The 261077-nt window shown below is 40.2% G+C and overlaps 4 protein-coding genes, 2 non-coding genes and 2 pseudogenes across 13 annotated transcripts; 4 read left to right on the plus strand and 4 right to left on the minus strand.

The window, feature by feature from the left end:
* Positions 1-11968: 11968 nt before the first annotated feature.
* On the minus strand, positions 11969-48529 carry SEC23IP (SEC23 interacting protein). 3 transcript variants are annotated; one of them, XM_045506545.2, is made up of 19 exons: positions 48276-48529; positions 43451-43983; positions 41322-41544; positions 40324-40517; positions 37708-37797; positions 33344-33464; positions 32104-32193; positions 31102-31243; positions 29669-29877; positions 29195-29313; positions 28631-28777; positions 27238-27333; positions 22792-22989; positions 18610-18765; positions 18117-18219; positions 16922-17107; positions 16088-16247; positions 15374-15474; positions 11969-13458 (listed from the first exon to the last, which is right to left on the minus strand). In XM_045506545.2, exons 1-18 carry the CDS (start codon positions 48436-48438, stop codon positions 15393-15395), a joined length of 3012 nt encoding a protein of 1003 aa, XP_045362501.1. In that variant the 5' UTR covers positions 48439-48529; the 3' UTR covers positions 11969-13458; positions 15374-15392. The 3 variants fall into 3 exon arrangements, with proteins under 3 accessions (XP_045362501.1, XP_010968182.1, XP_010968181.1); XM_010969880.3 differs by having other exon boundaries at positions 11969-13476; positions 16088-16250; positions 48276-48528; XM_010969879.3 differs by having other exon boundaries at positions 16088-16250; positions 48276-48527.
* Positions 48530-56468: 7939 nt separating this feature from the next.
* Positions 56469-102825, plus strand: MCMBP (minichromosome maintenance complex binding protein). 2 transcript variants are annotated; one of them, XM_074373537.1, is made up of 16 exons: positions 56469-56818; positions 75453-75538; positions 76172-76312; positions 76443-76484; positions 78718-78819; positions 82143-82287; positions 84642-84793; positions 86287-86387; positions 90562-90740; positions 91065-91188; positions 92391-92508; positions 95389-95554; positions 96332-96465; positions 97350-97514; positions 100469-100557; positions 100976-102825. In XM_074373537.1, exons 1-16 carry the CDS (start codon positions 56761-56763, stop codon positions 101100-101102), a joined length of 1929 nt encoding a protein of 642 aa, XP_074229638.1. In that variant the 5' UTR covers positions 56469-56760; the 3' UTR covers positions 101103-102825. The 2 variants fall into 2 exon arrangements, with proteins under 2 accessions (XP_074229638.1, XP_074229639.1); XM_074373538.1 differs by having other exon boundaries at positions 56470-56818; positions 90562-90734.
* Positions 71857-71931, plus strand: TRNAI-AAU (transfer RNA isoleucine (anticodon AAU)). The gene has a single exon. It is a non-coding gene; the product is annotated as a tRNA-Ile (tRNA).
* A 642-nt stretch (positions 102826-103467) lies between the features above and the next one.
* On the minus strand, positions 103468-180567 carry INPP5F (inositol polyphosphate-5-phosphatase F). 4 transcript variants are annotated; one of them, XM_074373533.1, is made up of 20 exons: positions 180334-180567; positions 162178-162258; positions 146767-146903; positions 137491-137619; positions 137101-137268; positions 136929-136985; positions 134506-134704; positions 133566-133745; positions 132422-132489; positions 127809-127933; positions 126750-126827; positions 125711-125831; positions 124392-124520; positions 119991-120108; positions 118280-118478; positions 110123-110194; positions 108875-108948; positions 108322-108450; positions 107648-107735; positions 103468-105767 (listed from the first exon to the last, which is right to left on the minus strand). In XM_074373533.1, the coding sequence occupies exons 1-20, from the start codon at positions 180428-180430 to the stop codon at positions 104612-104614; spliced, it is 3405 nt and encodes a 1134-aa protein (XP_074229634.1). In that variant the 5' UTR covers positions 180431-180567; the 3' UTR covers positions 103468-104611. The 4 variants fall into 4 exon arrangements, with proteins under 4 accessions (XP_074229634.1, XP_074229635.1, XP_074229636.1 ...); XM_074373534.1 differs by lacking the exon at positions 110123-110194; XM_074373535.1 differs by lacking the exons at positions 103468-105767; positions 107648-107735; positions 108322-108450; ... (2 more) ...; positions 118280-118478; positions 119991-120108 and adding an exon at positions 123012-123159.
* On the plus strand, positions 112690-115225 carry LOC141579221 (phosphatase and actin regulator 2-like; annotated as a pseudogene).
* On the plus strand, positions 115628-116255 carry LOC141579222 (phosphatase and actin regulator 2 pseudogene; annotated as a pseudogene).
* LOC123612791 (U6 spliceosomal RNA) lies at positions 134010-134116 on the minus strand. The gene has a single exon (XR_006720073.1). It is a non-coding gene; the product is annotated as a U6 spliceosomal RNA (small nuclear RNA).
* A 39712-nt stretch (positions 180568-220279) lies between the features above and the next one.
* Positions 220280-240823, minus strand: BAG3 (BAG cochaperone 3). Of its 2 annotated transcripts, none has more exons than XM_074373540.1 (4): positions 240272-240823; positions 224969-225295; positions 223261-223644; positions 220280-221654 (listed from the first exon to the last, which is right to left on the minus strand). In XM_074373540.1, exons 1-4 carry the CDS (start codon positions 240455-240457, stop codon positions 220839-220841), a joined length of 1713 nt encoding a protein of 570 aa, XP_074229641.1. In that variant the 5' UTR covers positions 240458-240823; the 3' UTR covers positions 220280-220838. The 2 variants fall into 2 exon arrangements, with proteins under 2 accessions (XP_074229641.1, XP_074229640.1); XM_074373539.1 differs by having other exon boundaries at positions 220280-221657.
* Positions 240824-261077: the final 20254 nt, after the last annotated feature.

A 261077-nucleotide genomic window follows, 5' to 3' on the forward strand; every position in this document is an offset into this window, starting at 1 on the left:
GAAATGTGTATGAATTTATATGACTACACAAAAAATGCATTAACCAAGACATTAACCGTAGTCAGAAGGCAGTTGCATTAGGAATACAGGAGTCAATTAACAGAATTATTATTAAAGAATTTTTTGATTGAGAAAATGGTGCATTTTATGCATCAATGTTTTTTAAAGGTCAGAAATAAGAACCCAGTTTAAACTGGGTCAAGGTAGTAAGAGTGGTAACCGTTACCATAAGGAGAAAAATCCTTTCACCAATCCAGGTGGTTTATTTGATCCTATCAGGATCTGATTTCTCTGGCTCTTGAGAAACTTTTCAAACTTTAATGTTCACTTCTTTCTTTGAAGGGTGAAGTTCACCGACTCTTGCACATACTTAAAGAGATCAATTTTTAAACCCTCTCCTCTGATGTAAAATGTACACCACCTCCTCTCCTTTCATGTTAGTCCCCGCTCGGGCAAGCCAGGCACAAAAATTTGAAGAAGCCTCAGCTGTTACTAAGGAAGAAACATGTGGCTGCCAATCAGGCTGAAGACATGCGTCAAGGAGGTTTAAAAAGAAACCCATTCATTAATTCCATTAATTCCTATAGGTCCAACAGTTTACATCCATGAGCTCATCTAATTCTCATAACAACCCTAAAAAGTGTAAGCAACTGTTATAATCCTTACTGTACATGTTAGAACCCTAAAGCTTCAAGAAGTAAGATTACACGAGGAGGAAGTGGTAGAGCAAACACAGGCAATCTGTTTCCAGAACCTGTGCTCTTGGCTGCTACCCTGCACCCCATCCAACCTCTTGGCGGCCGACCTGCCAGCGCAGACTGCCTGGGCGTCTGAGTGTTTCTCCCTTGGGATTATAGACAAAGGTGCACCCAGAGGAGAACACCAGCTCCAGGTGCACAGCGACCTTTCTAAGGGCAAAAGCTGGTCTTTGGAAAAAGTTCCTCCCAAAGAGAGTTGTGCCTGGTACAAATTCTAAAGGCAAAGCTGTGGAAGCAGTTGTGGAAATTCATAGCCATGGTGCTGCCCATTTAGGTGAAGACATTCTTGTTAAGTAGTGACTTAAGTAGTGATTTAAAGCCACTGAGCATTTTACTGTGATGTGCCTTAGTGTATGGGGTTTTTTTTGTATTTATCCAGCTGAGGGTTTATAGCGCTTCTTGAAACCATTCATCAGTTTTGGAAAATCCTCATATAATCTCTTCAAATATGCTTCTGCCCTATTCTCTGTCCTCTTTGCCTTTAAACTCCAATTACACATATTTAGGTCTTCCATCATATTCCATACACCCTTTCCTTACACTCTCCCCTGTATTTTCTATCCTTTTCCTCTCGGTGCTTCAGTCTATTTCTTTCTGACCTACACTCTAGTCCACTATTCCTCTCTTTGATTATGTCTTATCTATTGTGAAACCCACTACTGAATTCTCATCTTCTGTTATGACATTGTTCAGTTCTAGAATTTCCATTCAGTTTCTTTTTAATATCTCCAGCTCTCTAATAGAAAACTCCAAATTGTCATCTAATTTACGGATAATATTAATCACCATTATTTTAAAATGTGTGTCTAATAACTCCATTGTCTAGATCTACTACAGGTCTGTCTTTAGCACGTTTTTTCTTTTGGCTTTCAGTCATACAGATTGGACATTATGTATGAAAAATTATACAGAAAATTTGAAGCCCTGGGTGATGTTATCTTCCTCCAAAACAATGTGTTTTGCTTTTTGTAGGCAGTTCAGATATGGGTAGATCACCTTACAATCAAGGAGTCATTCAGCTGACTTAAACCTGTATGTACTTCTGTCTTTGTGAGGGCTGCTCTGCTTCTGGTTTATCCCTCTCTGAAGGAACAGACTATTAGAAGTCCCAGATGAAATCCTAGGGTATTTATCAGAATCCCTAGTCCTTGATGTGCCTTAAACTATCATTGATGTCCCCCAGGTCCCATAAGAATGACAGAAGCTCTCACCCTAGTAGCATCTCAGCTGCCACTTTCTGCTTTGGCAATTACCTCAAGGGGAGAAGTGGCACCAGATGCCAGCCTTACACTGTTTCACTTCCTTTCTCTCTGGGATTTTGGTCCCTCAGGTCTTTGCTTCTTTGGTAGGTCTTTGCTATCTGCAAATATTTTTTTCCATATATTGTATTTTCCAGTTGTTTTTGGTGGGAGGGCTGGTGCACAATAAGCTAGTCCACTGTTACTTTAAGTGAAAATCTCCCTCACAGTACTGCAACTGAAAAATGTGATGAGTTGGATGCTGAAAATTGGGTGAAGAAAAAAGCCACAATGGGACAATCTTGGAAGGTAAGATTGCTCGGCAAGAGGTAACACTGGATGGCCTATTCTGCTCCCCTTTCTTCCCTCTCTTACACGTAGTTTGGATTTAAGAGCCTCTGGAAGGTAAATCAGAGACTCTCAACAGGTTTGTGAGGAAACAATGCCCAAAGCCAATAACTGTATTTTCTGAAATTAAAGTTTTATGTTCAAGGGCAAATTTCACCTTTAAATAAATACATGAAATGCCAAACATACTACAAAAGTAATTTAAAGTACTGCCAACACTGGCTACAAGAATCAGAACAAGAACTAAAGTAAGACATATGCTTCTGAAGGAAAACGAATGAGTGTAATACAAATCATAGGCACAGCATAAACAAGGTAACTCGAAACTTACTGCACCACAGACCAGAGACTCAGAAAGGTTCAGAAACTGGGTATCTGCGATCCAGATGTGCAAGCCACATTTAAACGGCATCCTCTGGTCAAACCAGTTTGTGGATTTAGACACAAAATACCACCTTTTGGTAAACTCTTCCCTTGTAGGTGAATCAGACTTGAAAGCCCCGGTGGGTGTGTTAAATGGCCAGTGTGATCTAACAGAGGAATGCCTTATAGAATTCACATTTCCCATACCTGTCTGTTTCATTTTTTTTTATTTAGTTCTTTACTAGAATTAATTTTGGGCTGAAAAACAGAAAAATCATTTCATTTGCTAGATAAGCAGCTGAGGTTTCAATCTATGTTTAACCTACAGTTTTAGTGGATACCAACACTGCCGTTCAGGGAATAGAATCTTGTGATTTTGAGCCTTCAAAGAGGGTGTACTCTCAAGTAAAATCAAGTGAAGGAAGTCTTATTTCCTTGGCAACTTCCTATTTCTTTTGACCTCAGAGAAATCTTGCTTGTTCAGTGACTGAATTTAAAAATTCAAATATTCACAAGGCTTTCACTGAAAGGAGGTTCATCGAAAGGCTGATCAATCTAATGTATCTATTTTTCTACCCATACATACACACATATATACATATATATTTGGAAATTGGAAATAATCTAAAAATCAAACAATAGGTGATTGGTTGAGTAAAAATGGATTAGATTTTATAGATTTTTTAATAACAGAAAAAATTTAAGAAATAACAAATGAAAAAAGTTACTTCCAAACATTATAATGTGATCTCATTTTTATAAGGAGAAATGCAAAATGCTGAGGGTAGAATATGTGTGGTTGTTGTTTTCTCTTTTATGCTTCCCTGCATTTTCCAAATTTTCCAAGAGCCGTATCATATTTACATATTATAAGGCCTGTCAGAGTTACCTATATTAATAAATATATTTTTCCACACAGAAGCAAAACGGAGCCCCAGAAACAGGGCTGGGCTTAGAAGGGGAGACAATTTTGAGTCCCCGCTTCTCCATTCATCCCTCTGAGTCACTCTGGACAAGTCACATCACCTCTGGGAATCTCAGTTCTCTCATCTACAAAGTTGGATATGCTCATCCCTGTCCTGCTTCCTTAATGAGCACGAAGATCAAACACAAAAAGTTCATGAGAGCCTTCTGCCAAGAGGAAAGTGAGATTCAATCAAAGGAATAAGCAATAACTACCAAAGATGCTCTTAAAGTTCTTGTGGATCTGACTCAAGCTTATAAAGTTAAAGGCTATGTATTTTACATCAGAAAAAATATCCATCTTCACCTCGCACCTGTTCCCCCAAGTGGGACGAACATGGGACCCTGACAAAGCATCAAAGTAGGAATGTTGATCAGGTAGGCAGTATCCGCCCACAGAGGGAAAAACAAGATGTTTTCCAAAACCATAAGAGTGAAGAAACAATTGTCCCAAGACCCCTGTTGAGACAAGCACCTTATCAACAGTTACATGAGGCAGAAAAAGACAAGATAAGGATGTTGTGGGAGATATATCCACATAGGAAGGACAGGACAATTTTTTTTTAGATGGTAACACATCAATCTCCCTTCCAAATTCACTAAAAAAAGAACCTTGATCAACAAGCTGAAAGACTTTGTACAAACGGAGGAAAAGCTATAGGTAAAAGCTTTAATTTTCATCCCGTTTTTTAAATTTTGTTTTCTCTACTCTGACCACAATTCCACCACTTAATTATTCTGTGATCTCGGACAAGTCACTTCATGTTTCTTTCTAATCTTGGTTTCCTTATGTACAAAATGGGTCTGTGTCATTCCTATGCCACAAACGGCAAAGTGATATGTGAAGCTGTTCTTCCATTTGGGATTCAAGGTGGACACAAACAGACATGGACTCAGGAGACTGGGCCTCTCATCCTGGTTTTGTCATTGTCTGCAACCGTGAGGGAGCCCCCTCCCCTCTCTAACCTCCAGACTGGTGAGGAGCTTTCCTGAGCCCCCAGCTCCAGCCACAGTCCAAGCTATGCACATCCACTGTTCTCCCAGACTGGGCTGTTCACATACAAGTGACCTCCCTACCCTGCAGTGGCACTCAGTGCTAGGACACCACCTCTGTCTGACCAGCTGACCTTGTACAGACAGTGCTGCCAGCCTGCCACTGACAGCTATGCAACTGGGCTGTTTTCATAGTTACAGAAGCATACAGGTTTACATCGACCTGTCCACGGGCGCTTACTAGCCGATAAGACTCTTTGTGGTGAAATTTTTTAAATGTCATCTTCCTCCTCTTCTCCTCCAACTTCTTCCCAAACTGACCATCTAATTTCGAACTAAATGCAACATTTGTTTCCACATTTTCACACTATGTAACTCTTCCATGATGAGTAACCCAGTGTACATAAATCTTTGCCCTTTTTTAAAAAAAAAATTGGGGGGGGAGAAGTAGTTAGGTTTGTTTTATTTGTTTGTTTATTTTTAATGGAGGTACTGGGGATTGAACCCAGGACCTCGTGCATGCTAGGCACACACTCTTTTTTAAGACTCTCTTTCTCAAAATGAAATTCCTGGGTTAAGAGGTATGGACCATTTTAAGGTTCTTGATACATATTACACCAAACTGTCTTCTGGAAAAGAAATAACAATTGATATTCCTGCCAGCAATGTATGAAGTTTTGTGTCCATCCTTTTTTTTTTTTTTTTCCCTGCCAGGATGAACAGTTTTTTTTTTAAGAAGTCTGCTTATTACATTTTAACTTGTATTTTTGAGGTTAAGTAAAGAGGATGAAGATTTTATTTCAACTGTACTAGTTTGTTTTGTTTTGTTTTAGTGAATTATCCGTTCATGCCCTTTTCACATTTTGTACGTTGTTAAAAGTTCATTAAAGAAAATCTGAAGCAATTTCCGTCACAGCTAAAAAGGGTGGGAGACTTACTTCTAGACATAAAAAGTGAGCACCTGAAAGCTGGTTGGGATCTGCACTCTGCAGAACTAAACAACATCTATAAAATAAAAACTTCTTTAAATATTCATTTCCTTTGGGTCCTGGGAAATGTGAATTTAGTTCCAGTTATTGCACATAATCACTCTTGCAATTCAAGGAAGTTCTTTCCAGAACTTTAAGATACGCCAAGAGTAGAGTCGAAGTTCCTCTTTCAGCTCCAAAGAAAGTGGTAACAGACATGACTCTAAAATCCAGCCAGCAGACTGGATTTAATTCTCTGCAGATAAACAGCACATGTTCAACTAAAGATGCCCAAGGATTCAGAAACCTTAATCTTTACGTATTTTTTCTGGAGTAAACTGAGACTCAAACTCACTGATTCAAAACTCACCATGTTTGACAACAGTTGAGGTAAACTATCATTTTCAGTTGGCAAAACATTGTCATTTTTTAGAGAATAAAACTCCACAGGCCCCAGGCAATGAGAAGTGATGAGAGAGAGAGATAATCACATACAGTCATCCAAAGACCACAGCCATACTGGACTCAAGTGTTGACAAACCTGATTCGGGAAAGAGGAAAAAAAGGGGGCAATGAGGGCTTGATGTTGAAATTTGATGGAAAATGAAAAGTGGCATCAGAAAACTAATTTTGAAAGAAGTTAAATGAAAGGCATTTTAGCGAAAAGACATGAGACATAGTCTCAAAAAAAGGGCCAACTTTCTGTTACAACTGTATGTTTCAAATGTAAGACTGAAGAGTTACCTACTCCAGTGCTGAATTAAAATAACAAAATCTCTCCCGCTCACACACATGACCCAAACATAACCCAAAGGAAGTTCTAATGAGAATGTCATAAAAGGGACACTTCAAAACAGGCAAGTTAAGGATTTCTGGATGGTAACCAAAAAAGTAAAGAAGTAAAGCTATCATGGGTATTATTTACAGAAACTAAGTATTTTGACACATGATGATACTAGAGGGTGGGGAGGGGGTGCATTACATGAATATATCTTTCCACAAGGAAAGCCATGTAATAAAGTTTTTAATTCAGAGGAACAAAAAGCATTAAATTCAGATCCTTAGTGTGAGTGTGAACTTCCAGCCTGAAAAAGTACTCCTCACCAGGTAATTGCATGTTTAGAAACGGGCATCTCCTTCCCTCGCCAGCCTGAAAGCCACTCATGCTGGTCACAGGGTATCTTGGGCATCTTCCTGTTACCTCATGGATGTTCACGTGGGTTAAGAGGTAACTGTGAGAAACCTTAACGTTCCCGCTGTGTTTGGGGAGCGGTACAGGTTCAGAAGCGCGTGGCACGGGCTGCAGATGTCAGGGAAGAGGAGAGGAAAGGGCTTCTTGTTAGCGTTTCTGTGCCCTCTGAGTTTGCCTTCCTTTGAGAGCAGAAAACGGCATCCTGGTTAGTCGTTTTCCCCTGTTGAACGGTGCTTTTTGAGTTCAGACACCTGAGACCAAACCAGGGTAAAACGAATGTCAATTAAGTATCACTGAGAAGCACAGGGCTCAAGGGAAACAGCGCCCGTCAGGGTGTCTGTAGGGAGGAAGGAGGCTTTGTGGAGGTGGGAGCCCTGGACTCCGTCTCCTGCAGTAGCAGGAAAAGGATGACAAAGGAACAGTAAATTGGGAGAATGAATAACCAGCCTCGTTCACACACAGGGAGTATCAGGCAAGGCCAGAGAGAGGCTGGGGAAGAAGAGCAGGGAGTTCAGGAAAATTCCGAACCAGGGAAGGAAAGCGCCCCCGGAGGTACCGCAGAGCCGGCGTCCGCTTTGGAGGGCGAGCTGAGAGGGCAGAGGATTTAGGGTGCACTGTGGGGTCAGGACGCTGTCTATGCTGCCCAGTCTTAAGGAACATCAGGGTGAAGGAAGTGAGAATGGAGATCCAACCTGTACTGCATGTGCTCAAGGCCTGGCAGGTTCACGGATTCCGGCAGATCGAAGAACACTCCCGGAGCCGGAGCCGTGGGTATCTCTGACATGTCTTTATAGCAGAGGAATACAAAGGTTTTAATGGCGGCGGCGGCAAGTCCCGTCCGCCTTGTATATCAAGGCAAACAAGCCGGCGTCAGGCCAACGAGGCTAGGAGCTAACCAGTGCGCGTGCGTGGCGCAAGTCATGCTTATATAACACTATCCGGGTACCGCGCATGCGGGGTAGTACAGCTGAGTCACTGGGCTCTGGATGTCCAGTGAGGGAGCCTGAGTGACTCTATTCTCCCTACACAACCCAAGGGGGATAAAAGCTGGGGGTGGTCCCTGAGACAGTCAGGTGGACAGACAGGCTAGGACACTTCCACACTCTTCTTTAAGGACAAAAGACCATCTCACATTTATTCCTCCCTTTTCAGTTCCAAAGGTACTTAGGCAAACATCTAGGTCCTGGGAATATTTGGGAATCTTCATTAACATGAGGTTTTTACCCCCACATCCAAAAAAAAAAAAAAAAAGAAGTACTTCAGGCAAAAACAACAAGGCAAATATTATCCACATCTCCTAAAACGTATCCTTTTCTCAAAGGTGTCCTTTGAAAATGCTTTTGCTAGTGGGAAGAAAAAAAAAAGCGGGGGAAGGTTGTGACTGCCTCTGTGCTTCCAAAAAGCAGCAGGTAGTTGATTTGCAAGTATCTTTCTATAGTAGACTTCCCTTTAGTTTTATTTTGGAGGCTTAAGTGCACTTGATTCTGCCTTGCCATTAACTGTGAAATGGCTGGTTTCTGGGAGCCTCGGCTCTCTCATTTGTAAAATAAGGATAACCCCACCTCCTTGGGGATTCTGCAAAGGTTACATGAAAGTGTGCACAGTGACTGAAGCACCGCCGGCACCCAAAATACACAAGTTCCCCTCCCCAGTTCTATCTCAGAGAGGAACATTCAGAGAACTACAGCAGCCTCGTTCATCTCAAGTTTCTCCAGGAATCAGAAGTGCTCTTCAAAACAGCTTTGCAACTCCTGACTAATAAATATACCCCGGAAAGAGAAGCAAATGGGTCTCAGAGAAACAGCTGGGCACAGGCTTTGCGAGGCACGGGAAAGGAATGCATCTTGGCTGGTAACGAGCACTTTCCAATATTCCAAACCATGCTCCTTTCAACAAGAGTGAATGTTATTAAGTGGCTTACAAAACGGAAAAGCACCCCTAGAAATGTAGTCTTAAAACAATTTTAATGAAAACCATACTCAACACAAACAGCTCTTTTCGCATTTCATGCACAACTTAATCTTTCCTAGTTGCTGTAACGTGCGATGCTCTTTCCTACCTCATGTCTTTCCACGTCTTAAGTGCACTTTCCTTCCCCTCTTCTCCCTGGCTGCCTCTACTTACCTGCCTTTTAGGTTACAGAGAGGCCATCCCTGACATCACCACTGAGGCTAGGGGAGGGGAACGTACATGGGGATTCATTACACCACTCTCCACACTTTTTTGAGTATGTGAAAATTTCTAATAAAACCTTTTAAAAAGTCTCTTTAATATAAGAAACAAAAGAAAAACATAGTGGGTCATCCCACGTACACCAATTCCACATGTCCGTGAACCTGAATGAACCCTAGTGAGTATGCAGCACTGGACTACCTCACGGATGTGTCCTTGCTAATCCTTGGTCCGTTTTACATGCCCGTAGTTTCCTGTATTGAACATATATTGTGATAGTTTCCTGTCGTATTAAACGTGTATGCTGCCCAAACTCATGTCACTTGATCTGAGACGAAAGAAGGAAGCATTGATGCAGAGGCTGCATTATCTCACCAGTGCCCACTAGTGTTAACAGCAACATAAAGTCACTCTCAGAGTTTTTGTGGGGCCAGTAGGTTTGGGAGAAACTGCAATAGAGCTGGTGTTTTAAAGCAAGAACATAAAATACTAGAAAAGAAGGCAGAATTTACGAAGGAAAAACATGTTTTCTCGATTCATATCCCAAAATGAACTTAGAGAGTCAGGGCATGGGGAAGTTACTCAAAGGTGCTTTCTAAGAGTCCCACTGACCTGCGTGAAGACAAATAAGCGTCACCATCCCTGCCCCTACTCCCACCTCGGCTGGCCCTCCTGCTCGGGTCCTCTTTTCCAGTGACCTGCACCTCCTCCCGCTTCCACTTCCCACACGCCTGCAGATACCTGGGCTTCTGTGAAAGATGCTCAGACCCTCTCTGACAGCTCTCACCACCACCAACAAAAACCTGGCCAAGTACAACCCAGGGAGGACTGGAAGCGGCAGTGACCTGGCAACAAAGACCTGGGTCTTCCCTGAACCTGAGTGCTCATGAGAAAGTAACAGTAGTGACAGTTAGCCTGCCATGTGCCCAGCACTGCTGAATGCGCTTCACTCATATTTCCGTTTAAGCCTCACAACAGCTCTATGAGGGTGAGGAGTTTCATGAAAGAGGGAACTGACCAAAAGCCAAAAACACCTGACAGAGAGGTTAGGGGGGAAAAAATCTTGCATGGGACTCACAGCTCAGAGATGGAGGGCTTGGACCCAAAGGCAGATGGGTATTGTCAGCCGTGGAGGGCTGGAGAGGGAACCGAGGAGGTGAGCTGCCCCAACTGAAAGAAGGCGCAAGGAGCCGACATGGAGCTTGTTTGCAGTGTCAACGGGTTGCGCGCGCCCCAGGAGGCACTCAGGTGTACGCACTTGTCCTTGCATAATACCAGTGGCGCATGCGTAGTGTTCATAATGCGGAATCACGCACTGGCGCATGCGTGGTGTTCATAAGGCTGACTCATGCTACTAGCCCATGTGTGTAGTTACCCCTTACCAGGTGCAAGCTATTGTGAACTTTGGCCTGGGCCCCAGGGCCTACTCATTTAAGGCTGCCGACAGGTATCAGAGCTCTTTATTACGCTATCAAATTTTGGTAAGCTCACTTTAGAGGTGAAATACCAGAATGAGACTGACAACCTGTGGAAAGAATTGTAGAAATACCAAGGAGACAAGTCAACTGACAGTCCATCCAGTGCTCTGCAGGGAGATGGCCCACAGCAGGAATGCCGTGTCAGCACATAAAGGAACTGAACCCGATCAGCTCACCCCCTTACAGGATCCAGCGCAGCGTGACTGACTCAAAACTAACCAGTCCCAAATTAAGCTACAATGAAATCCATTAACTTGGAGGAAAACCAAAACACTCAGTGTCTGCAGATCAATTCGCCCTCTTCCTAGATTGCAAAATCTCCATGGGAAACGAGTCACCACCAGAATGTTGCCTGGTAAATTCTAAGGCTCAGCACTGAGGTACTTCAGATGCCTCAAGTCATAAAAACCTGAAACAAGGGTAATATAAATACCAAGACCAATCATTCTGGAATTTCTGGGACAATCCTGATCTCCAGTACTCTACGTATAATGTTGTGAGTTATAATTTCAAGTATATGATCACCCCTGCCAGGATAGTGGTACCTACCATCTAATGTCCTCACTTTCAAGGGTCTATGCAGATCACACCTTTCAATAACATACTTACCTCAAAAATCAGCATAATCTGTGAAGCTTCCTATTATTATAATCACACTCTGGTGTTGAGAAAAATCCTTATCTGGTGGATTCATGGAACGCACAGGCCCATCACACCTGGAAAGCAGCTTCCTCCCCTTATGTACCACATTAACAAACCAGGCCCAGGCAGATCTCAGCAGGTTTACGACGACTCTTTGCCCTTCAGTTTCAGACACTGACGCTTTTAAATTTTAGTCCCAAACTCTGCATATAAAACAATTTCAGAATAACTAGAGACTTGACTTTTCCCATCTGAGGAAAATGAGGGCATTAACCCAGGCCAGGGCTGGGGTCAGAGGTTCCCAGGAGGGGCCGAGCTACTGGGGACAAGGAGGAGGCCCAGCTTGACTCGGCAGCTATTCTCTCACCTAGTTTATACACTGAAATTTGACAAGGGTTCTGCTACTTTTTAAACCTTGGTAAACAACCCACTGATCTGAATGGCCTTTCTAAGGTCTCTAATTCTATTTTTAATTTTTAAAACTGTCTTATTCAATAAGTATTTGTCCCAACTTGTACCTTGTGGCGAGACTCTGTGCTGGGCATGGTGGTTACAACAGTGAACAATATGCTAATAAGTTAAACAGACTCCACCCTCAGACCTACTTACTGTTTGGGGTTTAGTTTTGTTTTTTTTTTTTAAGAAATTTTTTTAAGAGTGACGTAAATATATGTCCACAAAAAGAGTCATCCCCAAAGTGCTATTTTACGTTTCCTCGAGTGTTAAAATCACCAGATTCCTAAAACTAAGCTGGTACACATTCCTACTATGGACACTGGTTCAAGTGTTCCTTCCTTCCCCTCTGCCCAAAATTCCGAAGACACAGGCTGAAAAATACAGACAAAACCAGGTGTTAAGTTGAAAAATCAAACTGGATTTTATTAAAATATACATAAATAACCCTTTTCTTTATTTCATCAATTTGGGGAAGAGGAAATTAAGTGAAAATTAATAGCACTGGTGTAGAGAAATGAAGGCCAAGAAGAGTCAGTGAAACTGTATTCCAGCCCAGATCTGCCACCCAGCAGACCGAGAAAGGCATTTAGTGTCTTGTTCTCAGCTGCAGAATGAGGGGGTTGGAATACATGTTGTCTGGGGTCAACTGCAGCTCAAAAATTCTACCGTTTCCTAATTCCATTATTAGGAGCAAATGCTATAGTTGTGTATTAACTATAGAGCAGGTACTCACAATGAAAAGTAAATGAACACTGAGCTCGTAGGAATACTTTTAAGGAAGACAGGAAAAATATAGCAGTTTTCTGCTTTAAAAAAATGTGTTGATATTACTGTTTTATTCACCCTAATTAGAATATATACACAAAAAATGTGTATTGTATGTTGCTTTTAAAAAATTCTATGTTCCATGAGAACTATGTAATAAACAGTGTAAAATGTTTCTACTGCATAAAAGAAAATCAGCATTCCCATGTAGTATTAGGAAAATATTTAGATAATCTGAAGTTATAGTAAAACAAAATATTACAGAACAGTCTTTTCATGAAGTAGAGTTATAGTCTAGAAGCAATACATTTCATACTTTCAAACCCTTTGGTATAAGTGAAATTAACACAAAGCAAAAAAACCCAAAAACCAATCTACCTTGGCTCTCACTTAACTGGAACTTCAGCAGTGAGGTGATCACATAGCTACCTCAGCTTACAGCATGGACAACCTCTCATTGCTCCCCTCTTCTCCTGGTGGCAGTGTGCTGGGAGAGCACTTCCAGGATTCTGGTGAAGTAAGGAGCATCGCACCTCCTTCCACAACTCGCTGTCAGCAACAGCCTGAAAGGCTTCACAAAGACTTCAGATGCAACTTGGAATAGAAGCGATCTTGGTTACCTCCTCTTAACAAATACAAATGATCCCTCATTAAAGCAGCCCAGAACTACAATTCACATTTAAAGTAGAACATAAATTTTTAAAAAACCGTATTATGATAGTTTCTCAAGAAGTCCATAGTTGAAGAAAAGAACATACTACATTAACTTAAAAAAATGCAAGTTTAATAGCCCACTGACAATAGTTTTTAAAGAAACAACCATCTGCATGCTACAAATGTTTCTTTGTTGATATCACATATTACTTTGATAACTGTACAACTAAACTGATCTGAGGAGTTTCTAACTGCATCATTTTTATAATTTCACTTTCTCATCTCTACTGTCCAAATGTGGTGCTGATTTTTTTTTTTTTTTGTTCTGTATGTTTTCTTTTAAATGAACGCCTCATCTGAGAATTATAGCCGAGCAATTGTCAAGGAGTCACTTTTCTGTCATCCATCACAGGAGCAGACGGGGGATGTCCTGGGTTTTCTCAGTAATGTAATATATACTGCGACTTTCTGTAAAAACAAGAAAGTCTTTAAAAGAAAAAGAAAAAAATAAAGCTTGGTCAACCATACAAACTTACAGTAATAACAAAATAGCACATTGTTGCCCCTTCCTGAAGTAAAGAACACACTGTCAAGTGCTAAACAAACCCAGCAAACTGCTCGCAAAGAACACGATCTACGAGCACAAGTCCTCAGAGAGGCCTTCCCGGGGGACAAAAGGGCCTTGGGGAGAGTGCGGGGAGACTAACCAACCCGATGATCTTCATAAAAAAACGTGTATAGAAAATATACAGACAAAATGTGAAGTGAGTTATCTGTCAGGTTAATCTGTGGCTTTTTAAAGAACAATTCTAAAAAGGATTAAAGGACAGAAAAGAATTATTCAGCAGAACTGTCTACGCTTGAACAAACCATATGCAGAAGGACTGTTAATATTTTAAATTAACCATTTTATAGTATCAGTATAGTACTAGGAACTTAAGTTCTTGCCTAAATTTTACAACCAAATATAAGAATAAAACAGTTACGGTGAACAAATCATGTGTGAAATGAAAGGTTCTTAATTTTTCACATCAGATAACATCAAAATCCTCAGACTGCTATTGTTTGGGTTTTGTTTGTTTTGCTTTTTTTGTGTGTGCAGAGGGAAAGTTGGGGGAACTTAAATAATTTCAAAATTCATTTGGAGTAACAGCCAAGATGTTGGCACACTAACAACTTGCACTGCCAGATATTAAAAACTACAAAGTTACAACTACTAAAACACTATATTTCACTGAATCTAAGACATTTTAAGACGCAGCATTATTTTATGTACCATGCAAAGACAAGACGCCCAAGGCAGGAAATCTAATGGAGACAGAGATCTTCACAGAAGGTGAGGATACCAAATGCCAACAGCCTCAATTATGGGTAAAAAAAAAAATAAATAATACTTCCTCCAGAAAGGATGGCAAAGAAGTCTGCACACTATTTCCCTGACAACAGGAAGAAGGGGGAAAATTCCTTGATGTTTGAACTGGTACCTCCACCCCCGCCCTACCTCCAAATTTTGTCGTCTGAATTCACACTACCAGCACAGGCTAAGACAATCTCAAGCAGAGAAATTAGCTGAAGCAGACTCAGACTGGTAGTGCCACCCAGTGCCTGGCGAAGAAAACTCAAACCCTCTCGGGAAGAACTCAACTTCCATCCAGGCAACAGTTGATTTTAAGATGAATTCCAAATTTAAAGATGTTCAAATGTGGAAAATTTATAACTTGAAATCAGTGACATATGGTAGACAGATAAATAAGTCAATGGAAGAGATTTGCAAAAGCCTAGAAAACAAATATTGGGCATATGACTTAAAAAAAAAAATCAAACCACAGCATATGATAAAAACAGCAAACCAATGACAAAAGGGTACATTACTCAATATATGGCACCAGCCAAAAAGAATAACTATTTAAGAAAGCAGACATGATATCGAGAACTATGGGAGCCTTCTTGTAACTACCAGGCAACAGGAAGCAACAAACAGGTGAAAAGATGCAAACAATCTGGGTGTCAATGACATCAGTCAACAGATGAACCTTCCTGTCACGTCAGAAAAATAAACCTCCATTTGTTTACAATCTTGTGAGTTCAGTTCTGTTACCTAAAACCAGAGGAATTCCTAACTGATATTCCTGGGAATTTATTTTTAAAAGAAACTGAAAATAAAAGGACTAAAATTCTATGCAGAATTAGAAAGATTATAACAAGTCATAAATATAGACTGCAAACCAATTCCTTTCCTTAATGTCTCTATTCTGAATTTTAAAAAAAGAAAAGACAAAAGAAAAACACTCAAGAGGAAACAGAAGAGAAAATTATAGTCTCCAACTCAATGAAAAAGGCTTCAGAATGAAACATTCAGAATCAATACACATAATAAACTCACAAGCGAAACTGAAGTCCAATCAATGCTGGGGCTGTTCTGGACTAATGTTCATTGTTCGATAAATTTCTTTAAGTAGTAACAGTGCAGTATCTTCAGATTCCCTATCAAAGAGAAAAGCACATTTGCAGTGTATTGTATACTTACAATATATTGTATGTGTGCAGTCAAACTGTAACAATTCTACATAATAAAGCTGAAAAATGAAAAAAAAGAAAAAGAAAAAAAAAAGAAAAGCCCATTTACTTAAGAGGTAATTAGGAGAAATTAACCTCTACGCATAAAGGTGGAAAATGCAGCTTTGGTTCTATTCAGCTCTACTTCAGAAGGGCAAATGAAGATAAAATAGTGTTATCTCAGAGCTATCCTTAAAAATTGGATAGAAACCCATCGGCTCCAAAATAGCTGTGCTGCAGTTCTCCTCGGTGACGGGGGGTATACGGAAGGATGGCTTTCAAAGTCCCTACCATTCCCATTCTGTGAAAGGCATCCCTATGAAGACAGCGTGCAAGGACCGAAGGCCTTTGGTGGAAGGCGGTGACATGCTGCCATCTTGTGGAGAACTACACTAAAGGGGGAGAATACTGATTTTGAAGACGCAGGCATTCAAATTAATTTGTCGTATCAAAGAGTAAATCAGCAAGGGTCTCAGTAAAGCTGTTGTATGTGCTGGCACCTAAAGGCCACATAAATGTTAACAAAGATGAAAATACTTACCAATAGCATAAGTGACTCTGAAGAGCGAAAAGATATTCATTAAAACTCTCTATCGGCTTTTCTTGAAGAACATAGTCGATTCGGCGGCCTCCATTTAGCATTCCAACCTTTCCTAAGTAGTCCTCATCCTTGGAAAAATCTGGACTTTCAACAATCTTTTCTGCTAGAATTTAAACCATTTCAATATCAAAGTCAATCACTTAATCATTATCCTTTGACTTTAGCTGACTTTCTGGGCTCAAGAGAATATTGCTTGACACACGGAGCAACCTGGGGAGCTACCAGGCTCATTTCCCATCCCTCCAAGGAGCCAGGGGAAGAGGGGCTGGTTTCCCGAGAGAGAGGAGAAAGCCAGCGAGCTGACAGAGGTTTTGAAGAAAAGGAGTGAGAGAGCATTGTAGAAAGAAAGGAAATAGAATTAGAATCCGAAAGAATCAAAAACATCACGGCACAATGACCTGACATCGCATGTAAAGTCTACAGCGACACGGTTAGACACAGCACCAAGACAGCATTTCTCACAGGGCGTCTTTCAGATGACTGAACATCAACTTAGTTCTCACCTCTGACGTTTTACTCTGGCCTTATGAATCTCAACAACATTTTAAGATTGCAGAGTAAAAAGTTCAGCAACTATCAGGCCACAACCCAGTTTTAAAAAAAGGATGCCATGAATTTTGAAGTACAGGCTACCCTACTAGATTTTCCTTTATAGGAAGAACCTCTACATTTCAACAAAAAAAGACTACAATGGAAAAGCATCATCAAATAATCTATGTGTGCTGTGTTCAGAAATAGTATTTGTACTGGAAATGCCTGAAATGTCAAATTTACCTTCAACTACTTGCTTCTCCTCTTCCTCTTTGATTTGATTGGCTACCTTCTCCAGTTCTTCTTGCAGCTGAGTTGAAGAGGTGTGAGCACGGGCAAACTCATTTAATGTCTGCCAAGCACTTTTCAGGGAGCTGATGAAACCCTGCTTCAAATCAGATCCCATCCGAGAGAGACTTTCTTTCAACTCTAAAGAGATTAAGACGATACATCAAGTTATTAGTTACTGGATGAAATTCTGCACCACAAAAATAAAGATAAAAGTTACCCTGTTCTCAGACTGGACAGGACCTGTTAGTCTCCTCTTAAATGTCAAACATATGGAGTTTCTTAGCCAAGAACTCTCAATATGTCAAAATGTTCTGAAGAGTCTTATTCTTAAAAAGATAAGACTTGTTTTTCTAATCTGTAATGGTGAAATGGTTTTGAGAATTTGAGATTCTGATATAACAATTTAAACTTCTAATTTAAAAATGTAGAAACTTGCCCCTTCCCCTTTTCTACTTTTGTCTAATAAATCGTATTTGAATCCAAAGTCTTAGAGTATTAGATTTCTTACTTTAACTTCAAAAGTTAATTATTTTTAAAAAGCATGATGCAAGTAAAAAAAAAAAAAGAAAGAAAAAAATTTGTAAATGAGAGGGCATGATCATGTTTCCTGCCTTTAACACTACAGATAAGTATATACACTATTGATAGGCATAAAAGAAACCTAAACACTACCTGGAATTATTATCAATCCCTTTGTTTAATGAATTTTTTAATAGGGAAAGAATGTTAGTTAGCAAGGGAAAAACAGCTCACTTGACTTAGCATCAAATTTATTTCTTGATGGTCTGGTCATTAGTTCAAAAGTTACTCTGTTTCCCAATTCCAAAACCTATAATCAAATTCTATCAAAATCTATATATCTCATCACTTTACTACCAACTTATCCAATTCCTTATTATCTCAACAATTAGAATGTTATCAAGGAGAAGTCATTAAGGACAAGGAACTCATTCACAACTTTTCTTTTTTTAACTCCTCTAAACATTTAGTAAACAGGTTCTGAACATAACAGTCACTTAAATAAATATGAACTTACTGTTAAAAATTTTGTAATTCATTACAAATGCCAAGAAGGACGTAATTCACTACAAATGACAGATTATAAAATGACAGGACGGAAACAAGGTTTTACAGTATTTGCTTTTACCTAAATGAAGTCTTTTTCTGCCTTTGTGATGTGGAATGAGAACTGCTTTTAGGTCCAAATCTGGTACAATCATAGGTTCTAATCTATACGCCACTGGATCAAGCTATAAAGAGAAGAATTAAAAATTTATGAAAAGCTGTACTGAGTTATATATCTTAGCTGAGTGAGGAAACAGATTAACTGGCTAAACAAAGATTTTGATTTTTTTCCCCCCACATTTTATTCAAATACTGGTAATTATAAGAAGACTTTCAAGTTTGTGGGTAAAACTACTCTACCAGAAAAGCAAGAGAATTATTTCCTTGAACAAAGGCTTTTTGGTAGAAAAGTTTATTGCAAAGTATCAGACTCTGTTTTTCAGGTCAGAGAGCTGAGTTGTACAAAATCAAAATCAGGATTAATTCCTAAGAAGTAAGAATCTGAGAAACTATTAGGACAAAGAGGACTGGTGCTTCATTGTCTTCAAAATAGGAAGTAAATGCAGTTCACTCACTGGATGATAAATATTGAAGAATCCTTTACAGGTAGGAAGCCTGTAGTTCTCATCTATCCTATCCACTCCTCGAATAGTGAGAAACATAGCAATTGGAGATCCCAAGGCAAAGAAAACCTCTGGTTCAAAGTCTAAGGAGCTGTAAACAACAGAAACCTAGAAAGAATAAAAAAACAGAGAAGGATGGTCATTCCAGTGTCATATAATACACAATTCAAAAGTTCAAACTGGAACCGCACTTAACTAAAAGCATCTCAACGCAGCTGATGCCCCTCAGGGGTGGCTTATGACGCTGATAATCACTGCCATGGACATGTGCTGCTAGTTCGAAAGGATCAAAAATAATGTCAATGTCCTTGTGAAATCTTTATCACTATTACATCCTCTGACTATACTTTTACTGATTGTGTAAAGTATAAAGTACACAGTGTACAGAAGTATTATAATTATAGTTACAAATGTGGTTAAAACTGCAGACTCTAGAATCAACCTGCCTGGGTTTGAGTTCTGACTCCACTCCTTACTGCGTGACCTTGGGCAAGTTCCTTAACCTCTCTTGCCTCCATCTCAGTCCCCTCATCTATAACATGGGAATCATAACAACGCCGAAGTCATAATGTGGTTGAAAAATAAATCACCTCATCTACATAAAGTGCTTCGCACAGAGCTTCGCTTAGTTTAAGCATCCAGTGACTGCTCCTTCTATTATAACTACCGTCTTCATTTGTTAGGCATGTTTCTTTCCATTAGAAAGATGATTTATCCCAAAAGAGCTCCTGTTTGGGAGAAGCCTGCATGTAGCCTCTCAGCTCACTGAGAACTGCCTAGAGTAAGAGAAAGCACCCACATTTGGACAGCACTCTGTAGTTCACAAAGCTCTTTTGTTTGTTGCTCAGTGACAGGATATGTGTCTTCATCATGTTAGTATCCTGAGAGTGAAGAACAATGAACGACATAAGCCAAGGGCATGACAGAGGTCCACTGAAAGTGGAGGGCATGGCAAGAACCTGTGTCCACTTCTCAGATGAAGACAGTGAAGCTCACATAGGAGCTGTCACCTCCCAAGAGCACACAGCCAGTGAGGGGCAGAATGCGGACCTGCAATTCCAAACCCAACGTTCTTTCTACTAACTAGGCTGCCCTTCTAACAAAGTCTAGACTTCACATCCCATAGTTTGTCACATCCCTATATTTGTAAATTCAATACTTTCTGCTACTGATGAGAGTCACAAAGGAGATGTTCTCAAAATCATGCATTTTCCCCTAGCTCTAGAGAAAAAGGAAAAGGGGAAAAAGTCAAAAGAAAAATTATAAACTGGAAAAATACTTACAAGGGTCAATATCCCCAATATGTAAAGAATTCTTAAGTATCAGTAAAGGAAAAAAGAAACCCAATAGGAAAATAGGTAAAACTAGCACTTCACCCCCGCCAAAAAAGCCTAAAAAACAGGTGATAAAATAATCTCTCTAGTGCTCAAAGAAATGCAGTGAGATACAATTATGAGATATAAATGAAATACTAAAAAAAGAACAAAAATCTTTTTTTATGTAAAAATTATTTCTTTAGAAGAAAGTTATGAAAGTGAGAATACTACATATTTTTAAGGGAGAATGATAATATCAATACCAGTGAGGGAGAGGAGAGAGGGGAATCGTATAAACAGCCAGTGGGGAGTGCAAACTTGCACAACTTTTCTAGGGGCAAGTAGCAAGAAATATCAACATTTTCATGTGTACATTCTTGGCCCAGTTATAAATACTTCCAGGTATCTAACTGAAAGAAAGAGCAAAATATATACACAGAAAAGTCTTTTAAAACTGTTAATCACTGGACTGTTTAAAAGAGTGAAAATCTGCCCACGTGTCCAGCACATTGTGGGTTGAATTGTGTCCCTCCAAAAAAGAAAGGTACCAGTACCTCAGATCTTATTTGGAAATAGAGTCTTTACAGCATTAGGGTGGGCCCTAAATCCAATATGACTGGTGTTACTAAAAAAGGAGAAATTTGGGAACGGAGACAGACATGCACAGAGGGAAGGTGATGTGAAGGCAAAGGGAGGGCCACATTAAGAAATGAAGGATAGGAGTGATGCGTCTATAAGCCTCAGGATGCTAATAATTGCTGGCAAACCCTCAGAAGCCAGAAAGGGGCAAGGAAGAATTCTCCTGTAGGTTTTGGAGGGAGCAAGGCCCTGCTGACACCTCAGTCATGGACTTCAGTCTCCAGAACTGAGACACAATAAATTTCTGGTGTTTTAAGCCACCCCAAACGGTACTTCATTATGGCAGTCCTTGGAAAGAAACACATCCAATAAAAAAGTAAAAGAAAAAATCATTATCTTTCCAAACAGTGAAACATAGTAGTTATTGTAGAGAAATATTTTACTAACACGGGAATACATGTCATAACAAGCTGTTTGAAAACGGAAGTACAGACAGTTCCTAATGTAACAGTGGTTCGACTTAGGATTTTTCAACTTCACAGCGGTAGGGAAGTGGTGAATGTAGTTATCTTCAATAAGACCCCTCCCACCATGCTGGGCAGCGGCAGCGAGTGACAGCTCCCAGGCAGCCACAAGATCACGAAGGGAAACAACTGACAGGCTTACAACCGGTCTACGCAGGCAATCATGCTGCTGTTTGCTTTCAGTACCGTATTCAGTGAGTTACATGAGCTATGCCATATTTATTATAAAACAGGCTTTGCGTTAGGTGACTGCCCAACTGTAGGCTGATGTAGGTGTTCTGAGCACATTTAAGGTAGACTGTACTAAGCTATGATGTTAGGAAGGTTAGGTGCACTTTTGACTTGTATATTTTCAATTGATAATGGGTTCATGAAGCCATAATCCCATTGTTAGTCAAGGAAGATCTGTATGATGTTCTAGTAAAACGTTACGTATAGTATTTCCCATTTTTGTTTAAAAATATGTATATAAATATACACACAAATAAAAGTCTAGAAGGCTGTATTCCAACTGTTAATAGTGATTAGTTCTGATGAGATTATTAGATTATTTTTTCATTCATTATGATTATTTTTGCTTGATCAATATTTCTCGGCTCTCTGGCAATGAATGGTGCACACAGTGGATTACCATAACAACCCTCTGGGTAACAGATCCTTTCTTCCCACCTCAGCCCACTCACCATGGAGATGGCATTGACCTGCACTGGGTCAGTCAAACCACACCCTATTCCCCAGGACACAAGAACTGGTCCAGAATGGACTTCAGACTCAAACCAGGCCAAACAAAATCCCTCTTTAAAAGTTTCCTAACTGGACCTATTAGGGTAGATTCCTTTACCTCTTTGGTGACAAAGCTGTAAGCAGATGAGCCCAGAGCCACCAACACCCATGATTCCAGGGTCATGGAGAAGGTCAACTCCCAGGGAGAGGCAGGCAGCTAGAGTGTCCTCGTGGCATGGAGTCCCTGGTTCCACAAAACTTTTACATTCCCATCCATCACAGTCAGGTGAGGAAATATCTGCCTTTTATTTGCTAGAGTCTGTTCAAGTTTGCTCATGTTTAAAAAAAAAAGGTATTTTTAAATGCAATGTTTATGAATGAATTGGGCTTAAAAGCTTGAACAGGCTACAGCAAACATCCAGTACCATTTTCTGCCTTCTTTAAATCAGTCATGAACCCACTTAAGAGAACAGAACCATATAAACAACTATAAATGTACTGAAAGTAACACTGCTAAAAGATCTTAATACTTTTAAGCCATTGAGAAATAAGTCATCATTAAATGCATCATTATCAACTATGTGGTAGGTTTTTATAGTATCTCCCCAAGGGAAGAACTGTGTGTAAAAAAAAAACACAAGTTGAGAGAATGCAGCAAGTTTCTCTCACAGAAGTTTAAGTATATTCTGAAAACAATTTCTTAACTATCACCACTTCTATTACTAGTGGGTGTGAGAGACTAACACTATAAAATTATGAGTGGTGAAAAACTGAAATAAAGACAATTTCAAAAGCTAGATATGTTCAGAACACATTCAATCCCTTATTTTGAACTTTATAAAAGAAGCATACAATTTTTATTAAAAGAAAAATCAGTTTTCCCCACCACCCCTCAAAAAAACTGTTAAATAAATAATTTAAAGCCAACACAAATAATAAAGATATGGGATTCAAACATAAAATAGACACCCTGAGTCAATATGTAAACTTACCTGTCCAGTGCCAACTTCAAAAGACTCATAATCAACATGCACAGAAGAAACATAAGCTCCAAGTGGAAGTTTCCTCTTGGACTCCTTAGATTCTGAAGGGGAAGAAGCTGTTTCTGTAACTTTCTGAGCACTTTCCTCTTGTCCTTTTGTTGAAGCGGTCATCACTGCCTTTTTTTCTGATGCTGCTTTTTTCTGCTCCTGTGAAATACCAAAATTTTATAATATAACCTTGAGGGGAAAAAAGATATCACTATGAAATATTCTATCTCAGTGATTAGTAATTCCTTAGGCTTAACAATGACACTGTGGTTATTAGAGAAATGTCCTTTTAGAGATACATATGAAATATTTAGGGAAAAAAAATACCATGACATCTATAATCTACTTCCAAATTCCTAAGAAAAAGAAAATTAAGAAGCAAAGAAAAATGTGGCAAAACAGCTACAATTAAATCTAAATATTAGCTATCTTTATACTGTTTGTTCTATACTTTTCTATGTAAGTTGAAATTTTAATAGAAGGTTAAAATATGCCAACTTCTTCCTTTACGATCTCAACTTTATACAGATAATTTAGAAGCACTTTATATGATTGCAAATTATACACCTCCTATAAAGATATGTAACTTAAGAGAAATTTATTCATTCAGCATGTTTACACCATTATGTCTACATGGAGCCACTGACAACTTTTCCTCAAAAGCATTCTGGGAAGAATAGATATATACACACTGTGGAATACTCATACAATGGACTAACTACACAGAGATATAAAGGAGTAAACTGCAAATGAAGCAACAACAAGATGAATCTCAAAAACATTAAGTAAAAGAAGTCAGATACAAGAGAGTGTACAGTGTTGATTCCATGTACATAAACTTCTAGAACAGGCAACACTACTCTACACTGATCAGATTCAGAATAGTGGTTGCATGGTGGGAGGAGCTGACTAGAAAGAAGCATGAAGGAACTGTCTGAATGACAGAAATGTTCTATTCCTGTTTCAGCGGGTGATTACACAGGTGCAAAAACTGTCAAAACTTATTGCACTGAACACTCAAGATCTATACATTTCATAAATAAGTAAGTAAAAAAAATCTTTGGGAGCATCTACAGAACAGGTGTATCTCTGTGGTAACGAGATAAAATCTGCCTGTGCTGGTTTGTGATCACACCCCGATTTGGTAGCAACGATGGCAGGGGAATGAGAATGACTGTCACTGTGGATTCGTCCTCTCCCCACAAGCACAGGTTTCAGTGGCCCTCATTCTCCAAGCTGTGAATGACTGTGTTAAGTCTCTGTTTAAACAGCTATTGACAGAACTTAAACAAAACCAGCTGGCCTAAACAGTCTAGTCTATCAATGAATTCTCAACACTAGGAAACCTGGAAACGAGTCCAACTGGTAAATTCAAAAGGAAATATAGAAAAAAGAAAACTCTCTGCAGGCAGCTGGGAATAGATTCCACCATTAAAGTCCTGGAAGGCTTGGTCATCTCTGCCATTTGGAGGCACCACAAGATTGAACCGAAAAACCAAAATGAAGAACATGTTCAGGGTTCTTCAGTTTAAATCTGCTCTCTCACTTGAAGTACCTCCCTCTGCAGTCACATGACGTTTAACAACCTAAATTGCTAAGAAAGCTGTCTAGACAGATCCTAAATGGTCCTACTGCGAACTGTGGCTTTGTTTCCCCTCCTAGACACATGCAGTTACTTTAAAACAAGTGAGCCAACATATACATACTTGACTGTCGATATTCCTAGCACTCAAAACTATTCCTTTTCAAAGGAAAATGAATAAGGTGGGTTTACGAAGGGGAAAGAAAAGTTCAGGCCAGAAATATTTGATCTCCTTATTAAAATAATGGCTAATTTTGCTTCCAATTCCAGTTACAGTAAATCAATAGGATGCACAATATTATCTGATTATTGATAAGGCAGACCTTATTAACTGTGAACAACACAGAGCAATCAATGGCAAGACGGCTGAGAAGGTTTCACGGTTCATCCTGAATCAATTACTTTTGACTTTAAAAAGTAAGATGACTCTATAGATTTTTACTCCTCTCAAAACTTTCTTATAATGCCATAATTACATATCCAAGCTACTACAGGAGCTAAACCAGGCTCCTTCTAAAGATTTTTCAAGAACTACAGAATACTTTCTTACTCTTTCTTTCCTTTTAATTACAAAATAAAATCAAGGACAGATGTAGGACCTGGAAACATAGCTTCTCATCTGATGTTTCTGCTTTGTGTTTTTACGGGTCTGTGCTTCACTGATGTGCACACGGAGACAAACGTGCTTACACGTGGAGAACTCAGCCTGGCGGAAAGGAACACCACTAGTACACTTGTGTTCTGGTTTTGGCGTAACCACTGTGCTCACCAGAGATCAGCTACTTCTCAACTCTTAATCGTCATCGTCACCTTCAATCAACTATCAGAAACACTACCCAGTGTCTAAAATGTGTTCTGAGCTGCACCCTTCTTTTCCATTTCCTATTACACCCCTATCATTTCTCGCTGAGTCACTGCTTAACTTCTACTCCAATCGATTCCTAACAGCCTCGAGCTTCATCCCCTTCCAACTCCATCCCTACACTGTAACCAAGTGAACTCTCTAGAACACAAATCCAATCATGGAACTGCCCTCATTGCTCCACTGACCTACAGCAGTGGTTCTCAAACCACATACCCTTAGAAACTGAACCAAGAGGTTTACACTGCTGCTAAAATTAAATTGTGGCTCAGTTAACCAAAAAAAAAAATTTTTAATGTAAAAATTAAGTTGATAACAGAATTGCCTCAACTTTAAGATTTGGTCCAATTTTTTTTCCATTACTCCTCCCTATCAGCTAGTAGGCCCTAACCAATAGCAAAAGTAAGCAAATATTAATGGAAAAACTAGGAGGAAATTGACATGTTTTAAAACTCATTTATTACAAACACATTTGCTCATGGTTAAAATTTTGTAATGTGGTTTACAGCACATAGTTTTAAATTTTAACATTTCTGAAGTAAAACTTTTAATTTAGACTACAGAGGTATTTGGTGCTGAATCATAATTTGTGATAGAATTAATAAGCAAATGAGCATTTCATGATGTTTGTTTAAAAACACCATGACTTCCATGACAATAAGAACATGTTTGAGGACCACTCCCCTATAAGAGAAAACTGCCACATCTGAATGCAGGCCTTCAGGACCCTTCGCCCTACTTTGCTGTTTCCACTGCAGGAAAATACTGCCTACTCCTGGCAGGTCGTTCCCCCTGATCCTACCCCTCCTTCAAGCTCAGCCACCAACACCTTGGGAAAGTCTTCTCTCACTAACTCCAGCCCCTTCTCCCCAGGCCAGATCTGCCACCCCGCACCAGGCTCTGACAGCACAGACAGCACTGTCAGAGGACTGAAGCATTATCTGTGGTCCGATCTCTCCCCCTAACTAGACAATATACCCTCAGCTTCATCTCCAAATCTGGAGAATTCAGCATAGTGCCTGAACCAAGAGATATACTCATAATGTTGAACAACTCAACTGCTTATTATAACAAATCAACCCTATTACTTCATAGTCATACTACATATAAAGAAGTGGCACATGTTAAGTTCCAAAAAAGTAACACAAATTAAAGAACCACAGAGGTTCAAAAGATGGAAGGATCAAGGAAGACCACAGTAATACAATAAAAATAAAATAAAATAGCCACCCTAAGTGCTATCTAATTTTTCTAAGTATACAGAAAATCTCTGTAAAGTTAATGAAAATTAAGTAAAACAAGTGAGTTATTCCCAACTGTTCTATTTCTTTTTAAATGCTCTAGTTGTTGCTGTTATTGCTGTGTTTTAGATTGTTAAAAATTTTTGCTTTTTGGTTATTATTTAATGAGATATGTGTATGTGTTCATATCTCAAGATGGTGAGAAGGGCTGGGAAGAGAGAAAACGAGCGAACACTCACTGGGTGTTAAGCCTTACATGCATTACTTCATCCTCACTCCAACCCTGTAAGGAAGGTATTATCACTCCCACTTTAGAAATGAAGGAAACCAAAACCAGGAAAGTTACCATGAATATGTAGTTAATACGTGGTTGCTCTGGGAATCAGGGTGAACAACTCACCTATTTGTCCAGAACTTACCCAGTTTTTATATCAACTTTATACCAAATTTTATACCAAATACCAATTTTAAACCTGAAAGTCCTTCATCCTAGAATTTGCTCAGCCTCAGGAAAACCAGGATGTCAGTCACCCTAGCTGGAATTTAAATCCAGTTCCAGCTGACTCCCAAGTCTAGGCTTCCATTAACACCATTACTGTGCCCTTGGGCAGAGAGCACACTCACTGGCCTAACCATGATGATATTAACAAAAACTTCCAAAATATAAACAAACTAGTCACAGATGAATTTTATTTCCTTTTAGGGGCAGAGATGAACTTTACCAGTTTGACTGCTTTATGTTTTACGAAGTTTGCGATCTTCTTTCTGGGTCCAAGGGGTATCCCCATTTCCTTTAGGTCATCAACTGTACACATAAGCTTTAAAGGAAAACAAACAAGGACATTAATTAGTTAATTTAATTATAGATGAACTGAAATTGAAAAAAGATTAAAAAATAATCTTATCATTGAAGGCAACCTAATATCCAGTCAATTTTTTAAAGGTTAATTTTTTTTTTAAATCATGAATTAATTTAGGTTATAAAATCTTAGGCCTCCACATCTAAATCATTCTCCTGATTTTTAAGAGAAAATACAAGCATGTTGTACAAAATTCAAAAGCTGTATCAAGCATACAATGAAGTCTCTCCCCTCCACCTGTCCCAATCACCCAGTTCTCTCAGTAGCAACTGTGGGCAATTTGCTTTTTCAGAGATATTTGATGTATATACAGCATCCCGTGTTTTTCCATGTGTGTGGGTAACCTAGATGCAAACAGGACTGACCTCTGGTCTTTTCATGTACCTTAGAGATCAACACACCAGTACCTCTGATGCTGCCTCATTTACTTAACTGCAGGCTACACCATTGTATGGATACACCACAAATGAGTTCACTAGCGCCCTCTTAGTGGACACACAAGGTGTTTCTAAGGTTTTGCTGTTACAAACAAGGCTGCAGTGAGCATTCTTATGGATATTCTTCTGGCAGTGAAACTGCTGGGGCAAAGAGTTGTTGTTGGTTTTTTTTAATATTTTAAAAGACATTGCTGGACTGCCCTCCACAGAGGTTGTACCACTTTATTCTCTTACCAACAACATGTAACTGTGCCTATTTCCCCCCATCCTGGACACACAGTATATTACCAAACTCTTAATTTTCTTGCCAAACTCATAGGTTAAAAAAAAAGAAACTCACTGCACTTTTAATTTATATTTCTCTTATGAGTTTCCATATAATAATAAGTCATTTTTTACTTTCTTTTCTGTATATCACCTGTTCATATTCTTGGCCTATTCCTATTGTGTTGATGGTCTTTATATAAGTAATTTATAGAAGTTTTAAGTAGTAAGGAAATAAACCCTCTGTCTATAATATGTCTCCTAAATAATCTTCTTAACCTACCACTGGCCTTTAAATGTTTATGGTGTCCCATGCTATGCAATTTTTTTTTCTTTTATGGCTTCTGGGTTTTATGTCGTACTTAGAAAAGCCTTCCCAGATTATTTTTTAAAAAAATAGTTCTCTGGTTTTTTTCAATTTTTTAAACATTTAAGTTTCTGCCTTATCTGGAATGTATTGTGATATAAAAGTGTCTAAAACTTATTTGTAATTTTCAATCTTATACACAGGAAAAATAATTTTAAACAAAAATGAATCAAACTATCATCAATACCAGAGATTCCATATCAATCTTCTCCTTTTCAAAAGTGCTAACATATTCTGAGAGGCTAAGTGCTTCCAGAGTTTCTTGCAAAGTTAGGACTTCTTCATTCTCAACATCAAGGTCACAAGACTCATCCAGCTTTGGCTCTTCAGGCATCTTAAAAAAAAAAAAGTTGGGAGAACATTACAAAGCTCAGAAAAACTCCCATAAAATATTTTCTGATCTATGGAAAAATCTTAATTCTGTTGTATACACAAATCATAATTTTTGGCAGTTTGTTATGCAAAGTTTGAGTACTTTGAAAAAGTATATAAACTTAATAAATCATTCATGTCCCATTCCTACAACAGTTTACATTTTTTTAAATCATAAATTTTCTTTTACATTTAAATTTATAAACCGTAAGGAAGAAGACAGAGAAACTCAAATAATGAGCTTTATGATTCCATTATATTTGTAAATCTTTATTTCTATATTTATCCTATATTCTATATTTTATATTTATATAGAAACAGTTCAGATTTTGGAAAACTGCAGATCCAATTCTAAGTCTAAATGTTAACTGGGCCATACCTGCTTTTCCTGAAAATGTGGCTGCTTCACAACTCCATTAGCAATAGCAAAAGGCCCAGGAGACTTTGATAAATTCAAATCTTTTTGATTAGACAGGATGTCAAACAATATTAAAGAGCCTTAAAAAAAAAAAAAAAAAGCATTTTGCTTTATAACGTACTGAATAAATTCTCCTACTTTTCTTGCTCAAAGTCCCAAGCAGAAGTCATATAAAAGTTAAGTGTTAATCAAGTTTTGATAATAAATAATCTTGTTTTACCAAATAGCAGAATAAATTAAAATACAAAACATTCCTAGGTAACATGAAAGATAAATGGTAAAGACAGACTTTAAACTCAAAGCATGCATTTCTAACCTTTATAAAACTTAAAATCTATAATTCTAAATCTTGAACTAACAATGTCACCCACATTGAAAGCAGTGATAACTCAACAAAAATTATATTTAAAATGTGGATATTTGAAAAAGTTTTACCTAAACTGTGACCAGCAACAGAGACCCCTCCTTTGAAGTCTGGGTTCCGACTCATAAAAAGTGCATGCAGACGATTTATCTCCAATCCTACTTTTTCCACAATTGTCTGACAGTAGGTGGGGCTATTGTAAAATAAAATATCCAGCAAGGTTTCATTGGTAAAATGACGAAACCGACCAATACTTGGTAAAGTGATTTTCTTAATATTCCTGTTTAGAAAGAAAAAAAAGTAAATTCAGTCAGTAACCACCTTAAATCTATGGGTTTTTAGAAGTTTAGATTTGCAATCCTAAAAATACACTGAATAAAAAAATCACAGACTAATTATAAGTTGATTTTGTTGACAGTTATTATAAATAAATCAACATAAACCAAAAAAGTTGTTATTTGTACCTATAACTATACCATGAATTTTGGAATTTTCTGAAACCATCATACAAAATAAGGCCTATGCAAAGATTTGTATTTCATTTTTAAAGAGGAAAGCCTACTCTTCCACTTTTCTTCCAATTTGTTGGAAATCAGTATACTCGACAAAAATTGTGCGTGAAAAGGACAACACAGAACGTAGCAACAAGTAAGAAAGGAGCTTAATGGAATGAAAATCTTTCCTGATTTGAGAATGGAAATAGTTCAGGAACATCCACAGAGCAAAAAACACCCTCATAACAGGGCCTAACATGGATAGAATAGAATGTTGGTAGGATCAGTTTTATTAAACCATGTGCCCTGAAACCCTATGACATTCACTAAAATCCAAGTATGTTATTAGCCCTGTTTTCCCAGCATAAACATTACCAACTGGAAGTATTCAAAATAGCGAGAAGGCATTTTTAGTTGTCACAGTGTGGTGAATGCTGCTGGCATTTAGCAGCATTTAGATTAAGGATACTAAATGGCCTACAATACACACAACAGTCTTACATGACAAAGAACTGTCCTACTGAAAGAGTCTCCATTAAGAAACAATAATCTACATCAGTGGTTCTCAACAGAGGTGATTTTACCCCCAGGAGACACGTGCCGAAGACTGGAGACATTTTTGGTTGTTCCACTGTGGGTGGGGTCGTGCTTTCTACTGTTACCGACAGGACAGAGGCCAGGGATGCTGTTAAATACCCTACAATGTACAGGACAGCCCCATGTCTAAACCACTGTAGATGAGTATTTTAAAACCAGCTTGAGTTTCTTAGATCCTCTTAAATATTTACAATAGGAATACATACACACGCACATACATACGCAGGCGCATGCACGCACGCACACACAGTAGCATATAAACTTAACAGTATTTAATCAAATGTTAGAGCAAATATATAATTAAAGTTTTAAACTGTATTTGTTAAAGTCGTAATAACCTACTTTATATGATAGTTTAAAATCTGAATCTAAGTTTGACTAATCTGAAAACCAAGTTATCAAAATCCACAAACCTGTCAACACCTGTGGCATCCCCACCCAAGGAACTATGCCAATGAACTGGAAGGAACTCCACTCTGCTTACTTTCCGATCATCTAAAGATTTCTTGAAATGTGTCTGCAGCAATTTGAGAGAAACCACCCTAAAATCATCCACTTAAAAAAAAAATCAGAGAAGACATATTAACTTGATTTAATTTTCCCAGCTTGATAAGTCGTTAGCAATTACCTCAATTATGCCATTTTTTTTAATAACGCAAACTTCCCAAGGAAAAACAGATGCCAAAATTAGCCCAGAAAGAAAAAACCCAACTTTTAGGAAGTTCCTATTTAATGTTTCATTATTTTAGTGGAATATATACATAACTGAAAAACAGCAGCTCAACTACCATTACTGGGAAGCAGAAATGCACTGTGGGTAGACTCTGGAATCAAATTACCTTCTCCAGAACCTATAGACCGTGACACGGGAGAGGTTAACTTATCCTCTGGGCCTCAGTTCCTCACCTAATAGTAAAGATAACAGTAATAGCACCTATACCCCAAAGGTTTGTCGAGAGGGTTAAATGATACAACACATGCAAGATACTTGGCACATACCAAGTACTCAGTCAATATGAACTATCATTACAGACATAAAAATAAAACTTCAAAAATTTAAGCAAACCAGGCAGATTCACAGTTCCTTTAAACAACTTCTCACAACTAATTCATCATAAATCAGTTCAATACACAGGTATTGCTAGCGGCTGGAAATTGCTCAGGCAGCAGCTGTCAGAAAGGCTAAATTACTTCCAAGATCCCTTCTAATTTCTTCAAAGTCTAGGATTTTATGAGTTATAAATGTCCTAAGAGCAAATCAAGTACAAATGAGTATTTTCCAGTGATCCTTTAAATCTCCTCTTATAATCCCTCAGCCAATAGTATATAGCTGGAAACTATCTTAAAAATGAAGGTTTAAAAGTTCTTCTATTAGTTTTCCAGTCATTTTATGAAATAATATGACTAACACTTACCACATTCAATAATGCTTCTAAAGCGCAAGTCACACACAGGTCCAATGCCATGTACCATGAACACTAAATGGTCAACCTGAGGCATTTCCCCTACAAAAGACAGACAGACATGCATACATACATACATACATAAAAGCTGAGGATTTGTTTAAGTTTCTTAATTGGATAGCAATATTCTAGACATCATCACAATCTTGCCAAAGAAATTCACGACCATTCCAAGCTAATAAGCCTCACTACCCTCTACCAAATTAGAGGAACAAAGCTCAAAGTCTATCTTGGCAAGTAACAGTGGACTAGACCACGGAGTGGAGGAAGCAGGCCATCTCTGATCCCAGAGGCTATCAACAAATGATGAGCAGCAGTTTTGTACCCATAGAGGCTCCGTAAGCTTGCAATTTCTTCAGAAGCCCCCAGAGCACAAAGCTTCACATGGAGAAGCAATTTGCCAACATAAAACTTCAAAATCTTTTCCCAAAAATCCTTCTCTTTGTTAATTTCATACATACTGTACATGAACATTTCCAAGTTAAATCTACTATTTTACTCTGGTTATTTCATTCAGATTCATAATATCAGTACACTTATTCTGCAATTTCATGAAACAATGAAACAAATATGAAGTATGTAATTGTCAAAATAAAATCTATACTTTACATGGTGTAATAGGAGAAACCAAAGCACAAACACTGGAGCAGGAGTTGGCAAACAACGGCCCAGAGGCCAAATCCTGCTCACTGCCTATTTTTATAAATAAAGCTTTATTGCAACACAGCCATACCCATTTGTTTACAGACTGTCTATAAATGCTTTCACACCACAAAGGCAGATTTGAGTAGATACAGCAGAGTCCACATGGCCTGCAAAGCCTAAAATATTTACTACTTGGCCCTTTGCAAAAAAAAATTTGCCACTCCTACACTAGAATAATACAAACTAGTTGAGGCATGACAAAACAAGCCCCCAAATATTGTCAAAGGCCTAGCTGCAACCAGCAAAGTGCTTCCTCACAATAATTTATATTTAAGAATCTATATTATATGGTTTGTACATTTTCAACAGAATTCTAAATTTAAAAATGAACAGATAAAAAAGTAATAAAATTAAAAGGAAAGATATGTGCCAACCTGGCTGATTTCTGCATGTTATGGCAGGTAATCCTAATAATTGTTTCCTTTCTTCATCATTCTAAAATAGAAAAGTCTAAAAATGACCTTGGTCATAAACAAATTACACATACCATCAGGAATTTCATCAAGATTATCATCAATCCCGCGCTTTACAACCCTGGGCCTTGTCTGTCCATCTTGTGTGGTTCCCCATTCATCTGGCACTGATGAAGGCTGGAACTGAACAATAACCTTCAAGATACAAGAGAAGGGTTATGACAGAGCTCACTACCAATTCATTTCCACCATAAGTTAAACAATGTACTTCAATACATAATAAACTACTTCACAATACAATTTATAAATCAAGTACTAGTAGTATTGTTCCTCCAAAACCAATTTTGTAATAGTCCTGCTAGTGCTCAGTAATCATCAAAACTAAGCAAATCAATACCACTATTTCCAATGCTTATACTGGAAAATAATCAACTACATGCGAAGTGGTATGCCTTGATTTAAAAATGTAACAGACATCTAGGTTTACACATGAGAAACTGAGGAAAAGTTACTTGCAACAGAGGAATCTCTGTTTTATAAATGCATATAAGGCAAAATCCTTTAAATAATAATTTGCAAATTCAATTTCAATGCCAAAAAGAGATTTACCTACCACTTCTCAGGAAGACATATACTATTCTGTTAAATCAACCGTATTAAATTGAGCCTGAGGTGATATGGAAAAATCTCAAACAAACAACCTAACATACCAACTAAAGGAATTAGAAAAAGGAAAACTAACAAAACCCAAAGTCAGTAGGAGGAAGTAAATAATAAAGATCAGAGAGAAAATAAGAGACCAAAAAAAAAAAATAGGAAAGAACAATGAAACCAAAAGCTGCTTTTTAGAAAAGATAAACAGAACTGATAAACCTTCAGCCAGTCTCATCTAGAAGAAAAGAGCATCCATAAACAAAATAAGAAATGAAACAGGAGAAATAACAACCAATATCAGAGACACAAAAAAAATCATAAGAAAATACCATGAACAGTTATATACCAACAAATTGGACAAATTAGAAGAAATGGACAAATTTCTAGAGCCATACATTTGCCAAGACTACATCAAGAAGAAAAAGACAATTTGAACAGACCAATCACTAGTAGTGAAATTGAATTTGTAATTTAAAAAAATTCCCAGCAAACAAAAGTCAAGGACCAGACAGCTTCACAGGGGAATTCTACCAAACATATAAAGAAGATCTAATACCTATCCTTCTGAAACTATTCCAAAAAGTTGAAGAGGAGGGAACACTCCCAAATTCATTCTATGATGCTACCATTACCCTGACACCAAAACCAAAGACACTGCAGAAAAAGAAAATTAGAGGCCAATATCTTTAATGAATATAGATGCAAAAGTTATCAATAACATATTAGCAAACTGAATCCAACAATATACAAAAAGGATCATACACCATGGGCATGTGGGATTTATTCTAAAGATGCAAGGATGGTTCAATATTTCTAAATCAATCAATGTAATACACCACATTAACAAAAGGAAGGATAAAAATCACATGATTATCTCAATAGATGCAGAAAAAGCATTTGACAAAATTCAGCATCCATTCACAATAAAAACTCTCATCAGACTTGGTAGAGAGGGAACATATTGTCACATAATAAAGGCCATTTATGACAAACCCACAGCTAACATCATACTCAATAGTGAAAAGCTGACAGTATTTCCTCTAAATTTAGAAATAAAACAAGGATGCCCACTCATGACACCTCTTTTTAACACAGAGTTGGAAATCCTAGCTGCAGTAATCAGACAAGAAAAAGAAATAAAAGGTATCCAAATTGGAAGGGAAAAAGTAAAACTGTCACTATTTGCAATGACATGACACTATACATAGAAAACCCTAAAGTCTCCACCAAAAAACTATTAGAACTGATGAATGAATTTAGTAAAGTTGCAGGATACAAGACTAATATACAGAAATCTGTTGCTCTTCTATACAGTAATAATGATCAGAAAGAGAAAGACAAAAAGAAAAAAAATCCTATGATCCAGCAATCCCATTCCTGGGCATATATCCAGAGGGAACCTTAATTCAAAAAGACACATGCACCCAATGTTCACAGCAGTGCTATTTACAATAGCCAAGACACGAAAACAACCTAAATGTACATCGACAGATAAAGAAGTTGTGGTGTATTTATACAATGGAATACTACTCAGCCATAAAAAATAAAATAATGCTATTTGCAGCAACATGGATGAACCGAGAATGTCATTCTAAGTGAAGTAAATCACAAAGAGAAAGAAAAATACCACATGTTATCACTTATATGTGGAATCTAAAAAAAAATAAAGACAAATGAACTTATTTACAAAACAGAAACAGATTCAGACATAGAAAACAAACTTATGGTTACCAGGGGTGGGGAGGAAGTGGGAAGGGATAAATTGGGCGTTTGAGATTTGTAGATATTAATATATATAAAATAGAAAAACAACCAAGCTTATACTGTAAAGCACAGGAAACAACATTCAGTATCTTGTACTAACCTATGGTGAAGAATATGAGAACGAATGTATGTATGTTCCTATGTGACTGAAGTATTGTGCTATACACCAGAAAGTGACACATTGTAAACTGACTGTACTTCAATAAAAATATATTTTAAAAAATAAAGTCCTGCTTAATAAGCAAAAAAAAAAAAAAAAATCCTGTTTAAAATGACATTGAACAGAATAAAATATCTAGGAACAAACTTAACCAAGGAGATGAAAAACCATGCACCCTAATGTTCACAGCAACACTATTTACAATAGCCAAGATATGGAAGCAATCTAAGTGCCCGTCAATAGACGAATGGATAAAGAAGATGTGGTACCTGTACACACACACACACACACACACACACACACACACACACACACACACACACACATGGGGGGGAATATTACTCAGCCATAAAAAAGAATAAAATTCTGCCACCTGCAGCAACACGGACCTAGGGAATACTAGGCATAGTAAAGTATGTCAAAGAAAGACAAACACTGTATGTTACCACTATTTGTGCAATCTAAAAAACAAAACAAATGAGGGTATACAGCAAAACAGAAAAAGATTCACAGATTAAAAAAAAACAAAAACAAAACAAAACAAAAAACCTAGTGGTTACCAGTGGAGAGAGAGGAGTGGAGAGGGCAAGACAGGAGCATGGGATTAAGAGATACAAACTACTCTGCATAAAATAGATAAGCAACAAGGATATATTGTATAGCACAGGGAATTCTAGCCATTATTTTGTAATAACTTTTAATGGAGCGTAATCTGTAAAAGTATTGAATTGCAATGTTGTACACCTTAAACTAACATAATATTGTATATCAACTAAACTACACTTCAATAAAAAAAAAAAAAAGTTTAACATCAAACTTCCCCCTCAAAAAGTGAATGCATGCAAGATGGTATGCAACTCTTTTTGTGTTTATGTAAAAAACAAAAGTTAAAAAAAAAACAAAAGGATAAGAGTGGTTGCCATTAAGAGGCAAAACTAGGAAAATGCAGGGGTAGGAGGCTTTATTTTTCATTTGATACCTTTCTATACTGTTTAAATTTTGATGGCATATGAATATGTTTTTATTTTAACTTACTTTAATATCAGAAAGGACTACAGCAGTGGTTAAAATATAGGTTATCTTTGCTTTTCTTTTATATGTTTTTGTAATAAATAACGTATGTTCTGAGAAACTACTGTATGCCAAGCACTATGCTAGATGATTTGGCATAAATTATCTCACTACATCTAAAATATGACCCTGGGAGATAAATCTTATTATAGGTGATAAACTGGAGCTCAGAGAGATTAAGGATGGTAAATGGAAGAATCTGAACACCACACCCAATATCTTAAAAAAAGAAAAAGAAAAAAAAAGGAAAGCTTCTTGAAGACAATACAAATAAACTGAGGAAGAACATTTTTTACTTTAAAGGTTTAAATAAACCATCATCAAGGGCACGGTAGGCAAACTATGGCCTGCAGGTCAAATCTGGCCCACCACTTGTTTTTATAAATAAAATTTTATTGAAAATAGCCATGCCTATTGGTTTATATATTGCTGTCGCTGCCTTCAGAGACTACATGGCTGATAAAGCCTTAAATATTTACTCTCCAGCCCTTCACAAAAAAAGTCTGCTGATCCCAACCAAGTAAAACTTATATCAAGCTTAACTTCAATGATGTATACTTAGCTTCAGCTACTATGTTACCATAAACAGAAACTTCATGAAAGAAATTTAAATTTACATTTCATTTTTCATTTTTGTTTCTATCAACAATGTGAACTACAGTAAACTTAAAAGCAATGCACTTGTTATAAATATATCCCTACTACAGAATAAAAATGAACATTTATCAAACATATTCAGCAAAGTAATTATTTTTAAATACCTAAACATTTTAATATCTTAAGCAATACCTTTGGATTGTGCATAACAATTGTTTCTCCACTTGGAAACTCTAATCTGCGGTGCCACTGATTTGTGGTTACAGCTTTTTTATATTCAGCCTACAACGGAAACAACATATAATCCAGTATGACAAATCTATATCACATTAAGAGAAAGTGGAAGAAAATTATAATCATGATGGTAATTAAAAATAACAGTAATAGCAGCTCTCATGCACTAACTGGTTACCATACTTACCATCACTTTACATACAGAACCTCACTTAACTACTTGCAATCGTTTCTAAATAATATTATCCCTATTACATAGAGGTAAAAACCAAGGTTTAGACAGTCTATGAATTTCTTAGGGCTGCCATAACAAAGTATCACAAACCGAGTGGCTTATAATAACAGAAACGTATTGCCTTACAGTTCTGGAGGCCAGAAGTCTGAAATCAAGGTGTCAACAGGGCCACATTCCCTCTGAAACCTACAGGGAACTCCTTCCTCTCCTCACTAGCTCCTGGTGGTCTCTTGGCAATCTTCACTGTTCCTTGGCTTACAGACCCATCACTCCAATCCTCTACTTTCACATGGCCTTCTCCTTCTGTATCTGTCTTACCACTGCTGTCTTCTTATAAGGACACCGCTCATATTGAATCAGCGACCCACATGACTCCCATAGGATCTCATCTTAATTAATTACATATGCAATGACCCTATTTCCAAAATAAAGTCACATTCTAAGGTACTAGCGGTTAGGACTTCAACCTATCTTTTTTGGAGGGACACAATTCAACTGCTGGCAGGCATTTTTAACTCACAGTTGCACAAGACCGCACAGTGATCACAGTGGTAGGGAGCAAAAGCAGAAGTGTCACTCACTCCCACCCACAACTTTCTGACTCCAAAGACTTGACTGTGCACCCATTCTCCTACTCTTCCTCCAGAGACACTATTCTGTTTTCTGTGCCTGCTTTCAGGGACAACATGGCTGATAGAGCCTTAAATATTTACTCCCCAGCCCTTCACAAAAACATCTGCTGATCCCAATCAAGTAAAAATTGTATCAAGCTTAACTTGAAAACTTTTAAAAAGCAGTGAGGAAAAAGGTCAAACTGTGGGTCATGACCAGTAATAAACTGTAAAATCAATGTTTTAAAGGAAATATAAAGTATCTAAATGAATGATATCTAGATTCATTCTAGATATGAATGTCCCATGGATCTTTGTTTTTAGTGGTGTGTTAGAGCTAATCACACACACCTCTTCCCAACTGTGTCCAGTTACATCATGTTGGTAGCTTAAAATTGGCCACGGTGGGAGTATTTACACCATGGAAATCAGCAAACACTAAATCAGGAGCTTTCTTCCCTGGAGAGCCAGTTTATCAAACACTACTGTTTCTGATAAATAAATACACACAAATATGTGTGTGTGTGTGTGTATACAAAATGCGTGTACTAAATCTCAGTGTAAAATCTACCTTACTATTGGTTGAAGTTAAAAAAAATTTGAAGCCTCTGTTCTCAACAAGCTTTTTTCCCAATTTACTTAACCCCAACTAACATTGTCTTACTTTAGGCCAATACTCACCTTTTCATACTGATTTGGTTATAGAATAGTATTTCATAGTCACTACTATAGAGATTAATATTCCTGGGGCAGGCACAATTGACAACGCCTAAGAATTGCATTTACAAATTTTCTTTTGAAAAAGCAAATTACTCCACAAAATATATGTACTATTTTAACTGTTAGGAAAAAATATATATGAATAGATAAAGAACAGTCTAAGAAAATATTTTTAAATGTAAAATTTGACTTGAAAGGATGATAAGATTGTGATTTTTTTCTCTTATTTCTATTATTATTATGTTCTTCAAGGATAAAAAAATTTAGTAATTAATAGTTGTTAGACTTGACTGTCAGCTCCTAAACAGAACATAAGGCCCCGTCCTTGCTTGAAGCTTTCAAAATATGAATCTAGGTAAGATTAACATTTTAGAGGCTCCTTTTAACATCAATATTAGTACTGTTTTAATGTTTAATGTTACTGTTGGTTATATAAGTTTTAGTAACTAACACATTAAAAAATAGTAACTAAACCGTTTCATTCTTCATTTCCCATGTATACAGATGAATTCATTTAACTTATCTCAAATACTTAATACTCAATAACTAAGTAGAACTGTAACAAGAAATTAACACAATTATGTAAAACAACATTAACCATCAGTTTTAAGGTGGCTAAAAAGTCACAACATTTGTTCCTATTATATTTATTTTCATAAACAAAGCCTTTTACTAAATAATAATTTGAAAAGCATCCATATGCTTGACATGTGTTGTCAACAGCAGATTCCAGCAGCCTAAGTTCTTCTGAAGGTTTGATACAAGTACCCTATTAGATTAGATTTGTGATGTGCCCCTGAATAACATTCTGTCTTTAGACCTCGAGGCCATGAGTAGCACCTCGTGAATGATGGCACCACCTAGAAAGCAATCTTCTTTGTGAACAGGATCAAGATAGGCTCCCTTTTACATAAAGTCTGCCCACTGTGAGCGGTGTTACATGAGGTGCCAATGTATACAGAATCTATGTGTCTTAAAGAAAAGCATAAAGGAATAAAGCCCACTTACCTCTAGTTTTTCACTGAAGTCCTCTGTATAGGGAATAAATCTGCTATCTGTGTCCCCTTTGTAAAACCAAGTACAGCGTCTCACTTCAGCTGGCTCCTCCTCCCAGTACACAGCTTTCCTCATTCGGTCATAGAGGTAAACATCATAGCGCCCTCCATCCGTGCCTAGCACCACACTCTCTGGGTCTGGCTGGACTGGAGCACAAAGTCCACAGTTTAACTCAACAGTTACCAGGTATATTTAAAAGTAATAAATAATGAATATAGTGACTCATCTACCCTTAAAGACAAAGAACTAAGCTCATTTTTGTTCAAAAATAGAAATGTAAGATTAATTTGTGCCCCTCAAAATGATGACTCTTTTAAGTGGGGAAGAAATAACCAGGGCAAAATATAAATACATGATCATGAAATAATTCAAATAACTGGTAGATTTCTTCTTTATCAAGTCAAAGCAGCAATGCTCCATGAAGCAAGCTTTTAAAGAATAAGTGATATTTAAGTCCCAAGATGAAATATCATCAGGATAAAGAAAGAAACTTATTTCTACACTGCAAGACTTCTCAGCGTCTTAACACAGTCCTGCACTATCTCAAGAGATAGATGTAGTTACAGCTCTTCGAAAAACTCATCTAACCACAGAACACTTTTTTTACAGCATCTTCAAGAACAAGAGTGCCATAAAAAAAAATTTATGAATGCCCTATAGCTACAAACAAGGAAGGGAAATAAGAAAACTGACACCTGGGTTATATGAACTACTCTATTTCTTGGACTTAAAACACCTTTAAACAAAAAAGAAAACTACTAAAACATTTCTTCAAATATCTTGCTCAAATAACTCAGAATGTATACTAATATCATCTTAAGGTACAGGGGCTGGTGGACTCTACAAGGACCAAAGAATCTGACATTCATAAAAAGCAGGCCATGGATAAATGGGCTCTTCATTCCTCTCTTCCTAAAATCAGATACAAATGATGCAGGATCCATGCTTACCTGAATTATAGATTTCTTCAAGATTCAAAGAGTCAAACACACTGAAAGGCATCCATAGTTGTTTGTATTCTACCTCCTTGCAGTAAAACCAGTGGGGCTGGACAGGTTCATATTGGTTCTGAAGTAGAAAAGGTGGCGGCGCTTGCACAGGGGGACCCACAGGTTTAGCAGGTGCCTGCTGCTGGATTGGTGGGGACAACCCTGGTTGCACTGGAGGAGGAACCTGGAGGGACAAAAGTTAGGACCATCAGGTCTGTCCAAAGGAACAATTTTGTATATGCTTCAGACCCAAACTAACATTAGTAATAATTATCCTAATTATTTCTCTACACAAACAATTAATAACTAGGCTCCAAAGCGATTAAAAATTTTTTAAAATCTAGCAAAACCCAAAATCAGTTGCAAAGTGAACAGGACTTTCTCACACTGATGACAAAGTAAATTAATACCTTTATAAAAATCAATCTAACAATATGCCTCCTATGATTTATTTAATCTTTAAAATGTGCATATTCCTTGACCTAGCCATTCCATTTGTAAGAATTCATCCTAAAGATGTAATTGTAAAAATTCACCCATAAGCATGTATACCAAAAGGTTACTTATAATAGGCAATCACTGGATACAATCTAAATGTCTAACAGAAACCTGATTAAATCAATCATATTTTATTCAAATGCTGGAATTCTCTAGAACCACTAAGAATGTTTAAGAAAAAAATATTTATAACATCTAAAATATGTTCACAAAAAACATGTTTGTCTGGAAAAAAACTACCTGTCTAGAAAAAAAGATAAGAAAGACATAAAACAAAATAAAAACAGTTTTCTAGCAGCAATTTTTATTCATTTGGCTATTCTGCATTTTTCAAATTTTCTGCATTGAAAATACTTTTTTTAATGAAAATAGTTTTAAATCAGAATACATCAAAAAATCATTTCAGAACATTCTATCAAGGTTAAGTGTACTGAGGTTGATAACTGTATTGTGGTTATGGAAAAGAATATCCTTAGTCTTGGGAAATACATACTACGGTATTTAGGAGTAAAGAATCACAATGTATTTAACTGACTCTCAAATGTTTTCCCCCAAAACTGCACATGTACAGAGTAAGAAAGGAAGGAAGGGAGGGAGAAGGAAAGAGAATGCCTGAATGTGTCACTGTGCGTGTTCACAAATGACAGAACAAATAGGGCAAAATGTTCACGACAGGTAGATCTGGGTTAGGGTATTGCGGCGTTCTTTGTCCTATTTTTATTTTTGTAATTTTTCTTTAAATTTTAAATTATCATTTTTAAAATTCTTAATCAGAAATCTTTTCAAAATCTCACCAGCAAAGTATACTAACTCATATTACATACCACAAATCTACTTTCCAATACACTGAAATCCAACATTACCAAGAGGTTGTGTATTGGTATGATTTAGATTACATGATAAATGGAGCCCAGTCTCTATCCCTAAGAGGGAAGTCAGGTTACGTTCTGACTGCAATACTACTATCTCTGCCACACTGAGTTGGGTTCTTAATTCTTCCTTTCAATCCTTCCCCTTTTTTTGATTCAGTTCATTTCCCTTTGGAAGTCAGCTGAATAATTAGTGGGGAAAAATCATAAGGGAATTTCATAAAATCTACCCAATGCAAAAGTGATTCCATCACTCCCCTGAGACAGTTTGTCTGTCTAGACCCACACTTCATAAATATAAATAAAGGAAATTATTGGAGTAATCAATTTTAGTCCCAGTAATTGTTTTGATTAAATAGTATAATTAAAAAATGAGAAGCTGGTAGTCTGCTATAATTGCGTTGACTCTCACACGTCCCTAGATGGCATTTGTTATTGGTATCTTACACTAAACTCTAGAAAATACTGGCATGTGGTTAACTCATTAAAATCAATTACTACTTCCATAAATAGATACTACAAACTAAAATATAAACCAATCAATGAGCTACCTTTACAAGATCGTTTATTTCAAAGTATGTAGCTTATAAAAAACACCCTCTGAAAATAATCTGTCATCATATTGGTTATTAAAAGCACAGTGTTTTTAAAAACATAGGTTAAGATGAGAGAGAGATTAAAAATTAAAGTTCATAATTAGGACATTAAAACATGAGTCCATACCGGTGGCAAAGATCCTGGAGGCATCTGATACATCTGAACGGGGGATCCCGTGGGTGGAGGATGGGTAGGGTGGGCTGGTGTCTGGCACTGCTGCAGCTGCGGTGGTGCAATGTAAGGGTTAGCCCTGCTGCTTACAGCCGTGTGGCGATACGGATTATATCCTTGTTGCGGTGTTCCTTGGGGTGGGCTCCCAAAATTTGAAGGAGGGAGACTGCTAGGTTGAGAAGGCAGGTAAGTATTTATTCCCATCTGCGAAGAAGGTGGAGCACCGTATTGAGCCTTTGGAATGGATGGTGAAAATGCATTCGACACATCCTGGGATCCAGTTGTAAAAGGGAGAGCAGTTGGGGGCTTGGAGAATGCGGACTGGCCAGCCGATGTCACTGCTGTTGTTAACGGTGACTGTCCAATGTTCCCAAAAGGATCACTACTGCTTGATACCTGAGAGAAGTAACTAAATGTCTGTGGGGTAGACGTGTGAGCTGAAGTCTGACCAAGGAAGCTGTCCTCCTCACCAACATCTGTGGAATCCTCTGAAAATGAACAGAAGGATACATGGTTTAAAGATATGCTATCTCTGTAGGTAAGATTCCATACAGCAGATCGAGTAATTATACCTCTTATTTTGTTGTTCAAAGTTACATTTCTGCATCAAAGAAAATAATGAAAAACTCTGTTTTTCTTTTTTCTTTGAAAACTTTTCTTTGAAATGATAAACTAGAAAATATGAGTAAGAAACAACAAAAGGAGGAAAAATTATAACTCATTCATAATCACTGCTAACACTGCAAATACTTTGGTACATACCTTTCCATATCTTTTAAATAGACATAAATAGTTACATATTATTTATTTTGAAAAATAGGTATAAATTATGTATACATATTTGTATATAGGAGCTTTTTAAAATAGAAACAAAATGTATACCTACTATTTTTACATGTTATTTTGAATGCTTTTTCCTGGTAAGAAATAATTCAAATATTATTCCATTACCCAAATAAATGTAACTTTGTTTCTACAGGAATGACAAGAAACTACAGATATTAACTCTGTTGACAAGAAGGGGTGTGTCAGGGCTCTTACCTACAAAGCACTCATTGTACAAATGAACATGTGGTATTTGTATTCCCAAGGCAAAGTAGGTCAACCATTAATTACCATCCCTAAAACCACACAGTACCACAACCAGATAACTAGTCTGGTTAGAGAATGCCGAATGAGTAGTCATTTTCCAACCAAGAAAAGTTCTCCTCGCTTCCCCTTGCCCAACTTGATCTTCACTGGAGGTATTACGAATATAAACTGTTTATCTTCTCTTCCACTACCAAATTATAAAATCAAAATGTTTTCCTTCTATATGGCCTCAATGTGCTCAGTAAACTTTTATGCGCTCTCAGCTTGTAACTCTGTCTTCCTCATCTTTTCATTCTCCTGTCTCATTCCCTCTTATCTCCAACCCCTGGAGGCATGGAGCAGGTCAAAGGGGTGGACTCTCTCCCAGCACACAGGCACGCTATGGTCCCTGCCCTTGGGACCTGTCACAGGGTGGCCTTTCAAGCTCTGAGCTCCCTCTTGACCTCCACTGAAGGAGGCCACTGGGCTCGTGGAGATTCTGGCTTCAGCTCTTAGGATGCTCCCACTATATTCCACACACACTAACTTGACTGAGATCCTCCACTATTCAAAATACTCCTCTGTGCTGTTTCTTTGTACCTAAAAATACCACTTCCTGCACAAGGCCCTAGGTCTGCTTGTTTCATTCTACTTTTTTCATACAGTTCCGGCTCCTACCTCTCTTTTCAGTCACATGAACCTCACTTGGACCCATATTTCTTAGTTCATATCTCAACATCTAAAAGAATGGAAAAAAACACTGTGGTATCTTTCATCCTTTAAGACAACTTGGGATCAACCTGATTCGAGAAACTTTTTTCTGATTAGCATCAATTACAAACGAAGCATCGATCTCTAAAAGCTGCCAGCAGCCTCACCTCAGGGACACTTTCTAATTACATGTGGACACACTTGGCATCAAGACCCATTACTTTAATGAGCACTTGTGTACCTGTGACACTCCCAACTCTGTCTCAAATCGAGATTGATTCATGCGTCCCAGAACCTATTTTCCAACTGCTTCCTCAATACTTTTGACAGGTTCAGCCACATAGTAAGCCTAAACTGAATTCGTCATCTAAACTGTCCCCCTCCGTGTGCTCCTTTCACAGATCTATTGCAATAGAAGTCTGCCAACATCCATCCAGACGCTCAAACCAGAACCTCTCTGACTCCTTCCTGTCTCTCATGCCCTTCCTTTAATCATTCAGATCCTCGTTAAAGAAATACATACACAGTATCCATTATATGCCAGGTGGAGATGGGTCTTGGGGTTAAAACTGAACCGAGAGAAGAGGCCTTTGCATTGACAGTGAGTCACTAAGTCCCAACAATCTGATGGTCTAAAAATCTCTCACATCTGCTCACTGTTCTTCTGTGTGGCTAGGCTAGAGGGCCACCCACTCCTGCCTCACAATGGCCTCCAGACTGACAGCTCTTGCTACAGTCAGCTTTACTCCCATGTAATCTCAGAAAATTCCAGTCTTTCTGAAACAACTCTAATTTCAATGCCTTGCTTAAAACCGTTTAAGGGCACACCCCCACCCCACAGGAGGAACTACAAACTCCTCAGTATGGTATATGAGGCCCTTCGTGATCTGGTCCCCACTGACCGCTTGAGCCACTCCCCTGTACTTGCTTTAGCCACGCTGATCTGGGATAAGGCAAGGAATGGGGCAAGAGAGAAGGAGCAGAGGAAGGAGAGAGAGAAAAAGTGAACACCTACCACCAAATCCCACCAAATCTGCAGGTTTTCTCACACCTCCAGACTCTTACACACGCCTATCTGCCCAGACTCCCTAACTGCTTTGTACCCTTCAACACCCAGCTCACAAATCACCTCCTCTGTGAAGCCCTGAAGGCCTATGAGATGTCCTCTCCCTGGTCAGCCAGCCTGACACCCACAGCTCTCACAGCAGCATATCGATCCCTCTTTCAAGCCATCAAAAACCTGCATCACAATAACTTACACAGCTGGGTACAGTGTGTCTGTACATACTACGCAGTCACCAAGGGCAATGCTGTCTGCTCTTCTGTGTCTCCCTGACATCTGGAACAGAGCCTGGCAAACAGAAGCTGCCCAATCCATGTTTGCTGAATGAATGAAAACTGCTTCCTATGTGTCTCTTTCACTAATGTGTGTCCAATTGCTTCCAATGTGACAGGTCCTTTTGTCTTTGGAAATTCTCTAAACAGGTTTCTAATGATCAAATCTTTTTCAGAGGTGGGAAAATATTTGATCCAGAATTTTAGCCCTAAAAACTATTAATTTTCTTATTAAATAACCTATCTCTAAGAAACCTGTCTCCAAGGCAAATTATCCTGTACTTGAACATGAAAATGTTTAGCATTAATTGATAGTGACACACACAAACAAAATACTATTCAGCAAGGAAGATGGGCATGAGCCAAACATTTGTGAAACAGAGGATGATATGAAAATCCCATGTACGGCTTTATTTATTCCTGCACCCTCCCAGAACATTCTGCTCCAGCCATGCTAGTCCTCCACCAAAATGGCAATGCCTCACCTTTCAGACACACTCTCAAAACAAGACATACATATTCCTGACTCCCATCCTTTTATCTGTTCAACAAGTCTCTACTGAAAAACTGGTCTACAGCATACTAAGCACTGTTCTACATATAAGTTCCTGCTCTAAGGGAGCTTACATTCTAATGGGAAAAAATGTGCACATGTCAGATGGTGAAAAGCACCAAGAAGAAACATAACACTAACGAGGGGGAACTTTCATGTATAGCTGCCTTCTGCTTGTCCTTCTTCACTTTCTGAAACTTTCCTTAGTCCTCCAAGCTAGAATAATTATTCAATGGAAAAATATTCAGCATTTACTGAGGATCTATGTGTTAGACACTAAACAAGATCCTAGAAATAAAAAAGTAAATAAGTCATACGTCAAGTTGCCCACAGTTGCAAACGTCAAGAAGCCCACGGTCCAAAGAAGCAGATATGTTTATTTCACAAACATTTATATCCAGACCCTATATTCAGTGCTTTACAAGAATCAATTGTCTTCTCATTACAGCCCGATGAGGCTGTATATATATATATATGGAAAATGAAGCACAGAGAGGTAAAGTAACATGCTTGAAGTCGCACAGTAACTTATTTGCTGGGCTAAGGCTGGAAAAAGTTCTGCGCTCCTAAACACCAGCCAGGTTATGCCACATAATCTTTAAAATGCAATCTCCCTAGACTGTAATAAAGATATGAACAAAGAGCTAGGGTGCACATAGGAGTCGGGTCCTAAGAACAAGCAAGAGCTCCTTAGAGAAATGATGCACTGCCTTGAAAGATGAGGACCGTATTCTGTACTTAACTCTTGCAACTGTTACGTGTCTATCCTAGGAGATACCCTACTGTATCCTAGGAGAGGCAGCACTAATTTATTTGCATCCCCTGAAAGCACCTGGCACACCTGTAGGTGTTAAACAAAAATTTGTGAAATGCCAATACAGGAGTGGCCAGCAATCGGAACAGAGTTCCTTCGACGAAGAGCCTGGCCCCTGCCCCCAAGATCCCAAAGTCCCCAGGCCACTCAAACTTGGCCACTGATGGCCCTAGCAAGCTACCAAGAGGGTCGGATCCAGGCAGAAGACAGGCCTCCCGTCCGACCCTCATCACCCCACGCCCCCCGCCCGCCTCCCTGCACACACTTGCCCCACCGGACTCCCCTCTCTTTACTACCTCCGGGCAAGAGCAGGGAGGTCGAGGCAGCGGCGGCTTGGGTGACCGGAATAAAGGGCACGTTGAAACTGAGCTCCGTGGCCGAGGACGAGAACAGTAAGTTAGTGCCCGAAGAGGAGGTGGAGGCGGCGCCGCCGCCACCGTTAGGCTTCCTCTCAGCCATGGCTGCGTCCCACCGTCCGTTACACGTCTCCGGCTGGCCGGAGAGGCACCACTGGCCGGAAGCCGATCACATTCGGGGCCAACACACTTCCGCACTTGCGCACAAGGGCCGGAACTCCGGGTGGCTGGTCAGCAGCCCAATCCTTTCCCCTAGGGGGCCGCCAGAAATCAAAATGGCGGCGCAGGCTTCACTCCCGGGTCCTAGCACGTGACAGCCTCCGCCAATGCTCGGGCGCGGCTGGAAGCGGAGGCCGAGGCTGGGGTTGGAGAGCAGGAGAGGAAACGCTGCGGGTTGTGTGAATCAAGTATGAATTGACGCTGAAAGTCTCGGATTGCTCAGGGCGTTCCGGGCTTCTGAAAGTACCAACAGGAACGTTTAACTGGATAAGATTTTGGAGAAATAGCGGAAGCCCGCAGGCGTAGGTAGCAGAGTGCTGTGCGCAGAGGGGAGAAATGTGAGGGCCATTTGTAGCCAAGGTCTAGCCAAACTCACTCCAGCAACCACTTTTAACCCGCCCACGTGTCTTTCTGGACTGAACTGAACTCTTGTCATTGGCCCAGAAATAGAAATGGTAAAACTTTTTAAATTTTTAAGCCAAAGGAAAGGGAAAAAATTTTACGAGAGAAACCAGAGAATTGACATTTAGGTGTGTGACCTTTTTAGATAGCTTTCTATACTTGTCTACAATAATCTGATTTAATCCCAAAATGCACTGTGGATAATTTGGATGTAATTGGCATCTTTCATATAGTTAAAAATTACGAAAGAAAATAAGTAACTTCTTGGAGGGTAGGAGAGGGGGGATAGAAGAAACCCTAAAAGAAGCTTTGAAACAATGAAACTACCCTCTCTCCCAGCTGTTCACACCTATATAGTACCTGTTTATTAACTAATTCAATGACTAGTGTGCTTACTGTCAAAGAAAATGAAAGCCAGGCACTAGTTTAAAGCAGTAAGGATAGATTTTATTCAGTAATAACTATTGCATTAAGGAAGTGGGTACATCATGAACTGCACTAAACTGAACTTCCCCGAAAGGCTGGAGACTTTAAAGACGGGTGTGCTAAGGCAAAGGCACTGAAGGGTGCAAAGGGGTATTGGTCCATGTGACTAGGCCACCCAGGTTTGTTAATTTTGTTAACTGGCACTTATATGTAGGAGAAATAGACTTCTCACATCTTTATGGCAGGCAGTGGTACAACTTAGAGCAAGGTACCCACCAGGCTGGGAGGATACAATTCTCAGGTCCTTGAGAAGACAGTTTTGGGTGACAGAAGACTTATATCTCAAAGTGGCAGAGAAAGGATTTATAATTGCAAGATTTCTAAAGTAACTGCTTTAAAGGAGGTTCAGCAGCCTGTATGCCTATACCTGTTTTGGGTTGGAACAAACAGTAAATTCCTGGCAGTGTTGAGCTTTCTCAGGCAGGCATTTTAAGGGAGACAGGGTTCATCCTGGGGACATGGCCTTAAGCTACTAGTAGCCATGCTACAGTCTGGTTAAGAAGTCTTTGTCATTATTATGGGTGGTCAAGGCAGTATACAAAACACTAGGGGTACCGTGGTATATGAAATAGACACAGGACCCTTCCTTCTTGAGTTTACACTCTGGTCAGGAGGACAGACAACTAAACATATAATAACAATAAACTAAAGTGTGTTGAAAGTTATAATGTAGAATATCCCGAAGTGTGTTATGTGGAATATTGACACTATTAGGAGAGGGAGGTATAACACATCTAGGGGAGGGATAGCAAGTACTTAGAATGATCAGACCATCAACCAAGGACCTACCAAGTCTGGAGTAACATGAAAGACTTTCCTGAAGAAGAAAAGTAAAAGTTGAGACCTGAAAGCCAGTAAGTAGAAGTTAACTGGAAAAACTTGGCAGAAAGGGGGTTGGAGGAAGTGGTGAGAGACAGTTACAGATAAGTTTACTACAGTATGTAGGGAAACCTTAAGATGTGACTTTTGGGCATTAAAAGAAACAGGTTACAACATGGCTGGAGCCCAGGGAGCAACTGGGAGAAAGTTGGGAGATAAGAATGGAAATTAGACCAAGGCCAGATGATGCAGGGTCCTTACAAATTAAGAGCAAAAGGGACTCAAAGAAGGGTCTAAAGGAGGGTAGAGGAATAATAACGTTGTTCTGTAGAAACGCTCACTCCGACTTCAGTGTAATAAAATAGATAAGGAAAGAGCAAGCCTTGGAAGTGGAAAGAACAGTTGGCAAGCTGCTGCAGTGGACCAGCTGAGCAATGATGGTGGCTCAAATTAGAGCAACTGCAGTAGGAATGAACAGAAATAGGAATAATTACCAGGGAAAGATGTCAGATTGAACAGCTGTATCTTCATTTTCTTCTTCCTGAAACTCCGTTGAAAACACAAATGGGTTTGTTTGATATTTTTAGGCATAGATTCATGAGGATGAGGAGAAGGGGAGAAGATTTGACAGCAATAAGATATTGCAAGGCACCAAAAAATAGACAATCAGTAGATGATTTAGCAAACCAGTAATGGGGAAAGCTCAAATGCAGCATTATTTGCACCAGAGTATCACCAAAAGGTCTAGGACCTGATAATCTTAGACACCTCTGGAAATGGTGGCAAAGCTGAAGAAAGAGGTCCTATAATTAGGAGGATTGGTTAAAACTCTTTAAGTCAGGTTCCCTCCCCCACTCTCAGTAAGTAGACTACTGATCATCCCCCTTCAAGGAAAAAGACTTAAGTTTTCCCTTCTGGAGAAGGTAAAACAGAAGGAAAATTAAGCAAGTATGTATATACTGAGTAATCAAACAATTTCTCCACTTAGCTCCAAAACACTAACTGCCAGTTCTTCTACCTCTAGGTAGGCAATTATAAGAATCTTCTTCAGGTCATGGGAACAGAAGATCTCAAGATAATGAAATCAGGGTTCCCCAATAAGACACCCCAGCCACATCACTCCCTTATTGATCTCACAATCAACAAACCCCAAAACACACCTTGCACTAGCCCTAGTACCTCTTCTTTGCCGCTGTTTTGGACCTCCAGCCTCAACTCAGCTTAAAAAGAACCTCAAATGCTCCTGCTCCACTGGTGGCTCCTGCACCTGCTGTAGCTCCTGCAAATGCACCTCCCGCAAGAAGAGCTGCTGCCCCTGCTGTCATGAGGGCTGTGCCAAATGTGCCCGGGGCTGTCTGCAAAGGGGCATCGGACAAGGGCAGCTGCTGAGGCTGATGTCAGGAAAGCCTGCACCCAGATGTAAATAGAGTAACACGTACAAACCTGCATTTAAATTTTTTCCCTTCTACCCTGACCTGCTTGCTACATTCCTGTTGCCATGAAATACTTGTATGAAAATAAACTCATCTAGCCAAAAAAAAAAAAAGCCTCTTTATATGCTCTGAGCTCCCAGGTACATTTTTAGTCCCCACCCTTTTTTTTCAGGCATTCTTTCAGCAAATATTTATTATTATGTGAACCCACCTCCATGCCAGACACAGGGGATACCAGAGAGGACAGACGGGCAGAGACGTTGTAGTTCACACTCTAGGGTACAGTGATCTTCTCTTGTCTTCCATACTCACCTCCACCTGTCAAGGCAGGTGAATGGGGAGGACCCCACACAGGTGACTAGAGGGAAAGTGTGCTAATTTCTGATTTAGGGAACGCAGAGGAACAGGAGGACAAAGTGGAACATAAAAATGGAGATGCCCAGCAGTTAGATGTATGGCTCTGAAACTGAAGAAAGAAGTCCGGGCTTAAAATGAGATGTAGGAGGCATCAGCTCACATTTAAGCCATTTGGAAATTGTGGGGAAAGAGCCGTGTGCTCTTGTCGCTGTCAGAAATGGCCATTCTTTGGGAGGAAGGTTTGTCTCGCTTTCTGTACAAGGTGACGTGCTGAGCACTAAGTCAGGCTGATGATGGGTGTGGTCAGAAGAAGCACAGCTTGAGAAGATTCTTTAACCTGAAAGATCATGATCCAAATAAGACCCACAAAAGGAATAGGAAATGGCATTTTGAAGAAATAACCCACACAGGAAGGGAAAAACTTTAAAAAACTCTATCAATCATTACTTCATAGGGATGAGAGGATCTGCATCCAAGAAACAGATCAGGGCACTATTTAAAAATTTTTTTTTAATTTTATTTTTTTAAATGGAGGTACTGGGGATTGAATCCAGGACATTGTGCATGCTAAGCACACTATCACTGAGCTATACCCTCCCCACTCAGGGTGCTATTTAAGAAAGAAAAGAAAAGAAATATTGAGAGAACAAAAAAGAAAGTCAGTAGAAAGAAGAAAAATATGGGGAAATTTCTCAAAAAGTAAAGCAAAAGGACAAACAGATGGAAGCTAGGAGAGAAACCTAAGAAAATTAGAGCTCCAGGCAAGAAAATTCAGTACCAATATTAAGATCTCTGCCAAGAGAGACAGAAAACGCAAGGGAGGAAATCATCAAAAAAAAATAATTTTTTTTATTCCCCAAAATGAAGGATACAGGTTTCCAAATTTAAAGAGTTTAGTACCCAGCACAATAGTTGAAAACACACATACCAGAGCACTGGAGACAAAGATCCCTAAAGGTTTCAGAGAGAGAAAGACAGGTCAAATGCAAAAGAATTCAGCAAACTTTCTAAGAAAGAAAGCATATAGAGGAGGTGCTCCACCAAAAATAAAGGATTAAGGTTAAGAAAGTCTTCCTATGTGGGATGTAAGAAACATGACATCCAACACAGGTGTACAGGGGAATTCAAGCCACTCCTCGACATATATCTGGAGGGAACTCTAATTTGAAAAGATATATGCACCCCAACATTCATAGCAGCACTATTTACAATAGCCAAGACACGGAAACAACCTAAATATCCATCAACAGATGACTGGATAAGGAAGCTATGGTATATTTACACAATGGAATACTGCTCAGCCATAAAAAATAATAAAATAATGCCATTTGCAGCAGCATCGATCAACCTGGAGAATGTCATTCTAAGTGAAGTGAGCCAGAAATAGAAAGAAAAATACCATATGATATCACTTACATGTGGAATCTGGAAAAAAAAAACAAACTTATTTACAAAACAAACAGACTCACAGACATAGAAAACAAACTTATGGTTACCAGGGGGAGAAAGGGGTGGGAAGGGATAAATTGGGAGTTTGAGGTTTGCAGATACTAACTACTATATATAAAATAGATAAACGAGTTTATTCTGTATAGCACAGGGAACTATATTCAATCTCTTATAGTAACTTATGATGAAAAAGAATATGAAAATGAACATATGTATGTTCATGTATGACTGAAGCATTATGCTGTATACCATAAATTGACACAACATTGTAAACTGACTATACTTCAATAAAAATATATATATTTAAAAAAAAGAATATCTGATATGTCTAAATATCTAGAGAGAAGATTTAGGAGACTGATGGAAAGTGTACATTATCCATTCAGCAAGTATTTACTGAGCATCTAGTATGTCATTGTCCTAGGTGCTAGGGAACAAAACAGCATACAAATACCAAAACCATTGCTTCAAAGATCTTATGACTAGTGGAAATTCTACTTCAGCTGAAGTTAACTAGTGATAAGTACGTTGAAAACAGGCAAATGTTTAAAAGAAACATTTACCCCACCCAGGAAGCAACTACATTCAACTCTTTGTTCTGATTCTTTCAGTATTTCTATATTTTTAAATTAACATGATTACACTGTCACTTCTGATTTTTCCTTTTTTTCTCCTTTGCATTATGTGTTGACTTCCCAGATGAAAGGTGAGGATTTTGCTCTTTTTGATCTTCTTTGTTCTTATCACACATATAGATCCTCCTCATTCCTCTAGCCTCCCAATAAATTATGTTGATTAGGTGAATATTCATGAACATTATTAACATTATTGTAATGACTATGTAAATAGTATTAATAGTCAAGTCCTGTAATAAATTGTGATTATCTTAATTTTTTTATACAAGTTTTTGTTTTCCTAGTCTTAAGTCTTGTAACACTTTTCCCTCACACTTTTCACCTAGCTAACTCTTATTTATCTTTCAAGTCTTAGTGTAAATGTCACATTTTCAGGAAATCCCTGAAGGATCCTTCCCCCTTTACCCACAACCTTCCCTCACTAGATGGAATGGTGCTGTTCATTCTTCTTTTTCTTGGCTGGCACCTATCGTGATTGTAAATGAATATTTATTTAGTAATAAGTCTTTCACCGACCTATACATTCCATGAAGGCAGGGATAGTAGCTCCCTTTTTCACCCCAGTATTTCCAATGCATTCAGTAGTTACTTGCAGACAGGGTTTCTTAACGCCCTCCTCAAAAAAACAGACTTGGGGTGGGGGCAAAAGTGTGATTACCAGTGGAGGAAAAAAATCTTGCCACAGACTTGCACCCTCATGGACCTTCTCCTGGCTTTTCAAATTTTCATAACTACTTATTAATAGTATCATAACATCTTACTGCCGGAAAATCAGAGGGTGAAATTACTCACATTATAAAGGAATTACATTTCAGGAAGATCACAGTGTCTCTAAAAGTAAAATCGGAGCAACTGTTTACAAATCACTAAATACAGAGGAAGAAACCAAAAGCTGAAGCGTTCCTAGCCACCGCTGAATTGGTATCCAGCTGCAATTTCATATAAAGCAAATCTGAAATTATTATGACTTAAAAGCAGATATGTTCATGACATACATTTAATTTGCACACTACTGGCCCTGAAGCTAAAATAATGGATTCCTCCACTCAATACCAGGGACTTGGCAGCCCTGTCTGCTAAGGAATGAATGAAAGAAGTGGTGATAATGCCCTGGATTTGAAACTGTTTTCTCAGCTCACTCAAACTCACAAAAGCCAGATGTATAACACAGTATGCCAATTACAGTCATCCCCTATCCTTTATCAGTTGGGGGAAAATTGGTTGTAGGTCCCTACTTATTTCTGAGGATGCTCAAGTTCCTTATATAAAACAGCCTAGTACAGTGGGCCCTCGGTATCCCGCCCTCTATACCTGCAGATTCTGCAACCGAGGATTCAACCAACCTTGATCCCTGGATACAGAAAGTGGAATATAATCAGTTCACGATGACAAATACAAGATACCTCCTTTTCCTCTAAGGAGGGCTTGAGGTCTGAGTTCAGTTCTTCAGCTTCCCACTTTCTAAGACTGTTCATTCTTGTTAATACTACCTATTTTCAGCTGATGAGACTGGGGTTTTCGCAGATATATTCCAGGCCTAGGGGAAAAGTGCTGACTGGAAACGTGCTGTTTCATTACAGAACTTGGATATTTTCCGAATTTCCTCATTCAGTATTTACTCTTGACTTGCTCCTTCATGTGTGGATGCCACGTCTTCATTCTGAGGGTGTCCTGACATGTTTTGCAGGAAACTCGCCAGAGCTTCTTGGCTGTTTCCAGCTCCTAGATAGACACAGGCCAGGGTATGTTTTCAGTTACGAGCTTGCCTCTCAGTTAGGAACGAGTCCCTCTACAATGAGATGACAGCAAAGGGAGCTTGGGGGATCTTTCAAAGCCCCCCTTATCTAATGCACACCTCCCTCAGTGGGGTAAGACTTCATCCAGCTGAGGGAAAGTCACTACATAGGGTTTCAACCAGACACACACACAAATAAGAGAAAAGAAAACAAAAGAAAATAAAGGAAAAAAAACCCCAAGAGGAAGGAGGAGGTGACGGGCAGACACCAGCCTGCTTTACCCTCTGTGCCCAGAGATAACTTTGAGGTGTCTTTGGCCTTGTGCTTCTGGGTTGTTACGGCCTCTGACCTGTGCAAGGCCTCGCACTATGAATGAATAACCGAACTTCGGGAGTTTCCCCCTTCGAGCCTGCACAGAGGCACAAACAGCACACGCTGCTCTCGGCCTGCGAAGCAGGGATGCGCGATCCCGGAGCCGCGCCTGCCTCTCCTTTCGCCTGTCTCCAAGATGGCGGCCGCGCCGCCGCCGCCGCGGCCCCGCCCCCCCCACTGGCCCGCCCCTCCCCCCGCCGCGGGGCCGCGCAGCGCGCTCCCGCCGCCCCTCCCCGCGCGAGCTCCACCCAGGTCGCAGGCAGCGCGGTCGGCGGCGCCTATTTCCCGCCATTGTGCGAAGTGGAGGTTGGGGTCCCGCACGCGCCGCCTGCCCGTCGCCGGCAGCTCCTCGGCTGCCGCCGCCACAGCCGCGGTTCTCTGAGGCTCGGGGAGGCCGGGCGGCCCGTGCCGCGAGGCTCACCCTGCGTGGGAGGGTGCGGACGAGGAGCGGCCGAGCCCCAGCGGAGGAGCCGCGGCGCCGGACGCCGGGCCGCGCCGGCCCCGGCCCGTCGGCGAGATGCCCTGTGGAGAGGATTGGCTGAGCCACCCGCTGGGGATCGTGCAGGGCTTCTTCGGTGAGTGGCGGCGCCGGGGGCGGGCCGGGCGGGTTGCCGAGTTGACCGAGCCCCGGGCCCTGCCCCGCCGCGCGGCCCCACGCGGGGCCACCTCGAGGGCTCGCGCGGCCGAGACGGTCGGCCGGGCCTGCGCCGGCCGGCGCTGGACACCCCAGACCCCGGGCCGCGGCTTGCCGGGCCCGGCCGCAGGTGCCTCCCACCTGCCCGATTCGTGATTCGCGAGCGGCCAAGGTTACGCCGCGAGGAGCAGGCGGCTGGCCGTGATTGATGGCCTGGCGTCCCTTCGTGGCTGTGCTGGGGGCCCGAGCCCCGCGTGCGGCAAAACTCGGAGGGTCCCTGAATCTTCGGGAGGGCCCGCAGAGATGGGGTAAAGGAATAGCACTTTGCCTATGGGAAGCCTGCAGGATATTTCAAAACTTCCGGTGTGTCGGGGGAGTGCTCGCTCGCTCGCTTGCAGCAGAAGTTGGCTCTAACTCCTGTACCACACACATCCTCTCTTTTCGAGATAAGATTTAGTGGAATAGCTTTATTTTTCTTTCAGGATGCCTTTTAAAACATGCCTAGTCTCCATCTCCTCTTGTGCCAGAGCTAGCAAGAAATGTTAAACTACTCAAATGCGTTCCTTCATGGAGTGTTACAAACAAGCTTAGTAAATTTTAGTTGCAGTTATTATTAATGCCACTTTGCTGCTAGGGTACACTACGCAAAATTTAGGTTTGTTTGAGGTTAGCTGGGCATTTTGCGCCCCTCTCCATGTCTTTTGCATTTAGGAAGGGTGGAGGCAAACCCAGCCAGAAATCACTATGTTAGATCGTAGCACCTGACTTGTCAGGAGTTAAAGTTGTACAGTGGCTTTCGCTCACTTAAAACATCATGGATTAGTGAGAACGCCTATTAAGACGCTAAATAGTCCCCAGCAGCCAAAACCAGTGGCATAAAATGTATGTATTTCTTGTAGGAAAGACTCACTCACCGACTCTATTAATTTTTCCTTATAATTTGAACTAGTTTAGTTATCTGGTTTCGCAGGCTGAAACTAGAGGCAGCAAATTAGAAGGCTTGGGTAGGCATCCAGATTGTAGCCAGTCAACACTGACAACCTGATAAAGAAAAAATTATAAATTATATATTTTTTAAGAAATTAAAATCACTCTATATCCATGAAGGGTGCTTTTGAAGGGGCACATACCTCTACAGTAAATCCTAGTAATTGATATTCATAATGAATACTGGAACCCATAGTTGATTTTCAAAATAATGGCGCCAAAATGTGGAGTGAAGATTAAATTGCACAGTTGATTTAAGAAGGTACAGACACATAAATACTTTTTCAGGAAGAATCTTTCAAAAGGTAGTTTTGGTGCTTAAAGGGTGAAATTCCAGTATTAATTGTTAAAAAATTTGTTTATGAAAAGTACCTCTACCCTAATCTTGCTGGATAAATGAGATGATTTTATATTTGGTATTGATTTGAATGTATTTGTGTCAGATTTTGTCTCCTAAGTGTATAATCCTAAGGGACATGTCTCATCATAGTACAAAAAGGGTGTAATTTGGAAACAAAATACTGACTTTATAGTATTTTGTAGAGTTTGTGGATTGTTGTGGCAACCTGGACCTTGATGTGTTTTCCTCCAGAATATTTTATTCTCATACAGGTTGTGTCTTACAGAGAAGAAACTAATACTGTCTTATAGTCCTGATGTTTTTGTAGAAGCTGTACTGACGTGCAGTATATATTTTTGCTATATTTTCCTATCGCTGTGAATATATTGAATAGCTTTATAATAACAGCATTACAGGTATGTTTGTGTGAAAAGTGAGTGAGGTGTTACACTTGTAGACTCTTTTTGGTTTAGTAGATTGTTTTAAATCCATTTTCTCCCCAAATAGAGAAGTAATGCTCATCTGTTGTGGTCTTTGAGGACTTCTTGGTCCACCTCTGCCCAGCTCTCAGACCTCATCACTGTATTCCTCTTCATATTGAACTTTCTTTCAGTTCTTTGATTTTGAACCTTGCCTCTGGGCCTTCTGCATAGGCTGTTTCCTTTGCCTGGTCCCCCTTTTCTATCCCACTTCCACTTTCCTGGCTAAATCTTACTCTTCCTTTGGGAACCTAAGTTAAGTACCTCCTGATCCATGTAATTATAGGATCCTGTGAGGCCTGAAAATTAGCTTGCAAAGCATGTCGTTGAAATTACTTGTTTCTTGGGCTCCTTGAGTTTATTTTAACCCTGGGAATTCAGACGTGCCCATTTTGTTCACCTAGAATACACCTGTACATCAGAAGTACTCTGTGAACATTTGTTGAGCAGAGGCAGTGGAAAGAAAGATTAATCAATCAGAAATGGTGTAAATTGTGGTGATTACTGTGACCACAAATCAAGACTAAGGACAGTCCTGGTCGACTTTATGTTGGTTCAGAGAATGTGATCATACTAGGTATGAGTTACTTTTCATATGCAAATCCTAATTCTTTCTTCTTGGTTCAGATAAGAAACTTTGAAATTCTGTTAGTGGCCAATCATAACTGTATGCATCATAGTTTATCTTTGTGAACCAATCTATGTTTTGAATTTGTATCTGCCACATTGCAATTGCTCATATGTAGATTTTTTTCCTATAAGCCTTCATAAAATGCCTTTAATGTTTCTGTTCCAGTTTCTAAAAGATTTTATATACAGAATATTGAGGTCCAAAGGCTTAAGATTTAGGAATACTTTATTGGGCTCTATTATGTGCATAACACCAATGGCTCAGTCCCCACAGTGATTAAGTTAGTGACCCATATCAGATTGTTTCCCTTAAACAAAAGCAGGAAACTTAAGTAAGAAAAAACGTGTGTGTACTTCTTTATCTTTTAATCATTTTTTATTTTAAAAAAGGAAATCTTCACTTGAGTTAATTAATAACTTGAATTAATAACTGCTGCTAATTTCAGAAGAAGTAGGATGCTTATCAACTGTGATTTATTTGTTTTCTCTTCAGGTTGTTGGTTGGCTCGAGATCATTAATTTTGGGTATATTCAAGGCACTTTGGTCATTTCCAATAGAACTAGACTAGCTCATGAAAAAAAGAGCAGTGGTGTGTGGAGGGGGGCAGAGAGTAGTAGTTTTTTTTTTTTTTTTTCACTAACATTTTAGAGAATTTAAAGCAATAATAAAATCAACTAAAAGTTTGTCTGCTTTTTTATTGTCACCATGATTCTAAACAGACAGTTCACCACCTTTTGTCTGTATCCACTTTGGATCTCTCCTACCACCCTTGTTAGGCCACTGAAAAAAAGGAATTTGTTATAAAGCTATAGAACCCAAAGGCAGGGAGGGTGGCCTGGTATCGAAAGAGACTACTGAGTGCATTCAGGAATTGGAAAGCTAGTGGGAATCCAACCAAGCACCTTTTCTCAGTTTTTCTCCCTTTAGGCTGTATTCATCTCTGCACACAAACTTCTGTCTTTCTCTGCTCCACAGCTCCCGGTTTCACTTGTCAGTTGCAACTCACTTGAGCTAGCATCTTTATCTTATTCCCAAATTCCAGGGTTAGAGAATCTGACTGGCCCAGCATGAAGTCAGGGGTCCACCTCTGGAGCACCTCTGGACCTGTCAACTATGCCCAGGGCACAGAGTTATATAGGATAGTCGTAACTATTGAGGCCCACAGCTCAACAGTGAGGGGAGTTCTCAGAGAAGAAGAATGGATTGGGCAGCTGGGGCAAAAGACGTGAATATATATATAGCTATACTTATATATATATGTATGATTTTAAAATTATTGAATAAAAACTTGCACATGGTTAAAAAATAGCATGATGTTATTAAAAATGAAGAGTAAAAATATGCTGCTTTTATTCCACTGAGGTTACCACTTTTTACTATTTCTGATTATGGTTTTTTTTATTGAGATAGAACATAAAATTCATTTTAAAATGTAAAATGCAGTTGTTTTTAGTATGTTCACTGTGGTGTGCAACCATCACCACTATCATTTCCATCATTTCATCAAAAAGAAGCCCCATATCTGTTAGCAGTCACTTCCAATTGCCCCCTCCTCCATTCTCTTGCAACCACTGATTTACTTCTGTCTACGGTTTACCAAGTCTGGACATTTCATATAAGTGGAATCATACAACATTAAGACCTTTTGTGTCTGGCTTCTTTAACTTAACATATTATCAAGATTCATTCATATTGTAGCACACAGCAGTACTGCATTCCTTTTTATGATGGAAAATAATATTCTATTGTATGGGTATACCATATTTTGTTTATCCATTTATCACTTGTTGGCTGCTGTGAATAATGCTGTTATAAACATTCATGTGCAAGTTTTTATGAGAACATGTTTTCAATTCTCTTGGGAGTATGCCTCAGAGTGGGATTGCTAGGCCTTATGGTCATTTTATGTTGGAACTGCTTTCAAACGTGTTTGTACCATTTTACATTTCCACCAGCAGTGAATGAGGGTTTCAGTTTCTTCAGTCCACTTCAACACTTGTTATGATCTGTTTTATTGGTTATAGCCATCCTACTGGGAGTGAAGTGATATCTCATTGTGGTTTCAATTTGCATTTCCCAGTAACTGATAATAATAATATGTTTTCATATGCATATTGGCCATTTGTATATCTTATTTGGAGAAATGTCTTCAGATTATTTGCAGATTTTTTAATTTGAGTTTTGTCTTTTTATTGTTGAGTTATCAAGTTCTTTACATATTCTGCATACTAGATCATTATCAGATACATGATTCATAAATATTTTCTCCCATACTATAAATTGTCTTTTCACTTTCTTGATAGTGTCTTCTGGTACAAATTTTTAATTTTGATGAAGTCCACTTTATCTGTTTTCCTTTAATTGCTTATGCTTTTGGTGCCATATTTGAGAAGCTTTTGTCTGATGCAAGATCACAAAGATTTACACCTGTATTCCTTCTAAGAATTTTATAGTTTTATCTCCTTTAAGTCTTCGATCCATTTTGAGTTAATTTTTGTGTGTGGTATGAGGTATGGATCCAAGTTTATTCTTTTGCATGTGGATATCTAGTTCTCCCAGCATCATTTGTGTGTGTGTGTGTTTTAAGATTTACCAGTTTATTTTTAAGAATATCATAAAACATACAAATGAACAGCCAAGTGAAGGAGGTACATAGGGCAAGGTCTGGAAGGGTCCCTTGTGGAAGAGCTTCTGTCTCCGTGAAACTTGCATGTGCTAGCCTTTCAGCATGTGGTTGTGTTTACCAGTCTGGAAGCTCCCTAGCACTGTTTGTTGAAAAGACTATTCTTTCCTGGCAACTTTGTTTAAAAAAAAAAAAGAAAAGAAAACAGATACACACACACACATACCAGATGACCATAGATGGATAGCTTTATTTCTGAACTCTCAATTCCATTCCATTGATCTATGTATTTATCCTTCTGCCAGTACTATGTTGTTTTGATTACTGTAGGTTTGTAGTAAGTTTTGAAATGAAGTGTGACTCCGCCAACTTTGGCTTTTTTTTTTTTTTTAAAGATTATTTTGGCTCTTCAGAATCCCTTGTATTCCCATATGAGTTTAGAATAAGCCTGTTTATTGCTGCAAAAAAGGCAGTTGGCATTTTGATAGGGGTTGCATTGAATCTGCAGTGTATTTACTTCTTTTGATAATAGAGAATAGTAAAGATTACAGCTTCTGGAGCCAGACTGTTTCTTAACTACAGGGCCAAACTCAGGGTATGTAGCTCTTCAAGTGGATCATTTTTTAATGTCTCCCATCTTTATGCTACAGAATTCTTTTCAGTAATAATCATGAAATGAAGCTATACGCAATGTTCAAAGTAATTACATATTTCAAAATAGATCTAGACATTGCTTCTGTCAACTCCACCACCACCGTGCCCATTTTAGAATTTCTTGTTGTTCAGTTCTACTATGTTGATGTTGTTTCATGTTGATATGGGTATCACTCTTCAGATTTGAATACTTTTGTGTTAATCATATCATTAATGAATTCTTTGTATTAAGAATAACTTGCTAAGTTTTTGCAGGACAAAATGTCTCAATTATTTACTCAGTAGTATTTATACCTATCTAGTAGTTTGAATTTGTCCTTTTAGTTATAGTTTGAGATAATAATATTTTATATAAACAATTGCCTGTTAACTAATAAATGAGTTTTAGTAAAACTGAAACATCTACAAAAGATACATATTAGCTACCAAATCTTTCCAGTGATGTTACTAACATCTTTTTGATTCATTTTTAGTTTTTAAAAAATAGCAGTTTAAGAAGAATACATTTCAATATTGAAGATATGATTCAAATTCAGCAACACTTTCATGAGCAAAATTTGCAACTACTACACCTCTCACTTCAGACTGTTTCACTGTTTTGAATATTAAACACAAATAAAGACTCCAGTAAGTTGTCCCATAGAAGATAGAATTGAAATAACTCAAGTTCTCCTTCCTCTTTACAGTCATTGTGTTGTTTACTTAAAATCTTTTGTATACATGTCAGACCTTAGAGTTCCATGGGACTTGGGGCATACTTAACTGTGCTTTAACCAAGTTTGGACTGTTCTGTACCATTTAGAAATTTACTGTCCAAACAAGTGCATGTAGCTGAGTCTGTTGGGAGCCAAGTATGTAACTAGGGATTCTTCAAATTCACTTCTGTGTAGAATGTTATGTTTATTAAAGGGTAAGTAGTAAAAATGTGCTAATTTGATATTTCCACATATCTTATTAAAACTTAGCAGTAACCACAATTGTTTAGGATTTATACCAACAAAAGATTTTCCAAGGAAGAATATTTTATCGCTGATGTTGTTTAGAATTGCTATTGCATGGTAGAAGCAGAATTTTAGTTGGTTTTTTTTTTTTTTTTTTAATTTTCTGTGGGAAATGTATCTCCTATTGCTAGCATCTAGGGCACACCACTCCGACCACTTCTTTAGTAGGTCGCTGCTTGGCCCCTCTTAACTTCCTAACTTTGAGTAACTTTTTTACTTCAGTTTTATCATCTGTAAAGTGGGGATGAAAAGAGAATCCATTTCATAGGCCTGTTGTAAGGCCTATGAGATACTGCATATAAAGTGCTTAGAATAGTGCCTGGCGCAGTCTTAAGAGTTCATTAAACATTAGCTACTGTACTTCAGTAAAATTTACAGTTTACAACCATTATTCTAATCAACATATATTTTACCTTCATTTGAGTCTCTGTGTGTGCTTTCCCCTCATCCTGGTTTTTGAAGACCTCTCAGAGCCCTTTTAGATTCACAGCAAAATTGAGTAGCAGATGTAGAGATTTCCCAAATACCCCCTGTCCTCACACTTACGTAGCCTCCCCCATTATCAACTTCCCCCACCAGGGTGGTACATTCATTAGAATTGTTGAACCTACACTGACACATCATGATCACTCAAAGTCCATAGTTTACATTAGGGATCATTCTTGGTGGTGTACGTTCTGTGGCTTTGGACAAATGCATAATAACATGTATTCATCATCATAGTATCACACAGGATAGTTTCGCTGCCCTAAGATCCTCTGTGCTCTGCCTATTCATCCCCCTCTCCTCGCTAACCCCTGATAACCACTGATCTCTTTTTACTGTCTCCATAGCTTTACCTTTTCCAGAATGTCATATAGTTGGAATCATACAGTATGTAGACTTTTCAGATTGGATCCTTTCACTTGTAATATGTGTTTGTTTCCTCCATGTCTTTTCCTGGCTTGACACTGCATTTCTTTTCAGTTCTGTGTTCCATTGTCTAGGTATACCACAGTTTACTTATCCAGTCACCTACTAAAGGACATCTTGGTTGCTTCTAAGTTTTGGTAGTTACAAATAAAAACTGCTAAGGGGAGGGGATAGCTCAGTGGTAGAGTATGTGCTTAGCATGCACAAGGTCCTGGGTTCAATCCCCAGTACCTCCATTAAAAATAAATAAGAAAATACTGATTGCCCCCCCCCAAATTAAAAAAAAACTGCTATAAACATCCATATACAGGGTTTTTTGTATATGTAAATTTTCAACTCCTTTGGGTAAGTACCAAGGAGTGTGGTTGGTAAGGTTAAGAGTATGTTTAGCTTTGTATGAAACTGCCAAACTGTCTTCCAGAATGGTTGTACTATTTTGCATTCCCCCCAGCAGTGAATGAGAGTTCCTATTGTTCCACATCCTGTCTAGCATTTGATGTTATTAGTGTTCTGGATTTTGAAGTGTAGAGGTTCTAGATTTTGGAATATAGAGGTATCTCATTGTTGTTTTAATTTGTATTACCCTAATGATATGTAATGTGGAGCAGCTTTTCATTTAGTTATTTGCCACCTGTATGTATTCTTTGGTGAGGTGTCTGTTCAGGTCTTTGGCCTATTTTTCAATTGGGTGTTCATTTTCTTATTGAGTTTAAGGATTCTTTGTCCTCCAACTTTGTTCTTCTTCAATGTTGTGTTGGCTATTCTGGGTCTCTTGCCTCTTGATATAAACTTTAGATTCAGTTTGTCAATATGCACAAAATAACTTGTTGGGATTTGATTGGGATTGTGTTTAATCTATAGATCAAGTTGGGAAGAACCAGCATCTTGATAATACTGAGTCTTTCTATCCATGAACATGGAATTTCCATTTACTTAATTCTTCTTTTATTTCTTTCAAGTTTTGTATCTTGTACATATTTTGTTAGATTTATACCCAAGAACTTCATTTTGGGGGATGCTACTATAAATGATACTGTGTTTTTTATTTCAAATTCTCCTTGTGTATTGGTAGTTCATAGGAAAGTGATTGACTTTTATATATTAACCTTGCATCCTGCAGCCTTGCTCTAACAGCTTAGTAGTGCCAGGAAGATTTCTTTGTTGATTCTTTTGGATTTTCTACATAGAAAATCTTGTCTTCTGCAAGCAAAGACAGTTTTTTATTTTTTATTCTATCAGTATACTTCTTATTTCCTTTGCTTGTCTTATTGCATTAGCTAGGACTCCAGTACCATGTTGAAAAGGAGTGATGAGAGGAGGCATCCTTACCTTGTTCCTAATTTTAGTGGTTTCTCCTAATTTTAGTGGAAAGCTTTGGGTTTCTCACTTACATTATTTTTAATTCTTCTGTTGCTTTCCTTTTAGATTTAAAGGCATATTCTTTTTTTCTCCATCAATTTTAGATACTAATTCAGGTCTTTCACTGAGGAAATTAGTGTCTCTATTCTGCCCTCCATTGCTTCTACCCAATTTGTGCCATTCATTATATATTACCAAAGTTTATAATATTTATATTCTGTATGTAACTATAATTTGTGTTTCATCTGATCATGTTGTAAAGGTTAAAAATCAGTGACTAAACAAACTAGTGAATATAACAAAAAAGAAACATACAGATATGGAGAGCAAACTAGTGGTTACCAGTGGGAAGAGGGAGGTAGGGAGGGACAAGATAGGGCTATGAGACTAAGAGGTGGAAACTATTGTGTATAAAAAAAAATCTACAAGGATATTTTGTACAGCACAGGGAACATAGCCAATATTTTATGATAGTTATAAATGGAGTAAAAGCTTTAAAAATTGTGAATGACTGTGTTGTGCATTGAAACTTACATAATATTGTACATCAACAGTACCTCAATTTAAAAAATTAGTGAATAACATTTGTGAGTTATGATTGTATAGTTGTTTTCCCTGTAAGATCTACTAGGGTGTTTGTACCAGTGGGAAAGAAAGTATAATCTTGTCATTAAATTATTTTGCTTTAAGGATAGTCTTTTAAGAATCAAGGTCAAATCATTTCTCTTATACTTCAAAGTTTAATATCAAACCATAATTTATAATTTTTCATCATGAAATAGGCCTTAGACATCATCAAGTGCTTGGTTCTGTATCCCCTGAGAAGGTCATTTTTTTTTCTTTTACTCTTTTAGTGTGGTATATTATGCTAATAGATTTTTCTAATAATAAACTATTATTGCATTATTGGGATAAGTGCTACTCAAACGTGATTTTTTAAAAATATTCTATTGGATTCAGTTAATAGTTTATATAGGAGTTTTGCTTCTTTATCTTCTGTGAAATTGTCCTGAAACTGCAAAATTTTCTGGACATGGGCCTTCATGGGTTCGGGAGGAAGGATTAGCTACTGTTTCTTTTGTTTCTCTTACATGGATTTTGAACGTACAATGTTTTTTGACCAAATTGTTAAAAAAATAAGAATTCAGTCTTCTTATTTTGTGCCAGTTTTGGCAATTTATATTTTCTCAGAAATTTATGCATTTTATCTGAATTTTTTCAAATTATTCATAGTTCGTGATAATTTTACATAGCTTTAAGTATTTCTTTTATCTATAGCATTTCTCTTTTAAAAATTTTATTTTTCCTATTACCTACAGTTGCTTTTTCCTTTTAGTTTTGTGTCTTGTTTCTTTCTCTTCTTTTGTTTTTATTTATTTGTAAATTTTATTGTTTCTTTGTATCCTTTTTGTTTTTCTCCTGTACAGTCTTGCTAGAAAATTTGTCTGTCTTAATATAATTCTTTCTAAACACCACTTTAGTATCCCACAAATATTAACCTGTACAGCTTTCTTTGTCATCTATCTGCGAGTATTTCATAATTATCACTCCAAATTCCTCTCTAAACTAAGAACTAATTAATAGTACGGGTCTGCTTGGTTTTTCTTAAGTCGTCACAGAGACAAGGATGCTGTTGTTTTAAACTTTCCTTTGTTACTGAGTTCTTATCTTGTCACGTTTTGGTCAGAGAATGTATTGTACATTTGATATCTATTGAGATTTCCTTTGTGGCTAGTGCATAGAACTTTTTGTGAATATCACATGTACCAAAAATTATATGTTTGGGTATTTATATATATTAACAGAGAACTTATTATCTTATTCGTATTTGCTGTATTTTTGTGTTTTGTGTTTAATTTGTTTCTGAGAGGGCTGTGGAAAGGTCTCTGATTGCTGTTTGATTATTTTTTTCCTCTTTAGTTCTGAAAGTTGTTGCTTTATGTATTTTTAAGGTTATATTGTTAGGTGCCTATGTATCTTATTTTCTTAAGCAATAGTATGTTAAAATTTAATTTACTTATGTTTGCTTGTATTATTGCATTACTTTTCCTGTTGAACAGAAATTTGACATTTTCACTAAGTTTCTTCAACATTTTATTCATAACACTTATTTACTCAAAACTGTTGTCTTTTTGTGAATGTTCTTCAATGAGCCGACTGAATCATTCCTCTAATTTGTGCAGTTGATTTTTAGGTTTGTTCCTTAGTTTTCATACTGGCGTTTTTTGTTTTTTTGTTTTTTTTTTCCCTGTTGCATTCATGAGTTAATCCTGCTGTTTCTTGGGTCCTGTGTCTTTGTCTTTATTGAATTCATCTTTTTAAATTTTAAATCATTTTAAGAAAGGTTGTGTGAGAAGCGAACAAGAGGCACGTTGCATAATGATAAGGCAGTCAATTCACCAGGAAGATGTAAATGTAAGTGCACCCAACAACAGAGTTTCAAAATACAAGCAAAAACTGACAAAACTGAAAGGAGAAATAGACAAGTCTGCAATTATAGTTGGAGACGTAACTATTCCTCTGAGTACTGCAGCAGAACTAGTGGGCAGAAAATCAACAAGGATATAGAACCATACAACACCATGAGTGAAGTAGATTGAGTTGACATTTGTAGAACACTCTGCTTAACAACAGTACAATACACATTCTTTTCAAGTGCACGTGAAATAGTCACCAAGGTAAACCATGTCCTGCATCATAAAACAAATATTTAACAAACCTGAAAGAACTGTAATCATCAAAGTATATTCTTTGACCATAATGAAATTAGAAGTCAGTAACAGGTAACAAGAAATTCAAACTTGTGGAAATAACACTTCTGAACAATCTGTGGATCAAAAATAAGTCACAAGGGAAATTTTAAAATATTTTGAACTAAATGAAAATGAAAATACAGCATATCAAAATTTGTGTGATAAGCCAAAGATGTGCTAAGAGGCTTTAGGGCATTTACTAGAAGAGAAGAAAGGTCTCAAATCAATAATTTAAGCTTCTTCCTTATGAAATGAAATGAAGAGCAAAATAAACCCAAATCACACAGAACAAAGGAAATAATAAAGACCAAGCCAGAAATGAATGAAATTGGAAACAGAAGAAAAAGGAAATCAAACCCAGAGTTTGTTGGATTTTGTTTTGTTTTGTTTTTTTACTGAAAAAGACCTTTACAGTTCATAAGCATCTAGCCAGACTGGCAAAGAAAAAAAAAGAAGACAAAGATTATTGATATCAGGAATGAAAGGGGAGATACTATTAGAGGCATGTAAAAGAATAATACAGTCTTGAAAAGAATAATGCAAATAGTTCTATGGAAGTAAATTCAACAACCTGGATGAAATGGACCACTTCCTTAAAAAACATTTTATTCATTTCCTGTTTCTGCTATAACAAATTATCACAGGTTTAGTAGCTTGAAACAACATGAATTTATTATTTTAGAGTTCTGGGGTCCAGAAGTCTGATGTGGGTCTCACTGGGATAAAATCAGGTGTCTGCAAAACTGCATTCCTTTCTGGAAGCTCTATGGGAGAATCTGTTTCCTTGTCTTTTTCCAGCTCCTTGAGTTTGCCAATATTTGTTGGGTTGTGGTCCCCTTCTATCTTCAAAGCCAGCAACAGCAGGTCAAGTTCTTACATCTCACTGAGACTTCCTCTTCTGCCTCCTACCACATTTGAGAACCCTTGTGATTACCTCGGACCCACTCATATATTCTCTCTGTTTTAAGGTCAGCTGGTTATCAGTTTTAATTCCATCTTCCACCTAAATTCCCTTTTACCATCTAAAGTAATATATTCACCAGTTCTGGGATTTAGGATGTGGACATCTTTGGGGGGCCATTATTCTGCCCACCACAACCACATACTATCTAAACTCACTCAAGATAAAAAGGATTTCCCTTCCCTCAGGTCCACCCTCCCTCAGGGATCCTCCCTTCAGTGTCCCCCCAGAGCCTCTGTTTTACTTTTGCCTCTGTGAATTTGCTTATTCTAGGTACCTTATATAGGTAGATACAACATTTTTCCTTTTTTGTATTATTTCACTTTAGCATAATGTTTTTAAGATTCATTCCTGTCGCCCTAATTGTCTTTTGACAAATGTACAAAAGCCAATTCAGTGGACAAAGAATATTCTTTTCAACAAAGATGTTGAAACAATTAGATATTTATATGCAGAAATATTAATCGCAACCTAAATCTCATACTTTATAAAAAGTCAAAATGGGTCATAGATAAACAAGATTATACTGTATAGCACAGGGAAATATATACAAGATCTTGTGGTAGCTCACAGTGAAAAAGAATGCAGCAATGAATATATGTATGTTCATGTATAACTGAAAAATTGTGCTCTACACTGGAAATTGACACAACATTGTAAACTGACTATAACTCAGTAAGAAGAACAAAAGGGTCATAGAGCTAAGTAGAAACCCTAAAACATAGAACTTTTAGAAGTAAACCCAAGATTTGGCAGTGGGTTCTTAGACATAATTCCCAAGATACTACATAAAATGAAAGTTTGATAAATTGGGCTCCATCAAAATTAAAAACTTTTGTTCTGCAAGACATTATTAGGCAAAAGTAAGGACAAGCTATAGGTTGAGAGGATATGTTTGAAAATCATAGGTCAAATAAATGAGTTGTAGCTAGAATATATAAAGAAAATGCAATAGTAATTAACCCAATTTAAAAAGGAGCAAAAGATTTAAGTAGCTCTAAATGGACACTTCATCAGAGAGGATATAAGGATGGCAGATAACCCCGTGAAAAGAGTTCAGTATCGCTAGTCACTAGGGAAATGCAAATTTAAACTGTGGTGGGATATCACAACTATTAGAATAGCTAAGAGTTTTTTTTTTTAATGACAATAACAAGTACTGGAAAGAATGCAGACAGCTGGATCTTATGCATTGCTGATAAGAATGCAAAATGATATAGCAACTCTGGGAAGCAGGAGAAATCTTAAAGTTAATGATGTATTTACCATACATGTATACTCAACTGTTCCATTAGGTTGTTACCCTAGAGAAATGAGAGCTTATGTTCACACAAAAACTTGTATACAAATGCTTATAATTTTTTTATAGTTATCAAAACCTGGAGACAGTCTAAATGTCCTTCAGCAGGTGAATGGAGAAACAAATTGTGGTTCAGCTAAACAGTGGAATATTACTCAGCAATAAAAAGAAATGAGCTATTAATACATTAATATGTTGGGGATTCCAAGACCACCCCTATGTTTGGAGATTCACTAAAATGACATATATGACTCAGTATGTAGTTGTACTCCTGGCTAAGATTTATTATAGCAGCATGGTAAAGATATACAGCCAGATCCTAAGCGGGAGAAGACACAGATGGAGTCTATAAGAATCTGTATATAGGTTTCCTTATGCTGTCTCCCATGGAAAAGTTAATAGATTGGAAGACTTGATATTGTTAAGATGTAAATTCTCCTCAAATCTGTATTCAATATAACCCTAATTGAAATTTTAGAAGACTACATAGAAGTTGACAAGTTGTTCCTCAAAATTATATAGAAATGTTGAGGATCTAGAATAATCAGACAAACTTGAAAAACAAAATTGGAGAACATTACCTGATTTTAAGACTTACTATCAAGCTATAGTGATTAAGACGATTTGGTATTGGGTATTGTAGGGCGAGTATTTTCTCCTCATCTGTAGCTTTCTTTTTGACATTCTTAATGGTGTCTAGGAGTTGAGTTTCACATTAGTGCCAAGGCAGTTTACTGCTAGAAAGGCTTTTAATTAATGCTGTGACAAATGGATATCTTTTTGGAAGAAATGAGCCTTGACCCGTACATCATGCTATAAACAAAAACATTAACCTGATATGGATTATAGACTTAAATGTGAAAAGTAAAAAATAGGAGAATATCTTCATGAACTTGGGGTCAGTAGCCATAAAAGAGAAAAAAATGGAAAAATTGGACTTCATCAAAATTGAAAATTTATCAAAAGATACCATTAAGGTGGGGGTGGTATAGCTCAGTGGTAGAGTGCATGCTTAATTTGCAAGAGGTCCTGGGTTCAATTCCCAGCACCTCCATCAAAAGAAAAAAAAAAAGACATCGTAAAGAATGTTAAAAAGAAAACTAGATTAGGAGAAAATACTTGCCCTACTACATATGTCTGACAAAAGACTTGCATCCAGAATACCCCAAATTTGTACAAATCATGGAGGCCACAACAAAGTCATTTTTTAATGGAAAAAATTGTGAGCAGGCGCTTTACAAAAGGATTTATTGAGACGGTCAATAAACACATGGAAAGGTGTACATCACTAGTCATCAGGGAAATGCATATTAAAACCACAGTGAAGTACCACTGCATACCCAGCACAGTGACTCGCAGTGATTAAAAAGATGGACAAGTGTTGGTGGAGGAGAACACCTAGATCCCTCATACACTGATGGTGAAAGTGTAAAAGCGTGTATGGTTTTTTGTTCCTTAGTTCCCTGACCGCTTGAACGAGGGCAGGATTGAGTGTAGTGGTGCTCACATTCAGAAGGCCAGGGATTCATGGGAAGTATGGTAGAGTGATATGTGTATGCTCAGCAGGACTCTTGGTTGCAAATGGCCCAACTCGATTCTATTTAAACCAAAGAAGATGAATATGTTGTCTCAGGTAACAGTTCCTGAGTGTGTTAATGTCAGGCTCAATTACAGCCAAGTGCTTCAGACTGTCTACAGAAATCAGTCTCTCTGCACTTTCCTCTGGGATGGCTTAGTCTTCAGTCAGACCTTGGTCACAGTGGCCGCCTGCAGCTTCAGGATTATAACCTATGATGTCAAACACAGTTCCTAAACCTTATTCTCAGGATTGTCCTTGGTTGATGAACCCTTAAACCAATCATCAGAACCACTGTGAGGCCTAGGTCAGGTCCACCCTTGGACTAAGAGTGAGTGTGCAGTGGTTCCTCCCCTAAAAAGAGGCACTTGCGTCACTGGAAAAAGAGGACATGGATGCTTGTTTTGCAGAACAACCTATTTTCTCTACATTGTACTTACTTAATTTTACTTATCTAACTCAAGTAGCTATGTCCTAGGCCCTTGCTGGGGCCTGAGAATGTAAAGGTTAGTTATCTGTGAATAGAGAGCGAGTCTGTAGCCTGGCACTGAAAACTCTCTGTGATTTGTGTGGCCTCATCTTCCTTTTGCTCATTGGCTTTATTCTCTCCCAGGCACTTAGTGCTCCATGTACTTGAATTTCTGTAGTGTCCATCCTTTTCCTCGGTTTACCTTTGCTGTTTCTTCCCTCAGAGTGCCCTGCATCTGGAATATGCCCATTCCTTATACCTCAACATGTTTCATTTCTACCCCTCTTTCCAGGCCTGGATCAAACACTTTCGGAAGCTGCCTCTGAGATTTCTTTGACCTGCATTAGTTTCTCCTCTTTGCTTTTGCCTCTTGTCTTATCCATAGCTTATCTTAGCTCTAAGTATCCTGATAGCACCTGGTGGAGTGCTGGATGTGCAGTGGAATTAATTAATAATGGACAGTTATTGTACTCTTGTTAATTTTGGAATTATCTATTAGAGTCCTTTTAATTGTCCAGCAGTACTAGGTATTTGTAAGCTGGCTTTATGTAAAAATATTTTGTATACATGTAAGTTATTGAGAAGTAACATAGCTTCCCAACCACTCTTTGATGTAGCTTCATCCCCTGTGATGTGGCAGTTCAAGTTTCTTACACAGATACAGTCAGAATAGTAGTGTTGGTGTGGCAATCGTGGCTGCATCTAAGTCTTTCTTTAAATGTCTGTTTTGACTAGAAGCAAAAATACCCATTCTGTCCCCCCCACCCCAGTTCAATAATTTTTAGTGGTGTGTATCTAGTAGAGCTGTGGTCCTGACTTCCGTGTGCTTCAGAATCACCTAGAGGGTATTTTAAAACACGAATTGCTAGGCCTCACTTCCAGAGTTTCTGTCAGTAGGTCTGGAATGGGCTGAAGAATTTGCCTTTTTAACAGCTACTCAGGTGGTGCTGATGCTGCTGGTCTGGGACCCACGCTTTGAGAACCAGTTTACTAGTAGAGTTAACTGACCCTTATTGCACATCAGAATCACTGAAGTAGTTTTCCCCTCCGTGAGTGTTTTTTAAGAACTGGCCTTTGCTCAGTTAAGTAAAAGCATTTGGAATCTCTGCTAAAGCATGGTATGAGCTGGATTTTGTGAATATTTTTGACTGAATCAACTCCATAACAAATATAGACAAAATTCCTTTACTCCACATCTCCATAGCCCCTGTGTGATGAATATGGTACCTGTGTGATAGGGGAAGTATTGGCCAGGCTATGGTTAAGTGGGGCTAGTTCACGAAATCATGTTTTCCTTTTTCTGTTGATAATTCACTCTTTGGTCTTGGCCAATTCCCATAATTCTTCAAAATCTTGGTTTTCTTGTTGTTAACGTGACGTTAAAAACACCTTTCTCTCATTTTGCAATCATCACTGCAGGAGGCATAAATGGATGCTAAATCTTGTGGTCAGGACAAGTTTCATGAACATTATTTGCATCGTCTTGAGGTATCTCCTGTAGATTGCTCATTAGTTGTAAAAGCGGAAAAGTAACTACAATGGAGAAACTATCACTTTGGGTGATGAAAATGAACATCATTAGTGAGGAGAAGATGGACATCTGGTCTCTAGATGATGCATTTACAAGAACACAGCATCACTTACGTAGCACTGTGACTGGTAACACGTAACTGCAGTCTAATAATAAGGAAACATCAGACAGACCCAAAGTGAGGAGCATTCTGGTTTCTTACAAAGGGTTTACGTTCTTCAGTATCAATGTCATAAAAGAGAAAGATTGAGGAGCTGTTCCAAAATAAAGGAGTTTTTTTTTTTTAAAGATAGCTAAAAGGAGTATGTGATCCTAGACTGGGTCCTGTACTGAAGGGGAAAAAGTACAATACAGGATAGTGTTGGGTCAAATAACAAGTTGGAATATAGATGGTAGATTAGATAAAACATACTGTATCAATTTTAAATTTCCTGAGATTGACAACAGGTACTGTGGTTATATAAAATAATCACCCTACTCTTAGGAAGCACATTAAATTGTTTAAAGGTAAAAATAAATGATGTGTGTAACTTAAGTGAGTTAAGGGTGAGAGAGAGAGCAGATGATAAAGCAAATGGAGCAGCCTGTAGGTACCTTGTACTTTTCATGCAACTTTTTTGAAGGTTTGAAATTATCCCCCCCCCCCAAAAAAACCCACCTCTGCTCTACATTTCAGCATAGTTGTAAAGATTTTAAAAATCTATATAAAAATGTTTTCAAAGAGCAGTGTGCTTTTCAAATGATGGTTCCTGATGCTGCTTTGCCAAGGAAACCTCATATCTCATTCTGTGTGTGTTCTCAGGAGGTGGTTAGCTCCTGAGGGCCCGCCAGTGGTCAGCCTCGCCCTGATTGTCCTGACAACCTCACAACAGGGCAGCTTCTGGAGTGTCTTGCCCAGTGCTTCCGATAAGGCACACTAAACAAATGTGTGACTCACCTGAACATAGTCTATTACTATATATTGTCCCTTCAGCTTTGAAAAGTATATTTTTCTTCCAGCTCAAAATGGAGTTAATCCTGACTGGGAGAAGAAAGTAATTGAATATTTTAAGGAAAAGCTGAAGGAAAATAATGCTCCTAAATGGGTAAGTTTATTGCTGTTGTGGTAGGGCGGGGGTGGGGGTGCGGGGCAAAGGTGGGCAAACTTCCAGTTTCTCTCAGTAGTGATCTACATATAATTTAACAATATATAAATTACTGTGGATGGCCCTCTTTAAGTGCATATGTATTAAAAGATTTTGGTCTCTTTTGCAACTTAAACTTAAATTCAAGCAATTAAATCCTTCTATATTGGCACCTCTAGGTGGCAGTAATTGACCATGATATTTCAAAAGACAGAAAAAAGTAGGTAGTTATGAGAGCTTTCATCATCTTTTGTTTTATTATCTTCATTTTAAAAGAACTGGCATGCGTGAGTTTTAAGAGCTCAACAAAGCAAGTGCCTTTCTGCTAACTGGAAAGTGTTCTGAAGGAAAAGCATCCTTTTCATTATAGTCAAATGTCGTCATACAAACTTGCAAGATCTTACAAGTGCTTTTGTCCACCAATTGTGTTATGTTGACCGTTGAGATCAATTGACTCCCTGATAGGGCTTGATTTTTTTGTTTGTGGGGATTGTAATTTGAATTTAGATAGATGGATGGATAGATAGGCTATGTATATGTGCTTAATGTTTTGTAGACAGAATATTTTGACTTGACTGATTGTTTTTCTTTAAGGTACCGTCATTGAATGAAGTTCCCCTTCATTATTTGAAACCTAACAGTTTTGTGAAGTTCCGTTGCATGATTCAGGATATGTTTGACCCTGAATTTTACATGGGAGTTTATGAAACTGTTAACCGAAACACAAAAGCACGTGTATGTATTGGTTTTTTCATGAAACTTACTGTTTACAATTAGTAGTATTAATTTTGCCCTTGTATTGTTTATGGTAGTTTTGATTCTGATATACTCATGTAATACTGTTATTCTTTGTTTTGTGTCATAGGTTCTTCATTTTGGAAAATATAGAGATGTAGCAGAGTGTGGGGTATGTATACTTAAAATATATTTAAAAAAAAACTTTTTAAGGAGAATTTTTTTCCTAAGCAGAGAATGTATTACTTTTCTTTGGTTGATGTCTTGTGTGTAAGTTAATTCTAAGAAGTTATGTGAAATGTTTTCTTTATTTGCCTTTTACTTGAGTTTCTCTGATATGATTTTTTTGATCTTCTAAAATCTCTTAGAATGTGGAATATTGTAAATGACAAAACTAATTGCTTTCTTTTCCCAATATCTATATACTTTTAAAAATTATAGGTTACGATGAATTCTTTTAAAATGAAAAGTTAAAAGATTAATTTAGGGCTTAACACCTGCTTACGTAAATTTGATTAAATCCTGCTCTTTCCCTAGGAGGAAAAGCGTAAACTTAAGCTTTCTTCAATAAAACAGAGTGATAGAAACTCTCTTACTTACCAGTAATGGAGGAGGGAAAGAACACAGAATCCTGGATATAATTATAGTTGTGAAAGAGGTAGTCCTGAGATGGAAACTTACTAGGAAAGCCGTTATAGAGGAACACAGTGTATCTGCATTTTCGGGGGTATACTTTTCTGATAATAGGTGGAAAACATGCAGAATTAAACTTAATTTCATTTAGACACCTGTCCAACATGCCTGATACTGTAACTGGGGAAAGTTTAAAATTTATTTTTAGTTTAACAGTAGAAGAAGATTATCAACATGTCAAAATATATTAACTAAAAATGTCTCTTACATTTTACTTTTTGCGTTTTTCGTATGGTTTCTATTGAAACATGGTTGGTAATTGTCAATTGTTGGCATTATCACAGATAAAGATTGACCAGACAGGTGCTTAGGCAAGACCTCAGTAGAAAGGTAGGCCTCAGTGGAGTTACCTCCATTCTGGATCTAGAGTTCTGCTTTGCAAATCCAGAATCTTGGTTTAATCAGACTATCTAGGGCTTTTTACATTCTGGGAGTCTGACTCCTTACCCAAACCTCAGTTTTAATTTATAAACTCTAATACCAGCCTGTTAATTCACCATAGATATTGTTCTTGATTTAATAAATGTTCCTGTTCAATGGGCCGATCTGTTTGGAAGAAAAGCCCTAGTTTGAAAGGTTGCCATAAAGATTATATTAAACACAAATATAAGAAATACAACTTCCTAAACTTATTTAGAGTAATGGACTCATGAAAGATGGATTCGCTTAATCTTACATACGATAACCTTCAGGTCTCCCAATGTCTTTTTTTCTTGTAGGATGTTTCCATAGTGTACATTGTTGTGCCAAGTCTAATGAAACAACTTTATAAATGTTTCCTGCATCTCTTGTTTAAGGAGCCCTAAGTCATATTAGGCTAATATATTAATACACAACTTTTTTTTTTCTAGTACATAACAATGCAGTGTCAGTATATAGCTCAATAATCTCGGAATCTAGAAATGGGAAAATAAAATAGATGAGACTGTCCATCTGTAACACTTCGAAAGGCAGAGAGTTTGTACTATGTTGGTAAAGAGTCACAAGTAAAAGCACCACACCAGGAAAAGGGGACTTTGGGCCTGGCAAGAAAGAAACAAAAACCCTAGCTTATGTATTATCACAGGCGCAATAGATGTGTCTTGGGTTCTTTTTTTTTTTTTTCTTTTTCTCTTCCTTCTTTTCTTTTTTTCCTCCTACAAAATACAGATTTTATTGACTTTTAGGGGATTTTTTTTTGTATTGTAAAAGTAATGTGTTTTTTGAAATAATTTTTTTTTTCAGCATTAAACATCTTGAGTCCTCTCTACTTCTTAGGATTTTCTACGTATATTTGAATATGTCTTTTAAGGAATAGTATCTGACTTTAAAATCGCATCTAAGAGCTACCTTGTAATGAGTATTTCATAGGCTGATTCTGATTGCTTTCTATGAGAGAGACAGTTGGATTACCATGTGCTTTGTCTTTGGAAAAAAATAGTAAAATGTCCTGTTTATTTTAAGGGATTTAATTTTGTAACCTAGAGTACTGTGTATTTTGTATTTCAGGAAGGTACTAGATTGGTTATTGCAGTTGAAGCAATTTTATGTCTGTTTTCTTTTAAAAAATAGTTGGGATTTAGTAGTTGCTTGTTGATTAGATTCAGTCTTAAATATGAAATATTTACTGTGATTTTAAGATAACATGAAAATGTGGTTGCTAATTTTTAAAGTTTTAAAAAATAAAATTAAATAAATAATAAAATTTTAAAAATGTTTTGTGTACATCACAGCCTCAGCAAGAAGTTGATTTAAACTCTCCACGAACTACCACTTTGGAAAGACAGACTTTCTATTGTGTTCCAGTGCCTGGAGAATCTATGTGGGTAAAAGAAATATCCTTTATCTGAATCTTCTTATGTGTTGAGTGGTTCCTAATTGATTTTCTTAATTAAAAAGACCACCATTTACATTTTGATTTTTAAAAAAAAAAAACAACAGTCTTTTTACCTGAGTGAAGTTAGCTGGGGAAAAAAATTATTCATTTACAGAGCTTGGCTTTACTTTGATAAAATCTTGTCTTAAGAAAATTTATAAAAACAACCTTAAGTATCCATCACTACGAAATGATAAAATTATGGTACATTTCTCTAATGAAATACTGTTTAAAAGACTGAGGTAGATTTAAAGAGACTGAAAAAGAGAGTACCACAATAATTAAGTTAAAAAATAGTTTTAAATTAGAACTCATTCTAATTTTCTTACAGGAAAACATGTTTGTTCTATTGAGAGATTATGGAAACATCTCAGTCTCCTTTCTATTTTTTTTTCAGTTAGTCATTTTTTTCGGCCTAGTTCACATATACTGAAATGCACAGATTTTAAAGGTACACTTTGATGGTTTGGATAAATGCATACACCCATGTAATTAGCATGCCTATCCAAGTAAAGAACTCTACCTTTTTATAGTCACCACCTCCTCCCTTACAACCGACCACTACTCTGATTTCTTTCACTATAAAGCTTTGTTTTATCTATTCTTGAATGTCATACAAATGGGATCATATAATGTATAGTTTTAATGTGTCTGATTTCTTTTGTTCAGCTTAATTAAGATTCATCCGTGTGTGTATCCATAGTTCATTCCTTTTTATTGCTGATGGCATTTGCTTATATAATTTCCAATTGATGAGCATTTGGGTTGTTTCCAGTTTGGGGCCTGGCATTTTTTGGGTGAGATTTTAAAATACTAATTCAATTTTTTAACAGATATTTGGTGTCAGTTGTGATAAATTTTATCTTTTAAGGAATGTTCCAAAATCATTTAATCTCAGTTCTTGAATTTATTGACATAAAGTTTCATAGTATTTACTTATTTTTCTTGTAACATCTAAGGGATATCTAGCAATGATTTCCTTTCATTTCTAAAATGTTAATTTATTTTTCTGTTTTATGCTTGATGAGTACTGCTAAGGGTTTGTAAGAGAACTAACTTAAAATTTTCTGTTTTCTGTTTCATTGACTTCTGCTTTTATTATTTCCTTCCTTTTTTTGGTTTTAATTTTTTTTCCTACCTTCTCAAAGCTCACATTCATTTCAAATCTTTCTTTTCTAATATTAGCATTTAAGGCTATAAAATTCTCTCTAGTCTCTGCTTTAATTGGATCCCACAAACTTCGACTTATTTTTAACTCTAATTCAGTTCAAAGTATTTTCTAATTTCCATGTGATTTCTCCTTTGATCCTTGATCCTTATCTTCTGTTGATTTCATTCTCATCCTTTGTGCTCTTGTCATACATTTCACTTGTGCTTGTAGAACCTACAGTGTATTATTATTTTTGCTTTAAACATTTGTCTCCTACATAAATTAAGAAATGAGGGGAAAAGTTACATCTTTTATATTTGTGGACAGTTACCGTTTCCAGATCTTTTTACCTTTGTTTTCTGTCTAGAATCGTTTCACTAAACCTTTTTTTTTTTTCAAAGTACAGATCTGTTGGTGATGAACTTTCTCAGCTTTTGTTCAACTGAAAATGTCTTTATTTCACCTTTATTTTTGAAGGATATTTTCAGTGGATATAGAATTCTTGATTGATGGGTATCTCCTATCTTTGACACTTTAGTGATACTTTTCCACTGTCTTCTGGCTTGTTTTTTGATAAAAGGCTAGCTGTAACTTGTATCATTGTCCCCGGTATGTACTGTGTCTTTGATTTTCCTCTGGTTGCTTCTAATACTCTTTGGTTTTCAGCAGCCTGACTATTATGAACCAGGTGTGGGGTTTTTTGTGTATTTATTTTGCTTGGGTTTTGTTGAGCTTGAATCTGTGGGTTGATATTTTTCAGAAGATTTCAGTCATTATTTCTCCAAATATTTTTTCTGTCCCAGTCTCTCATCATTTTCTCATTTTCTGAGACTCCAGTCATATAATTGTTAAACTAATTGTTGTTGCCCTCCAGGTGATTCAGGGTGTTTTTTAAATCTTATTTTTCAATTACAGATTTTTTTGTTTGGTTCTTTTTCTTTGTTTCCACATTTCTGATAATACTTCTCATATGCTGACTCACATCCATGTTTTCTTTTAAAATTATAAATTTTACAATTGCTTTTTAATGCCCTTGTCTGCTAATTCCAATATCCTGGTCATCTCTTTCTCTCTTTTTTTTCTTTTGAATGTTTTAATCCCACTTAGCCATGTTTTTCTGCTCCTTCACATAACTAAGGATGTGTTATGATTAATTATGCTAATAGACAACACTGTAGAAAGTTTAGTTTTATTTTCATTTCAGAAGTGTTGAATTTTGTTCTGGCAGGCAGGTAATTAGAGTGGATCACTTTGATCTTGTCAAGGTGTGGTTCTGGGATTTGTTAAGGTAGATAAAGAGTAGCACTTACAGTGCAGGATGTCGTTCTTACTTGTGAGATGTGCTATTTCTGGGCCTCACCTAACTGTCCAGGATGATCAGCAGGATCCTATTCTAGTTCTGTACAATCTCCAGAAACTCTGTATAGCTCCCAGCCGAGCAGCAGCTGCTCTCTGCTAGGCCTGTGTTTGCAACTCCTTCCTCTAACCGTTCTGCACATTCCAGGTACTTCAATAGCCCTGAACTAGGTGCTCTGTTTTCTCTATGAGGGAGCTCAGCCTCCCCTTCCTTTTGTTGCAGTTCGGAAAATTGCAAGAAAAGAGCTCCCTCAAGAAAGAGCTGGGGAGAATGTGGAGTTTACTTGCTGTGTTTCTTCTCATTTAAAGATCATAACTTATGCTCCGTGTTGTCCAGAGACTGAAAACAGTTGCTTCGTGTCTTTTGTCCGATTTTACAATTCTTTACAGCACAGTAGGGGGCATAAGTTTGAGCTGTTAACTCTTATGACCAAAACTAGAGGTACAGCCTTCTTCTTTTTTTTTTTTTAATTTTAAAAATTCTTTTTTTATAATTGAAGTATAGTTGATTTACAATATTAGTTTCAGATATACAACAGTGATACAAATTTTTTAATAGATTATACTCCATTTGTAGTTATTATAAAATATTGGCTATATTCCCTGTGCTGTATAATATGTCCTTGTAGCTTACTTACTTTATACAGCAGCCTTCTTTGAAAAATATATTTTTATTTTAACCAAACTGCCAAAGTAGTAGTCTTTTATTAGTCATATAATTAGCACTAAGGATATTCCCTGGTTCATGGTAATCTTTTCTTAACCTTTCATTTAACGCCTATGTTAATGCAAACCAAGCTCGAGTCAGTCCTTCAACATCCTACACTCCCAGTCGCCACAAGAGGAGTTATGAAGATGATGAAGATATGGACCTACAGCCCAACAAACAGAAAGATCAACATGCAGGTGCCAGACAAGCAGGTAGTCTGTGCCAGCAGGCTTTCTGTAGACTTTTGCTCTCTTGCAGTAGAATTGTTTTCAAAATTAATTGTTGTATAATGTAGCTCTAGATTTAGAAGCTGGCAGTGATTTGTCAACCTTGCTTTCAAGTTTATCAGAATTACAGGCAGTTTGGAGTTTTAACAGTTACTCTTTGGTCAGACTGTGCTTCATAATCGAGCAGTTAGGCATCACTTAGTGAGAAGTGGCCATTCTACTGTCAGTGTTTAAGGGTCTCAGGTTGGTTAGCTGAAAAAGCCTTTTATCTTTTTTCATGTTTATTTTTTTAATCTCAGCTCTTAAGTAATGAAGGCATAGTACTCCCTCAAAATGATGTATTTGTATCTGAAAATATCCTTTCTTATTTTCTTTTTGGAATAGTGGTACTTTAATTTAATGAGACTAAAAATATCAGAGGAAAAACATGAAATTGTGGTTTACTGGATTACTTATTCCTAAACATTAAAGCAAATAACCCTTAGAATAGTCACAGTTCTATTTATTCTATTTACATAAGTTCATAGTGGTTTATTTATTGAAATGTACTTAAAACAATTAATTCTGATTAAAACAAGGAGGGCAAAAGTTGAAATTTTCTAAGAGAATGAGAGAATTTCAGAATTGGTATATATCATTATTGTTTTCATCAATCACAGTTTTTATGAGCAGTGAATTCCTTCATGTGGCAGGTAGGTAAGTGTGTCTTTATTTCTCCTTTCATGTCCAGTCACTTCTTTTTAGCACCTTTAATCTGAGGGCAAGTTAAAGGCAGAGGAGGTAAAACAAAACAGCCTAGTCGATTTGAATCTGTAAGATTGGGTTGAGAGGGCAGATGTAAGTGGTAAGCAAAGATTTACTAATGAATTTCATTAACTGTATATTATTCTACTTTATAAGTTCATATAGTATTTAATGCTAAGGCATATTTTAATGATTTTAAAATTGGAATGTTTTCTAGTAAATATATACAAATGTGACAATATTCTTTCTTTTTCTCTACCCACCCCCAATTGTTTATTAAAATTAATGATGTATCAAACAGCAAATAACATACTAGAATCCAGGATATATGGTAATTTTTTTTTCTTTCTTACCACTAAGCAGTTGATGCTCCTTTTTATTTCTTGCCCCTTTGTTTTGAATGTCATACTACAGGGTTTTTTAATACATTTGTGTGCATTATTTATGAAAAGTCTGCCTTATTTGTTGGTTTCTAGGCAATCTATCAGGCCATATATATATATGTATATGAGCTGTTTTGGAGATAAGTGTAGATTCACATGCAATTCTAAAAAATAATACAGAGAAAGCCTGTATACCCATGACCCAGTTTCCCCCAGTGGTAGCATCTTGCATAATTATAGTAGAATATCATAACTAGGAAATGGATATTGATATAATCCACAAACCTTTTTCAGAATTCACATTTTTACATGCACTTATTTGTGTGTGTTTATTTTATAAAAGTTCGTCACATCTTTGGATTCATGTGACCACTACCGTAGTCAAGATAGAGAACAGTTTATTACCCAGATCTCTCATGTTACCCTTTTATAATCACACTCACCTCTCCTGACTCTCCTAACCCCAAGTTCCTGATCCCTGGCAACCACTAATTTGTTCTCCATCCCTATGATTTTGTCATTTTAAGAATGTTGTAAAATGGAGTCATATCATTGTAAAGTTTGTGGATTGGCTTTTTTCACTCAGCAGAATTGCCTTGAGATCCATCCAAGTTGCTTCTATCAGTAGGTTATTCCTTTTTATTGCTGAGCGATACCATGTGGACGGCAGGCTCTATTTTGATTCCAACTAGTTTTCAGCCCTAGTAACTATTTTGGGGATAGAGGCCATTTTTAAATGATCTTTGTATCCCAAACAACTAGTCTGATTCCTGGTACCTAGTGGGTGTTAATAGATGTTTGGTAAATGAATTAATTGCATATGGTTTTATTCTGCTTAATAAGTAGAAAGAAATATATTCTACCAAGGTTGTTTTGTTGTATGTAGACTATGTATTTCTTGGGTCAAATATGTCAGATAACCATATTAAATATTAACTTAAAATTATTTACATGAGATTTGGTGCAGGGAATTTGTTGTCATTTTATTTCAGGAGGAAATTTATTACACTTTCGGATCTTCATAATAACCTTTGTTCTCTTTGTAGGTCAAAGGGCTTTTTATATATTACTTCCTTAAAAAACTGTAACAACTTGAAGTCTGCAAGCCCAGAAGTATCATTTCTGTCAAACTCAAAAGGCTCTTTAGGAATGTTCTTTATCTCCAGGAAGCCTTAGAAATGACGATGTGCAATGCTGTCCCTTTGAATTTAGGGGGTGTTGGTGGTCTTCAGTGGTGTGGAGAGCCAAAGCGTTTAGAAACTGAAGCTTCTACTGGGCAGCAGCTGAACTCCCTGAACCTCTCTTCTCCCTTTGATCTGAATTTTCCACTGCCAGGAGAGAAGGGTCCTGCCTGCCTCGTGAAGGTAGTAAAATCTTTACAGACCTGGCACTGACAAAGATGTGTGAAGTGTCTCAGAAATTAAACAAAACTTTTACCGTTTGTATTTGTATTAGTTTTCTCTTGCTGCTGTAACAAATCACCACAAACTTAGTGGCTTAAAACAACAAAAATTAACATCTTGCAGGCTTTAGGCCAGAAATCATGGATCTCACTGCGGGTAAAATTAAGATGACAGCAGGATTGGTTCCTTTCTGGAGGCTCTAGAGGAGAATCTTTTCTTGCCTTTTCCATCTTCTAGAGACCATCAGCATCCCTTGGCTTGTAGCCTCTTCCTCCATCTTCAAACCCAGCAGTAATGCAGCCCTCTGACCATTTTTTCATGGTCACATATCCCTCTGACCATAGGTAGGAAAGATTCTCCAATCTAAAGGACATGTATGATTAGATAGAGCCCACTTGTGCAGCCCATGATAATCTCCCTAACTTAAGGTCCTTAATTTATACAGGTCCCTTTTACATGTAAGGTAACATATTCAAAGATTCCAGTGATTAAGACATAGACATTAGTGGGGATGGGGGTAGCATCTTCTGCCTACCACATGTTGTTTAAAAAAAATGAATATTTCAAACAGATATGGAGCAACTTTTAAATTAACATCTATTTCCTCTTTATATCATTTCTGACTTACTAATATTTACTTCATTTTCACCATTCTTCCTTTTCTTACCAAAAGCCATTTCTCACTTAGATTTAAAATAAAGTAGAAGGAAAAAAAATCTGTTAATACTTTATTCTTCTATCTTGCTTATTCTGTTTTTTATTCATTAGAGGTGAACAAGTGATACAAGTTTCTGAAATGATCATTGAGAATTTCTGTTCTTATATGTTGTGGTTTTAACTTAAATGGCATTTCACTCATGTAGCACAGGAGCCATAATTAGCATGTTTTTCCTTCCATGCCTCTCTTAGGTTTCACCAGTAGGAGGCTTTGACAGTTTCTAATGTCCATCATGACAGACAACTTTGAAAGCTCTTTATTGTGAGAAACCTCAAGGCCATTTGAAGTTTGTGTTAATCCTCCTAATGCTGCATAGCTTGTGAATAAGGCCAGTTAATAATCCTGAGTTTCTCCTTTCTTTTGGTGTAGTTAACAGATTTGAGATGATGCATGTTTCTGATTTTAGTTGACTGTCATCCTTTGGGGAAAGCCTTTTCTCTGAAATAGTGTGGGAAAACAGACATTGGCCAGGAGTCAGGAGTCCCATGTTTTAGTTGTTTAATTATTTGTTAGCTAGCAGGATGACTTCAGGCAAGTACTTTACCTCTATTGGTTCCAATTTGTCAAGTAAAGGAATTGCTTTAAGGTTCATGTTCTGATTTTAAATGCGAAGATGATGATAATATTATTATTACTACTACTGCTACTACTACTGCATTAACTTTAAGACGAATTTCACGTGCTCTTTTGGTGTTACTTAGTCCTAACAATATGATTTTGTATGGTCTCTTGTTAGGTCTATGAAGACTGGGAGTGTTTTAAAGTAAATGATGTTCTCGAGTTATATGGCATACTATCTGTGGATCCTGTGCTAAGTATACTGAATAATGATGAAAGGTGAGTCTATCTGCTCTTTTTCAGTATCTTTTAATTATGAAATAATTTCAAACTTTCAGAAAAGTTGGAGTATAGTTACAAAGAACTTTCTTTTCCCTTCACCCAAGTTTATGAGTTGTTAACACTTATGCTCCGTTTGCTTTGTCATTCATTTGTGCCTGTTTTTATATGCACGCATTTTTATGCATATGTACATGTTTTGGAAATGCTTGAGAGTAAGTTTTGTACGTCATACCCTAAATACTTGAATCCTTATTTCCTTAGAACAAAGATCTTCTCATATGTAATCAGAATATAGCTACAAAACTTGGAGATTTGCCATGAATACACAATACGCTAGCCACAATCCATATTTAATTCCACTGATTGTCTCAGTCCTGTTCTTTCTGGCAGTCTTTTTCTTGGTCCAGGATCCATAGAATTGATCACTCGTTGCATTAACCTGGAGCAATGTTTAGCTCCTTTTTGTTCTTCATGGTCTTGACACTTTTCAACTTGTACAACAGAAATTCACTTCTCACAGTTATGAAGGCTAGGAAGTCCAAGACCGAGGTGCCAGCAGACCCAGTGTCTAGTGAGGGCCTGTTTCATGGTGTGCAGATGGCTGTCTTCTCACTGTGTCCTCTCGTGCGGAGCAAAGCCTTGACACTTTTGAAGAATACAAGCCAGTTATTTTGTAGGGTGTCTCTCAGTTTGGACCTGTCTGATGTTTCCTCATGATTAGATTCCAGTTAACGCATTTTGGGCAGGAAACCACATGAGTGATGTATCCTCCGTGCATCACAACAGGAGGCACAATATCCCATTACTGGGGATGTTCATCTTGATCATTTGGTTAAGGTGGTGTTCACCAGCTTTCTCTCCTATAAGGTTACTGTTTTTAACTTTGTAGTTAGCAAGTATTTTAGAGGGAGATACTTTGAGACTATAAAATTTCTATTTTCTCTTTTAACTTTCACCCACTTATTTTAGCATCCATTGATTCTTGCTTAGATCATTTGTTACTGTGATGATGATTTTCTATCTCAATCATTCTTCCTACATTTATTGATTGATATTCTACTGTAAGCTTTCTCTTCTCTCCTTTTACTTGTTCAAGTGATTTGTTTTTATCAGTGTTGGTGTTAATCTGTTATTTATTTTGAGACTTAAATTTTCCCATATTTGGCTAATGGGAGCCACTGCAAGCAGGCTCTGGGTCCTTTTTGACATGACCTTATCAGTTTTGAATATATATTTTCTGACACATAAGATGTTTCAGCTTCATCTTGTGCTTCACGTGCTTCAGCCCCAATATCAACCATTTTTCCAAGGACCACCAATTTCTTTTAGTTGAGGAATAGTGTTTAAAAATCAGGATCTGAGTGCTGGGTTGGTACTGGGTTGGCATTGCTTCTATGTCCTTTTAGCAGACAGAGCTAGGAGAGAGATACATACATACACACATGTATACACATTTACATACATACATATACATTTATCTTTATATCATTTCCAAGTCTATGTGTCAAAAACCAAGAGTTCACACTGTCTTTTTGGTTTCAGTTCAGTTCACCTCCACAGCTAGATGTCATTCTAGTCTTCTGCCTTTCCATATTTGTGATTCCCTTTTCTGACAGAAAGAAATCTGACTTCCAGTAGTATCCTCAATATATTCATTTGCTCAGATCTACCATACGGTAGGTTCCCCCATGTCTTGGTTTTGCTTTCCAAGATTTTAGTTACCGAGAGTCAACTGTAGTTTGAAAATATTAAATAAATTCCAGAAATAAACAGTTCATAAGTTTTAAATTACATGCCATTTTTTTAACTGAAGTATAGTCAGTTTACAATGTTATGTTAACCATGCCGTTCTTAATAGCTTGATTTAATCTCGCGCTATCCAGCTCCATCTCACCTGGGACATGAGTCATCCCTTTGTCCAGTGTATCCCATCTGTCAGTCACTTAGTAGCCAGGTCAGTTATCAGATCGACTGTGAGGGATCTCAGTGCTTATAGTCAAGTTAACCCTTATGTTACTTAATACTGGCCCCCAAGCACAAGAGTAGTGATGCCAGCGATTCGGATATGACAAAGAGAAGCTGTAAGGTGCGGTTTTTCTAAGTGAAAGGGTAAAAGTTCTCGACTTAATAAGGAAAGAAAAAAAGTGTATCTGAAGGTTGCTAAGATCTACAGTAAGAACAATAGAAGATTCAGTGAAATTGTCAAAAGGAAAAAGAAATTCATGCTAGTTTTGCCTTTGCATCTCAACCAGCAAAAGTTACAGCCATATTACATGATAAGTGCTTAGCTAAGATGGAAAAAGCATTACATTTGTACAGTAAGATGTTTTGAGAGACTACATTCACATAACTTTTATTCCAGTATATCATTATAATTGTTTTATTTTTATTATTATTGTGGTTAATCTCTTACTGTACCTAATTTGTGAATTAAACTTTACCATAGGTATGTATTTATAGGAAAAGACATGGTGTATATGGGGCTCAGTGCTGCCTACAGTTTCAGGCATGCACTAGGGGTCTTAGAATGTGTTTCATGCAGATAAGGGAGGACTGCTATACAGAGAAGGTAATTTCAAGGGGTAGTCCATACTGCTACAAAAACAAACCTGCTAACCTGAGTTCAATATTTGTTTCTGGTTCTTTTTATTTCAGAATGAGAGTGTATAGTCAGGGTGCTATGTTCCAGTTACTTGGGTGACTCCCTCCTCCTTCAGTGCAATACTGTTATTCATTACTCATTTTACATAGTTAAGTTCATTTGTTTCCATTGTGTTTCACTTCAGAGTTTTTCCTCCGCCCTTTTTGTTTCTATACTTAAGAGTGAATACAGAAAACATGAACATTGTTACCAAAATCAAAACTATACAAAAAGAATGTAGGAGTGTCCTTCCCCGCTACCTTCATCTCTTCTACCCTGCTCCCACCCATCCTCTGTAGCAAAGCAGCCTTAGTTTCTGTTTTTATCCTTCCTGTGTCTTTTTTTGCAAAAATAGATAGATGCATGTCTATTTCCCCCACTTAACAGTCTATCCTGAAAATCCGGATCATCCTTATTTTTTTTGTTTTGTTTTGAGGTTGGCAACAGAAAGGAAATATATTCTACCCCCGTGATAAGAGTTTTCTTACTAAATATTGGGCATTCAGCCTTGGTTTCCCCATAGGAAGAACTTGGTTTTTTTCACACACACAAAAAAAAATGATGCAAAACAAAAATTTTAAATGACTTAAACTTACATAACAGTTCCTTAATAATAGTATACAAAATTGCCTGTCTTGGCTGTTTCTGGTTATGAGTCTCCTGCTTGGGTAACTTCACTTATGGAGGCATTTTAGTGCACCGACTGAGACACGTGGCCTGGGTTGGGATCCTGGTCTGGCCACTGACTGGCTGCGAGACCTTCAACTTAACTTCTGCAGTGGCTTGGTTTCATCCTTGTAAATGAGGGCGGTTGTGAGGTTTTAATGAAGTTGTGTGTGCAAAGCGAAGAGCATTGCCCAGCACAGGATACACACTATATAAAGACTGTTGGCATCATTCCTGTATTTAAGGAGGATGGTAGTATGAATTGATAACTCTGTAGAGTCAGCCTGTAAAGTGATGATCTAAAAACATTTTAGTCACTTATTTCAATCATCTCACAATAAATTTATCATCTAATTTATTTGGCAAATCTGAGAAACTCATTTTCTTTTCACAGCTTGTCTATTCATTATTCAAGGGAGGTATCATGTAAGAATAAAATTAGGAAGCATAATTAGTAAGGTAGAGATGAATGGATTCTCCACACTGAGTAATAGACACCTGCTGGCTTTTGAGGGCAGGACCCCCATTTTTGAGACATGCTATGAAGTATTTGGTGTCCTAGCTGATAGCTTAAGAAAGGGTATCTGCGTTTTGAAGTAACTTTATGGGTGACATGCTGTGTCCCATTTATCGCAGTTACAGCGTGCTGAGCAAAAATGTTATTGTCTTGAAGAACAGAACAAATACGTGATATCTTATATGACCTAAGTAGCCTGAAATCTGTGTGATGTAACAGTGTTCAACAAGGAGACATACAGGTGTAGCTGTTCTTGGCTTGAGTACTCATTTTGTTTTCAGAGAGAGATTATTTTTGCATCTCTACAGCTGATGTCTCTGTGCACTGACACTGTCATCTCTCTGCAGGGACGCCTCTTCACTGCTGGATCCAATGGAATGCACGGACACGGCCGAAGAACAGCGGGTGCACAGCCCTCCTGCCTCCCTGGTGCCGAGAATCCACGTGGTCTTAGCCCAGAAGCTGCAGCACATCAATCCGTTACTGCCTGCTTGCCTTAACAAGGAGGAGAGCAAAACCTGTAAGTGTAAGTGCTGAAGCCTCGGGGCCGCGAGACTTTCCCAGTGTGGCGGGCGCTGTCAGGTCCTCAGTCGTCAGAATGTTTCTCCAGCAGTCGCCGTTGCTTTGCCCCATTTTTCCTTTAAGTTAATTCTCTTAAGATGAGGCCCCCCCCCCAAAAAAAGGTATACACGCTGCCTTATTTTGACAATTGGCATCACTTCCTGACCAATATTTTAAGTCTGTACTAGTCATCTCTTGATGTGTGTGTTTGTTCCGTGGTTATTTTCTAACCTGAGACACCCAGTGGAGCTGCTGTGTATTCTGAATCTGGTCTCACTTCTCTCCCCAGTTGTTTCCAGTTTCATGTCTGAATTGTCTCCAGTCAGAGCAGAACTGCTGGGGTTCCTCACTCACGCCCTTCTGGGAGACAGTTTGGCTGCTGAATACCTTATATTACATCTCATCTCTACAGTGTAAGTGCTGTGACCCTGGTGGGAATTCAGGGAGTTTGGCAGAAAAGAACAGGAAAGGTTCTGAGGTAATTAGCCTGTTTCCAGCACTTAGGCTTCATCGCCAGATGGTATTTATTTGTTCAGTGTAACAGGTATTATGTCAAATCCACAGACATTCCTTTTTTCAACTTTTCTTAGTGTCATATGTAGCATTTTGATTATGTCTCTTAAATTAAGAGCCAAAATAAGGTGAAGAATCTGGCTAATGAGCAAAACGAGCTGTTTCATTCTCTGCTTCCTAGATTCTCTATTAATCCATCACAAGGCCCTGTGTCCGCAGGCAGCGGGCTCTGTGGGTGCGCGTCTCACTTGTGTGTGCACATGAGCTGCTCTCCCTCTCACTCCACTGTAGCTCTCTGTTTTCTGATTTCAAAATAACATGTGTGCCTTCAACAAGTTCCAAGAACATCAGAAAGAAAATAGAAATCGTCTGTAATCTCACCACTTAGTGATGATCTCAGTTAACACATGTTGGCACCTGTTCATGTCATCTTTTTTTGTTCACATATGTATACACCCTCCGTAGATCTCAGTTATACTCTAAACACAGATCAGTACCTTGCTTTTATCATTTAATATATATCAAATATTCTCCCATCATAATTCTTAAACTTTTTAATGGATGCACGTATTTCATTATAGACAGTTGTACAAGTTCCGTAAATGTTAGGTTTTCCTAGTATTTCCTCTTTTTAAATAACCCTGCAGTAAACATCTTTGTACTAAAAATCTTTTCTCAGATAGGATTTGAGACAGGATTTGACACAGTAGTACATAGTAGTTGAGAGCATAGCGTACAGAACCAAACTACCTGGGTTCAAATCCAGCTCTGCCTCGTCCTGGCTGTGTGAACTGGGGCATATTATGTAAAATTTCTTGGTCTCAGACTTCTCATGTATGAAATAGAGATGATAATACCTACCTCAGAGTGTTTGAGAATTAAGTGAGAAAGCATGGAAGCACTCAGAACAGTACCTGGAACATGACCAGCACTTAAGTATTGGCTATGATTTTTATTGCTATTATCCTGATTAAAAAAAAAAACTGATCACATAATCTGGTTTATTTTTAATGACAGCATTAAGCTAATTTTTCTTTGTTTGCTTTTTGATGGAAATCATCTGAGTATCTTATTGGTTGATAATCTTTTTTTTTTTCCCTAGATATACAAGAAGAGATGTTCTTCCACTGGGAAAATTTACTGTTAACTTGAGTGGTTGCCCACGGAATAGTACCTTCACAGAACACCTGTATCGAATTATTCAACATCTAGTTCCAGCAGTAAGATCAATATAAATGTATATTGTAAACCTAAGTACACTTTAAAAATCCATCTGATTGTCTTCCATTGAACCCAAATATTTAACTGTCAGATTTTAATAGATCTCATTAAAGGGAGACAAAGCCTGCTTAGTTCCTTAATTTAAAATGTATTCATCCCTAAACAATTCACTTTTCGTTTATTGCCTTAGCACAAATTTCTGTAAGTAACAACACAATTGTAGTTTCTCCCTTAAAATTGTACTCTGGGTTGATGCCAGTTGGTTTGTATAATTTGGTATTCTTTGTGTGCTTTAAAATCGTCAATCTAAGTAAACTCTGAATTATAGGAGCATAAATCTTTTAGTTGAGGTATAGCTTTGTCTCTTCTGCCCCAATTTTAATTCTTGTTTGGAAAGTTGGACTACTTTTATTTGTCAGGACATCTGGAATGCAGTGTTTATGTGGCGGTAAGATCTTAGGAATGGGGACTAGCTTCTGATTAGTTGTGTGACTGGCATTGCTGATCAGTTCTTACTTTGGAAATTTAAGAGATTGAAATAGATCATTTAACCAGTGGTTACTGAGTGTTTTCTAGGCCCTTAAGAAACGACAGTGGACTAAATATACCAACATTTCTCACACTCCTTGACTCACTTTATACTCTTAGGCACATTACTGAGGCCTCAGAGAGTTGTTGTTTGTATGGGTTTTACCCTATTAGAATTTACCATATTAGAAATTAAAGCTAAAAAATACTGAAGTATTAATTCATCGAAAATAACAAATCAATTATATATGAACATAAATAAAATACTTTTGTAAAAAATAGCTATTTTTCCAAACAAAAAATATTAGTGATAAGTGACACGGTGTTAAATTTTTGCCAATCTCTGAAATGTCTGGATTAAGAGAAGACAACTGGGAAAACGAAAAAAAAGAGAGAAGACAGCTGGATTGTCCTGTGTTTCTGCATTCAGTCTATTGTAACATGATGTTTTGGCTGAAGTGTATGAGGGAAAGCTGGCCTCACACGGATAGGGGAGTCACTGGCAAAGGAAGGACTATTTTAATGGCCTTTTCAGATAACTGTAGATTTTCTTCTGACACTAGATCAAAATTGTCCATGTGGCATTTTCGTTCATGATAGTTGCAAGTGTGAAATCTGAAATCTCATCAGTGAGCTTTTTATACTCCGCTGTAGTAGATTCATTGGTCTGTCTTGCACACTGAATGGATCTTTTATCCGTGCATGATTTTGACCTCATGGACCCCATCAAAGGGTTTCAGCAGCTCCCTGGGAGTTCCCTGGACCACATTCTGAGAATTACTGAAAAAGAGTTTTTAAATGATTGTGGTGGAAAACGCACAACTAACAGGTACATACACAGTGTATCACTGAAGCGCCACGGAGAACAGTGAAGGCCTGGGAGAAGGGGAGGGGTGCCTGGTGGCGGGCCAGGGCGGAGCTGCTGCCAGCAGCTGCGTGGTCAGGGAAGGCCCCGCGAGGGCGGAGCTTAGGGAGAGACGCACCCGTGGGAGCCCCACGCACAGCTGGGCGGGGGCGGGTCCGCCCCGCGCGTAGAGCAAGCCCAGGCCTCAGGCAAGCCGGGCCTGTTGGAGGGGCGCCCGCAGAGGGGCTGGTGGGGCTGGTGCGGCTGGTGCGGCTGGTGCGGCGCGAGGACTAGGGAGAGGGGCGGGACGTCGGGTCTGAGCGGCAGCCTCTCAGAGCTGTGAGGCCAGGTTTAAGTAGCCTGTACGTGGGACATGAATTATATTTTTAAGTGTGAAAGTTACTAGGGAAGGTGCTCAGGGTTCTTGCGTGGTAAGGGATTTCCTTTCTGTTCTTTTTATTCTACATCACTTTGTAGTGCATTTGTTTACTCTTTCACTTTAACCGTACCTCACTCCCTTACATTACTCTCGTGTTTGTGTCTAGCCAGCACTGAACTTTTTCTAAACACTTGCTTCTTTAATGTCTTATTTAGTTTGCACAACAGATTAAGTGTGAGTGAGCTGCTTTTGCTTATATGGAGCTAGACCCTGCCCTGTGCCACCTTTCGTTTTAACAGACTCTGTTTCCTTAGGGATTATTTGTTTGTATTTATTATGTGACCCACCCCCATTCCCCTGCTACCCACTGCTTTCTTTGATTACTGAGCCAAACTACAAAAATCCTCTACATTTTGAAAATACATCTTGTCTCTTCTTCAACATCCTTCCCCACCCCAGTCTCCACCTCTACCACGCATACTTCTTTTTGGGCCAGAGTGATAGTAGATTGGAGTACCAAGCAGGGTAAGGAGGAGCATGGTGTGCTCAGTGGCTGGAGGAGGAGGTGCGTGTGGGTTTAATAGACTGTCTGCTAAGACTCGGTGAGGAGGCAACTTGCAGCCTGGGTGGAGCGGGTGCTGAGACCCACAGCACTGTATCCTCCACGCCTTGCATCTTCAGAACAGTTTGTTCAGAAGTCTGCAGTAGTCTGTGATGAATGAATATGGTTTTAATTCAGGGAACACAGAGGAAAATTAGCTTTCTCTCCCCCTCTTGATGAGTAAATAAATGTATTGTGTTAGACTGTGGTGGGTTAAAGGAGTTAAGCATCTGGATATTTCTGTTTCTCAGTCGTTTATCATTTGTTTCTGGTTCACTTGTAAAATAAAAATTATTTTTCAAGAATACTGAACAAGGCAGTTGAAAATAAAGCAGCTTATAGAGCCAGTGAAATTCTTATTTAGGATGTAGATATTTTTTCTAAGAGCTTAAGAAACCATGAGATTACTTCCTTAGAATTGGTAAGAGCTTTCTTTCCATATAAAATCCAGTCTTTAACCCTAAATATATACTTTCTTAAAAGGGGGAAACTTAGTTCCTGGCTCATTAAGAAATTTCTCTTTGCAGTCTTTTCGTCTGCAGATGACTATAGAAAACATGAACCGCTTGAAATTCATTCCCCACAAAGACTATACAGCCAATCGTTTGGTCAGTGGGCTCCTTCAGCTGCCCAGCAATACTTCTCTCATCATTGACGAGACTCTCCTGGAGCAGGGGCAGCTCGACACGCCAGGTGTGTGCACAGATGAGTCCCTCCTTTAACTCCCAGCAAAGCGAGGTCTGGTAATGAAGATCTAAAAGAATAAGTGAACTAAGACAGATTCACACTTCACAAGTGTTTAAGACAAAGTCTTGACCTATGAATTCGGTTAAAGCATGTATCATAAACAAAACTGTGTACATCAACTAGGTTGTATGTGTATGTAAGTATGAAAATAGTACAGCGACACAACAGGTAAGTAGCAGGAAGCTTTTTAAAGGCTGAAAAGAAAGGAGATTTTGCCTTTAGTCCTATATTACCTCAAAAGGAAAATTGCAGAAAAGATCTAATGAAAGTTTTTTTTATCAGCGAACGTGATTTAAAATTTTTTTTTCAAAGAATCTCTGAAAAAAAATTTAGTAGATCACATGGCTTGAACTAATCTCATTGATGGAGCATGACACAAAATTACAAGAAAGCAGATTGCTTTATCTGTGCTCAAATGAGAATTAAGAAGACACTGCTGGTGATAAGCTCAAGGCGTAAAGATAGAGAAAATAGTGTAGACTGGGTACAACTAGGTGGAAGTATAAAATCAGTGAAATTCAATAACCTTATCTAATACCTAATAACCTAGGTGTTAGATTTGGGGGCGTGGCTGTCTGGGCTCCAGAAATGTAATTGTCTAGCTTAAAAAAACTTTTTTAAAAGCAGTAGAAACCTCATGTCTTGTTATCAGTGTCAGCAAAACTAATCTGATTAGGTGATTAAAACCAAATGACTGAAAAGTTATTTTCTGGCTTTTGTTAGGTGTTCATAATGTGACTGCCTTGAGCAATCTAATAACTTGGCAGAAGGTGGATTACGACTTCAGCTACCACCAGATGGAATTCCCTTGTAATATCAACGTTCTTATTACTTCAGAGGGGAGATCACTCCTGCCGGTACGAAGGGTCATTTCAAAATTGAAGGGGTCGTTTCAAATTTGTTTCAAAATTGTGGCTGCTGATGATTAATGACGGAATTGATTACTTTTGTTCTTTGGGGTGAAAACTTCGTATCTATCAAGTATCAGCTAATCACAAGACAAGCCAAGAAAGCTGTTGGCAGCAGAAACTCCCACATCTGGGCAGAGAAAGTAGAAGCTGTCTGTAAACTGCCTGATTAACATCTAGACCTTTGTTCTTGCTGCCTCTGTTCCATTGTTTTCTGCCAATCTTGTGAGAAATATTTTAGACTTCCTTTCAAAATGTTCTTAATCACCTGGTAATTATTTCTGTGATTTATGGTAAAATGTTCTGGTAAATCGTCAGAGTGACTGATGAGAGCTTTTACTTCTAAGTCTTTTAGTGATGAGAAATGCACCCACTTGTTTAAAAGGCATAAAGTTTCTCTGTATAACGGTGTTCATCTATGGTATATGCCTATGAATGAGAATGAAATGGCCCGTTGGTAAGTTTTCTGAGTGCAAGTGTGATTTGCTCTATGTGGTTTCTAGAAATGCAGTTCAGTAAGATATAGAGTACGTACTTCTTGATTAAGGAAACATCTGAAACATTTTAATTAGCTGCCTTTTGGTGGTTCACTACCTTTTTCTGTGTTTACTGATACCGTTGAGAGACACTGTGAGTAACCAAGGAAGGGCTAACTTTTGTAATTATTCCTGAGGTAGTTATAGTGCATATAAATGAATATGAAAAGTGGCCTCATCCTAATAATGAATAGTGTTTCCTAGTTCCCTTACGGGCTGATAGAGATGATGCATTCTCCTGGAATTTTGGGTTAATTTAGGAACTTGGAAAATATTGTTCACTGCTTCTCTTTTTAGGCAGACTGCCAGATCCACTTACAGCCACAGCTGATTCCTCCCAACATGGAGGAATACATGAATAGCCTCCTCTCAGCGGTGCTGCCTTCTGTGCTGAATAAATTCCGCATTTATCTGACCCTTTTGAGGTTCCTGGATTATAGTATATCTGATGAAATAACCAAGGTATGTTTGGGTTAAACCAAGGATTTCCCTGTGTTGAATTGGCATATTTAACCAATTTACATTACTATAATTACTGATAAGGTAATTGTGCTATTTTGTTTTCTGTGTCATATGTCTTTTTTGTTCCTCTGTTCATCCATTATTGTCTTCTTTTGTTTGAAATAGATAGTTTTAGTGTACAGTTTTAATTTCCATGTCTTTTCTTTTATGATATTTTTTTCTTTAGTAGTTGCCCTGGGAGCTACAGTTAACATCTTGACTGTGATCATTTGTTTAGGATTGTAGCAGTTCGATCGCAGTGGTGTGCAGAGGCTTTGCTCACACTTTATCATTCCATGCCTTCTCTCCTCCTCTGAACTTAATCGTCATACAGGTGACATCTCTGTACCTTGTATGTCTATCGACACGCTTGTCATTACTGCTTTATGCAGCAGTTGTCTTTAAATCAGAGGAAAAGAGTTACAAAGAAAGACATTTACACTGCCTTTTATATTTACCTGTGTGGTTACCTTTACCAGTGACCTTTATGTGGATCCAGGTTAGTGTACAATCCTTTCACTTCAGCCCGAAGAACTCTTACATGTGTTTCTCAGTACTTTTTGTAGGACAGATCTGCTTGTGACATACTCTCTTTTAAAGTTTTTGCTTATCTGGGAATGTCTTAATTTCTCCTTAATTTTTGAAGACTGATTTTGCTTGGTGTAGAATTCTTGGTTTATAAGCTTATCCTTTCAGTAGTTTGAGTAAGTCCTCCAGCCGCCTTCTGGCCTTTCTGATAGAAGTCAGTTTCCAGTGAGAGGACCTTCTGTACAGTGAGTCATTCTTCTCTTGTCCTTTCAGGATTCTCTTTAGCTTTTGACAGTTTAGCTGTGATGTGTCTAGGTGTGGATCTCTTTGATTTTATCCTACTTGAAACTTAGGAGCTTCTTGGATGTGCAGATTGATGCACATTTGGGGGAAGTTTTCAAGATGTAAGTTTTTGATCATTACTTTTCTTTCTGTTGCTTTCTCTCTCCTCTCTGGCCCTCTCATACCTGTTTGTTGGTACACTTGATGGTGTCTTTGAGGCTCTGTTCATTTTTTCTCATTCTTTTTGTTTTCTGTTCCACATACTGGCTAGTCTTGGTCAGCCCATCTGCAAATTTGCTGAATCTTTCTTCTGCCTGCTAGAATCTGCTTTCAAGTGAATTTTAATTTCACTTGTATTCAACTTCAGAATTTGTTTGCTTTTTAAATAATTTGTCTCTTTATTGGTATTTTCTATTTGGTGAGACGTTCTCATACTTTTAGTTCTTAATTCATGGCTTAGTTCTTTGAATATTTAAAATAGCTGATTTGAAGTCTTTCTCTAGTGACTCCAATACTTGGATTTCATCAAGGACAGTTTCTGTTGAGTTCTTACTTTCTAGTGAAGGGGGCCACACACTCTTGTTTCTTTGTATGTCTCCTAAGTTCTGTGTTGAAAACCAGGCGTTTTAAATAGTATAACATGGCCAGTCTGCTCTGGCAGATTCTCCCCGCTCCCTGTGGTTTGTTGTTATTGCTGTTTGTTGTTTAGCAACTTTCTGGATTAATTTTTTTTAAGTCTGTTCTTCGTTGTATGTGGGCACTAAAATCTCTGCTCAGTTAGCTTAGTGCTCAGTCAGTGATTGGATAGAAATTTAATTTCCTTAGATGCCTGGAAGCAGCCACCCAGTCTAAGCCAAGGGGCTCTGTATCCATGTTGGGGCCAGCCTTCAAGGCCCAGCCGTGCAGTTTACAACTCTGCCCTAACTTTGGCCTTCTGCTTGCACAGAGCCTCAAGGTTATCCAGAGGTGAGAGCTTAGGGCCTGCTCAGATCTTCTAAGCATGAGCACAGCCTGTGCATGCAAGTGGCCTTCTGAACTCTTGGCAGGGGAATATGTGTATTTTATTTTCATTTTTTTAAAAAAAAATTTTCCCCAGAGCCTCCTATCAACATCTTACTCCCCAGATTTTATTTTTACTAGTTTTGTTAGCCTGCTGTTTCAGCCCCAACTATTATCCAGTACCTGGGGCAGTCAAGATGATCAGTAATTGCTTCTGATTGTTTTTGATAAATGCTCTGGGGGAATGGGCTGTTCGCACTGGGCAAGTTCCAAGTCCGGTTAAATAAAGACAGCCTTGCAGATGGGTTCTTCCAGGGAACCACCAGTCAGATGACAGTTCTCTGGGAATGATACTTTGGAAGAGCTCCAGCCCCACTATCCTCTCCCCTGGTTGCCAGGCTGTCTGTTTTCAGGGCTGCTCGGGGGTGGGGTGAGAAGGGGAATGGGCCGAATTAAAATGCCTCAGTCAAAGCTCATGTTCTTCCTGTCTTTTGTGAAAAAGGCTCTGCAGATTGTTTCAAGCATCTGGTTAATTTCCAGAGTTTTGAAGAAGCTGATTTTGATCCTTTTTTTTTTTTTCAATTTATTTTATCATTTTAAAAATTTTGTTGAGGGGTAATTATATTTATTTTTTAACGGAGGTAGTGGGGATTGATCCAGGACTTCATACATGCTAGGCATGCACTCTGCCACTGAGCTCTGCCCTCCCCCTGGTTTTGGTCATTTTTGCCAGTGTTCTTCTCCCTTTAATCGTGGTGAGAATTTTCAGAGGTCCTTTACTTGGCCATTTTTGCTGACGTCTCTCTTCCCTGTGTGTAAAGGCATAGTGTTTGCTGTGCAGGTTGCTGGCTTATATGTGTTTGCCTGACCTTCTCAAATGAATCTTGAGTTTTGTCACTTTGTTTAGAGTACTTTCCCCAGTAGTAGTACTTATTGTAAAGTTTGGTTTTCAGCCTTTTTACCCATGTTATCTCATTTTCTAAGAGGCAGGGCTGACTTGCTCATTTTTACATTAGGCAGGGGACCATCTTTCCTTTTCCCTACAAAATGCAAACATCGTTTTCTCATAAGGAATAACCTTCAAGTTCATTACTTTTTTGATAAAGGCAGTTGAAGATGACTTCGTGGAAATGCGCAAGAATGATCCTCAGAGCATTACTGCTGACGACCTGCACCAGTTGCTCATTGTAGCTCGGTGAGTGGACATGTTCATGGCTGCCTTTTCAGTGAGCCGTAGGTAAATCTCCTACTTTATTTAGGGTAACTGAGGCAGATTTATAAAAGTGAAAATGAACTTTTTCCTACTAAAAACCCGTTGTGAAATGGCTCATTGAGCAGGAATGATGTTTGGCCAAGGATCACTTCAGTGGACTAGGCATGCTCCTTGATCTCTGCACTTCAAAGAAGGGGCAGTCGCCACCCAAAGTTGACTCTTAAAGGATTCCTTTGTAGAAGTCTGACTTGGCCCTTGATTTATGTGTAGTTACCAGATGGTTTTGTCTCCCAACCCAGTATTAAGAAAAAAACCTACAACACAATAGGACTTAAAAAAAAAAAAAAAAAAAGCATTACCCTAGACCTAGACTTAAATTTGTTTCTATATTTCAAACCAGGTTTCTGTCTCTCAGTGCTGGTCAGACAACGTTGTCAAGAGAACGATGGCTAAGAGCAAAGCAGCTAGAGTCCTTAAGAAGAACCAGACTTCAACAGCAGAAATGTGTGAATGGAAATGAACTTTAAAGATCTGACACCTATGAAAAAGTAATGGGCAGATTATAGCCACATTATTGTAAAATTCAAGTATCATTTATACCATTTTTTTGTAGATAATTTGTATCAAAAACCAATGACTTTTCCTGAAATCAAGCCTGGTAACATCTAAAGTTTATATAATATTCAGTAAGGGCTTTTACCTTACTGATTTTATGGAGCTTTTGAAGTTTGTTTTATAATTATAAAAATTAGTAACGATGTACAAAAATGTATTTGATATTAAAAGTTTAATATTGATAATGTTGCTGATTATACCATTTCCTTAGCTTCAGCTAAGTCATAGGACAGACTGTTGAAATGCTAACATCAACTTCATCTGACGAAAATTGTTGCAATTCCAAAGTGAAGGGAATTGTTCACTTCAGATTTTTGTCTTTCCAGTGAACAGTGAGTCTGATGTGTTTAGTGGTCCAAGTTTGGGGGATGGATTATACTTGCCATTAATTCACATGATGATGTGAAATTCTGTAGTATCATTTCCCAAACATCTGACCACAGCTTTTTTCCATTTAACAGTTGTTAACATGCAAAACAAGTCTTTTACATGGCAGTGGTTCCCACACTTTTGGGTTTCATGGACCAGTAATATTTCCAAAAATTGTGGGGATTGACAGGGTTGCCAATTTATTTTGCCAAGTAATCTGAAAAGTCACTGTATTATCACCATTTTTTTTCATAAAAGGACAATCTCAGAACAAGAGATAGTTCTTTAAATGGAATAAATGTAGCTTTTTGAAAAAAAAAAAAAACACTACATTGTCCTTATTTTTCTCACTTTACTCCAGTGCATTTGGGAACCACTGTTTTATGGGACTCACCTAAGGGAATGCTTCCTGCCCTATGACGTTGTTCTGCCCAAATATGAAGAGCGCAAATTAATTACCTTTTAAAAAAATGCCTTCTTTAGGGAAAAAATGGTTTTTAATTCTTTTCCTAATAAATGTCATTTAGTTGCTTTGATGATTACTTTGCATTTTGAGCTTTTTATATATAAGTTTATCAACAAGTTCCAGATGCGTCAGATCAGCTAACACTATCTGCTGGCCCAGGAACGCCCTGACAAAAGCTGTAGGCAGGCTTTCCCCAGACCAGCTAACAGCTGCGAGCTTTTACAGGAACGAAAATACTACCCATGGCTAGAAAGGAAATTCTTACAGCGCAGTAGTTGTAACTGTGGCATCAGGAATCTCTGGAGGGGGCAGAACATTAAGCTATCACTGGCTATATCTAAAGATTAGTTTCTTTTAGTCAGTAACTTAGTTGGAAACATAAAATTCTGCACTCGCACACACACACACCCCTAGGCCTAAACTGACACTGCTAACCAAGAAAACAGGGTCAGCTTTGAAAAAGGAGAAATTTATTATGCCTGATGAACTGAAGTGAAAATTACTAGTTGTTTAACTTTTCCTAAATTCAAATCTATTTTTATAAACTAATGTAAATAATCTGTTTATATTTAGAATTCTAACTAGTTTTCATTTTTGTAACTGGTAGACTAGACCTTCCTTAAACTGTTAGAAATAAAGGCTCAGCCAGATTTGTGAGAATAAAATTCAACAGAGTAGATTAGTTACCATGTGTTTATTGTGCCAATGGGAATTGTAATTTACCAAAGAGAAATACATAATTTGCTTGGTCTTAAAGAAAAGGAAAACCCTCTTGCAAATAAAAAAAACTTCCCAAATTACTAGTACTTCGGGCTGTTTTTCATGAATTTTAAGACTCACCCCGGTGTGGGAAAAGATCCTGGGTGCTTTGGTAGAAACCCATTACCAGAGGTAAACTTAGGTACAGCAGGTGGTGCAGCATGGTGTCCTCCTTCTGAAGTCCCACTCAGGTAGGAGTCTGGTCCTCTGGGCTTCAGAAGCCCTTTTCTCCGCTGACAACGAAGTTTGCTGATTTAATGCAATGTGAATCCTATTTGAATCACCAGGAAACCAGACAGACATCTGTATTACCCTGATTGGAATTAAAACATCACCTTAACTTTAGTTTTCAAAAATCTCTGAAACTATTTTCTTTGGAGCTTAAAAATGCATTTTTTCACATGAGCTCATTTTCTTTCATGTTGTAGGATACTTAATAATTTCAAGACAAGGTGGTAAGAGAAGGCATTCAGTTTCAGTGTCTGGGTTTTAAAATGGGATGGCTTGTAATCCACTTCATCATTTTAAAAGTCTTGAAAACACTTCAGATAAGTACTTGGAAAGGCTGGGACCAAGTGTTCAGTTATAGCAAACTTAGCTTGCTTCTGGTCTTTAATCTGATTTTTAAAATCAAACCCTTATCTTTGAACTGTTATTCAAGGAATTCTCATTCACATTGTCACTTTAAATTATAATGATACTTTATTTTAAATAGTCACGAGATCTGACACTTCAAAAAAAAGATTCCAGTAATAAATAACAAAAGTGAAAATACTTATCAAAGTCACAACAGACGTAAAGTTTAGCTGAGAATCACTGCAACAGAGTAAGGCTCTAAAGATACCAGACGAACCAATACTTAGCTGGAATAAGTTGCACAACTTTCTCACTGTATGGGCTTACAGATGAGGCCCTGGCTCCACGTGGTCGAGGTTGCAGTCATAAAACCGGTTTTAGCACAATCGTGCTTCAGACTAAAGTTTTCAGTAGTTGTGATAGTCTGTACAAGATGTTATGGACTGACCCCTGCAAAAAAGTGTAACTTGAAGACTTCTTTCCGACATTACCAGTGTCCAATAAATGTACATTCCTAACATTTCTGAAAACAGAAGATAATTAAATTTAATAGGTGCTGGTATTCACATCTGATCTCTCAGGTTTTATGACTGGTAAGTCTCAATGCTCCTAGTCTCCAGGGTGTGTATAAGGTGGCAGTATTTTAAGCTTGTTAAGTAAATATGGGGAAATTAGGATCAAAGGGGCATCCATGTCTTGACTATAGCGCCATTAACCCTCATAACTTTATATGGAATGGTTACGCCATCAAAACTAAACCAACAGTTTTTATATTAAAATGCTTCTCCATACTAGTAACACTTTATTTAAAGTCACTAAAAACTACCTTGTAGAGGTAACACACAGAAACGGACAAACAATAAAAAATATGAAAAAAGCTCATCACCTAAATGGATCCATGTCCATCCTTTATGTGTCTACTTCATAATCCACCCACCCACCCCATTCCAAAAAAGCTTCAGGTTATTACGTCCCAAAGTCATCTATTCCTGAATTGCTTCCAAAGAAACAAACTGCCCTGTAGTGTATAAGCTACTTAAGGTCTGCACATTCTAGGATGCTGCACTTCTGTTGTCCTAGCCATCAAATTTGGAAATCTGCTCAAGTTCAGACTCCTTTTAAAACCTTCAGAAATAAACATAATTAGAATTTGCGATCCCTAGATTCAAAGTACAGGTTAAAATAGCCTAATATGTAACACCTCCCTTTCTTGGATTAAATAAAAGCCACAGGATTCTTAGCAGCTAAAAACTAAATCTGAATTATTCGTGTCTGGCATTGTGTAAACATATTTTTAAGTTCATTTTGCTGGACTTCATTAACTACTTCAGGCTCTGCAGGGCTCTTCTGAACCTTGGCCACTGCATAGTTTATCCCCTGGGTTAATCCAGCTTGGGTAATATTAGCAACCTGGACCATGGAACTTCGAATCTTTGCAAAGGGAGAGACTGCTCTGCTGCTACAGCTCTCTGAAGGAGAAGGAGTTACATGCGGCCCTCTCTCAAGTTCAAGTATGCTGGGTTCAGAGCCGGGGGTCTTTTGAGATACCACTGAATGCACTGGTTCAACTGATAAGAACTGTGGGCCTGTTGCAGAAAAAGACACATCTAATTGAGATGGTCGAGAAGGTATCTGTTCCGTTGATTCAGACTGAGTTTCTTCATTAGAAACTTGATTGGTCATTTGATTTCCTTCCTTGCTAGCCTGCTGAGGAGCAGACCTAGTTTCTGTTAGCTGGGTCATTTTGTTTTGTGCATCTTGTACAAATCTGTGGCAGTAAATATCCACAGGCTTGGCAAAGCCAGTCAGTGTGTGTATGCTGTCAGCAGAAGGACTTTTCTTCAAAGGAGACTCACGGCCTTTCCCAAGCCCACTTCCGTGAGCAACAGTAACCTCTGAAGGAACATGAATACTAATATCAGTGCTGCTAACAGACTGGGATCGGCTGCCTAATCGAGGTGCTGAAGCAATAATACCACAACTAGGAAGGACGTAGTCTCCTGGCCCTACATTCTCTAAAGAGTTAGCTAGCTGCCTGTCTTCATCAGACTTGGAATTCGTAAGGAACTCATCAGAGTGGTATGAGTCATTATCTGAAGACATTTCCCCATCTGACTCTGCCTCTGCTTTGTTTTCCATCACACCTAGGTTTTCCATGGTTTCAAGACTACTATCTGATTTCCAAAGATTTACTTTTAAGTTTGGTTTTAGAAAGTTAACTTTCATTTCAGGCTTTGTAAAGTTTCCTAGCTTTCGTAGATTGCCAATATTTACATTGGATTTGGTCTGTTTCACTTTCTGATTTAGAGATGAAAATTTGCTCATTAAAAATTTTTTTCCCTGGGCCAAAGAGCCTTGGTTTTGAGATCTGATGCCAATGATGTCTTCATGAGGTTTACTGCTCTTCCTACAAATCAGAAAAGAGAAAAGTTAATTTCCCGTGGAATCCAGTATCAATTCCAATGATTAATATAAGTAAAAACTCTATTAAATTGGCCCCAATTTCTTAAAACAGCACATTGCTAAATGATAAACCCAGATGACTGCTCCAACTTGATGCTAGAACATTAATGCCCCATAGAAATATGTAAGCCATGTATATATTTTACATTTTCTAGCAGCCAAATTAAAAACATGAAATTTTAATAGTATTAACCCCATATATACAAAATATTGTCATTTCAATGTATAATCAGTATTAAGAGATGATTATTCAGGGGTGGTATAGCTTAGTGGTAGAGCACATGCTTAGCATGCACAGGTCCTGGGTTCAATCCCCAGTACCACTCATTTGAAAAAAAAAAGTTCAAACAAATAAACAAACTAGGTTTTAAAAAACAGGGTATCTTAATCTTTTTCAAACTAAGTCTTTGAAACAGCCAGTGCATAGTATTTTATATTTTACAACAGGGCAGCAGAAGCCTTTGTCAACGACAGTGACAAACAGACCCCAGGCACTGAGTGGGAACAGGTAGTCTGGCTGTGTGACTTTCACTCCAAGTTCAGCAAGCAAGCCACAGACGTCTCCCAAAAGTGCTTTGTCATCCTTCTCAAGCAGGCCACCTGGTGCACTCAAGAACCACCCTGCGGAAACACTACATCTGCTATATCTTAATCCTACTTAGTGAAGCCCTTCACAAGAATGAGATGAATTACGGAGTTCTTTTGGACCAAAGCTCTTGCCCTTAGAGCTGATCATAGTTTGCTATTGCATGTTTCCTTCAGCTGTGTTCTCCCCTACATTCAGAGAGGAGGGGGAGGCAGTGGAGAAGGAAGCCTGCTAACGGTAGCTTCAACCTGCATTATTCTGAGAACAAATGTTTCCAAACCCCCCGAGAAACCCCACACCTGAAATTCAACTGGTTACATTTCAAGGGTTCTACAGCCCCGTGTGACCGGCTGCAATCTGGGGCAGCACAGGTTTACCACATTCACCATTTAAAGCACCAGCAAAGGCAACACTGACTATAAATGGAAATCTACAGCATCTTAAGCTGTCTACACACATTGCAATTTGGCCGAATTCAGGTATGGGGAGGGGAAAGAACTCTGTTTCCTTATGTTTCCTGTGGGTTACCTGAATTTATTTTAAAAGCCTTGGGACATTTAATATAACTAAACTTAGTGTTTTCCTTTGGCATCCCTCATGGATGCTACAAATAAGAAAAATGTCAGCGATATTTGCCACTTGTCTCAGTACACAGGTTTGACACTTGTTGGTCATACAGGATTACTGATCATAAAAATATTTCATTAAAATGATGATGTTAAAGAGCTACTGATAAAGTACTACAGAATTTAAAGAATCACTCAATTTGAAAACTAAAGAGCCACTGAAATAATTATTTCTAACAGAAGACTGAACAATTTTTCTCTAGATGACAAATGGCTCTCTCTTTTAATGGTATGTGGACCTTATAAAACCTGCTCATTAGACGGACAATCCAAAAATTATAAAATGCAAAATCATCTGTTTACAGGCATTCTTTTCCCCAAATTCAAAAACCTAGTGTTTAAAACATACTAGCCGGTTATTTTCTCTAAAAAGTTACTTAAATGTGAATGCTCCCTCTCTTGAGAGTATTTTTAAGAGTTTTAAAATATATCATTTATGGCCATAATTTAAACAAAATTATAACTTTTTGATCCACAGAGATATACTTCCCTCTCTAAATACCAACACATTACCATCATGTGATTTCTCTTCTCCTTGCAAATACTTTGAAAGAAGTAAAACTTTGGATAGTAATGTCTATTTTTGAGAGAAAATCAAAGTGGTAAGCTCACCTCTCAAGTTTTTTCTCTATTATAGGTACATCTAATCCCATGGCTTGCTTGGTGATCTGCAGCATCTCTGCAATGCACTGAAGGGTATCTGAAATCCAAATATAACTGCTTGCCAGTTTCTCCAAAAATATATATATAAACAGCAGCTCTAACTCAGAACTCCAAATGAAATTTGTAATCTTATAATTAAATACAAGTTTACTTGTTATAATTTACAGAAAACTCCAACTTATTCATCACTCCCCCCACTAATTCAAAATGTTCCAGAATTTTAACAGAAGAGTAAATAAAGAACCAAATCAACTGGAATTAAAGGTTTGTGCTGAAACTCTTGTTTGTCCAAACACTGTGCTAGATGCTGAGGCAACGGCTGTGAAAAAGACAGGCGACCCCTGATTACTACCTATGAGAGGCATGCGCTGGGAAGAGTCCCAGCACCTCTATGGCCAAACACACTAAGAAATCCCATTCTCAGTCCCCTTGCCCCAAACTACATCATCAGTTCAAATAATGACCCTGCACTGCTGGGAACAAAGTTGCTATTTCAAGATCTTGAATCACAAAGCTATTTTCCCAGATCATTCGGTTGGTAACAGTATGTACTGTCCCCAGTTCCACTTGGGCTTATAAGAGCAGATAAAGAGTTATCACTGAACACTTTCATCTCTCATTACCTTTTCCATCCTCTTCCGGATTGCGCATTACAGCTCTCAGTGTGTGGAAATAGCCACTCGCTTCTTTGTATCTGTAGTGCAATCGCATGCAGGAGAACTTTGGCTTCCCAAAAAGAGTGGGTTCAGGACCTAAAGACCCAAATGAGTATATGTAAATCTCTCATGTAACACTTTCTTCTATGTCTTCGAAAGACCAACAAACGTTCATCAATTATTACTTAGCACTGTTTTCTTCATAACCTAAATGAAAGCACACGCTTATTGTGATAGTTTGGTATGACAAGACTATAAATAAAAAGACTCTTCTTCAGTCTCAAATATTTAAACTTTCGATCCCTGGGTTAATCTTCCCAGGGTAAGTAATGAAGGAGGTACAGTTATTTCACTACATCCATCACTAATCTCTAAAAGAGAAGGGAATCCTAAGAAATGGACCACTTGGAATATCCCTTTCTCAGTCCAGTGAGATGTTACACCAGCTGCATAAATAAGGATCCACTCTTGGAAGAACAGTATTTGCTTTCTATGACTTGGTTAGTATGTTAAAATTTACCTATTTCTATTTTTTCCAGGTCTTCTAGACTTAGTCGCTGATACTGGTTTACTTTGTCAACTTCATCATCATAACTAGACAAAGAGAAGAGAGTAATTGAGGATTAACATAAAAAAGCATATTTGGCTTGGCAGTGAGGTGGGACAGCAGCAACTACTATGCAGTTAAAGTCTTCCACAGCACAATACATTCCGGGGCAAAGAGTTAAACATAAATATTTTTAAAACTAGATGAAATGAGATGAACATATACATAATTCAACAGCTAAAGGAAAATCAGTTTATAGACCTTACACTAAAAGAAACCAATTACAAAGCAAAATTAAATTCAGTTTCATAAAAACTTTTGCAAAACTAAAACCTAAACCAACCTAAAAGGAAAGCAAAACAAATTTACATGCTGAAGCTTTGTATTTGTGAATAAAGCAGATAAACTGATTTCCAAAATCAAGAACAACAAAAAAAAATCCATATGATCAACCTAGGCCAATGACTGAAAAAAACGACAGTTCACATGAGGCCAAAAAGATAGTAAGTACTTGAAAAAAGTAAAACTCAATTCTGCTAAGAATGTGAGTAAGTACTTGAATTTTTACTAGTGACACTGTTAATTTGGTAGTCTTTCTTTCTGGAGATTAATCTTTCAATAAGGCACAAAAGGATATAATTCATCATATCCTTATAACCAGAGAAGTGCGTTTGCACACACACAAAATTATTTGCACAAAGACTGTTGTGTCACTCATAATAGCAAAAAGATGGAAGTATTTTAATGCCTAACAATTGGGAAGCATTTAACTATGGTATAATAATAAAAACAATGATATATAGTCACTAACAATAAAAATACATGGAGAAGGGAGAGTATAGTTCAGTGGTACAGTGTGCGCTTAGCATGCACGAGGTCCTGGGTTCAATCCCCAGTACCTCCATTGAAATAAATAAATAAACCTAATCACGCACCCTCCCAAAAAATGTGGAAAACTTGAGAGATGTATAGGAAATACTAAATACTAAAAGAACACTATTATATGAACATACTGATTACAAATAACTCTAAAGTCACATTTTCAAATTGATAAAAGGAAGTCAGAGTGATGTAAAAATTATGTTAAGCTGAAGAGGTTCAATGAAATTTCTTAAAATACACAACAAAACCAGATTCTTGATTTTTTTTGTTACGAATTCTAAAAAGGAAATTTACGCACATTAAACAAAATTAAAAGCTTTAAATCAATAAGCAACTTACTAGGCCACGTAGTAGGCAGAGTTAGAAAGCAGTAACAGCACATCCACATCTCTGTGAGTAGCATCAATGAGGCTAAACAAACATGACACAGGAAATTAAATATTTTTGTTTTCATCTACATTTTTCTACAGCAGAGAGCCACTTATGATAAAAGATTGGCAGAGGCTGGGGGCGGGAAGAAAATCAATTAATCAATGAGTTCTACTTCTGAAGTTAAATGTGTACAATCTCCCCATTTGGAAATTAAAAAAAGAAAAAGGAACCCAGTTTAGGAAGGCAGGGTAGATAGGTGGAATGAAGAACTAGAGCTGAGGACAAGTCTGTTCTCAGAGAGGTAGACAAGGAGGAGGGAAGACTCAGTGGAAATGGGATAATAGGGATGGAGGGCAGATTGGATGATGGCAGAGAGGGTAAGGATTAGAAAGAAAGGAAAACATGAGGCTGATAAGGGAGAAATTGTCTAGATCATCTCATATAACCTAACCTTCAAAATGACATTGTACATTTAGGATATTTTTACACTCATGTAGAATGCATCCTATGAAAGAATCTTACGTAAAAATAACACTTATTTGTAAAATGGAACCAAGCCCAAACTACTTTGCATTTTTCTTACTACAGATTAATTCACTCCACTTTTAAGGAACAAGTAAACATTTCCTTATTCTAAGTCCGTTTAGTCATATTTTACCTCCACTCCAAAATCAAATATCAGAATAAGGGTTAGAAACTAGATGAATGTTGATGAACCATTAAATCAAGTACTAATTTAAAAAAAGGTAAACATATAAAATCTACAAATAATCAACAGATAACTCAAAAAGAATCTGAGCTGAAGCAAAACTTTTAATCTAATGGTCATTTACTACTGAAACAGCCTTTCCAATCAAAAGGTGAAAATTAATCTGCGTTCTTACACTGGTTCTCAAAATTCCACTGTAGGACTAGATTATTTCTGCCTTAGAATTTCGTATCTATTTGCAAAGACTTATCAAAATGCTACTGAAAAACAAATGGGAGAACTGTAGGGAAAAAAATCACTTGTAGATGGAATTTAAGTCACGTACATAATCTGCGTAAGAATGAGGTCACTGTTTTAACAGATACTGCAGAGAAAAATTTACCAAGATCTCAAACTGCAGTATTTTATATCAGCAGCACCTTGGCAGCATAACTTTGAGTCTTAATTTAAAATAACAAAATAGACCTCAATGTTCACCAAAAACATGCCAAAAAATACAACTAATGAGATAAGAAGCCAGAACCCAATTAATGAGGATTAATCCAAATTATGAGCACTAACTAACCAACCAATGGGAAACAGAAAATCATAAATCCAATGATCTTGGCAGCCTCACTAAGAATAACGTAGAGTAACACTGAAGATGGAATTTACTTTTGCGCATTGGTACTTACGTGCGCTCTTAAAATTGTCGCTTGAGCCAAGCCATAAAAAGTACGTCACTACACATATGTTAATATGAAATAAATTCTACACCTACGAATTAGTGTTACTTCATCCTAGCTTCTATTTTGACGTTAATATTTACATCGGTAAAACACGATCTCAGTCAAAAGCATCATGTCCACAAGAAAAGCATTTGGCACGTTAACAGGCAGTCGGAAAAAAGTCAGCCCTCCCCCCACCCGCATTTTTACCTAAGTATAAGCTGCAGTAAATACTTAATTTCCCTCCCCACACCCCAAATCCCACTTAAATAGGAAAAAAAATTTTTTTTAACACGGACAATAAAAGAAAGAAACCCCCTCCCCGTAGGTAGGTCACTGCCCCCACGCCTGCAGCTAGGAAGGAAGGGCCGCGCTACTCGGTCTTCTCTTCCCGCCAGTCAGGCATGCCCTCCTTCCACACGATGAAGACAAACACCGCCAGCACCACATGCAGCCCAACCACCGCGACAATGGTCGCGTAAAAGCCACTGTCATCGGGGGACATTAACAGGAGGCTTTGGAAAAGCAGTAATTTGCAGGAAAAATACAACCCCACAGGAACTTTAACCATAAGTCCTGCAAAAAGGAGAAAAATCTTGAAAGTCGTCGCCAGGCTGCCCGCTTCGGGCTTGGGCTCGGCGGCACTGCCAGCGGCGTTGCCCGTGGTGTTAGCCTGCCGCTGGGCGGTCGGAGGAGGCCGGTGGGAGCGCGGCATCTCGTCCGTCAGTCAGTCCGTCCGTCCGTCCGTCGATGAGCGGCAGCTCAGTCAGACGGGCCCGAACCAGACCCGGCGACTGCGGCGACTGCGGCGACTGCGGCGACTGCGGCGACTGCGGCGACTGCGGCAACTGCGGCGCTGCCGCGCCAAGCCCCGCCCAGAAACACGTCTCGCTTCCGGCCGCCCACTCCCACCGCGGCACGCGCCCAGTGCGCAAGCGCGGCCGGGCCTGCGCCGCCGGAGCCGCAAGGGGGCACCGACCCCAGCCCGCGGGGACGCTGTGCGCCGCCTCCCGGGAGGGTCCACGCACGGCTTTGCAAAGGGCCGTCCCTGCTACTGGCGGGGACGCCGGCGGACGGGCTGCGGCACTGTGACTAACTGTCCCTGCACTGACTGCCGAATGCCCAAGAGCGTGGCTTCTACACGCCTCGCCGTTCCACTAAAACCAGAGACGTCATCGACTCTCGATATCAGAAAAGCGAGTCAGAGTTGGACAGAACCAAGACTGGGCTTGTGGAGATGCCGAAGGGCACATGGACGGTAGCCCGGTTTCCTTTCACCTGAAGAGCCCCCCTCCGGCCCGCAGTGCACCGCCAGGCGTTTATCTGCTGTCATTCGAGGCCGCTTCTCCCGCGGCATCCGGCCGCGCAGAAGGGAAAGGACCCGGCCTGAGAGTCTGATCTGTGCGCCCCACGGGCCGCCCCCGGCAAGAAACTGAGCTGTGTCGCCGATTAACAGGAAAACGGCCGGGGCCAGAGGTGCGCACGGGTAAGCACGGAGGAGGGCACAAACCAAGCAACCAGTGCAAAGCCGTGCTGGACAGTTCCAGCTGCAGTGCTGGGAGGATAAGAAAAAGGGCCCTTTTTGCCGCCCTGGGCAGGACCGAGGATTTGTAAACAGCTTGCCATGACTGTTTTTCTGCCAGATTCTTAAACAGGGACAGGACTACAGTTGAGGTGAGTGAGGCACTGATCTCCAGCCCCAAATTTAAGAGGGCGCCAAAAAACTCAGCCGTTAAAATTTTTAGTACAGTATTTTCAAAAATCAAAATTAATGCAAAACATCATGATAAAACAAACATTTTGAATAAAGATTGAATCCAAGCTTGCACCTCTAGAACCCTGTCTCATTTGCCTCACCCTAATTCCAGCCCTGGTTCCTGTAAAATTTTAAGGACAATAACATGTGACCCAGCTCAACAGAAAGACATACAACCCGATTTTTTAAATGGGCAAAGAATTTGAATAGACGTTTTTCTAAGGAAGACATACCAGTGCCCAATAACAACAACAAATGCCCAACAAGCACAAGAAAAAGACCCACAATATCATTTGTCACTAGGGCAATGCAAATCAAAACCAAAAGGTGATACTACGTCACAGCCACTAGGATTACTACAATTAAAACAGAAAACAAGTGTTGTTGAGGACATAGAAAAAATGGAATCCTCTTATATTGCTGGTGGGAATGTAAAATGGTGCCGTATGGAGAATAGTTTGGTGGCTTCTCAAAAGTTAAGCATAGAATAACACATGGTCTAGCAATTTCCACTCCTAGGTATATACCCAAAAGAAAAAGAGGTGTTCAAACAAAAACTTGTCCATGAGTATTCACTGCATCATTATTTACAATAGTCAGAAGGTGGAAACAATGAAAATGCCCAAAGGAAGAATGGATAAAAAGATGGCCTATCCATACAATGAAATACTACTCAGCTATAAAAAGGAATGAGGTTTTAACACATGCCACTACATGCACGAACCATGAAAACATTATGCTAAGTGCGTGAAGTCAGTCACAGAGGTGATATATGATTCCATCTATATGAAGTATCCACAATACAAAAATCCAGAGAGGCATAAGTGGGTTAGTGGTTGCTTATGGGGTGGGAGTGGGAATATAGTATGGGGCTTCTCTTTGTGGTGATAAAAATGTTCTAAAACTGACCAAACTGATGGTTGTACAACTCTTTAAATATCCTAAAAACCACTGAATTGTATGCTTTAAATGGGTGAATTGAATGATATATGAATTATCTCAATAAAGGTGTTTTTAAAAACCACACACAACCCAGGAATGGATGGCTGAGGCAGACAGGTGCCAACTGCTGAAGGCCCTGAGCAAGGGGCTGAACCCATTGCTGGCTGCCTGGGGGCCTGAGCCCCCAAAGTCATTCCCAAAGCTCCCTCCTGCTGTTTTCCAGCAGGGGCCACCTGCTCCAGGTCCACATCTCTAGCTCAGTAGACAGACTGTACAAAGCTCTACAGCAAACTCAGCCCAAGGGCAGGTTTCCAAACTTCTCCTTTCAAGAGAAAGGAAAACTATCCACTATCTGGAAAGTCTTTAAGCCTTGCAAATGAAGACAAATACCAGTGGCATATTCAAATAAGTCTTAGCAGTATTAGAAAGGGTGATAACCACAAGACAAAGTACTTCTAAGAAGAAGGAGCATTCCTAAAGAACTGTCTAATCAAGATGGAGACATAATTAACTTTGGAAATTCAAATGGGCACATGATACCCATCAGAGAACAATCTATCAGAAAGGAAAATGCAGTGAAATCTGAAGATAGTAACAGTTCTGTACCTGAAAAAGCGCTGCCTCTGGAAGAAAAGGCAGAAGAGAAGACTGAAGAGCTCTCTGAAATACTGATGGCTTTTGGTCCAGCTCCTTCAAAGCCCAAACCTACACCCCAAGTCACCCGTGCCTCCTGAGGGGGCCCAGGCTGGGACCAGCCACAAGGTGGTGAACACTGCCTCCTATTAAAACAAAGATACCAAGACTCCTGGCAGGCAGGCCCCAGCCCTCTACCCAAGCCAACAAGCCAAAACATGTCCTGCAAAGTCATCCCTTCCAAAGCATCAGCTTCATTATCTACTCCATCCACAACATCCTGTCCCAAATCTTCAAACAAGGCAGTTTCTAGTAAAATGTAACAGTGGGAAGCACAAAAAAGGAAGAAAAAAACTAGCAAGCAGTTAATGCCTCAGTTGTTGTCAGACACTTTGGTGTGGGCAACCTTAGTGAGATCCTTACGAGCGCTCCAGTGTACAGTCTCAAACATAAACAATCTATCTCTGTCACTGAGGAGCAGACCACAGACAAATTCCACAAGACTGTGCCCCACCCCCTTCACCTTCCTTTTCTTGAGAATTCCCTCAGACACTCCTGTTGTCTTGGTGAGCAATGGAGCTCCCTGCTCATCTCTCCTCAGACCTGGGTCAGTGCTCCTTCACTGAAGAGCTGACACACAGAACCATTCTCCATCAGGCACTGGCTTACGTGTTAGCACTAACAAGACAGGGAAGGCAGCACCTCAGCCAATGAGACGTGGGCTGATGGGACAATCTTCAGAATCTCTCAGTATCCTATAGATGGAGGTCAAAGGCTATCATTAGGCCCATGACTCTAACTCTGATGGGCCTATTTTGTTCACCAATGACCACAAATAAGAAGGTGAGGATGAGGATGGCAGTGGTGAACGTGCTCTGGCAAGTAAAACTGGCAAAGGGATATTCTCACAATTAAACTTAGCAATACACTATCTAAGAAAGAATTAGAAGATAAAAAACTCTTGCAGTGACACCCAAAGAAGAGAGGCAGGGAATCCAAGAACAAGCTGGAAATTAGGAGACTTTGCCAGAGGCCCACAAATGAAGAATTGGAGCCAAAAAATATCCTATAACAAAAGAATGAAGTCGTAGAACAAGAAGCAAAAATGGAATTACAGGGCAAACTCAGCAGAAAGCTTGGGCTGAGGCCCACAGTGGCAGAACTACAACCACAAAGAATCTTGGCACTTATCGAGTATGTAGAGTCATTAATTCCCCAACCAGGACCACCAGGCACACAAGCCCTGGGCCAGGAAGACCTACAGATAGGGCAGCAAGAAGTACAGAATTAAATAAACTTAAAAGCACAGATATGGAAGCACACAAAGGCTTTGTCATCCATCATGAAATGTGAGACTATTTGGAAACAGACACAAATAATCTTTGGGTGTAGCACCACTTACTGAAAACCTGATAATGCACTGGAATTTGAAAGCTTAACTCACGAAGGAAGAGTGGACTCTGCTTTTTTGGAAAGTGCTCCTCACTTGTACAGCCCAAAAGGGGCCAACGAGCAAAGGGAAGGATGCAGTGGCACCTGCTGTCCAGCATAAATTACTGATGTAAGTTAATTCTTCATCAGTCAGGAGCTTTAGCCAATGAAGATGAACAGAAGACAATCACTGGTTCCCTGTCACCAGAAGGCCAGATTTTACAGGGCAAAATTAAAGAAAAATGAGGAGTACAATTGCAGGCCACTGAAGAGGGGTGGGAGTCAAAAGTCAGAAAAAAAAAAGTATTTTATCATGTTAATGAAGAAAAGAGAAAACTGAAGCACAATTTTATTTCTGAAGTAGGCATTTGGGTAGCTGAGAACTTACTATGAAATTTGGAAAATCTAACTATCCAACAAATATTTGTTAAAGACCTGACCCTAGAAGACTAGTCTTGTTTCAGTGCTATTTTGGTACAATACAGTACAACTTGTGTTATGCCAGCTGGTCCAATTGCCAGAAAGGAGTCTGAGTGTCTTCATGCATCATTTTCCCGAATTCAGGAGACTTCTACTGACTCTTAACAAGCATGCTTACCCAAATTTTGTTGCAAGCTTTAAATAGCATGGCTAAATCGACTTTATAATTTTTTATACTCCTAATCCAGATTCCAACTTTACACAAGAATTACATACAGGACTGGAAAATCAAATCAGATGTAATGTGACCTTACTAAATGGTAGTCAGTTTTAGAAATAAACCTTTAGGTCTTTCCCTATTTCAATTATCTCCAACGTAGAAATAAAAATACTCGATCTAAGGATAATGTTCTTTAAACTGACTATACTTCAGTTAGAAAAAACAAAACAAAACTCAAGCCAAATGCAGATGTGACACCTGCAGTTACTTCTGAATGGGAATTAGAAGTAGTACCTTTTGGGGGTTTTTATTTGTTTCCTACTGCATTAAGTTGGACCACTATTTAAAAAACAACTTATGTACAAGAATAAAACATTTTTTACCAAATGGCTTGTAAGAGCACAGAAATTTTCTAAGTTATATGTGAAGAAAACCTCATTTCTTAGGAGTCCAAAAATGGCATTCACACTTATAGTACAGACTCAAAAAGCAGAAATAATACATGAAATTACAGTCATGGAAGGTTTCCCTATGAACCTACAGTCAACATTGTTTTTAATCATTTTAATATATGTAAGTAACTACCTTATATTCAATTATCCTTTCAAGCTTGTTTTATGCCCATTTTATTAAAAAACATGAAATGTAAAATAAGACAAAATCTAAATAGAGCTTTTTATTCTTAGAGCTTGGTCTAGAATTTTCTGAAGTGTTTCTGATTCATAATATTGAAAATCATAATTTTAAATTTCAGCCTGAAAGGAAGCATTCAATCTGGTGGATAAATTTGGAAACTGCCATTCAATTGTTATTTTGAAGAACCTCTGGAAACTAGATGGTTTTTGTTTAAAAAAGAAATGTTAAGTATTAGTTGGCCTATTTATTTTATGAAAGGCCAGGACCACTTCACAACCCATTAAAATAACGAGCATCATTTAACCTCTTCGTACACTCAGTTTTGTGCATTAATACAATAAAACCTAGATTCTGGGGCATAGGACAGGGTTGTGGGGCAGGGGAGAACAAGCTCTGAACTACAGTTTTACAATTTGAGTTTTTTTTAAATCAAATATTGCATTAAAGTATTATTCTTCATAACTGAGTTTTTTAGTGCTCCCTTAATTTTACAGCCTAGTTGAGTACCTCAGTCAGCTTGCCTCAGTACCGGCCGTGTATTTGAAAATTGCCATGCACTGTGCATCCATGCCCACAGCTTGATGGACAACTGCTAGCACTAATTAGGACAATTTAACAACATCAGAAATCGAAGCACGTTAGTAGTTATCAGGACACCACTCCAACTTACCTGGGGTCACAGTCGATGAGGGCCCAGCCCCCATGGAACTTTTCATCATCAGGAAGCAATAATTTCATGTAACTTTGTAAGAGCTGGCTAATTAGTTCCTGGTGGCTTCTCTGACTTTCCTTATGCAAAGCTTCATGCTCTTTCTCCTTGGTAAATATGGAATAGAGATCTTCTGTCACTGGAATGCCTTGCATCAAATCTAGAGTAGAAAGTGTTAATATCTATCATCTTCTTAGTGTATGAATACATTTTTAAAAAGCAAAAGAGAATACAAGACCTAAAATGATCAAACTCTTCTTAAAAAAATGACATAAATCTTTGTGACCTTGGATTAGACTTTAAGATACGAAACTAAAATCACAAGCAACAAAAGAAAAGAGCAGACAAACTGGACATCATAAAATTAAAAACTTGTGTTTCAAAGGGCAATGTCATAAAAGTTAAAAGACAGCACATAGAATAGGAGAGAATATTAACAAATCATCTATCTGATAAGGGCCTTGTATCCAACAGCATATAAAGAATTCCTACAACTCAATAATCAAAAGACAAATAAGCTAATTTTAAAATAGGCAAAGGAACTGAACAGACAAGCTAACTTCTTCCTGGTGTAGCATGCAGCTCAAGGCTTAACAAAGCCATTGTAATCCCACTCCCTATACTTGTTTGGGACAGTGAAACCGGAGGAGGCTTCTGGGATAGATCTGCCAACCACTGGCCCTTCACGGAGAAGCAGTAAGCCCAGACTCTCAACCTGGAAGAGATCCAGCTTCAGGGTTCGGCTGAAGCTGAGGCTATGGATAGTCAAAATAAGAGAGGAACAGAACCTAGTTCCTCAATGACATAACTGAGCTGACAGATCAACCAGTGGAAGAAAAGTATCTTATTTTTCCTTGAATAAACAGCCAAAATCCAAGTTTCCAGTCAGCATATACCCTATCTATGGCAAATGAACCAAACTTTTTTACTGCAGAGTTCTCAAATTCCTCCCTGGCTTGTGCCTAGGCTCTGCTAATTCCATGTATGATAAATAATCAGGCTAAAAATAGGATTTTAAAAATATTCTCACAGATCATAGGACAAGCTGTTACATTTGGTTCTAATCCAGGACACTCTACATTTACTTTAATCCTAAAAGGTAATACTTTCATGAAAATTAAATTTAAAACATGCCAAGACATGAATCCCACCGGGCAATATACCTTCCATTTCCTCTTTTAAATAAGAATCAGGATAAACTGTAAATCTTATACCCTAACATCCTGTTAAATTGAGCTTAAAAGAAAGGATGGTGCATTTATCCACAGCAAGAACACATGATAAACATCATATGAAGAAAGAAAATCATCTCATTACCTCTCTCAGCCCTGAGTAACGGGAAAACAAATAGAATATGAAAATTTCAGTTGATGAGGTTTTAGGGCAACTTATTCCACACTCCAGGAGCCTCAACCCTAACTTCTGTTACGTGAGTAAGAAATTGACAAATATGTGTGGAAATGAGTGGTTTCTTTTGTTGCTCCAGCCTAAAAAAATTATTAAGTTCTAATCTCATAAAAACTTGAATTTGTTTACTGGGTAAGATGCTCAATACAGAGACACAAGTATATTATAAAACATATGAATTACATTAACAAAGTTGGTTTCTATAAAATGTTAGTCACAGAAAAATAATAAATTTTAAAGCTAGAAAGGCTTTTATGTTCCTTACCTATAACAGCTTGCCTATAAGCATCCTTAAATCGATTCAGGTAGTACCTATTTGCCGAGTTAACACCATCTTTCATAACTCCTGCTAACTTCCTTTCTCCTGTCCTTGTAAAGTCACCCTGTCAAGAAAAAAGTCATTTTGAAATTTATTCAAACTCAAAAATGTTCCCAAGGTTAATGAGGGCTTTTGATTCAAGACTGGAGTTCTATAGGCTTTATAATTTCAAGACAATGTAATTAAATTAAAGTATCTACTAGTATTTGACTCTGACCCAAGCATGTCAAATAATTAAATGTTTTTGGTGGCATCAAGTCTTCACCGTTTCGGCAATCTAGAATTTCTAGAATTTAAAGGTCAACACTTCTTATATAATAAACAACAGAACAACAAAAAGATTTTCAAGCTTCCAATTGGTATGATATTCAAAACCTATGAATTTCTGATGTGGGAAAATGCAGACAGTTTCCTACGGGTTATTTAATGGGATTTAGCCTGTGTATGCAGATACGTAGGTACAGAGAGCAGAGGTTTCAATATCTTGCTGCATATTACAATCACTGTAGAATGCTCCAGTGAAGATTTAATTATTTTGTTTCTTTTGGTTTTCACAACAAAGGTGTCAGAGCAAGTCCCTACAGAGGTAGTGACTTAAGGCAAGGAAATAGCACAGTCTTTTTTCCCATCCCAATCCCACTATTTCTGTCCAAGGCAATTTCAGAAACAGGCCTTGTCCTGAAACTGACAATTTAGGAAGAGCATGTTGCCCATTAGTTAGGTCATTCACCAGAAATATTAATTTAGCAACAAGAATCTATTACAAGAGAGACATAAATGCTGCATCCAAAGAAGTTTACTAACAAGGGGAAAAAATTTTTTTTCCCCAGCTTTATATAATTGACAAGTAGCATTGTATAAGTTTAAGTTTACAATGTAATGTTTAAGGTGTACAATGTAAAGATTTGATATATGTATATATTGCAAAATAATTACATTAAGGTTAGTTAACACATCCATCACCTCATGTAATTCCCATTGGTATTTGGTGGGGAAAATAAGAGCATTTAAGATTTACTTTCTTAGCAAATTTCAAGTATACAATATAGTATTGTTAACGACAATCTCCATGCTGGACGTTAGATCCCCAGAGCTTACCTCACGACTGAAAGTTCACGCTCTTTCACCAACATCTCCCATTTTCCCTGTCCTCTGGTAACTACCAATCCACTTATGTTCCTTTGAGTTTGGCTTTTTAAAACTCCACGTGTAAGTGAGATCATGCAGTATTTGCCTTTCTCTGTTTGGCTTATTTCACCTGACATAATGCCCTCAAGGTTCCCCCAAGTTGCTGCAAGTGTCAGGGTTTTCTTTTCCTTCATGGCTGAATATTCCACTATATATAAAATTTTGTACACACACATACACACACATACACACACACTTTCTTTAGCCACTCATCCACTGTTAGACACTCAGGTTGTTTCCATGTCTTAACTATTGTGAATAGTGCTACAGTGAACACAGGAGTACAGGAATTTCTTCAAGACATGGATTTCATTTTTTTTGGATATACTCTAAAAATAGGATTGCTGGATTATATGGTAGTTCTACTTTTATTTTTCTGAGGAACTTTCATACTGTTTTCCGTAGTGGCTATGCCAATTTACATTCATACTAACAATGTGCAAGAGCCACCTTTTCTCCCATTTGTTACCTCTTGTCTCCTAGATAACAGCCATTTCAACAGGTGGGAGGTGATAGCTCAATGTGGTTTTGATTTGCATTTCCCTGGTGGTTACTGATGTTGAATACCTTTTAATGTACCTGTTGGCCATTTGTATATCTTCTTTGGAAAAATGTCTGTTCATTTTTAAATGCCTATTTTTAAATCAGATTATTTGTTTTTTGCTATTGAGTTGCATTACTTCTTTACATATTTTGGGTATTAACCCCTTATCAGACATATGGTTTGCAAGTATTTTTTCCCATTCCATGGGCTGTCTTTTCATTTTGTTGATTATTTTGCTATGCAAAAGCTTTTTTTGTTTGATATAGTACCACTTGCTTGTTTTTATTTTTCTTCTTGTGCTTTTGGTGTCAGGTCCAAAAAAATCATTGCTAAGACCAATGTCATGGAACCTATGCTTTCTTGTAGGAGTAAACTAAAGTTTCAGGTCTTACATTTAAGCCTTCAATCCATTTGAAGTTAATTTTTGTGACTGGTGTAAGACGGGGGTCCAATTTAATTATTTTGCGTGTGAATATCCCAATTTCCCAACACCATTTAGTGAAGAGACTATCATTTCCCCATTGAGTATTCTTGGCTCTCTTGTTATTAGTTGACTGTATATGCCTGGGCTTATTTCTGTGCTCTCGGTTCTATTCCATTGGTCTGTGCCCCTGTTTTTATGCCAGTTTTGATTACTACGGCTTTGTAATACAGTTTGAAATCAGGAAGTGAGATAGCTTTGTTCTTTCTCAGGATTGCTTGGATACTAGGGGCCTCTTGTGGTTCCACATGAATTATAGGATTGTTTTTTCTATTGTTGTGGGAAATGCCAAATGAATTTTGATAGATTGCATTGAATCTGTAGGAGGCTTTGAGTAAGTGGTAGTAACATTTTAATATTAATTTTCCCAAGCCAAGAACATGGGCTATCGTCCATTTACTCGTGTCTTCCTCAATTTCTTTCATCAACATCTTACAGTTTTCAGCATACAGATCTTTTACCTTATTGGTTAAATCTATTCCTTAGTATTTTATTATTTTTGATGGTATTATAAATAAGATTTCTTTCTTTCTTTTCCAGATATCTCCGTTGTGTACAGAAACAACTGATTTTCACAGGCTGATTCTGTATCCTGCAATTTTACTGAATTCATTTATTCTAGTAATTTTGTGGTGGAGTCTTTAAGATTTTCTATATAAGGTTGACCCTTTAACAATGTGGGGGTTAATCTTTGTATAACTTATAGTCAGCTTTCTGTATCCATGGTTCCTCCATATCCAGGGATTCAACCAACCTCAGACTGTGTAGTACTGTAGCATTTACAACTGAAAAATATTTGTGCCTCAGCAGACCTGTGCAGTTCAGTGGGCCCATGCAGCTCAGTGGACCCGTGCAGTTCAAATTCTTGTTGTTCAAAGGTCAACTGGGTAAGATCACACCATCTGCAAATCGAGACAATGTTATGTCTTCCCTTTCAATTTAGATGCCTTTTTTTCCTTCTCTTGCCTGCTTTCTCTGGCTAGGACTTCCAGTACTATGAGGAAACGGAGTGGGGGAAGTGGGACCCCTTGTCTTGTTCTGATCTTAGAGGAAAGCTTTTAGTTTTGCACTACTGGGTATGATGTTAGCTATGAGTCTGTCATATATGGCCTTTATCATGTGAGTACATTCTTTCTACAACCAATTTTTTGAGTTTTTATCATGAAAAGATGCTGAATTTTGTCAAATTTTTTTTACATCTATTAAGACAATCATATGATTTTTATCTTTCATTCTATTGATGTGGTATTAACATATTTATTGATTTTTGAATTTTGAACTAGGGGTAAGTCCACCCTTTATCATGGTATGTGATTCTTTTAATGTGCTGTTGAATTTGGTTTGTTAGTATTTTGCTGAGAACTTTTGCATATATATGAACCAGGGACATGGGCCCATTCTTGCTGTGTCCTCTTCTGGCTTATGTATCAGGGCTTCATAAAATTAGTTTGAAAGTTCCCTCTTCTAACCATCATAGAAAAATAATAAAACTTTTCTTTAGCACTCACTGTGTGTCAGGGAACGGCCTAAACTCTCACATGTGTTAACTCATATAATCCCATGACAATTTTCTGAAGTGGGCCTAGTATTATTCCTGTTTTACAAATGAGGAGACAGACACAGAGAAGTTAAGTGACTTGCTCACAGCCACAGAGCTAGTAAGAGGCAGGGTTGGGATTCAAATTCAGAGGAGGCAAATTATACTAAGGACCCAAATCCCACCAACACAGACATGTTTTGTTTTGTCTGTGTAAAGTTTAAAAAACCAACTATTACACATAAAATTTTCAATTTCCAAACTTCCTTGAAAACTGGGAGATCTAGCAACACTGAGCCTCCATCCCCATTAGGAAGTAGCAGAACAGCACCTTCCTGAGACAACATATGCTCTTCCTCAGGTCCCCACAGCCCATTTCTCCCTTTAATTTAATGGGTGGCCTGTTTAAGTCACATTACCTGGCACCTGTAGGAATCTCAATGTGTGACCTCTGCCTTACCCAAACATTCCAGAAAGGAGTCAACTGCATAGATCTACCACCTGTAACCCACATACTTTTCTCTCAAAAACCAAGTTGGCTAAATCAAATTCTATGTCCCACAGAATAATCCAGAGATGCTGGCTGCAGGTGCTTACCTTCAGAGCAGCTGTCCCAGCATACTGTCTGCTAATGGAGTCACCATTGTTGGCCCACATTATCTGGTAGATCCGATTGCATTTCACTGGTAGTGGCTGCTCCGGGGGCATCACACCTAATTTTTTCAGCTAAAATTAATATATTGGTGGATTAACTGCATATAAGCCAGGAAACTACAGCATAAAATGTATACTGCAGAAAAAAAGGAAGCATGTACACATACAACCTAGGACCCTTAAATAAATGATTTCAGACCCTTTCAAAATAAAGCACCACTTGAGAGACAAATTTCTGAATTGCTACAGCTGAATAAATAAAAAATTTACACTCTTTTGGCGTAATTTTAATGCGTAGGCTCACACTATTATATTCTGTCTGGTTTTAGATTTGCCTATGAAGTGAAACTAAGTATCAAAAAATCATACAGAAACAACAATAATATTAACAGTAGCAGAACAGGAAGCCCCCCGTAAATGCTAACTCTGGTGCCACCGCTGGGGTTCTAAGGGTTTTTTGACATAAATTATTCATTTACTCCTCATAAGAACCCTATGCAATCAATACTCTTAAAGACGAGGAGACAGAAGTTTGGAAAGGTTGAGTTCTTCGCATGGGGTCAACACCTAGTATGTGGTAGAGCCAGGGCTTGATCTCCAAACGTGACACTAGAAGGCATCCTCAAAGAATAGTCACAGCCTTTATCAGAAAAAAACAGAAACCATGCTAGGAATGTCAACCTTAGGAATTCATTACCCAGGTGTCAGAGGACTAAAAGATCTAAAAGAGATACAATAACTGCAGGAAACAGCTGCCACCAGCCAGGGTTGGGGCACAAAGGGAAGAGGCTGGTTCTGTGCTGTCAAAGGAACCACAGCCCCAGAGAGGGCACTGATGATGGGAATATAACACAGATGAAGAAGTTTGTCCCCTTTTCCTCTTCTAGCCTCATGGTCTTCCCTTAACACCCTTTATTGGCAGAGCCTGACATGGAACCAGCTGGTTGGGCAGAAAGGTGGCATGCAGACCCCATACCCCAAACACAGAAGGGAGGGTTTAGAGCTGAGAGAAAAAGGTAAATGACTACACAGTACCACACAGTAGAATTTTAAATGTTGAGCCTCACATTTTTTAAATGAGTACTTAAGAAAATGCCATTTGATTCAACTGATTTCTAGTGAAGGCTAGACTTTCCATGTTTCAAAGCAACAAGTATGTTCGCATGCTATGAATGTTCTATGGAACAAAGATTTTAGTTACTTGCTTACATGTGAAAAAAAATTAAAAACAAATATTTACAATCTAGCAGACTCCAAATTACCTGCTGTTCCATGACCACTCGTGCGATGGCAGCTTGGACCACGTTAGTACGATCCAGGCAATCCATGCAATTAACTCGAAAAATTCCTTCTTGTTTACATATTACCCCAGCTTGATCAACCCTTTTCAAAAACAGTGTGGAATTATTTTACAATATAAAATACTTCAAGTTTTTCAAAAACCACAATTCTTTAAAGTATAACAATAATAACAGCAGCACTGGTTATCAATTTCCTGGGAATATTATGATATGGCAGGTGTTACTGAGATCTTTGTAGACATTATTATTAATTTACACAAGAACTTGACAAGAAAGATATTATCTCCACTTCGAAAAAAAACCTGAGGTGCGGAAAGAGTGACTTCCCTGAGTCACACTACTAGTAGGCAGAGCTGACACAACCCCTAGTCAGGCTCTTCTACACATTTAAGACCAGAAGGCACTTTAAAACACCATCCTTTAAAATACCATCCTTTTTGACTCCAAGTAGAAATGCATCTAAACTAGCTTGAACAGACTAATTCACTTTACCACCCAGCGAGGAGTCATGCAGCATGCCTCACTTATCTAATTTCTCTGGCCACCAATGGCTTTAAAGTCTAACCACATGTTCTGCCTGTCCTTTAAGCCAATTGCCTCTTCCTACATCTCCCTCCCACAGTCTGAGAATCACGTTTCCTTTTCTGACAATTTTTAAATGCCCCCAAACTAAGACCAAATACCCCTAAGCCTTCCCTCCCATGTTAGGGACCAAGAGGAAATGTAGACTACGGAGCATTAGAAGGGATTAAAGAACAGTCACAGAGCACTTCACTCCATTTTGCCTGACTGTCTGACACCTTTTCCCTGTTCAAAGCTAACACTGCCTAAATGATTAACATTCTCTTGAAAGGAGAATAGAAATTGGGAAGCAAAACAAGAAAAGCAAAAATCCTTTCTCAGCTTGCTGCTATTATTTTAATGCTCAGTGGTACTAGACGAACACATATGATTTCACAGACCAAGAGTTTGTCAAATAGATTTCTAATGAAATACCTACCAACACCACTTCATGTCAAGAATAATGTCATAAATGGCATCTGTCAGTGTTTGAACATTCTCAAACTTCATTCCTCGGCTAACATACATGCCAAGAGAAAGAAAAGAATCTTTAACAATAATTTTTTTTTAACTTAAGATACTTAAGGCTGCTTAGAAAATTTCTTTTAAATTATTACTTTAAGTATATGAGATTAACACTACTATAAATTATATAAGCAATTGTATAAATGTTTATAACTAATCTGCATTATGAAAGGAAATATACTTAAGAATACACTGAAACATATCACAGATATTAGAAGCTTCTTTCCCCACTAAATTTTCAATACCTAAGTAAATGAACCCACATTAGAACCAGGATTATGATAAAACAAACTTGCTTTCAGAATATACACAAGTTATAGTTACCATCAAAATGACTTATTTTTCCAGAGCAAACTCTAGTGAAGTTTATCCAGAGGCAGGAAAAGTATTACTAACAGAGTATGAAGACGAGCCAGCAGGATTTTTTTTTAAATTTTTTTTACATTTTCTTTCTTTTTCTTTTTCTTTCCTTTTTTTTTTTTTTTTTTTTTTGGTGAAGTGGGGAGGCAATTAGGTTTATTTATTTATTATTGTTATTTTAATGGAGGTACTGAGGATTGAACCCAGAACCTTGTGCATGCAAAGCACTCTACCACTCAGCTATACCCTACTGGCAAGGATGATTTTTAAGTAAGGGAACTCTTACTTCTGCCAGGCTCAAACTCAAGAAGAAAGGAAAAAGCTCCAGAAGTTCTTTAACTGAACAATAAAAGGAAAAATGGAACTCTAAGCCCAAGTCATTTGGAATAGAAAGACTACAAATATTTCAGGAACAATTAACCTAAGTTTTTAGCCAAAATAAAACTCATATGAAAATGGAACTAAGTAAACAAATGATACTCCTTCTGTTTCCAACAATAAGGAGAAGAAGAAATGTTTCTTCCCAATAAAGAGAAAACAAACTAGGTCCCTTTGGCAGCATCTACTACAAACACTAAAACTGATCAAAACTCATCTCAGGAAGTCATCTTACCAGTGCTCGTGGAAGTCAAACGAAACGTAAGTGAGGTGTGAGTTGTTAAAGAGTAACACTTGCTTCAAGTAAGCATCACCGATAATTTTCTCTCTTCCTGCCTGGTCTACCAAATTAATAATAACCTGTGAGAGTGAAGAAAAGGGAAAAATTCAGTTTAATCAGACATTAGATGCATAATATGATTTTTTACTGAATTTATTTAGAAGTATGTTTTAGAAATATTATATAGCTATGCTTAGAAATCAATCCACTCAAGCATCAGTTTTTTTTCCTATAAAATTAGATTTTCATTTGTTATATCTAGGTTTATAAGAATTGTTTACATCAATGGCATGAATAACTTTTTTATACATAATACATTTGCAATAACCTATTAGAACACATAATGAAAACAAGGTCCTTTATAATAGCAGGTATTTTGAATACCTAGAGTAAGTTTTAAATAAATGTACAAGACCTACATACTAGGCACTGAAATTTTGCTGAAATACAGAAAAGATAAACTAAATAAATGGAGACACACACCATGGTGCTAGATGGCAAGATTCAATATTGTAAATGTGTCAAGTCTCCTTAGGTTAATCTTAACATCTTAACAATCCCCATCAAAATTCCATCAGGATCTTTCTATGGACTTGACAAGTTAATTTTAAAGTTTTTCTGGAAGAGTGAATAACATGGGAAAAATTTTTGAAAACTAGTAACAACAAACTTTCCCACTGGAGAGCAAAACACACTGCAAACCTATAGCAATTAAAACAGTGGTAAGAGTGCAGAGAAATGAATCACTCAACAGAACAGGACAGATGGCCCAGAGACAGACCTATGTACACTGAGGAATCTAAGATATGGTAATATCATTCTGGGATAAAGATGGACTACTATATAAATGGTATTGGGATAACTCTATCTATGAGGGGAGGGGGAACTTAAGTTAGCCCCCTGCATCTCATTATTCACAAAGTAAATTCTAGATGCATTAATGATCTAAATACTTTTTCTTCAAGTTATAAAAAAAAGCTAGAAGAAAATTTGGAATGATTTTTCCCTAATTGTAGGATGGCACATACCTTTTTAAGCATAACAAAAAACAGAAAGCATAAAGAAGATAAGTGACAACACGAAAATTTAAAACCTCTGTACCAAATGACAGTATAAGCAAAGATTTAAAAAAAAAAAAAAAAGGACTACCTAGGGGAATATATCTGTAACACAAAAACCATTAATATATAAAGAGTGCTATAAATTCAGTAAGAAAAAATGGGTAAAGGATACAGAAGATATTCACAAGAGAAAATGTACAAATAGCCAATAAACATGAGACTACAACTTTGTTAATTAAGAAATGCAAATTTTAAAACAGAAAACCAGTTTTCACCCATAGGCAGGCAAAAACTGAACACTAAACATAGACAGCATTATACAGTGTGGGAATATATCGGGATGGGGAATGGGCACTAGCTCCCATTGTGGCTGAGAGTTTAAACTGGTGTAATCTTGGGGAGCAACTGAGCAGTAGGTATCAACCTAAATATACTGTTTGATCCAGTCATTTCACTTCCAGAATTTTACTCTATAGTGCACACAGTATTCCAAGATGTTTCCTGGAGAATTGGTTATGTTAAATAACCACCATGAGATATTAAGTGAAAACAGTTGCAGAACAGTGTGTATGGTATAGTCCTCTTTTGATTTAAATTTTGAATGTATACATATACATGTGTCAAGATGTTTTTGCTGCAAAGGACAAATCATTGACTCAAATCTCAGAACAGAAGCCTGTTCTGAACCTCAGAAGTCTGGAGGTTGCATGGCTCCAGAATTGCTTTATTCAGTGGTTACCAAAACCAGTTCTTTCCACCTTTTTGTTCTACCATCCTCAGCATATTGGTCAGTTCTCAGGCTAATGAACTAGCCTTGACATAGCTGCAGCAGCACCAATCAAATTCAGACACAACCACCACCAAGGGATTGCTGGCTCTTGTATTTCTTCTGATTAGAACAGGAAATCTTTCCCAGAAGCCTCCTAGCAGACTTCCCCTCACATCAGACTTCACTGGCCAAACTGCCAATTAACTGAACATAGGCCTACACCTAAGTCAGCTGCAGGCAAGAGCAGTAGCAATGACACCACGACTGAGTCAGACCGACCGTAGGCCCACCTCCCAGAGGGCAATTACCCAGGGTGGACAAAACAGTACTCCTGGTACTGTTAGAAAGGAGCAAGGGTCTGCTCAGTACATACAGCTATAAAATTGATGTGTACAAACAGGTCTTGAGAGTCAACAGGGAGCAGGAAGGAGGGTGACTGCCTTTACACACCTTAGTATTGCTTCAATTTTCACAATGATTATGTGTTACATTTAAATTGTGGTCAACTCCCTACAATGTTACTTACAATTACACATATTGCCAGTACATGAAATTTATTCACATCATAAAAAATGCAAACATGGATAAATGTCACATCCTTTCCGACCACAACCCAGTCTGCAGCCTTCCCTGAAGGTAATTCCTGTTACAAGTTTGATGTGTGCCTTTCAGCCCACCTGAGTGCATTCCTATATAAGTATGCATGCCATATATGAGTAAGCACACACACACAAATGTGGAAGAGAATTACATATGTATAAATGACATGGTTTTGTGGGATTTTTAAAATGGCAACATGCCATATGCTGTTAGTCCTTCCCTCACTCCACTGTATGATTTTAAGATCTTTCCATGTTAGTAAACACAGAAAAGATCAACATCGTCATTTTTAAGCATTTGTATTCAACACTTCAGACTTGCTGTACTTTAGTTACCCAGTGACCTCCTGATGAACAATTAGGGTTTTTTTTTAATGCTGCAATTAATGTTCTTATAGATGCCTCCCTGATTGAACATATGCTTCTCTCAGGGAGATTAAAAAAAATTTTTTTTGTATTAGAGTTCCAGCTGCTCCACAATCTTGACAAAACTTGTACTTCCCATCTTTTTTATTTTAGTCATTCTGGTGTGTAAGTGGTGGTTTGAGTTTGCATTGCCCATCTGACTTATGGAGTAGAGCTCCTTCTCATGTTTATCAGACTTTTAAATACCCTTTTTTATGAAGAGTCTGCTCAAGTCTTTTGTTCAGTTTTCTTCTGGGCTGTATATCTTTTTTTTATGGATTTATAGTTTTTAAAATACTCTAGATATGAGTCCTTTATCATATATATATATTCTCCCACTTTGTGAATTGCTTTTTCATCCTCTTAATGGTGCCTTTTAATAGTCAGAAGTTCTTTATTTTAGTGAAGTCAAATTTACCAATTTTTTCATTATGGTTGGTGCTTTTTAAGTCCTATTTCATTTTAATATAACATTTTAATAAATATAACATTTATAGTAGTATCTTATACTCAAAATATTTGATAATTCAATAAAGCTTCAATAAATAAATGATAAAGTTATAAGATTAAAAATTTAGTAAAGTCCATTTAATCAGTTTTTTTCATTATGGTTTAAAGCCCTGCTTAAGACTAAAGGTCAAAAGATGTTCTTTCTGTATTTTCGTCTCAAAGGCTTATTGTTTATAAACTTTTCACATTTAGATCCACATCCATCTGGAACTGGTTTTTGTATATGGTATGTAGGATAGCTATCAAAAAGCAAATTACTGCATTAACAATATAAGAATACGTTATTTTGATTGATAATACCATTCAAAATGGCTACAGCAACTTGTGCTCCCTCTAGTGACGTGTGAAAGTTCTCATTTCTCCAATTACCCGCCTTTATCTCTTACTATCAACTTTACATTTTTTTCAGCCTGAGGGTTTGCTTTTTGCTTCCCTGCTGGGACCTTCTTTGGGACTGCACAAAATGTGTATTATAATTTTGGAAGAACTGAAATCTATTCAATATTGAGTATTTCCTTCCAGGAACATGGTATTTTCTCTCCATTTACTCAAGTTTTCTTTTGTGTTCTTCAGTAATTTCCCCATCCCAACCACCCCACCACCACCACCACTTCAATACATTTGATATCTTTTTTGTATGTTTAGTAGATTTCAGGCTATTTCTTCCTATTTTGTTTTTGTTGCTGTTAGGAAAATGCATCCCATAGCATTATATCTTCAGACTGGTCATTGCTAATGGATAAGAGAATTAGATTCTTATAGTCTTGTATAGGAAATTTGGTCATTTTATTGAACTTGTATTTCACCTAACAGTTCTCCACTGATTTTGGTTTCTATGTTCACATACCTACATATGAGTGTATGAATACACGGGAAAGGTGGGCAGAGGGAAAAAAAGATACTGAAGGATACATATCAAACTGTTATCTCAAAGAGGTAGAGCTGTAGGTGTTACTGAGATATGTTATTCATACCTTACTCGAGATACTTCTCAGACTGTAATAACTGACAGCAGACTAACCTCATCTAAAAACAGTCTAAAGAAGCTGACTCAGTGATAATTCTTTAAGAATATTCTTTATATGTGTTCTTTAACTTCATGACAAATGCCATTTTTCTTAATTATGAATTGTACATTGTTATTTCATGAAACTTAAAGAAACAGATACACAACCATTTCTAAAAATATGAAGGAACATTTTATTACTACAGATCAAATCCCACCTGTTTTTTGTAAATTTTCAGTTGTTCTTCAAAATGGGCAGAGAAATAGGCAACAGTGTCCTTTTCACCTACAAAGAAGTGATACAAAATCTATTTTTCCTTCCCAAGTTTAAGACAGAAATTAGTGTCTATTCCAGCTTCACTCTTACTTTTAAATAATTTATTGACGGCCCAAATGTAACTAAGATCGTCTAAAACCAGTATTTTAAAATGAAATGCTAAGCCGAAGATCTAATTTCTTTCTTCTCCCCCAAGTGGACTTAACTGAAACATACTGAATGTGGCAACCATGAAACCATGACATTTATTATTTATATATCCTGCCTACTTGTCAGAAAGCATTTCATGTCATGTATAATAAATGAATAAAACCCCCTTTAAAACAAGGATATTAAAAACTCAAGTTTTACTGAATTCTCACAAATATAAATTAAGTTTCGAGAGAAAAATATTCTGAACAATTTTTAAAATCAGCCTCATTCAATAATCTAATTAGTGGGCATGACTTAGCTATTCCAGTGCTAAAGTTAAAATACTGGAAGAAATTAAATCCTTAATATTTAAAACAACAAACCTTTCCCAGTGAAACATTTGATTTAAAGGCATTTTATCTACTTTTTGTAGATGCTGCCTCGTTAAGAAATTTCCTGTGGGGAGGGTCTAGCTCAGTGGTAAAGTACATGCTTAGCATGCACGAGGTCCTGGGTTCAATCCCCAGTACTTCCATTAAAAATAATAATAAATGAATAAATAAATGAACCTAATTATCTCCTCTCCCAAAAAACCCAAACAAATAAATAAATAAAAATTTAAAAAAATTTTTTAAAAAGTTCCTGCTTCTACAAATACTGGCTATATTTACTCTTTACCAAAATTAATCATGTAATAAAGTATTCTTCAAAGAAACAAATTAAAATCTGTGAAATAAGCTATGTTTTGCTGTATTTTGGATTTTTTTTTACTGTTAATTACTTAAACTGTCAACAACCATTATTATTTTTGTGATTATTACATCACTATTAAATTTCACCTTATGAGATACTGCTTTAAATAATGTATCTGGCAAAATGAACCCAAACCTATAAAGTATTTTTAAAACATCCCCTCTGAAATCGTTTGCAAACCAAATAATTGACAGGCTTACTTCTGTCCAGCCGAGGCCTTGGATTATATCGATATCCAACCTGGCTCCAAAAGACAGGCACAGAGCCTCGTGTTTGAATAAATGACAAGGTATGATTATGCACATGAATTAATTGCTCAGTTTCTACATAATTTGCAACATTTCCATTTTTATCCACTCCTCTTCGTTTATAACGCATTCCTAAAAGAAAATTAAAACAGAAAACAGGAACATTAAAAAAAATTATTTAATCTGACTAGATATGCTTCTCAACCAAATCTGTGTCTTTTAGAATAGCCTTGGGGATCTAACGTGCAACTGCCAGGCAGAACAGTATCAACTTACCCAAAATCATGCCTGTATTCATCATTGTTTTTTTTTTTTTTTTTACTGAGTTATAGTCAGTTTATAATGTTGTGTCAATTTCCAGTATAGAGCACAAACTTTCAATTATACACGAACATAAAAAATATGGAATTCTTCACGAATTTGCGTGTCATCCTTGCGCAGGGGCCATGCTAATCTTCTCTGTATCATTCCAATTTTAGTATATGTGCTGCCGAAGTGAAAACTCACCATTGTTTTTAAAAAGCTGAAGCTGAGATAGTTCCTGTGAACTGAAAGAGAATGGTTTTCCCAAAGGTACTAGCACTCAGGAAGGATTTATTACTGTGATACATGCTATCAGTAGGAACAATGGTGTTTCGAAGCACATCCCAAGTGACTTTCTTCTCTTTTCCAAATATATACATTTCCTTTTCTTTCTCCTTTTGTTAACTCTCCCCCATTCACTTCTCTCCAAAAAATTGGTCCCCTATTACATGACACTATTAGAGTCACTGAGCACTTTGAAGCCAACTGTGTCTCCAAATCCATTATTGTCATTAGCATTTCAATACATCTGCAGATGTTCCATTTTCACCTGGATTTGATTTGCACACTATAATAGGCCTCCACTCACCTGCTCTGTGCCTACTTCGGCGTGAAATGAGAGCCACTAGAAATCGTGGGTGAATGTCATCTACACAGGTAGACTCCTGAGGGGGGGTCTCTGGGCTGCTTTTTTCATCATCAGATGATTCATTATAATTAACCACAAGTTCTTCAATCTGCACAAAACCTTGGATAATGGGAATAATCCAAAAGTCCACATCCGGTGTCTGAAAATAATATGAACATCATGTTGTTTCTATTCTGTACAGCACTGCTACTTCCTTAAACCCTAACAGTAGCTATCACATACTTGTCAGCTTATTAGAAGCAGAAACCTTCCATCCTTTAACCATATCTTCTGCTTATTGGAGAACATATTTTCTGTTTATTGGAGAACATTAAGGAATGGAGGAAGAGGAGTGAAGGGAAAGTCTCTCCTTTACTTTTATGGTGGTCACTGAAAAGGAGCTGCCTGAGAGGGACCACAGCATAGAAGCCAGACTGCAGAGTGCACATCCAAGCTCTACCACTCACTCCCTCACTGAGGTGAATCACTTAACCATACCATGCCTCTCGATGTCCTGCTTCGTGAAAGAAGAAAAACTACCTCATAAGGTTGTTGTGAAGATGAAACACATAAAATCTAAAAGGATTTATTAGCACAGTGCCTGCCTTATAGTAAAGATTTAACAAATGTAGCTATTATGTATTTTTGTTGGCCTAGAAAAAAACAAAGCTTAAAGGTCGATTTTCAATTCCCAACTGTATTAAGCCTTTAATAAAATACAACCAACTCTGATCACTTTATTATGAAATACAGAGGCCTATTCTATTTCCTACTTTAGGAAAAAATCTTGGATTTTCCAGGCTAAAATCCAAATAGTAAGTGAACCATCCCCCTCACCGCCAAAAAAAAAATCATCTCCACAAATATCTTACTTTAAAAAACCATCCAACATAATTAGGAGAGAAGTAATTAAAGTCAGAGATTTCCCCTTCTGTGTCTCTCAGATTAGGAATACTCAGATTTCTCAACTGACTACACGCAGAGACAGTACAGGATGAAAAGAGCTCTTAGTCCCCCTTCCCCCCTGTCTCTGCAGTTCTATCTAGCCTTAATCTCAGTATTAACTTCAAATCCACCTCTTCTTCCACAACCATATACCCCAGGTCCTAGTTCATGGTTTTATCCTATGGAGCCTGCAGAGAGGATCTTAGTAAGATGGTTAGAGTTGAAAACAGTGAAGGCTTTATCTGCATTCATTATTCTTATCATCATTCTCATCTTCATATTTTTGTTCTAGCAATAACTGTAAGACTCTTGAAAGAAACAAAAATGTATAGTGCCAAATGCTACCTTTACAGTAAGTCATCAGTTTTAAATGGTATTGCTAAGTGCCTGACAAAAACTCTACAAAACATAGTAGAGCTCAAGACATCAGCAAACAGAACAAATACTCATTATAAGCACCCTTATTTTTCCTCCCCTGTCATTGAGATTTGGTGGTCATGGTTTGATCAGCATCATTAAGAGGTGAGAACATTTTCATGCCTCATTCTCAGGAGCATGTTAGATACTTAGTTTTAGACACCACTAGATAAAGAAGTCAAAATGGGGGTGAGGGGCAGGGTGCAGCTCAAGTGGTAGAGGGCATGTTTAGCATGCATGAGATCCTAGGCTTAATCTCTAGCACCTCCTCTAAAAATAAATAAGTAAACCTAATTACCTATCCCCACCAAAAAAAGTCAAAATCATTTATACTAACCACCAACAAGGAGAAACACAAAGGAAAAAAGTTTCAACTTTCTGAAAGGTTAAGAAAAGATAATTTGTGACTTTATTCAGCTTCTTGCTCAATTTGTGTCCAAAACAGTAACTGGTACATAGCCAGCTTTCCATAAGTATTGGTTGATTGACTGAATAAATGAATTGTCCTTAGACAGTCACAATTCTCCGACATACAGGGCAGAGTAAAGGGGGAAGGTAAATATTAAACTAGAAGGAACTTCAAGCAATAATCTCATCATATTCCTTGTCTTCTCTGATTTAAATACTGGCAGTACTGGAATGTTCTTAGAGATCTGTCTGCACCAATTTCTAGATGAGGAAACAGGACAGTTAAATGACTGATATCATTAAAGGAAAACTGGGCTTCAACATTTCCAATGGGTACAAACAAAATATCTCTTTTACAGGAACTCTTATGGACATTAGTTCCACAGCCTTAAATTAGGACTATCCTATGAGAAGCTGCTAAAAACATAGGCCTGTGGCCAAACTGTCGAATTGTGAAATACCTTAAAACAGTGACTTGGTTTTCCCTAGCTAAATGATTCCCATTCTATAGGGGAAAACATTAATGTAACATTTTAATTTTATTTTAGTACTATTTAAAAATATTTGCTTAACAACTACAACTAGCTTAGAATATTTTAGCAACAACTACTCACACCAATCTCAGTGAGATCCTGTATCATGTATTTATTCCAAAAAAATCGGTCATCAACCTGGAAAAGACAGAATAAACAGTTCAGAAACATGTTGTTTTAGTTTTCCTACAGAAGCCAAACAGGTCCATAAATTGTTCTGGGGGCAAACCCTGCTCTGAGCTATGAGAGGTACCTTTTGCCAGAGGGGACGGCAATCCCTCTCCCCAGCGCTTTGCCTCTGCACTGAATTGGTCAGGTCATAGGTCAAGCTATAGTAAAAGGATTCCGAGTCCATGAACATCTTCAGCAACTCTTCAAGTAATCTTCTCTCTAACTTCTCCTTTTCCTTACTTTCCTTAACCTGTAAGAAATGAATCTACTGTTACCGCAGGAATTAAATGGAAAGCATTATGTGGATAATACACAACTCCTTAGGAGAAAAATGAAAATTATCCCAAGGACATGCAGAGACAGTGCTTTAATATAACAAGTAGTTGGAAAATAAGTTTACTAGTAGAAAAATCACTCCTTAATTTAAAACTAATCAAAGGTGAATTCAAGCCCATATCAACTAAACTCTTACTTTCTTTTTATTAGGAGCAGACACATTGGATTTAATATGCGTAAAGGTCTTCAGTAGAAACTTTGAGTCATCAGGAGATGATATAATCTTCTCTGGCTTGTTAATTCCAAAATGATGCTTCTTACAGAGCTAAATAATTAGGAAGAGAAAGAGAATTCATTATGAGTAATATCTCGTTAAACATTCGAGTATGAGTGCAGAATCGCCGCTAATGCTCATGCACTGTGGGTAAAACCTCACGAGCAGGCAAAATAATCAAGTAGACAATTGATACTAGAAAACAGAGCTGAGGTTTCAAGGATTAAAAAGCTACAGTAGAGGATTAGCAAAGAATACAGGGCAGGATATATTTAGGATTTCGGGGTAGAAACTTCAGGTTAGAACCGTAATTATAATAAGTTCTTATCTAATATAATTGAAGAATAAAATGCTCTGGCTGAGGTTTATTAGTGCTTTAAAAATTAGCATCTAAGATTTAAAATACTGCAAAATATACATCTGCTGTTTTAGGCACACTTCTTTACAATAATCTGTGCTAAACATTCATGCTAGTTAATTGCATGTTTTGAGTGAGAAGATGTCAACAGTCTGCTCTATGGGGAATCTAAAAAGCTGGGCATTTCCACCACTTTCTCTCCTAGCCTCACACATACTAATGAAATCAGAATAAAAACATACTCTCTGGGTTCAGAGATTAAATTTGAAGAAGCAGTAAGTAGGGGCTGCAGGAAATGTGTATTGTAGTCCAACTGACAAAGGTGAGGAAGAGGACAAGAATGTGTTAAGAGGATCTAGAGATGACTATCTGGTTAGAGGCAAGCATTTTACACATAATTTCGTGTGGCTCAACACACAAGAATTCTATTGACCATGTGCAGGCTAATCTCATTGTTCAATACACTGGTTTTATTGCTACGCTAAGGGGTAGATTCCTGTTAAGAGCTAACAATTACTAAATGCTTATTACTAGTAGTGTTTTACTTACAAAGTAACTATTACCAGATGATAAACCAGATGAAAAATTTTAGTGAGAACAAATGCTAGTTCAAGCTTTGACTATAATTCTTTTTTTAAAAAAAAAGAAGGAGGCCCTTTCTATTTTATCAAATTCAGAAGTAGACAATTTCGTCAATTATACTTCAGTAAAGCTGGGGAAAAAACTGGAAGTGAAGACTGATAATTGGACTAGGCAATCAAATGTAATGCAATCTTAATGATTTTATGCCTTTTCAAAGTTATGGCTATCACTCTGTTCACATGGGTTTCACAGCACAATTACAACTTTACATTGCCCCAGCCCTACCAGTGAAGGCAAGGGAACTAAAGGTGAAGTGAAAAAGATTTACAGTCATCCTGCCAAGACTAAGCTAACTTAATTTGCCTTCCAATAAGCAAAACTAACCAGATTTGAGATGAAGGGAAGGAGAAAGAACCAAGCATGTGGACACTACTCCAGCAATTCTCTCCTCTCCCCTCTTTCTGCCAGATCATTCCCACCAACACAGAAACACTGATCTTTCCTCTAGCACCTTCACTTACATACTTCCTCCGCCAGCTAGGGTCCTAGGTCTTTGTACTCCTCACTGCCTCCAAACCCTCTCCGCCCGTTCTCCCCCTAGCCCGCTCCAACTTGGCTTTGGCCCCCACCACTCCACCTAAACCTATCTTCAGCGTGAACAATGACCTCCACTTCACTAAATGCAGTGGTGGATTCTTGGTCCTTATCTTAACCACTCAGTAGCATTTGACACAGTTCATCTCTCCCCCATCCTTTCTGATACACTGTCTTACTTGGCTTCCATTGGTCACTGTGTACCTTTTTTACTGGTTCCTTCCCAACCATTTGACTTCTTAATGTCTTGACACCTCAGGGTTCAGTCCTTGACCCCTTTCTCTATCTTCATTCACTCCCTCAAAGATGCCATCCAGTCTCACAGCTTCAAATACTATCTACATGCCAAATTTCTCTCCCAGCTGTGTATTTCCAGCCCCACTCCTTCCCAAAATTCTAGACTCAGAAATCTCAACATTTCCACTTGGATTTCCATCAAGCACGTCACACTCAACATGTGCAAAACTAGACCCTCATCCTCCCTTCACTGCCTTCATCTCCTATGCCTTTCCTCCCCTTGCTTACTCCACTCCACCCACATCGGCCTCTTCACATGTCGGGACTACTTCTACCCCAGGACCTTTGTTCTAGCTGTTCTCTCTGCCCAGATACCCTATCCCCAGGTACCTTACCATGACCTCCACCCTTCAGCACTTCACCCACCACCCTTACTATGCTCAACTTTTATTTCCCATAGCATTTATTGCTTTCCAACATACAACAGAGCATAATTATGTTGATGTTTATCACTTGGCCCCCTCCACTATAATGTAAATTCTAAAATGGCAGAAATCTTTTACTGACACACAGATCTCCAGGGTCTTAGAAGTACTTGTTATAGGAGGTCTCAAAAAAAATACTTGTTAAGCAAATGAATGGGTTCTGACGCTACAAATGTAAGTGGTAACCTCCAGATTCACACATGGGGCATAAAAGTACTCCTGGGAAACCATCACTCCCCTTCTTCCATGAATACACCTCACACACCCTCACCTACGTTAGTGTACAGTCACTGGGGCAGTAGAGAAGCTCTCGTTAGTTCCCTGCTACTGCTTCTGCTTGTAGCACCGAGCAATTGTTGGTTAGCGATTTTTCATATAGAATGTTAATAATTATCGTCATATTCATAATGCTTTTTTAAAAAAACTGAAAACATGCCTCAAACCTCGTTATAGATTGTTGCAATTTTAATATTCAAAACAGGATATTATGCATTTGTCAGACACAGTTATTCCTTAAGAACATTCAAGCCAGCAAAAATTTCCCCTAGGAATCTATCAAAGATGATTCTAAATACCCAGCTATTGGAAAGCAATCTTGGAGCAGCACGTCGAGTCTGCACCCACACTCTCCTGACTCTCAGGATGGGGGTCGTTTTTCTCTGTAGGGCTAGTTTCCTGCTGTGTCTCCTCTAGGATCAGGACCTTGCCCCATCATTCATCTCCTCTCTCCTCTGTTCCAACCTCTCTCTCCCTCACAGCCCCTTTCCTACCACCTTTTAACACTGTCCAAGTTTACCAGAATTTTTTTAAAAATCCATTCCTCAAACCCAGATCTCCTCTGTGAGTTAGCAGGGTACAGTGTCACAGTCACTGCAACTGTGAGGACTACAGTCTGACTGGGGTAGGTCAACGAGTGAAGGCCCGGTGAAACTGCTCAGGCAGAGTGAAACAGGGATCCCCTCACTCTGAAAAGGACAAACCTTCTATCTGTCTAAGAATGTGACACTAATGATTACACCCTGATGTCTCTTCCTCTGGTCCCTTGATACCTGTCTCTCTGGGTTCTTCCCCAACCTCTGACTGTTCCTTTTCTGTCTTCTTTGCTGGCATTCCTATCTCTAAACATGATAGTGGTTCCCAGTGTTCTGTCCTTAGCTCTCTTCCCATCCTTAATGCTCCGCCTAGAAAATTTCAGCCTCTTTCCTCATTTTAACTACTACTATGTTTAACATCATATTTCTAACTCCACTCTTTTGCTCTGAGCTCATGACCCAAAAATATAACATCTCCCCACTACTGACACACTAGTCCCTCAAATTCAGCATCTCCAAAACTGACCTGTCTGTTTCCCAAATCTTGCTCCTTCTCTGGTACATGCGCTCTCAGGCAATGATTACAATACCCACCCAATCACTTAAGAAACCTTGGAGGCATCTTCCATTATTCTCCTTGCTAAAGTCTCTCCTATCAACCCAACTACATCATGCTGATTTTTATTGTATTAATTCAGATCCTTATCTTTTGCCCAGACCAGTGTTTCTCAGGGAGATTCTACTGGCTTAACAGACAGGAAAATTATTTTATGCACAATTATCCCACTTAGAGCAGACAACCTAATAGCCTCCTTCCATGAACTGGAGAATCCCACTCCAGCATCAGGCTTAACACACTGAACACGGCTCCAGGCCCCCATCTCCAACGTAGCCCTTTGTGTTCCCTTCACTGTGCAGGGGCCAAATCTCCACCTGCCACTGCCTGCTTCTGGATCCAGAATCCAGGAGGCCTATGGCCTCAGTTTGACCCACAATCCCATTTATGGTGATAAGATGCTGCTTCTGTCTAGGCCTGGCAATGACTTGTTTGTTTTTCTTTTGCTTTCTCTTTGTACCTCTATCCTCTTTTCTGGGCTTGGAACAGAGCTGATGCAGGCCTAATATCCCTTAACTACCTAATCAACAGCTCTAAAAAAAAAAAACAAAAAAACCCCCTGAAACCTGTTTTTAAAAGTTTGTTACAAGTCCATTTACTGATAAAATAAACCCTGAACTGATAATGAAGTGATTTATAGTCATCGTTTACCTTCTTTGGCATGAATATTCACGATTCTTTAAGAAGTATGAACGTGTTGTATTGAGGGTAACGTCCCAGACTCACTGGGCATATATAGAATACGTGGAATAACCTTCTGAAAATTCCCCAAAACCGGAGTTCTAAAACAAATATGGCCCCAAAGTTTCCAAATAAGGATTGTGATCTGGATCTGTGAGCAAAGCACAAATTCACTACAACATCTTATCTAGAAATCTCTGTCTCTTAAAACTGATTTTTCTAAATAGAAATTTAAAATTACTTTAAACATAAACATTTTCAAGTAATATTTTAGAATCTTCCGTATACACAGTTAACTTTAAAAAAAAAAAAAAAGAAAGAAAGCACAGACCACTACCTTTTTAAAAGGTAAATTTAAAATCAGTCCTACCAAAAAACAGGGATGGAGAAAATTACTTCTTAGGCTCGATCCCTTCCAGTCCTAAAATGCTTTGTTTAGACAGAGCTCTTGGGATTAGAACATTGTGTCGACAGTGGGATCATCTTCCCTTTTCCAGAAGCCCAGCCAGCCCTGTGTAATGTGTGCTTAGGCCCTTATCACACACTGATACACACAGTCTCAAAAAGAAAACCACCACCACAAGCACCATGGTGTTCCCCTGGTTTTTCTACTATTCTAGCAACTTACGTTTCACAACCAAGATTAAAAACTGATGTTGCCACTGTCGTTTAAGGAAAATAAATGATTTTACTTTAAAAGTTGGTATCTATCTATGTCCATCTGGAGCTAAAATTTTAAACAGATGTCTACTGGGAAACCAAATATGGAAAATGATGCAGTTATCTATTAAAGGTAATAAGATACAGCAAATAAGATACACAGACATGAAACATAAGCATATAAAACTTTAAAGGATATTTTTTTCAAAAGAAAGAACATCTACGTTCTCATTTATTTGAACTCCACAGATTCTTCATCCCCTTGTACAGATTTTTTTTTAATGGCACACTGCTTTGAAAAATAGTCTGGCAGTTTCTTAAAAGGTTAAACACAGAGTTACTATATGACCCCACAATTCCTTCCTATGTATGGAATTTCTCTTTCTTCCAAGAGAAACGAAAACAAATGCCCACCAGAAACTTGTACACAGATGTTCACAGCAGTATTATTCATAACAGCCCCAAAGTGAAAACTACCCAAATGTCCATCAACGGAGGAATGGATAAATAAAATGTGGTATATCCATACAAAGGAATAAAAAGGAATTCAGTACTGACACGCTACAACAGCATGAACCTTGAAAACATTGTGCCAAATAAAAGAAGCCAGTCACAAAAGGTCACATATTGTATGATTCCATTTATAAGAAATGTTCAGAATAGGCAAACTTACAGAGACAGAAAGCAGATTAGTGTTTGCCTAGGATTTGCCTGGGGTTTGGAGGGAAATGAGGACTGACTGCTAATGAGCACAGTGTTTTTTTTTTTTTTAGAATGATAAAAATGTTCCAAAACTGATTGTGGTGATGGTTACAAAACTCTGAATATACTAAAAACCACTGAATTATGTGCTTTAAGTGGGTGAACTGTATAGTATGAGAATTATTTTTAAAACTGGCAAGCAAATAAGCCATATATCAGAACTAAAAAGTCAACCGAGGTAGAAAACTAGAAATTCTATTAATTCCAAACTCAAACAAAAGTGCTTCTGCTCCAGTGACAGAAGACAGCTGAGGCCCTAGAAAGTCTGACAACAGTGACCACACTAAAGAGCCCGAGGGTCCTGCTGGGAAAGAATAAGAGCAGTGGGTATTCAAACCGGTAACACAGACGTCCAAATTACAAAGACATACTAAGAAGACATAAGAACCAGTTATGCTTAAAAAAGTCTTATGAGCATAATACGTGTATGGCCATGAAAAATAATAGGAGTTAAGTAGGAAAAAAATACACAAAGATGCAAAAAGTAAGAACTGTTATGAAAATTTGAAAGTAATTTTGCTCCTCCAAAGAGCTGAGGGCAAATGGAAACAACCATTAAAACTCACCAGAATACTGACAGTGATTATTTCTAAGTAGGGGTATTTTTTTCTCCTCCTCAGTTACAATTTACTGTATAATCAAAAAACAAAACAAAACAAAACAAAACAAAACAAAAAGGAAAAAACCAAAATTATCATGCTTCTAAAAGCGCCTTTTAGATGGAGTTATATGAAATTGAAATAAGGATATCAAAAATTTCAATTAACATGTCAGAAAATAAGCAAGCAGTCGTAATTTTCCACATAGCTGTACTCTGCCCTCCCCCTTATTGTTCACTGTTGTAAAGCCGCATTACCATAAATAGGATTAAAGGAAGGGGAAAAAAGGCTTAAATACAAACTTCTAAAATCATCTTCTTGAGAGAGAAAAGCATGCCAAACTACTCCCTAAACTGGGATCTGGCAAATTTTTTCTTTATAATCACGCTTACCCCTAATTAGTAAGGGTCATTACATATTTCCAATTCTTAACATACTTTTAGTACTCCTGGCAAATGCTGCAGCTCATACCATTTAACAGTGCTGTAAAATTACTCAGCTACGTCACGTGGGGGAATATATCATTTTCACTTTGATTTGCAGATAATCTCTTTCATTTGAGAGTATCAAGAGAGAAAAGGAAAAGTCTTCAGAATACAGACATTTGTAAAGCTCTCATCATATTCACATTTTAAAATTCCACTAAATGTCATTTCCTAATCTTCCCCTCCACCACCCCATTTATACAGTAGTCAGCTACTAATTTCAAATCCTAGATTGGTGGCCACAAAGGGCATCAGGAAAGTCCAGCAAGAGTCCCGACCATCTCTGGATGAGGACAGTTCATTTCACCAGGGTTGGGGTTGCCAGATGCGCAAACTGATGACTGACAGGTGACCAAGGTGCTGGACGAGCTGGTCCCTGATCTAAGTCTAACTATCAGGGTCCTCAGGATTAATACTCAAACCAGAATGCTGCCCAAGGCGTGCTCACCCTCAAGGCAAAGGTTGGTGACAGGAAGCCACATTGACCTTGTCAGCAATCATCCAAAAGACACCAATGACGAGTTTATTGGTTTAGTAAACTGATACAATTTTTGTTAGTCTGGCTGCTCTTTGCTAAATAAAATGCAAACAAAACTGCAAACACCTGCTTTTAATAGGCCCAATGCCACCTAAGTCATCTAAGGATCAGCAATCGTGGGCAGTATTCTATCTCTAGTACCAATTAAAGGACAACATGAAGTTCTCTGATCTTCTTTTGATTCCTGTAACAAATAATAGGAGCCTCCTAGGTTCACTGTAATGTTTCCTAATGCTGAATTGTCAAACTTACAATAAAATGTGAAGCATAAAAATAACTTTTACAGGCACATCCCCATTTTATTGCACTTCACAGATATTGCTTTTTTGCTTTTTTTAAACAAAAAGGTTTGTGGCAACTCTGGTGCCATTTTTTTCAGCAGCATTTGCTCACTTCAGGTCTCTGTCACGTTTTGGTAACTCTCACAAGATTTCAAACTTTTTCATTATTATTATATTTGTTATGGTGATCTGTGATAGGTGATCTTTTAATGTTACTGTAAGATTATGACTCACTGAAAACTCAGATGATGGTTAGCAGTTTTTAGCAATATATTTTTAAAGTATGTACATTATTTTTTTAAGCATATTGCTCTTGCACACTTAACAGACTACAATATACGATGAACATAACTTTTATATGCACTGGGTAATCAAAAAATTCGTGTGACTCATGTTATTGTGATATTTGCTTCACTGTAGTGGTCTGGAACTGAACCCACAGTATCTTTGAGGTATGCCTGTATTTAGTTTTTTAAACAATTTAACCCTGTCCCAAACTTCCTTCCCAAGAACTCAGCCTAGAAAGACACATATTGAGTTATGGGTCAGTGGGCCCTCTGCTGTTCAGGTAACAGGGAGGCAAGCTCAGTTTAGTGATACGGACCGGACGGCCTGAGTCCCTGTCTGGACGTGCCAGCTGTAAAGTAAATCCTCCGCCAAGCCTTCTTTCTTCGCCTGCACAATACGGATTGTAACTGTGCCTACTTTAATACAGTAGTCCAAGGGATTAAATATGATAATCCATTTAACCATGAGGGCCTGCCTGGCACATCACACAGTGATCAAAATAGGTTAGGACTATGGCAGAGTGATGACATCCCTGCAAAGAGTGGTGCCACGTCCCCACACTGATTGCAGAGAGGATACAAATGCTTTCATGGGTTACTTCTACCAGGCGGTGGCAGCTCCTGGTGTGGAGACAAACACTGGCCCTGGGCAATCTCATTATCTTGGCCTTAAGTCACTCTACTTGTGGGCCTGGTTTCCTCTTGGAAAATGAAAAAGTCTCACTAGATCAGTGGTTTTCTTTTTTTAAAAAACAAAAATACTTTGTTTAAAAAAAATTACGAAAAAATATAGCCTTAGAAAAATGTCAAGAAATACAGGTAAAAGAGGATATAGTAAAAGTTAAATCTCACCTTCTTGACTCTCTCCCCTCCCCCAAATCAGCTTTCAAACTGCTGTGCAAAGTCCTAGGGATCCCTACAAGCAGAAGGTGGCTTTCCAGGAGAGGCCAGGCAGGCAGGGCCCCCAAGGAACCCTTCTTCCCCCATCACCACCTCAACCAAAGCAGCTCTAATGTTATGCATCTATTTATATACTGGATTTCACAGATTTTAAAACAAAAGATCCACTACTAAAGTGAAGTTTGAAAATCACAAGATTAAATTACTCTAAAGAGTACTCAGCTCTAAAATCATATGATTCTGGTCTATTAAAGCAAATCCTCATACTTGCTATTAAATCTATACCAAGTTTCCCTAAACTTTCCTGAGACTTCATCTTACCTCTAGTTCAAGATCCTGAGGTTCCATTTCAGAAAGTGATAGCACAGCAATTTTGGTAACTTTACAGACCTCATGGTCTCCTGGAAGTTTGCCCACCAAAGCTTTCTGCCGAATTAAAATAAGCCACCACGGAAGACCTGAAAGAGAAAAGCCATATTTAATGTCTGTTTCTATAAAGTGCTACTGTCCTGGCAAACTGTAGGTGAATAATCTAACAAAATGTGCAAAAGATAGAATCCTTTAAAGCAAAGCGCACAACAAAGATACACAAATGGCCCTTGAATGTATGAAAAGATGTTCAGTGGAGATGTACATTAAACTGTTGCAATACCTGGAGATAATAAAAAAGTATGACAGCACATTTGCTGGCAAGGCTGTGGGAACCAGGTACTCTCATAGTGCTGGTGGGAACACAGATACTACTTTTCTGGAGGGAAATGTTGTGACAACTAACAATAATACATATGTACTTACCTTTTAACCTAGCAATCCCACTCTTGTGAATTTACCCTGATGATATACCTCAACAACACAAAAGTATATACACTAAAATCTATTCATTGCAGCAGTCCCTAACTGCAAAATACTGGGAAAAAATTTGAATGGCTAGACACAGGAAAATGGTTGAATAAACTATGGCACATCTATGCAGTGGGGTACTATGCACCTGTGAAAAAGTTAGAACCATTCTATGAACTGGTAAGAAGTGATTCCTGGATATATTAAGGGAATAAACTTGATATATTATTAATATATAAGGGTATAATATAATAGGGTAAAGTATTAAATCACAGCACAAAAGAGTACCTAGAGCATGGCTACCCTTTCTGTAAGAAAGGTAAGAGAAAATATGCATGTATCTGCTCATCCGTACAAAAAGAAAGAGAAAGAAATTAGAAATTAATGAGACTGGTTACCTAACAAGGAGTAGGTGGAAATGAGCTAGTAGGAGGAAACAGCAATGGGATAAAAGGGACTAGCTTTCTGAGAATACCCTTTCACATAGTTCTGACTCTTAGAACCATGGTAATGTTTAAAATCTCCTCAAAAATAAAAAGTTCTAATCAACCAGAATGTGGAGGGAACCCAAAACAAAATGCTAAGAGTAACCCAACTCTGTTACAGATAAAAAATGTAGCCACACTGTAGGAGAGGAGAAAAAAAAAAACTAAATAACTTTGGAAAACAGTATTTTGCAAGGATAAAGACAAAAAGAATTGTATACAATATTGTACTCTAGTTAATGAATTTATTCTTCAAAAGGGTATGTGTTAGCAATTCCAAAACTACTTTATGTATACACTAGGACTGAGCAAATAAGCAAACATGTTGAAGAAAGTGGAGGAGAGGGGTGTAAAGCAAGTGAAAGAAATATTTAATAAATACAAGAGAGAAAGGAAAGAAAACACTTAGAGGCCCAATAGTTATCTTTTCAATCCAAAGTTCTAGTTCCCATAAAATATTTTTATTTAAATGAGAAATAGTCTATGAAAGACAGTATGCAAAAGCAATTTTTCATATCACAAGGCTAACACCCTTTAAAAAAACTACCTAATCGATAACAAAAATAAAAGTAATTGAAACAGTGTTTCAGGAGTTCTTTATTAAAGAAAAATGGCATAACGGATATATATCCTCCTTATGAAAAAAGATTTTAAAAAGGGATATATAGTATTTTAGTTTCCCCCATTTTTCCCCCTAAATATTAATAAGCTTTCATTTTAGGGACAGTGTTTTGGAGATGTGCTTTAAACATTTCATAAATCCAAGAGTTTGAAAACATTTCATAATTTATAAAGTAGGGTGCAAATCTATTCCAAAGTTTCAAGGCTTTTATAAGTCATTTCATTATTCATTATCATTAAACTCTAACTGAGGACCTATAATATGCTGGGAAGAATGTCAGGCATGGATTAAGGTTACCAAGCACCTAACACACAAAAAACATAACCCATAATAAATAAGGTGAATGTCAATACAGTCTGTTGAATAAAAATAAATCCTTACCATAAGTCTCTTAACCTTACAAGAATAATTTCTGTTTTACACTGAACGATTTAGAGTGTTGGTAGCTGATCAGACAAGCCAATATTAGGAAGCCCTCTTCCTTGTTTATGTCTTCTTGTCTTCCTATTGACACGGGGAATTGCAATTTAAAGAAATCACAGCAATGACAAAAACACAATGTGCATAATCAAATGTAATAAATGTCTTCCCAATAAGCCATCTAATGGTATAGTACCAAAAATAGAAAAATATTAAATTACAAACAGAAGTTTTACCCCACACATAGACTAACTTGGGAAACCAAAAGGTATGCTTTTTTCCAAAAAAAAATTGGTATTGCAATACTGAAATTCAACGTATGAACTCAAATACATTTAAAAATAAAATATGCGTATTTTTAAAGTTATTTATCTACTCATACACAGAAAATGAAAAACTGAGGTGCTTCTGTAAAAAACATTACAGACTGAATTCAGTATACCTAGCGGGTTATAATGAAGATTAAATCTGAGAAAATATAATGTAAATGATCTTGAAAAAAGAAAAAAATTTTTTAACATTTTTTATTGATTTATAATCATTTTACAATGTTTTGGAGAAAAATATTTTTTAAATAGTAGCTTTCCCTTTTCAGAGAAGCCTCAATATTTTGAACTTTGAGGCCAGAACTCAACTTCAAATTTCAGCTCAATTATTTATTTGCCACGTACTGCAGCATAATACTTAACTGCTTAAATCTCAGTTTTCTCATCTGTAGATTGGGATAAAACTGCCTATTTCAGAGAGGAGCTATGAGGATTAAATAACTTTTATAATTCATGTTATTACTACTAAGAGCTAATGTTTACCAGGTAGCAAAACATATTATAAAGCTACAGTAAATAAAACAATGTGATGCCCGTATAGGAACGGATAAATGAATACTAGAAAAGGACAGAGAAGACAGACACAGGTACCCATGAAAATATGGTCTGTAATCTAGTACATGATGACGAAGAGGGGAAAGTATGGTGTTGAAAAACATACTGAAGTATTTGCAGATAAATATATATCTGGAATCTGCTTTGAAATAATTTATTGAATAACCACAAATAAAAATGTACTTTTATAGTTGACTTCCACCCAGATCTACAAATTTCATTAGGTTACTATCTCATAAGTCTTTTAATATATAGTTTCCTGTCTTTCTGTTTTCAATCTCACACGTTGCTCAAAATGAAAAAAGTAAGAGTAAGATAGAAAACTGATATTTACTAGTTATAATCTAAGTAAGTTGGGATGACGAAAATGTCCTGGAATTAGATAGTGGTGATGGTTGTACAACCTTATGAAGATACTAAAAAACCACTGAATGGATACTTTAAAGTAGTGAATTTTATGGTTTGTGAGCTATGTCTCAATTTAAAAAAAAAAAAAAGCTCCTTCTAGGAACCCTACTTCAAAATGACACCTGCACCCCAATGTTCATAGCAGCACTGTTTACAACAGCTGAGACATAGAAACAGCCTAAATGTCCAAAAACAATGACTGGATAAAGACGATGTGGTATATTTATACAATGGAATACTACTCAGCCATAAAAAATGACAACATAATGCCATTTGCAGCAACATAGATGTTCCTGGAGAATGTCCTTCTAAGTGAAGTAAGCCAGAAAGAGAAAGAAAAATACCATATGAGATCACTCATATGTGGAATCTAAGGAAAAAAAAAAAACAAATACAAAACAGAAATAGACTCATAGACATAGAATACAAACTGACAGTTGCCAAGGGGGCGGGGGTGGGAAGGGACAGACTGGGATTTCAAAACATAGAACAGATAAATAAGATTATACTGTATAGCACAGGGAAATATATACAAGATCTTGTGGTAGCTCACAGCAAAAACAATGTGACAATGAATATATATATGTTCGTGTATAACTGAAAAATTGTGCTCTACACTGGAATTTGACACAACATTGTAAAATGACTATAATTCAATAAAAAAATGTTAAAAAAAAAAAAAAGCTCCTTCTAAAGTACAAAAGATTTTCCTAGGAGTCTTACCTATCAGAGTAGAGAATAAAAAACTAACAATATATTTCCTGCCAAACACAAAGATATAGGTATTTGAAATAGTGTTCAAAGGAACAATTAAAATGATCACAATGGAAAAAAGACAAAATTTTGAATTGGACACTGAGACATTTCCAGGCAAAATCACTGACTCTAGAAAACAAAGCAAAACAAACAAAAAACCTCATGGGAAATAACAGCAATCGGTATTCCTGTAATTATTTTGCCTTAGCTGAAACAAAACACAACAATAACATGTAGAAGCTTGGAAGTCTGGCAAAAATGAGCATGTTAGTTACAAGGTTAAATGATCCAAATATATTTTCTCTAGTTTGAGTTTTAAGGCAAGAAAAACATAGATGTACAGCATCACTATTATTTAGCAATCTGAGTATCCATCAGGCATAATTGTCATAAAGTTTTTAAAAGCACCAACGCAGGTTATTCCATTAATTTATATCACCCACCAGAAAAGAAACTTGGCTTGATTAAAGCTGCCACACTGAGATCTGGATATGTAGTGTAATCAACCAAGTATCAAAGGTAACTTAGTCTAGCAAGGTCTTTTGGCATATATTTTCTCAACTTTTTAACTATATTACAATGGGGGGGGGGGTGTTGGGAAGCCAATTTTGTAACCCTGGCTCTTTCAGGAAAAGACAGACAAGAAAATCTGATTTCCCCAGCAAGTTAAGAAAACTGGTTAGGAAGTGATTACCTTGAAAAGTATGACAGTTAGGGTAAGCTCAAACAATAGTCCTGGAAAAGATTCAATTGCTTGCCCTATACTATAACAGACTCACTTAAAAGAGGATAAGCAATAGTAGGATAAAGATTTTCTTCAAAAAAAATTTTTTTTCCCCTAAAATCAGATGAAAATCTTTTCTTCCTACTCATGACTTCACCTCTGGGAAGTACTACCTCTACATTATTTCTCAACATGGCTATCCATCCTCCCAACACACAGAAAAGATAAGCATCTGATCCAACAACGAGTGTCTAGCAATCCTTTTTATTTCTGTTAATGTTAATTACATAGGAAATATAAAAATACATCCCATTTGTTTAAAAATGTAAACATTACAGATAAAACTAATATTCCTTTTGACCACTGTTCCCCACTCCATGGAAATTCTTTAAATCTAATCTACAGTCCACTTTGTGAATTCTTTCATACAAAGAGACTAGTAGAGATGGAGAGCAACTGGTCACCATTCTTGACATTAGTCCTTTTAATCTTACTTGACAGCTTAAGAATGACTTTTTAAACATACATAATTTATTCTTCATATGAAACATTCAAATGTACACTGACTTACTGAGAATTTTTGAGAAAGAGCACTAATGAGTATTTGGTGTTGTAATTTACTCTTTTAAAAATTTTTTAATGCAACACAGCTTTATCTAGTTTTTCCAAAGCACTTAATTTAGCTTTTATAGAAATAGGAAGTCTTTCTTTTGTGTACTCGTAGTTGATGGGCTTATTTAATATTTGATTATGTAATTACAACATCGAGTAAGACAGGTATAAACAGGTTTGGAAATAAACAGAAACCTTGAGCCACCAGAAGAGAGAAGGCTTCCTACCCAGTCTCCCACCAGCCTTCAGAGCATCCAGTACATCCACCAGTAAGACTTTGCAGAGGCAGTGAGGCATGTTGGCAAACGGGTTAAATGAGATTCAATGAAATGCGCTCCTACTGATAGAAATACATACACAGTACATATTCTATGTGCCAGACACGTGAAGTGAATGAAATACTTCTGTGGAAATGATTTTGCTTTTTTGTTTTTTTTCTTCTGGCTCAACTTTTCTAAAGACTGGTTCTGATGTGAAGTGCTTCTGTGGGTTTTTTTAAAGACTTTTTTTCTAAGAGAAAAAACTTATTTACTTACTTTTGTAACATATAACCACAATTTATTTTGTAGGTTCTGTTTCACTGCTTTTTGGGGCACTTTCCAGTTTCCCTACATCTCTCTATAAACATTCATGTTATGACCAAAAATAAAAAGAGAAAGCAAGTCTTATCACGACTCTCATGCCTTTTCTTTCTTTAGCCTGCCCCAATCCTGCAGGCTGTATTCCTGAGAACAAAGCACTCCCTTCCCCTCTCCTAGGTCCACCTCTCCTGCACTATCCATGGAGGAGACGCCCGGAAATGACAAAGTAGACAGTACCCTGCCCACTTAACACTGCAAGTCAGTTACGAGCAGAAGAGCCAGCACAATAGGATTTATAATTATAAATACCAATAAATACTAACCCAGGTGGTTACTATATACTCCGAAGTCCTTTGTAACATAATATTCAAATAACAAGTATTTCAATTCTTGAAGAGCTTCTGCAGATTATGCTTCTGAAAGCTCGAAGGAGTCTGTATTTGTACCAGATGAATCAGAGGATGGAGATGTGTTGGTATGAAGGAAAAAAAATGAGGAAAGGGGATTATAGTCAGCTCACCTTTCCTTTCTTCTGTGTCAAGCTGACAATAACAATACTTATGTATTTTTCTGTTGTTTCAAGTTGACAGTCTAAAATTTAAGCCAAATGACTCAGTGCTGTTTTTATATTTTGAGGTTTAGGGCCTTACAAATTTAAAATTGCTATGTCTTTCTGGTGACTTGAACCTTTTGCTATTTTTGAAATGTGTATCTCTCTACACTTCTTGCCAACTGCTTTGATACTGGTATAGCCATGTCAGCTTTTAGCAGGTTAGCATTTGCTTGGTTTTTCTTTTTTTCTATCCTTTTACTTTTGATTGTTCTGTATACATATACCTAACGTGTCTGTGTTAAAAGCAGCTTGCAGATAAACGTTATCGTTTCTCCAGTATGAAAAGCTTTGTTTTTTAACTGAGTACTAAGTCCATTCATATGTAATGTAATTGTTGATATATTTAAGAATCAATCTACCATCTTATCATTTGTCCCACCTATTCTATATACTTTCTTTTCTTGCCTTCTTTTGGATTAAGTTTTTAAGTTCTATTCCTTCCTCTATTATTCTATTTGCCCCTTTTATTAACTTTTTACAATCTTACTGTTCTTTCTTAAACACAATTAGACCTGATAATAATTTGATCATAATCACTTCAAAATATTCACTAAGATAAGAAGCTCAGTAAGAATATAAAGGAGATAAATATAGAAAACAATTTTACAGGTGGTCTATACATACAGTCACTCTTACATTAACAAGCTTCTTCTCTTTATGGTGCTAAAAACTTATTATCACTGCCATAGGAATCACTGAGGAAAACAATTAGCATTTAAGAACAAATTCGTTTATAACTAGACAATGGAATGATCATGAAATAGAAGAGGCAAGCTGGCCTGCCTCTAAAGTGCCTCTCTGCCTGAGGATATAAGCATCTGCCAGTTAAGAGATAAGCTCAGAAATAAGCAGCATGTTTGTCTAATGAGTCCTTGGGGGAGTTCAAAACTGTGGGTCACCTTCATGTGTCCAGTTCAAGCACTGCTCCTACCAGGGAGGTGGAATCATCTCCACCAAGGAGACTGGAGCTCAGTTCAGGGACAAGGGAGGTGATGGAAAATTCTGAAGTATAAGTGATGGAGCAGGCCAAGGGGAGCAAAGAGAGGAGGGAAGGGTCATTCAGCACCTAAGTACCCGGGGAGAGAGTAAAGGGAACAGGGAAGCAAAAAAGGGTGGTGAGAAGATGCCAAAGAAAGGAACCTCTCGCACCACTTAGCTGCCTGCTTCCAAAACCCAAAGCTATTAACAGAACAGGTCAGCTAAACGACAATTAAAGAATCTTTTAAGGATTCACCAGGAATCTAGTCACCAATGAAAATCTTACCTCAAAATACTTCTGAGACCCTCATGAATAAAAAGTGAATATAAAATGACTTTTTAAATTATATTTTGGATTATTTCTATTTTGGCAGAAATGTTATGTCACAAATACTGTTTCTTTAGAATACTCCCCTCAAAGCAACTTTAGTACATGAAAAAAATCCCATTTACATTACCAAAAAGCAGATGTATTTAATTTTTTTATTTAAGATAAAATTAGCAGTAATGACAACAAGATACAACAAAAGCTATCTTCTGGCTTAAATATTTTTAATGGCTTCATTGAGATATAATTTATGTACCATAAAATTCACCCATTGTAAGTATACAAGTCAATGATTTTAATGGATTCATAGAGTTGTGCAACCATCATCACAATCCTTACATGTTTTTACAATGTGAGCTGTCAGTAGACACTAAAACAATCTACTTCTCTCACAATGCAAGTGTACACAGACAATTAAATTCGTATTTAAACAGAAGCACTATCTAAAGCCCATGCCTGGGTCACTCTCTTCTCTCTTGCCTTCTGAGACAGCCCACATTCTACCTATGGGGTAAGTATCTCCTAAGCCACCTTCCCTTCTGAGTGAGACAGACCCCACTCTGTCTATGGAGTGTGTGTCTAAATAAACTTGCTTTCCCTTTTAAATGAATGAATGAATGAGTGCCACGCTGGATAACCAGGCCTCCAGCAGAGGCGCAGAGCTCTGCAGAGACCTTGCCAGGCTTCTCTTTTTCGCCAGTGCCCTTGAAGAGTGGGGTTTTCTAATGGCTTTTTAGGATAAATACTAAAGCAATGCTAGTGGCACTCCATTCATTCGTCACTAAAGCATAAAAATATTTCATGTCATTAATGTCATAGCAAAGTCTCTAGAGACAGCAGAGGACTAAAAGTCGCAGTTTAAAATCGTATGCATAGTACACTTTCCCATTTTAATGTCTGATATACCTTCACTTCAAAAGTGGAGAAACAGCAGGTGGTGAGCACTATGTTAATGAATGGGAGCTACCTGAGTGAACTGTGTAGCTATTCAATACTATGAGTAGTAATTCACTTAATTACTCAACTAAGAGCCTCTCCTGCCAAATTAATCAAGATTCCTAAGAATCTGCTCTTGAAACTATTTCTGAATATATCTTGGAAAAGAAACTTGGGCCTTCCATGTTCAGATATTTCTTATCATAACGAGCTTATCCTTCTCCAGCCTCAAGTAATCTTTTCGTGGATATCTGTGTGATGACATCACACAAAAAGCAAATAGAGGAAACACCAGTCATGGAGGTCTTTTTGCACAGCTGCTAATTCTGCCAACCACCATTTCTCTCTCCTCACTCCCCACCCCTCATCCTGGTCCCATCCAGATTATCTTAGTGATATTTCAGGCCTCAACTCAGACATCACTTCCTCAGAGATGCTTTCCATCCAGGATCCACACCCCACCAGTCAGGCCCCTCTGCCACATGCTTCACAACATCCCACATTTTTCTTCTTCATCAGCTCAAGTCCAACTATAAACCTAATTGGGTAATTAAAGTCCATCTTTAGGATTCAATTCTACGCTCCTGGAAGCTTTGAGCTTCACTCACCCTGCAGCCCCCAGAACACAATAGGCACTCCGTAAATCTTTGTTAAATATTTGCTGAATATTTTTAAATAGACACTGCAAAGGAGGGCACAGCAGTGAGCGAAATAGACATAGCCCCTGTCTTGGGGCTTATTCTCCAGAGGTGGGGAAGGAGGACAAACAAGAAAGAAGAAAACCAAAAATTAATGTGTAATTACAAATATGGTAAGAATTTGACTATCATTCTTACTTCCTCCCAGACACTACAAGGAATAGAAGACAATGATTTTCCGTGGAACTTCACTCTTCTTTCATCTATTTAGCACACTGCATGTCCCTTCTACTTCCTATTCCTCATCTTAATAAATCTCAACCGATCAAACCAAAGTCAGACACCTTCAGGTTGTTGGAGACAGACTTCCATTAGATGTTGACTGAAAGTCCACTTGCCTGCAAATGTCTAGGGGAAGAGACCTTCCAAACCAAAGAAAGGCTAATTGTTCTAAACGGTTGTTTTCTAGGCACCTGGGCTAATAGAACAATTTTGGGGACAGAGCTTGCTAAAAGGAAAGGCAATTATCAGCAGAGGATTATCATAAACAAATAATACTTTTAAATTCTTCCACCACACATTTTTCTAAAGGGGCACATGGATTATGAAATACAACCTTCACTAATGCTACTAATATTTCACTTCTAAAAACATTACTTTGTTTAATTCCCACCATGTAGCCTTTTAGTGACATGTTAGTATCATTATAGTTTCAGTAAACATTAATATTACTGGAAAAAACAGTCCAACTTTAAAATTTGTTCACAATTGTTTACCTAGAACTTTAGTGGTTTTCTAGTGAAATATCTGACACCTCTAAGTTAGTTACCTTTAAAACTAAGGGAAAAAAAATAGCCAGCATCTACTGAATGCTTACTACTATCAGGAGCCATGCTAAGCAGTTCATGTGAGTTTTATTAAATCTTATAATAGCTGTTTCTAGGAGGTGTTATCATCGTTGTCTTACAGTCGGCAACTGAGGCTTGGATGATGGAACGTGATCCAAGGCAATCATGTGATCTCAGCTTCAGTTCACCCCTGGGGCCCGTGTGGAGTCAGTGATACTTGGAAAATGCCCTATCCCACTGTAAAATAAAGTATCAGAAGCAACAGGGGGAATTCTCTTTGACATGCTTTTGTAACGAGCATCCCAGTGATATTAGGTTCCTATTAGGACATTAGGTTCCTATTATGGGCTGAACTATGTCTCCTCAAAATTTGTATGTTGGAATCCTAGCCCAGTGCCTCAGAATGTGACCCTATTTTAACAAAAGGGACCTTTAAAGATATAAGTAAGTTAAAATGAGCTCATTAGGGTGGACTCTAATCCCATATGACTGGGGTCCTTATCAAAGAAATTTGGACAGATGTACACAGAAGACAATGTGAAGATGCAAAGACACGGGGAGAAGACAGCCATCTAAAAGCCAACAAGAAAGGACTCAGAAGAAACCAACCCTGCTGACACCTTGCTCTTGGGCTTCAAGCCTCCAGAATTGCAAGAAAATAAATTTCTGTTTAAGCCCTCCCGTCTGTGGAACTTTGCTGCGGCAGCCCTAGCACGCTAATACAGATTCTAAGTCATGACTGCTTACACCCCATTAGCTTGATGACAGTCATGGCTCACCCACGCCGTGTTCAGACTGTCAATGACAACTGTTCAAGTAAACTAATGTTCCCATCTCACTATGCAAGAACAAAAATTCGTCATTAATATGTAGAGAATAAGTAGGAGGGAAACAGGAGTGAGAAAGAGTTTAAGTACAGACATTTCATTCCCCTCATCTTCTACCCCCAGAAGGAGAGATGCTCCCATGGGAAAATCACATGGAGAGACTGTCTCAGGTCCGACACATACCAGGAGCACACTGCCCATCAGCCAAGCTGGTGGTGTGGCCAGAGCAAGAGCTTCAATGGGGCACAGGGAGGGGAGGAGACGAGGTGTGCCCAGGACAGAGGATGAAGAAAGGCAAGGGGAGAAGAGTAAGATGGATGCTCACAGGGCGAGGAGCCGGGGGTGGAGTGACACACAGGGTGGGGCTGCAGTTCTCCCGTGGGTGAGGGAAAGAAGAACAGCAAGGAGCTCAGAAAAGATTTTCCTTTGCTTCTTCCCCACTCCCTTTCTTAATAGCCAAACCTCAGAAGTGATGTGACAAGAGAAAAAAAAAAAGGTACAGAGGTTAGGAGAGTGAAAAACAGACTTTCCCTGCCTCTCTTTACTTTTTAAAAATGTTATTTTTCTAGTTCACTGTATTCCCCGCCTCTCCCTCCTCCAAAATACCCTATATAACAGGTTTCTACACTGCCTACCAACTTCCCATTTTTGGTTCAAAGAAAGGCACGTGGTGCAAGGAGGGGAAGTGCATGTGAACAGGGGCTGACCACAGGGAATGCCCATACCTTCACCACCTCCTAATGACCACACTTTCACTGCATGAAACTCATCAACCAGTAACATACTTGGACATTCCTTGTAAGAAATGACTTTTGAGTTGTCTACCAAGTGCAGACCCTTCTGCCCTGACTGCCCATCCTGCTTAGAGGTGTGGACATGTTTGAACTTTGTGACCAGGGAAGGCCCCTGAATCAGGCTGAGCCAAAAATGAGTCCACTAGGCGTCTGAACTAGACAGTCGGTCCCAGAGGTTGTAGGGAACATCAGATGTTGGTTGGCTTGAGGGCTGAGGTTGGTTTGAATACCAGATGAGGGTAGAAATGTTGTCTCCCCCCACCCACAGAAACAGAGAAAGCCAAAAGAAGAATGAATACATGGGGAGAAGTGGTCAGAGACTACCTGCTGCAAAATGTAATCTCAGATCCTGCACAAAGCCACTTCTTGGTTTTGTTCCCTTGAATTCCTAATAAAAATTAGTTTGTCTGCATAAGCTGATAGGTTTGTACTTGCAACCAAAGGAGCCTTGATAAAATATTGATAATTTACTAAGCACCTTCAGGTACATTATCTCACTTGAGACTTACAAGACCCTACGGAAAAAAAGTGGGCAGTTATTTTTACTCATTTTACAGTTTACAAAGTAAACTCAGGGCTCCGGGGCATTGTGGCCCACAATGACCCAGCCTTCTGGGATACAAACCCTTGTGAAGCCCCTTCCTACACTGGCTCTGGGCTCGGCAACATGACCTTGACCAATGGGATATTAGCAAGCTTAGTGACACAAGCAGGGGCTTAATAAGCCCTTGTACATTGGAACCTGTCTTCTTGGCACCCTGAAAGGATGTCCAGTATCCAGGAGAGAGAAGGGACCCAAGGAGAGGCCTTGTGAGATCAGATACATGGACATATACGCCACATGAAGGAAAACTGAGACACCCAGGCAAATCTCCAGCTGAATGCTGCCACACAAATGACCCCAGCCAACAGAAGAACAGGGCAGAAGGGCCACATGGTCAATCCATGGAATTGTGAGATATTATACATTTTTGTCGTCTAAAGGCATTAACTTTTTGGGTGACTTGTTACACAGCAATAGATGAAACATGTTATATAACTTCTCTATCTCAAAGCTAATAAATAAAACTTGAGGTTTCTTGACTGATGTCAGTGATTTATTCACTGTTCCCAGATATAACTGAAATTGAAGAAAAATAACTCAGAAGTTTCATATGCTTCACTTAAACAAAAGAAAATGAATTTTAGCTCAGAACACTCAACTGTGAAATTATCCTGTCAGCATATAAATGAATTAAAAATATACGTATGTAAATGTGGACAGGTAGGAGAGTGTGACTAAAATACTTAGTATGTTACACAATGTCTGAATGCTTTTCAAATACTTTTCTCCTTTGTACTGAAAGAATTTAAAAACTACCAAAGACAGAATATACAACACTCACAGTAGTATTATTTCTAAGAGCAAAAAAACAACAATTACCCAAAGAAAAAAGGACAAATTATGATATATTCATACAATAGTGAAAATAAGGGACTAAAGTTTTATACATCAACATGGATAAATCTCAAAAGGATTAAGTTGGGGCAGGGGGAGAAGTCAAAGAATACAAATAGCTTAATATCATTTACACAAAATCTCTAAAATACAGACTTTAGCAACATACTGTTTAGGGATACATATGTAATAAAAGCAATAACGAAGATCAATGGACTAATAAGTACAACAATCAAAATATCACGTTCTCTTGAAGGGAAGGAGACAGGAGGATACAACTGGAGAAAGGCAGTGAGGGCTCCAAAGACATTGGTCATATTTCATTTCTTAATCTGGGTGGGGGGTAACTGTTTTCGTTTTCAGCAAGCTATACTGCATATCTGTGATAAATGGCTTTTTGTGTCTATAAAGCATTTCATAATAAAAACAAATTTTAAAAAATAACCAAAGAATCTAGCAAAAAGAAAATTAGACTGTTTTACAGCAAACTATACTGCGTATTTGTGATAAATAGCTTTTTGTGTCTATAAAACATTACCTAATAAAAAATTCTAAAAAATAACAAAGAATCTAGCAAAAAGAAAATTAGACTGTCTCTGACCATTTGTGCTTTATAATATCCAGAAATCTACCTAGCTTCCAAATGCTCAATAATTTTATTTTAAAAGAATTTTTAAAAGCACACTACAGAGGTAGCTACACTCCCAATTACACAGCAGTAACAGCAAAGCTTCCTACAGCTCATAACTCATATTAAAATTGATACCAAAGGAAGACTAGATACTTCAACTTAGTGCTTAAAATATTTCATTTAATCCTTTTCATGACTTTTTGGCACCTACCCGTATAATATCTACTTTCTCAAAAACAAAATTCCCTCTGAATCCAGGGCACAGGTGCCTGTCCTTCCAAGGGAGGGCCTGGTGAATAACCTAGACCTTCCATCAATTTGCTTGACCTTGATAGGGCTCCCAGAGAGGACTGCACTGTGTATGCACAGATCCATGCTCTTTCCTGGCCAGAGGTGACTCTATCAGGAATGGACAGCTGGCCCAAAGTCAACCAGTCCCAATCTGCCACCTGTCTACTTCTCCAGCCTTATTCCTACTATCCTCTCCCTCAAAATCAGTATAGTTGGTATATCTTTCTGTCAGACCACCTAGCACAATTAACAAATAACTATACATTTATTTTAGTGATTACTCACTAATGTCTGTCTTCTCTCCTAAACCGTAAACTCTGTGAGTATGGGATTGGGTCAGCTTTTGCTCACTGTTGTGTTCAACTGACTAGCATAATTCCTGACACATAGTAGGCATTTAATAAGTTGTTGGGGTTTTTTTAAGACAAAGAAAGGATTGCAATATTATGCCTCCCTCTGCCTAAAGCTTTTCAGGTATATCTCAGAGATACTGTGGGTTCAGTGCAGACCACTGCAATAAAGTGAATATTGCAATAAAATGAGTCACTCAAATTTTTTGGTTTCCCAGTGCACATAAAATTTGTTTACACTAAACTGTAGTCTATTAAGTGTGCAATAGCATTATGTTTGAAATAAATGTATACATCTTTATTAAAAATACTTTCTTGCTAAAAAATGTTAACCATCATCTGAGCCTTCAGGGAATCATAGTAGTAACATCAAAGATCACTGATCACAGATTACCATAATAAATATACAGTTTAAAATACTGCAATAATTATCAAAATGTAGGCACAGAGACATGAAGTAAGCAAATGTTGTTGGAAAAATGGCACCAACAGATTTGCTTGACACAGGGTTGCCATAAAATTTAAATTTGTAAAAAAATGCACTATCTGCAAAGGGCAATAAAATGAGGTATTTTTGTTTCACTTGTATGGAAATATATCCACTCTGGGCAGATCCAAAATTAAGGCAAAGGAATCAAAGCCATTAAAGAATCTACATGTATCCTCAAAGGAAAAAATGTCATAGAATGCCACATTAAATTTGACAAGTTTAAAGAGTTAATAAAACATACCTGAATGTAGCTGAATTTTCCCAATTACACCTTCTACCAACCCCAAACAAATGGGATTCCAGGCAAGAAGTAGATCAGTAGCTAAAATAAAATAAGAAGCAGTCATGAGAAAATACTCATCAAAAAACATATTAAAACAGTATCTTTATAGAGAACAAACTAGTGGTTACCAGTGGGAAGAGGATGAAGTAGGGGTGAGCAAGTGGAAGGTAACAAACTATTCGGTGTAAGATAGGCTTAATGATGTACTGTACAACAGAGGAATATCAGCCAACATTTTGTAATAACTGTAAATGGAAAGTAGCCTTTAAAAACTGTATGAAACTTCAAAGAAATTTTTAAAGAAATGTCACAAGACAATTTAAAAAACCAGTATCTTTAGTAGTTTAGTAAAAAATGATCAGCATCCCAAAAGAGCAGTTATCAGCACCCAGAACTGAATACATTACTATCAAGCAATTTGTGAAAAAGTATTAAACCCGAGAGCTGAATATGGTTTCATTAGGACAGTTATGGGGAGATAACTGGCATTCTGCAACTCTACTTGAATGGGAGGCAGTACTTTGGCGCCCTGCAGTGGAGGAAGGAGGCTGGTACACCCCAAGAGGGTAAATGAAAGGAGTTATCCAAGGTCCTATCGCCATAGCCAGTCCAAAATCCAAAGACAGGGCCTGAGAACCACTACAGAGATCCACTTACTGGATCACACTCTGGAAGATACCCTTTCCCAAAAAGGCTACCACCCCTTTTCCCAAAGAAGCTAATACCAAGCAAAGAAATCCAGAAAGCCAGTGCTCTTTTATGTGACTTCTACGGCACAAGCTTCCATTTATACTGAGTGCCTGCCATGTGCCAGGCATCCCAATCAGGGTTCCTTGTCCAAACCACAGAACAGACAGTGATTTAGATGACTGTTTTCTTAGTTCTCCCAGGGATAGCACAGAATTTGTACCATTCCAGACATATAGAAGAGAAGCTAATTCATTATACACAACAGATGCCTGAGGACACTTGGGCTTAATTCTCTTGTGGAACCCAGGCGACGAAAGGTTGTTACATTCATGGAGAGAAAGGTAACATTAGTGGTGCTTCAACAGCAGGAAAAGATAAGCAAGAATGAAAACAGTATTTCTGATAGCAAAAAACTAAAATTACATTTTAATTATTACCATTTAAATTCTATTTTAATGAAATTTATCATCAATCTGTAATTCATGGAGGTAATTACAAAAGACTTAATAGTTTCGTCTCCAAATTCACTTGAGTTTTGACTACTGTATCTTGAACATCTTTGCTGTTAATGATATATTCATGGGAGGCAAAAAAAAAAGTTGACTTCTCTTTTTTATTCCAAGAATTAAAGTAAAATAAGGGATTAATTTTGTTTAAGGCTGTTATACATATTATCATTTCTAATCCTGACAACACTATGAGTTACATATTAGGAGCCCCATTTCACAAAGGAGGAAACGGAGCCTTAGAAAAGTAAGGTGGCCACGTCACGTAACAGATCAAGGGCAGAGCTGCAATTCAAAGCCAGGTCTGCCTGACTCAGCCTGTGCTCTTAACCAACCAACTACAGTGCTTCCCTCAGAACCTATATATGGAACTAATCAGCAAGACAGTATTTACATTTTAAGTATATGTATTCTTATTATAAAAATAATACTGTATAAAATTAGAAAAAAATATTTTATCACTACCATCCCACCACCCAGAGATAACATATTTGCTACATTTCAGGTCATATATTTGTGTGCATATCCAAATGTATTACTACAAATACAGCATTATGCGCTAACTTTTTTCTTATATTTCATAAGTGTTTTCTTATGTTTTTAAAATACTCTTTAAAATTATAACTTCACAGCTGTCTAATTTTCCACTTAAGGAAGCACTTCCTCACTCTTGGACATTTAAGTGATTTCGTTTTCCCCTATTATAAAAAATACTATGATAAATGATAAACATTTACAAATATTTATTTACCTCCCAAATTAACAGCTTTAGGACAGATTCCTAGGAATAAAATTAGTGAATAAAAAAAATTAAAGCTTTCAAGTATTACCAAATTGCTTTCTACAAAGGTTATATACCAAGTTAGATTTCTGCCACAAGCATATGAAAATGTTTCTTATGCTTGCCATCATTTAGAATTTCTCTTTTAATTTTGCTAAATTGGTGGCATCCATTGCCTAAATGATATTTATTTTCTTTTCATTGCTGGTAATAGTAAACAACTATGAAATTGGTTGCTTATGTTTCTTCTATGATTTTCTTACTCGTATCTTCTAACCTTTTTTCTTTAGGTTCCTTATTGATTTATGAATTATTTTCTGTTAAAGACATCAGCTTTTTGGTATGTTTGCATATTTTGTTTTAAATGTTTACACAAATCATTTTTTCCATTATCTATCATTTTTTATTTATCATTGTTATCTAAGTTCTTCCTTACCCATTATCAATTGTTTAATTTTATCTCTCTTTTAATTTATAAAATCATTATCAATTACGCATTTACTAATTTTATCTCTGTTAATTTATAAAAATCTATCTCTGACTCCACTGGAATTCCTGTTGGTATACAGACTAAAAGTACCCTGATTTCTTCTCAAATAGTAGTCCAGAATCCCTGTTAGGAAAACCAGTTCTCAACATCTGCCAACACAGATCGCTCCTGCTAAGGAAAGAGCTCCAGCTACCAGTAACTGCACCTTGACCTCAGATGAACAACCAAAGTAGTAAGACTCTACCCCTTGAGCACCAAATGAGCTCTAGGAATATGGAGGAGGATGAAAAAGAGCTAAAGCTGTCAAGGACAGTTACATAAAGGAAATGGAACTTCAAGCACAAGGAAATCAGAAAGAAAAACAATGCAAGGGAAAGAAAGTACAAGGCTTATTCTGGAATCGGTCCCTTCACTGAGGAAACACTTATCAAGTACCTGCCAGGAACCAGGCACTGTTATCAGGCTAAGAAGTCATAAAAATAAATGAGCAAACAGTCTAGATCAAAAGACCAATGAGTATAGTGGAGATATGAATTGATAAGACTGGAAAAAGTAAACTGAGGCCAATGGTAGAGAGACTTGAATAAAAGACTAGTAAGCCTCACTTTCTGGAGAATTGAGCAGGCAGATAATGACATGAGTAAAACAAGACTTCGGCCAAAGATTAGCTGACAGCACTGAGAGGAAGACAGAACAGGGACAGGGCCCAGAAGGTTATTACAAGAATACTGGCTTGAAAGGACATGGTAGCTTGGGGAGCAGGGTGGGTAATAGGTAAAGAATGTACAGGAGATTAACATGAAACACCTCAAAGGAAGCTATACAAAGGACAGGAAGAGAGTAAATTAAAAAATAACACTGAAACATCTATTCTCTCCTGGAAGGGAGAAGAAGAGGACACAGATGAGTAAGAGAGAGCAAGGGAGGAAAAGCAGGGTGTGCAGCAGCTGGGAGAAAAGGTGGGTGAGACTTCTTACCTCAATAATACCTTTTTGCATCCTTAGCACTTTGAACCATGTAAATACATCAGCCATTCAAGAAAACTAAAATTTCACTGGAAAAAAAATATAGAAAGATGACCGAGTTTTGTGGTCTAATGACTAAAAATAACAGTCACTGATAGTCTTTGAGTTCCAGAGAGAGAACCAGTTAAGCCCATTGAGACTGAGTTCATAATGGGATGGTCAAGGAGAACTGTCTATGTATAAGAACTAGAGGAGACATTACAGGAGGGGGAAAAAATAAAAGATGATGAAATCGAAAGTACAGGTGTAAAACTTAACCTTGGAAAGGAAAGATACTACTTTTTTCTAAATCTAGAAGAGAAGATGAAAAAGGCTAAATATAGAAATGGAGAAGAGAAGCAGATGGATGTATCAAATGGCCTTGACTCAGGAAAAATAGGAGTCAAAGTCATCTTTGCTTTAGCAGGATGGAGGATAGAGGGAGAACAAGAAAAGTACCAGATGCTTGGCATGGTGACGGGAATCCAGAAAGTCAGTCTGTAAATGTTCTGTGTATGCTTGAAAAGCATGTACATTTTCTTAGTGTTTTCAAGAAAAGGGGTGTCAATCCATCAGCGGGTCATAAGATCAATTTTGTATAATGAGATCAGCATTAACAGCAATGAAACAGAATAGAAAAGAGGAAAATTACACCACGTAAGGGGGAACATTTCATGAAACTTTTATTTCTGGTACATATGTATATATGTGTCTGTTCAACAAGTCATGATGTTAAAACATATGAACACACTATTTAACTTTGGCGTGAGGGCTTGTTATATCAACTTTGTTAATTATGTTGTTCAACTGCTCTATGTACTTGCTAACTTTTTTTGATGGCTTAACAGTTTGAGAGGGCTTTTTAAAAAAAAAACTCATACTTTGTTCATTTTTCCTTCTTAATTTTTGCTTCATATTTTTTGAGATGATGTTGTCAGGCACATACAGATTTAGGATTATTATATCTTCCTGGTGAATTGCTCTGTTTATCAGGATGTAGCAACTACCTTTATTTCAAACAATGCTCTCTGCCCTAAAGTCTTGTTTAACACTGTCTAATATTATGAGAGAAATACATTAGGCATTAAAAAATACATACAAATACATACAACATACAACGTTGTTTATATGATATTACTTCTCCTACTCCCCACAGCCTTAGAAACAAAGTCCAAATTCTTTGGAAAGGTTCGTAAGGCCCTGCCTGGGCTGCTCCTGTCCACCCACCCACTGTCTCCCCACCCCCAGCATCCTGGTCTTCCTTCAGTCATCTGGAAGTGTGCGCAGGCTGGGCCTGGAATGCTGCTCCCCACCCACTTTGGCCTGCTGTTCATTCCAGACTCAGAACAAGGGTCACTGGTGTTCTCTGACACATTCCCCACTCCACCCACCCAGCAGAACTGATCAGGCTCCCTTTTGTGGCCCCTCTGAACTCTGCTCATATTCCTATCATGCCATCTCATTTTGGTTTAATGCATCTAATTCTTGACTTGCCTGTCTTCCGGACTGAACAGGAAACTCATCAAGAACAGGAAACTCATTGAAACTTAGTCTCATTTAGCTTTACGTTCCCAGTGCATAACACACAGCAGGCTCAAAAATGCTGAACAGACAAACGAACATATGACACAGAATGGAGAGGAAAGTTGGAGTCATAATTTGCACTGAATCACGTTAAAAGGGTTCAGACTCAAAGTGGCAAAGATAAAGATTATGGCTGGTAGAGGTTAAGTGTCCAATACTAACTACACAGCTTGTTAAAATCAAAACTGCATTTCCCACTCTCAGTCCAGAGCTCTGTCATACCTCTAACACCATAAGCTTCCCTACCAGGTGTAATTACTCAGAAGCAATACTCTCGTTTTTAATCTGTATGGGGCTTTCAGCTTACTACTATCATTCCAGCTACACAAGCCAGAACCTAGGAGACATCCAAAATGCTTTCTTCTTCCCCAAGTCCCGTTGATTCTACCTCCACATATCTGATGAATGCTTCACTTCTCTCCATTCTCACTGCTGCTCTCCTTTTCCAGGCCCAAGCCCTCCCCAGTCTGGATCATGAAAAGAGCCCTTGGTGGCCCTACATCAAGCAGGCTGTGTAACACATAACATGCACTCAAATATTTATCAAATGCAATGAGGACTCTACAGTTTCATACTGTTAACAAAGGTCCTAAGGTAAAAGGCAGGATGCTGTAAGAATGAGGCTGTAAACCCAAACAGGGACCTATTCAGGAGCCATTTCCTCCAGAGAGGGCAGATCTGCATTTGAGATTAAACATTATGGCCAATGTGTAGAGGATAGATATGAAAGGGCAAGCCTGAAGCTGGAGATCCAGGTAACAAACAGGACTGTGCACAAGGGCGGCGTGGGGCTGAGTCTGGAAGTGGAAGGCTGGACAGAGTCAAGAGACTGACATGTGGGCACAGCCTGCGTCTCATGACCTGAGGGAAAAGTCCTAGCTCTACTGCAGTCTCAAAACCCCTCTCAACTTCGAGTTCCTCTTTCATAAATGGGAATACCATCTAACTTCGAGTTTTTATGAGGATTAGTGAATTATATTAAAGTAACAGCACAATGTCTGGCACATAAATGTTCAACAACTTTTAGCTCAAGTTGGGAAAAGTATATGCATTTAAAATTCCAGGTTCCTACCACCCAATCAGTCTCTCCATAGATTTTCATTTCAAGGGTTTACGTATGGCTTCAAAAAAATAAAGGAAAGGATGAAAAAGAAAAAAATCCAACTCCGACAGTGTTTTTTTATATTAAATCTTACAGTAAGGCTATAATTCCTTAAAGCCTTCTCAGAGTAATACATGTTTTATGAAAATATCTCAATGCTTAGATATGCCCTCAGAACTTTGTTTCTTCAGAATGTGAAACAGATCTCAAAACTAGGTATCCAGTCTCAGGCCTAGCAACCAGTTCAGCTCCAAATGGCAAATCTGGCATGACATCCAGTTTCCTCTCCTCCCGTAAACCCCTTACACGAGAGAGAGGGAAAATCTAATAGAGTATAAATGCAGGTTAAACTATGCTTGGGAAAAAGACACAGACATTGGTAGACTTCAGCCATACATGTGAAAATAAGTATGGGTCCTAAGTTTTGTGAAACCCCTGAAGAACAAAAAAATAGAATAGGTAACTTTTAATTAGCAACAGAAAGGCATCTGACAAAACTCAAACTATCCGAAAGGAGACAGTAAAAGGTGGTAGGGAAAAAAAAACCAACCCTGAGAAGCAGCCCAATAAATGGAAAATATGACTAAAAGGTAGAAAAAACTCATACTGAATATTATAATATATGTACAGTTTCAACTAACCAATTAAAAGACAGACTATTAAGTCTCAACCCTTCTATCAGTTTATTTAATTCTAGGCCTATTTTGTTTACCACTGTAGGCCTGCCACCCAGCACCGTGTTTGACGCACGACAGGCATTCATTCAATAGTTATTGAACCAAATGAATAGATGACCAGAAGCAAGCAAGGAAGAGTGAATTGGAAAATGATGTCTCCTACCAATTGCTTATTTTGTTTGACTTTTAATAAGACTAATATCAAGTTTTTATTTTTTTTAAGTCCCAAAACACAAATATTTGCTATAACAAGCACTTCTAATAATGAAAGCATTTCTCTTTCCATAAATACAAAAAATGATGACCGTGTGATTTCTCAGAATGAAAGACAACTAAAAATTCTGGGAAACTTTAAATTATCTTAAAATCTCTAGCAGGTACCCATAGCTTCTGACACCAACATAGAGACAAGAGACAAGACAATGGAGGATGGCCTGAGGCAGGCTGCATGACTAGCCCAAAAAGGGAGTTCAGCGTGTCTTTGTCTTTTTGAGTTGCTATGATTTTGCTGTCTCAGACACTTCAAAATGTATGTGTGTGTATTTTTTAATGTTACTCTTCACTAAGGAAACAAAAATAAACAAAAGCATTAGCAGAGCAGAGTCTGTTTGTACAGGGGACATGTATAGACCACATTAGTCTAAGCACATGTAGCAACAATGCTTAGTAATGGACACCCTGTCACCATTATTAACGGCTACTCTTGGGGCAGAAGGTGTTGGAGTGGCAGAGAAAATGGCCAGGGGGCTTATACCACCCGTCCCTAAAGAACAGCCATGTAACTGATCTGCACCAACGAATATATTGCTTTTAATCCTCCCTCGAAAGGTATATTGCCATGTGGTGCAAAAATTCAGAAGAGAAACATCTGAAGTCTGCAAACAGGTTTTAAATTTTAGGATTATCATAGTTATCTATTAAAGAGTAGAGTTGCTTGCAAACTACAGAAACGTAGCATTTTAGAAATAATGCCAGATTTTAATTAGTGAAATCATTAGAGTAACATACACCCAAAGACATAAGTGTTTTGTCATCAGCTCAATTGTTTGACCCATTAGGTCAACATTTCCACTCTTTTTCAGATCCATTTGGCAGTATGTGGCTTCTATTTTCATATGCCCTCCTCTTCCTGGTACACAGAAAACAAGTGATTAAGTACTGTGTGTCTGCAGACAGCATGAGTCACTCATTCCAAGAGCCCAGAGAGATTGTGCTCCCTCAGTCCAAGAGCAAGCCTGGGTTTTGCACAGCTGCTGAAGTTTACAGGCAGTTTCACTTGTGTCCAAAAAAAAAAAGGTGTCGGGGTATGCATAAATAAACAAACCCAAGTTTCATTTCCTGCAGAAGACAAAAGGATATTATTGCTCTGAAAAGACAATTACCAATACCAGGTCAAACAGATGAGGAAAAGGGTTCTACAATGAGGACTTAAAAGTCCAATGGTTAGCTCATCTGTATTTGAGTTCTCAAATTTTAATTAGGCTAGGGGGAAAAAAGGGGGCTAAGAAATCATTTGATTCAGGTGCCAACTTATAAATGCAAAGTTTAACACACATTTCTTTGAACTCTCTAACAGTAATTATTTTCCAGCATTCAGCAAGCTAAAGAGCTAATCCAATTTAGACCTTTTAGCAGCTGCTGCTTTCCCAGTGTGAACTCAAGCTCAATGGCCCTGGATCCTTGTTGTTCATTCTCACCATCTTTATAAATACAGATATAAGTACAGATATACATATATATATCTCACCATCTTTATAAAAACAGCTTTATAAATACAGATGCCTGGGCCCCAACCCTCAGAGATTCTGATTCTGTTGGTTAGGGTGGGGCCCAGGCATAGGTATTTTGTAACTCTCCCCCAGGTGATTCTAATATACATCCAGTTCTCGGTGATTACAGCTTACTAGTTGGAATCTGCATTAGTAGCTTAGTTTTATCCTACCAGCTGATTCAAAGATGATGCCTATGCCATGTACAACTTTAAACCGTTCACCTAATCAATTACTATAAAATGCGTAAGGAGCTCATAATATAGTCAGTTGGCAAAAAGCTGATGTAAGCTGGTATAAAAAGATACATTTCAAAAACCCAAAGAATAGTTAAAAGATGAGATATACTACCTAGGAAAAGGATCTTAAGAATTTCTAGACTTTTCTATTAAAACAGGGATCTAAGAGTCACAAAGTTTTGATCATGATCATGAAGGGTATTAGAAATTGTTTTTTAAACTCTAAACCATCCAAACTAAAAATTGTTATGATTCTTTATCTGAAGCATAAAGTACTAATTGTCACAACTCAAGAAAGATCCAGTGCAACTCAAAGGACAGAGGGCAAGTAAAGAAAAAGACTTTCATGAAAGGTCAGACAATGTAATTGGGTCCTGGGAGGGTCTGATGACAATATAGAAAATTATGAAAGATGTGGACTTTACAGCATATTCAGAATTCTGGATTGGGGACATAGATTTAAAAAACATGGCTTGGGAATAAATGAAAAGAAGTACAGCTTAAATTAGAATTTCCCAAACTCATTACCTTAAGAAGTTGAAATATAATCATTTCAAAGAAGGATTAGATAAATCTTTGGGTAACAAAGTCATAATGCATCATCACCTAAGAAACAATGTGTTGGAATGTACTACTCTTCACCTTCTGCTCTCCCCAAAACTGTCCTTCAATATCTTTCAGAAATAGTACTCTGAGAGCTAAATAAGAGCACAGAGGAGCTAATAATTGGTATTTTCCTTAACTCATTTTAGAGCTCATAACTGGGATGCATAAAATTAGCACTTCAATCATAAAATAGATGCAACTTTTGTCCCCATTGAAGTTTAAATAATTTCCTAGTTTATCCTGAAAACTCTGTCCAAAACTTATTCTGTTCTTTCTATAACTGTCTGTATAGGCACTCCGCCACCGTAGGTCTTATCAACAAAAAGTTCTCCCTTCAAACCCACTATCATGTCTAGGATCTGCCATTTTAATTGGCCTCAAAGGAAGAACTGCTTCTAGATCAAACAAGGGCCATAGCAGAGTGTCCTGTTGGGTGGGAGGTACAGGGGAGAACCCGTTCTGTTTCAGTCTGGCAAGTTAGGCACTATTTATTCTCATAAACTTTTTTTTTTTTTTTGAGTACCCAATTAGAACAAAGGCATTGTGCATACAGAGTTATTTCTGGTAAAACAAACAAAAAGTCCGTTAAAAGTCCACTAGTCATACAGCCTGTTTCTTCCAGGGTTTTCCACTCTTCAGTGAGAGAGAAACGGTCACAGACTATAGCTGGAAAAAACTTCAGAGAATCAAATAAAAGAGCACCTTTCTTCCCATTTTCTTTACTAGGAAGAAAAATAGATTTTTACCATCTTGGAAGAACACACTGAGACCTCGAACTTCAAGACCCAGCTCAAATCTCCCATGGAACTCAGTCTTACAGTGCTATTACAATCTCTGTCACTCCAAAATCCTGTGTACGCCTGTGCCTTGTTGGACCACAACCTCAGCTAGGGTAGAAACAGTGTTTTATTTATCTTTTTACCTTGGCACAATGCCCAGTAAACAGGTCTCCAGTAAATGTTGGTTGAAAGAATAAATAAATGACATCACAGAATTTCAGACTTGACATAATTTGGAGGGAGAAAGAAACAGAATACTAAATTAGTTGCGAAGGTGGGAGGTGGCTGTTTCTTTGAGAAAAGGGAGTATTTGAAAGGTGCAAAGGGGCAGAAATGCAATAGCTACTAGAGCTCAAACCTGAAAGTCAAGAAGCACAATTGCCTAGAGAAAGACTAGCAAACTAGAAACTGCCAAACTCTTTGGTTTGCCCACCACAGCTGTTCCCTGAGGAAGGGGAGTGTTATTATGCCAGAAACAAGGCGAAGAACGTTTATATCACACATAAAAACAATGTACAATGATACTGTAAAGCATCATTAATATTATACGTGCAAGAACTAAAATGAAAAAGCATTGAAGCATGTTTAAAATGTCCAAATATTTCAGTTAGATGTTAGGACTATTTCAAATTATGTATGTTGATCATTGCAGAAACTGAAATTTGAAGTTCAGTATAAAAAGCTGTTTCAAAGAATAAGATTCATTGATTTTCATAAAGAAAAATTAATGTACTTTAAATGCTTTTAGATATCCCACTATGAAGTTAAAGAAATTCAAGGTTAAACTTGAAAGAATCTGCAATTAAAATGAGGTAGCTGAAAAGAAAAAACAAGGAACACTGACCTAAAATCAACCTGTACTTCACTCAACCAGCCTTACCAAAGAAAGTAGGCAGAAGTGGTGCTTTTTTTGTGAATGAGAACAGTTCCTTTAAGGGTCTCATGGCAACCAGAAAATGAGTCATCCTAACAGAGCACAGTATTTAATTAAGATACTACCAGTATGTGTTGTGATAGTACTGTAACTATGTGTTCTATATTCATCCTCACTTTTAAAATACTACATATACGTTACTTAACGTATTATCAACAGCTACTGACAAAATAATGTATTATTTCTCTATTTTATTCAACATACCCTAATTCAAATATTCTTCTCAAGCTCAATTATGGTCGGCTGACACATAGTGATTATGACTTAGCCCAGCTAATGAGTAATTTGTTAGAGGTTCTATGACATTGCTGTTACTTCGCAGACTTGTGTCTGCAAGACTAGATTTTTAAAGGTTAAATTTTAAAACATGTTTGAACAGGATTAGAACAGTTTACAAAAAGATTCACAAAGAGATAGTAGTACAGCTTATAAAGATCTAGCACATTTAAATCCCCATAAAACCACACCAAGGTTAGACTGTAGCTCTGAGAATGCACTGAATCAATAGCAAACCAAACTAGTTTGATTTTCAATAGTCTAGTTTCCACCTGCAAATATATCAGTTAATTTTGTCATAAATCATAAAAACCAAAATCAGCAACAAGCAATTTTTTTTTTGGCATAAGGGTTAGTTAGAGAAAAATTTAAATGTCTTTGGGTCTCATTTATTTTCATTCAAAAAGAACAGATTTTCTAATCCCACAGACTTTAAAGTTAGACTCTACTGAATAAAAGGGCAATGAGAAATTAGTACTTTTTTAAGTTGGCAAGAAAGGCAGCACTCTAGTCTTCACTTTTATGTTCTCCATTTAATCCTCCCAACAACCTCTTTGCCTGCCAAAGGTACACAGGTCAAGCAGGAACTAGAATTACTTCAATTTCTTCAATACAATTTTTACAAAAGACCTGCAGTGGGCCAGGTGCTAGGGATACAGCAGTGAATCTACATTTCCTTCTCCTTGCTCGGGCTGAGGTAGGCTGGGCAGGTAGGACAAGGGGAAGCCGTGCTGCTGGGCATCCTGGAGCAGCACCAATGTAACCATGATCCCGAAAGATCAAGCTGTCAGGGCATCTGGGTTCTGGCACCTGCATGCTCTACCCTAAAGGCCTGGATACTGTCTCTCTGAAGCCAGCCTTTGGCAAGTTCTGGCCTCTGCTGGCATGGTCTGGTCAGAATATAAGCATCTAAGAACCAGTGATTCTACAAAGGTCCCTCCCCTTTTCATGGTGGTTGCCCTAAAGACTTTTCCCCCTCCATTCCCTCTCTGCTCTATGTGCTCTGAAAGGATACCTGTGAAATTGGATCTGGAACTCTTACAAAGCTAGACTGGGAAGGCTTCAGGTTGCTCACCGCTGGCTGAAATAGTTCCCATCCAGTACATATCAATGTTTCTGCTCCAAGATCTACCCTCTATCCATTCCCCACCCCCTCAACCTGCAGATGTTCTAAAAACTTAAGAAGAGAAACCTGAAAAACTGACCATAACTGGAAAGACTAGTCAATCTATTATATAACAATATTCTCTGTAACTATATAAACTAGTTTTGCAAGAAAGGAGTCAGGACAGGTGAAAGGTCAAAGAACAAATAGTCCCATCGGCCTTTCCTCCTACATAGACCCTTCCTCAATGTGCATGCTTTGACATTTCAGAGGCTACTTTATTCTCTACATAGGCTTCACTATAATGAGTATGATAAAGATACATTTCAGATATTACCCATAAAAATATAAGTCCTATAACTTTGTGGTCAAGAAGGTAGAATGGTTTATAAAATATTTTTTGTCAATATGGAGAAAAACTTGGTGAGGTTAGAAGTCTGGCTCTCCCTCTTATTCTTTGAACTTGGACAAATTACTTCTCTGTGCCTCAGTTACTTCATCTGTAAAATGAGAGTTTAAAAAAAAGAAATCTTCCTCCTGGGGTATACTATACACAGTAAACAGTACACATAAAGGGCTTAGAACAGTGTCTGATTCAGAAAAACGCTCAATAAATAAAATCTGCCATTATTAGCTACTATTAATCTCAGGTGACAACACAGATAACAAAATAATGCACAAAAACTTCCCTGTCTATAAAACTTGATTTCAAAAATTGTCATCAGTCACCCTACAAAGACTATCTTTTTTTTTTTTTAAGCCAAAGTAGGGGAAAATTTTTTTGGAAAGATTAGTCTTTTCTATTTTGCATGCATAATAATAAATGTTCATAAAAGTAAGTTTATAGACTTATTCAATCCAACTACTACCCTGTTAAAAATATTAAATATGGGGTAAGAAGTGTTCAGGGCATAAAACTCGTAAGCCACTTACTTAAAAGAAACTGAAGACTAAAAACACTAGGAAAATACCTGGTTATTCAACAACAAAAATGGTTAAAAAGATTTTTACAATATATTTAATAATTATCTTTAAATTAAAATGCTCTAGTATATTTTGTCATGGTAATTTGTGAATTTTTAACAAACATGATTTTTGTAAAAAGATAAAGTTAAAAATCTTTTTTTCTAAGTAAATACCAAATGACACAAAACTCTAAACTGAATATAGTTTTATAAAATGATTCCTCAGAAGAAAAAAAAAGTTCTATGTAGATTTCAATTCTGTAATTTCTCATTTAAAAACGTTTTCATGTGACATACTAAGTATAATTTCATTATCAAAAAATAAGAAAAATAGGAATAGTTTTTTATGTTTTGGTGAATTCTGGATAACTAGTATCCCCTCCCAAAAATGTTCACTGGTACTCATCATTCAAAGTTTCATCTCTCTCTAAATAGTTTACATGCTTACGAATGTTATGTGTATGACAGATGCTTTGCCATCCTTTTGTGGTCACTCAGTCTCAGAATAGAATGAAGCAACACGCAGCAGTAAATTATATAACACCAGCATATCAGACAAAGCCACGAGGACTAGTGGAAGCAATTTTACGACCAAAGAGATAAGATCATATCACCTTTTCCCAACAGTGGACTGTATTATATTCCTTTTTAAGTCTTTAAATTACAATCCTTAGTCTCAGATAGTGAAACTCCACTCTCAGGAAATTATTGAATGTTTACACAGTGCTTTATCATTTTCCCTCATAGAAAATAAACCAATCTAAATGTTTTCCTCTGGTGGTCATTACCTTGCAGTAGACATAAGCAACCACCTAAGAGCAGGTCTAAGTATGAACAGACTATTCACTACCCTTAAAAAACTGGAAAGACCAGAAAAAATACTCAACTGCTCAGCTAGGAGAAAAAACTTAAACAATGTTAAAGAAGAAAATAAGATTAAATGAGAACTAAATAAAATAATCTACATAAAAAAGAAAAGAAAAGAAGGAATACCACCACAGATTTTTAAAAGTAATGTTAAATCAGACAGAAAAATAACATAAGTAGAAATGCACCTTTCCTCACATTTATTTCCTTATCCAGCTGGTCAGAGATTTTCCACCCCAATTAGAAGATATTCAAAACAGGGCCTAAACTGAGTAATAAGCATAACACAACATCCTATTTTTATGGCAATGATATCACTGAGAGAAAACTTGGACTCAAATTTAATTCACCTCAACTCAACCAAAAATGCCTTCTTGTGTCCTAAGCACCGTAAGGCCCCAAAATACCAAGATGATAGAATAAGGTCCTTGCCTTGGGGAATGCTATGTCCACTGGGGAAGAAAGAAAGCAAACTATTATTATATGATACAGTAAGGGCTATAACCAAAGCATGTACCAAGTGTAAAAAGCACCTGAGCGGGGAGGGTATAGCTCAGTGGTAGAGTGTGGGCTTAGCATGCACGAGGTCCTGGGTTCAATCCCCAGTACCTCCATTAAAATAAATAAAGAGAAATAAAAGTGAATAAATAAATAAACCTAATTACATACCCCCTGCCAAAAAAAGAAAATTAAAAGCACCTGAAAACACAAAAGGGTGACCAAGAATTCTGCCCCAGGGATGCAGGCTACGGTGAGCATAGGGTTGGAGGTGGCATCCAAACTGGGTCTTACAAAATAAATCAGGCAGGAAAAGAGACTAACAGTAGCAAACATTCCAGGCTAAAGAAACAGTCATTTTAACTTTAAATATCAATACTGATTCTTCGGATGTCACTAGAAAAAAGAAAAGTTCTGTTTCAGATCATTCAATAGCCACAAACAAAAATCACAATGCTCACAGGCTTTTTTGGCCTTATGATACTGCCTTTTGGAAAGAAAAGGACTTGGTCAGTAATCTACTCAGCTGAGTAACCAACAGGAAACAATGAAAGATTTTAAACGCTTTCATTATAAACAATAGCAAAACTGGCCACAATGCAGAAGGAAATGGTCCAATAAAATAGAGAATTTTAAATGATTCTACATGAAAAGATCTGAAAAGCATTCTCAGCAATTTAAAAACCATTATTAAATAGTCATTCTTTAGAAAAGATCTCACGTACTGGGTAGAATAAACTATTTGGTAAAGTCAAGTGCATGGGATTTTTTGTTCATTGGCTATATGAACTTGAACACCTCAAGATCAAAACAGGCTGTTAGTTCTGAAAGATAATGGCCTCTTCCTTCCTCTGCATTTTGGTCTACTTTAGGCTGTGGTTGGCTATATCCTAAGAAGTGAAATAAACTTAATTGCAAAGACTACAGCCATTTTATTCAGAAAAAATGTTAATCTGCCTTCTGATGTGGACTTTGGATATATAAATGGTAATTCAAACCACATGGTTTAATCCAAAACCTAGGCCCAGTTTCCCTATGAATATTCCTTAAAGGCTTAAACCTGTGGCTAATCTGAGCTTCTTTATTTTTTAGCTCAGAAGTATGGGTTTAAGTATCCTTCCACTGAAAGGTAAGCTACTAGCCAGCTTCCTAGAAGAGTTGACTTCACTTGAGGGGAGTAATTTATCTCTAAAGCTGTTAGAAATGGAGAGGTTCTTGTGTAGAAAAAATGAAAACAAACCAAACAAAATGACAAATAATTCACTTAAAACTCCTTCTATTCAGATGATCTCCAGGACCTTACCTTCTTCCATGTAATTCCACAAAATTGGCTCATCTCTGTTAATCTTAGGGGCTAAGAGAAAGAGGGTGTCCACCTCTATATATGTCTCAATTCACTGCCCCAATACACAGTTGACCATCTAGGGATTTCCTGACTGTTTTTCATGAAACATGTCAATTCTTATCCTCCAGGAGGGTACACTGAACACTTTACAAATTGATATTGTTTTAAAAACATTTCATTATGTACAAGGACTAAAAAGCCCAACCTTCATTTTATAGGTAACAAAATAAGGTACAGAAAAGTGTTCTGTCTGACGAGCTGGAGATGATGCCAAGTTCCAAGCACCTGTAGTAGTTAATTTTAAGCTCACAGAATCCAGGGAGCTGGCTCTTTGACAGCCTGGAGAATTCTGCAATCTACCTTTCTTCAGGCTGTACTTGAAGCCTTATCCAAACATTGGGAGTAGGGGGTGGGGGAAAAGACGGGGCAAGTGATCAAATCAGGAAACAACAGAGAAGAGAGTGACTAGTGGCTGGCCAAAATTAGCCTATCTACAACAATTTCTATCCCAAGATTATCAAGAACCTTATCTGGATGCAGTCGTTTCTCCTCCATTCTGAATAGGGGAAATAAAATGAAATAGTAAGAAAATGCACTCAGCACTTAGAAAAAAAACCAAACAAGTGCTCCCTCACTGCTCTAGCAAAGCAACTAGCAGCGGGTCTTCCTAAGCAAGAAGCGGGACCGACCAGAAAGTGTTCTGGAGGTCAATTCTACTCTCTGTGACCTCGGGCAAGTTACTCAACCTTTCAAACCTGTCTTCTCACCTGAAAAACAGGATACCGCCACCTGCTTTGTAAGGTTGTTAAGTGAGGATCAGGAATAATATATTAAGGGAACAAGTACTTGGCAACCCTCCTATAAATGGTAACTGCTGTGAAATATATGAAAAGTTCATTTGTACCTTTTCTACTTTTCAATTCATACCATGTAACTCTTTTGTGTAGATTACATACAAGAATTACAAGTAAATCTGAAATGCTCTGGCTACTTCTTTAAAGAACTCCATTCCCTCACTTCTAAAATGAAAGATCTCTGCGGTGATTAGGGAAAAGGACTGGCAACCTAAAAGAGGGAGATGCTACTGAACCTCCTCAAAGGAAACCGCCCCCTGGACTGTCAGCTCTCTGAGGGCAAGGGCTGCCCTGTTTAACTCACCACTGTGACCTAGTTTTCCTAACACAAACTAATTGTTGTAGACTTAGGCATCCCATAACAGGTTACTTGACACCCAAACATGGACCCACAAGACGTTCTGTACCGCACACTGTTGACTCACACAAAAATATTTAAGAAGTTTAACATTACAGTACAGTTTCACTGTAATACTAAAGTCGAAGAAAAGGCGCTGTAAATCTAGTGCCTATGAGGTAACCAGAATGAAGTCACGCCTTTAATAATAAGATGTCAGGTCAAGAGGGAGTGAAGCTCCAGCAGGACGATCCATTGAGCTGGCGCGATCGCCCCTGGCCTGAGATGGGGATTCGAACCCAGCACTTGCCTCGAAGGACATGGCAGGGGCCACTCCAGAGTGGAAGAGGCCTTTAAGGCGAGGGGACCTCGCTCCAACTTTCTGGTGGGAGCCGGCTCGACCCCGACAGCGGGCGGCTAGGCTCGAGTCCGCCCCCGGGTGCAGCGGAGCAGATCTCAACGCGGAAGCGCACTCGGAGCGACGAGGGTCGCCGGCCCTTTGTCCCCCGCGGAGGGGCAGGGGCGAGGCGAGCACTGCCTCCCATCAGGAAATAATGACAGATCGCGCGCCCTTGCTCGCGCCCGCCCCGCCCCGCTCGCCAGGGCCGCAGGCGGCGCCCGCTTGGCAGCCCGGGGCTGAGGGGCCCGGCCGCGCCCCCTCCTCGCCCCCCACCGGCCCAAGGCGACCCCGCGCCGCCAGCCTCACCCGGTCGGAGCTGGAGGCCGCCGTCGCGGCGGCTGCACCACAGCGCGCGCTCGCCTTGCTGCAGGATGTAGTGGTCCTTGGCTTGGAAGAGCTCCATGCCGGCCCCGAGCGCTGAAAGAGGCGGCAGCGGCGGCCCGGGCGCGCCCGCGACTCCGCGGCCCCTTGGCCCCTTGGCCCTTTGGCCCCAGCGGCGGCGGCCCGCGCCGGGCGTCCTTGTCGGCCCGGGCCGCCAGAGCCCGCGCCTCGGGGAGCGACGGCTGAGGGAGCGCCCCGGCGGCCCGCCCTGCAGGAGGAGAACGCGCCCCGGCGGCCGCGGCCGTGGAGGCCTCTCCCCCGGCTCCGCCCCCCGATAGGCCCCGCCCCATCCTCACCCACTGGCTCCTCCCCCTACTAGTCTCCTCCCCCGCCTCTTTCTTCTTTCAGTTCCTCTTCCTGCCTTTTCCCGCCGCCTTCTCCAGCTTCTCCTTGGTTTCTCCTCCTGGATCCTTCCCCGAGGCTCTCCCTCCTCCCTCTTCTCTTCCCCATCCCATTCCCCTCCTCCTCCTCCGGCTCGGCCCGTGCCCCCTTCCCCAGCGGGCCCGCCTTCCCACCCCAGGCTACCGGGCTCGGGGGAAGAACCCGGGCTTGGCTGAGGCAGGCTGGCGCACTACTCCCCTGCGGCCTTTGGAGCAGAAGCCCACCCGTGGGGCCTCCCCTCCCATGCCGGCAGGTCATTCGTTACTTTCACCAGCCCTGAGAAAAGCTAGGCCGACTCCCTAAATCCAGCCTGAAATCCCTCTTCCCCGGGCCCTCAGAGACCCAGACGAGGAGAACTGGGATGGTTGCAGGGGCCCAGCCAGACTATCCGAGCGGGGGTGTCTTCTGTTTTGGTATTTCTTCGTAGAACCTTGGGACGTTTGACAACAGCAGACATTCAATAAATGCACATCAACGAGAAGCATGTAACAATAGAATATAAACAAGTTTAGCAGCACAGGGCTCTAAATAAGGAAGAGGAAGAGAGCAAAGTTCATAAGCTGTCGTGTGGCAAGTTAAACAGGATGCATCTGAGAAGACCATAAAATGTCAAAGAAGTGAGAGTGATCTAGTTTGACAAGGATAAAATGGCTGGAGAACTTCTTGTGGAAGGAGGAAGCCCTCCAGAGTATCTTGAAAGGCCAGGTGGTATCTTGAACAGAATGGGGCTTGGGAGTCAGGCCCCAAGTTCCAGGCCCTACCTCAGGGGTGATCTCGCTGTGTGATCTCGGGAAATCTCTTGGTCTCAGATGGTAGTTAAACTAAAATGACCTTTAATTACACTCCCAATTTATGAATCAGTGAGTCTTTCTACTTCTATCTCCTATCTTTTCTAATGCCCTAGAAGGGAAGAAGGGAAAAAAACGAGGTAGGAGACAAGAAAAGCAAGGTAATACTTTTAACCTTATGCTTGATAAAAGTGAGAGGGCCCAGGAGCAGGACGGAATTCCACATTACTAATTATTCCAGCCCACACTGATTTCTCTGTTGAATTTCCATAGCACAGAAAGTCCCATGATGACAAACTGTCCTGGAATCTCTGATAAGTACTATGCCTCTTGTTTTTTTTGTGTGTGTTTTGTTTTGTTTTTTAACACCTTTATTGTGGTATGATTCCTATACAGTAACTACACATTTTTCAGATGTATAATTTGATGAATTTTGGTAGATGTATACACCCAGGAAACCACCAACATAATCAAAATAGCTAACATTTCCATCACTCCCCTAGACGTGCAATTATCAAATTCCCAGTTTATCCTTTCCCACCCAGTACTATGCCTTTTGAACTGTACAGACACCTCAACATAAAGGTCAACAGGAGTGATTACTATGACAAATCTTTGTGATGTGACTTGGACAAAGAAGATAATGGAGATAAGATTGTGAAAGACAGTTCAATGGAACCATCAGTTTCAGGTTTATTGTTGAATTCAGCCATATGTTGACTTTCTTTATCAAAAATGAATAGATAATGAGAGAGTCTTACGAAGACAGGATGTTCTGCAAATTATTTCATTATTTTTAAATGAATCACATCACCAGATGTGAAGAAAATAATGCTATTGTAACTGTTTTAAAACAATTCATTAGTTGATTGAAACTTTCTCTGATGTTTTAAGTCAGTGGTTCCAACCCTGGCTACCTATTAGAATCACCTGGGGAGTTTTTCAAACATACTAATGCTAGGACCTCAGACCAATTAAACCAGAACTTAATTGAGATGGGCTCTGGTGTCAGTATTTTTTCTAAACTCCCCAGAGTATTCTGATGTGCCTCCAGGATTAAGCACTACTGTTTTAAATGAAATTAATTGGGAAAATCTGCCTGACAGCAGCTTAGCAGAAAATAGCAATCAGTCATTAACTCGTACCAATGTATGAGGTTGATTATCTGTAAACCCAGAGGTTTAACAAGTAGAGCTCTTAGGAGAGAGAAAACCTGAAGGGAAGATCCTCCTGGAATCGATCTGACCCAAATGCACACTGCTCTGTCCCTCCCTCTCACTCTAAATGCATGCTTGACTTTGGGGTAAGTAGAGCCCTGGTCTGGCTGAACAGAATGAGTGAGAAGAGTAAATAATCTTGTCTCTGGCAGACATCACATCCCCATTCTGCTGCCCTGGTTGCCTTGCCTTGCTCCTGCTTGTTAGGGACTTCCCGAACCTCAGACGATGCTTGCCTGCGGCTGCTCCTGACCCTGCAGCTCCTCCACTCCCTGGCTGGCCTCCCCATCCTCCCTGTGGCTGTCTGCCAGCCTCATCATGCTCTCTCAGCTTCCTAATTCATGGCCCTCCTGCCTTTGAATGGTGTCACCCAGGTTATGGTAGAAAGTTCATGCAATGCTGTTCTGTTTTTTAAACGTGAAATGACCATCATGTATATTATATATTTTCTTTTACATGTATATTTATGCTCATTTAAGTATACTCACTAGGGAGTTAGGTTCCAGCCAGTTTGGTGTGATCTTAGTTAAGTCGCTTCATCGCTTTTAGTATCAATTTCCTTATTTATTAAGAAATGATCACTAACTGTTCTTCCAGCCCTGAAATCAGTGAATGTGAGGAAATGTGTCCACATAGTTAAACTTACACAAATAATGATAATGACTCAACTTTGATTGTCAATTTGGCCTTCAATGTCACATTTATTATATGTCTTTGAGATTTGGGGGTTCTGACTAGACTCTACTGACCTCTTGTAAAATTTGACTTTTAACATCATCTCCTGTCTACTTGTCCACAGCTGTGTATATTGTTTGTCCACGAGAACTTTCTTCAGTCTTATTTGTGTGTGCAAAATCTCCAAAACGAGAATTTTTTTTTTTCAATACTTGTTCTGCCTGCCAAGAGGCTGCTAATTTCTTTGGTCAGCAGTTGGGACGGTTAAGGGCCCAAGATAATCACAAGTCAAATTTTCATATTTGATCAATCATCAGCCAATTTCCATGGACCTGCTATACCTCCTTTCACAACTTCATAAAAGACAACTGGAAATTGTAATGACCACTTTGAAGCACTCTGACATATGTGAAATTGTTCATTTGAGAAGCATCATAGAACAGAAAGGAAAAGTCCCTCAAGAGGCAGTCACGTTGGTCTAAATGAGAGAGATCCTTTTGTTCAATGGAAAAGATCATCTCTCCTCCATTGTTATACTTTGAGGGTTAGTAAGTACTGGCTTTTTAGTTGTATGGCCTGATAAAATTTTCAAGGACCCTCATTGTTATTGCATAAACTAGCTATAAAAATTACGTTGCGGGCATGCCTCTGTGCACGTATGTGAGAGAGAGGGAAATGAAGTATTTTCTGCATCTAATCTTTCTCCTTCCAGAGGAAAGATAATTAGCCTTTTACAGTGATAATTTCATATTTGTCTGAAGCCAGCTGTCTCTCACTTCCTCTCTGTTATGCAGTTATTCTTCAATTTAAAAAATTAGATATTTCTAGATAAGCTAATTTGAAAAAAAGTCCAAGGTATGCTGGTTGAATAGAAAAAATCCGAGGTGCAGAGTGGTATTTTGATGTATCCCATTTGAGTTTTTAAAGGGGAAAATCAGATACCACATTTTTATAAGCTCAGAACATTTCTGAAACAAAACACAAGAAGTGTGGTTAGGTTACCTCTGAGGAATGGAAATGGGAGGGGGGACACTCAGGAATGGTAAGGAGGAGGGTAGAAACTTCCTGTTCATTTTATATTCCTGTATGCTGTTTTTTAAAATAATTTTATCTTGTTTTATTTTTTAATTGAAGTATAGTTGATTTACAATGTTGTGTTAGTTTCTGGTATACAGCGTACTGATTCAATAATATATTTATATATATATTCTTTTTCATTCTAGGTTATTACAAGATATTGAATTTAGTTCCCTGTGCTATATAGTATGACCTTGCTTATTGCTGTTTTGATTTTTTTATGTGCCTTTAATGCTTTAAAATAAAGAAAAATTTTTTAACTAGTTAAATATGTGCGTGTGTGTGTGTGTGTGTGTGTGTGTCTAGAACCCAGTCTTCTACCACACACAAAAGCATTGTTAGGTAACTTATTACCTAAGGATTTAGACTCTTTTGCTTTGACAAGCCAGGAGTTCAGGGCATGGCTCTTTTTATTCATACACTGCTTAATATTTTTGAGCTTTCCTAACACTTTAAATACTGTCAAAGTGAACTATCGTAAGTATATAAGCCATTTTTCTGCACTGTATGCTCTTTTAAATAGGACACCAGGAAGAGAATTTTCTTCAGCACCTTCTCGAAACCACAGCAGTAGCTCTGACTAGTGCTTCCTCTGCCAAGTGTAATTCTCAGGCTAATGGCTTGTTGGGACCTGTACCACCGTAAATCAATAACGATGGTCAAAAATGCCTTCTGTGAGATAATCATTTTAGAGATTTTTCAGAGACTGCTCTGTACTGCACCAGGAAACAATGGCCGGGCTGGGGGCGGGGGGAGGGAGGGGGTGGTTAGAAGGGTGGAATTACTCCTGTAGAAACGTGGTTCGTCTTTGGAAAAGCTGCCCAATGGATTATAAACCCACTTCTCCTGGTCAAAGAAAAATATTAACAGCTCACAGTGTTTCACTGTTTCATAAGAGTAGCACTCAGTGAGAAGAAAATGTAGAGTTTTGCTTTTCCTAATACTGCTCCATCCTTCCCCTCCAATTCTACAGCAATTCTTCAATAAGCCTGAGGAAGCACAGCAAAGGGTGTGTTGGGGGAAAGGTGTAGGGGCTGCTAATGACCAGAGGAGCATCGGGAGTGGGGTGTGTAGGTGGGGGGAGCGAACGGTGCGATGTGATTTGCAAAGTCTCCAAGATGTTTTGAACGAGGCCCATGATGGGTAACCAGCCGCAAATGTGGCAAATATATTTTCAAAATTTGGCCCTCGCCCGAATTTTAGAATTAGAACTCTGTTGCTGTTTCTCAAATACAGCGAGATACTAACGTGGAAGTCGCCCATGAGCAGTGCACCACCTCTCACAGTTCTTCACATCTATTGTTCTACAGTTTAGTCAAGTGGGGATTCCAGGTTGTACGGGTGATGCTTACAAAGTCATAGCCAAGGGATTCAGTCCATAGTAGCGTCAAAGCTGAAAAGACCCATTCCATAAAATTAAACATAATTTGAACAAATCCCTTGTGTGTATTGCTTAAGTAGTATAAAGCCCTTTGTAAGTTTTTTTTTTTCCATCTTATTTCTTTTCTGCTCACCATCATCCCTGCACAGCACAGATACTTCGATTCCCCTCCTCTCTGAACTCCTTTCCAACTTCCCTTCTCTTTTTCAGCTCTTTGCTGTGAAATCTGACCACTCAGGCTCTTTCAAGGGAAAGAGCCTGGCCTTCCTTGGAGGGTGGGGGAGGGGAAGAAGTAGCAGAAGGCTAAGCCAGAAAGCTCTCCAGCTGTGGGGAAAACAGGAGGCTGGGAACACTCAGACATAACAAGTCTATCCCATCACTTCAGCATGAGCCTATTTCTCCCTTGGGATTCAGTAAAACTATTTTCATTTTGAATGGGGGAAAATGTGGCCTGTAAACCATTTCATTTGGGGCCCCTACATTAAAAGGCTGCAGACTAATATCTGGATTTTTCTTTCCTTGTGATTTCATGAACTCGAGTGTCTGGCTCAGAGGAGGAGAGCAAGCTTCAGGGAACGGGGACCCGCCTGCAGAGACAGACAAGCTCTGGATCTGAAGGCATTCCCCAAAGCATCACCAGTCCCTTGTTTTCTGCTGACCTGGCCTATTTGGAGCAAATTACTTACAGTTCTGCCTGTGGAAAGCTTGGAGCTGAGAAATCCAAGGGGGATGGAGAGAGACAGGTGGGAAGGATCAGTGTCAGGAGGCAGGTAGTTTAGATTAACTCTCTTGTCTTTCTCTCCCTCACCACCCCACCCCCAAGCCCCAGTGCAAAGGCAAGTGCAGAGCCCTGCTTGCCGGCCCACCTCCCCTACTAACCCAAGCCTGATGTGCTTGGGCAAATCTCCCAACTCTCCAAGATCAGTTTTCCTTATGTAAAATTGGGATGAAATATAAAACTTTCTTCACGAATTTCTTGTCAGGATTAAATGAAGTAAAGTCTTTAAAAGGGTGTCCTAAACTATGAAGTGCTATGGAAATGTTATTCTATAATTTTTACAAAATATACTTTATGTGTAAAATTTTCCCCTCTAGATCTCAGCTTATTTGACAGATTCCTAACATGTTTTATATCTATTTTTTAACATATAAATCTATTATATATATATTATGTTAGTATATATTAAAGAAGGAATATATTATGTTAATGTATATGACTCAGATGCTTTTACATCAAATCTCATCATTGGGAAATAGGGCTAATATATATTAATCATATAACTAGAAGGATGCTGGTCTTGATTCTCGACTAGAGACAAAGGATTCACCCTCTGAGACCAGTGAAACTTAAGCTTCAGGACTTTGTTTGTTTGTTTGAATACTCTATTTGAAGTTATTACAAAATAATGACTATATTTCCCTGGGCTATACTCTGTACTTAATTCTGTATTCATTATTTGTATTCTCCTTTCTAAAGAGAACCCTCCATATTTTAAAAAGCTTCAGGTGCCACAAACCTTGTTCCCAACACTAGCATTAAAGAATGTCCTGTGCTTCTACATCCCAAGAGAATTTGGGGTCTACCCTTTGTCTTCTCTTGTCCTTCCATCTTTGGTCATTCTCCTGTATCATTTTAGCCCCTCCCTCCTTTCTAAACTCAGATATACTTTCTGTTACCTCTAATTCTCTAATCCACTAATAATCATGTAGTTGGGTGAACACATATACACACACACACATTCTTCTATCAAGTGATAAATTTAGAGATCGGAAACAGTATGTTCAAGGGTAGCACCATTCATCCCAAATGACTCAAAGAGAGTTATTCCCAGTGAATGTGGAGCCCTTATAATGAAAAGAAACACAGCCTGGCAGAATTCTTTGATCCAGTAATGCTAGGATTGTAAACGTTCCAGGAGTGGATTCAAAAGTACTATTAATAGGAAGAAAGTGTTTTCATCATGTGATATTAACCCAGGCTGTCTGTGGAAGAAATGTAACACCCCCTGAACCAGGTGTACTTGCCCTTGGGTGATTCAGAAGGAACCTGGCCATGGCCACTTCTGGTCAAGGAAATCCCTGGAAGCAAGCAAGGCATGACTGTCCTCCCTTAATTCGTAAGAACCCAAGTTCACTCCCTCTCCTCCCCCAACACACAATCCAGAGCCAACAGAGAAACACCCTCAGTAATGTCAGAGTGAAGCCTGACATGACAGTACTTGGGAGATAAATAGCTGGTTCCAACCAATTGAAAGGGTTGGAATTTTCCAAATGGGGGCTGGGAGACATCAGACTGGAAAGGGAATTAAAGGAAGGCAGGAGATAGACTCTTAAAAATGGGAGAGAGGGAAATGAGGAACAGGTAGTGTCCATTCAGAATATCCCCTGAAGGCCTAAACTGAGAGGCCTTGCCCACCCCACCCCACCCCACCCCAGAGTGGCACAAGGAAAAGAACAAATCAGATGAGGGCACATCTTCCAGCCGTAAAGCTGGACTGCTTCAGGTTGCTTATCTGACCTTTTGATAAAAGCTCAGTCTAAACCCCTGTAGCCAGCAGAATACAGATATCAGATATCAGACCCTAATCTTGGAACCTGTATATGTTACCTTATATGGTCATTAAAGTGTCATTGAAAAAATGATAAGGGATCTTGAGATGTGATTAAGACTTTTATCCGGGATTATTCCCGGTGGGCCCTAAATGCAATCATATGCATCCTCATAAGAAGGAGGCTGGGGTAGATCTTAAGAGAGCTTTTCATCACAAGAAAAAGAAAATTGTAACTACATGTGGTGGTGGATGTTAACAAAACGTATGATAATCATTTCACAATATACACCTATCGCAAATCATTATTTTGTACACCTAAAACTAATACCATGTTACGTGTCAATAAAAATTGAGACATAAAATTTTTAAAAAGGGGAGGCTAAGGGAGATTTTGCACACCCAGAGGAGAGGGGAGGGTATAGCTCAAGTGGTAGCATGCATGAGGTCCTGGGTTCAATCCCAGGTACTGCCACCAAAAAATGAGTAAGTCAATAAATAAAATAAATTACCCCCCCCCCAAATTTCACTTTACACACACAGAGAAGGTGATGTGAAGACAGAGCTGAGAGAGACTTGAAGATGGAAATGAAATGTCCATAAAGCAAGGAATGCCATAGCCACCAGAAGCTAGACAGGCAAGGAGCTGATTCTGCCCCAGAGCCTTCAGGAGGGAGCAGGGTCCTGCAGACAACTTGATTTTTGACCCAGTGAAGCTGATTTTGGACTTCTGAGCACCAGAACTGTAGGAGAGCACAGGTGTGTTGTTTTAAGTTACCACTGGAAACTAAAGCAACCCCCTTACAGGTGTTTGGTCTGGGAAAGATGGGCAGCACTGGCTTATAATCACCAGATGCAGCAATGATTACCTGGGGGTTACCAGGGCAAAGCCTGTTGGACCAGGACCGTCCTGACCTGAGTTTGTTTCCTAGGGTTACTGTACAAATGACCACAAACTTGGTGGCTTAAAACAACAGAAACGTTTTCTGTCACAGTTCTGGAGTCCAGACATCCAAAATCAAGGCGTTGGCAGGATTGCTTCCTTCTGGAGGCTCTGAGGGAGAATCCCTTCCAGGTCTCTCTCCTTTCTAGTAGATTCCGTGATCCTTGGCATTCTTCGGCTGGTAACTGCATAACTCCAATCTCTGCCTCTGTCTTCCCGTGGGTCTTCACATGGCCTTCTCTCCTGTCTCTGTGTATCTTCTTTTTCTGTCTCTTATAAGGACACAGGTCAGTGGATTTAAGCACCACCCTAATCCAGGATGATCTTTAAGTGAATTACATCTGCAAAGACCTCATTTCTAAATGTGGTCCCATTCACAGGTACTGAGCGTTAGGACTTGGACATGTCTTTTGAGGGGGACACTATTCAACCCACTACAGGGGCCAGTGCCCCTCCCTTCCCACTCAGTGGGGGAATGACAGAGAACTCTAGCAACCATCCAGCTTAATGTAACTTGCCACAGATCAGGCAGCAAATTTCTGACATCAGGCCTCATAGAAACCAACCTTGGAATTTCTAATCCAGTGTGATTCCTACCATGGCATCTAGCCTCTTGATAATTCCCTACCTAGGAACAATGCTATTTCATTCATAATCCGCTCCACTAACCTTCACATAATTCCTTTTGACAGGAAAAGACAAGCATACTGTACACTAAACATTAAAACCAGGGCTTCATATTTCAAGTTTACTTCTGAAAGATGTAAGAAAACATTGTAGTTTCAATATTTACCTTGCTGTCCCTGTTGCGAAATAATAATTCTTCTCAAAAGGAAAGATTTGTCTCCAAAGTTAGCTGACTTTACATTCCAAAGCAGCTATTCTATATAAGAATATGGAAGATTCTTTACATTGGGAGTACAATAATCACATCTCAGTTTAGAGGCATTCTCTAGTTCTAAAGCTCTCTATGTGTGTTATCTTATTTGAGACAATGGATACCTCAAGGTGTTCTTATGGAACTTTTACACATAATGGCCCATCTCTGGGAACCCTGCCTCCCTGGTAATGAGGTTAAGCTAAAATACCCTTTAGCTCACAGGAAACATCCTGATCAGGCCCACCTGTGAGTGCCTGCAGGAAGGAAGAAACACATCCTCTCTGGAGGCTGACCAGAATCAGAAAATGTTTGATTTTATCCCCTCCCCTTTTAGTATAAAAGAAACATGAATTCTAAACTCAGGCAAGATGGTTCTTTGGGACATTAGTCTGCCGTCTTCTTGGCCTGCTGGCTTTTCAAATAAAGTGACTATTTCTTGCCCCAACAACCCGTCTCTCAATTTATTGGCCTGTTGTGTGGTGAGCAGTATGAGCTTGGACTTAGCAACAACCACGGATTTGAAATCTCTTATTGGGGCCTGTAGCTACAGTGAGACACTTAGAAGCCATCAAGCACTTGTCAAGCTCTGTGCTTGTCTGTGCCCTGCTCACTTTCTGCATTTGTTTCCTGGGGCTGCTGTAACTGGATCCCACAAACTGAGTGGTTTAAAACAACAGAAATCTATCTCTCACAATTCTGGAGGCTTAAAGTCCAAAAGCAAGGTGTTGGCAGCTCCACGCTCTCTCTCTGAAGGCTTAGGGGTAGATCCTTCCTTGCTTTTTTGTAGCTTCTGATGACCGCTGGCAATCCTTGTATTTCTTGGCTTGCAGCTGCATTACTCCAATCTGCCTCCATTGTCACATGGCCCCTTCCCCCTCTGTGTCTGGTTATTTATTTATTTATTTTTTTTGGTTCTCTTTTTATAAGGACTCCAGTTATATTGGATTTAGGGCCCACTGTAACCCAGTATGATATTATCTTAATAACTAATTACATCTGCCAAAAGCTGTATTTACAAATAAGGTCACATTCACAGGTTCTTCTTGGGTATGAATTTGGTGGGGGGAGTAGGGGGGGATGTTATTCAACCAAGTTCACTTGCCCAAGGGAAACTTGTAGGTCTCTTTGGATGGCTTTATTTTCTTTTATTGCCCCTTTTAATACACCAATTCCTCATGTCACTCAGAAAGAAAAAGCTATACAGAGAGTAACAGAAGCCTGTACACATTAATTGTATTGTTTCCTTCTAGTTCTAGAAAGAATAGATTTATTTAACCCCTAAGGAAAGTAAACATCAGCCATCAGGGAATCAAGTATGATAGCAAGCAAATAATGAAAGCAGCCATCCCCCAGGCCCCCAGATCCAGGGGTGTGTGTTTGTGTATTGAGTGTGTGTTGTTCTTATCTGCACTGCTTCCCCTTCCCTACCCTCAAGAAGGGCCCCATCTTTGGGGAGGGGGGAGGGGCAGAGCTCAGTGGTGGAGCGCGTGCTCAGCATGCACGAGGCCCTGGGTTCAGCCCCAGTACCTCATCAAAAAAAAAAGTCCCCATCTCTGCAAGCCAGCCTACATATGATGACATACCTAGAGCATTCAGAGTTGTACCAAGCAGATCTCCAAAGCAACATCTCTGACACCCATCCTTCTCCTTCATGCCCCTCCCACTGCCCTTCAAGCTGAGCTCCACAGGAAGGAAGGGCTTGTGGCCAATACCCCACTGTATTAGCAGCTCAGGCTGCATAACAAAGTGTCACAGACTGGGAGGCTTACATGACAGAAATTTATTTCCCCACAGGGATGGAGGCTGGAAGTTGGAGATCAAGGTGTCATCAGGGTTCATTTCTTCTGACGGTTCTCTCCTTGACTTGCAGTTGGCCACCTTCTTGCTGTGTCCTCACATGATCCTCTCTCTGTCCTGTGCTGTATGTGTCCTAATCTTCTCCTCTTATAAAGACACCACCGTTCCTAGGGGATGAGGGCCCACCCATATGACCTCATTTCTACCTGCGTCTTTAAAGCCCTATCTCTAAACACAGTAACAGTCTGAGGACTTCAATGTAAGAATTTAAAGGCAGACACAGTTCAGCCCAAAACACCAGCCAAAGACCTCATTGTCAACTTACTTACTTTCCTCTCTTCTTCCCGTCACTTCACCCTTCCTTGGGGTCCATCCAGTTACCCTACAAGATGTGGAATCTTTTCTGTGAGTACAGTGTGAAATATGTGAAATAATACAGACACGTATAAACGAGATGCTTGCTACAATCTATCAATATTCTGTAAAGTTTTTAGATAAATGAAAGTACCTACTAAAAATGATCATTTCAGAGACATATTACATATATTTCATTAACTGAGAAAATGGAAAAAACCAGAGTTGAGAAATTCAGTTCCATTATTAATCTAATCTAAAACAACAGGTTTGCTGTATGCTAAAAATAGCATCAAGGGTCTGAATGAGCAAGATGATTGAGAATAATCACAGTTTTTTTAATCATAAAAACCTCTATTATAACCAATACCTAATGTGAGAAAGAGTATTCTTCTTAAAGCACATGGAAAAAAGTGATTAATGAGCAACAAAAAAAGCCTAAATTTCAGAGACAGAATGAGAGCCCATGGTCTATGTGTGTAGAAAAATAAAACCAAGTAGCTATTTATATTTCTCTTTAGGGCTTGAGCAAAAAGAACATTAGTAATGCCCTAGAGAAGGGTTAACACTGAAGCCAGAAAGTAAGCACACAAAAATATTCCTAGGACCAGAACAGAGGATTCTTCTTTCAACAGGCAAAACAAACGTTTTTTGGAGTTAGAAAGTATGAGACCAGAGAGCTTATCACTAATGATGATCTAATTAAGCAACAGATCTTTTTTTGGGTCAACAGCTTAGTGTCAATTTCAGATTCTATGTGACTCACTATAGTAGTGAGAGATGGAGAAAAAAGAGGGGAAAAAAGCATGGTGTCAACAGGGTTTAAGGGTTTATATCAATTTCACATATTTGTTTGTGTGTTTTTTAAGGGGGGAGGTAATTAGGTTTATTTTTTTCTTTATTTTTAGAGGAGTTTCTGGGGATTGAACCCAGAACCTCAGTGCATGCTAAGCATGCTCTCTACCACTTGAACTATACCCTCCCCACTTCAATTTCACATATTATTAAAAAAAAATAGTGCTAGAGATGCATTCAATTTACATTCATCTTTACAACTTAACAAGTAAGGGAATATATCCAATCAAAGTATTCTTCTCTGCTATAAGTCTATGAATGGACTGAAGTAAATAGCTGAGTTCCTGACAGAATGGAAAAATAATACCTTTGCTCAGGGGTGGAATCACCATGACATTAGAACAAGAATTACTTATCATCAGTTACCAAGGAGAAGATATCCTGAGGGAAAAGATATGAATAACTAATTCTGAGGAAGAGAAATACAGTTTAAAAAAAGAAAAAATAAGAAAAAGAAAAAAATTAAAAAGAAAAGAAAAAAGAAAAACAGAGGAGGCAAAGGAAGATACTGCTACCTCTAATTTTCCACAGACGTCTCTACAGAGCTCAAAATACCCTAAAGACATATTGTTATTTGGGGGTAGCAGAGAGTAAATATCAGCAGCATTTACAGGTGGTTTTGGTGGTGCCTGGGTTCTCCCTGCAGCATCTCCAGCCCAGGATGGAGCAGCACAGAAGAGGACTTGTAGAAACAGTGCTCTCTCTTCCCTAGGAGCTTACCAACTTGGCTATCAGAAAGCTTCCCCAATCTAAATGTATATTATTTTAATATAAAATACTATGTATTGATAATTATCTCCACCAGAAATCTCAAAGCTATTGTGAGCAAGAATTAGTCTTATCCTACGGATTAAAATAAGAGACGAGACAAAGAGACATTATTTGGTCAATGTGTTAGCTTCCTAAGGCTGTTGTAACAAATTTCCACACACTGGGTGGCTTAAAACAACAAAAATGTATCCTCTCATAGTTCTGAAGGCTAGAAGTCCGAAATCAAGGAGTTGGCAGGGCAGTGCTCCCTCTGAAAGCTCTAGAGGAGAATCTTTCCTTCCCTCTTTCGGCTCCTGATAGTGGCCAGCAATCCTTAGTGTTCCTTGGCTCATAGATGCATCACTCCAACCTCTGCCTCTATTGTCACATGGTGTTCTCCCTGTGGGTGTGTGTGTCTGTGTCCAAATCTTCCTCTTCTTATAAGGACACCAGCCATTGGATTAGGACTCCAGTGTGACCTCATCTTAACTTGATTACATCTGCAAAGACCCTATTTCCAAATAAGATCACATTTACAGATACCAGGGTTAAGGACAGGAACATTTCTTTCAGGGTGGGGGGATACAATTCAATCCACAACAGTCATTTTAAGAACAAGATATTGCTACCTAGGGGTAAATATAGTAAAAACCACCAAAAGCCATGACTCTCCAGGCAAAAGGGTGATTAACAACATGTTTACTGGTGAAATAGCCCAGAATCCCTTTCATAAGCTCTCTAGGAGTTCTTCCCATCTCCAAGATTCATGATTCTATGACTTAAGCCTTACTGTCTCATGGAATTTACCTATAATATCTTATGTGATTTTTCCATTACAAAAATTTCACATTCCCATCCTTAAAGCTGGTAACAGCTTTTTTTCAGAGGAAACTTCTTCCAAAATGTGGTATTCTGCTCGAAACAATTCATCTATTCTTTGGAAAGAAAAAAGAAGTCCATGGAGGGAAAACATATTACAAGAATGATTAACATTCTTGAGCTTTCATTCTGCATGAGTGGTAGGCACCATCAGTCTACCTAACATAAGGTACAGAATCATCCCTGTTTAGGGAGGTGGAAGACCAGAGGCAGAGGACACCAGGAACTTGCCAAGGGCTCAGAGGCCTTAAGAGGATAAAGGGTACAGACAGACACACCCTACTGTTGATCACAAGAGCAAGACAACGGGGACTAGCAAGAGGAGTATAGAGGATGGGAAAAGCCTAGAATAGAAGCTTTCTTCCTTCCTTTTGTACCAAGCAACGGTTTGTTTAGGGGCTGCTGTTTCTGTTTGTGCAGTATTGCCTCTGACCAACAGAATCAGAATAAGCCACTCACCCAACACCCTACAACAGAGCCCCATTGTCCTGTGAGTCAGGTGGCTGTGAGCTGAGCATTATTCTCCTCCTTTGTGCAGTGCTTTGTTGGGAGGCTGGAGGAAATCATGAAGTGTAATCATTCTTTCTTAGTCTGGAGGAGAACCAACAAAACTAAATGATTCATTCATGGGTGACCCAACATTGTCTCATTTTACCCCCACAGTATTCCCCATCTACCTTCTCTTTAAAAAGCATTTATTCACTCAATATCTTCTATGTGCTAGTAGCAAGAAGCTGATAGCTCACTATGAACTCATCTACAAAACAGAAACAGACTCACAGATATAGTGAACAATCTTATGGTTACCGGGAAAAGGGGGCGGGAAGGGATAAATTCGGGAGTTTGAGATTTACAAATGTTAGCCACTATATACAAAAATAGATTTAAAAAAAGTTTCTACTGTATAGCACGGGGAGCTATGTTCAATATCTTGTAATAACCTTTAACAAAAAAGAATATGAAAACGAATATATGTATGTATATGCGTGACTGGGACATTGTGCTGTACATCAGAAATTGACACATTGTAACTGATGTACAATTAAAAAAGAGAGAAAAAAAGAATTAGCTATAGAATAAAAAAGAAAGCAGGTGATAGCTGAAAGTAGCTACTAGATATCAGCTCTCTCTTTTCTTTAGAATTGCTAAACCCTAGAGAGGCAAGTCATAGTAACTCTTGAAGACGTCATCTTTTTTTTTTTTTTTTTTGGTGTTGAGAGTAATTGGCTTTATTTATTTATCTTTGGTGGAGGATCTGGGGATTGAACCCAGGACCTCGTGCATGCTAGGCCACTGAGCTATACCCTCCCGAAAACTTCATCTTAATGCAAGGGAAATGTAAATAACCAGATTTCTTCTTTCTCTTTGGTTTAAAAATGAAATTTCATATGATTTTTCTTTGCAATTCCAAGAAAACATTTAACTTACATTTCTTCCTTTTCACTTTGTTTTACTTTACTGCTTCACTTTCTGCTTTTCTGAATTGTTTTATATTGCCTTCTTTGTCCTTGGAATGTTTCTTTCCCTTGATTTTCTTTTCCAAACAGTTTCCTAATTGTCACAGCTATTTGACTCCCTTCCTTATGGTTCTCACTAGAATCACAAAAGCATAAAACTTAAGGTGAAAATGGACTTTCCAAAGCTTTATTTTACAGACAAAGGGCCAAGGTCTAGGGAATTTAAGGAATTTGCCCAAAGTGATGCAGTTAATTTATAGGGGACCCAACACCAGAATCCAGGTGGCTTGATTACCTTGATATATCACTGATTCCTTCTTTGTACTTAATTCCACATTTATATAAGAAATTTTCATATCCCTGTCATGCTTGCTGAACTCTTATGCTGTGCAATAATGTCAAATTATAGGCTCTGGGTCATCAAATACAGATTTAGAAAAGTTATTCTCATGTTTAAAATTTTTGAGAAGTCATTCCTGGGTAGACAGCAGGAGATTTCACAGAAGTTTATGAAAAATGGCATTCTTATTATTTAACTTCACAAAAAAAGAGAAATACAAAGAAAAGAAGAAAAGGAAAAAGGGGAAATTCTGATACAGTATTACCAATAGTAAAAGTGTTTAGAAAGAAAAAGGAAGTGAAATTATACAACTCAAAAATATACTCATGGCATACTCATAAATTTCCCTCATGAGTACAATCTAATAATAAAACATTTGGGTCATAGATCGAACAAGTAATTATAATCAACAGAGGAAAGACAATTATTTCCCACTAACTAGAATAGGGTCAAATTTTATTCAAAGTTATGTCCCCACAATCCTCACAGTTCTTGATACTCAATGCACTTTGTCTAATAAATGTTGCTTGAAATGGATATGTGTCTACAGAAAGTTACATTAGAAGATTATCTTAACTCTGGGGGGTGGGTATAGCTCAGTGGTAGAGTGCGTGCTTAGCATGCACAAGGTCCTGGTTTCAACCCCTAGTACCTCCACTAAAAAATAAAATAAAAAATTAATTAAAAAATGCATAAATAAACCTAATTACCTCCACCCACCAAAACAAACAAATAAAACAAAAACCCCAAACAAGAAAATTATCTTAACTCTGGACTCAGGGTTCTTTTAATGCCAACAACCTACAATTCTAATTTTTAAAAGCAGCACAAAAATATTACTAGTTAATAATAAAAAATCCCCAGTTTTGAGCTTACTCCATTCACCAGATGTTGAGATGCAAGTACAGAATGGATTTGATTTGAATTCTTTGGTTGCAGGTAACGGCACTAACCCAAGCTAGCTTAAGCATAAAAGAGAATTTATCATATGACATGGGTGTGTCTCATGGGACACAGTACTCTCCAAATACTCCACATTGTCCTCTGCATTTCTCAGCCTCCCTTGCAGTTCATCTGGGGTCATGTGACTAGATCTAGGCAATGGACCGTGACATGTGTCCCTTCTGGGCTGAGACAGTTATGAGTGACACTGCCTAGTCAAACACATCATGCTAACTGAAATAAGCCAGTCACAAAAGGACAAATATCGTATGATTCCACTCATATGAAGTACCTAGAAGAGCCAAATTTAGAGAGACAGAAAGCAGAATGGTGGTGGCCAGGGGTTAGTGTGAGGGGAGAATGGGGAGTTATGGTTTAGTGGGTATGGAGTATCAATTTGGGAAGACGGAAAAAGTTCTGGAGATGGATAGTGGGTTGAATAGTGTCTCCTCTAAACTCATGTGTATATGGAACCTCAAAATGTGACCTTACTTGGAAATAGGGTCCTTGTAGATGTAATTAGTTAAGGATATCAAGACGAAATCATCCTCAGCTTAGGGTGGGCCTGAAGTCCAAAGACTGGTGTTTTTATAAGAAGAGGAAGAGACAGAGAGACACACGGAGACGGAGATTGGAGTGAGGCAGCCACAAGCCCACAAACAGCTGGGCCTCCAGAAGGTGGAAGAGGCAAGGAAGGATTCTACCCTAGAGCCTTCAGAGGGAGCCTGGACCTGCTAACACCTTGATTTTGGACTTCTAACCTCCAGAACTATGAGGGAATATATTTCTGTTGTCTTAAGCCACACATAAGTTGCCATAGTGGTAATTTGTTACAGCAGCCATAGGGAACTAACAGTGTTTGTCCAGCCACAGGCTACTTCCAGCTTCCTTTCTACCATCTTGAGGAGGTGGCCCCCATCACCATGGTCTAATGTGGACACCCAGTCTTCATGTCCCCTGAACAAAAGGATGGCAAGGGGAGAAAAAGGAGCTCATTCCTCCTTTTAAGGACACATCTCATAGTAGCCCCTGCCACTTCCACTCACATCCCACAGTCAAGCCCAGATGGGATGGAGGCGGGGAAATAGTTTATACATTTGGCGGTCAAAGGCTCAGCTAAAATTTAGGTTTCTATTAACAAAGAGGAGAGAAGAAAATATATTGGAAGATAATGGAAAATCTCTACTACTGTGATGAAATTATTTCCAAAGGTTTTTTTTTTTTACTTATTACATCTTTATATTTTAACCAAACGATCAAGGAGATTCTGGAGATTTCACTGGACAAGATGTTGAATGTCAGAAGGGAGCCAGAGAAAATCGGTGGGAAGGGCATGCCAGCCCAAGGGTAACCTGAGTAAACCCATGGAGCCCTTAGCTTAAACCTATCACATTTCAGGAAAGCCCTCCCTGGCTCCCCAAATTAGGTTAACTCCCTCGGTCTCACACCCACTCAGCCCACATTTCTTCTGTGTAACATTCACTGGGCTTGTTCAAGTCTAGTTGACCTAGTACAGGAAAGCCCCTCGAGGGCAGGGAAGCCCCCTCTGTCTGTCTTCATCACCCGCCATGTCCCCAGCACCTGGTTCAGTATCCAGCACACAGTCGGTGCTCAGTAAATACATGTGATTGAATGAATGCAGGAACTAAGGCAGGAGAGCGTGTGTTTCGGCAAGATCAGGAATACACGTGGCTGATACAGAGGCGCGGTGGGTTCTGAGCTGCTGAGGAGCCAGCCAAAGTGAAGACTGGTGAGGCTGAAGCTGGGTTTTGTGAGGAATGGGGGGGCTGCTTTTTTAAAGCAGAGATTTGCTCTAGGAGAGTTAATACAATAGTGGGATACAGGATGTCCTCTTTTATAAAATGGAAATGATGGTACATATTTGATAGGGTTGTCAGGAGGATGCAATGAAATCACAGTGCCCGGCTCACGGAAAGTAAGCAGTAAACAGTGGCTATTACTAGAGTAGGGAAAGCCTGGGGTACATAAATCAGTTCATTATTTGTCTGGCAAATATTTGATGAGAGCACTGAGTCTCTCACCTTCCCCGCACTCCAGGATGCACACCACCTAAATATAGGTCCAAGGAGCTCCAGCCAAATGGGAAACCAAAAACCAACCTTCATGCAAAGCTCCAGTAAAAGCTGGATTTGAATGTGGCTTAAACCCAGGCCTAAGGGATATGTGGTCCCCCTCTCTCTCCACTGAACTGAATAGGGCAGGACCCACAGGGCAAGGATCACTGGATCTACTCACCCACAGTGGAGATGTTGGGAAAAAGAGAATGACAGATCCCTGCTTCCCCTTCCCTGAGGAGGGTGGCTTTGTCAAGGGGTGCTAACCACACATATGTGGTCAGCTTCATATGTGAACTCAGGAAGTGAAAGAAGGGTGGAGCCTGGGAGCTGCCCTTAAGACTCGTTACCCTACCCACTGATGAGAGTGGTGCAATCAGACGGCCCACCTCTCCCGTGGGAGACAGCAGTTAAAGCAGAGGATAAGGGTGATGGGGGCGTATCCTCTGATATTCTCCCAAATGAGAAGAGGAGGAGGAATCTTCCTTCCTGTGTCCTGGGTCTAAAGAGAAATGAAGGAGGCATTCAAATTGTATTCTCTTTAAACTGCCAGGCATTTGAAGGTTGGGCAGGGTGTTCCTGGGATGAAGAGGAGGATGTACACAGGCACGGAGCCAAGGAAGAGCATGGCAAGTTCAGAAAATAGTCTGTAGTTCATTTTGCTTACAGCCCAGTGAGTGTGAGGAGGAAACCACAGAAGTGTCTAGACAAGTGGGCAGGAACAAGGTGGTCTATCAAGACTGATTACTTTGAAGAGAAGTGTCTGCTATGATCTGAATGTCTGTGACCTCCCAAAACTCATATGTTGAAATCCTCACCTCCAAAGGTGATACTTAAGGAGGTGGAGTCTTTGGGAGGTGCTGAAGTCATGAGGATGGAGTCCTCATGAATGGGATTAGTGCCCTTATAAAAGAGGCCCCAGACAGCTCCCTAGCCCCTTCTGCCACGTGAGAATGCAATGAGAAGTCTGAGACCCAGAAGAGAGCCAACATCCAACATGCTGTTACCCTGACTTCCAGCCTCCAGAACTGTGGGAAATAAATTTCTGTGGATTATAAGCTACCCAGTCTGTGGTCTTTTGTTACAGCGACCTGACTTAGAAACCAGAAATGAAAAGCAAACAAACAAACAAAAAAAGAAATGAAAAGCAAACGTCATATTTATCCGTGAAATGCTAGAGGCATTGTCATTAAGACCAGGAACAGGACAAGGCAGTCTGTTATTCTCGATATTATTCAGCACTTTTTTCTGGAAGTTCTACACACTTCAATAACAATCAAAAAAAAAAAAACAAAACAAAAAAAACTAGGAGGCATAACAGTTAGAAAAGGTAAAACAAAATGATCATTATTCATAGATATGACTGCCTATCTTCTGCCCTATGACCAAAACAGCTAGATTGGAGGCTATTACCTGCCAGGGCTGCAATAACAAAATACTATACACTGGTGGCTTAAACAGAATTTTCTTTTCTCACAGTTCTGGAGGCTGGAAGTCCAAAAATCAAGGCATTGGCAAGTTTGGTTTCTCCTGAGAGCCTCCTCTTGGCTTGCAGCTGAAACCTATCTCTTTCTTCATAATGGCCTTTTCTCATAATGGAATGTTGTCTGTTTCCCTTCTTATGAGGACAGGGCCCCACCCTTATGATCTCATTCAACCTTAACTACCTCTCTAAAGGCCCTTTGCCCAAATAAAGTCACACTCGGTGTTAGGACCTCAACGTATGAATTTGGGCGAAACGTAATTCAGTTCGTAACAGAGACTAAGATCTACGGCCACAACTGGGCTTCTTGATATCTTTCCTGTGGGACTGATCTGGGAGAGGGAAGAGAAAGAGAAAGGGAGAGGGACAGAGACACAAATCAAGAAAGCATGGTGAAAACTCTCCACTTCTCCTGGAGGCGAGGGAGTGGGGAAGGGAGGGGGCAGGTGTGTTCCGTTAACAGCGGATCCCAAGCCTTGCTGCTTATTAGAATTACCTGGGTGGGGAGCTTTCCAAACCTGTCAACGCCTGGGGGGAGTCTGAGCTTGTGTATTGTTTCGTTGAAAAATACTTCAGATACCATAAAATGCACCTTTTTAAAGTGCACAGCTCAGTGGTTTTAGTATAGTCACAAAGCTGTGCAAGCATGAATGCTGTCTAATTCCAGCACGTTTTTTTTTATCATCCCCAAAAAGAAACCTCAGAACCATTAACAGTCACTGCCCACTCCCCCCTATTTCTAGGCCCTGGCAACCACCAATTTGCTTTCTTTCTCTATGGATTTGCTGGCTATTTCATATAAATGGAACCATACAATATGTGGCCTTTTGTGTCTGGCTTCTTTCATGGGCTTGTTTGTTTTTTAAAAATCTCTCTGGTTGTGCAGCCAGGGTTAATAACCACCGTGCTAGCAGAAGTCTGTTCATGGAAACAAAAGAAATTCCAGAGGAATTCCTATGAGCCTCACCTAAAGTCAGTCCACAGCAAAGGAGAACCCCAGCAGCTCCAAGAGAAAAAGCTGATAAAGGGCTCTGATTGGCCCAGTTTGGGTCACACATTCACCCCTTGGCCAATCACAGTGGCCAAGGAATAAGCACGTGATCATTCCTTTGAACTTTAGCCTAAGGAAAATGGGGGAATTGCTGAAGGATTTTAAGTAGGGGAGGACATAATCAGATTCAGAACAACTACTTGTCTAGGAAATTTAAACTGCTAAGGAAAACTAATTAACCTTAAGACCCAGCATATTAAGAGTCTGATGCAATGACGCTGCTAATAAAAAGAGAGATTCTCTGTTATGGACTGAATGTTTGTGCCCCCTCCCCTCCCCGAATTTATCTGTTGAAGCCCAAACTCTTAGTGTGATGGTATTTGGAGGTGGGGTCTTTAAGGTTTAAGTGAGAACCTGAGGGCGGGGCCCCCTATGATGGAATTAGTATCCTTTTAAGAAGAGGAAGAGACATCAGAGCTCTCCACCATGTAAGGACATAGCAAGAAGCTAGTTGTCTGCAAGCCAAGCATCGGGCCCTCACAGAACCCATCAATGCTGACACCCTAATCTTGTACTTCCTAGCTTCCAGAATTGCAGAAATAGATTTTTACTGTTTAAACCAACCAGCCTACGGTATTTTGTTATAGCAGCCCGATCTGACTGAAATATTTTCTAAGTCCAATTACCAACATGTAGGAAATACAGAAGAGTGACATCTAGTTAAATGACACCAGAGTGTGAGGAACCTTATACGACAGACAACATGTTTCCTTTCTTCTTTCAGTAAATAAACTGCAAGGAAGAGAAAGAGAAGGAGAACCAACAGATTTAAAGACATTTAATGACACATTAATAATCATCATGTATGAACCTTATTTAAATCCTAAATTTTTAAAAATCTGTGTCATTTATGGGACAATGAAATTCTCAACACTAGATATTTCATATTAAGGAATTATAATCAATTTTTTAGGTGTGATAATCATATTTTAAAATTCTTTACCTTTTAGAAATCATACTGACGTATTTATGAATGAAATCATAGGATATATGGGATTTGCCTCAAAACATTATGTGAGTGGGGAGTGAATTGGAAGAAGGATGCAGCCACCCTGGCCTGGGTTGATGGCTGTTGGGGCTGCAGGAATAGGAATGCAGGAACATTATAGTGTTCTGTCGGCTTTAATGTATGTTCAAAGTTCTGCATAATAAAAAGTTCAAAAGTAATAAAATATATACTTGTATTAAAGCGGGCCTGCCTCCATTTTTTTTATAGTGGTTTGAGTCTTTGCATATATATAAAATACTAAAACTGTATTTCTTTTTTTTTAAACATTTTGCACAATTTTTCAGTTATACATGAGCATATATATATTCATTGTCACATTTTTTTCTCTGTGAGCTACCATAAGATCTCGTGTGTATTTCCCTGTGCTATACAGTATAATCTTGTTTATCTATTCTACAATTTTGAAATCCCGTCTATCCCTTCCCACCCTCTGCCCCCTTAGGAACCACCAGTTTGTATTCTATGTCTATGAGTCTATTTCTGTTTTGTATTTATGCTTGTTTTTGTTTTTGTTTTTTAGGTTCCACATGTGAGTGATCTCATATGGTATTTTTCTTTCTTTTTCTGGCTTACTTCACTTAGAATGACATTCTCCAGGAGCATCCATGTTGCTGCAAATGGCGTTATGTTGTTGGTTTTTATGGCTGAATATAGTATTCCACTGTATAAATATACCATGTCTTCTTTATCCAGTCATCTGTTGATGGACATTTAGGCTGTTTCCATGTCTTGGCTATTGTCAATAGAGCTGCTGTGAACATTGGGGTGCAGGTGTCATCCTGAAGTAGGGTTCCTTCTGGATATAAGCCCAGGAGCGGGATTCCTGGGTCACATGGTAAGTCTATTCCTAGTCTTTTGAGGAATCTCCATACTGTTTTCCATAGTGGCTGCGCCAAAACTGTATTTCTTTTAAAAAGGAAAAAGAAAAAGAACACTCTGGCCATAGTGGGGCAACTGGATTGGGGAGGTTAGAAAATTGAAAATGGAGAGCCCAGTCAGGAGGCTATTTGAATGGCCCCAAGAATATTGGTGATGGCAGGAGGGAAAAAGAAAAAAAGAAGGAGATACTTAGAAAGTGGAACATTGGGTATTTGATATATCAAGGAATTATTGTCCATTCTATTTTGGTTGGGTATGGGAAGTGATGGAGAAGTAGGTGTACAGTGTGAGGCTCAGTTTCTGGCTTCAGCAAGTGGATGGCACCATCTTCAAAACAGAAAACATCTGGGGAGGACAAAGTTTGAAGGAGCAGGTGGTGAGTCCAACGGACATGCAGTGACTTTGAGGAACCTGTGGGGCTCCAGGTGGAGCTGGCCAGTTGGTTAAGAGGTCTGGGAGGAGGTTGGACAGGTATAGAAAGCTGGAACCTATCAGTATAGAGCAGGTGACCCAGGCCTTGTGGGAGAACAAGGTTGCCTGGTGAGGGACCAGAAAGGAAGAAAGGACTAGATACGAAAGAAAACCCAGGCGCAGAGGAAGGCTGACGGCGAAAGCAGAGCTGGAGAAAGAGGAGCCCACAAGACAGGCTGGAAGAAAGCAGCCAGGAAGGTAGAAGAATTAAGTTAGTATATATAAAAACAAACAAACAACAACAACAACAAAAAAAACCCAAGCAACCCAATCAAAAAATGGGCAAAAGACCTAAATAGACATTTCTCCAAAGAAGAAACCCAGATGACCAACAGGCACATGAAAAGATGCTCAGTATCACTAATTTTAGAGAAATGCAAATCAAAACTACAATGAGGTATCACCTCACACCAATCAGAACAGCCATCATTAAAAAGTCTACAAATAATAAATTTTGGAGAGGGTGTGGAGAAAAAGAAACCCTCCTACACTGTTGGTGGGAATGTAAATTGGTGCAGCCACGATGGAGGATAGTATGGAGGTTCCTTAAAAAACTAAAAATAGATTTACCATGTGATCCAGCAATCCCACTCCTGGGCATGTATCCAGAGAAAACTATAATCCAAAAAGACACCTGCACCCCAGTGTTCACAGCAGCACTATTTACAGTAGCCAAAACATAGAAACAACCTAAGTGTCCTCTGACCAATGAGTGGATAAAGTTGTGGTATATGTAACATTACTCAGCCTTAAAAAAGAATGAAATACTACCATTGGCAGCAACATGGATGGACCTAGAGATTATTATATTAAGTGAAGTAAGGCAGACAGAGAAAGATAAATATCATATGATGATGCTTATATGTGGAATCTAAAAAAAAGTACGAATTTTATTTACAAACCAGAAATCGACTCACAGACATAGAAAATATACTGTGGTTACTGGGGGGAGAGAGTGGGGGAGGGATAGATTAGGAGTTTGGGATTAACAGATTCACATTGCTATACATAAAATAGATAAACAACAAGGACCTACTGTACAGCACAGGGAACTTAATTCAATTTCTTGTAGTGAGCTGTCATGGAAAAGAGACTGAAAATATACATACGTATGTATGTTTATGTATAACATAATCGCTTTGCTACACCCTTGAAACTAACATTGTAAATCAACCACTCTTCAATTTAAAAAAAGAAAAGTAGGAGAACTGAGAAGTGTAAATTTCATGGAGTTGTAGGAAAAGAAACAGGAAAAGGGTCAACAGTTTTAAAAACCATTGAACATTCACAGACTGAGTGAAATGAATACCATCCATTGGATTTAACCACAAAGACGTCGTTTATGACCTCAGTGAGAGCAGCTTCTGGGCTGCTGAGCACATAAGCCAATTGCCTTGGGTGGAAGAGTGAATGGGAGGAAAACAAAGATGCTTCTGACAGTCTGCTCTCCGCCTCCACAGCCCCTTCTAAAGGAGGCTGCCCTGTGTGTGATCCTTTGGCCCTAAATAGCCACATCCTGTAAGATGAGGTCAGAGACCTGACTTGTCTCCTCTATTGAAGAAATTAACAGGCTAATTAAGTTCCATTCTCTCTTGGGCATCTGTCTGTTGACAGTGGGAGCTGGGCTAAAGATTCTGAGGTTGATTGGAGCTGGAGTGGTCATTATGGGATGGTGCTAGATGAGAAGTAGAGAGAGGGGCAAATGGAAGAGATGGTCAGAGAGAAACAGAGAGGGGAGAGGAGGAAAGTGGAATGGAGGAGAAGGGAGGGGAGGGAAGGGAAAGGGAGGAAGATGAGGAACATCTGATCCTGATGGGTTTGCAATTCTCATTCCAAGTTTCTATGCGACCAGCTGTGTTACAGTCTTTTCTCTCTAGATTTGCACATGGTTTCCAGTGTGTCCCTGCAAGAGGCTGCTCCCTTGTGCCAGCAAGGTAGGTCTTTATTCCAAAGGAACTTGAGCAAGACAGGAAATGAAAAAGCAGAGGTGATAAATGTAGAAAACTCCTTCAAGAAATTTGGTTTTGCAAAGGAGGAGAGAGATGGGGCAGTAACTGAATAGAATGATGAGAATAACGATATTTAAATGCTGATGAGAAAATAGAGAAGTTGGACACACAAGAGAGACAGGCTAATGGATAAAGCAAGGTCTCAGAGGAGGTGGATGGTGAGATCATCCTCAAACAGAGCCCATAAACTCGGTGTCATGGACACTGGTGCATCCGGCGCTGCTCCCCAGGTCAGAGTGGGTCTCTTCTCAGCTGCCCTCTGATCATGCCTCCCGGTAAGAGAGGAGCCACAAAGACTCTGTGCTGTCTTTTAATCCACCATGCCATTTTATCAGGACTTTAGCAGCTTGGGTTCAATGTATAATATGTCATGTGAAATGCCTCACAGACTTGCTAAGTCACCGTCCGGAGGCATCTGACTGCTGTATATGATTGCCTACTGTTGGACTTAGCAGCACCCGACTCTAATGCAGACCTTCAGTGATGGAGTTGGTCATATTCTGGCTGTTTCTAGCTGTATCCTTTTATGATATAGCTCACTGAAGCAATATTACTGAATACAATGGAGGCCACAGTTGTGGACTGAGGTGCTCAGAGATCTCACGGAGCAGCCAGTAGAGTCTTTAGAGGAAGGAATAAAATAAATGTCTGCACTTAGGCAGTTCCCTTGTACAACCCATGGTGAAGAGGTCTTATCGCATTAGACCTTCAGAATCAGGGGGCCCACCAGGATACTCCCTTCTCCCTACCTCTGCCCATCTCCCCTCAATGCCCCCCTTCCCCCAGCCCCCTCCCTCATGAAACTGGACCTGATGCCCTACTCCTTCCCTCCAGAAACTCTCCCTTCTTCACAGTTTATTAACCCCGTTGTCCAAATCTTGCTGATTTTCTTTTCCTACTTGTCCATCAATTCCTGAGTAACGGGTCTTAAAATTTCCCACTGTGATTGTTGATTTGTCTATTTCTTTTTATGTCTGTCTTCTTTGTCATCTACTCTGAAGCAACACTTGTATTAGGTGCTGGATATCATGTATGAAAAATTATAGATATAATTTGAGGCTCTGGACGATGTAAGATTTATTTCTGCCTCTGGCAGGCAGTTAGAGTCTAGGCAGATACCCTTAAACTCTGGTTTTAAACCAGAGGTAATTCTGCCCACCAGGGGACACTGGCAAAGCCTGGAGGCAGTTCTAATTGTCAGAACTTAGAGGGGGGTGCTACTGGCATCTGGTGGGCAGTAGCCAGGGATGCTGCTGAACATCCTACAATGTATGGGACAGTCCCCACGGCAGAGAATTATCTCCTCCAAGTAACAACAGCATGGAGGTTGAGAAGTCTTGCCTTAACCCAATAAAAAATGGAGCTCCTTGGAAGCTGGGCTTCACTCTTTGTGAGGGTTTCTCTATTTTCACCACTACTCCTTGGTGTAGCGCTTTGGAAGTCCCAGCTAAAAGCCTAAGGTGGTTACTTCCTCCTTGTGGGCTCTGAACTCCAATTTTTGTCTGCTTAACATAAGATGCTGAAACCTTCTCTGCTTCTTGAGAATGGTCAAATGTCTCAAAGCTAACCTGTCAACCCTTTTCCCCAGGGTCTTGGCCCTTGAATCCTCACCCCCTAGGTAGCTCATCATCAAACACTCATCTTAGGTCTTTTGTTCAGCTTTTCTAGCTGGGCTTGGTAGGAAGGTTGACCTGCCCATCTGCCATTATGGACCCGCTGTTTCCACAGAGGGAGGAAGTTGATTCTCACTCTTTTCCTGAGTCTTTCAAATGCAGCCGTTAGGTTTTACCATGATGTTGAGTCTCTTCTCTGCCCATGCCTTGCCCATTTTGCCTGTAGAGGGGTAGTTTTAGTCCCTCCTTAGCTTTAGAGGAAAGATGATGGGTGGTCTGATTTCCCATAATACTGTCACCAGCAAAAGCTATGGAAGAGGGGGGTGGGAGATGGGGTTACTTCTTATTGGTTATCTAAGAAACAAACATGCCTCATCATTAATTTTTCCCTTCTCATACAAGGATAAAATAGTCCTGTCTCATACCAGGAAATTTTATTTTGACCCTGCTCCTTATGGAAGAATAAGCCTGACATTAAAATGCTAATAACATTTGCCCCCCCACCCCCACCAAAGTCAGGCTTACATTGCTAGGAAACCAACCAAGATAGGACTGAACTAGATCTCAGATGGGTGCGGTCAGTTCCCATTATTGGAATAGAATTCTAATCAGATTATGAATTAGATTATTTCTGACTCACAAATCTCCCCGATTTTAGGAAGTGGGGGTGTCTCATTTATGCACGGAATGAGTGCATGAATGAATACATGGCTGTGTTCTAATTTTTAGACCCACATCCTGTACTTGCTTTTTTTACTTGGTTTTTAAATAAAAACTTAGTCTTTGTTGGTGTATCACTTGTATTATAAGACATTAAAAAAGTAATGAAAGAAGTAATTCATCCTGAAATGGAGCCCACAATCACAGGAATGACTTCCTGAGAAAGCAGGAAAAGACTCCTTTGGATGGGGGTGAAAATGGAAGGCGCAGTCACGAGTCGCCCCCTACCGCTCAACTGGTTGAAATCTCTCACCTCAGATGTTAATTATTTGTAATGTTGAGTCCTTTATTAGTAATCATGGATCTGAAGCAGAATTCCATGTGTCCAAGGGGAAGCGGCTTGCTAAAACCCACGATGAGTTACTGGGGATGCCAGGATGAAGAGCCAGGATCTCAGGACCCCAGGATCCAATTTAACAGCCACAGTCCCCCAGGCCGGAGACTGCCAGCTTTAACATGTGCTCATGAATTAACTCCTTTAGAGATTTCAAACTTACAAATAGCTTTTAGTAAAGCCTTAGCTCTGTAGAAATATTTTGAGTTTCACATTCCAATCTATCACAAATAAAATCACACTTACAATAAAATAAACCATCTCAGCCATACATTTTGTACTAATTAATTATATTATTCTTGGGGCCTCCTCCCTCCCTCTCTCCCTTCTTCCTTCTCTTCCCCTTCCTCCCTTTCTCTTGTCAACTTAATCCTTAAAACTGTTCATGAAATGATTGTGAAATATCATTTTATTTTTAAACTATATATTTTATAAAATCTTGATTGTTACAGTGAAATAGGAACAGAATGGAGGACTTACCATAGTTTTAGTGTTTCTTAATCCTGAGGGTTTAAAAATGTATTGGGGATAATGATCATTTTATCTCTTTTTGTCTGAAAGAATTTTGTGACTGAGTAATTCATCAAAATTATCTAAGTTTTTAAAATATAACTGGGCATATGATGGGAGAAATTTATAAATTATGCTCTAGTTATGATTATGTCAGAGAGCAGACCCAGAGTCATCTCAGAACTTTCATTATCCAGGGAAGAGTCTTCGTGTAGATTCTTTTAGTTATGAAAATTTTGGGCAGGTAGGCACTCGTTGCCATGAGTGGAAGATGACAATACTTTTTTCATTATTTTTGGTGGGTGGAGGGAGGTAATTAGTTTATTTTTATTTCTGGATGGAGGTACTGGGGATTGAACTCAGGGCCTTGTGCGTGCTAAGCACAGTGCTCAACCACTGAGCATACCATTTCCACTCAACAAAGCTTTTTTAAAGTGTTGATGAAGCCTGTTTCTCCCTAGACCTCTTAATAAGCAAATTTGTTTCAAGGAGAAAGAATATAAACCTGCCTAACAGTCAAGGAGGCCCTGGGGCAAAATCTCCAGATCTCAGCCCTTTCTCTCTGAGATTCAAAGATAGGAAAACTTCTTAGGATAGATGAAAAGTGGCTGACAGATAAGGATACGAAAAGCCCTGAGGGAAACCCTGTGGGAGAGATCTGAGCTGGAGACCGGGATGTGGGGTGTCGGGTGGGGAAATGGTTGGGAGGCAGCAAGGAGCTTAGTGAGGATCACGGGAAGACAGAGCTGGAGGCCTGAGGGTGGAGGTCCTCAGGTAAAAATTGGTTGACTGTATTCAGCTGTGTTTTGCTAAAGTTGGCTGTGGTGCTTGTTCAGGTGAAGGGGCTCAGAAGAATCTTGTTAAGGTGATAAAAACCTCTTCTGCATCCCAGCTGGGAAAGAAGGTAAACAGTCAATGTGCAGCCCAGTGTAGGGCTTCTCAGGGACCCTCCTGGTTTTGCCACTTGACAAATGGCATGAATTTGCAGGATCCTCTGTGAGCAGAACATGTTTTGCTTGCCTTCTTACTACCCCTCTCGGCAGCCATGTTCTTTCTGTTAAGTAAACTGTTTATCCACGTGCACTAATAGATGTGTGAGTTTGCAAGCCAAAGACCTGGAAAGGTCCACGTCCATTACTAAGGGCCTCCAGCCTGGGCTGAGGATTCATGGGGACCACATGCTGTTTCTGGCACAGGGTATGGCTGAGGAGGAAGCTCTAGATCCAACTGCTGGTTATATCAGCGTGACCCAAGAGCGCCTTGAACTTGTAGCCTGGAACGTGGCCCCAGGTGGTGGCCTTAGGGATCCAGGCCAGATCTCTGCAAAAGGAGCAAGAACTGGAAGGGCCTGTTTTCAACAACAACACTGAGGGTGCCTCCGAGTCACTAGCTGGTGAACAAATCCCACCTCCCATTCTCTTTCTCTGCCCGCATCTGCAGCAGGATGGACCCCACTGACCTGGGTGAGTGCCCCGCTAAGATTCTTAGACAACTGAGGGAGGGAGAAAGAGGCCTTGTGATGGAGACACTGGGTTACTTGCTTATAAGGGCATGCAAGTACTCCAGCAACTAACTGGAAAAATTAGAAACCTGATGTGGACCCTGAAGCGTTGGTTGAAGCAGGTGAAACAACTTACAAGGGCACATAATTGAGTCCCAAAAAGAGCAATGCCATTGTTTTTTCTGTAGGTAACTGCCCTGTGTGTGCATATGGTCCTGAGATGAATCTGGTACCATCCTCAAGTCCTCTGCCTTTAGAGAATCATGTCGTTCAGACTTCTTCCCCATAGGCTGTGCTGAAGGTATGGGCATTCTGCAGCCTTGTTTTTGTGAGCGAAAAACATTACAAACCACATCAGTAAATAAAGAATGCTGAAACCATCAAGTCATCAGCGGCTGCCGACAACCCCAGTGAAGACAAGCCTGCAGCCCAGCCTCTGCAGCCACTTACAATGGTGCACTCTGAGGGGACTCAGAATAAGAAAGGACAAGATACTGGCCCTAGATAGCTAGATGCTTGTCAAAGGCATGAATTCAATGAGCCCAAATGTTTGCTTCCTTCCATACATAGAAAAGCACTAAATTCTTTAACTTGAGATGCCTGGTTTTCTTTAGGATAATAAGTAATCTTTTATTGTTCCAACTACCTGGTCTTTGTTGTAAAGCTCCTATATATCCCAGCTCCTCCCCTACCTCTTTGGATCTGAGAGGCTGCCTTCCCGGCTCGAGTCCTCCTGGCTCGAGTCCCCCTGCCAAATAAAACATAACTCTCAACTTTTAGACTGCGCATTTATTTCAGTCGACATTTTAAACATGTTACTCTGCTTCATTACCCTGGCTCTAGCTGATTTGACCAAGGCCGAGTACCGGACCCAAGGCAGATAATCAATCCATGGGCTAGTCAGTGAATCATATCTCCTGGTTCTAAGAGATGAGCTGTCAGTCAAATCTATACTCAAACATTTTAACTAAGATATGCAGAGAATGAGAAGCAGAGAAATTGGAACTTTCCTACACAGCTGGTGGGAATGTGAAAATGGTGCAGCCACTTTGGAAAATAGTCTGGCGGTTCCTCAAAAAGTTAAACACAGAGTTACCATGTAACCCGGCAAGTATATTCACTTGGTTCTATACCCAAGTGATATGAAAACACATGTCCACACAAAAATTTATATACAAATGTCATAGCAGCATTATTTATAATAGCCAAAAAGTGGAAACAACCCAAATGTCCACAAACTGATGAATGGATAAGTAAACTCTATACCAACACATTAGATTTTTTTAGCAATAAAAAAAGTACTGATCCATGCTACAACTTGTATGAACCTTGAAAATATTACATTAAGTGAAAGGAGCCAGTCACAACAGATCAAATATTGTATGATTCCAATTTGTATGAAATCTCCAGAATAGACAAATCTATACAGACAGAAAGTAGATTAATGGTTGCCAAGGGCTAGAGGTAAGGACAGGGTTAGGAGAAAATGGGGAGTAAATGCTAATGGGTATGGAGTTTCTTTTGGAAACTTTTAACTTTGGAGGGTGATGAAAATGTTCTAGAATTGATTGTGGTTATGGTTGTATAACTGTGAATACACTGAAAAACATTGAGTTGTATACTTTAATGGGTCAATTGTATGGTATATAAATTATATCTCAACAAGACTGAAGTTAAAAGAAAAAAAAGATACGTGGATAATGAAACAGTGAGCAGTGGGAGAGAAAGCTGAAAGGGTCAGATGAAAAGGGAGACCATGTGGCCATGAAGAGCCTGTGTAAATCGCAGTTCTGAGTGTATAGAAGATGCATCTCCAGGCAGGAATTGAAGGAGGAGGTAGGCAGTAAGGTCTTCCAAAGCTGTGTGATTTCACTGCTACCAATGCAGTTGCCACCATCTCTAAAGACTCTTCTATAACCTTCTAGAATTCTCTGCCTCCCATAGCTGTAAGCCAGCAGAAGTGCATCCTTATCCTCTAGAATGCAAGAAACCAGCCCCAGCAGTCTTCTAGAGAGTTAATGCCCGTGCTCATGTTATTCCCCACACTGCAGTGGTCATTCGAAGCCAGGCAGTTCCAGGAATCCATAGGTCACGAAGAGCCACATTATAGATATTCCTGGAGCTTGTCCACTGTGAATTTCCATGTGACTGATTCCCAGCCGAGGCCTTCTTGCTGGAAGTTTGTCTATTCTGTCACACTCTTCTTGTACCAGTGGGAGGATGGTCGGAAAGCCCGTGGGTGTGTGGGCTTTGGTGAGGCGAAGCACCTCTGCCTTTAGGGCTGTAGGTCGTGAGCTGGTCCTCATGCCTGCTGTCTAGCTCACCACCCCACCACCTAAGATTGACTTTCTTACATTTTATTCAGAAATGTATAAGGGCATCCTTTTCCTGTCTCAGTTTTGGAACCGGGCTGTCACCCTTAATAATTATCCTTCTATAAACACAATGTTGAGGGGCCCTGAAGGGTGACTGCCATGGTTGGTACCAACTGCCAGGGGCATTTAGGGTCAATGTGCTCTCACAGCTCCCATTTCTATATTTCCTTTGTGTTTACCAACAGCAGCTTCTAGCTCCCAGGAACCACACTGCTCCCTGGTCTCTCTTTGTTGAGGTCATTCTCCCTGAAGATTCCATCTCCTGGCAGTTGGAATGGACAGTGGTTGCCAACCTGAGTGCTTCCCTGATGGCATCATGCGCCCTGATTCTTATGTCCTAATCATTAGTGGAGAGAGAAGAACAGAGAAATTTCAGGAAGAGTTGGAGCTTAGTCCAATGGCAAACCCTGGACTACTCTGGATCCCTGCCTTCCCTCAGCTCCTGACGTCCCCAAGACCTGCCGAGGTATTCCCTGGGTTCCAGGGATCAAAGGTCTTTGCAGTTAACCTTGAGGTCCTATGAGGGATGGAGTGAGGTGACTCTGTTCCTTGTATCTTGCAACTGTTAAAATCCCTGCCTGGAAAGTGCTGTAAAAAGGTGTCATCCCAGCCTGGGTAGGGAGTTGTAGAGATGAATAGTGATGGCAGGGAGAGAAGAAATTGAGGGATGTGTGATCACTCCTCCCCTGGTCTCTGCCCAGGTACCATCCTGAGGTTGGAGAGAAGGACCAACGCCATGGGTCTGTTCACTGGCCCTTTCCCCCTTGTCATCAGGTGGTGTGAAGGGGAGGATGGCAGAAACAACGCTCCCAGCTGGGCAAGTTGTCGTCTGCAGGACTGAACGTCACTTCATATAGAGTTAGGTATTCTTATTGTCACTGTTTCACTGGGGGAGAAATCAAGGCTCCAAAAGGTTAAGAAGCAGCCCTAAGCTCACGGCATTATTGAATGAGGGAGGAAGCTGGGATTGGAACTCAGCCTGCCTGACACCGGAATCGACTCCCAGCTGCTCCCCTAAAAACAGGTGAAGAGCACCGGCCAGGAAAAGAGGAAGTGTTTCTGTTCTGCTGCCTTTCTCCTGGTCACAGGCTTCACCCCAGGCAGAGTGCAGTGGTCAGGGAACCCCAAATGAGACAGGAGGGAAGGGGACAGGGCACAACCCTTAAAAGAATTATACAGCAATTAGCACCAAGATGGCGGAAGATTCAACTCCCAGTAGACCTTGAACTTCATTGTAATATATTCATTGTAATATATCAGCATGGTAACTGACACACCCACAAGCACCATGACAATTCTGAGGCTAACCATAAAAGGTCAAAATGTGGGTGATTGCCCAATTCCTGGGAATCCCCGCCCCCTTCCCCACCTTCCCCTGGCCCGAAGTAGTTGGAATAATCCTCCCAATGTTAGCATATGAAGTTACCAAGCCCATAAAAACTAACAACCCCATACCTCATGGTGGCTGTCTCATGCCTTCTGAGACGGCCGCACTTTGTCTATGGAGTGTGTATCTGCTTTTACTTTAACCACACCCCGCCACACACACACACACACCTCGTGGCCTTTCTCTGGCCTTCTGAAACAGCCTGCACTCTGTTCACTCTGTCTGTGGAGTATGTATCTTTCTAAATAAATCTACCTTCACTCTACTATGGCTCACTCTTGTATTCTTTCCTGCTTAAAGCCAAGGACTCTCACGAGGGATTCAATTGAGCCCTGGGACACGGTCATCCTCTCTCACCCCATTTTCCTGTGTCACAGCCATAGGCCTTGCTCTCTCCAGTCCCAGGGGCAGAGGGAAAGGACAGAGGGACCAAGACAGAATTAAGTATTTACAGCACAGAGGGACTTGAAACTTGGCTAACTAGCAGCTGACGGCTGAATCTGGCCTGCAGATGGGTTTTGTTGGGCCTGCTGGGCTTTTTTTTTTTTTTTTACACATTTTAAAATGTTTAAAAATTGAGAGATTTCACTAAAACAGATTTCTGGCCTTTTCTGAAAATTGGCAAGCTCTTACAACACTGGACCCATGTCCTCACATGGCAACCACGGGCTGGGACTGAGCAAAGTCAGCGTCTGCCCCCTGCCCCACCCCCACCATGACGGCTGGCTCTGTCCCTCCTCCACCTGGTGGCCTGTATGAGCTTTGGGGATGGCGCCCGGAGGAAGGCTTGTGCTGTGACAGCTCTGACTTGGTGCTGAAGGAACCCTGGAATTTGAATTCCAGGTTCCTGGAGGATATCAGGTGAATGTTCACTTTCCTGTGTGCCCTGTAGGCAACTGTAACATAAACCCAGCGGGGACTGGGGTCTGGAAAGTGGAAGCCAGTGACCCAGTGAGAGTGTGAACAGTATGTATCATGAGTCAGGGTTCTCCAGAAAGTGTGTGTGCATGTTTGTGTGTTTAAAGAGATTTATCTTAAGTAATTCGCTCATGTGATTGTGGGAACAGGCAAGCAGGGAATCTGTGGGTCAGGCTGGACACTCAGGCAGAAGCTGACCCTGCAGTCTTGAGGCAGAATGTCTTCTTTCCCAAGAAATCAGTTTGTGCTCTGAATGCCTTCAACTGATTGTATGAGGCCCTCCCACATTAACAAGGATAATCTCTCCACATCCACAAGATACCTGCACAGCAGCACCTAGACTAGTATCTGATTAATAGCTGGGTACCATCACCTTGCCAAGATGACACATATAACTAACCAACACATAGTGGCAGGATGAGAGCAGTGGGTTGAGGACAAGAAGTTGGGAGACCTCGTGGGTTAAGAGTGGGCTGTGGAGGAGGCGGGACCAGGCGCTGGGGGAGGCTGTGCCCATGACCGCAGCCCTGGCCCACAGGAACGGGCTGAGGGATGGACTGCAGCGGGTGGAGCAGAGCAGGGAGGCCAGGTGGTGAGTTCAGTTGGCTCTTTCAAAATAGTTAATAATAAGCGGGGGTAAACTGAGGGTGAAGGAGGAAATGGCTCTTTCTAGATTGCACTTTTGTAAGCTCAGGAGAAGGAAGGAGCTGGGTGAGAGAGAGAGGTGAGGTGGAAAGGAGTAAGGCAAGGGCTGGTGGTAGGATTTCTCTTTAGGTAAGATAAGACATTTTTCCTCAGCAACGGGGCTGTGGAGAAACACAGCCTCCACGTGGGCAACCCAGGACATCCGGGGCAAGTGCTGCCTAGAGCGGGCAAGGACAGGAAAGGGAGTGTTCTAGAAAAAGGCCCCTTTTGCCAGGAATTCTTTTTCCAACGCCCTCTGCACCTCCTCCAGGCTGACTTCCAGATGCTGCGGGAACTCTGCCCTCATTGTCCTGGGCTCCTGAGTCCGGGGACCCAAGCAGATGACCTGTGGCTGCCACCCACTCCCGTCCACTGAGAGCAGGTGGCACCAGTGCTGGCCTCTCCTGCTCTCTCCTCTGGTTCTGGGCACCCACAGCACTGCTCAGCACTCTCCCCCACAGGACTGAAGCAGCTCTTCCCAGTCCCTGCTGGTTGCTAGCAGGCGGCGCTGGACAACAGGCAGCTGGAGAATCGGGAAAGCGGGCACCTGCCCAGCCTCACACACACAAAGCTGGTGGAATTTAATTTGTAAAAAAGCAACAAGAGTGTAACTTGGCAAATTCAGATCGTCCTTACTCTTCTTTTGTGGCTTACTGTTGTTTTTATTTTGAATTACACCGTGGGGAGGCACCACAATGTTTTCCAAGCTTAGGGCCTCCAAGGTTGTAATCCAGCCCTGCCTCGCACGCCTCGGCACGCAAGCTTTTCAGCGCTCAGGGGATGTGGTACAGCTGAGAAGCAAGAGGTGCCGCTCAGGAAGGGCGCTAGAGACACGAAGGGTGTGTGCGTCTGCCGGGGCTTTTTTTGCGCCGCCTGAAAGTTCAAAACATGCTGGAACACGGAAAGAAGGGTATTTGCCTGAGTGACTCAGACATGTTCCAGCATTTTCCCACAGGCTCCTGCACGTCCCAAAATAACTGCAATCCTGGATCCTGTCCCTTGGCATATGATTACGTTTGTATAGTGTTACAGCGCAGCGGGCGACGCGGCCACACTCACATGGGCGTTGCAGGGACGCACAGCTCATGTTGGAGCTCCGTGCTGCGTGGCTGGAGAAAGAGGAAGCACAGTGACCACAACAGTAAGAAGTGTGGACTTGCCAGAATCATCCAGGCCACCAAGCGAGGCCTCGGTCAAAGCCCACCTTTCAAAGATGGGGAGGAAAAGGCCCAGAGGGAGGAAACAACTTGCCAAAACTTACATTCTGGGGACAACAAGAGAAAGGTGAGGGGAGAGGTGGCCCTAAACGCTCATCAACTAATACTGATGTTTATGTCTGAGTAAACGTCGGTTTAGCCTCAGAATCAGAAGACCTTAAGTCAGAGGAACTTTCAGGGCCTCCTGGCCATCCGGGGTGCCCACGTGCCAAGTCTGCATGACAATGGGGGGATAAGGAGGTGTCAGAATGGACCTGCCTTCAGAGGATCTGCAGTCTTGCTCAGGAAATGTATTAAAGCAGCTGGAAGACAACTGGTGCTGGCAACCAGACCAAAGGCTGGCGGGAGTTTTGGCAAAGCAAAGTCTGTCGGGTACTGTCCAAGCAGGGAAGACCTTACAGACAGGGGGCCTCAAGGGTGGGTGAGACCCGGAAGAGGGCAGAGTGGGAGCAGACTCAGGTGGGAATGGCTGGAGGAGGGGAGCGGAGGCGAGGCGAGAGGGAGGGGTGCTCCAGGAACCTTTGCAAACCAAACCCCGGGATCTGGGCGGCCAGCGATGAGTCTGCAAGTGACTCTCAGTATAGACCCCATCACTTACTAGTTCCAAGTCACTTGTTTTATCTAGGAGACAAGAAATAACCTCACAGGATTTTGACACAGCATAAAAAAAAAAAAAAAGAACCAATGCTCTGACCAAGGAAGGGGTGAGAGGTTATTCTCAAATTTCTGTACTTACAGAGTCCTTTCCCTCTTGGTGCTAAAGATGGTGAGACTGGTGTGGCCTTTGACTGCTCCTGGGCCTGGATTTAATCCTGTCCCTGCTCCTGGTCCCGCGGGCACAAGTCACTTCCTATTTCCTCGCCTATTACATGAGGATGTTAATTTCAGCTAACACTTGTCGGGTACCAGGCACTACTTTCACTGTTTCACAAGTCTCATTTCATTTGTTTCCCCTCCCATTTTACAACTGAGGAAACCAGGAAGGAAAAGGCCATGTAACTTGTCTACTGTCCCAGGGCTTTTTCATGAAACTTCGATTTGAACCTAGGAGTTCTCAGTCAAGCCTGTGTTCTAAACTACAACGTTCTCTTAAAGAGCACGGGGATGATTGAGTGAGTCAAACCCCCTGACACTAGGGAGACTCAGTGGATGTATGTCCCCCGACCCCTACAGGGACCCAGTTACATGAACAAGAGCCTTGCAGCCAGCTCTGTGCCCAGCCTGTTGCCCCCATATAAGGCGCAGGGACCACCAACACGGGTCAGGTAACTCCTGCCTGATATCCATATGCTACCTGATTCAAACGGTTGAAAATATTCTATGTTAAAAGGCCACCTGTTGGTGATCTTTAGTGATAAAACTTCAACCTAATTCAGTAACCACTCAAGAAGCCTTAATGTTGAGATCCACTGACAATAGGTGCTCAAGTCACACACAAAAAGGTTACATTCTTTATCTTTGGTTCATCTAAAAAATAGTCCAGTAGGCTTTTTTCCCCCCTATTTATACATTCAAGTTTCTAGAATCAGTGGTGTGTCAGCAGTCAGCTTGTACTCCTCCAATGAGTTCACCCCATAAAGATGTTGGCGGATTCCCATTGGAATGACTTCAACCTTTCTCATCAAGCTGAGAGTAGCAAGTATACCAGTGTGTATTTTTGTGTGGCATCGTCAGGCACCAATATTAAACTCAATACAGTCATGAGGAATTCAGTGCAGGGGCTCTTAAGTCAGTGTGCTCCCTGGGAGTTCCAAGATCTCAAGCCCATCTTTCTCTTCCCTCTCATTTTCAGGTTTCTTTGGCAAAGGACTTAGGAAAACAAAATCTAGCACATCTCTGCATTCTGGGGCTGTGGTCCTTCCTAAGCTCTTAAAAAACGTTGGCACAGAAAGATCTTCCAACAGTGACTTCTAGGAACCCATTCTCGGAAGATAAACTTGGTCCCGGACTGGCTTGGTGACTCAGAGAAGTGTCAGATAAAGATGACCCCAAGACTCATAGAACACATGCCCAATCTCCAGTGACCTGGACTCTACAGAACGCTTGGGCCAGCCTCAGGCAATACTGGGAACTGATTTCCTGGTGCACCTTTGAACCCTCTCAGCTCCTTGGTGAGGCCTGCGTATGGCTCGGGGCCAGGTGCACCTGTGCTGGGCACGTCTCCATTACCTGAGTTCATGGCCGAGTTTTCCCAGGTTCCAGCTTCAACCTGAGATGAAAAATGACCAAAACTCATTTTCTCGTGGGCAGTAGAGATGTTACAAATCCCAGAGCAGGCTTGTAAATGCATCCACCATTTCTTTTTCCTAAAGCCGGTGAGAGACCATCTTGCTGCTGCCACTCTTCAAAGGTTAGAAACCACAAAAGACATTCTGAGTTACATTATCACTTTATTTTCCTTTTTTAAAATGTAACATTAAAGTCATCCAACATACAGACATTCCTATGGCTCCTAACACATTTTATTCTACCTAAAGTTAAGTATTTTAGCTATGAGATGATGAAAATCATCCCATTAAAGTGGCAACACTTCTGAAAAATGGGTTTCCTGTTTAGTGATGGGAAATTGACTCCCCATCCATCCTCCAAAAAAACTCCTTCAGTCCACAGCTATAGGAAGACAGTTCACATCCACAGCTAACATGTGGGGCCCATGCAGAGAGAGGGCCCCAAAACGACAAGCAATGCGGTTAAACTTTTATAACAAGCAACTTCTTTATTTGTACAGAATAAGAATACGGAAGAAAAGCATCACTTTCCTTTTAGCCCTTTTATTAGTGTTTTGCCTACACCCAAGTTACTGTGTACCAAGCGGCTATGAATAGTAAAAACCAACTGATTTTCAGTCCCTGAAGTGCATGCAACTTAAAACTCCCTAACGCACACAATCAGTCCCCAGTCTCTGGGGTGGATTTTTATTTAGTGGAGACTACGGTGCTGCTGGGTTTGCAGCTGTGTCTGTTGTGAGGCTGGGGTTTGGAGCTGCTGCTTCCTTGGCTTCTGGGTGCTGGGTTTCGGTTTTGGGATCTTCTCCATTTCCAGTACTTTCCTTGCTCTTGTCTGCTGCCACGGCACCCATCTCCATGATTTCCTGCAGTGGCTGATCAGTTTCAAGGGAGCTGGGCTGGAGTTCATAAACCTGGACTTGGCCGGGGACATCTATTGCTTTCTGTTCAAGTTTTTCCAGGATGGTCTGAACCTTCCTGACACCATCTCTCCTGGCCTGGCGGACATCAGCTCTTCCTTCGGGGTCCACCGAATCCAGGGCCAGTAGCTCCTTGGTCAAATACTCTTCTATCATCAGGTACTTCTTGTCTGTCTTCTTGCCTTCAAAGTTGTCCACTGCCTGCTCCAGCCCTTGCACCTTCTCCAGGATGGCTTCTACTTTCAGCACACCTGGATGTTTCGGGGGCACCTCAGCTTCTCCGGGTTTGGGAGGTGCGGCTTCTACTGGGGCTGGGCTGGGGGCTGCTCTCTCTTCTGCAGCCACATTCTTAGGGGAAGAGGGGACAACAGAAGGGGCGGAGCTGGGAGGACAAGGCACCGGAGCAGAGGGAACCTTTACTTCCACCTTCTCAGAGGGAGGCGGGGGCTTCTGGGAAACAGGTTGAGAATTCACCTCCTTGCGGATCACCTGAATCGGGATGTGTCCAGGAAGGAGATCTGGTCCAGCTGCTGGGCCTGGCTTGCTTTCTGGTTTGTTTTCAGGTTGAGGAACAGGTGATGGTTCTCGATGAGTCATGGGCTGCTGAGAGGAGGCAAGGACACAGAGGTAGTTTTAGTAACTGGCTGGGAGTCACAGGTAGCGTTTGTAGCTAGGACTGACTGGAGGAAAACATAAATGACTCTTTAAAAGTTTAACAGTACAAAAGAGATTTTTTTAAAGTCAACCAACAGCTGTTAACAAAATAAAAATATGATATTAATCATGTATGTGACCAAACCATTGTAATGCTTCCATTTGTTACCTTGGTCTATTGGTCTGTTCTAACTGAATTTTTCTGGAGATGGTACCCTTACGGCAACAAAAGGAAAAACTTTTTCAAAAATGAAAATATCAAAAACTCATGCTGACTGCTGAGTTTCTTCAGCTCAAAGTCCTGGGTGACTCAGACTTTCAGGTGATGGAGCCTTGGAGTAACAATTGCCACTTGTCCTTCATTATGCTGCGTGACAGCCTCTGCTCAGGGTGTGACCTTCCCATCTCCTGTTTCAGAAAAGTTATAATCGTCTTCTTTTTGTTTAAAACTTAGGCAGACTCATGACTTCTGCCCAGACTGGTGTATTTTTGAAAATAAGGAAGATGCCTGGAATGGTTAACCCTGCGAGAATTTTGCTTGGGCACATCTGTGCCTGAGCTAACACTCCGCTCTGCAGCATCTGCGCTGACTACATACTGGCTACTCAGGCTGAGATACGCTTCAATGTGACTATAAACCGTAGCTATATTTTTTTAAAATGAACTATGCTTGAAAGAGAAGTATCTTGGCTCATTAAGCATTTAAGTGAACATCTAAAACGCCCTTAAAAATCTCACACACTCTGATTCCACCAACTGGGAAACAAGAGTTGCACTACATTATTTTTAAAGCACTCCCAGTTAAAAACACTAAATCCCACCATAATGTTCTGTTAGGCCAAATCTTTTCAAGCATCTAAAAAGGGATCTCCGGACAAGCTACAAAAGAGACACTACCACAGACAAACAAGGTTAAGGTCAGAGCTGAAGAGATCAGATGAGTATTTTCAAAATGCACAGAATACTGCAGAGATGCTGAATGGTAAGGGACTCATACAGGGCACCATGAGATAGGTGAGGAGGCTTTATGAGAGCAGCAAGACTGGCTTTTCCCTTGGAGGATGGGGAGAACCTGGATTGTGAAGGCATTTCAGGAAGCGGATTCAGCTTGAGTAAAGGCACCAAAAAGGGAATGATAGAATGAACAGGCCTGCGGAGTGGAGAAGGGGGATCAGTGAGGCAGGAGACGAGGCTGTGGCTGGGGTGTAAAGGGGGCTTGTGGGGCCCTGAGAGGGTGTGGCAGGCACTAAGACACCTGGGCCCCAAGTGGTGAGTGACACTGTGTTCTGTCCACCGTTTCCCACCATGGTGGCTGGAGTCTGCCCCTGAGGGCACAGCAATGGAGAATGAGCAGAAGGTATAAAAAGTACCAGCGGTTACAGCCCTCGCCTGTTTTCTGCAGATGATCAGCCATTTGCAGGATCTCACTTTCCCCAGTTACGTGTATGTAAACCAGGAGGGGCTGGCAGGGGGACTCAGGCACCCTGCACAGAGCTCCTCAGGCCCTGGACAGATGCTGTCACAGCCAGTTTGCCGACACCAGATCCCATACCTGAGGCCTGTCAACCACAGTGTGCACGCGGAGGGGCGATGGGGCGTGCACCGGCGTGCTGCTTCTGGCTGGAGAGCCCTCCCTGCTGGACGCACCCCGGACGGGTGACCGGAATGGGGATGCTGTCCACGTGGTCCGGGGCTCCCAGTCATCCCCCTGGATCTTGTGGTACACAGGCTGGTGGGTCTGGTATTCAGACTGCTGAGCTGGGTAGTGGGTCTTCTGGGCTTGGTGGAAGGAGGGCTGGGTTGCTGGCCGGGTGACATTCTGCTCGTGTATCACAGGGATGGGGATGTAGCCCCGGGGGAGCTGGTGACTGCCTAGGCTGCTCCTGCCGGAGGAGGACGAGGACGAGGAGTCCGAGGTAGCTGGAGACTGGGATCGCTGCAAGACATGAAGGGTAGACACACGGCCCATGAACGACCCTCTGCCTGACCCTCTGACATTGCTCCCATTATGTGCCTGCTCAGGGCAGCAGGTTTAATATGACCTCCCATCTGTGAGCCTTTCCATTTTCAAAATGTAGTGTTAAGACTGGGAGCTCAGGAATCAAGAGGCCAGGGCTCAAATTCTTAACAGCTCAATAGCTTCAGGAGCTGCATTTAAAACACAGAAAAGAGTACTTCCCTCACTGGGCTGGCTTCAGTGATCTGTGTATGTGCCCTTGCACAAGTGCCAGGAAGCGCTCACTACGTTTCATTTGTTGTTGTCACTTCACTTCCTCTTTCCTTAAACTCTTTTCCGGCTGATCTACAGAGGAGTCAGCCAGGCCGTGGGAACGCGTCCCCTGTGCGGACCGGGCAGGCCAGGCTGCTTTCACTCCCAGACCACCTGCTTTCCATTCTGGAGAACTGGGAGGGTGTTTCCCCAGCTGGCTTCTAAGGGTCCTGCTGGTTCAAATATGTTAAGATTTCTCTGATTGATGTGTTACTTTTGATTTTTACAACAAATATAGGAACTGCTTCTTCGAGAAAAGGAAAGAGCCACCTGGTGCCCCACATTAACTGTGATTTTTCACCCCTGAGCAGGCAGTGAAGCCAGACAGATCCCAACTCTGGACGCACCCAGGGAACGAGCATTTGTGCTCAAGAGCAGATCCGGGGGCTAAGATCTGGATTAGGAACTACTCTCTAGATATCACTGCATGGAAGTGTTGACTTCAGGCTCCAAACCCTGTCGTAAAGCAGCTGCCTTCCTGAATTCTCATTCTGGGTTTCCTTTTAAACTGTGGGACACTGTGAGGGCAGGTATGCTGTCTCATTTTCATGTCAATATAGCTCTAAGTAGTTGATACTTACCTGTAAATACTGGACTGAATGAAATAACACAGAGGATCTCTATGTTTCTGATACAGAAAGCCCGCTGGGAGTAAGAGACATCAAATTAGGAGCCAGAAAGCCAGGGTTCCAGTTCCAGTGATGCCACTTCCAACTTGATGGTTTGGACCAAGCTATTTACCCTTCTGAGGCCCCATTCCTTAACTACAAAAATAAGCCACGATCCCTGCCCACTTGAAAAACCAACCTGTGAAACGCTGTCAAGCGACTTTTGCTGGGTGACCTCTGATGCCGCAGCCCAGGCCCAGACGCCCTGATCTCACCAGGTGCTTCCCTGGGGCGCCGTGTCAGCATCTGGGCAGGCAGGGAAGCAGGATCACTGGCACCCCCAGGTCGCAACCCAAAGGCCCACGAGACAGGCCTCTCCTTACCTCAGGTCCATGGGGGGCTGGCGGCGGGGCTGGCGCGCCTGCCACTGCCGGTCCACACTGCTTATCTGGCTGGGTGGTCTCCACCACACCCCGCAGAGGGGACTGGGACCTCTGAGGGGCCGCCACGGCCGCCTCGGTTTGGAACCGCTGTGCCCCGGGCTGGGGGTAGGCAAAGACAGGGTGCGGCTGCCGGCTCTCGGCGCCTTCATGGAGGACGGGGATGGGAATGTAGCCCGGCCGGAGCTGGGGGTACACAGCGCGCCCTTCCCTGGTGGCCAGCGGCCTGGAGCCCTCCCGCGAAGGCCCGTTTGCAGAGGACGAGGTTTCCTAACACAAAAAGAGAAGAAACACAGACCCATTAGCAACTGGGAAGAAAACAGCCCTGAAAAGGAGAAAGCACGGGGCTGAGCGCTCTGGTCTTCCGGAGTGATCATGGGGCCCACAGTGTCCGCCAGGACAGCTGAGCACAGACAGCGTGGGTACCATCCCTGACCCTCACTTCCTCCAGATGCTCCCCTCCACTCCTGAAGCTGCTGTCTGCCCAGCAGCCTAAGAACCAGGGACATCAAGAGAAAGCACGTGAGTCAAAGTGTCTGCTGAGCACGAGAGGTCCCAATTTCCCGAGCCGGTAAGACAGATTTCTTTCCTGGGTGACAAGGCAGCAGTGCATGTAGGAGAGTCACTGACTGTCCCCCAGATCTTCAGAGACCCAGGTCAGGAGGTGCGAGGAGGTTCAATTCCAACTTGCTAAATTATGGCCAGCTTCACCACTTCCTAAGAGGTCCTCGTGTTTCCCAAAGATACAGAGTTGTGCTGGACCCAGACAGGCCACAGCTTGGAAATCTGCAGCGGAGGGGCGGGGAGGGGGGCTGAGGGGGAGGCTGCCTCCTCAGGAATATTTTCAGAACAAGCTGCAAGAAGGGAGATACACAAGGAATGCAGAAGCAGCACTGGATGAGAACAAAAACCAGGGATTAGTTGTGCTGGTCCTATGATGCCAACAAAGCCTGCCTGGCGGGGAGCGGCTGGGGTCTCTCTTCTGTCCTGTCATGAAGTTCTCCCTTCAGCGGCCTGGCTATTTTGGGACCCTTGAGAAGGCCAAGTTCCAGATGTACCACAGAGAAAGATCTTGTTTCAGACAACAAGGCTGGCCAGTCACTCAGCGGGCAATGTCATTTCTCACCAAGCAGAGGCCGGGCAATGAAGCCAGGGACCCCTATGGCTTGTGGTCCTGTCTGGCTCCCGGGCACTAGAGGGTCCTTTTACAGAGGAGGGGGCGGAGGATTTGTGCCACTTACACACATTTAAGTGGATGAACTATTAAGAAGGAGCTTGATCCTCCCTTACGGAGGCATCTCTCTGAACAAACACCAAAGGCCAAGGCTCTGGGAGCTTCAGGGTACAATTCCCACTGGGGCAAAACTGGTCACAAGGAGGCAAAGCCCAAGGCTGCCCCTGGAATGCAGCCCTTTCAGATCCATGAACTGCTTCCCTCCTGCCCCAGAGGGCCTCCAGCACACAGGAGAGGCAAGGGTGTTGCCGTGTCCTTGGGGACACCAGCAGACAGGCACTCTCAGATTAGAATGCCCACGTGCTCAGGGCGGGGGCATTATTTTCGCCTGCTTAACTCTCAGGTCACCCAAGAGCAGGGAGTGGGTCCAGGCCTCACATTCAAAACCAATTCCTGCCACGAGACAGGCGCCAAAGGGAGGCAGCAAGAGGCACTGAAGGAACTCGTGCTGCTCGGTGCTGACTCACAACAGGCCGCCTGGGCAGTTCCTCCACTCGCTGGGGCACCCTTCCCTGCAGCCAGGAGCGGGGGCCCGGACAAGTGCTGGGACGTCGTCTCTCTGGCTTCCTCCCAGGCTCACACAGAAGCCTTGCTCCATCCGCACGGTCCATGGAGCTGGGTGGTTAGCAGCCCTTATCCGCTGACCAGTGCCTGGTGAACGTCCTGCTACCGAGCTGCGGGGTACCGTGGGATCACCAGACCAGCAAGGCACGACCCCTGCCAAGTAGGGGCTTACCAGGCAGTTTAAAGCTATATGACACAGACCGGAAGCAAAACTCCCTGGAAAGCACAGCGGGCCATGCAGATGGAGCACAGTGGGCCCTGCAGATGGGGCACCGCGCGGGCTGTTCTACAGGGTGTGGCTTTCCTAGACGGGATGCAAATTCATTCTCACCTCTGCGAGTGACAGCTCTTTGATCTGGAGTGATTCTCTCAACCTCTGTGAGCCTTAATCCCCTTTTCTAGAAAATGGAGCTAGTAACACGCCCTCACAGGACTGTCGTGATGTTTTATGAGAGCACAAGAGGGATGCCCAGAAGGCAGAAACACGTGTGAATTCCCTCCCAACACAGGCACGTGATTATGCTACTCAGACCCCGAAATGTCCAAGGAATCAAACATGAAGGACAAAGTTAACTGGTGGTGACTGGAGTCAGAATGGTGGTTGCAGCTGGAGGAAATGGGATTGTCTCGGGAGGGTCCTGAAAGAACCTTCTGAGGATGGAAACGTCCTCTATCTTTTTCTGGGTGGTGGTGGGAAACGGGTGTACACCCACGTACAAGTCTCTCACGCTGTACACTTCTCTGGAACCCCCACCCTGCCCATCCTCAGCCACGTTCCACCCATACTATCTGGACCGAACAGATGAGGGCTGCCAACTCCACCATCCCCGCACAGCTGGCTGTTAGCTGTGCCCCCACCTCAGACCCTTCCAGGGCTGGAAACCTTAGACAGGCCTGGCTGGGGCTTGGCTCCTCCTGGGGAAAGCCCCTGGATCCAAAAAGTACTGGAGCCGGCCTGCCAAGAGCTGTACACTTAACGAATCTCACTGAATTTATTTTGTAACTTAGTTGAAAGAGAAAAGGGAAGAAAAAGGAAGGAAAAAGGGAAAGAGGGAGGAAGGACAATCCCTCCTGCCCAAGGGGCTGTGTCAGCAGGACTGCTTCCTGGAGCCGGTATCTGACCTGGGTCTCGGGAGCAGTACCACGCTGGGGTCACTGGAGGCAAGCGTGCAGCCACTGGAGGCAGGGGTGGGGGTGTCAGAGCAGCAGTGGGAAAGGCTGTGACACTTGAAGGTTAAGTGCTGAGCTGAAGAAGATAAGGCTGGAGGCCAGAGGAGGCCAGAGGGCCCCATGCCTACAGGAGGGACCTCAGCAAGATGGGAGGAACTAAAAGCAGAAACTAGGACACATTAGGAATGAGAGAAGTCAGGGATGAGAGTAAGGATGTGAGGGCAGAGCAGGGGCCGAGGGCATGGAGAGGAGGAGGAGAAGGAAGGGAAAGGCCGGGGGCTGGCAGGACAGGAGGGGGAGTGAAGGGAAAGGGCCATGGCCCAGGCTGCAGCTCTGCCCCTGGTCCACGAAAACGGTTCTGTCAGGGCCCAAGCTGGAAAGCAGAGTGGTCACAAGTGGCCTGGAGGCTGCTTTCCTACAGTCCTGAGGTTTGCACTCCTGGTTCAGTGTGAAATAATGACCCATTTACGCCCATTTAATAAAAAACGCACACATCTCTTCATGAGCATTGCCTTTCAAGGAAGGCAGGCTCCTTTGCCACTCTGGTGAGGACTTTGTTTAGAAAACACCACTTTAGGTAATTTAAAGAACCACGTCACTTCCACAGAATGGAAGACTAAACACTTCGACATGAATGAATAATTTAAACTGGAAATGAAATGCCCACCCATACCGGATGCCCACGCCACCGCTCATGTTTCTACTCTGCTCTCATGAGAGCCCTGTCAAGAGCAAATGCTTCCATCTTCACTAACCAAAAAGTGCCACCCAGGAGAATGACACTGCCCTTTCTGTCTTCTGTGGTGTTTTCATCATAACCTAGTGAAAAAAGATGTAATTTTTTAAAAGAAAAAAGTTTAAAATGTTTAATATTTATAATTCCCCTAGAGTATGACTAGAACATGTCTCTTCAGTCCCATGAGAAGTGTTCTCAAGTTCAAGCCCATGTCCAGAAAGAGCCTACTGGTTACACTAGCCAGCATCTTTTGTAGAAGACTCACTACCTGCCCCACCCTGACTTCACTGGGGCCTGGGGAACCTGCCCCCTGGAGGTTGCATTTCTGTGTGACACCATGACAGGGACGGGGGACTGTCACAGTGACCCAGCAGATGAGGCTGGGCCTCGCCTCCTCATCGCCGCCTGCCTCAGCTTATCCAGGAGCGGGGATGGCATTACAGGGGTGATTTTCCAGTCAGCTCAGCTCAGTATCCTTATCTTTGGGCAGGGACATCAGGAACACAGCCACACAAAATCCAATTAGGAAGTAAGAGCCTGACTTTCACTGCTTATCTCACTGCATTAATTTGTAAGATGCACTGGTAAATTCTTCTCCTTTGTACACTGAATTAAAATCCTCTGCAGGCCCCAAACAACTCCATGAGAAAGCTGGGATTAAAAAGCAGGAAAAATTTCCTCAGATGAGCCAAAATCTGCCCTATCAAGTACAAGTTATTATTATTAGACAAGCCTGGGGTCAGATTCTGAGCTTGGGTGAGCCTGTGGCTAACACAAGTCTTGTTTGCTTAAAAGCATATCTACTTTCACTACTGAATTTTAGTAACAATGTGGGTGCTAAGGGGACTGGTAGGAGACTTGGAAAGAGACTGCACTTGGTCCTAGAGCTGGATCTGCCCCTCAGTATGTGTGCTGTGTAAGCAGCTCACATCTCCCTGGATGTCAGTTTTCTCAGCTGTGAAATGAAGGGGAGGCTCAGATGTTCTGTAAAGCAGTGGTTCTCAGACTCTAGGAGGCATAAGAACACCCAGGAAATGCAAAAAAAGCACTCTAAGCTGAACCCCAACAAAGTCTGGCTCAGTAGGTATGTGGGGAAGCCCAGGCGGGACGGCACTGGGGACAGCGATCTAAATGAAGTTCCTTCCATGTCTGACATTCTCCGTGACCTCTGATTTCCAAGGTCTCTTCTGGCTCTAAACATCCTCACAGAGCTCAAAAACAAGGAAAAGTCGATGTCTCAGAAACCTAAAAATGACCACTCAGTCACACTGTTAAATCGTATCAGAAATTGCTGGAATTAAGGTGCCCCAAGGGTTCATGTACCAAGTGAAGAGGAGGAAGCTGCTGACCCCCCATGAAGGACTCCTTGTGCCTTAAAAGCCGGGTAGGACCATAAAAGCAGGGCAGGACCAAGTCCTGGGCACCTGCAAGGTATGCAGCCACCACTGAGCTGGGGTGTCGCACGTTCACGGCCTGAGCTGCTGCTTTGAGACCAGCCAGGGAGTAGGGTGTGCCTCAACCCAGCTACATATGGTTTCCACCCACACTGAGTGGCCAGTGAACCCTGAAAATGGCCTCCCGTGAGCCCCAACCTCAGTTCCGTGGTATAGTGCTCTTCTAAAAGTGGGCTCGACACCCACAACCCAGAGCTCCCGTCCGTGTGGTCTGGATGAAGGCGAACAGTGACGAAGGCACTCTGCGGGCTGCCCGGCAGCACCTCGGCCCCGACGGCCGTGGAGTCCTAAGTAGGACACAGATTCTATTAACTGGGTTTTTAGGCCAGAAGAGCCTCACACTGGTCAGGCAGTGACTTTTACTAATGACACTTCAAAACTTCTAAAACAGGGGGAAAAAGCTGGAGGGAAACAGGAATCCTGGAACTCCCTATGTAGCCAGGACCCAGATCAAAACGAAGTGGTGTGGCTTACTTCCATGAGGCAGGAAGCAAAACAAAAGGAAAATTCCTTCTAAAGCACAGAGAGCCGAGCTTCAACACCCTGTCAAAGCTTTCCATGTGGTATTACCGGCCATAGAAATGGAACAGGTATTACTGCCAGTGGGTTGTATCAACAGACATCTCCATCCCCACAGCCAAGCTCAAAATTCCCACTGGAATGTGGTAAAAGGTCTTTTTCACTGCACCCAGCCCTGTTTGGGGCATACACGGACCCTGGACAAATTCTGAATAATAAGCAGAATCCACATCCACCAAGTCTGTCTGTAGGACTCCTAGTGAGACAAGTGTCTGCTGCCCACCAACTCTGTAAGCAATCTAGTCCCAAGTGACTGGAGGCTTTATCTGATATGCCCGTTATTAAAGTATGTGTACCTGATTCTGGGATTACTGAGTTGGGGTCCCTGTGTGTTTCTATTAGGGAAAACTTTTTTTTAAGATGAAATTCAACATTGCTTCTTTTTGCAGCAGGAGTCCCCGTCTTCAAGTTGCCATCCTGGACTCCAATCCCGCCCTGCTGCTCACCAGCTGTGTGCCCTGGAACAGGACTCCTTGCTACTAAGACTCAGTTTCCCCAGTTATAAAAATCCTCGTGCCTGCCTGGGATTTTTGCAAGATTTAAGTGAAATAAGGCAAGGGAAAGTCTTTATAAACTGTGAGCTGTCCCATGCCCTACATAATCACCTTCCTCCATTCCACAAATAGTTACCGATGGACCCAGCTTTTCCCAAGCAACAGCTGGCTGAGCTTACTGCTTACAAAGTTGTGAATCTCGGTCTAACTCCTCAGTGGTCCACCAAGTTGCTAATGAGCCTGCTAGAGTTAGAAGCCCCTTTATCTGAGCGTCTTAAGAGCACTAATTAGCAGGGATGTCATTTTCTCTGCTAAGAACTGTATCTGAAGTCTCACAACCTGGAAGCAAAGACAGCCAAAAACAACTCTAGGGGCCCACGCCCTAAACTTCCCTCTCCCTCCAACAGGCCCCAGGCTCTGAAGGGGCCTTGCAGACAACCTCACCACTGAGAATCATCACCCGCTTGCAGTGACCGAGTCTCCTTGCACCCCTCCCCCGAGACCTAGGGGACAGAGTCAAGCCAGGCTGGAGCAGGACCACTTGGGAGCAGAACATCTGCTGCTGTCTCCCCAGCACCCTCAGTGTGCCCCTCCAGGGCAAGCCAGTGTCCCGGCCACAGCTGGGTAGGTCCCCTGCTTGGGGCTCCCAACCTCTGGAGCCCTCCTCAGGGATTCCACGGAGCAGATGTGGCCAAAGGTCACAAGGGAAGTTACTGCAGAACCAGGCAGAGAACCCAGGTCACCAGAGTCCAGCTCCTGAACTCAACCCTTTCTGGGAAATTAAAAACCATCTACTTCCTCTTCAGAGAAGAAAAAAAGAGTAGAGATTTGCTTCAATCAATGCAAAGCCACGAATCACAGATGGAAAAGTACCTGAGATTTCTATATCAGGAAGCAAACTCTGTCTGAATTTAGGTAAAGAGACTTCCTCATGTGCATGGGTACATTTCCATGGGCTTCTCAAGGTCTTGTCTCATATTCAGGTAGAACACTGGTCACTCACTGGGCTCCTCCATCTGTGAGACGCCAACCATGCAAAGCGTGCTGCTGGTATCAGGGTGCTGGACTTCACTAGACATGCATTTTATACAAATCACAATTTCTCAAAAGAAAAAAAAATCTCCAATTCATCAACCACAGCTCAGGCTAGGGCTCTGACGGATGGTGGCAGCCTGGTGGCGGCGCGGGGGGGCAATTCCTGGGGGACGCTCCTCCCCACCCTAAGCAGCTTCTCAAAGCATTCCTCCTCCAACAACCACACTGTCCCAAGTGGGTGCTGGCAATTAGAGGCCCCCTCCCTCTCCTTCCACCCACAGAGACATTTCTGCCCCTTAGAGCTGGGTCTGGTACACATGCACAGGAGGCCCCTCACTAACATGGCTCCATTTGCCAACACCGGCTAGGCACCTGTTCTTGCCTGGCACTGTTCCTATGCCTGTGCCTAGATGTCAGGGGAGACCCTCCCCACAAGCAGTCAGGGGTGAGGGTAAACATAGTGTCCCCTCTAGCAGAACACAGGATACACAATTCCCCTGGTCTGTCTTGGGCAGAGGATCCAAGGTGAGTCCACAGGCTGATGGGGCTGTGGGCTGCAGGTCTGGCTGAGGCTCCAGAAGGCCAACAGCCTTCATCTGACCCCCATGCTGCATCCCTGAGTTACTGCCCAGCTACTACTACCCTCATGAGGGGCACAGGAACCCCTAGGTGACCGTGCTGAGGGCATCCAGATACTAGTGGAAGGCGAGCCAGCTACAGGGTTCAAGGTGGATAAGAGGAAGCCTTGCTTCTGAGAAACAAGATTTCATATCTATCTGGGAATGGACAGAACCACATCCAGCCAGAACGTCCACTGGGCAGGGAAGCCAACATAATCTGTCTGTGAAATCCTTTCTGACTTCTTGGTGAAGGCTGGGATTGTCTCCACAGACTGCACATACGTGTCAGGTCAGGCACTGGCTCATCACCTTCCATGCACCATCCCTCCAATCCTCAGACCCTGCTGGATGGGTACTGGTGTGTGCCCATTTCTCAGAAGGGGAGAGTGAGGCTCAGGGAAGGTGAGTGATTCACCTGAGATCACCAGAACCCAGGTTTGCCAGATGCCAAGGCCAGGGATATGTTAACACTTTCACTATTCCTGCCACATCTGTACACTGTATGATAACTGTTTGTGGCTAATGTCTTCAAACCCTTCATCTTCCAGGGGTTAAACGCAGCAGGAGGGAAAGCATTTCATTTCAGCCGGTGGAGCTGGGCTGAGGCTCAGACCTGGAACATTCAGTACGAGTGTGCTCTGGGTCAGGGAGCCAGGCTCCATGCTGAGTCACTGCCTGGCTGAGGCAGGGCAGCGGCAGTGAGGGCACCCAGCTCCGTTCTGAGTCACCACAGCCCCGAGACTCCACACACGCCCACTCGGGGCCTCTGGAGGGAGAAAACCCAGTTCTACCCCAGCAGGAGGGCTGGCTGGTCCTGCTCTGATGATAAGGATCCATGGGATAATTTGGAAGATTCAAAACGTGATGTGGCTGCCTTCTCTGCTACACACACGTTCTCTCCTGTCTTCTTGCCATTTCCATTTCTGAACTATCCATCCATTCATTCACTGTCCAAGAAGAATTTTTTAACTGAAAAGGACTACAACTCCACTTTATTTTATTTTATTTTTACAATTTCACTTTAATTCAAATTAAATTTTCAAGAAACCAAGGAAGTTATTTTGAAATAGGAAATGTTTGTTCTTCAACAGGACGCTAAGGAATTTTCAGTGGGAAGTCTCACCTCAATCACTAGGGACACAGCTCTGTGCCGGGAGCTCTCGGGAGGTACGCTGTGGACAGGCTCCTAGTGTAGGCAGTCCGCAATCTACAATTCTGGGCCCTTCGGAACTGACAGTGAACGAGAAGCCTCACTCTGCAGTGTCTGATCTTACTGCCAGCCACACACACACACAAAAAAGCAAAAACAAAAACAAAAACTGAAGAAAGACGCCTTCCACAGCGCTGGGGCCGCTGTCTGCAGCTGTAGACCAGCGGCGTCTGGCTGCTGTCAGCAACCAGCCTCTCCGGCAGGCCTGCTCCAAGATGCTGTGTCACTGGTGGGGACAAAAAAAGAGCTTCTCCAGATCCGTAAGGATGAACTTAGGGAATCAATACCAAAGTCCCCTGTGGAGAAAAGGTCATTCAGAAATTCCATAAAAAGGAACCAGTTCCCGGGGAACATCTGCGAGCCCAGGACAACACTGATCAGGAGCCAACAGAAGGCTTCTCAAGACACACTTCAATACCGGATGCTTTTCTTCAAGCAGCCTGCCCGCTCCGGAGCCCGGGCCCAGGTTTTACTCTTCTCCACACAGATCCGTTTGATTTTACTGAGCTGGTAGACCCTGCCAGGCCCTGAGACGCAGAAAGATGAAAGAGATGCAGACTCTGCCTCTGGAACACTCAGCCCCAGCCCGCAGGGACTTGACCCCAAGGCAAGGCAGAAAACTGCTGGCCTTTTGGAGGAAAGATTCAAATTAAAGTGATGTGGAGTCCAGAGCAGGGGCAGCCTGCTTCTAACCAGAGAGATGCAGGAAATGCTCTGTGGAAAAGGCACTGAAGGAGGAAGAACTGTCTTCCATGGAGCATTTCACACAGTGACATGCAGGGAGCGGGCACTCAAAAATCTTGGATAGGATGGATAAGTAAGTGAAGACTGGGGCCCATCTTCTAAGCTCAGACCCAGGCTCAGGAAGTGAGCCAGCATTTCTCATCAGCTGTAAAGAGGCAGACGCAAGGCTGTTTGCCACCGGGGCTGTGCTGGCGAGCTGGGAGTATAAAGGACTTTCGAGAAGCAGCCAGGCCTACTAGTGGCAAGTCTGTGTCACCTGGGGTGGGGGTAAACCTCTGGCCACAACAGTCTTTCTGTTTTGTCATAGCTGACAGTCCTCAGGCCAGGCAATCCTCTCTCTCCAAATCTGTTTCCTCAGGCGTAAGGTGAACCTGATAATTTCTACCTTAGTGAGTGCTTTGAGGATTTAAAGAGATAAGGTTTGTAAAAGCACCCACCTGTGTCTGGCATATATATATACACAGACAGACAAAACAATAGATTCATTCCTTCCTAAAGAAATGCTCTCTCATTAAGCTTCTGCAAGCTGCCTGTCTTGCTGAAAAGCTGCCAAGGCCCCCAAAGAAACTGTCACAGAAATATGCGAAGACTTAATAACACCCGGTATCTCACACGTCGCACAGTGCCAGACAACGGCTGGAGATCAACTTCCACATCTGCAAAAGGAGGGGATTTAGAGCTTAGCTTCAGAAGTCTAGCTGTGGGTCTGAGAGCTGAGGCACAAGCCGATCACAGGGGTACAGACTTGATTCACAAGCAATGTGGAGCTGGGAGGGGCTGGAGAATTCCACAGGCAGGTATGAGAGAGGTTTCTTTGGCGTCCACCAGCACTAAAGGGTGCTCAGAGGTTCCTGACAAGCAAGGCCCTCATCTTCTGCTCCCAGTTTTCCTATGTAAGGTGTCTTAAATATGTAACAGCAACATCAAGACAGAAAAAAATATGAAGGAGAAAGGGCAAGTTTGGATTATAAAAGGTTTCCTAATTTTTATGAAAAATACCAAATCATTTTAAAATGTCAATACGAAGTAATAAACATGTAAAGTAGTTTATATAAGGCAACTGTGTGTCATTCCAGAAACAAGGACAACGCTAATCAAGCCTCATGGGTGGTACGTAGCTTTCTGACTCACAAGCAGCCACAACTGCATCAAACGACTAAGCCTTCCAGGCCCCTGGCTAACGTCAAACACCGCCATGGTTCCTGCGCACTGATTCGACCCTTTTAAAGGGCAAATATACGTCACGAAACAGGGGACAAGCTATGTTCAGTTCTTGCATAAGCCAAACACGGACTGTTCTCCAGAGGGGAAAATGAAAGCCCTGGATGAGGTGGACGCATAAGGCATTTGGCTGTGTTCTTTATCCACCCCCAACAAATCCCTATTCATCAGGCATTAAGAAATTTGCTTCAGAGTAGCTGCAACTTGCTGGAAATACAAAGGAGAGAAGGGCCACTCGCTTCCTGACTGTGTTCTGATTCTAAGAGGCACAAGAGCTTGCCATCGATCTGCAAAGAGCAAGATGATCTCATCTTTAAGAACATTCAGGAGGCTCCGCTGAACATGAAGCAGAACAGATGGGTCTCTCTACCTCAGCTGTAACTCTAAACATTTCCAGTTTCCTCTGAAAGGATGTTTCTACCTGTCTGTCACAGAGCCTGAGGAGAATCTGTCAAATTACTGTGGTGAGATTCAGCCGGGAGGGCAAGACAGGAAGGAAAGGCTCTGGCTTGCTTCTTCCTAGGGTTCAGGAGGGTCTCAGGACCACCTCCCCCACCCAGCACTGCCACTCTGCCAGGCTCCACCCCTCTCCACGCCACCCCCATCATCACACCCCCAGAAGCCATGTGCCAGGCGAGTTTTACCACAGAGGAATGGAGGCTTGGGAGATGGCCCTGCGGGTTAGACGTTAAGCAGGCGCCCTTAAGGATGCCAAGGCCTGCACAGGCGCACACTAAGTCACAGCCTCCCCACCCTCCTACTAAGTGGGATCATCATCCTTCAGTGGCTCCCAAGTGCCAGCCTGGCAGGATCAAGAACCATCAGGGAAGCTCTTTTGACATACTGATTTCAGGACCCTACTCTGAGTGGTTCGGATTCAACAAGGGGGTGCGCAGCTGGCGATCTGTGTTCGGCAAAGGCTTCCCTGGAGACTACCAGGCTTGGGAATCTGCCAGGGCTGGGGATCTCCGAGACCTGCAGAACTAGAATGGCCCTGGTCTCCAGGGAGGAGGGTCTCCCTCTGGCCCCAGGGAGGTTTGTGAGGGAGCAGCCACACTCCCAAGTATCTGGCCTCCGTTTATTTAGCAAGGAGAGCCTGGAGGAGCGGCTGCATGGAAACTGTACATCTCCTGACTTCAAGGCGGACACCGGCCTCTCTGCCAGAGAAGGGGCCTGGACGGGTATGAACTTGCCAGGAGATTAGTGGGAAGCCCACGTGTGCAGAAAATCGATATCCAGGAAGACTGCAAGTGGGGAGGTTCAGTTGCTCAGACTGCAGCTGGATAAAGCCCAAAACCTTTGCCTCTAGCTGTCCTGGGTCTGCAATGAAGGGCAAGACACTTGCTTTCACTTGCCCCCTCTGTAAAAATGAGGAAGAGTCACTCTAACCACTGCAGGGGAATGGGGAAGGATCAACTGCAGGACAACAGAGTATAAGACTAAACCAAACACAAAGTTCTAGTCTTTTTCTTCTTTCCATGAAAGCCATTCCTTTACCAGCATGGTTAAACTGTAAATACCCAGAAACTGTCTTCCCTGACAGACAGCTTTCTCTGTTTTTCATGCTCAATGAATAGCTCTTTACTGATTGACAGCATCTCTTCTTGAAGGTAGGGATGCTAGAGGGTAGGGGGTGGGGTTCTCTTAGCTCAGTTTCTCTAAAATCCCATTTTGTTTTCCGCCAGAGCCCTTTTCTCATTACACATTAAGAAACTAATTTTCAGTATAACTAATAGTGAAGGATCCTCCACTGTACTAACTCTGGAGTAAGGTGACGTTTGTGTAAGTGAAAGTGAATTAGTCACGTAGCTGTTCTGAGTATAACAAAGCACAAGCTTGAAAGTAATGAAGCCCACAGAACTAATGAACTGAATGCTAGCTTTCTCCTTACGTTCTGGTGCCGTGCTGACAAATCTCAGGTAACCAGTTCTGTAAAGAAAGCCCTTTTCTTAAGTTGATCACATCCAGACATCACTATACAAGTAGTCACAGCACAGAATTCAGCTACCTAATACTTGGTGGTCAGGAGGACACAAAAGTAATCAAGCTTCACAGTTTCATAAAAATTTAAGACTCTTCTACCTTCTTCTGAACACATACACTGCCTCTTATTAGGATGTTCTGGTGTAGTTCTCTCTTTGCTACTGGTATTATCTGAGTGGCCTTTGGAAACACACTTGAACTCTCTGGGTTTCTTTCTCAGAAAAATAGAGGCTAAGCTAAAAGATATTTAAGGACGTTTCAACTTTAAAATTCTGACTGTTAAATTTTCAAATCAACTTTTCCATCATCAGACTTCTGATTTAGTAGCTCCTATTTTCTACTTATTGAGAACAGTAATAGTAACTCAACCTGTTTTTTCTCCCTTACGGAGGTTTATGAAACCACAGCCTAACCCATTCACCAAACGGGTGCCCAAAGATCCCAACCTGCTGGGTGAGTTTCATGTTGAAAACAAAGTGCCAGCATGGTGGGACTTACACTGCACTCGCAGCGGATTTGTTCAAACTTGATCTTCACTCACCATGAAGGATACCAGTGGATTTTGACTGTCCCTGTGTCTACAAGAAGGAAGCCTTAAAAAGATAGTTTTATTTATTTATTTATTTATTTTTGCTTCAGTAAAGATCTACATTCTTGGAGACCACAGTAACTGAGTTGGTCTGAAGTGAGCATTAGTTTCACCCAATATGAGGTGAACAGACACACAAAAAAGTGTATATAATTATGCCCATTCCAGGTAATTACAGCCTCTTGTACTAATTTTCAGAAATAAATACACAATTAATTTCTTAAATGTAAGCTGTTGAATATACAATGTCTCACTGTTGGGCACCAGAACTTTATCAATATTTTGAAGAAAAAATGCATAAAAATGAAGGTGGATCACATAGATCTCTCTTCGAAAATAATAATTTATAAAGCATTTTTAATTTCGTGAATTTTTAAATCTTCAAAGTAAATTACCAACTCTTTATGACTTTTATTTTTATTTTGATGAGACAACATAACTCTACCCTTTCTTTAAGTATATTTCTTTTTGCCAAGCTTTATATTTTGAAAAAGCTCAAATTTATAGAAAATTACAAGAGGAGTACAACTAATTACAATTTAAAAAAATTAATAGACTCATTCCAAGTTTATATTTTCAAATTTTCATGCTCCTAAGAAGTATATATTCTTGCATATATGTAAATGAGGCAAACCTCTGTATCCACGAAAGTATTACTACTCAGCTATCTGTGTGTCAGAAACAAATTCTAGGTATTTTAGTAACGTAACAAGGAAGGGAATATACTGCCATTAAAAAAAAAATCTTTCTCTCCAGTGTGAGGCAATGTCTAAGGCAACAGCCAACTAGGAGACAGTCCACATCTTTAGTTTAGAAATTGCCTGGGAGAACAGCATCTTGTTTTTAACAAGTCATATTAGAATATATTCTTATTGAAAACAGTTTCAAACAGTAATACAATTTTAATTTTATATACAGAAAGAAAGAAAAAAAAGGAATGTATTTACATCAGTCTCCTGAGTCACTCTGTGCCTGACACCGGAGAGTGAAGTCAAGATATCCTCAACCAAGTACAGTAACTTTAGGAGGTAAAATTCCTAAGAGACTCTAAAAGACCCCCCCCCCCCAAGCTTGCCAATGGCCCCCTGGCGTCCGCCGAAGCGCGATCAGCAGAGTGAAATCAGTCTCAGCCCTGGAAGACGGGAGGAGGCCACAGCGGGGCCTTGGCCTGGGCCTCCGATACTGAACAGGCCGCCCGCCCCTTGCCTCCTGGCCCATGGCCCCTCGAAGCCGGTAGACTGGACCTGGCGCCACCACGCGATGCGGGTCGCACTTCCCGCCCGACCCCCGTAAAACAAATGCAGCCCAGGGAGGACAGTCCTCTCCCGGGCCTCCCCTCGTCCGGACGCCAGCCAAGGGCGGGCCTGGAGAGGGGGGTTGTAGGGGCGTAGCAGGCCGACCCCCCTGGGAGCTGGTGTCCTGGGGGGTCCGTGCGTCCCAAGTGGCCTTCACTGATCTCCGGGGTACCGGCGCGGGCGGGCTGCGGCCGGAGCACACCTGGCGCTTCGCGTCCCCGCAGCCCGGCCCAGTCCAGCCGCCCCCGCCCAGCCTTGTCCCCGCCGCCCGCCGTCTAGGAGGACCTCTGGCCAGGGTGCGGCGCGGGCCCTGCTCACCTTGGGGCCCTCGGTGGGCACGCGCGGGTCATTCCACGTCGTGGTGCGGCTGTTGTGGTCCACGAAGAAGGGCCAGCCGGTCTGCGGGTCGATCTTGATCTCCCAGCCCGGGGGCAGAGGGTCGCGGTCGCCGGCGCCGTTGCCAGACGCCATCTGCACCATGGGCGAGTGGGTGACAGCGCTCATGTTGGGTCGGGGTCAGCCCGGTGGGGCGGCCGCCGGGGTGCCGAGTCGCGGGGTGCTGGGGTTGCGGGGTGCCGAGTCACGGGGTCGCGGGGTGCCGGACCTCCAGGCGCAGAGTCGCTCGCTGGCTATAGCCGGAGCTAGAGTCGTGCGCGCCGCCGACGTGTCCGGGAAGCCGGCGCCGGGCACCTTTATGAATTAAAGGAGGGGGTGACGTGGCCGGAGAGGGCTGGAAGTGTCTGGAAATAGCCTCCTCACTGCCAAAGGGGAAGGAGGAGATAAAGGGAGGTAGCAACTGGCCGGCTAGAAACTTCTGGTCCCATCCAGAGAAGTTGGCGGCGGCGCTGGTTGGATGTGGAGCTCCGCCCTGAGTCATCGGCTATATCCGTGGCGGGGCGGGACGTGGGCGGGGCGCGGGCGGGGCCTCGGTCCGGCCGCCCCTCCTCCACCCCTCCACCTCCTCCCTCGCCCCAGCTGGCCGGGTGGGTGTCCCCCGGCCCAGATCGCCCCGGGGTGGGCGGAGTTGCATCCGCGGGATCCGCCTGCTGCTGGCCGGAGGGACAAGCGAGCCCCGGGGACGGCGTATCTTGGGCCAGTTTCGGTTTTCAGACTTGCTCCCTCTTCAAGACATGTAGGTGTTCCCGGGACTGGGAGTTCCGCGCGCGGGACATCTGCTGCGGCTCCTTCGTGTAAAAACAAAGTCATCGTTAGACTTTAAAGTGGATTTAAACTAGGGTCTCTCCCACCTCCCCTTTGCACTCCCATATATTGATACGCGGGGACACTGGCCTCCCTCAGTTACGATTTAATCACTTCCATGGGCTTAAGGGCCGTCCGAAAGGAGCGCTGGAATGTTGATCTGGCACCATTAGCGGAGCCAGGGAGAAAATGGAAGTACAAATGGAAACTCACCTGCCTTCTTTCTGAAACCTAATGAGAGAAAGATTGCATCAGCCCATGGTTTTATGCTCCTGAACCTCATATCTCAAATATAGAAACTATCATTGCAGTGAATAACTTTAAGGAAAAAACACAATCTTTTGAGTTTTGGTCTTTTTTATGGTAGGGGTTGGTTCTTGCAAACTTAAATCTTACCCTTCATTTGGGAAGTAGGGAACAAATCGAATCATGAACAAATTCTGTTTGGTTGCTTCAGTGGTGGTCACACTTGTAACTCAGCCAAGCACCTGGATTCCTCTGGGAGAGACAGTGCCCGCAGAGGAAATGGGGGGGGGGGTGTTCTGTTTTAGATCCTTAGGCACGCAGACTCATTCCCTTCCCCAGAAACATTCTGGAAAAGTGACTTGGACTAATGTTGGGCCCAATTTTCTAACTTAAATGCAGAGAACACCCTGGAACCCTCAGAGACAATACATCTTGTCTCTTGCTGCTCTCAAATTACTCTGTTTGGAGCAAATGCTAGAGAGGCTTGCCAATCATTTCCAATGGAATGATTCTCACATAGGTCTACTTACCAGCTTTTAAGTACAAACACTCACTTCCGTGAAAAAAGAGATGATGAAGCCCCAGGAGCTGACTTAGGTCACCAAACACACAAAAGACTTACGTAAAAACCCAAATGCCAGTGCACTAATTTACCATAAGAAGTATTACTATTCAATAATAAGGAGCTGGACCTTCGAGTACGCTATTCAGTGGCTGTCTTATTCTTTCTTATTTGTGACGCTCTAAGCACAAGACTGGGCCCAGAATCCATATTCAATAAATACTGATGTTTATTGAAGATTGACTCCAAAGTGAATTTTTATTTCTATCATCTTCCTTTGTTCAATTTGCTTTCCACTACAACTACATTTAAACACTGGGAGCACTGTTTGTTTGTTTGATTTGCTAGACAGAAGTAGGGAGGAAGCAAGTTCCTCTGGGATTAACATAGCTTCTTCTGAGAGTTATATTCCACCGGGACTTCAAGTGGGTCTGTCTAAAATGGAGCCATAAGTCTTGGAGAACTGCCTGGAAGAAGCTCCTTTGAGCCATGCTGAATAATAAATAAGCAGCCTGTCTGTCCCTGGTGGCTTATTTTCCTTCTAGGTCTTAGGATGCTCTTTCTTCAGGTGCTATAGACTGAATGTGTTTCTCAAAAATTCATATGTTGAAGCCTATTTCCTAATGTGATGCTATTTGGAGATGGAGACTTTGGGAGGTGATTGAGGTCATGAGGATGGAACCCTTATGAATAGGTTTAGTGCCCTTATTAAAAATACCCCAAAGTGTTCCCTCACTGCTTTCTTCCACCATGTGAAGACACAGTGAGAAGATAGCTGTTTCTCTGGCCCCTACCAGACACCAGATCCGCTGGTGCCTTGCTCTTGGACTTCCCAGCCTCCAGAACTGTGAGAGAGAGAGAGAGAAAAAATGTTGTTTATAAGCCGGCTAGTCTGTGTTATTCTGTTATAGCAGCCCCAATGGACTCAGATACCAGGTCTTCTGGAGTTTACTTGCCCAGATTGGAAGCTTAAACATGACCCTGAATTTCCCTCTTTCTTTTTCTTTCCTTCTTTCCTTCTTTCCTTCTTTCCTTCTTTCTTTCTTTCTTTCTTTCTTTCTTTCTTTCTTTCTTTCTTTCTTTCTTTCTTTCTTTCTTTCTTTCTTTCTATAAACTTTTTTTTTATTGAGTTATAGTCATTTTACAATGTTGTGTCAAATTCCAGTGTAGAGCACAATTTTTTAGTTATACATGAACATACATATATTCACTGTCACATTTTTTTTCGCTGTGAGCTACCACAAGATCTTGTATATATTTCCCTGTGCTATACAGTATAATCTTGTTTATCTATTCTACATATGCCTGTCAGTATCTACAAATTTTGAACTCCCTTCCCACCCCCTCTCCCCCTGCCCTTTCTTTCTTAATATCTAGTCATCACCAAATCTGTAGATTCCATCACCTTGGCATTCCTTGTTTCTGAGTATCCTTCTCTTCCTTCAATGTCACCAGCCTAGTCCAGGTCCCTGTAATCTCTCATCTGGACCCTGGCAATGGTCTCTAATGTTTTCCATGTCAAATCCGTTGCCCAAATGGCAGCCAGAGTGACCTCTTCAAGCACGAATGGCATGCTCTTTCTCTGGTTAGAATACTTTAATGGCTCCCCATTGCCCTCTTTATATCCAGGTCCACACTCCTTGGCCTGGTGTACATAAGACCCTTCTTCCCCTCCCCCGGTGCTGGCCCTGCTGGAGTACATCACGCCCACACTGAGCTTTCTGTTGTCTGCACACACTGCTTCCTCAACCTTCTCTCCCACCCCCAACGCCTTCTTCTGCCTTTACCTGGCTGACTCCTCTCCATCTCCAGGTGTCACCTTTGGCATCACTCTCCTTCACCTTCCTAGTTTGGGTCATGTGTCCCTTCTAGATGCTCCCATACAAATCCTACGGCACCCTATTAAGTGTACTGCATTGCAATTGCTTGTCTGATGGTCTCATTTGCTATGGACTGAGTTTCTTGAGGGCAGGAGCAGAATCTTGATCAACACTGAGTCCTCAGCCTCTAGCACATTGCCTGGCAAATAATAGTTATAAAAACAACAACAATTGTAATGGCGACCATTTACTAAGCATTTACCGCATGCCAGGTACCGGGCTACAAGCCCTATATAGATAATCTCATCTAATCTTTGTGATGGTTGGAGGCCATCAGGAATGAAGGACCGGGTTGCTGGGAACACTGCAGGAAGACCAGTCTCAGGTGTCCTTTGAGGATTGGCTCAGCTCAGGAAAACTGCCTGGCCCAAGGTCACACCTCCTTCTAGGGGCAGTCTGCATCTAGTGACTAATCTACCCAGGGGCATAACAGCCTACCCTTTTGGCCCAACTCCAGGTAGGGCTAACGTGCTCTCCTGGCTCTAGAGTGCCCTCTGGGGTTGGCTGCTGCTTTCTTGGAACTGCCTCTCAGCTCATCTCCCTCTGCCTAGTCTTGTTTCCTGCTCTCCCTTTTTTTGGTGTTGCTCTTTAGAGAATTCCGTCATAAAATCCTGCTGGTTAACTTCTGTCTCACAATCTGCTTTCTGAGGAGACAAACCTGGGACAATCCTCTCAACAGTGTAGTGGGTAGGTGTTACTAAGATTCTGCCTTTGCAGGTGAAGCAATTAAAATTTAGGGACGCTAGGTAACTTGCTCAGTGTCACAAAGCTCGTGACTTGTAGAGGTGGGATTTGAATTCAGGCGATTGATTCCAGAGCCCACACTTTTAACCATGCACTCAATAAATACAAGAAGTGAATCCTTGGCTTAGTCCCATTAGTCACCAAGGGAAAAAAATGCTAAAGTTACAGTTCAGAAACAAAGCTTTGTGCACATACATTTCTCAAGGCTGAGGAAACCAGGGCAGCAGCAGATGGCTGTGGGAAATCAGAGTTCGCCCTGTCAGTGGGGTGGACGGTCCTGGCTGACTCATAGCACAGGTCACAGAGAGGGGACCCAAGCCCAGTTATCATGGTGAGTTCTAAATGGAAATGTTGTCTGAAAGATCTCAGTGTCTGGATAATTTAATCCATTTCTAATGGCACAGAAGAACAGCCAGTTCTCCCCGATCTGTGCAAAATGCTGATCATCCCAGGTTGTTTTTGTTTGTCTTGGGATGTGATCAAGGATCAACACATGCAGCTGTGCACAGCTTCACCAGCCAGTGCCTCCCAAGGGGGCCCTTCCACGATGGGCAGCAGAGAAAAGGGGAGGCCAGGGCCACCTGGGTGGAAGCTCTGGCCGCTCTCGAATGTCCTGATGGTCAAGTTCACTGGGAGAGAGGGGCCACAGACCGCAGGTGGTAGAGCAGAGAGAGGAATAGGAGATGCCTGGTCTGGTTATGCAGCGGAGACCTCCGTGATAAACTCTAATATACACCATAGTGGAGGGGGAGGGGAAAATCAATATGGCTGAGCTGCAGAGTTTCAGGTTTCAGCACTAACCTTGCATCTGTTTGTTATTAAAAGTTAAAGTCTGTGCCTGCTCCAGCCCAGCCGCCCTGTGCTCTCTGACCTCCTGTGGCAGGTACATCCTGTTCCAAGCATCTGGACCTTTAATCATAAACTATCCTGTTTTGCTATTTAACTGTCTGTGTTCTTCCCTGAAAGGATGGCAGGGGCCATTGAAATGGGGACTCTAGCATGGAAAGCTTATTTTGTAAAATATAAGGCATGACGTTAAGCACGCCAGGACCTGATCTTATTTATTTCACTCAGTAATTCTAGGAGGCATTGAACCCATTGCACAGAAGAGAAGGAAACAGGTTTAAAGATGTCAAGTAACCCTCCCAAGTTCACATGGCTGACCAGCAGGTAGGACCAAGATTTAAAATTAAGTCTGTCTGATTCCACAGCCTGTGTTTTTAACTCCAAGGTTAAACACACCTTTGTCTTTTGCTGCTTTTCCATCCTTGGTTGAGTCCTAGCTAAGCAGCTGTACTGAGTTGGCTAGTGTTGCCCCCAAATTCACATCTACCCAGAACCTCAGTGTGTGACCTTACTTTGAAGATGTACTCAAGTTAAGATGCGGTCATACTGGATTAGGGTGGGCTCTAATCTGACAATGAGTCTCCTTATAAGAGCGGAAATTGTGGATGCACACACAGAGACATACACACAGGGAAAACACATGTGATGATGGGGGCAGAGATGGGAGTGATGCACCTATAAGCCAAGGATTGCCAGCAAACACCAGAAGCTGGAAGAGGAAAGCAAGGATCTTCCCCAGAGACTTCCAGAAAGGGCATGGTCCTGCTAACACCTTGATATCCAACTTCTAGCCTCCAGAACTGTGAGACAATACATTTCTGTTGTGTTAAGCCACCCAGTTTGTAGTAGTTTGTTATGCGGTCCTAGGAAACCAATACGGTAGCCATACTATCAGTCTTTTTGCCCAACCCAAATGTCGCTTCTGTAATCTGTAACAGGAACCGCCCTTTGGAGCGTGATTGACAAACTGTTTCATTTCTCTCTCATCAAGCACCGCCACGCAGGGAGGAAGACTTTCTTGATTCCTCATCTCCCCACCAGGCAGAAATCAACCCTCTTTCTGTTTGAGAAATTATCTCCCCTAAAAAGTACTAAACTCCCAGCTCATTTGAAATGAAATTCTTAAATGTGTTTTTAAATGAGTTCAGTTTTTTGCCCTTTCATCTATCAAAATCCTCCAAGTCCTAGGGTCATGTTTCAGTGAGGTCACCCTGACTACTCATAAATGAATTGATAGTTTATCAAGCCAAATAATAAACATAAGAATGTTGAAACCCTTTCAAAATCACTTTTTTAAAAGAAAAATTGCCAGAAGAAATATCACCAGTAATACTTAAAAATTCTAATAATTATGATTTACTTCCTTAAATAAAATGATATTAAACACTATGCAAAAGTATATACCAAAGTACAACATGTGATATTTTTAAAACTTAGGATAGTATTTATAGAATTGCAGGGTTTAACCATGATAAGCATTAGTGCAAGGAGGTAGAGAAAAGTTATTTACCTAACAAGTTAGTTTCAGGGGATTAATTTTACAAATATTTTTTGGATTAGGCCCTGAGGATGCAATGCCCCTTTGCAGAGCCCAGCAGTTTAGATTGTAAGAACTTACAGAAGAAATAAACATAATTGCCCTCCCTGAATTTATACTGATATAAGAGACAGTTAAGACCCTTAAAAATGAAAAGATGTAAGTGCCCCTACAGATATCAATATGTCATTGATACTCTGTATCTTCAGCTATTTTCCATTCCTGCAGAAATATGAAGAAACTATTTTAGTAAATGTTTTTTCTTATTATAAAGCTAATATGTATTTATTGTAGAGGATGTCTAAGAACGCAGAAATAAGAAAATAAAAATGTATTGTCCATGTATTAACATTTAATACATTTACTTATAGTCTTATCTTTATCCTTCTTAAAAATTGGGCTATAATTATATAATTTTATATCCTTCGTTATTCACTTTATGTTAAATCAAGAGCATTTTCTCAGAACTGAATATTCATGATAAATTACAATAGAAGACAGGTGGTAAGTGGGATGGGAAGGGATAAATTGGGAATTTGAAATTTACACCTCTTGGGGAGTGATGAAAATGTTAGCTGTCTTGATTGTGGTTGTTGATTCACTGGTGTATACATCTATCAAAATTCAACAAACTGTACATCTGAAATATGTGTAGTTTACTATATAGGAATCATACCACAAAAAAGGTGTTAAAAAATTACAGGTAAAAAAAAAATCAATGAATGGTAATAGAAACAGAGGAAGGGAGTGAAAAATATATAGTTATCCATTTCATTTATTCATTCACTCCAGCAAACATTTCAGGGCCAGTCTCTAGGACTATAATGATGGATAAAATTTGGGCTCAGCCCCTTTTGTGGAGGTAGGACCCCATGAACAGTTAAATCACATCACAAAATGGTAAATGCTGTTGCAGAGAATAAAATGTTCTTGGAGGCCAGAAGACAGAGAAATCAACCTCACACTGGTGAATCTGGGAAGGCTTCAGGGAGGAATGGACATTTATGTTGGAATAAATTTTTTTTTTAAATCAGTAATACACGTGCATGATACAGATCTCAAAAGGCACCAAAGGATACTAAATTCCTTTGTTAGGGCTGCTGTAACAAAGTACAACAAACTGGGTGGTTTAGAACAATAGAAATGTATTATTTCATAGTTTTGGAAGCTAGAAGTCCAAGATCAAGGTGTCTGCAGGGCTGGTACCTTCTAAGGACTGCAAGGGAAAAATCTGTTTCCATGCCTGTCTCCTGGCTTTTAGTGGTTTCCTGAGAAACACTTCGATCTCTGACTTCATCACAAAGTGTTCTCCCTGTCAGCCTATCTGTGTTCAAACTTCCCCTTTGTGTAAGAATACATGTCATGTCGGATTAGAGGCCCACACGACTCCTGTATGACCTCATCTTCACTAATTACATCTGCAATGACTCTATTTCTAAATAAAGCCTCACTTTGAAATACCAAGGGTTAGGACTTCAACAAATGAATTTTGTGGGTCACAATTCAACCTGTAGCAGTACTCAGTCAAAAACAAATCTCCTTCTCTCTGATGTTTCCAAGCCTCCCAGGTCCCTGCTTTAGAGGCAATCAGTATCCCCAGGTTACCGCATATTCTGCCAGAGGTCCTTCATGCATTTACCAAAAACCATGTGCACATTTCCCCCACTCACAAATGCTAGCACACCACGTGCACAATCTCTTCCTCTTTTCACTTAACAATACCTTGTGAAATTTTCCATATCAGTTCACACAGACCTTCCTTATTCCCTTAAGTGGCTGTACAATAGTCTATAATTTATTTAACTGGTCCCCTATTAATAGACATTTAGATAGTTCCCAGCCTTCTGCTATTATAAACAATGCCGCACTGTCTAAACTTGGGCACATGCCATTGTGCACAAATGTATAAGTACATCTATTAATACCTGGAGGTGAAAATGCTTGGTCATCGAACCAGTGCATTTTAAAATTTGAGCTGTTTTACCAAAGAACTTGCCAAGGAGGTCAGAGAAGGTCAGCTTTGCCCCAGCCATGTTAACAGTGAATGTTTCCCCACAATCTCACCAGACTGTGTCGAACTCTCTGATCTTGGCCAATCTGATATATTCCCTTTGTACTTTTAATTTGCATTTCTATTATTATGAGCATAATTGAGCATCTTTTCATCTGTTTAAGAGACATTTGGTATTCCTTTCCTTTGAAAAGCCTGCACCTATCCTTTGCCCATTTTTCTACTGGGACTGAGGAGGAATGGAATGGATTTTTACAGATGCATAAGAGGGAATTTAAAAAGGGCACCAGATAATTTCAGGGCCCCCGAAGATGCGGACTGGCATTGAAAAATGGCTTGAGGACCTCCCATCTCTCCGGTTGCGTGAGTTTCTGGCCCAGGCCTCCCTCCTCCTCCAGCCTGAGCAACAGCCTGCTCAGGAACCAAGGGGAAGCCTGGAAATTAGATTCTGGGTTTAGAATTGCAAATTTGAGCTTGGACTGTGAGTTGTCCAAGGAAGCCCTGGGTCACTCCTCCGAGCCTGGTTCACCTCTAGGGGCTGATTTAAGTTGGGGGTTGGGTCATAAGAGGTGGGAGCTCATTGCTTGCATTAGTAACAGACCCTGAAGAAACATGAAACTTGAAACAGGGTACAAATGTCATAAAAAGACAGTCAGAGGCCAGGGTCAGAAAATCCTCCCTCAGCTACAAAATGCTTTTGTGTTGTTCTTTGGTCATTTATTCACTGGCTAGGGCTGCAGTGAGTTTAAACGCAAATGAGCGGACATTTCTGTCTAAATCTGTTATTATCTTGGTAGGTATGACTGAGTATGGCTGAAGAGTTGTTTTCAGAACAAAGGATCAGGGTTCTGCTTTTGGTGTCTCTGCCACCCTGTAGTTTGCACTCTGGGGACTGGGCATTTGTTGGTCACACATCCTCTGTTGTTTCCAGAAGACGCACAATGTTGCTTCCAGAGGATCTGTCAAGGCTCGCCCTTCTATTCTTTCATTCTTTGGGGATTTATTGAATATCTCCTGACAATACCTTGACCCTGTGGAAGGATTCAGACATGTGAGAGCTGACCTGTGTCTTCAGGATAGTAGACTCCTGTAGGATAGTAGGATAGTAGTTAGGGAAATGAGACTACTGTGATGGTTAATTGTATGTGTCAGCTTGGCTGGGTCATGGTGCCCAGACATTTGGTCAAACATTATTCTGGACTTTTTTGTAAAGATTTTTTTTGGATGAGATGAAGTCTTAAAATAGTGGACTTTGAGTAAAGCAGGTTACCCTCCATGATGTGGGGTGGGCCTCATCCAAAGTTGAAGGCCTTAAGAGAACAAAGACTGACATCCCCAGAGCAAGAGGGAGTTCTGCCAGCAGACTGCCTTTGGATTTGGACTACAAATCTTCCCTGAGTCCTTAACCTGCTGGCCTATCCTGAAGATTTTGGACTTGTCCCTCCACAATTCCTTAAAATAAATATCTCTTTCTCTCTCCCTCTCTCCTCTCTAGATAGAAACATAGGTAGATAAATCAGATAGACAGACAGACAGACAGGTAGAGACTCTGTTGGTTCTATTTCTCTGGAAAACCCTGACCAACACAACTGTCTGTGAGTTGTGTGATCCTCAAGATAGCAAGTGACTTAGCACAGGATGACAGAGATGCTGAGCGGAGGGAGGAAGTCAGGGAGGCCTTGAGCAGGAACTGGAGAGTTGAGCAGGATTCTGAAGCAAGGTCAACTGTGAACAGGTGGAAGAAGGAGCAAGTGCCTTCTGAGAGAGGAAACAGCAAGAGGAAACTGTGGATCTAGGCCCAAGCAGGGGACCGATCTTGGAGACAGACAGTCCTAGCACCAGGTACCTTTGCCACGGCAGCTGTCAGAGTTGCAGCTGGACCTTGTTAGTGGGAGTATGTGTTGAATGCCTGTCTCCTTCTGAGACCATAAAGTGGTGTTTGGCGCATACGTATTCCCCATGTCTGCCTAGATCATTACTACAAGTGGGTGTTGAATAAGCATTTGCAGAATGAATGAATTCACTTGGTCCTCATATTGAATTATAATCTATGGAAGAATGAATTCCCAGCCTTGTTCCAAAAGGGGTCAAGAAATTGGCGACAATGGTTAAAGGCTTACTTTTTCCCGATGGGGAGATAATTGTATTACTTTCCATTTCAAAAAACACATTTGTCAACAATTCTGACAATCAGAGACGTAGAAAACAGAACATCTGTAGTCCCACTGCCCAGGAACTAGATGGAAATAAAATAACGTTAAATCATGTTAACGGTAGAATGTGATGCGTTATTATTGCCATGTTATTGGAGCTCTCCTTGCTCTTGAGTTAGGACCGTCAAATTTATTGATCACCTACTGCTGTGTGTTAGGGACTGAATCACAGAGGTAGAGTAGACAGACACAGGGTTTTCCTGCCATACGAGAGTGTTGAGCGGGTTAGAGAAAGTCTCATAGAATCAAAGTTTTCCCCAACTTTGGTGTTTCTGTGCCACCTCTTGGTTGCTGGACACGTGGTCTTTTGTTTTTGCGGTGCTTGAACGCACATTTTTCATCCCCCTCCCAAGGCTGGGGGGAACAAGCCTCTCAGAGCAGTTCTCTGGAGCCATTTCCATTTTATACAAAATGGGTTGTTAAATTTGAAGGGCCATTTTTATTTCTTTCTCTAGATCCCTCTGGAAATTTGGACTCAGTTTAATAAATTTTTTGCTTGTTGTTTGTGTTTAAAGATCACATTCTTCTCCTGGGCAACAGCTATTCACCCTGACAGGTTTAATTTTTATCACTCTTCACTCACAAAAGGCAGCACGATTTTCAGTAGATAGAAAGGAATCATCAGCACCATTTCCTTTGTTTGTGTCTGAATTTTTTTTAGTGTTAATTTTTTAAGTACATAAATAATATAGAAGACATATCCTTCTTTGAAACATGCTTGAAGATTTAAACTTCATATAAATGAAGCATTTCAGCCAACAAGTCTCAATCTGACCTTTCTTTGCCATCTTTGGGGGTGTTCTCACAGGTGTAGGCTAGAGCTTAACCCACTGGCACCTGGGAAAAATCTGTTATGTTTTCCCAAATTTTCTGTTTCCCGGATTAATTTTATTCATTTTAACCCATCCAGCTTTCCTGAACTGTTGATTGGCTCCAAGATGCCAAGACGTCCTTGGGATCTGGAGCAGGCAGTGTTTGCCTTTCATGGTGTCTACAGCTTGGCGAGGCAGCCTGCACCCTCTGGGACAGGCCTGGTTGGCCCCCTGGGAGTGCACACCGTGTTCCTTGCCCACAGTGCTAGGCTAGGAAAGATGCATTGAAAAGTCAGGGAAAGCATCCCAGATGTGTGCCAAGAGCAGGCCAGTCCCAAAGACAAGGGAGGCCAAGCTGGGCTGGTGCTGGACTCAGCTACCAACCTAATGTGGGAATGGAGGCCAGTGGATAGGTTTCTTTCTCTTTTTCTTTCTTGTTAATATAAAGAGCAGAACTAGATTTTGTGGTTAGAATTTTCCAAATTGTATTGTTTTCTCTGCAATTACAGAAGCAATTTATATACGCTCTAGAAAAGTTGGAAAATACAGGAGTCACAGAAGAAAATGAAAATCTCACAAATGGGTGGGACCTTTTAAGGAGGTGGGTTAAGGTTGAGATGAGGAAGAAATTGCTAACAAGTAGGAGAAAGCTCCGGGCCACTGGCAGTGTCAACAGGGCAGGGGGCTGGATGGCCAGCCTCCAGAAGGGCTTCCTGCTCACATAGGAAGGGATCAGAAGTTAATTTTGCCTTGAGGGAACTTGTAACCTAGTGGAAGCCTTAAAATGTAAACGTAAATAACTAGAACACCATGTAGAAACTTCTAAAGCCCTAACGCCTGGAACTGAGCACTGGTCTTGTCCTGAGCATTGTACTAAATGATTTAAAAGGACAATCTTCCCTACTCGGATGTGATATCCACAAGGCAGGGATTTGTCCTTAACTCTTACACCTATAACAGTGCTTGGCACACAGTAAATATTTCTTTGGTAAATCTCGCTGAGTCCTCACAGCCTTATGAAAAAAAGCAAAGTAGCAGAGTGATTGGTGTGTAGGCTCTGGAATCAGTCTCCTGAATTTGAATCGTGGCTCCATTACTTACAGGGAAGCGATCTTGGAAAAGTTCCCAGCCCTCTCCATGACTCACTTTCCTGACGTGAAAAATGAGGATAGCAAATAATAGGTATCTAGTTACAGCAACTCATCCTGTTATCTTGCAGAGTTATCCTGAGAGTCACATGGGATAATTCATGAAAAATACGTGGAGCAGTGCCTGACACATGGTAAGCACTAAAACATTAATTCTCGTTACTGTCACTGTGACGATCCCCACATTCCAGACAAAGAAATGGAGGCTTAGAGAAGTTTTTCCTTAAGCGTGGGTACATGCTTTTAGCTGTACCACTCTAACATTTCCACAAAAGGTGGTAAAGGAAGGCAGACCAAGATTAGTGTCAGAATATTTTCTTGTAAAGACAAGGGAGAATGAGTTCACGTCTAAAGACAATGATCAGGGGAGAGGGTTTAGCTCAGTGGTAAAGAATATGCTTAGCATGCATGAGATCCTATGTTTAATCCCCAGTACCTCCATTAAAAAATAATAATAATAAATAAATCTAATTACCATCCCCTTGCAAAGTAAACAAAGATGATCAAATTAGTGGAGCGCCTCTTCTGAAAACTGTCTGTTCTAAACCAAGGTCAACTGGATTCTGGCCCCAAGTTACTTTTACTACTTCCCCTCTTAGATGGTTCATTGTTTCTGGCAGAGAAGCCCCACCTGGGGTTGGGGACAGGGACTTGCTGCTGGAGAAGCCATTTTTGCACGACTCACCAGGCAGTTCATAGCAGACTTTAGAAACACCAGGGATAGCAGGATTACTAATCACGCTGTCTGCTGATGTCAACTCTATTTGGATACAATAATGTTTTTAAATAACCTCAAATACAATTACCACCCTGAGGAGGGCGCTGGTTGAATGACTAGAGGAATATCATTCAGATGGTTCATTAACTAATTACAGAGTTCCACAAACTGTGTATGCAAGGCAGCGGTTGTGGGGCTGAGTCACAGGGCTGAGCTCAGGGGCCAGAGGGAAGTTCAACACTCTCTTCCTGTGCCAGCATCAGGAGGTGGAATACTTTTTTTCTTTTTTAATTAATACGCTTTATTTTTTAGTGCAGTTCTAGGTTTACAGAAAAACTGGGTGGAAAGGACAGAGTTCCCATATACTCCATCGACCTCTTTCCCTACTCCCAACACTATGTCCTCTATTATTAACATCTTTCATTTGTGGGGTACACTTGTTACAGTTGATGAATCAATGTTGATACTAACTGAAGTGCATAGTTTACATTAGGGTTCATTCTATTGTACATTCTATGGGTTTTGACAAATATGTAGCAATATATATCCACCACTAGAGTGTCATAGAGAATAGTTCCACTGCCCTGAAAATCCCCTGTGCTCCACCAATTCATCCCTCTTTCTCTTCCCCTGAATCCCTGGCAACCCCTGATCTTCTCACTGTCAGCAGGTGGCATTCTTGATTGACAAAGAGGGACTCTCCTCTCCTTGCTGTCTCCCTAGCATCCACAGGAATGTACTAGAGGAAGCCCAGAAATACTTCCATGCCAGGATCACGGGGCTTCAAAAGCTCTATTCTTCTCCATGGTCGCTCCCTGCACTTATAACCCAAGACAGAATCTCAGAGAGCTTAGACAGGGCAGGCAGGTGGCCGGTCACTCATTTAGTTAATGATTCTGTTGTCTCTGTGGTCTTGAGCACTGGGTGAAAGAATGTATATTGGAGAGAAGAGGGCACCTGCTGCCATTCTGCCTGGGGAGCACCTGCCACTTTTTCAGCTGAAAAACTTGAATTCTCACTACACAGGACAGGGGTCGCCACTCAGAGACAGAGCTGGTTGCATTGCTGCCATAGGGGAGTTAAAAATTATTTAAAGTTGCAAAAGTGTTTGCAAAGCATGTAGAACACCTGCTGCTTTGGACAAGCCACTCTTTGAACCTTGGTTTCCCCAACTGTAATGGAGTTAATATTAATATCTACCTCAAAGAGTTACTGGATCAAATGACGTAAGGGACTTAGGGTTTTTAGCATGATGCTTGGCAGGAAGCCAGGGCTCATTCAATTCTTCTTGTTGTCATTTGATCACATGATGCTCTTATTTTTATCCTTAAGAGAACAGCAGATTCAGACCTCTGCTCCTTCCCCCGGGGCGTGCTCCTTCCGTCTGTGTTCAGATCCTCTCGACATTTGGCCAGCCTTGTGATAGTGCTAAAGATTGACTATTCTTTTTGGAATTTAAAAAATCAATGTCAGTATTACACTATCTCCTGAATAGCAGGTTAGAATGGGTAGCACTGCCCTGTGCAAGTTTGGTTTGAAAAAGCATTCTTTAAGAGAAATATGATTGAGCCTAGCTGGCTGTATTACCTATTTTTCTCTATTTTCCTCCAAAGTGAATGCCAGACATTTCTGGGGCCAAAGACAGGATTAACATTTCTCAGCCTAGTAAACACACCCATCTGGATTCAGCACAGGGAGCATTAGCGCTCCAACCGTTTCCTGTAATCAACTTGAACGATCCAGGCCACAAGCTTGGAAATGGAATTCTAGAACTGAATTTTTCATCGCAGAAGCTGTTTCAGTTACGGCTTCTTGCAGATGAACCTCAGGTAAGCGGCAAACTTACAAGGCCTGCACTTATGTAATGAGTCTGCCCAAGGGGAACCTTGTGGCGACACAATGAAGAGGCCACCTGGACGCTCAGAACACAACTGCTGGACAGAGCCAACTACCTGCTCTGAGCACCTGCTGCATGCCAGACATCAGGTGAGGCTCTGAGAAACCGCGGGGGACACGAACCTGCACCCCATCCTTTCAGGCCTGCAGTCCAAACAGGAAGACGCGTCTCACTGCAGTAGGCTGGCATGGCAGTAAATGCTAGTGCTGTGAAAGCATTAGCCAGCTTGGGGTGAAGGGTGAATCCTAGCTGAATCTCCAAGATTAAGTAACAGTCAGCCACATGAAGAGAGGCGGGAAGAGCATTTCAGGCAGAGGGAAGAGCAAGCCAAGACTCAGAGGTATGAAACGTGGTGTATGAGCACGGCTGTGTGTGTGTATGCATGCATGTGTGCGTGTGCCTACAGGCAGGCCCTTATTCAAGTGTGAGGAAGGGAGTGGCAGAAGACTAGCTTTGCCCATCACCATCATTTTTAGCCTCAGAAAGTCCTTTCAGAACTGCCCTGGTATCTTATCTCCAGGACACCAGATTTCTAGAGCATGAGATTCAGAGCAAAGAGAGCCCTTCCAAGCCCTGCAGAGGCCAAGCAGTTGCATTTCCAAGCTGGATCTCTAGAGTGCAATGGGGCCTGAGTACTAGAATTAGGGTCCATAGGTGGCAGAGCGACCAGTCCATGGAGGCCGAGCGAGGCACCAGAGCTCAGGTGAAAATGCCAGGACATAACAACCAATCCAGGAAGGTCTCGGCAGTAGACTGCAGGAACAAGATTCAGGGCAGTTTCAGAGGTCATTAGACAGGTGGCCATTTCGCAATCTGGAAGCAGATGCCACTTTGCTCAATGTTCCTCCGATGTGGAAGACTTGGGAGCATACAGAGGCTGGCTCATGAGGCAGGAGCCTTGCATGTGTTCACTTTTTGTATCCTATACAATTTGGGTGAAGGATGCCTTGTAAGGGGGACTGGACCAATGAAACCTAAGACACCTGGCTGCCATCAGCTCACAGTGGGAGTTCACAGAGCATTATTCGACCTGAGTTCAAGTACTAATCTTGCAGTTTACCGTGGGCCTTAAATTACTGAATTCCACAAAGTGCCAGCTTCCTTGCTGTTAAAATGGGGAAAAGGGGGCTCATGGGTTATTGTGAGTGTCAGATGAAGTTAGTGTAAGGTCTGGCATCATGGTGAGTGTTGACTAGTGATGAGTTTTATCCAGGTGCCACTGGATAAAAGGTTGCAGCCAGTGGCTAATCTTGACTTGTTTAAGCTACTAAGGAGGACAGTGCTACTGTTCAGTTTTGAGGCCATGGTGGCTGTGCGGTCAGCTCGTCCATAATCACATGCTTAGGAAACAAGAGTCTGTGGCTCCTGAAGGGCCCCCAACGGGCCTTTCCTCCTGGCTTCCGCTGAGCTCTGCTGTGACTCCAGTGGCTCCTGGCCACCTTCTCCATTCAAGGCTGCAGGAGAAAAGGGGCGTCCGGTGAGAAGTGTTGCGACCTGGGTTTTCATCCGTTGTCATAACAGGACTTGTTGGAACTGACCATTCCCACTGCCCCTCTCCATTTCAAAATCCAAGATGGTAAGATCTCATGAGAGAAATAATGTGGATTCAAAGTTAAAAAAAAATTCAAACAATCAAGGACACTGAAATTGAGTTACTTTCCTTTTCCTGGCTTCAGTTTCTTAATCTGTAATTGAGGATCATAGTCATATCTTTCCCTTAGGGTTGTTGTGGAGAATAAATGGAGGCATTTGAAAAACACCTGGTGCAATGTCTGGCAGAGAGCAAGCACCTCACGTACGTTAATGATAGTGCTGTTCTGCTTTCAGAGACGACGTAGGGTCTTTTTCGAGAACTACTCCGTGCTTACAAGAAAGTATGTTTACATACACATGCACACTGAGGGATGTTATATTTAATGCTCTGAAACTTGCTATTCTCATTTAATAATAATCTTGGGCATGTTTCCATATTATTGCATATTGATTTCCCACATTCTTTCTAAATAACTGGGCAGTATTCCATTGAATGGGTACCCATAATTTATAAGACCAAAGAAGAGCATTTGAAGTGTATAATTACAAACTTATCCAGAGGTTTTATATTTGAACATTAGTGCAAACAACCATTCGAATAATTCAAGCAACCTTTACAGCATTTGCAAATCTTATAAACTTGACCCACATTGTATACCAACAGTGCTGCGGATAGACAAACTGGAACCTCAGATCAGGAGCACTGTGGACCAGTGTGGACGTGCCTAACGGGGCCAGTAAAAAGCAGTGTAAGTTACTATATTTATTCCAGATTAATCTGGAACAGAATCAACGTTCAAGGAAGTGTGATAGTTGTTTGTTCAAGTTTTTAACTACAATGTAAAAGGATCAGTGGTTTTACTGTTATTTTTCCATTTGGCTTCCTGGAACCTTGAATTCAATCCATGTCCCACTGTTCAGAGATATTTTGAAGTGTGCCAAGTCTTAATTGAAGTGGAAGTGCCTGAAACCAGAGTTAATACTGTGAGCAACAGGGAGTCGAATTTATGGAGGTAAACTGTGGCTAGCTCTGCATTTCAACTCCTTATGGCTCCTAGGGTCCATTTAATTCTAATAGTAGACTACTGGATGTTTGGGAGCTGGTTGGGACCAGGGCTGTAGCTCTGGAGATTCTGCTGAGCTTTGGGTTCCCTTGGAATGTAAGAAAAGAGTTCTGCTCTGGGTCCAGAGGCCCAGGGTGCACTGCACCTGGCATGCGAAGCCTACTGAATGCGCCAGGCACTGTGCTGGGAGCTACAGATGCAGTGGACAGCAGGATGAGACAGGTCCCTGTCCTGTAAGATTCTAGCTGGGGAGGCTGATGTAAACAAGCAAGCAAACAAAATAAATAGAGCTTATGATAAGCACCCAGAAGAAAATGAAGTGATGAAATAGAGAGCAACTAGGGGAATCCACTTTCCATAGGAGGTTAGGGAGGGGACACGTGAGCTGAGACTTGGTGGATGAGAAGGGCCTGGCTCTGGGGAGAGCTGCGGAAGACCATTCTAGGTGAAAGGAAGAACAAGGGTCAAGTCCCTTGTTAACAAAGAGCTCAGTATGTTTGGTGAACAGAGATAGCCCAGGTGCCCAGATCACAGAGAGGAAAAGGAGGAGAAGCAGCTCTGCCAATGGAGCCAGATCTTGTGGAGTCATACAAACCATAGCAAGGAGCTTGAATTTGGGGTGGGGTGGTAGGTATAGCTCAGTGGTAGAGTGCATGCTTAGCATGCATGAGGTTCTGGGTTCGATCCCCAGTCCCTCCACTAAAAAAAAAAAAAAAAGAAGCAACAGCAGCAGCTTGAATTTCTTTCTCAATGCCATGGGAAGCCACAGAAGATATTAAGCAAAACAGAGCAAAACAGTGATGTAGTCTGACTCCTCTTTGCTCAAAAAGATCACTTGTCTGCTGTATGGAGAATGCATGGATAGGATGGAGACCAGTGGAGAAGGCGGTGGTTGTCTTCTGTGCAAGTGATGATGGTGGTGGAGGCAGTGATTACAGCTTAGTTACAAATGCCTCCAGCAAGTCAGAGCCCACTGCAGGCTCCAGGATACAAAGTTTCTCCAGGAATTCTCAATCAACCCTCCTATCAATCATCCACTGAGCACTTGCCTAGCACAGAGGCAGATGTCTGGTGCAATAGAGGGGTAGGAAACACTAAGACGGACACCTGTCTCACTGGGTAGGCCAAACACCCCCATATGATGAGTGAATTAAATCATAAGATGCCAGGCCTCAGCCCCTGGTAACTGTAGGCATGAGAGTCAGAGGCAGCAGGGACAATTTTGTTAGCCCCCCAGTCACCTGCCTTTGGGACCCTTGGCAAAACTGTGAACTCTATACTGTCTCTGCCACCGTCATTTCCCCAGCCAGGAATACAGACCCACCCCATCTCCCACATTGACCCTCTACCCAGACGCCTTGTGCCAACTTCAGCTACCATAACACACGTCTGCTTTTTAAAGCGGTGCTGTAACCCCAGTGGATTTTTCATTTTTGGTCTGTGCAGGAGAGAGATTTAAGGTTCTAGTTCTACCTGGGGTCCTCCGCCAGTGCCCCTCTTCTGCCAGGGAACAGAAAGGCCCCATTACAGGCTTGGGACTAAATGAATGCTAAGTCAGTTCAGAGAAGGCAAACCTCAGGGCAAGACCTTTCAGAGTGACAGGCGGGGAGGCTTCGACAGCTTTGAGAAGCTGGATCTGAGGATGCCTGGTGGGAACCATTCTACTGCTAAGTGGGGTAAGCCTTTTCTCTCTGGGTGCTTTGAAGATCTTCTCTTTGTCTTCGGTGTTCAGCAATTTCACTATATTGTGCTGGGGTGGGTGTGGATTTCGTTTTACTTATCATACCAGATAGATATTGTAATGCCTATTGTTATGGGCTGAAATGTGCCCCACCTCCACCCCGCAAAGTACATGTGTTCAAGTCCTGAGCCGCATTACCTTGCAATGTCACTGCGTTCGGGGGCAGGGTCTTTAAAGAGGTAATTAAGCTAGATGAGACCATTAGGGCGGGCCCTGATATCCTTATGAGGGGGGAGATTAGGACACAGATACACACAGAGAAAGACCATGTGAAAACACAGGCAGAAGATGACCACCCGCAAGCCACAGAGAGGTTCAGAGGAAGCCAGTCTTGCTGGTACCGTGATCTCAAACTTCTAGCCTCCAGGATGAGGAGAAGATACATCTCTGCTGTTTAAGCCACCTAGTTTGTGGCACCTCGTTAGGGCAGCCCTAGCAAAAGAACACACCTGTCTTTCAAATTCTAGGAAATTCACAGCCACTTCTTTTCAGCTGTATTGTCTCTCTTCCTTTCTCTGTTTGCCCCTGAACTTCAATGAAATGTGTATCAGAATTTTTATTCTTTCCTCTCCACCTCTGACTTCTTTCATATTTTCCATCTCCTTCCTCTCTCTGTTGCATGCTGGGTAATTTCTTCAGATCTAACTCCCAATTTACTCATTTTTCTCAACATCTGTAAAATTTGGTGTTTAATCTGCCCGTTGTTTAAACAATTACATTTTTCGTTTTTAAAAGTTTCATTTCTTTTTCAAATCTGAGCTTTTGTTTCTTGAGAAAAGTCAGATCACTTACAAAGGAATGACACTTACACTGCCAGGAGACGTCTCACTACCAATAAAAGAAGCCAGAAAAGATTGGACAGTACCTTCAAAATGCTGGGAGAAAATGAAGAATGGAAGTGAAATAAGAGAAGTAAGCATTTTGATTACCTTATGGCTCTTAACTGGGAATAAAAGGATATTACTCCAAATC

The sequence above is a fragment of the Camelus bactrianus genome, chromosome 11 (genome assembly GCF_048773025.1).
Source record: "Camelus bactrianus isolate YW-2024 breed Bactrian camel chromosome 11, ASM4877302v1, whole genome shotgun sequence".
In the NCBI taxonomy this organism is placed as follows: Eukaryota; Metazoa; Chordata; class Mammalia; order Artiodactyla; family Camelidae; genus Camelus; species Camelus bactrianus.

Coding starts and splice junctions, on each gene's coding strand:
- BAG3 (XM_074373539.1), bottom strand. CDS start 240,457: ATGAGCGCTGTCACCCACTCGCCCATGGTGCAGATGGCGTCTGGCAAC. Junction 223,645..224,968: donor CAGCCCCCCATGGACCTGAG/GTAAGGAGAGGC, acceptor CATGTCTTGCAG/CGATCCCAGTCTCCAGCTAC. Junction 221,658..223,260: donor CTGTGGTTGACAGGCCTCAG/GTATGGGATCTG, acceptor GCCTCCTCTCAG/CAGCCCATGACTCATCGAGA.
- MCMBP (XM_074373537.1), top strand. CDS start 56,761: ATGCCCTGTGGAGAGGATTGGCTGAGCCACCCGCTGGGGATCGTGCAG. Junction 95,555..96,331: donor GGGGCAGCTCGACACGCCAG/GTGTGTGCACAG, acceptor GGCTTTTGTTAG/GTGTTCATAATGTGACTGCC. Junction 97,515..100,468: donor TATCTGATGAAATAACCAAG/GTATGTTTGGGT, acceptor TTTTTGATAAAG/GCAGTTGAAGATGACTTCGT.
- SEC23IP (XM_010969880.3), bottom strand. CDS start 48,438: ATGGCTGAGAGGAAGCCTAACGGTGGCGGCGGCGCCGCCTCCACCTCC. Junction 18,220..18,609: donor TCTTCAATATTTATCATCCA/GTGAGTGAACTG, acceptor TTCTCTTTATAG/CTTGATCCAGTGGCGTATAG. Junction 16,251..16,921: donor GGAGAAGCAAGTAGTTGAAG/GTAAATTTGACA, acceptor TTTAAATTCTAG/CAGAAAAGATTGTTGAAAGT.
- INPP5F (XM_074373533.1), bottom strand. CDS start 180,430: ATGGAGCTCTTCCAAGCCAAGGACCACTACATCCTGCAGCAAGGCGAG. Junction 133,746..134,505: donor CCGAAGTAGGCACAGAGCAG/GTGAGTGGAGGC, acceptor ATTTTCTTTTAG/GAATGCGTTATAAACGAAGA. Junction 127,934..132,421: donor TGAAAATTTACAAAAAACAG/GTGGGATTTGAT, acceptor TCACTCTCACAG/GTTATTATTAATTTGGTAGA.